At 38.7% G+C, this 275,187-nt stretch overlaps 6 protein-coding genes across 8 annotated transcripts; 3 read left to right on the top strand and 3 right to left on the bottom strand.

Moving 5' to 3' along the window:
- Nucleotides 1–40,745: 40,745 nt before the first annotated feature.
- Nucleotides 40,746–53,105, top strand: LOC132543730 (uncharacterized). Its single transcript, XM_060207252.1, has 2 exons — nt 40,746–40,825; nt 47,745–53,105. The coding sequence occupies exon 2, from the start codon at nt 47,819–47,821 to the stop codon at nt 50,789–50,791; it is 2,973 nt and encodes a 990-aa protein (XP_060063235.1). The 5' UTR covers nt 40,746–40,825; nt 47,745–47,818; the 3' UTR covers nt 50,792–53,105.
- A 36,498-nt stretch (nt 53,106–89,603) lies between these two features.
- On the bottom strand, nt 89,604–168,570 carry LOC132543769 (runt-related transcription factor 1-like). Of its 2 annotated transcripts, XM_060207291.1 has the most exons (6): nt 168,351–168,570; nt 104,911–105,258; nt 99,366–99,479; nt 93,548–93,739; nt 93,234–93,341; nt 89,604–93,097 (listed from the first exon to the last, which is right to left on the bottom strand). In XM_060207291.1, exons 2-6 carry the CDS (start codon nt 105,215–105,217, stop codon nt 92,223–92,225), a joined length of 1,596 nt encoding a protein of 531 aa, XP_060063274.1. In that variant the 5' UTR covers nt 105,218–105,258; nt 168,351–168,570; the 3' UTR covers nt 89,604–92,222. The 2 variants fall into 2 exon arrangements, with proteins under 2 accessions (XP_060063274.1, XP_060063273.1); XM_060207290.1 differs by lacking the exon at nt 168,351–168,570 and having other exon boundaries at nt 104,911–105,324.
- LOC132543771 (transcription initiation protein SPT3 homolog) lies at nt 114,277–195,897 on the top strand. Its single transcript, XM_060207292.1, has 12 exons — nt 114,277–114,310; nt 149,061–149,177; nt 175,708–175,792; nt 178,086–178,172; nt 179,464–179,563; nt 181,278–181,414; nt 190,193–190,268; nt 190,754–190,875; nt 191,413–191,583; nt 193,944–194,063; nt 194,175–194,288; nt 194,547–195,897. Exons 2-12 carry the CDS (start codon nt 149,065–149,067, stop codon nt 194,592–194,594), a joined length of 1,173 nt encoding a protein of 390 aa, XP_060063275.1. The 5' UTR covers nt 114,277–114,310; nt 149,061–149,064; the 3' UTR covers nt 194,595–195,897.
- A 1,422-nt stretch (nt 195,898–197,319) lies between these two features.
- On the bottom strand, nt 197,320–215,827 carry LOC132543764 (uncharacterized). The gene is made up of 11 exons (XM_060207285.1): nt 215,661–215,827; nt 214,366–214,538; nt 213,830–213,967; nt 209,089–209,229; nt 208,021–208,118; nt 206,972–207,113; nt 206,256–206,320; nt 204,562–204,596; nt 203,667–203,711; nt 203,038–203,142; nt 197,320–202,745 (listed from the first exon to the last, which is right to left on the bottom strand). Exons 2-11 carry the CDS (start codon nt 214,470–214,472, stop codon nt 202,461–202,463), a joined length of 1,161 nt encoding a protein of 386 aa, XP_060063268.1. The 5' UTR covers nt 214,473–214,538; nt 215,661–215,827; the 3' UTR covers nt 197,320–202,460.
- A 1,913-nt stretch (nt 215,828–217,740) lies between these two features.
- Nucleotides 217,741–240,537, top strand: LOC132543729 (uncharacterized). 2 transcript variants are annotated; one of them, XR_009553980.1, is made up of 8 exons: nt 217,741–217,927; nt 227,652–227,798; nt 228,168–228,355; nt 228,805–228,923; nt 232,104–232,148; nt 232,920–233,030; nt 237,208–237,766; nt 237,959–240,537. XR_009553980.1 is itself a non-coding variant. In XM_060207250.1 (7 exons), the coding sequence occupies exons 2-7, from the start codon at nt 227,677–227,679 to the stop codon at nt 237,301–237,303; spliced, it is 681 nt and encodes a 226-aa protein (XP_060063233.1). In that variant the 5' UTR covers nt 217,741–217,927; nt 227,652–227,676; the 3' UTR covers nt 237,304–240,537. The 2 variants fall into 2 exon arrangements, 1 of the variants encoding a protein (XP_060063233.1); XM_060207250.1 differs by having other exon boundaries at nt 237,208–240,537.
- Nucleotides 240,538–244,415: 3,878 nt separating this feature from the next.
- Nucleotides 244,416–264,996, bottom strand: LOC132543735 (uncharacterized). The gene is made up of 9 exons (XM_060207257.1): nt 264,982–264,996; nt 260,999–261,229; nt 259,601–259,707; nt 255,504–255,612; nt 253,616–253,707; nt 252,604–252,665; nt 248,332–248,409; nt 247,710–247,785; nt 244,416–244,631 (listed from the first exon to the last, which is right to left on the bottom strand). The coding sequence occupies exons 2-9, from the start codon at nt 261,219–261,221 to the stop codon at nt 244,416–244,418; spliced, it is 963 nt and encodes a 320-aa protein (XP_060063240.1). The 5' UTR covers nt 261,222–261,229; nt 264,982–264,996.
- Nucleotides 264,997–275,187: the final 10,191 nt, after the last annotated feature.

Genomic DNA, 275,187 nt, shown 5'->3' with positions numbered 1-275,187 from the left:
AGACAAACGGTCCAAAATACCAGCCCTCCTGTAAACACACGGTACATACAGGCAAACGGTCCAAAATACCAGCCCTCCTGTAAACACACACACGGTAAATACAGACAAACGGTCCAAATACCAGCCCTCCTGTAAACACACGGTACATACAGACAAGAATACCAACCCTCCTGTAAACACACGGTAAATACAGGCAAACGGAAAATACAGAAAACGGTCCAAAATACAGCCCTCCTGTAAACACGGTACAGACGGTCCTGAATACACACACACGGTAAATACAGACAAACGGTCCAGAATACCAGCCCTCCTGTAAACACACGGTAAATACAGACAAACGGTCCAGAATACCAGCCCTCCTGTAAACACACGGTAAATACAGACAAACGGTCCAAAATACCAGCCCTCCTGTAAACACACGGTAAATACAGACAAACGGTCCAGAATACCAGCCGTCTTGTAAACACACGGTACATACAAACAGACGGTCCAAAATACCAGCCCTCCTGTAAACACACGGTACATACAGACAAACGGTCCAGAATACCAACCCTCCTGTAAACACACGGTAAATACAGCAAACGGTCCAGAATACCAACCCTCCTGTAAACACACGGTACAGACACACACACACGGTCCAGAATACCAGCCCTCCTGTAAACACACGGTAAATACAGACAAACAGGGTCCAGAATACCAGCCCTCCTGTAAACACACGGTAATACAGACAAACGGTCCAGAATACCAGCCCTCCTGTAAACACACGGTAAATACAGACAAACGGTCCAAAATACCAGCCCTCCTGTAAACACACGGTAAATACAGACAAACGGTCCTAAATACCAGCCCTCCTGTAAACACACGGTACATACAGACAAACGGTCCAGAATACCAGCCCTCCTGTAAACACACGGTAAATACAGACAAATGGTCCTAAATACCAGCCCTCCTGTAAACACACGGTACATACAGACAAGCGGTCCTGAATACCAACCCTCCTGTAAACACACGGTAAATACAGACAAACGGTCCAGAATACCAGCCCTCCTGTAAACACACGGTACATACAGACAACCGGTCCAGAATACCAGCCCTCCGGTAAACACACGGTAAATTCAGACAAACGGTCCAAAATACCAGCCCTGCTGTAAACACACGGTACATACAGGCAAACGGTCCAAAATACCAGCCCTCCTGTAAACACACGGTTAATACAGACAAACGGTTCAGAATACAAACCCTCCTGTAAACACACGGTAAATACAGACAAACGGTCCAGAATACCAGCCCTCCTGTAAACACACGGTAAATACAGACAAATGTAAATACAGACAAACGGTCCAAAATACCAGCCCTCCTGTAAACACACGGTACATACAGGCAAACGGTCCAAAATACCAGCCCTCCTGTAAACACACGGTACATACAGGCAAACGGTCCAAAATACCAGCCCACCTGTAAACACTCGGTACATACAGGCAGTCGGTCCAAAATACCAGCCCTCCTGTAAACACACGGTTAATACAGACAAACGGTCCAGAATACCAGCCGTCCTGTAAACACACGGTAAATACAGACAAACGGTCCAAAATACCAACCCTCCTGTAAACACACGATAAATACAGACAAACGGTCCAAAATACCAGCCCTCCTGTAAACACACGGTACATACAGACAAACGGTTCAGAATACCAGCCGTCCCGTAAACACACGGTAAATACAGACAAACGGTCCAAAATACCAACCCTCCCGTAAACACACGATAAATAGAGACAAACGGTCCAAAATACCAGCCCTCCTGTAAACACACGGTACATACAGACAAACGGTCCAGAATACAAACCCTCCTGTAAACACACGGTAAATACAGACAAACGGTTCAAAATACCAGCCCTCCTGTAAACACACGGTAAATACAGACAAACGGTCCAAAATACCAACCCTCCTGTAAACACACAGTACATACAGACAAGCGGTCCTGAATACTAACCCTCCTGTAAACACACGGTAAATACAGACAAACGGACTACAATACCAGTCATCCTGTAAATACACGTTAGATACAGACAAACGGTCCAGAATACCAGCCGTCCTGTAACCACACGGTAAATACAGACAAGCGGTCCTGAATACCAGCCGTCCTGTAAACACACGGTGAATACAGACAAACGGTCCAGAATACCAGCCCTCCTGTAAACACACGGCACATACACACAAACGGTCCAGAATACCAACCCTCCTGTAAACACACGGCACATACAGACAAACGATCCTGAATACCAGCCGTCCTGTAAACACACGGTGAATACAGACAAACGGTCCAGAATACCAGCCCTCCTGTAAACACACGGCACATACACACAAACGGTCCAGAATACCAACCCTCCTGTAAACACACGGCACATACAGACAAACGATCCAGAATACCAGCCCTCCTGTAAACACACGGTACATACAGACAAACGTTCCAGAATACCAGCCCTCCTGTAAACACACGGTAAATACAGACAAACGGTCCAAAATACCAGCCCTCCTGTAAACACACGGTACATACAGGCAAACGGTCCAAAATACCAGCCCTCCTGTAAACACACGGTACATACAGACAAACGGTCCAGAATACCAACCCTCCTGTAAACACACGGTAAATACAGACAAACGGTCCAGAATACCAGCCGTCCTGTAAACACACGGTACATACAGACAAACGGTCCAGAATACCAGCCCTCCTGTAAACACACGGTACATACAGACAAACGGTCCAGAATACCAACCCTCCTGTAAACACACGGTACATACAGACAAACGGTCTAGAATATCAACCCTCCTGTAAACACACGTGTCTCCATTCATATCTATATATAATAACAGATATAACTGATAATACAGTCTGGCGGTGTCAGAGTGGGGGAGTTCTTGAGGCTGGGAATGGAAGGATATTAAAGCTATGTTTATTGTCATTATTCTAACATAGCATGATGTTTACTTATTAATTATTTAAGACGTCATGTCAATATTATTGTAAACAAAATGGAGTCGATGTTGATGAATTAACACAGCAACGAAACAAAATCTGGAACATAATTCATGATAGTGGTTAAGCCTTCCTTCGTGCTCAAACTTATACATAATACCATACAGAATCTTTAATTCATATCAATACAGGTAAAAGTACTGTATTAATTATGTTATAACGTGTAATTATTATCGCTTAAAATAATTCATAGTGATGATAGATATAACCTAGACCGTTTACCGAGGTTAAACATCATGTTCAGCTGTCAAAAGTGATAAAGAGAGGTTCAAGTGTAAGTGTAATCAAAGACTGTATATAAATGTTATCATATTATATATATTTTATTGTGTAAATATAAAACGGTATTTAAACGTTGAAATTATTATTGTACATAGGACGATCACCCGGAGATATCTACAAGCTGATATCATTATACGATTCTTGATAATAATAAGATATTTATCCTGATAAAAATACAGTTTATTAAAGAGATTCGGACACTGGACAAACCTCTCCCATCCATAGCTACAGTGTGAGGGATTCGGACACTGGACGTACCTGTCCCATCCTTAGCTACATTGTGAGGGATTCGGACACAGGACGGATCTGTCTCATCCATAGCTACAGTGTGAGGGATTCGGACACCGGACGGATCCGTTCCATCCATAGCTACAGTGTGAGGGATTCGGGCACTTGACGGATCTGTTCCATCCATAGCTACAGTGTTTGGGATTCGGACACTGGACGGACCTCTCCCGTCCTTAGCTACATTGTTTGGGATTCGGACACAGGATGGATCTGTCTCATCCATAGCTACAGTGTTTGGAATTCGGACACAGGACGGATCTGTCTCATCCATAGCTACAGTGTTTGGGATTCGGACACAGGATGGATCTGTCCCATCCATAGCTACAGTGTTTGGGATTCGGACACCGGACGGATCTGTCCCATCCACAGCTACAGTGTATGGGATTCGGACACCGGACGGACCTGTCTCATCCACAGCTACAGTGTATGGGATTCGGACACCGGACGGATCTGTCTCATCCACAGCTACAGTGTATGGGATTCGGACACCGGACGGATCTGTCTCATCCACAGCTACAGTGTATGGGATTCGGACACCGGACGGACCTGTCTCATCCACAGCTACAGTGTATGGGATTCGGACACCGGACGGATCTGTCTCATCCACAGCTACAGTGTATGGGATTCGGACACCGGACGGACCTCTCCAATCTTTATAGGATTTATTCATTGGATTCGTTCCATCTTCAGTTTGGATATTAGGAAGTCTGATAAAAGTGCGAAGTCAGCAAATCTAGATATGTGTGAAAACAGATATTTGTTGACACCTGTAGAGCGGAAACAGCACAGATGTGAGTGGGATTACACTCTATTAAATAAAGTGCACGCATACCTAGAAACTCCATGTTTAACAAGCCTCTTGTGGTTACATGCACAATTAACGTCCGCACTCGGAAACTCGTGAGCTACCATTAACCAAATCTGTACCACTGTGTACCGGTGTTGGAATTTCCATACTTCAGTAATATGATGCTACGATATCAATTTTAATCTCACTTTCTGAAAAAAAACAAGATGACGTGATTAATCATACATTCACATGTAAGAACCAATCAGGTTATCGCAGCCATCTTTACCTCCAATATATCGTAAACATTATTTACATACATCTATAAAATCAAACTCAACAATAACCAGCTGGTGAAGTTTATACAGTTAAAAGTGTCAGCATCTTATCTGTTTCTGTGATATATCGGAGTTTGTCGAAACAGTAGTGTCATTCATCAAAGATGAAGTGGAACTGTACCGAGTGACCCCTGTGGTTTGTAGATACCGGTTAATGTATGCGAAGTCTATCTTACTCCACACGATTGTTGTTCGTGTGTGATCATCACGAGTCTCGACAACACAACATGTTGCTTGTTCAGATTAAAGAAAGGTTACACCATATTCATATCCTATGATTGGTGTACAGTTCTGTTACATAAGGAAAGTCGACATTTTAGTTTTAATCAGTATTGTATTACCTTTATAAAAATATTCACATAATCTACAGAATAAAGATATTTTCTTACCAGGAATGGGGATAATAACGGATCTTATATATAGAGTGGATCTTACATAGTGTCGATGTGATATAGAATTTATAGACGAGCTGAATAACAAGATGCCACAAGCCTTTAGGCGAGCTACATATCTAATACTTTAACGACTCAATTCACAATTACATTGGCACGAGTGCAAAATTTTATTGATCACGTGACCCGTATTGCTGAAATTTATTGAACACTCTCAAATGAATTAAAGAAAGACTTATTAAGACACTTGCGGTCGTATTTTTTACCACCAAGACAATCATATGACGTCACAAGACGTGACGTATTAGTGACGTCAGAATAATATTATTACAGACGTGTCTTACATATTGGATTCTAGTTTCCATTTAATATGTAAGTTTTTGAAACTAGTCTCAAAATTCCCAATGGAGACAATTTAAGACCCTTTTAATCACATGATCGAATTTTCTAGCAAATATGGTAGAAAACGGACATTTCTACATCAAAGTTATGTCCGCTCTCTATCTATATCTCCATTGTTACGTCACAATGTCATATGTGATAGTGTGACGTCATTTAATTATCTAAAGTGACGTCACAATGAGTTTTATGACACCTGTAATTTGCAAAAATATGGATTGGATATATTTCACACACAAACACGTTATACTGCTGTCGAAGAATCTTTTTTCCGTCTCTCTCTTGTACACAAACATAAATCGCACACTGAATAGATTTCACACCCACACTAAACATCGTTAATTGTAATTCAACATTGGTGTATTTTTACACTATACACATCATACTGCAATAACTTATTAATTCCTCTTTAGACTTTTTAATATGTATAAATGTACATTATATATATATATCTAGTAATTAATCCATATTTCATCATTAATATCCGTACATAAAAAATTCATCTTTCCTAAATCATATAAAACCTGTTCGTTATACAGATATTTAGTATTTGTTCTTCCCTCTATCTACAACCTCACATTGAGAATTCATTCCTTATATCTATACACATCTCTCTTGTGTATGAATTACGCAAAAGATAAATCCATATTATAGCAGTGTTGAGAATGACCAGTTTTCTCAACCCTCACATAATAACAGTAGTGTCTTCTGCCTGCTTTACATTGTCTGGGATGTGGGCTTTTTTTACAGTCTAACATTAATCATTTTGTTTATTTCTTCGTTCTTGTCGTGGGTAAGTTTTCAGCATTAAACTGTCTAAAAACTGATTGTTATTGTATGTAAAACGAGATACGTATTGTATATGTGGGTTTGTTAATGAATTCATATTATGTAAATTGTGTTCTGTCGATCATAATTAATTACAAAAGGACATAAAACCAGTGGATAATTTAATGATATCTGAACGAAATATTGCATTATTCATATAAGTCTCTAGATAGTACTAAAAATATCATCAATTGATTCATTTCGTACTCTGCGACCGGTGAGTTATATTTGTAAATGTAGACAACTTTATTGTGTTTGTATGAAATATAATGTAGCCGAGTCTGTATACTTCATTTGTTTTGGTCATTTTTATATAACTATCACAAGGATGTACAGTTTCCTGTTTGTCACACTTGAGTACCAGACCGCAGACCACTGCTGACCACAGGAGAATCGATGTTAATTTCCTGGTCTATATATATATATATCATTACTGAGTCGAATCATCACAATTATCGTCGTCATCATTATAGTTGTCGTTTTATCCTATAAACATGTCAACACATACACTAACATCAGACAAGCTGGTATTGTTAGAGATAAAGCTCAACACGTTTACCCTTATGAAACACATGGGTTTATTTTTGTACATAAACATAACACATACACTAACATCAGACAAGCTGGTATTGTTAGAGATAAAGCTCAACACGTTTACCCTTATGAAACACATGGGGTTATTCTTTACTTTCCAAGGGTCCCCGTACAATTATTTTTTATTATTTTGCCGCGTTTCACCGAGTTTGAGTTTGCTTTAAGTATGTTCCGATAACATATTGGTAATTACTGTTTATATACTCGTACTACTGGACCCTAATATTAATATGAACAATATTCCGATGACATATTGGTAATTACTGTTTATATACTCGTACTACTGGACCCTAATATTAATATGAACAATATTCCGATGACATATTGGTAATTACTGTTTATATACTCGTACTACTGGACCCTAATATTAATATGAACACAAACATTTAATGAACAATAATAAAAAACAAGAAATACTAATGCATAATCTTTTACAACTGTACAAAATAGTAATGACTTACTCCAATAGTAGCTAGTGTACCTAGGGAAAAGTAGGGACACTTACACCATAAGCTTCCTTAAAATAAAAATCTTAGCCTAAAATATTCTATTTTATCGCAAAATGTGCCACGTAACAACCACGTTACTGACTTCCTGACTTTTATAGGAGTCGATGGTAAATATAACATGTACTCACATATCAACAAGTTTGTCACGTGGTGTTCTAGGAGTGTGATGATTCACGGACCAGTGTAGTCCATGATAAAGACCTTTTACTCAGTCTTGTAATGACAATCGTGTTTGTAAACGTAACTAGAAACCGCAAGTGACCATTATAGCGCCACCTAGTGTCACACAGCTGACCGATCTCTCGATCTCAGAGGAGTGGACGATATTTCCTGGTAGACAAACACAATTATTTGTCAAAGTCATGTTTTTTTTTCGATTATGCGCCCGTCAGAAACTTGTTAAACTGGTGGCCATGACTTGGGGCAAAAGTCGGACTCTGCCAACAAGGACTTAGATATCTCAATATTTACTTACAACGAAAACCAACCAGACGCGGACTACTATAACTGTATAGTTGTGATGATTTTTCTTTCCCCCAAATTTTCTATTTTCATATTGTTACTTCTGTCATCCCTAATATTTTTTTAATGTTACCATTGCTTCAATATAAAAATCCAGGGTGTCATTTTGTATATGTAAAATATGCGACACTTAAATCATATTTTGTTTGGATATAACGAATATGTAATGTACAATTAAGTGGGATAATACAGAATTCCATCCTATCTAACTGGGTGATTAGAAATCTCATTTGATGAAGTAACATTTTCAAAAATAAATTTAGCAAAAGATTGTAAATAATTGCAATTAACATATTTCTAATATTTCCCCTCCCCCCAAATCACAAGTGCTGTATCGGACTTACATACAGGGACAAGAGTGTGGAAGGAGGTGGGAGATAAACACAGGTTATCTACCGCATATTGTATGTGTGTTTTAATGAAACTTTAAGTACACAGAACTAAATTGTTATACTTGTCATAATGTGTATCTGATTTCTACGTAACATTCATGTAACATGAAAGAATGATGGTTAAACAGAAGTAAAAATAGTCCAAAAATTTGTCTTTAGCACAAATATATTCTACAAGTGACATACATTTATATTCTACAAGTGACATACCTTTATATTCTACAAGTGACACACATCTATATTAATACCTACCTCCATTCATCTAGCTGTATCTTTTCTCCTAATATTTTATTTTATAACTCGTAACAACAATTTTTATCTCATATTTACGCTTTTTTCTGGAAGTAACAACAGATTTTCTCGCCATGAGCTTCATAACTAGTAAAACATTTCCCATTGTATGTAAAATATACATCACAACTAACGGAGATTAGAACAATGACACATTACAACCTAAAATGCCAAAGACAAGAAAACTTGGGCCTATTTTGGTATATATCGTATTCACACATGTTAAAATACTAATATATTCAGTAATGTATTTTGCTTTGCGATGTGAAAACTCGCTTCTCGGGGATACAATGTAATTCGAAAAGAATATGACTAAGTAGACAGATGCATAATTAAACATTTAAATGACAAAACCAGTAAAATCGAACTACGCAGTTGGGAAAACACACCAGCCGTTCACTTAAATTCTTCACAATGACGCATTTACAATTGATAACAAAATCGGTATGTTGTTGGCTCCTAAATGTCGATAAGGTTTCGAATTTTAAAATCCGGAATTGGTGTAACATCAAACGCGGTAACCGCAGACGTTTTGCTACAGAACATTTGATACGAGAGGTATGTTTGGAGTGTTGCTACTGTCGGCTTTAAATTGAGATAATATAAGGGTTTTACACCCCGCGATAAAGCATACCCTTATAATATAAGTTTTTATAAAACTTTCAGACATTAGATTGAGGGTTAGGATACCTGGTCTATCAAAATGTTTATATGTGAGTATTTACATCTGTATATTTAGCATTATGTTTTGTTTGATGTTGTAATTCCTAAGGATAAATGTATTTGTCAGTTACAGGGTTTCTGCGCGACAAAAGTATAACAGAAAACACAGATTAAGTGATGTGTCTGTAAAAGTCGGGTGATTTATACTGCTATAATTGGTAGAGTGATGGCTAGTGTTGACTTCAAGAAACAACAAATCAAATAAAAAACAATAGGAATATGGAGAGTGAATATTGCACTGAAGACAATATATTGTAGAAACAATAGGTGATACGGAGAGTGAATATTGTACTGAAGACAATATATTGTAGAAACAATAGGTGATACGGAGAGTGAATATTGTACTGAAGACAATATATTGTAGAAACAATAGATGATACGGAGAGTGAATATTGTACTGAAGACAATATATTGTAGAAACAATAGGGGATATAGAGAGTGAATATTGTACTGAAGACAATATATTGTAGAAACAATAGGTGATACGGAGAGTGAGTATTGTACTGAAGACAATATATTGTAGAAATAATAGGTGATACGGAGAGTGAATAATGTACTGAAGACAATATATTGTAGAAACAATAGGGGATATAGAGAGTGAATATTGTACTGAAGACAATATATTGTAGAAACAATAGGTGATACGGAGAGTGAATATTGTACTGGAGACAATATATTGTAGAAACAATAAAGGATACGAGGAGTGAATATTGTACTGAAGACAATATATTGTAGAAACAATAGAGGATACGGAGAGTGAATATTGTACTGAAGACAATATATTGTAGAAACAATAGGTGATACGGAGAGTGAATATTGTACTGAAGACAATATATTGTAGAAACAATAGGTGATACGGAGAGTGAATATTGTACTGAAGACAATATATTGTAGAAACAATAGGGGATATAGAGAGTGAATATTGCACTGAAGACAATATAAAACAATACACAGACTGATGAGATGATGAGACAATATAAACAAAAGGCGGAGAAGAATAAGACAATATGTTTATCACGGTTACTAGGTGTTTGGTTTGACGATACAATTACGTACTGTAATCATTATGTGTGGTTAAAACAGAGCCAGGAGGCACTCATTGGCAGGGGTTTAGTTTGGAACACAAGCTGCTAATATTCTGTAGTAACGGACTGAACGTTAAAGGTACACGAGTCCTGTTCCAAATAATGCCATTTTATACGACCGCCTCCCCTAACTCAGTAGTACTTTGTGGTTTTCAGTCTGTACGAGTATAGCCGAACCTTAGTTGTCCTGATGGAGATGTAAATTATAATTATACTGGAAGAAAAGTTATCCTCGTGCCATCTACACGTGATTCAATAGTATCTGTGACAGCTGTAAGAATATAGGCACTATTTGTGTAAGGAAATGGTCTGATAATGTCGCTCATGTTATCTCTATCAGTGGATAATTAGTTGTCATTTCCTAATTTGGTTGGAAGATGATCTTTTTCCAAATATCTCGAATGAATTACACAAGAATAAAATGATTATAGTAGAATCTGTTCTTTGACTGATATCAACTCACTGCTACTGAACAGACTAGGCCTGGCGTTTATTTGTTCCTGAACTAAAAAGAAATGTCGATATTTATGACGAACGACCAGAGTCATTGTTGGAAGGTATTGATATGATGAATAACTCTAGAAAACAGAGCTGGGTTATTCCTGCATACAGAATGACTCTCCCAGACAAAATGCTAAGTAGTATACGAGAAAACAGCTGCAGGTGATTAATTTTGGGAAGAGTCGTCTCGTTTTGATAGGTTTAGTTATATATAACTACATAACATTACCACGTGCTCTACTCCACTGACACGGGGACACACGAATGGTTTTTACATGATGTTTGTTTTCTTTACATTGTCATCGACCAAAAAAAATGAAAATTACTATACCAGTTGCATTTTCTTCTTCTCTGTAATAACTGACGACAAGGTGATCAGACGAGGGCCTGTGATTCTTCTCCTCTATAATAACTGACGACAAAGTGATCAGACGAGGGCCTGTGATTCTTCTTCTCTGTAATAACTGACGACAAAGTGATCAGACGAGGGCCTGTGATTTTTCTCTATAATAACTGGCGACAAGGTGATCAGACGAGGGCCTGTGATTCTTCTCCTCTGTAATAACTGACGACAAAGTGATCAGACGAGGGCCTGTGATTCTTCTCCTCTATAATAACTGACGACAGAGTGATCAGACGAGTGATCAGACGAGGGCCTGTGATTCTTCTCCTCTGTAATAACTGACGACAAGGTGATCAGACGAGGGCCTGTGATTCTTCTCTATAATAACTGACGACAAAGTGATCAGACGAGGGCCTGTGATTCTTCTCTATAATAACTGGCGACAAAGTGATCAGACGAGGGCCTGTGATTCTTCTCCTCTGTAATAACTGACGACAAAGTGATCAGACGAGGGCCTGTGATTCTTCTTCTCTATAATAACTGGCGACAAGGTGATCAGACGAGGGCCTGTGATTCTTCTCTATAATAACTGACGACAAAGTGATCAGACGAGGGCCTGTGATTCTTCTCCTCTGTAATAACTGACGACAAAGTGATCAGACGAGGGCCTCAGACGAGGAGGGCCTGTGATTCTTCTCTGTAATAACTGACGACAAAGTGATCAGACGAGGGCCTGTGATTCTTCTCTATAATAACTGACGACAAAGTGATCAGACGAGGGCCTGTGATTCTTCTCCTCTATAATAACTGACGACAAAGTGATCAGACGAGGGCCTGTGATTCTTCTCTATAATAACTGATGACAGAGTGATCAGACGAGGGCCTGCGATTCTTCTCCTCTATAATAACTGACGACAGAGTGATCAGACGAGGGCCTGTGATTCTTCTCCTCTATAATAACTGACGACAAAGTGATCAGACGAGGGCCTGTGATTCTTCTCCTCTATAATAACTGACGACAAAGTGATCAGACGAGGGCCTGTGATTCTTCTCCTCTATAATAACTGACGACAAAGTGATCAGACGAGGGCCTGTGGTTCTTCTCTATAATAACTGACGACAAAGTGATCAGACGAGGGCCTGTGATTCTTCTCCTCTGTAATAACTGACGACAAAGTGATCAGACGAGGGCCTGTGATTCTTCTCCTCTGTAATAACTGACGACAAAGTGATCAGACGAGGGCCTGTGATTCTTCTCTATAATAACTGACGACAGAGTGATCAGACGAGGGCCTGTGATTCTTCTCTATAATAACTGACGACAAAGTGATCAGACGAGGGCCTGTGATTCTTCTCTCTGATGAATAACTGAATAATAATAACTGACAAAGTGATCAGACGAGGGCCTGTGATTCTTCTCTATAATAACTGACGACAAAGTGATCAGACGAGGGCCTGTGATTCTTCTCTATAATAACTGATGACAAAGTGATCAGACGAGGGCCTGTGATTCTTCTCTATAATAACTGACGACAAAGTGATCAGACGAGGGCCTGTGATTCTTCTCTATAATAACTGGCGACAAGATGATCAGACGAGGGCCTGTGATTCTTCTCTATAATAACTGACGACACAGTGATCAGACGAGGGCCTGTGATTCTTCTCTATAATAACTGACGACAAAGTGATCAGACGAGGGCCTGTGATTCTTCTCTATAATAACTGACGACAAAGTGATCAGACGAGGGCCTGTGATTCTTCTCTATAATAACTGACGAGGGCCTGTGATTCTTCTCTATAATAACTGACGACAAAGTGATCAGACGAGGGCCTGTGATTCTTCTCCTCTGTAATAACTGACGACAAAGTGATCAGACGAGGGCCTGTGATTCTTCTCTATAATAACTGTGGTTCTTCTCTATAATAACTGACGACAAAGTGATCAGACGAGGGCCTGTGATTCTTCTCCTCTATAATAACTGGCGACAAGGTGATCAGACGAGGGCCTGTGGTTCTTCTCTATAATAACTGACGACATTCTTCTCCTATAATAACTGAGTGATCAGACGAGGGATTCTTCTCCTCTATAATAACTGAGACAAAGTGATCAGACTGTGATTCTTCTCCTCTATAATAACTGACGACAGAGTGATCAGACGAGGGCCTGTGATTCTTCTCCTCTATAATAACTGACGACAAAGTGATCAGACGAGGGCCTGTGATTCTTCTCCTCTATAATAACTGACGACAAAGTGATCAGAAGTGATCAGACGAGGGCCTGTGATTCTTCTCCTCTGTAATAACTGACGACAAAGTGATCAGACGAGGGCCTGTGATTCTTCTCCTCTGTAATAACTGACGACAAGGTGATCAGACGAGGGCCTGTGATTCTTCTCTATAATAACTGACGACAAAGTGATCAGACGAGGGCCTGTGATTTTTCTCTATAATAACTGATGACAGAGTGATCAGACGAGGGCCTGTGATTCTTCTCTATAATAACTGACGACAGAGTGATCAGACGAGGGCCTGTGATTCTTCTCCTCTATAATAACTGACGACAGAGTGATCAGACGAGGGCCTGTGATTCTTCTCTATAATAACTGACGACAAAGTGATCAGACGAGGGCCTGTGATTCTTCTCCTCTATAATAACTGACGACAAAGTGATCAGAATAGGTCCTGTGATTCTTCTCCTTTATATTAGTTGACGACAAACTTCAGTCTGAAAAATCATCATCTTCTCGAATTAACACCATATTTAAAGTTATTCTACGCTAACTTATCTGGTATATAAGTTATACTACACTAACCTACACTAGCTTGTCTGGTATATAAGTTATACTACACTAACTTGTCTGGTATATAGGTTATACTACACTAACTTGTTTGGTATATAAGTTATACTACACTAACTTATCTGGTATATAAGTTATACTACACTAACTTATCTGGTATAGAAGTTATACTACACTAACTTGTCTGTTATATAAGTTATACTACACTAACTTGTATATAAGTTATACTACTCTAACTTGTATATAAGTTATACTACACTAACTTGTCTGTTATATAAGTTATACTACACTAATTTGTCTGGTATATAAGTTATACTACACTAACTTGTCTGGTATAGAAGTTATACTACACTAACTTGTGCAGTTTGATTTGATATTAAAAGAGAACGGTATTAGGTTAGTAAACATGCTGAGTAAGCTGTTTTCTTGAAGTTTAGATACTGATGAACACACAATTAACACACTGTTCATCATTTCAAACTTGATGACTTCTCATATTGATGTCATTTCAAGGATAACAATCAGCCTATTTATTGTACAGGACATCACACTTATGTGTGACGTATTTTACTCACGTCACTAAGATCCGTTAATCAGATAACAGTGTGTGTCGCGTAAGATGTAAAAAGGCCGATTTTTGACCACCAATCAATTAAAGAGGCTTGCAATTATCATAAAGATGTGCTATTATCTAACCATTGGTGGTAACAATCAATTATAGAAGCAATTATAAATATGTTCTTCTGTCTCTCTGCTCTGGTACACAAAATTTCTGGTAATTGAAAACAAGCTTTGCTCTATCCGTGCATTCTAACAGCTTAATAGAAAGTCTCTAGCTATTAAAACAAGCGATCCTTGAGAAATTTTGTCACACACAATTGTCTCATCTTAATTGCTTCTATGTATACAAGAGATCACAGAGGGATCTTGTTAACCATTATTGTATAATCTTTATTGGTTCTTTATATACAAGAGACCATGAATGATACTAACATACACCATTCCATGGTTGTAAAGACCCTATGGTATATTTAGTGGTTGTGTAGACACTGTGGTATATTTAGTGGTTGTGTAGACACTGTGGTATATTTAGTGGTTGTGTAGACACTGTGGTATATTTAGTGGTTGTGTAGACACTGTGGTATATTTAGTGGTTGTATAAACACTGAGGTATATTTAGTGGTTGTATAAACACTGAGGTATATTTAGTGGTTGTATAAACACTGAGGTATATTTAGTGGTTGTGTAGACACTGTGGTATATTTAGTGGTTGTACAGACACTGTGGTATATATAGTGGCTGTATAGACACTGTGGTGTATTTAGTGGCTGTATAGACACTGTGGTGTATTTAGTGGCTGTATAGACACTGTGGTATATTTAGTGGCTGTATAGACACTGTGGTATATTTAGTGGCTGTATAGACACTGTGGTGTATTTAGTTGTATCTTGTCGATTAGGCGGTACACGATGTTTACTATATCAGAAGTTAATGTTGTGTCTATATTTACACATGTATTTATAATATATTGACGTGAGATATTGTGTAACATGGAGATGTTTATTAAAAATCAGATTGAAGGAATTAATAACAGACAACTTGCATTAATTTACTTATCTGTTTATATCTGAGTGAGATATTAATTATAATAATTACAGCTAGTCTGTGATCCAGAGTACTGAGTGACGCGCTCGTTATTTATTGTCAGACCAGCGGAGTTTGACACGCTCCGGAAATTCCGCCATTCCTGTGGACTTGAGATACACGTGACATGCAAGTGAAGTTTTAACCCATTAATGCCATCATCGTAATTTCCTTGTGTAAATTGTGTAAAAACAATGTACGGATTGATTGTTTAAACATCACACCCTATGTTTATATATAGGGTGTTATTAACGTTAATTAATCATTGGTTGCCTGTATCGGTCTGACAACTTACCAGATACTTACTCAAATATTGTCGATCCTTAAACAATATGTAAAGTCAGAGTCCGCAACATTACACAGTTTTAATGTATAATTATACAACAACAACAACAACAACAACAACAACAACAACAACACACAACAACAACATAACAACAACAACAACAACAACAATATATGTAAAAAATCGTATAAATGTTAATTAACACCAAAAACAAAACATTGGTAACTTTAACACACAGGAAATATAGAATTATTACAATTTAATAGATATATGTATGAAAAATCTATCAAAGCATGTTGTTAACACCAAAAACATAAAACATAAATGATAAAATAATAACACTTGTCCTAATAAACACGTTTATAATAACACTTGTCCTAATAAACACGTTTATAATAAAACCTGTCCTAATAAACACGTTTATAATAACACTTGTCCTAATAAACACGTTTATAATAAAACTTGTCCTAATAAACACGTTTATAATAACACTTGTCCTAATAAACACGTTTATAATAAAACTTGTCACGTTTATAATAAACAATAAACACGTTTATAATAAAACTTGTCCTAATAAACACGTTTATAATAAAACTTGTCCTAATAAACACGTTTATAATAAAACCTGTCCTAATAAACACGTTTATAATAAAACCCGTCCTAATAAACACGTTTATAATAAAACCCGTCCTAATAAACACGTTTATAATAACACTTGTCCTAATAAACACGTTTATAATAAAACCTGTCCTAATAAACACGTTTATAATAAAACCCGTCCTAATAAACACGTTTATAATAAAACCCGTCCTAATAAACACGTTTATAATAACACTTGTCCTAATAAACACGTTTATAATAACACTTGTCCTAATAAACACGTTTATAATAAAACCTGTCCTAATAAACACGTTTATAATAAAACTTGTCCTAATAAACACGTTTATAATAAAACCCGTCCTAATAAACACGTTTATAATAACACTTGTCCTAATAAACACGTTTATAATAAAACTTGTCCTAATAAACACGTTTATAATAACACTTGTCCTAATAAACACGTTTATAATAAAACTTGTCCTAATAAACACGTTTATAATAAAACCCGTCCTAATAAACACGTTTATAATAACACTTGTCCTAATAAACACGTTTATAATAACACTTGTCCTAATAAACACGTTTATAATAACACTTGTCCTAATAAACACGTTTATAATAACACTTGTCCTAATAAACACGTTTATAATAAAACTTGTCCTAATAAACACGTTTATAATAACACTTGTCCTAATAAACACGTTTATAATAACACTTGTCCTAATAAACACGTTTATAATAACACTTGTCCTAATAAACACGTTTATAATAACACCTGTCCTAATAAACACGTTTATAATAACACTTGTCCTAATAAACACGTTTATAATAAAACCTGTCCTAATAAACACGTTTATAATAACACTTGTCCTAATAAACACGTTTATAATAAAACCTGTCCTAATAAACACGTTTATAATAACACTTGTCCTAATAAACACGTTTATAATAAAACCTGTCCTAATAAACACGTTTATAATAAAACTTGTCCTAATAAACACGTTTATAATAACACTTGTCCTAATAAACACGTTTATAATAAAACCCGTCCTAATAAACACGTTTATAATAACACTTGTCCTAATAAACACGTTTATAATAAAACCTGTCCTAATAAACACGTTTATAATAACACTTGTCCTAATAAACACGTTTATAATAAAACCCGCCCTAATAAACACGTTTATAATAACACTTGTCCTAATAAACACGTTTATAATAAAACCTGTCCTAATAAACACGTTTATAATAACACTTGTCCTAATAAACACGTTTATAATAAAACCTGTCCTAATAAACACGTTTATAATAAAACCTGTCCTAATAAACACGTTTATAATAACACTTGTCCTAATAAACACGTTTATAATAAAACTTGTCCTAATAAACACGTTTATAATAAAACCTGTCCTAATAAACACGTTTATAATAAAACTTGTCCTAATAAACACGTTTATAATAACACTTGTCCTAATAAACACGTTTATAATAAAACTTGTCCTAATAAACACGTTTATAATAAAACCTGTCCTAATGAACATTCAGACCAAACTATAGAAAATGGGGTCAGAAATGCCGAATGAGGAGTCAGGTAAGTCACATCTATGTATTGACTTGTATTTAGGCAAATCTTTTTAATTTCAACAATAAATTTCTGTGTATGCTTACAAATATATAATTTTATATATAAAGAATTATAACCATACAGGCTTTCATATGTACTATACCATATCAAATGTCTAAACATTTCTTTTAACAGTATATAAAGTGTTTGGCGTCCTCCGTATTATGACCAGATCGACAGGTTGTCTATTGACACGAAATTGATTAAATTATATATATCATGACAACAATGTCATATCCTTTTTCTATATCCTTTAAACATTCTCACCTGTCGCCATTTTGTTTGGTTTAATATAACTTTTAAACTATCGCAAACTGGTGCAGTTTTATCTAGAGGCAAAATATTCCATAAGTTACAGGTATTGGGTATGAAAGAATGCACAGTAAGACGAAAGTAAGGAACGTGAGTATTCTCCTCTATTTCCTAAATTATATCCTGAATTATATACAGGCATATCAGACACTTTTTTCTTTCAGAATATTTTATTGTCATGGTGGTATTGACAGTAGGAATTGGGCAACAGGCAGAGCCTATGAAAGCCCTCTCCTTACAGTGCATAAACAAGTATACAGACACATCAATAAAAATTAGAGATAGCAGATAATAATAATATTAGGAATAAGAATGTAGAAGATAGATTCAAATGGATGATTATATAACCGAAATGCAAAATAGGCATCACCATCGTTTGTATTATTGAGTTCCAGAACAGTAACATAAACTAAAAAATACAAATTAGGTATCACAAGATATTACAAGACTGGGTCAAAATATGTCCATTTGTGGTGGGACAGGCTGCAGGTTCAAACAGTCCATTTGCACATAATCCTGAGCTGAGTCCCTAAAATGGACAGGCGGACCCACACTTGAGGCATCAAATACAAATGAGAGATAGAAAAGATAGAAGTATAGAATGGGATGTACATTTGCTAAAATAGGCGACCAGTGTCAGTTATGAATCTCTTAACTATATCAAGAATAAATTTATTCATGTTTGCATCAAGTATAGGAGAACCTTTGAGAAATGTATCAATTGAAGGAGGTATAGAATCACTAAGGTCAGAAAGGGAATTAAAGAGGAGTTGTCTCTGGTTAGTAAAGAAGGGACAGTGGAAAAAGAAGTGGGTACAATCTTCAACTGGGTGGCCACAGTTACAGGCAGGGTTATCTTTAAGGTGGGAATTGAATAAATCAAAATTCAGATTACTTGCAGAGTTTTTTAGTTGACATAAAATTATGTTAGCTTTTCTTTGTCCTTTATATTTGAAAGTATCATTACAGTGGAAAGGAGGAATGGTAGTTTGCTGTGATAAAAAAAAAATTTTATCGCATAAATAGAAGTTAATGAGGGATACAGAGAAGATGGGCCATTCCATTCATTCATGAGTTTTGGAAAGAAGCTAGTGCTATATTGACAAGTTCTTGTGAGGGGCACATCAAACAATCTATTGTGTCGAAGGAACAGACACTTTACAGGGAAGAAGAGACGTAAGATAGTTTAGTTAATATTGGATATCATAATAAAACTAGTTTTCTGTACATTCTTCGCTGCTTTAAAGGTTGTCCATTTAATTATTTCTGTAATCGAGATTTAATTGTATTGATGGGGAAACCTGTTCTAAATATAGCAGCTCCATACTGAATATCTTTTTCATTACAATTATCCCAAACCGCACAAGCATATTCTAGAAGAGTAGAACATACACCAAATATAATTTCCGTAATTTTCCTACATAAAATTAATTTTAATTCTAAGGGTTGGTATTATACTTTTAGTTTTATCTGTAATGGTATCAAAGTGAAGAACTCCGTTAAGCGTCCGCACTAATTTTAACACGTAGGTGTTTGTGGGAATCGACTATCGGAATCGGGTTACTGTCAAACTTAAACTCTGATTCATGAGATAGAGTCAAACATGATATTAACTGTGATTCGGTTTTCTGTGGATCGAAAGCCACTAACATTTTTCAGACCAAAGTTTTAACTTTTCTAAATAAAAATTTATAACTTGTACCAGTTCTGATAAATTTTGAGATATGCTAATACAGTATCGTCAGGGAAGAGCGACTGATAAACAGGTTTGTGAGATATCCGTGACTCTTATAAACACTTCAATGTTAACAGTTTCATAGCAATAAATATATGCACTTATAATTATCATTATGTTCAGAGTTCAAGATATAAATGCAAGTTTAAAATACCACGGTAATTGATAAAGTTCTAGCAGCGCATTTATTGGAATTTTTTCAAATTGCGTTATGTACCTTCGGACTCCAGTAATTTGTAATCCAGAAACATATGTAAAGTAGCAATATGTGTGTGTGTGTGTGTGTGTGTGTGTGTGTTGTGTGTGTGTGTGTGTGTGTGTGTGTGTGAGGGTGTGTGTGTGTGTGTGTCTCCTGTGTTATGTACATGTACTGAAAAATCTTGAAAAAATAAAATTTAAAAAAAAAAAGTAAGAATATATAACAATGGAGACATACATATTTCACATCATTTAGGTAAACGAGGATATCTATCATTTTGAAATGATAACTTTGTAAAAAGCTATCTTATTTCGAACCTTCTACTATGCAGGATACGGATGAAGGTATTGTTGTATTTTACATTTGTTTGACAAAAGACACACAAGTGAATATCACATTTTTAATTCAAGTAGAATTGGATACGGTAGAGCCAAACACTGAATAAAACTGCAGCAGGCAGCTGTTTCGTCCTTCTACGACTCGCCAGTGATTCTTCATCATACAGCTGTTTCGTCCTTCTAGGACTAGCCAGTGATGCTACATCATACAACTGTTTCGTCCTTCTAGGACTCGTCAGTAATGCTACATCATACAATTGTTTCGTCCTTCTGGGACTCGTCAGTGAGGCTACATCATACAGCTGTTTCGTTCTTCTAGGACTCGTCAGTAAGGCTACATCATACAGCTGTTTCGTCCTTCTAGGACTCGTTAGTGAGGCTACATCATACAGCTGTTTCGTTCTTCTAGGACTCGTCAGTAAGGCTACATCATACAGCTGTTTCGTCCTTTTAGGACTCGTCAGTGAAGATAAGGGCTTACTTTTTTAAATCTAGGAGGCGACTTTGGAAAATACAAGTTCCTAATTTTTGTATATTTGATAAGTGGAAATTATCTTCGATGCGCTCTGTGCGAGGTTTTTATTGGACAAATACAGGATCTTACAAGGGTTTTCATTTCATATGACAAGTATAAAACATGCCTAAACATTGAGACCGTCTGGCGAGGTAAAATGAGAAATTCGTGACGAGTTCCATAGATCTCATATATGATGGAAACGAATGCAACATCATGTTTATGACATAACTTCACAGACTTAAATGAAATCTTAAACGGCAATACCGTAGTTTCATTCCATATATCGTTCTATGGTGGCGTCACAAGTAGGAAAACGCTAAGCGGTATTACAGGTGTGGCTATAATAAAACTGAGGTTATGTCAACCACCATTAATGGGTGGATCTTTCTCAGATTTCATACAAACAAGTTTCCCTTGATCCGTAGTTGTGACCTTTTAATTTTGGACAGGTGAGATAAACAAATGGCTGACAGGCGACAACTTTGAGTTTGGGCTATGAAAAATCGCCTTCGTTTTTTCCTGGGAAGCAATACACAGGTCTTTCTCAGATAGGTCATTGATGCGTTTCAGTGACAGTGTGGTGATAAGCAGCATCCCCCTTCCCTGATAGTTGTCATGCACTATATAGATTTTATTTGTACATAGATTGCCAGTGAGGTTTTAAAGTCAATATTCTACAATAGGATAATATTTATGTTGATATATAAAACATGTGTTGTGTGATACTACATAGATAGATAAAGACTGGTCGTAATATTACCGAATCCTCTCGGACAATAGTAAGTTATCACGTGTATATATTGTATGTAATTAGGTTCAGTTTTGAGTTCGTGATTTTAGTGAATACCTAGAAGTTTGTGAGACTTCCCTACTGTCTGGTTTACTGACAAAGATATGTCCTCAGATAACCACCAGTGGTGATAAGCGTGGGTATCGGAAGTTCTGCTGGTAGTTTGATCTTTATCGAGCCTGACTGTCTGTATACCTGTATTTCCTAGAGAGCGCTTTCTTCTACCCGAGAACATGTTATCAAATTTCCTAATTCACTGGCCTAACATGGACATGTCTTGACAGTGTGAACTCTAAAGACGTTTTGACAGGGAAGCTGTCATCGAGTCTATCTATCAGACTGGATTTACTGTCATTTAATGAATAGTATAATTATGGGACAATTCCCTTTAACACGTGTCGTAATAATTCTAGTCTATTTGTTGTTATTAGATCTTCAGTGTTTATTTCTTGATATCTCTCCAATGTTACAATTATCAGCTGGTAGACATCAATACCTTCATTTATATTCAGTGCTTCTTTCATGCAACGTGAGATTTATTTTCCCAATTGTAAATCAACTGGTAGTGATATGGTTTTTAATTTCTTATAGGCTGCAAAAACTGATTTCTATTCTTGTTCAACAACCTTTTTCTTTGCTTCAAAAACGTATAGTTAGATAAACTACCTAGATAGGTGTATCCTTCAAGTATTTCTAATTCTATGTTACATGTGTAAAATGGGGAGTTCTTGTACATTTACTTTTAGAGAAAATAACAACTTTATTTTTTCAATGAATCGTCAACTTCCAAGTATAACAGTACTGTTCAAATTCGTCTAATGCTGATTGTAAACCACCTGTTGTTTCTGATAACAGTACGGTGTCATCACCATATAAGATAATGAACAGTTCGAGGCACATTCCAATCTCGTCAATACAAAGTTTGTCTTCTGCTTTAAGACAATCGTTAAAATAAATTGCATATAGAAATGGCGACAAATTTTCGCCCTTACCCCGATCTCACAAATGTTATGGCGTTATGCCACGCCTTCTGCGCCGGTTTGGATTTCCCTAACTCCTAGGTTTCTACATCCTAGGCCCCTCGTTGACCTATTATGATATATTATATACTATCTCAATTACAAATTTGTCATTAAAAGGCGCTGTGGAAGTCTGTACTACCTTTAATAACCCAGAACATTTGAAGGTATTTTTAATAAAATCAATTTGACATTCTTTCCGAAATAGCATTAAAGAGAATAGATCATTTTTACTTACAATATAAAATTATAATAAGCACTGATTATGAATAGATCGGCTTTATGAAAACACCAAGCATCATTAAAAGCCGGTCTATATGGAGACATTTATCAGGTCCTTGAATACAATGATATTCTACCAGAGCTAACACTTTGTGTGTACTTTATACCCCACACACTACGTAGGGAGCTCACGCAATCACCACGCTTTCTTTAACAATGCACTCTACCAGGACAACGTGACGGGATTTTTTAAAGAAACGCCTCTTTCTTCCTGCCTCGTGTACATGCAGCAAACGATAATAAAAGCTGTGACAGAACATGCTTTATGATACATGCGCGCTGCACATTCACCGCCGTTACGACCATACCACACATAATAATGATCCGCTGTGGAAAATAATCCCTGGTGAGTTGAAATAGCGGCCATTGAGAGGGCACGCAGACGACGGGAATGTCGTAAGAAGCCTATATCAATGTAATACAAAGGGTTGCACAATGGTGACGCCGCTCGAACACCCTACAACGCAAGTTAATTACGGAATGGTGATGAAAATTAACGTTGATGAGGGAAACTCATCGTTCTATCTAACCTTCCGCCATAAAGGGGCGCGTGATGGCCGTGCTTCAACCCTCGAGCGCCCACAGAAACGCGGGAACCTGCACGGCTTTGGTCAGCGGTACTTATAAATCGTTGATGCGCGCATCGCCTCGACATTGGCGGCAGAATAACGCAATGATGAGGACCTCCTAATAGCATTAAATCGACACCGAATAAAACGTGTTTCCACTGAGAACTCCCAGGGAGTACCTCCCCACTCGTGGTCCTGTCGACAAAAAAGGGCGCGTTTATCCTGAGAACTCCCAGGGAGTACCTCCCCACTCGTGGTCCTGTCGACAAAACAGGGCGCGTTTATCCTGAGAACTCCCAGGGAGTACCTCCCCACTCGTGGTCCTGTCGACAAAACAGGGCGCGTTTATCCTGAGAACTCCCAGGGAGTACCTCCCCACTCGTGGTCCTGTCGACAAAACGGGGCGCGCTTATCCTGAGAACTCCCAGGGAGTACCTCCCAACTCGTGGTCCTGTCGACAAAACAGGGCGCGTTTATCCTGAGAACTCCCAGGGAGTACCTCCCCACTCGTGGTCCTGTCGACAAAACAGGGCGCGTTTATCCTGAGAACTCCCAAGGAGTACCTCGCCGCTCGATGTCCTGTCGACAAAACAGGGCGCGTTTATCCTGAGAACTCCCAGGGAGTACCTCGCCGCTCGATGTCCTGTCGACAAAACAGGGCGCGTTTATCCTGAGAACTCCCAGGGAGTACCTCCCCACTCGTGGTCCTGTCGACAAAACAGGGCGCGTTTATCCTGAGAACTCCCAGGGAGTACCTCCCCACTCGTGGTCCTGTCGACAAAACGGGGCGCGTTTATCCTTAGAACTCCCAGGGAGTACCTCGCCGCTCGATGTCCTGTCGACAAAACAGGGCACGTTTATCCTGAGAACTCCCAGGGAGTACCTCCCCACTCGTCCTGTCGACAAAACAGGGCGCGTTTATCCTGAGAACTCCCAAGGTGTACTTCGCCGCTCAATGACCTGTCGACAAAACAGAGCGTGTTTATCCTGAGAACTCCCAGGGAGTGACGTCGATGAAGCAAAAGACGGATATCCTCCGAAACATCTGGTCTTATTCTAGTACTTCTTTCATGGTCGTTATGTGAATGTTTCTTTCCTTGTTTCATCGTTTATAAGTTGAAGTTCGAGATTGTTGATATGTCGACATTTTTCATTGAGTCTCCTCGAAAGGTCGGGTGTGTTATCAGCTCTCGGAAACAAACAACAAAACCTGATGAACAAAGATAATATTTCTAAACCTAATAGAAATATCTAGATTGCTGACACTGCCCTTTTGCAGTTATAGATGGTTAATAAAAACACTTCAATTTCTCTCCTTTAAACCAGCAACTTCGGTTATCATCACATCATATTACATATTCAAGAGAACTTATTAAAATAAAAGCTTTTGGATTTTTGCTCTTCTTCTCACTGAAAGGTGTCGAGTCTCGTAAAAGCATGAAGACCCAATTTTGTTCTTTTGAAGAACAATATTCTGTTTTCGATATAACAGAACTGAAGTACGAGTTTGTTGATATGTGGACACTGTATTTACATTAATTCAGATTCTGGGAATTATCATCACTACTCAAAATTTTTCATTTCTTTTTGCTTGGCGTATGATATACGATTCTCCTTTACTGTACCAATTAAAACAGACTAAACAAAAATAGGGTCTGTTCCAAACCTGTCAACCGGAAAAACTGCGGAGCGAGAGTTACGAGATCCCAACCATTCCTGTTACACAACTTTTTACATCGTTTGATATCACCCTATACATTTTAAAATATCATTCTACTGAACTTATTGATTTTAACTTGCCGAACTATGGTTATCTTGATTTTAAGTCTATCGATTTTTTGAACTGGTGAAATGACAAATTATAACCAACAGGCGTTAATTCTGCAGCTGGTGCTGTCCTATATGTTGTTATGAACTTAACATTGAATGAAATAAAGTATATGTGTCGGAATACACTTGCCACATACAGTTGGTGAAATCGGTAGTGACTGAAAATAGCTGTATTTTAGCATGTGCGCTAATTTGACAGAATTACTTTACATTTAACAATAAAATAACTGTTGAACTAAGCAATTTTATGTATTGTACTGAAAAAATTTATTCACGAAAATTCATAATATCGCTGTCACATTCGTTAGAGTTTGGAACAATATGTCATTGCGAAACTATTGTTTTGGCGTGCGTCATCAGCCTTATGTCAACCTCGGGTAAACAAACAACAAACCTGTTTAAGATTCAATTGTCTGGTTTTCAATCAACGTTACAGGATAAACAGAATACACGATCAGTGTCTAAAAATAAAAGATGCATTCTGGCTCGGGACAGAAAGAAAGAAGTGGTCCTGTAAAACTCTTTAGAGCGAAGATATTAGTCTCATTCACCTGTTTATTATTTAAACAATTAAAACATCTTTTAACCAAAGTCCTAATTATCATGTCTTAGATTCGCTTATATTGTGCCCCAGTATTTTATCGATGTTCAGTTCAAATTGTTACTTTGTTAATATTTGTTTTCTCTTTCATAAACAAAATTATTGTGAAGTGATGTGCTATTTTCTGATATCACTCAATACTAACTAATTGTTGTGTGAGGTGGTGTGGTGTTTTCTGATATCACTCAATACTTACTAATTGTTGTGTGAGGTGATGTGCTATTTTCTGATATCACTCAATACTTACTAATTGTTGTGTGAGGTGATGTGATGTTTTCTGATATCACTCAATACTTACTAATTGTTGTGTGAGGTGATGTGATGTTTTCTGATATCAATACTAACCAGTTGTTGTGTGAGGTGGTGTGATGTTTTCTGATATCACTCAATACTAACCAGTTGTTGTGTGAGGTGGTGTGATGTTTTCTGCTATCACTCAATACTTACTAGTTGTTGTGTGAGGTGGTGTGATGTTTTCTGATATCAATACTAACTAGTTGTTGTGTGAGGTGATGTGATGTTTTCTGATATCCCTCAATACTTACTAATTGTTGTGTGAGGTGATGTGATGTTTTCTGATATCACTCAATACTTACTAGTTGTTGTGTGAGGTGGTGTGATGTTTTCTGATATCACTCAGTACTTACTAATTGTTGTGTGAGGTGATGTGATGTTTTCTGATATCACTCAATACTTACTAGTTGTTGTGTGAGGTGGTGTGATGTTTTCTGATATCACTCAATACTTACTAATTGTTGTGTGAGGTGATGTGATGTTTTCTGATATCACTCAATACTTACTAGTTGTTGTGTGAGGTGGTGTGATGTTTTCTGATATCACTCAATACTTACTAGTTGTTGTGTGAGGTGGTGTGATGTTTTCTGATATCAATACTTACTAATTGTTGTGTGAGGTGGTGTGATGTTTTCTGATATCACTCAATACTTTCTAATTGTTGTGTGAGGTGATGTGGTGTTTTCTGATATCACTCAATACTTTCTAATTGTTGTGTGAGGTGATGTGGTGTTTTCTGATATCACTCAATACTTACTAATTGTTGTGTGAGGTGATGTGATGTTTTCTGATATCACTCAATACTTACTAATTGTTGTGTGAGGTGATGTAGTGTTTTCTGATATCACTCAATACTTACTAATTGTTGTGTGAGGTGATGTGGTGTTTTCTGATATCAATACTTACTAATTGTTGTGTGAGGTGATGTGGTGTTTTCTGATATCAATACTTACTAATTGTTGTGTGAGGTGGTGTGATGTTTTCTGATATCACTCAATACTTTCTAATTGTTGTGTGAGGTGATGTGGTGTTTTCTGATATCACTCAATACTTTCTAATTGTTGTGTGAGGTGGTGTGATGTTTTCTGATATCACTCAATACTTACTAATTGTTGTGTGAGGTGGTGTGGTGTTTTCTGATATCACTCAATACTTTCTAATTGTTGTGTGAGGTGATGTGGTGTTTTCTGATATCACTCAATACTTACTAATTGTTGTGTGAGGTGATGTGGTGTTTTCTGATATCACTCAATACTTACTAATTGTTGTGTGAGGTGATGTGGTGTTTTCTGTTATCACTCAATACTTACTAATTGTTGTGTGAGGTGATGTGGTGTTTTCTGATATCACTCAATACTTACTAATTGTTGTGTGAGGTGATGTGGTGTTTTCTGATATCACTCAATACTTACTAGTTGTTGTGTGAGGTGATGTAGTGTTTTCTGATATCACTCAATACTTACTAATTGTTGTGTGAGGTGATGTGGTGTTTTCTGTTATCACTCAATACTTACTAATTGTTGTGTGAGGTGATGTGGTGTTTTCTGATATCACTCAATACTTACTAGTTGTTGTGCGAGGTGATGTGGTGTTTTCTGATATCACTCAATACTTACTAATTGTTGTGTGAGGTGATGTGGTGTTTTCTGATATCACTCAATACTAACTAGTTGTTGTGTGATATCAATACTTACTAGTTGTTGTGTGAGGTGATGTAGTGTTTTCTGATATCACTCAATACTTACTAATTGTTGTGTGAGGTGATGTAGTGTTTTCTGATATCACTCAATACTTACTAATTGTTGTGCGAGGTGATGTGGTGTTTTCTGATATCACTCAATACTTACTAATTGTTGTGTGAGGTGATGTGGTGTTTTCTGATATCAATACTAACTAGTTGTTGTGTGAGGTGATGTGATGTTTTCTGATATCACTCAATACTAACTACTTGTTGTGCGAGGTGATGTGATGTTTTCTGATATCACTCAATACTTACTAATTGTTGTGCGAGGTGATGTGGTGTTTTCTGATATCACTCAATACTTACTAGTTGTTGTGTAAGGTGATGTGGTGTTTTCTGATATCACTCAATACTTACTAATTGTTGTGTAAGGTGATGTGGTGTTTTCTGATATCACTCAATACTTACTAGTTGTTGTGCGAGGTGATGTAGTGTTTTCTGATATCACTCAATACTTACTAATTGTTGTGTGAGGTGATGTGATGTTTTCTGATATCACTCAATACTTACTAATTGTTGTGTGAGGTGATGTGATGTTTTCTGATATCACTCAATACTTACTAATTGTTGTGCGAGGTGATGTGGTGTTTTCTGATATCACTCAATACTTACTAGTTGTTGTGCGAGGTGGTGTGATGTTTTCTGATTGTTGTTGAAATCATGATTCTGTAAACCTTACGACAGTGGCTAAATGGCCATGACAGTTGTGTTGGTAAAGAAAATATCTCGGTCTTTTTATTTGTTAAGAAAGACAAATAGCCACTGGTCAAGAAGTCTCGTTGTAATTCTTGATCAGATGACCTCGATATCGAGGGCACGTGCAATTGATTTGACCTTTTCCAATACGTTCTTAGCCAGGAATCGGGCGAGGCGAGTGACACTTGTTTAAATAGCCGATTATTTTTCTTCAAATGATCACATGGACCCTAATTAATTATAACCCTGTTTGTCTTCTCGGCCTTTTTTGAGTTTGCCAAATGAAGTGGAATCGTAATTTTCCCCAATACGGGGTTCATTGTTAAGGAAGGTGACAGACTGGGGCGGGTTGACTCCTGGCTAGTCAGCTTACAGACGAAACTTCTTACAGAGACAGCAGCTCTCCACCAAACCAAGTAAAACATAGGGTTATTTGGTAATTGTTTCTGATTGTTGTTTATATGTCCGTTGGTTTCAAGCGATTAGTATGTTTGGTAACGAAGAAATGAAGTACAGCATATACTGGGAAATAAACATTACTAGATATGTGTCTAACACCATCACCAAACAGGACGTTACACAGGTCTAATAATACCAAGTCTAACTTACAGTCTAAAGGGACTTTAATATGGACACAGCTCGAATACTAACGACTTAGCAACGAGAAGGTCACTGCGACAGTATCTCAAAGCCGACGGGACAATTTCTGAGAAATCATTGTTTGATCAATAGCAATTTTTTTTCTTTTCTTTTTTTTTTTTTGTGATTCAGACGTTGGGCAAACCAGGGATTAATGGAAATGGCCTATAAATCATTCCGGGGCTAGGCCGGAGATTAATATCCCGTGAAATCTTGCACCTTGGGCCAAAGAGCGCGCGCTCTACCCCGCCCAGACGGAGCAGGGTGTGACATCTCGTGCGAGGTCGGAAACAACTTCAGGTCGGCTAATACATACACATGGCTGACTTCGCTCTCCTTGATTATTGATAATTCTGCTTAATTTGTATGACTTTGTATCTTCTTTGTCATGAAGTTGAACAAATCATCGTTCCATTGATTGATGGCATGTAATTATCGATAACCCATACACAATATGAGGAGATAAAGGACACGAGATATGTTTCCTAAAACTTAATACAAGCTAACAGTTTTCACCCCTGATATTGGTTATTTATGAGTGTTGAGCAGTTGACATGCTTCTTCGTCTGTCGTGTTCGGTCAATGTCATTTTATCATTCATACTATTTAACAGTGAGGTAATTGTACAACAACTCCTAATTCACCACTTCCTCACCCTAACGAACGTTTGCTTTCTACTTACCTACCTCCGATCTACTGTTTACTCAACTCTTTATCCTGATGAAGGCGGACATTTCATACCAGAAAGCTTCAAATACTATGTTAGAAGTGGAAACATGATGGTTTTACGTTTGTCAAAAAACTCTTAAATAAAGAACCGGGAACTAGATGGTGATATTTGTTACAAAATGTAAATTATAAGAACCGGGAACTAGATGGTGATATTTGTTACAAAATATAAATTATAAGAACCGGGAACTAGATGGTGATATTTGTTACAAAATGTAAATTATAAGAACCGGGAACTAGATGGTGATATTTGTTACAAAATATAAATTATAAGAACCGGGAACTAGATGGTGATATTTGTTACAAAATGTAAATTATAAGAACCGGGAACTAGATGGTGATATTTGTTACAAAATGTAAATTATAAGAACCGGGAACTAGATGGTGATATTTGTTACAAAATATAAATTATAAGAACCGGGAACTAGATGGTGATATTTGTTACAAAATATAAATTATAAGAACCGGGAACTAGATGGTGATATTTGTTACAAAATATAAATTATAAGAACCGGGAACTAGATGGTGATATTTGTTACAAACTATAAATTATAAGAACCGGGAACTAGATGGTGATATTTGTTACAAAATGTAAATTATAAGAACCGGGAACTAGATGGTGATATTTGTTACAAAATGTAAATTATAAGAACCGGGAACTAGATGGTGATATTTGTTACAAAATGTAAATTATAAGAACCGGGAACTAGATGGTGATATTTGTTAGAAAATGTAAATTATAAGAACCGGGAACTAGATGGTGATATTTGTTACAAAATGTAAATTATAAGAACCGGGAACTAGATGGTGATATTTGTTACAAAATATAAATTATAAGAACCGGGAACTAGATGGTGATATTTGTTACAAAATGTAAATTATAAGAACCGGGAACTAGATGGTGATATTTGTTACAAAATGTAAATTATAAGAACCGGGAACTAGATGGTGATATTTGTTACAAAATGTAAATTATAAGAACCGGGAACTAGATGGTGATATTTGTTACAAAATGTAAATTATAAGAACCGGGAACTAGATGGTGATATTTGTTACAAAATGTAAATTATAAGAACCGGGAACTAGATGGTGATATTTGTTACAAAATGTAAATTATAAGAACCGGGAACTAGATGGTGATATTTGTTATAAAATATAAATTATAAGAACCGGGAACTAGATGGTGATATTATTCCTGTCACAAACATAATTGCGAAATCATTAATCAAATAGAACCGGAATTGTCTGATTTATAAATGAAATAATTGTTAGACCTCGTAGGTAATGTCTGCATTTCTTGTAGGATGTTTAAATTTAGGGAACAATACATATCCTAACGCAGTGGTTCTTCTTTTCTTTCTTTCTTTATTAGCCCCGAGCCTCTCACACACACACACACACACACACACACACACACACACGCACACACACACACACACACACACACACACACACACACACACACACACACACACACACACACACACACACACACACACACACACACACGAGTTCAGGTTTATTCCGGGGGGGGCCTTACAGCCCATAGGTTTACATGAATATTATGCATACATTCATAAACATGTTATAATTGCTATATAATGTATACGGAGAGTGACCTCCCTTGACGAGTATGCTTAATAATGTATAATAAACATGTACAACTTCACATAAATACATATCCAGAGCGTAAACAACTCATAAAGTATGTTCTCACACACACACACCTATTACTATTATTTTAATTATTGTTTGGGACCAACGTCCTCTATTACGGTCGTTAATCCCTAATAACAATAATCCCACACACCCTCACATGTTCACATACATGTAAGCACACATGTGAAAACACTCCAGTACTCACTCGCTTACGTGCGAATCCGCACATACCCCTTATCTTACAGAATTATCAACTTAGTCAATCAATGGAGTAAACAATGATGTATATGAAAAACTGAACTCCTTACAAATCAAATCTAATAATGGTTTTGCTTATAATATGCTTAATACTTCAGATCGCCGTTTAAATGCATAATGAATACATTTTCCGAGGTTATTTAATTCCTTTACATTGTTTATACTTAAAAGCTGAATTAATTTGAACACACAAGGTCTGCGAAAATAATTTGATTTCAAATATTTAGATCGGAGATTTACATAAAAGGGACATTTCAAAATAAAATGGAATTCGTCTTCAATATCTCTATTATTACATAGTGTACAGATCCTATTTTCTCTGGCTACGTTCCTATATCTACAACTTTCAATACTGAGCTGATGTGATGATAATCTTATTTTTTATATACATTTCTTGAATCGATAGTCGATAGGTTTCCTTAAATGAAACTGCAGCCCAAAATTGTCTATCAAATGCTGATATAAATATCCTTTTGGAGAATTTCGAATATTGTTCAACAATTCTTGAATATGAATTTCTTGAAACTTACACTCAGTTAACTTGTATACTAGTTTTCTGTCAACACTGCTGTTCCATAAGTACCCTAATCCTAATTTATCTAGTTCTAACTTAATATTTACAATCCACTCATCATTATTTAATAAGCTTTGTTCATAGCATGCTTTCAACACACAATTATCTGTATCTTTGATTTTAGTCCAGTATTTCATTATTTTCAATTTTCTGACAATATACATTGGTAATCTACCTAATTCAAAATAAACTAAATCATGATATGTACTTTTCACAACACCTAATTTTTTTTTACTAAAATGTGAATGTACTTTTCAAACATCAGTAGCTTTATGGAATCCCCACACTTCACTTGCATATGTTAATACACTACTAACATAAGTATCAAAAACTGAGCATAACGTTTCAACATTAAAGTTATGATTTTTCATTTTGTTTATCAGTCTAAAATACGATTTTTCCCCTTTTTCTGCGGCATGTTGCTGCGTATTGTTAAATTTACCATTAAAATTGAAAAGCATACCCAGATAATTAAATTTGTTCACAACTTCAATTTCAACATCGCTGTAATACCATTTTTCATCATCTTTAATGCGCCCGCCATTTCGAAAAATTACTATTTTTGTTTTAAGTACATTAAGTTTAAGTTTCCATTTATCATTATAAATAAGCAGTGCATCGAGCATTGATTTGCAACCCGCTTGGTGATTCAGCTATGAGAACCGAGTCATCAGCGTACATCAGTAAAAATATAGATATCATACCTAATTCAATAGATGGACAACTTTGAAAGAGACCGATTCTGTTAGGATGATATTCTGAAATATGACCTTTATATTTGACACAAGATTTGACATTATCGTACAATGATTTTATGATATTTAATAACTTCCCTTGAATTCCTTGTTTGATTAGCTTACTCCATAAACTACTTCTATCGATGAGGTCACGTTGAATACGTGTCAAGGCGGAAGTGACGTCATCTGATTTTACGTCATTATCCCAACAGAACGAGATATTTTTGTGTATTTTGATGTAACGACAGGAATTATATGTAACAGAGGTCATTTTTTATCTAAATGCCTCCGCTAGGAATCGAACCCGGGACCCCTGGCTTACTAGTCTGACGCTCAACCAATCGAGCTAAAGAGAAGTTCCGAACTAAAGTACCTGACCATTTCAGTGCCGAACTCCAGCCAAAATAAATTAAATGACAACAAAACAAAACCGGTAATCAAAAAGCCGAACTACAGTAAGTTATTATATTACAACCACATCAACCCAAATGTTGTTCTATCGCAACTTTTTTTTAAAATACCGAGGTAATGAAACAAAACCAAGACAGACGCCAAATTCCCAACAATAATAACAAAAAAAAAAAAAAAAAAACAAAAAAACAAAAAAACTGGAAAGTCGAAGTGTTACTGAACAAAATATAGCAACATCAGTTCAGACCTGTAGGTATGATCAGGACAACAATTAGATCGGATTTCTAAATTAACGAATTTTCTCATATTGGATTAACTTGCCTTATTGATAAGATGAGCGAAATTATAACTTTGTAACTCCGTCAGGAAGGGTTTTAATCGTTACCGAATATGATATACATAAAAATACCTTTTAAGAAAATGTCATACCGTTTTATATTGAGTGAGTTTATACAACAGTACGGTTCAATATAGAGTGAGTTTATACAACAGTACGGTTCTATATTGAGTGAGTTTATACAACAGTACGGTTTTATATAGAGTGAGTTTATACAACAGTACAGTTCTATATAGAGCGAGTTTATACAACAGTACGGTTCTATATAGAGTGAGTTTATACAACAGTACGGTTCTATATAGAGTGAGTTTATACAACAGTACGGTTTTATATAGAGTGAGTTTATACAACAGTACAGTTCTATATATAGAGTGAGTTTATACAACAGTACGGTTCTATATAGAGTGAGTTTATACAACAGTACAGTTCTATATAGAGTGAGTTTATACAACAGTACGGTTCTATATAGAGTGAGTTTATACAACAGTACAGTTCTATATAGAGTGAGTTTATACAACAGTACGGTTCTATATAGAGTGAGTTTATACAACAGTACAGTTCTATATAGAGTGAGTTTATACAACAGTACAGTTCTATATAGAGTGAGTTTATACAACAGTACAGTTCTATATAGAGTGAGTTTATACAACAGTACGGTTATAGAGTGAGTTTATACAACAGTACGGTTCTATATAGAGTGAGTTTATACAACAGTACGGTTCTATATAGAGTGAGTTTATACAACAGTACAGTTCGATATAGAGTGAGTTTATACAACAGTAAGGTTCTATATAGAGTGAGTTTATACAACAGTACAGTTCTATATAGAGTGAGTTTATACAACAGTACGGTTCTATATAGAGTGAGTTTATACAACAGTACGGTTCTATATAGAGTGAGTTTATACAACAGTACGGTTCTATATAGAGTGAGTTTATACAACAGTACGGTTCTATATAGAGTGAGTTTATACAACAGTACAGTTCTATATAGAGTGAGTTTATACAACAGTACGGTTCTATATAGAGTGAGTTTATACAACAGTACAGTTCTATATAGAGTGAGTTTATACAACAGTACGGTTCTATATAGAGTGAGTTTATACAACAGTACGGTTCTATATAGAGTGAGTTTATACAACAGTACGGTTCTATATAGAGCGAGTTTATACAACAGTACATTTCTATATAGAGTGAGTTTATACAACAGTAAGGTTCTATATAGAGTGAGTTTATACAACAGTACGGTTCTATATAGAGTGAGTTTATACAACAGTACGGTTCTATATAGAGTGAGTTTATACAACAGTACGGTTCTATACAGAGTGAGTTTATACAACAGTACGGTTCTATATAGAGTGACCCACGTACATGTACAAAGTATACAGAAAACAAAAATATATCGGATGTATCCATATATAATATAATAATATACTGTATGAACTAGTTTAGTAGTTCTTTTCTCTTTTCCAGCGCAGAATGTATATATTTTCCTAAGTTAGTCAATTGCTTTACATTTTCTACACTTAATAGTTGTACTTATTAATTAACTTTAAAATGCTTGGTGACTTATAATAATACTTTTTTACATATTTTTTCTGATTTCAGAATAAACTGGACACTGTAAAATAAAATGGAACTCATCTTCAATTTCATCATTCTGGCAACATTCACACATTCTTCTACTTCTTTCAGTGTTATGAAAACGACCATATTCAACATATTCAATTTTTAGCTGATGTAAAGACAACCTGATTCTAGTTATACACTTTTTGTACACATCGTCAATAGGTTAAAAATGTAATATTGCATGCAGAAATGATCAACCATATGTTTGTATAAACAACCTCTAGAGTTATCAATTCTTTCTCTCAGTTCCTGTACATAACAATCTTTAAGTCTTTGTTCAATAGTGTTATACTTATTGTTATTTATAGATTCGCTGTTCCAAATGTAAGTTAAACCAAGTTTATCTAGTTCATGTTTTATATTATCTAACCATTCATCATTCATCATCATTCGTTGCTCTAAACACGAGGCCAATATACAATTTTTTGTTACTTTAAGTTTTAACCAATACTTAATGATTTTCACTTTTCTATTTACAGGAGGTTAAGAGAGTGGTTAGTTTTTGTTTGTATTGCGCAGTTCTCAATATTGGCATTGTAAACATCTTCATGCACCAATTAAACCTATTGATATCACCGTATTCTTTGTGATTTAGGCCCGCGGCAAGTTGTTGTTGAAACACTGTCGTTGTCTGATCCGTCATTGACGTGCAAGAGGTGTACGGACCACACCCTTTTATTGAACCGACACGATACATGTTATGTGTGATTAAAACCGATCAGATTTTATAACGTATATTGTACTAAATCACAAGATTGTTCACTAAGTTTTCCTACCCTTGTAAATGAACTTTTTTGCAGATTAGATGACAACTAGTATATCAACATTATGATGTACAGTATGACAACTAGTACATCAACACGATGATGTACAGCATGACAACTAGTACATCAACACGATGATGTACAGCATGACAACGAGTACATCAACACGATGATGTACAGTATGACAACTAGTACAACAACATGATGATGTACAGTATGATAACTAGTACAACAACATGATATAATGATGTACAGTATGACAACTAGTACATCAACACGATGATGTACAGCATGACAACTAGTACATCAACACGATGATGTACAGTATGACAACTAGTACAACAACATGATGATGTACAGTATGATAACTAGTACAACAACACGATATAATGATGTACAGTATGACAACTAGTACATCAACACGATACAATGATGTACAGTATGACAACTAGAACATCAACACGATACAATGATGTACAGCATGACAACTAGTACATCAACACGATGATGTGAAGTATGACAACTAGTACAACAACATGATGATGTACAGTATGATAACTAGTACAACAACACGATACAATGATGTAAAGTATGACAACTAGAACATCAACACGATACAATGATGTACAGTATGGCAACTAGAACATCAACACGATACAATGATGTACAGTATGACAACTAGAACATCAACACGATATAATGATGTACAGTATGGCAACTAGAACATCAACACGATACAATGATGTACAGCATGACAACTAGAACATCAACACGATACAATGATGTACAGCATGACAACTAGAACATCAACACGATACAATGATGTAAAGTATGACAACTAGAACATCAACACGATACAATGATGTACAGTATGACAACTAGAACATCAACACGATACAATGATGTAAAGTATGACAACTAGTACAACAACATTATGATGTACAGTATGACAACTAGTACAACAACATTATGATGTACAGTATGACAACTAGAACATCAACACGATACAATGATGTAAAGTATGACAACTAGAACAACAACACGATACAATGATGTAAAGTATGACAACTAGAACATCAACATGATGATGTACAGTATGACAACTAGAACATCAACACGATACAATGATGTAAAGTATGACAACTAGAACAACAACACGATACAATGATGTAAAGTATGACAACTAGAACATCAACACGATACAATGATGTACAGTATGACAACTAGAACATCAACACGATACAATGATGTACAGTATGACAACTAGAACATCAACACGATACAATGATGTAAAGTATGACAACTAGAACATCAACACGATACAATGATGTACAGTATGACAACTAGTACAACAACATGATGATGTAAAGTATGACAACTAGTACAACAACATGATGATGTAAAGTATGACAACTAGAACATCAACATGATACAATGATGTAAAGTATGACAACTAGAACATCAACACGATACAATGATGTACAGTATGACAACTAGAACATCAACACGATACAATGATGTACAGTATGACAACTAGTACAACAACATTATGATGCACAGTATGACAACTAGTACAACAACATTATGATGTACAGTATGACAACTAGAACATCAACACGATACAATGATGTACAGTATGACAACTAGTACAACAACATGATGATGTAAAGTATGACAACTAGTACAACAACATGATGATGTACAGTATGACAACTAGAACATCAACACGATACAATGATGTAAAGTATGACAACTAGAACATCAACACGATACAATGATGTAAAGTATGACAACTAGAACATCAACACGATACAATGATGTACAGTATGACAACTAGTACAACAACATTATGATGTACAGTATGACAACTAGAACATCAACACGATACAATGATGTACAGTATGACAACTAAAACATCAACACGATACAATGATGTACAGTATGACAACTAGAACATCAACACGATACAATGATGTACAGCATGACAACTAGAACATCAACACGATACAATGATGTACAGTATGACAACTAGTACATCAACACGATGATGTGAAGTATGACAACTAAAACATCAACACGATACAATGATGTACAGTATGACAACTAGAACATCAACACGATACAATGATGTACAGTATGACAACTAGAACATCAACACGATACAATGATGTACAGTATAACAACTAGAACATCAACACGATACAATGATGTAAAGTATGACAACTAGAACATCAACACGATACAATGATGTAAAGTATGACAACTAGAACAACAACACGATACAATGATGTAAAGTATGACAACTAGAACATCAACACGATACAATGATGTACAGTATAACAACTAGAACATCAACACGATACAATGATGTAAAGTATGACAACTAGAACATCAACACGATACAATGATGTAAAGTATGACAACTAGAACAACAACACGATACAATGATGTAAAGTATGACAACTAGAACATCAACACGATACAATGATGTACAGTATAACAACTAGAACATCAACACGATACAATGATGTAAAGTATGACAACTAGAACATCAACACGATACAATGATGTAAAGTATGACAACTAGAACATCAACACGATACAATGATGTAAAGTATGACAACTAGTACATCAACACGATGATGTGAAGTATGACAACTAGTACATCAACACGATACAATGATGTACAGTATGACAACTAGAACATCAACACGATACAATGACGTAAAGTATGACAACTAGAACATCAACACGATACAATGATGTACAGTATAACTAGAACATCAACACGATACAATGATGTACAGCATGACAACTAGAACATCAACACGATACAATGATGTACAGTATGACAACTAGTACATCAACACGATGATGTGAAGTATGACAACTAGAACATCAACACGATACAATGATGTACAGCATGACAACTAGAACATCAACACGATACAATGACGTAAAGTATGACAACTAGAACATCAACACGATACAATGATGTACAGTATGACAACTAGAACATCAACACGATACAATGATGTAAAGTATGACAACTAGAACAACAACACGATACAATGATGTACAGTATGACAACTAGAACATCAACACGATACAATGATGTAAAGTATGACAACTAGAACATCAACACGATACAATGATGTACAGTATGACAACTAGTACATCAACACGATACAATGATGTACAGTATGACAACTAGAACATCAACACGATACAATGATGTACAGTATGACAACTAGTACATCAACACGATACAATGATGTACAGTATGACAACTAGTACATCAACACGATGATGTACAGTATGACAACTAGTACAACAACACGATACAATGATGTAAAGTATGACAACTAGAACATCAACAGAAAGACATATTACTTTCAATGGCTAACAAACCTTGTTAGTGTATGTAATAATATCAATAGTTGCCGCACCCATCTGTCCGCTGACGTCATGAATGTGGAGATTTTTTAGACGTCTCATCGCGGAGATTTGTACGTCCTTGGTGTCATTCGTCATTGAGGATAAATGTACTCGAATTTCATTTCATTCAAATGTACTTGTGAAAGATGATATGTTTACATCCTTACTCAATAATTAGAAGCTGACACAGACATTCTGGTAGTCTGTTTTTATTCCCAATCTCCTCTCCTACCCCCAAATTCCAACCCGACACCTTTTGTGATCAGCTGGTAGGTTAAGCTATTTGTTCAATGTTAACGCAGTCATCTTCTACATCGTTCTGGTCGAATGACAACGCGAGTGTATTTATTTATAGACACGTATACATCTTATTACGCATGTGTGTATGTGTGTACTGGCACTATTAGTGATTCTCTTTCCGGTCGACTATAAGGTCATCGAGGTCCTCCATGTCATGTTTACCAACAGGTAGGATTCTTTCTAACATACATTATATAGATGTCAACGGCGCAGCAGATCAGAAAGTCTGCAAATACCTAGTGAAAACTCTGGGCTAGGTTTAGTAACAACACTTGTATACAATGCTTTGCTATATATCCGTCAAGAGCTTGATGTTTACTCGAACAATGATTGTGATTTTACGTCGAGTTCGATCAACATCTATAGTGCTTACTATTGTTATTTCTATAACATAAGAGCCTGTTTTATTATCTGACATTATTGTGCCGACTGCCTGTTATAAGTTTCTCGCCGTGTAAAACCCATAACGTTGTTGGAGTATTACCATAGTATGACAGGACTGCTAATGCGCATGTGTATTGAAAGTAGAATCTCTGACAATTTTAACTCTCGTTTACATGTCTTCAAATTGGAGCAATCGGATACCGTATGCGTCAATATTGAAAAGCACGGAAGTGATTGGTTGGCGCTTATCGGCCTAGGTAACCGCATAAATATAGAACAGCTTAGATATCGCAAAAGGAGAATGGTCAAACTCACCCTGCATACCTGTGGTCACATGTTCAGGGTAGAGTGTGACAGCTTTAAGTGTGTGTGGTGTCACATGTTCAGGCTAGAGTGTGACAGCTTTAAGTGTGTGTGGTGTCAGTGTACAGCGTAAAGTCTGTGTGGTGTCACATGTTCAGACTAGAGTGTACAGCTTTAAGTCTGTGTGGTGTCACATGTTCTGGCTAGAGTGTACAGCTTTAAGTCTGTGTGGTGTCACATGTTCTGGCTAGAGTGTACAGCTTTAAGTGTGTGTGGTGTCACATGTTCAGGCTAGAGTGTACAGCTTTAAGTCTGTGTGGTGTCACATGTTCAGGCTAGAGTGTACAGCTTTAAGTCTGTGTGGTGTCACATGTTCTGGCTAGAGTGTACAGCTTTAAGTGTGTGTGGTGTCACATGTTCAGGCTAGAGTGTACAGCTTTAAGTGTGTGTGGTGTCACATGTTCAGACTGGCTAGAGTGTACAGAGTGTGTGTGGTGTCAGCTTTAAGTGTGTGTGGTGTCACATGTTCTGGCTAGAGTGTACAGCTTTAAGTGTGTGTGGTGTCACATGTTCTGGCTAGAGTGTACAGCTTTAAGTGTGTTTGGTGTCACATGGTCAGACTAGAGTGGTCATCTTTAAGTGTGTGTGGTGTCACATGTTCTGGCTAGAGTGTACAGCTTTAAGTCTGTGTGGTGTCACATGTTCAGACTAGAGTGTACAGCTTTAAGTCTGTGTGGTGTCACATGTTCAGACTGGAATGTACAGCTTTAAGTCTGTGTGGTGTCACATGTTCTGGCTAGAGTGGTCATCTTTAAGTGTGTGTGGTGTCACATGTTCTGGCTAGAGTGTACAGCTTTAAGTCTGTGTGGTGTCACATGTTCTGGCTAGAGTGTACAGCTTTAAGTGTGTGTGGTGTCACATGTTCTGTGTGGTGTCACTAGAGTGTACAGCTTTAAGTCTGTGTGGTGTCACATGTTCTGGCTAGAGTGTACAGCTTTAAGTGTGTGTGGTGTCACATGTTCAGACTAGAGTGTACAGCTTTAAGTGTGTGTGGTGTCACATGTTCAGGCTAGAGTGTACAGCTTTAAGTGTGTGTGGTGTCACATGTTCTGGCTAGAGTGTACAGCTTTAAGTGTGTGTGGTGTCACATGTTCAGACTGGAATGTACAGCTTTAAGTGTGTGTGGTGTCACATGGTCAGGTTAAAGTGTACAGCTTTAAGTGTGTGTGGTGTCACATGGTCAGGCTAGAGTGTACAGTTTTAAGTCTGTGTGGTGTCACATGGTCAGGCTAGAGTGTACAGCTTTAAGTGTGTGTGGTGTCACATGGTCAGGCTAGAGTGTACAGCTTTAAGTCTGTGTGGTGTCACATGTTCTGGCTAGAGTGTACAGCTTTAAGTCTGTGTGGTGTCACATGTTCAGACTAGAGTGGTCATCTTTAAGTGTGTGTGGTGTCACATGGTCAGGTAAGAGTGTACAGCTTTAAGTCTGTGTGGTGTCACATGTTCTGGCTAGAGTGTACAGCTTTAAGTCTGTGTGGTGTCACATGTTCTGTGTGGTGTCACATGTTCAGACTAGAGTGGTCATCTTTAAGTGTGTGTGGTGTCACATGTTCTGGCTAGAGTGTACAGCTTTAAGTCTGTGTGGTGTCACATGTTCTGGCTAGAGTGTACAGCTTTAAGTGTGTGTGGTGTCACATGTTCTGGCTAGAGTGTACAGCTTTGAGTCTGTGTGGTGTCAAATGTCCTGGCTAGAATGTACAGCTTTACGTCTGTGTGGTGTCACATGTTCTGGCTAGAGTGGTCATCTTTAAGTGTGTGTGGTGTCACATGGTCAGGCTAGAGTGTACAGCTTTACGTCTGTGTGGTGTCACATGTTCTGGCTAGAGTGGTCATCTTTAAGTGTGTGTGGTGTCACATGGTCAGGCTAGAGTGTACAGCTTTAAGTCTGTGTGGTGTCACATGTTCAGGCTAGAGTGTACAGCTTTAAGTCTGTGTGGTGTCACATGGTCAGGCTAGAGTGTACAGCTTTAAGTGTGTGTGGTGTCACATGTTCTGGCTAGAGTGTACAGCTTTAAGTCTGTGTGGTGTCACATGTTCAGGCTAGAGTGTACAGCTTTAAGTCTGTGTGGTGTCACATGTTCAGGCTAGAGTGTACAGCTTTAAGTGTGTGTGGTGTCACATGTTCTGGCTAGAGTGTACAGCTTTAAGTGTGTGTGGTGTCACATGTTCTGGCTAGAGTGTACAGCTTTAAGTCTGTGTGGTGTCACATGTTCTGGCTAGAGTGTACAGCTTTAAGTGTGTGTGGTGTCACATGTTCTGGCTAGAGTGTGACAGCTTTAAGTCTGTGTGGTGTCACATGTTCTGGCTAGAGTGTACAGCTTTAAGTCTGTGTGGTGTCACATGGTCAGGCTAGAGTGTACAGCTTTAAGTCTGTGTGGTGTCACATGTTCTGGCTAGAGTGTACAGCTTTAAGTGTGTGTGGTGTCACATGTTCTGGCTAGAGTGTACAGCTTTAAGTCTGTGTGGTGTCAAATGTCCTGGCTAGAGTGTACAGCTTTAAGTCTGTGTGGTGTCACATGTTCTGGCTAGAGTGTACAGCTTTAAGTCTGTGTGGTGTCAAATGTCCTGGCTAGAGTGTACAGCTTTAAGTCTGTGTGGTGTCACATTTAAGTCTGTGTGGTGTCACATGTTCTGGCTAGAGTGTACAGCTTTAAGTCTGTGTTATGTCACATGTTCTGGCTAGAGTGTACAGCTTTAAGTGTGTGTGGTGTCACATGTTCAGGCTAGAGTGTACAGATTTAAGTCTGTGTGGTGTCACATACAGCTTTAAGTCTGTGTGGTGTCACATGTTCTGGCTAGAGTGTACAGCTTTAAGTGTGTGTGGTGTCACATGTTCAGGCTAGAGTGTACAGCTTTAAGTCTGTGTGGTGTCACATGGTCAGGCTAGAGTGTACAGCTTTAAGTCTGTGTGGTGTCACATGTTCTGGCTAGAGTGTACAGCTTTAAGTCTGTGTTATGTCACATGTTCTGGCTAGAGTGTACAGCTTTAAGTGTGTGTGGTGTCACATGTTCAGGCTAGAGTGTACAGCTTTAAGTCTGTGTGGTGTCACATGTTCTGGCTAGAGTGTACAGCTTTAAGTGTGTGTGGTGTCACATGTTCAGGCTAGAGTGTACAGCTTTAAGTCTGTGTGGTGTCACATGTTCACGCTAGAGTGTACAGCTTTAAGTTTGTGTGGTGTCACATGTTCCGCCAGAGTTACCTCTGTCTAATGCTGCAAATCCTGACAAAGAAACAAACCTTAACCATCAGTATTTGTGAGACACTGTCATCTTGTTCATACACGAACATATCACAGAAAAGAACCGCTACTGTTATATCTCAGAAAAACATTTTATGTTAAGGAACCTTTGTTGATAGGAGCAATCTATGGCTTTATGATATTGCACGTGATAATTCTGCCCATACGATCAACTTTAAACGGAAGTGTGGCTGGAACTTCATTACCCACACTACACTTACCGCAGCACGCAATGAAAACTGCCGACCCGTTGAATGGATTAAAAATTATTTTGACAGACAAAATATCTTTTTAGGCTTTCATGTTGAAAGGAAATCACACAAAACGTCTTAAATAATTCAAACTAATTTAACAAACATACACGTTAATAGTTAGAAAAGCAAATGACAAATATCTGGTTGAAAATTTTAACCATTCAAGATTAGAGCACGTTTGTTCTCCTATGTACTTGATTTCCGTTTTATTATTGCTATTATTATTACATTCTTAACGGCCCGTCAACACATAACAGGTCATTAGGGCCATCAACCGGTAAAAACACACAGCGATCCAAAAGGAAATTTCATTAAACAAAATGAAAGGTAAAAGACAAACGCTAACAATCTAAAATGGGTATATTATCACAAAATATTAAAATGGTATAGTCTTTTATATAGATCTACATCTTTCAGGTGACCTAGAATTTTAAGTTTTGGGAACTTTCGTCACTTTCCGAGAATTGCATCGTGTCTTACACGGAAGCAGCCGAAAGGTCCCGATTTGGCGAAAGACCAGCCCCGTCTCCTAACTATATCAAAACTGCAAGATGCGGTTGTACTTTCGACAAATGTTTGAAATTCATTATGATCAAGTTTTTTTTTTCTTTTTTTTTTTACCGGAAAAGGGCAGTTTATGTAATTTTGGCGACTTAAATAAGAATTTGTCATGACAAACTCATTTAGATATATGTATTTAATATTTATATTGATTTTCTGAATTAGAATGTATAATAGAATAGTCTCAACAGTATTAACAACTTTATCCTCTTTTTGCTACCAAGACGAGTCAACATTGCTTAAAAAACTGAAGGTTCTAAAGTCTTTCATGATTTGTTAAACAGAACGAAAAATCTCAATAGCAAAGAGAAAAGAAAACGGTGGGTGAGAGCATTCTGATTTTAATAATGAAAACTGGTTAAACATGTGAGCACCGCCTTTACAAATCCGACTCAAACTATATATTGTCTTTCATCATATTTTGACTACAAAATAATTTCTTATTTAAAGCAAACATAATAGATAGCCCTCTCTGCAATATATGTGTAACTCTGGAAAATTTATCTTGACGATGTTTTAAATCAATTTCCAGGTCATCTGACCCGAAGGGTCATGACGCTCTATAGCCATCGAGCTTCGTTCGTCGTCGTCCGCGCCGTGCGTAAACTTTTGACATCTCAAACTTCTTCACAATTTCCACCAGTGGGATTGAGCTCACACATGCCTGGAATGATCCTGAGGTGGTCCTGACCAAGTGGTCATACTTTCCGGGTTTGTCTGAAATCTAAGATGGCCGCCATCTTGATAAACATATCTTAAACTTCTCCATTTCCAATGGTGCCATTGAGTTAAAAAATGGTGGGAATGTTAAGGAAAGCTAGTCAACAAAGTGTTGTTTATTTTCAATCTTGTCAAAACTGTGACATGATCGCCAGGGATGCCATTTTGTAACATGATTGTGCAATCATGCTTTTCCTGTGCAACACCTACTTCAAACTTCTCAAATTTCACCAGTGGAATTGAGCTCCAACTTTACTGTCAAAAATAGGTAACACTTGTTACAGTTACCTACTCCTCACCAAAACTACCATCTACATCATGGGAAACAGCTTCTTAGTAAGATTTCATTCAAAACAGAAATAATAAATCTTCTCCTTGCTGAAAGTTTTTATAGTCAGATGACCGTTAAGGCCCCTGGGCCTCTTGTTATAGTCTAGATATGTTGTCAAAGACTTTATTCATACATTTTCTGTTACCATGGAGACCGGTAACCCTCAGCACAAATTTCACTTTTTTTCCTGGTCCGATGCCCTCCAACCGTTCAAGACAATTGCCCAAAACGGTTTACACTTATTAAGGAAGTAGTATCATTTGTTACGAAGACTAACCGGTCACCTTCATCCGACAAAGGTGAAAGTGACCGTGTAGTCATCGAAACGTCACACTGATCTTTTACTCTTCTACTGGTTGTGTTATAAGATGAAGGTGACCGTGTAGTCATTGAAATATCACACACTAACCTTCTACTGGTTGTGTTATGAGATGAAAGTGACCGTGCAGTCATCGGAACGTCACACTCTAATTTTCTACTGGTTGTGTTATAAAATGAAAGTTACAGTGTAGTCATCGAAACGTCACACTCTAATCTTCTACTGGTTGTGTTATAAGATGAAGGTGACCGTGTATTATAAGATGAAGGTGACCGTGTATTATAAGATGAAGGTGACCGTGTATTATAAGATGAAGGTGACCGTGTATTATAAGATGAAGGTGACCGTGTAGTCATCGTCACACTCTAATCTTCTACTGGTTGTGTTATAAGATGAAGGTGACCGTGTAGTCATCAAAACGTCACACTCTAATCTTCTACTGGTTGTGTTATAAGATGAAGGTGACCGTGTAGTCATCGAAACGTCACACTCTAATCTTCTACTGGTTGCGTTATAAGATGAAGGTGACCGTGTATTATAAGATGAAGGTGGCCGTGTATTATAAGATGAAGGTGACAGTGTAGTCATCGAAACGTCACACTGATCATCTACTGGTTGTGTGATAAGAACTATTTTTCTTCTGTTTCACGTTTTCAATCTCCCAAAGACCAAACTAACGGGTAGACTTCGATATGCCATATGTATCAGATTTCTCGCCCAATGAAGTCCAGACGCACATATCACCTAATTGAGTGTAACTGGGACACTTTCCGTATACATAGTAACTCATGGATATTGGTCGTTTGTATTAGAAGAGCAGTTTTCATCCTGAATATCAAAATGTTTTCTTCAATTTTATTGAAACTGGTATGTTTAAAACTATCGAAATCTGTTTACACATTTTGTTTTGTTTCAGATATTAACAGCTATCAAGGAGCGGATATGACGTAGAAGTATTCCTTCAACGCATGTCCAGCATCCTCTGTCAGGATGGATGAGGAAACAGTTGACTGGGTGATGTCGGATAACTCTGTAGATACTTTGTCAGGTGTTCCACTTTCCGCTGTGGTCTTTTTGTTATACTACGGGTTCGAACTACAACACTTCTTGCTACAGATTTCTGACTTGTTATTAACACGCTACCCACTAAAACTTTACGATGTTGGAAGATCAAGTGTCTACCTTGGCGGGAGTTGTGCTCATGGATTCTTTCTGAATTCAAATCGACTTACCGAATTACGCGATTTCGACATTGTGACCATTCTAAAGAAATATGATATAAAAACACAATGTGAATACGACAAAGCTGAAAACACTGAGTTCTTCAGTGGTCAAGAGCCTGTGAAGGAGCGCAACAATGATTTCTGTCCGAGTGACAACCGGATAAATGTGACGTGTGGGGAAGACACGTCCTACCTAAACGTAGAACCTTCGGATCAGGCTGGGTATGTTCTTCTCAGGAAATGTCGCCCACGCTCTATTTCACAAGTCTCTTTACAACAGCGATACGTTTCTAGTTCTGCAATCATGAATGCACGATTCGAATATTGGCATGACGCCAAAAGTTTGATCAAACAACGATACACAGGAACGTCTTTTCTACAGAACTTATTTGACGATTCTGGTTACGGCCCAGTCTTGTCCTTCGTTCAAACTCTAGGACCTGCTGTGACGGCTTTTCTCACAGACAGAAGAGGTCCAATGACTACCACTCTACACACGGATATCGTGATCGCTTTGCCGTATCCAGGGTGGCCCGCGCAAGCACGTGAATGGCTATCACGTGATAACAAATATGGGTGGCCGAGTGAAGCGATGAAACGAGAAATCCAGAACGATGTAGGGTGTATGATAGTACCGATAGGTCACTATGGAAGTGACATGGAGGACTTTCAATGGCGGATATCCTTCTCGCGCGCAGAAATGATGTTATCACGTTCATTCACACGTGTTCAGCGCGAGCTTGTTCATTTACTAAAAGCCTTTGATATAGGAGGTTCCTATCATATGCTGAACTTGGTGTATCGACTGATCGAGAATACACCAGGGGAACGTTGGAGAAGCAAGGACCTTGCATCTCAGCTTTTCACTGTTGTTGACCAGTACATAACCTGTATTTGCGAACACAGACTGTCTCATTATTTCCTACCGATCATGAATCTTCTATCGAAATTTGAGCAAGATTTCGTCGAAGTGAATGGCCGAAGACGACCAATAAATGAGCACATAGAGACAGTTCTGATACCTTTGTATGAACTCCGGATCAATCCTCTCGACACAATACTCAAACAGAGCAGGCATTTGTCGTTATGCCAAGGTATCCGTCAGCGTGTGTTCGCTCCCCTGGTAAACGAGATGAAGTCGTCGGGACCTCGGAGCAAGGTGATCTTTGTCGATACACTTGTTGCCCTAGCTAAGGGACATCTTCACAATAGAAATTTACCATTGGCGTATAAGTATGTCCAAGACGCAGTGAAGTTCAGCCATAGAGTAAAGTTAGAATTGTCTGAAGAGAAGCTGATGGACTTACACCTGACTGCCGCCGTATGTGGTTACTTGTCAGGGGATACAGATTCTGCTCTGGTTAGCCTGCAGTTACTTGAACAGTATCTAGGTACAGATAAACAGGGATTCCAAAGTGTTGTAGACAAACGCCGATCGTATTACCTCCTCTTATACGGGCGAGTGCTTTTCATCAGGGCCTTTCTTACCCCTGACCAAAATTCTACAGCTGTAGCCAATACGAGAGAAATGTACCGACGTGCCATGGACACGCTTGTACCAGACACATCTGTGTACCTAGACAGCCTCAATTTCTTCATGCGTCTGGGAGAATCGGATGAAGTCAGTAAACTTATCTCTTTTCTGTCCGCGTACCTTCTTCCCAATGGCGTGTGTGATGACGTGCAAGAATACACACCCAAATATGGCAGGGACGAACGTGAACATCCGGTTGGAACCAACATTGATGAGGCTGTTGTAACTGAGATTAACACACAGGGACCAAACAATATCGAGGACGAAGAGGATATACCCCAATCATCTACGTTAGAGCTTAGTGAAGACATGTCTGATAGTCCGGTCGACACGGCGTCTAGGGATGGTCCTGTAGAAAGAGACAGCAGTGTAGATACTGACCAGGACGGACATATTGAGGTGATTTATGATCGTGATCGTCACGTGAGGGAGGAAACAACATCGTCTTGGACACCAATGAACGACGAATCACCGAAATCCACCTCAATTGCTGGGGAGGGCGATTTCCAATTAGACCCAGAGTCTGATACATTTCCTGAAGAAATAAGAAATTTAGATTATTATTTCATTGAGCGAATTAATTTGGCCAAAAGATATGCAAAGGTTGGTATGGACGACAAAGCCAACGAAATGTTTGGAAAGGTGAAAGAAAAATTGAAAATGGAGCATGACAATGCTGATCATATCTTCTCCCTGGCTCTAGAAGCCAGTGAATCATTTGAGGAAAGCAACCGTTTTTATGACTCCACCCCAGAAGATTGGGACGATATCATGAAGGATAGCACTGGCTACCTTACATACTGTGATACAGACCTGCCCATAGTTGATGACATCATGGCTGCGCTCATCCGTCGGAAGGCCGGAACAGTTAAAGTCACTCACAAGGAAGCATTGCTTCACTTCCGGATACAACATTTCAAACTGTTACACGACTTCGATCGCGCCGAAAGTATTGTTTCCGATCTGGAGTGTATTTGTGGTAACAGTATTCGGGATGAATGTCGGTGGTTGGTTAAACTTCACAAAGCCTATTTTGGTCGTCAAACAAAAGATGATGATGATGATGACTTGAACGATAAACCTAACCGCGACCTTAGAGTGCTTGAAGAGGTGATCACACGCATTGACCAGCTGATGGACATGATCAAAGCCCACGAGATACGAAACTCGGCGATGGATGACATATTTAATTTCTCTGACTATTGACAGAATGAGAACTGCTTGGTGCTGTGTTATCTGACAGAACGAGGACTGCTGGGTCCTGTGTTAACTGACATAACGAGGACTGCTTGGTGCTGTGTTAACTGACAGAACGAGAACTGCTAGGTCCTGTGTTAACTGACAGAACGAGAACTGCAAGGTCCTGTGTTAACTGGCAGAACGAGAACTGCTAGGTCCTGTGTTAACTGACAGAACGAGAACTGCTTGGTGCTATGTTATCTGACAGAACGAGGACTCCTGGGTCCTGTGTTAACTGACAGAACGAGGACTGCTGGGTCCTGTGTTAACTGACAGAACGAGGACTGCTTGGTGCTGTGTTAACTGACAGAACGAGAACTGCTAGGTCCTGTGTTAACTGACAGAACGAGAACTGCAAGGTCCTGTGTTAACTGACAGAACGAGAACTGCTAGGTCCTGTGTTAACTGACAGAACGAGAACTGCTTGGTGCTATGTTATCTGTCAGAACGAGGACTCCTGGGTCCTGTGTTAGGCGATACAGACAGTATATAGGCGATACAGACAGTATAAAGGCGATACAGACAGTACATAGGTGATACAGACAGCATATAGGCGATACATACAACATAGACGATAGCTTTGTATCACTATTTTCTCGCGCGTCCTTGGCCTTTCTATCAGTAAATTTTTGTGGTTTTGACGGAAGCACTCACATCCGGCATGTTTTCCGTTTTGATCACTAAATGATAAATTAACATGAAGATACCTGTGTGAACTCGATTAATTTGCATGAATCTGCATATTAAGTATGATGTCTTTATAAGAATTACCTACAGTACATGTACAACACGTCATCAAGTGCTAGAGATTCGTGAACACAACATTCATTGTTCGTACTGACTAACGTCTAGTTAACAGGACTGTACGTCAGCGTTCGTACTGACTAACGTGTAGTATTCAGGACTGTACGTCAGCATTCATGCTGACTAACGTCTAGTTAACAAGACTACGTCAGCGTTCATACTGATTAACATCTAGTTAACAGGACTGTACGTCAGCATTCATGCTGACTAACGTGTAGTTAACAGGACTGTACGTCAGCATTCGTACTGACTAACGTGAAGTTAACAGGACTGTACGTCAGCATTCGTACTGACTAACGTGTAGTTAACAGGACTGTACGTCAGCATTCATACTGACTAACGTCTAGTTAACAGGACTGTACGTCAGCGTTCATACTGACTAACGTCTAGTTAACAGGACTGTACGTCAGCGTTCGTACTGACTAACGTGTAGTTAACAGGACTGTACGTCAGCGTTCGTACTGACTAACGTCTAGTTAACAGGACTGTACGTCAGCATTCGTACTGACTAACGTGTAGTATTCAGGACTGTACGTCAGCGTTCATGCTGACTAACGTCTAGTTAACAGGTCTGTACGTCAGCGTTCGTACTGACTAACGTGTAGTTAACAGGACTGTACGTCAGCATTCATACTGACTAACGTCTAGTTAACAGGACTGTACGTCAGCATTCGTACTGACTAACGTCTAGGTAACAGGACTGTACGTCAGCATTTATACTGACTAACGTCTAGTTAACAGGACTGTACGTCAGCGTTCGTACTGACTAACGTCTAGTTAACAGGACTGTACGTCAGCGTTCGTACTGACTAACGTGTAGTTAACAGGACTGTACGTCAGCGTTCGTACTGATTAACGTCTAGTTAACAGGACTGTACGTCAGCGTTCATACTGACTAACGTGTAGTTAACAGGACTGTACGTCAGCGTTCGTACTAACTAACGTGTAGTTAACAGGACTGTACGTCAGCGTTCATACTGATTAACGTCTAGTTAACAGGACTGTACGTCAGCGTTCGTACTGACTAACGTGAAGTTAACAGGACTATACGTCAGCATTCGTACTGACTAACGTGAAGTTAACAGGACTGTACGTCAGCATTCGTACTGACTAACGTCTAGTTAACAGGACTGTACGTCAGCATTCGTACTGACTAACGTGAAGTTAACAGGACTGTACGTCAGCATTCATGCTGACTAACGTGTAGTTAACAGGACTGTACGTCAGCGTTCGTACTGACTAACGTCTAGTTAACAGGACTGTACGTCAGCATTCATAATGACTAACGTCTAGTTAACAGGACTGTACGTCAGCGTTCGTACTGATTAACGTCTAGTTAACAGGACTGTACGTCAGCATTCGTACTGACTAACGTGTGTATGACACGCACGGTGGACGACGACGGACGAAGCACAACGACTATAGGTTATCATGACCCTTCGGATCAGATGAAGTAATAAAATTAATGTGTATGAAACGGGTTTTACTTCTTTCTTATTTCGTTAAATTAAGATTTTGTGAAAGTAACATATTCTTGAAAAGAGGTACAGTGCTACTTGCCCACTTCAATAACCAGATAACACAATGATATTCTTCTATAACCAGGTAACACAATTGTATACTTCTATAACCAGGTAACACAATAGTATACTTCTATAAGCAGGTAACACAGTGGCATCCTTCTATAACCAGGTACACAATGATATACTTCAATAACCAGGTAACACAATGATATACCAGGTAACACAAAGGTATACTTCTATAACCAGGTTACTCAATGGTATACTTCTATAACCAGGTAACACAATGGTATACTTCTATAACCAGGTAACACAATGGCATCCTTCTATAACTAGGTAACACAATGGTATACTTCTATAATCAGGTAACACAATAGTATACTTCTATAACCAAGTAACACAATGGTATACTTCTATAACCAGGTAACACAATAATATACTTCTATAACCAAGTAACACAATGGTATACTTCTATAATCAGGTTACACAGTAGTATACTTCTATAACCAGGTGACACAATGATATACTTCTATAACCACGTAACACAATGATATATTTCTGTAACTTGGTAACACAATGGTATACTTCTATAACCAGGTAACACAATGGTATACTTCGATAACCAGGTAACAATGGTATACTTCGATAACCAGGTAACACAATGGTATACTTCTATAACCAGGTAACACAATGGTATACTTCTATAACCAGGTAACACAATGGTATACTTCTATAACTAGGTAACAATGGTATACTTCTATAACCAGGTAACACAATAGTATACTTCTATAACCAGGTAACACAATGGTATACTTCTATAACCAGGTAACACAATGACATCCTTCTATAACCAGGTAACACAATGATATACTTCTATAACCAGGTAACACAATGACATCCTTCTATAACCAGGTAACACAATGGTATACTTTTATAACCAGGTAACACAATGATATTCTTCTATAACCAGGTAACACAATGGTATACTTCTATAACCAGGTAACACAATGGTATACTTCTATAACTAGGTAACACAATAGTATACTTCTATAACCAGGTAACACAATAGTATACTTCAATAACCAGGTAACACAATGATATACTTCAATAACCAGGTAACACAATGGTATACTTCTATAACCAGGTAACACAATGACATCCTTCTATAACCAGGTAACACAATGATATACTTCTATAACCAGGTAACACAATGACATCCTTCTATAACCAGGTAACACAATGGTATACTTCTATAACCAGGTAACACAATGGTATACTTCTATAACTAGGTAACAATGGTATACTTCTATAACCAGGTAACACAATAGTATACTTCAATAACCAGGTAACACAATGATATACTTCAATAACCAGGTAACACAATGGTATACTTCTATAACCAGGTAACACAATGACATCCTTCTATAACCAGGTAACACAATGATATACTTCTATAACCAGGTAACACAATGACATCCTTCTATAACCAGGTAACACAATGGTATACTTTTATAACCAGGTAACACAATGATATTCTTCTATAACCAGGTAACACAATGGTATACTTCTTTAACTAGGTAACACAATGGCATCCTTCTATTACCAGGTAACATATATATAACATAACGCATACGTATAGTCAGTTATCTAGTATCCCTCCCCATCCCCATCCTTCCCCCCTCCCCCCACTTCCATCACCACCCCCACCTAAAATACACCAACGTTTTCATCAGATACTGATTATGACGTAAAACATATATCTGGTGCTTACGATTAGTAAGACAATCTTTGACTTACCGGTACTATTTATAGCCTTAATCCAGGTAAGCCTAACAACACACCCATATCCTTATAATCACTGGCGATGTCATGTATTCACGTATGTAATGACGATGTCGCATTGTTCCCCGATTTGGAAAAATAACACTTGCGAAAAAATTGAGTATATCTCCAATGCTGCCTCTGTAAAATTTCATATCAGGATTTTATATCATATTTAGGTTATTAACATATGACTAAACTGAGCTCGGGTAAATGAAAAACTGACGGAAATTTACCCGAGTCATTTGTAGTTATCCCCGATAACCTACCAGAAAATGGAAAGTTTATTGTGACTTTTACAGTCTTTATTCATTAGGATGCAGCTTTTATCGATTCCAAAGTTTACAGATAAAATAACGAAACCATTCGCTTTGCCGTCCTAAAAGCTATCATCATTAAACAGTCTTTAGTCAAAACCAACACAAGTTCATCATCTATTACGTGCTAAAAGCAAACTACAAACATTTATTCTTTTGAAATTCAATAGAGAGAGAGAGAGGGGGGGGGTGGGAGGGAGAGAGAGACTCACACAGACAGACTGACACACGGAGAGACACACAGAGACAGAGAGAGAGAGGGGGGTGGTGGGGGGGGAGAGAAAGAGAGACATACACAAACAGAGAGACACACACAGAGAGACACAGAGAGAGACAGAGACAGAGGGAGAGAGGGGGAGAGACACACACAGAGAGACACAGAGACAGAGAGAGAGACAGAGAGAGAGAAAAAGACGGAGAGATAGATAGAGAGAAAGAGAGAGACAGAGATGGAGAGACAGAGAGAGAAACACGGAGAGACAGAGAGAGAGAAACGGAGAGACAGAGAGAGAAAGACGGAGAGACAAAGAATCATTATCCATGTACAACGATAAAAAGAATAACAAAGGTTAGCAATAACTACGAGAAGTGTAAATATATACAAATAAATTTCCAAGGACGTTGGTTCTACAATTCTTAACACCTTGTACATTACATATACGAATTTTGATGATTTAATTACATATACAATGTACTTGTACCTAGATGCAGTATGATAAAACTTGAAACTTGACACCGAGCAGTGTACACTAGGTGTTATAATGGATATCGAGATCACATGATTTGTCTAAAATTGGGTTGGTTCTGGACTGGGCTAAGCTTGAGAAAAATCAGCCGTCGGTCAGACGATGCCCGGAAACAGAGGGAGTCACAGAGACAGGAAACCTCGCCACCAACCAGCGAGAGCAGGTCACCCCTCACGTCGTCAGAACGCTGACGTTAGTCGGTGAGACGATGGTCGGAAACAGAGACAGAAAACCTGGCCACCAACCAACCAGCGTGAGCAAGTCGCCCCTCACGTCGTCAGAACGCTGACGTCCGTCGGTGAGACGATGGTCGGAAACAGGAGAAGTCACAGAGACAGAAAACCTGGCCACCAACCAACCAGCGTGAGCAAGTCGCCCCTCACGTCGTCAGAACGCTGACGTTCGTCGGTGAGACGATGGTCGGAAACAGGAGAAGTCACAGAGACAGGAAACCTCGCCACCAACCAGCGAGAGCAGGTCACCCCTCACGTCGTCAGAACGCTGACGTTCGTCGGTGAGACGATGGTCGGAAACAGGAGAAGTCACAGAGACAGGAAACCTCGCCACCAACCAGCGAGAGCAGGTCACCCCTCACGTCGTCAGAACACTGACGTTCGTCGGTGAGACGATGGTCGGAAACAGGAGAAGTCACAGAGACAGAAAACCTGGCCACCAACCAGCGAGAGCAGGTCACCCCTCACGTCGTCAGAACGCTGACGTTCGTCGGTGAGACGATGGTCGGAAACAGGAGAAGTCACAGAGACAGAAAACCTGGCCACCAACCAACCAGCGTGAGTAGGTCTCCCCTCACGTCGTCAGAACGCTGACGTTCGTCGGTGAGACGATGGTCGGAAACAGGAGAAGTCACAGAGACAGAAAACCTGGCCACCAACCAACCAGCGTGAGCAGGTCTCCCCTTACGTCGTCAGAACGCTGACGTTCGTCGGTGAGACGATGGTCACAGAGACAGAAAACCTGGCCACCAACAGCGAGAGCAAGTCACGCTGAGTTCGTCGGTGAGACGATGGTCGGAAAACCTGGCCACCAACCAACCAGCGTGAGCAGGTCTCCCCTCACGTCGTCAGAACGCTGACGTTCGTCGGTGAGACGATGGTCGGAAACAGGAGAAGTCACAGAGACAGAAAACCTGGCCACCAACCAACCAGCGTGAGCAGGTCTCCCCTTACGTCGTCAGAACGCTGACGTTCGTCGGTGAGACGATGGTCGGAAACAGGAGAAGTCACAGAGACAGAAAACCTGGCCACCAACCAGTCAGCGTGAGCAGGTCGCCCCTCACGTCGTCAGAACGCTGACGTTCGTCCGCGAGACGATGGCCGGAAACAGAGACAGAAAACCTGGCAACCAACCAACCAAGGAATTGCAAGAGGTGGCCAAAGCATCGAGCGATGAATGGATCTATATTTCTTCTTCAATCGAACGGGATTTTACCTCGGTGGCCATACCCTATACGTTAGATAGAACAAAGTCTTGTAATTAACATTGACAGTCGTTTGTCTGGTCATTTACTTTAATTATACATGGGTTATAAGGATATCTAAAGTGATTTTCAATACTAGGTAGTGTTGGGCTTGTTATTTGGTATATATACAGCTGATATGGACTAGTTTTTTGTCAACACAGACCTGACCAGGAACCCCGCCCGATTGTCTTTCCTTGTTCTGTGGTTTAATTGACATCCGACTCTAGAAACATGTCTGTATTTGGTTAACGTCATGGTATACTGTCATACCACTCACAATCCGCTTAGGGATTTAATGATATGATACTTCATGTCGTTTAATAATTATATTGGGAAAATCGATTAACTATTAGTGACGCAATCATCGTTTCGTAAAATAAATGATCTGATTGAACAAAATGTGCACGGCTTTACGGATGTTCCATCAAACAGAAACGCCCGGACCTGCATATAGCAAGAAATTTCAAAGTGCCAATCCATACGTGATATGACATGCAGGTGGTACCCATTGACCACTGCAAGTGTTGGGGTGACCAGCTACGCCTCAGTAAGGAACGACACTGGATCAGCCAACTCCAAACCGGCTACCCACTCAGCAGGAACGAGAGAAGGTCTTGCTGGTTCGAAAGCCACCACTGAGGCAACTTGTATAGATTTAGGATCCCCCCACCCACAATAGAATATATATAAAAGTGTCTTATATTTCACAAGTGTGTCTAATATTTTTTTGTATCTTTCACCGGTGCTGCGCACTCCTGAAAGATACTAAAATATTAGACACACTTGTGAAATAATAATAATTAATAATATAATATTATATATATAATAATAATAATATTTTAGTATCTTTCAGGAGTGCGCAGCACCGGTGAAAGATACAAAAAATATTAGACACACACAATAATACTTTTCTTTTTATTTTACTGGCAAACATTTAATCAATTATATTTATTTCCTATTTTATGAGGTCGCGTTGATTGAACGTGTGGTATGATGGTGATTGATGGTGATGGTGATGGTGAGTGGGAGTGGTAGTGATGGTGAGTGATGGTGATGATGAGTGGTAGTGATGGTGAGTGATGGTGATGATGAGTGGTAGTGATGGTGAGTGATGTTGAGTGGTAGTGATGGTGAGTGATGGTGATGATGAGTGGTAGTGATGGTGAGTGATGTTGAGTGGTAGTAATGTTGAGTGATGGTGATGGTGAGTGGTAGTGATGGTGAGTGATGGTGATGATGAGTGGTAGTGATGGTGAGTGATGTTGAGTGGTAGTGATGGTGAGTGATGGTGATGGTGAGTGGTAGTGATGGTGAGTGATGTTGAGTGGTAGTAATGTTGAGTGATGGTGATGGTGAGTGGTAGTGATGGTGAGTGATGGTGATGATGAGTGGTAGTGATGTTGAGTGATGTTGAGTGATAGTGATGGTGAGTGATGTTGAGTGGTAGTGATGGTGAGTGATGGTGATGGTGAGTGGTAGTGATGGTGAGTGATGTTGAGTGATAGTGATGGTGAGTGATGTTGAGTGGTAGTGATGGTGAGTGATGGTGATGGTGAGTGGTAGTGATGGTGAGTGATGGTGATGATGAGTGGTAGTGTTGGTGAGTGATGTTGAATGGTAGTGATGGTGAGTGATGTTGAGTGGTAGTGATGGTGAGGATGAGTGGTCGTGATGGTGAGTGATGATGAGTGGTAGTGATGGTGAGTGATGGTGATGTTGAGTGGTAGTGATGTTGAGTGGTAGTGATAATGAGTGGTGGTGATGATGAGTGGTAGTGATGGTGAGTGATGGTGATGATGAGTGGTAGTGATGGTGAGTGATGGTGATGGTGAGTGGTAGTGGTGGTGAGTGGTGGTGAGTGGTAGTGATGGTGAGTGATGGTGATGGTGAGTGGTAGTGGTGGTGAGTGATGTTGAGTGGTAGTGATGGTGAGTGATGTTGAGTGGTAGTGATGTTGAGTGATGGTGAGTGGTAGTGATGGTGAGTGATGGTGATGATGAGTGGTAGTGTTGGTGAGTGATGTTGAGTGGTAGTGATGGTGAGTGATGTTGAGTGGTAGTGATGGTGAGTGATGGTGATGATGAGTGGTCGTGATGGTGAGTGATGGTGATGATGAGTGGTAGTGATGGTGAGTGATGTTGAGTGGTAGTGATGGTGAGTGATGTTGAGTGGTAGTGATGGTGAGTGGTGGTGATGATGAGTGGTAGTGATGGTGAGTGATGGTGATGATGAGTGGTAGTGATGGTGAGTGATGGTGATGGTGAGTGGTAGTGGTGGTGGTGAGTGGTGGTGAGTGGTAGTGATGGTGAGTGATGGTGATGGTGAGTGGTAGTGGTGGTGAGTGGTGGTGAGTGGTAGTGATGGTGAGTGATGGTGATGGTGAGTGGTAGTGGTGGTGAGTGATGTTGAGTGGTAGTGATGGTGAGTGATGTTGAGTGATAGTGATGTTGAGTGATGGTGAGTGGTAGTGATGGTGAGTGATGGTGATGATGAGTGGTAGTGTTGGTGAGTGATGTTGAGTGGTAGTGATGGTGAGTGATGTTGAGTGGTAGTGATGGTGAGTGATGGTGATGATGAGTGGTCGTGATGGTGAGTGATGGTGATGATGAGTGGTAGTGATGGTGAGTGATGTTGAGTGGTAGTGATGGTGAGTGATGTTGTGGTGATGAGTGATGATGGTAGTGATGGTGAGTGATGGTGATGATGAGTGGTAGTGATGGTGAGTGATGGTGATGGTGAGTGGTAGTGGTGGTGGTGAGTGGTGGTGAGTGGTAGTGATGGTGAGTGATGGTGATGGTGAGTGGTAGTGATGGTGAATGATGTTGAGTGGTAGTGATGGTGAGTGATGGTGATGATGAGTGGTAGTGATGGTGAGTGATGGTGATGATGAGTGGTAGTGCTGGTGAGTGATGGTGATGGTGAGTGGTAGTGATGGTGAGTGATGTTTATGGTGAGTGGTAGTGATGGTGAGTGATGTTGAGTAGTAGTGATGGTGAGTGGTAGTGATGGTGAGTGGTAGTGATGGTGAGTGATGGTGATGATGATTGGTAGTGCTGGTGAGTATCTTTACGTTATTTACGGACAAGACTATTTTATGTTCTGCCTTTTGACATTAACAGTAATATGAAGTAAGAATCATGCTGCTTTGAAATTTGAGTGATTGTCGTTTTGTAGCACCGCTTTATGGTTTGCCTCAAATTAAATCATTAATTGATGCCGGTAAAACCTATTCGTTCTCGTTAATATACAGCTCAGTTGTTATTTTTGTAACAGTAACCTTTATACGTCAGCAGTATAGTTGTAATTACAATACATATTCATTAAGATGCTCGAGCACTCTTCTTTCAATGACGTCATCGTTATCGTGTTAAAAATAAGCAAGTTCTAAATTTGTCCTCTTGAATCTTAATACTATCTTCTTTGGATATCAGACAAACCGACATTTCTTTCTTCATGGTACAAATTTTAGCCGCTCTGAATATATTACAATATATCAAAGAATTAAATCACCTGGGTAAGTTAATATACCATGAGGTTTTCTTTAATCTACTGTGTCGACTTTTAACTGGAATGATTTGTAAACTCAGGGTATATCAATACACATGTATTTAAATGGTAACTTTCCTTGAATAATTGTATGTTACAGCTCGTGTTGATTTTGAGTGGACATTAATATGACATTTTCATTTATATCGTTGAGATATATATATTCAAAATGAAAGAAAGAATATAAATATGAATATTTTCAACACAACTTATACAAGAAAAAGTATGTACACGTACAAACACTATATCTTTACATACTCTTGCTGGTAATATGATAAAAGTGATTTAAAAGTAATTCATAAAACCCGTTTGTCATAGCGTTATCACGTTCACCTAAGATGCAGACAGATGGCACATCGCTATTTTCCGGAGCGAACGACATATTTACGAGAGGTACTCCTCCCTTCCCTGTTGTTGGCGGTGTTGGGTATCCGGGCCCTTCCATATACATGCCATGCCTTTTACGGACGTCAATGGCCTCTGATTAAATTCTGTTGCATTTGTTTATCTCGGCAGATATCACATTTTATATAAAAATGAAGCCCAGCTGTTTAAGTGTTTTCCCTTCGGGTGCGTTCGACTGGGACTAGCATATGTTCGCTCCGTTGCCGGGGTCAACACAGCATTTATGGTAATAACCAATTAGTCTGAAATACATCCAAGATGGCTGTTGCCGTTTGTGTCGTCTGAAATTCCACCTGCCCTCCCGGCTTTTACACACTGGCCGTATCCCCCAGTTAATTGTTCTGCCGATCATTACAAGGACGGAAAGTCAATTTACTGGTAATGAAGTAACTGCGCATGGACAAGCGCCAGTGCCTCACGTGACCAACAGCGCGAGACGACGCTCGGTTATCAGATGACAATATGGCCGCTGTTATGGTCATGTAACCGCCATACGAGGACATGATCAGTCGTACGCTTGTTACAGAGGGTCAACGCAATACAAATATTATCATAATCTCCAGACGGTGATGGTATCTGGACCTTCGCTGTTGTTATACCCATCCATTTAATATTCATACAGAAATATTGGACCAACATCACGAGCCGTCTCCGTCTCGACTTCAAACGTGGACGAATGCTCACCAAGAAGTTATCACATCAATTAATTACGCATAAAATTAAACTATCGCGTAAGCTGAAAATCAACATTAAAATAAAGTTTATTGATATGATTTCATTATGTTATGTCTGTGAGCGTCCCTTAAAAAACAAGACACGCGGAATCTCATCAAAGGGCCCGCTTAACGAAGGAAGTGGGATTCAACTTGTTAGCGATGAATTCAACGTGTACAAAAATATGTCATTTTTATATCACATTATTTTCGATATCGATTTTTCTTATCATTTCTGACCCACGGAAAATGCTTTCACCCATATATGTTTTAAGCTGTTTACCCTCGGAATACGTCTCTACGGAATGGTCAGCTCTTAATAAACAAATTACTCTCAGAATATCTCTCTACGGAATGGTCAGCTCTCAATAAACAAATTACTCTCAGAATATCTCTCTACGGAATGGTCAGCTCTCAATAAACAAATTACTCTCAGAATATCTCTGTACGGAATGGTAAGCTCTCAATAAACAAATTACTCTCAGAATATCTCTGTACGGAATGGTAAGCTCTCAATAAACAAATTACTCTCAGAATATCTCTGTACGGAATGGTGAGCTCTCAATAAACAAATTACTCTCGGAATATCTCTGTACGGAATGGTGAGCTCTCACAGAACAAATTACTCTCAGAATATCTCTCTACGGAATGGTCAAATAAACAAATTACTCTCAGAATATCTCTCTACGGAATGGTGAGCTCTCAATAAACAAATTACTCTCAGAATATCTCTGTACGGAATGGTAAGCTCTCAATAAACAAATTACTCTCAGAATATCTCTGTACGGAATGGTAAGCTCTCAATAAACAAATTACTCTCAGAATATCTCTGTACGGAATGGTAAGCTCTCAATAATAAACAAATTGCTCTTAATAAACAAATTGCTCTCAGAATATCTCTGTACGGAATTGTATGCTCTTAATAAACAAATTACTCTCAGAATATCTCTGTACGGAATGGTAAGCTCTTAATAAATAAATTACTCTCGGAATATCTCTGTACGGAATGGTAAGCTCTCAATAAACAAATTACTCTCGGAATATCTCTCTACGGAATGGTAAGCTCTCAATAAACAAATTACTCTCGGAATATCTCTCTACGGAATGGTAAGCTCTCAATAAACAAATTACTCTCGGAATATCTCTGGACGGAATGGTAAGCTCTCAAGAACAAATTAAACAAATTACTCTCGGAATATCTCTGTACGGAATGGTAAGCTCTCACAGAACAAATTACTCTCGGAATATCTCTCTACGGAATGGTAAGCTCTCAATAAACAAATTACTCTCAGAATATCTGTAAGGAATGGTAAGCTCTCACAGAACAAATTACTCTCAGAATATCTCTGTACGGAATGGTAAGCTCTCACAGAACAAATTACTCTCAGAATATCTCTGTACGGAATGGTAAGCTCTCACAGAACAAATTACTCTCGGAATATCTCTGTACGGAATGGTAAGCTCTCACAGAACAAATTACTCTCGGAATATCTCTGTACGGAATAATAAGCTCTCAATAAACAAATTACTCTCAGAATATCTCTGTACGGAATAATAAGCTCTCAACAAATTACTCTCGGAATATGTCATCACTGGATGATATTTTTTCTGTTGGGTTTTCATCCTAGAAATGTTTGTCATTACGAAATGATAATTATCAGTCGGTCATTCACCCTCGGAATATACCATCACTAAATGTTATTTCTCAATCGGCCATTCGGCTGGAATTCAAATTACCAAATGAAAGGTTCAATTTTGAAAAATCATCAAGGAGCTACTGTTAAATAAACACTTTCATTGTTGATTTTTCTTGTCTGAATTATAATACAATAGAACAGAAATATCGTTACTATGTCAATAGGGAGGTCAGCGAACAGTCACTAAGACACTAAAATTCTTTTTATAGTTTTATAATAATTATCAATGATACCAAAATACTATATTAGTTTTGAACTTACAAATAAAGTACCGAGGTATTGGCTAGATTTCAAGTTACAGAATTTAATAACAATGATATCAAGAAGTGAATTTAAAAACTGTACTCAATAAAAAAATAAAAACATACACGAACACCTATTAGTAAGAGTGATATCAGGTCAGCAATGGCAACCCAGTCATCTCACGTAACATATATCTGGTCACCAATGGCAACCCAGTCATTTCACTTATCAGATATCAGGTTACCAATGACAACCCAGTCATTTCATGTAACAGATATCTGGTCACCAATGACAACCAAGTCATTTCGCGTAACAAATATCAGGTCACCAATGACAACCCAGTCATTTCACGTATCAGATATCAGGTCACCAATGACAACACAGTCATTTTACATAACAAATATCAGGTCACCAATGACAACCAAGTCATTTCACGTAACAGATATCATGTCACCAATGAAAACCCAGTCATTTCACGTAACAGATATCAGGTCACTAATGGCAACCAGGTCATTTCACGTTTCAGATATCACGTCACCAATGACAACCCAGTCATTTCATGTAACATATATCAGGTCACCAATGACAACCCAGTCATTTTACGTATCAGATATCTGGTCACCAATGACAACCCAGTCATTTCACGTATCAGATATCTGGTCACCAATGACAACCCAGTCATTTCACGTATCAGATATCAGGTCACCAATGACAACCCAGTCATTTCACGTATCAGATATCTGGTCACCAATGACAACCCAGTCATTTCACGTATCAGATATCTGGTCACCAATGACAACCCAGTCATTTCACGTAACAGATATCAGGTCACTTATGACAACCCAGTCATTTCACGTATCAAATATCAGGTCACCAATGACAACCCAGTCATTTCACGTATCAAATATCAGGTCACCAATGACAACCCAGTCATTTCACGTATCAGATATCTGGTCACCAATGACAACCCAGTCATTTCTAGTAACATCGTATTGTTATGGGAGAGCAGATCTGATATAGAACCATTGTTGTTTAAAACTATACAGTGGTTTGATTATTAATTTTACCATCTCTGACTGAGAAGGTTGAAAATACAACATCGAATGGAAATCTATCTTGAAGTGAAAATGTATTGATCTCTGTATGAATACTGACGACGAATATATATATAAATGTATGAACAAGAGAGATGTACAATATATAAATGTATGAACAAGAGAGATGTACAATATATATATATATATGTATGAACAAGAGAGATGTACAATATATATTATGTATGAACAAGAGAGATGTACAATATATATATATATATCTATATATAATGTCTGAACAAGAGAGATGTATAATATATATATATATATGTGTGTATGAACAAGAGAGATGTACAATATATATATATATATATATATATATATATATATATATATATATATATATATATATATATATATATATGAACAAGAGAGATGTACAATGTATACATGTATGAACAAGAGAGATGTACAATGTATACATGTATGAACAAGAGAGATGTATAAATATATACATGTATGAACAAGAGAGATGTACAATGTATACATGTATGAACAAGAGAGATGTACAATATGTACATGTATGAACAAGAGAGATGTACAATATATACATGTATGAACAAGAGAGAGATATATATATATATACATGTATGAACAAGAGAGATGTACAATATATATATGTATGAACAAGAGAGATGTACAATATATACATGTATGAACAAGAGAGATGTACAATGTATACATGTATGAACAAGAGAGATGTACAATATATACATGTATGAACAAGAGAGATGTACAATATGTACATGTATGAACAAGAGAGATGTACAATATATATATGTATGAACAAGAGAGATGTACAATATATACATGTATGAACAAGAGAGATGTACAATATATATATATATATGTATGAACAAGAGAGATGTACAATATATACATGTATGAACAAGAGAGATATATATATATATATGTACAATATATATATATATATATGTATGAACAAGAGAGATGTACAATATATATATATATATGTATGAACAAGAGAGATGTACAATATATATATGTATGAACAAGAGAGATGTACAATATATACATGTATGAACAAGAGAGATGTACAATATATATATATACATGTATATATATATAAATGTATGAACAAGAGAGATGTACAATATATACATGTATGAACAAGAGAGATGTACAATATATACATGTATGAACAAGAGAGATGTACAATATATATATATACATGTATGAACAAGAGAGATGTACAATATATATATAAATGTATGAACAAGAGAGATGTACAATATATATCTATATGTATGAACAAGAGAGATGTACAATATATACATGTATGAACAAGAGAGATGTACAATATATACATGTATGAACAAGAGAGATGTACAATATATACATGTATGAACAAGAGAGATGTACAATATATATATGTATGAACAAGAGAGATGTACAATATATACATGTATGAACAAGAGAGATGTACAATATATATATATACATGTATGAACAAGAGAGATGTACAATATATACATGTATGAACAAGAGAGATGTACAATATATATATATACATGTATGAACAAGAGAGATGTACAATATATACATGTATGAACAAGAGAGATGTACAATATATATATATACATGTATGAACAAGAGAGATGTACAATATATATATATGTATGAACAAGAGAGATGTACAATATATATATATACATGTATGAACAAGAGAGATGTACAATATATAAATGTATGAACAAGAGAGATGTACAATATATATATATAAATGTATGAACAAGAGAGATGTACAATATATACATGTATGAACAAGAGAGATGTACAATATATATATATACATGTATGAACAAGAGAGATGTACAATATATATATATGTATGAACAAGAGAGATGTACAATATATATATATATATATATGTATGAACAAGAGAGATGTACAATATATATATAATGTATATGTACAATATATATCTATATGTATGAACAAGAGAGATGTACAATATATATATAAATGTATGAACAAGAGAGATGTACAATATATATATATATATATATATATAATGTATGAACAAGAGAGATGTATAATATATATATATATATATATATATATATATATAAATGTATGAACAAGAGAGATGTACAATATATATATATATAATGTATGAACAAGAGAGATGTATAATATATATATATATATATATATAAATGTATGAACAAGAGAGATGTACAATATATACATGTATGAACAAGAGAGATGTACAATATATATATATAAATGTATGAACAAGAGAGATGTACAATATATATAAATGTATGAACAAGAGAGATGTACAATATATATATATAAATGTATGAACAAGAGAGATGTACAATATATATATATATATATATATGTATGAACAAGAGAGATGATATATATATATAATATATATATATATATATATATATATATAAATGTATGAACAAGAGAGATGTACAATATATACATGTATGAACAAGAGAGATGTACAATATATATATACATGTATGAACAAGAGAGATGTACAATGTATAAATGTATGAACAAGAGAGATGTACAATATATATATAAATGTATGAACAAGAGAGATGTACAATATATATATATATATATATATATATATATATATATATATATATGTATGAACAAGAGAGATGCACAATATATATATATAAATGTATGAACAAGAGAGATGTACAATGTATATATATGTATGAACAAGAGAGATGTACAATATATATATATACATGTATGAACAAGACAGATTCATAATATGTATAAAAAATAATCAGTTTATTTCAAAATTATTTGTATTAACAATTTGCCTAAAGAATAGAATAGAATGTGTATAGAAGTCATGATCTTCAGAAAACTTTCAGTAAAATACCAGTGACAAGCATACGGTTTATGTCACATTTTGTCCCATTCATCCTTCTTTAACATACACAATTAAATCCTGCGAAATACTAGTAATAAAAAGACATTGTTTTCGATGTATAAAATCTTCAAACAATACACCTACGGAACATAGATCTCTACAGAACAAAACCGTCATCTTAAACAGCAAATCTATCGACTCGTTTACACGACAATTCCGCGTTTCGCTTAACAGTTGCCAGAGAACCACAAATCCGTAACGGCACTCACAAAGCGCACGGTCGCACGCCAGCGGTCCAATGATGATAACGGGTAGCTGGTGAATGTGGTCGAACGTCACGGTATCTTGTGGTCGAGTTGGTATTCCGTCCCAGGACCCACACATTAGAATGATTACGTCACGAGTTACTGTGGTCTTTCTTGTCTACCAGACCCTACTTGTAAACAGCCCACGGGCTGACAACAGTTGACATCTCGGTTAGGGTCAAAGTTTTCCATCTTATTTCAGACCGAAACAGAAACTTATTTGAAATTGTCCATATTTTTTTGTTTACAAAATAATGTTTATTCAGTCAATCTAACAGTCAGCGCCGTTTCCGCTGTAATCGCCATGATTGTACCGTTTTCAGTCGTTACTTTTGGTTGAATCTCCATACAATGTTTAACATAAATCTTACATCAACCAAATACACCAAAACACCAATTCCGGAACGCAAAAGGACGGTCATAATCACCTCACTATTATAATGTCCTTGTGTATGACATAGTGTTATCTGATCTCTCTATAATCCTATCACTGTTATAATATTCCTGTGTAGGTTCTGATCTCTCTATAATCCTATCACTGTTATAATATGTAGGATTCTGATCTCTCTATAATCCTATCACTGTTATCTCTCTATAATCCTATCACTGTTATAATATGTAGGATTCTGATCTATAATATCACTGTTATAATATGTAGGATTCTGATCTCTCTATAATCCTATCACTGTTATAATATGTAGGATTCTGAAGTCTCTATAATCCTATCACTGTTATAATATGTAGGATTCTGATCTCTCTATAATCCTATCACTGTTATAATATGTAGGATTCTGATCTCTCTATAATCCTATCACTGTTATAATATGTAGGATTCTGATCTCTCTCCTATCACTGTTATAATCCTGTGTAGGTTCATCTGTTATAATCCTATCACTGTTATAACTGTTATAATATGTAGGATTCTGATCTCTCTATAATCCTATCACTGTTATAATATGTAGGATTCTGATCTCTCTATAATCCTATCACTGTTATAATATTCCTGTGTAGGTTCTGATCTCTCTATAATCCTATCACTGTTATAATATGTAGGATTCTGATCTCTCTATAATCCTATCACTGTTATAATACTCCTGTGTAGGTTCTGATCTCTCTATAATCCTATCACTGTTATAATATGTAGGATTCTGATCTCTCTATAATCCTATCACTGTTATAATATTCCTGTGTAGGATTCTGATCTCTCTATAATCCTATCACTGTTATAATACTCCTGTGTAGGTTCTGATCTCTCTATAATCCTATCACTGTTATAATACTCCTGTGTAGGTTCTGATCTCTCTATAATCCTATCACTGTTATAATATTCCTGTTTAGGAGATAGTGTTTTCTGAACTCTTTATAATCCTATTATTTCTGCACATCTCTTAAACAGGTTGTGTTAACGTGAGTTCCACTTGATTTTTGTAATAAAGGAAAAATGTACGACATGGTCGTGTTATCGTTCTCACTTTTCTTTCGTCTTTCTACATACGAGGGAATCAAAACAATACTTATGTTTGAAAGCAGCCCTCTGCCTATAGTGCCACAGATTCAGACAAACTCTAGACAATTCTTCTACAAGACAATACTTATATTTGAAACCAGCCCTCTGCCTATAGTACGACAGATTCAGACAAACTCTAGACAATTCTTCCACAAGACAATACAAAATATTTGTTTAAAATCCGACGAATCCTAAAGAGTGACCGACTTTTTGACTAGCTTTGCTGATCTGTAGTGACCCTACCGAGTGCCCAAAGAGGAATGGGATCGGGGTATAAACCTGCCCCTTCCCTCTCCTACTATCAATCCCATTCTTTAAACCCTGCATTCGCCATTGAAACATTTTATCACGTGCTTTATATGTGATTGCTACCTCGTGTAACCATTAATGAAATGACTTACTGAGCTAGAATCGACAGACTTTTCTACGACAACCGCTTCACCTTCTGAAACACTTGGTCTTATCGTTCTCGTGCCTTTGAAGCAGTCAGTCTAGTAGTGCAAATATTTACAGAGTTCCATTGAATTCGAGTTTCAATTTAGGTTCTTTTAACATGTCGATATGTTTTGTTTTGTTTTCCATTATTTTTATAAGTAATACAATATATCTAACATTATGTACAAGCCACAACGCACCCTGCTTTTCCTTAGAGTTCCCTGCACACTCAATACCATGCAAGGGTCTCAATTGTGCACAGAACAGGAAAAACACGCACCTGCTGAGCGGTTTAATCCGTTTTTTTCGACCTGACAACCGAGTCAAAAGAACTTCAAAGAAGATCATTTCATCAGCTGAGTGAGACTGATACAATGTTTCTACATATTAATGGATTCCGTCAATAATGCGCACTTATTCTTCGCTACAAATCACAATAAGACAATGTCCGTCTCATCACTTAACAAATCGCATTTCACAAAAAATCCTATAGTTTACATATTTATTACGTATCTCTTTTTCAATAACAACAATAATAAAGATGGCACTATCCAATATTCACCAACAATCACGTGTTGATAATGCTAGTCGGAGAGTAAGGTACTATTGGTCACGGACTTGTATCTAGATAAAGATCATTTAACTTAACATTCTTAGAAATATTGCTTGCGTGTCTTTTAACCAGACTTGGTTTGTAAGGCGTCAAATAAGCAGTGGTAACACACAAGGCGTCTTCCATTTACCGATCATCGTTCGATACTCTTGATAAATGTCTCCAATATGATAAGTTTTGGTTTATCGGTCAGCTTCCTGTCTCTGTGGCTCCCTCCTCCTTCACTTCCGGAAAATGGCGGCAGTTGCGTCGCCCTGTTCTCGCCCTGTTTGTTCCACTGCACTGACTGACACTTGTTTGGCCGGACACTGTACCAGACAGGGATCTCATCAACACATCAAACGCTTGTGTATATCTATCTATACTCACCTGTACGTTCCCGCCAAATGCCGGAGGTGAGCCACAGGTGTGATAAAGACAGACAGGTGGTGACGTCACAAATGTAAGTAGCTGTCAATCATTTTAATGTGAGTCAGTGGTGACAGGTAAGGAACATATGCAAATTATCAATAATGATAACAAACAGTAGTTAATTGTTTTTGATTTGTGTATATAGCAGTAAATAAAGTTACAAGTAAATACACGCTGTAAAAGAAATATATATATATAAAAATAATGTGTCTGATGATAGTCCCCTTCCTGTCCTCCTCCTCTCCTTCCCGTACTCCATATTCATATCCTGTCCTCCTCTTCTCCTGTCATCCTCCTGACCTCCTCCCCTTCTTCTCCTGTCCTACTCCTTCTTCCCATGTCATCCTCCTATCCTGCTCCTGTCCTCCTGTCCTCCTCCCCCTTCACCTGTCCTCCTTCTTCTCCTGTCCTGCTCCTCTCCTGCTCCTGTCCTCCTCCCCCTTCTTCTTCTGTCCTGCTCCTGTCCTCCTCCCCCTTCTCCTGTCCTCCTCCTTCTTCTCCTGTCCTGCTCCTCTCCTGCTCCTGTCCTCCTCCCCCTTCTTCTCCTGTCCTACTCCTGTCCTCCTGTCCTCCTCCCCCTTCTTCTCCTGTCCTCCCCTTCTTCTCCTGTCCTCCTCCTGTCCTCCTGTCCTCCTCCCCTTCTTCTCCTGTCCTCCTCCTTCTTCTCCTGTCCTCCTCCTCTTCTTCTCCTGTCCTCTCCTTCTTCTCCTGTCCTCCTCCTCTTCTCCTGTCCTCCTCCTTCTCCTCCTGTCCTCCTCCTCCTCTCCTCCTGTCATTATCCTATCCTCCTGTCTTCCTCTTTCTTCTCCTGTCCTCCTCCCCCTTCTTCTCCTGTCCTCCTCCTTCTTCTCCTGTCCTGCTCCTGTCCTGCTCCTGTCCTCCTCCCCCTTCTTCTCTTGTCCTGCTCCTGTCCTCCTCCCCCTTCTCCTGCCTCCTCCTTCTTCTCCTGTCCTGCTCCTGTCCTGCTCCTGTCCTCCTCCCCCTTCTTCCCCTGTCCTACTCCTGTCCTCCTGTCCTCCTCCCCCTTCTTCTCCTGTCCTCCCCTTCTTCTCCTGTCCTGCTCCTGTCCTCCTCCCCCTTCTTCTCCTGTCCTCCCCTTCTTCTCCTGTCCTCCTCCTTCTTCTCCTGTCCTGCTCCTGTCCTCCTGTCCTCCTCCCCCTTCTTCTCCTGTCCTCCTCTTCTCCTGTCCTCCTCCCCCTTCTTCTCCTGTCCTCCCCTTCTTCTCCTGTCCTCCTCCTTCTTCTCCTGTCCTCCTCCTGTCCTCCTGTCCTCCTCCCCTTCTTCTCCTGTCCTCCTCCTCTTCTCCTGTCCTCCTCCTTCTTCTCCTGTCCTCCTCCTGTCCTCCTCCTGTCCTCCTCCCCCTTCTTCTCCTGTCCTGCTCCTGTCCTCCTCCCTGTCCTTCTCTCCTGTCCTCCCCCTTCTTCTCCTGTCCTCCTTCTTCTCCTGTCCTCCCCCTGCTCCTTCCTCCTTCTTCTCCTGTCCTGCTCCTCCTCCTCCCCCTTCTCCTGCCTCCTCCTTCCTGTCCTGTCCTCCCTCCTCTCCTGTCCTCCTCCCCCTTCTTCTCCTGTCCTGCTTCTCCTGTCCTCCTTCTTCTCCCTCCCCTTCTTCTCCTTCTCCCTCCCCCTCTTCTCCTGTCCTCCTTCTTCTCCTCCTGCTCCTGTCCTCCTCCCCTTCTTCTCCTGTCCTACTCCTGTCCTCCTTCCCCTTCTTCTCCTGTCCTACTCCTGTCCTCCTCCCCCTTCTTCTCCTGTCCTCTCCTCCCCCTCTCCTGTCCCTCCTTCTCCTGTCCTGCTCCTCCCTGCTCCTCCTCCCCCTTCTTCTCCTGTCCTCTCCTCCTCCTTCTTCTCCTGTCCTGCTCCTCCTCCCCCTTCTTCTCCTGTCCTCCCCTCTTCTCCTGTCCTGCTCCTGTCCTCCCCCTGTCCTCCTCCTCCTTCTTCTCCTGTCCTCTCCTCTTCTCCTCCTGTCCTCCTGTCCTCCTCCCCCTTCTTCTTCTGTCCTCCTCTTCTCCTGTTCTCCTCCTTCTTCTCCTGTCCTGCTCCTGTCCTCCTGTCCTCCTCCTCCTCTCCTCCTGTCCTCCTCCTCTCCTCCTGTCCTCCTCCTCCTTCTCCTCCTGTCCTCCTCCCCCTTCTTCTCCTGCCCTCCTCCTTCTTCTCCTGTCATCATCCTGTCCTCCTCTTATCATTATCTGCCTCCTGTCCTCTCCCCCATTCTCATTCTCCTCCTGTCTTCCTTCAACTGTTCTCTACTACCTCCTGTCCTACTTCTCCGCCTGTCCTTTTTCTCCGCCTTGTTTTATACTTATTTTATAGTTGATATTTATATAACGGACATTTATTTTATAGTTTATATTTATATAACGGACTCCTTTATAGTCGGACACTTATTTTATAGTTTATATTTATATAACGGACACTTATTATTAGTTTATATTTATACGGACACTTATTTTATAGTTTATATAACTCCTTATTTTATAGTTTATAGTTTATGTAACGTCCTCTCCCACTTATTCTCATTCTCCTCCTGTCTTCCTTCAACTGTTCTCTACTACCTCCTGTCCTACTTCTCCGCCTGTCCTTTTTCTCCGCCTTGTTTTATACTTATTTTATAGTTAATATTTATATAACGGACACTTATTTTATAGTTTATATTTATATAACGGACACTTATTTTATAGTTTATATTGATGTAACGGACATTTATTTTATAGTTTATATTTATGTAACGGACACTTATTTTATAGTTTATATTTATATAACGGACACTTATTTTATAGTTTATATTTATATAACGGACACTTATATTTATAGTTTATATTGATATAACGGACACTTATTTTATAGTTAATATTTATGTAACGGACACTTATTTTATATTTATGTAACGGACACTTATTTTATAGTTTATATTTATATAACGGACACTTATTTTATAGTTTATATTTATATAACGGACACTTATTTTATAGTTTATATTTATATAACGGACACTTATTTTATAGTTTATATTGATGTAACGGACACTTATTTTATAGTTTATATTGATATAACGGACACTTATTTTATAGTTTATATTTATATAACGGACACTTATTTTATAGTTTATATTTATGTAACGGACACTTATTTTATATTTATATTTATATAACGGACACTTATTATATAGTTTATATTTATATAACGGACACTTATTTTATAGTTTATATTTATATAACGGACACTTATTTTATAGTTTATATTGATGTAACGGACACTTATTTTATAGTTAATATTTATATAACGGACACTTATTTTATAGTTTATATTTATGTAACGGACACTTATTATTATATTTATGTAACGGACATTTATTTTATAGTTTATATTTATATAACGGACATTTATTTTATAGTTTATATTTATATAACGGACACTTATTATATAGTTTATATTTATGTAACGGACACTTATTTTATAGTTTATATTTATGTAACGGACACTTATTTTATAGTTTATATTTATATAACGGACACTTATTTTATAGTTAATATTTATATAACGGACATTTATTTTATAGTTTATATTGATGTAACGGACACTTATTTTATAGTTTATATTGATGTAACGGACACTTATTTTATAGTGTATATTTATATTACGAATACTTATTTGCAGTAATTAGAACAAGCAGTTACCTTCTGATTTCAATAAAAAATATCTTCATTTAGTGGGATGTATTTTCAAGTTTTTGTCATAATTATGAAAAAAAGTTTCTCGTGATATATTTGAACTTTGGCCTAAACCTAAAACAGAAAAAAAATTCCTGAACCTTATATTGTAAAAATGGATTTAGATGTTTATATAAGTGTACAATGTACTAGGTATATTTATCGCTTCTTGTTTGTATCATATCAAATTTGGAATAAAATTATTTTTTAAAACACTATCGCTTACATAATATGATATATAACATAATATTACATCTCTGGACCTACCGTGAAATTTTCACAACATTAGAGCGGTTTCTGTAGAGAAGGTTTGGCGTCAATTCCTCAAGTCCAGCCGGGAAATAGTTTACAATACACATACGATATGTGTAAATCTTATAACCACTAGAAGCATTATTTACGATCTGAAGAATCATATCCGCTAGGGATCATGTTATCAACTTGATCCAGACACAAAATCATCGTGATTAAAATAATATGTCGTGACTCACTAATACGTAGTGACCTATAAAATACCTCGTGACCCACAAATACCTCGTGTCCCACAAATACTTCGTGACCCACAAATACGTCGTGACCCACAAATACCTCGTGACCTACAAATACCTCGTGTCCCACAAATACCTCGTGACCAACAAATACTTCGTGACCCACAAATACCCCGTGACCCACAAATACCTCGTGACCCACAAATACCTCGTGTCCCACAAATACTTCGTGACCCACAAATACCTCGTGACCCACAAATACCTCGTGACCAACAAATACTTCGTGACCCACAAATACCCCGTGACCCACAAATACCTCGTGACCCACAAATACGTCGTGACCCACAAATACCTCGTGACCCAGAAATACCTCATGACCCAGAAATACATCGTGACCCACAAATACGTCGTGACCTATAAATACCTCGTGACCCACAAATACCTCGTGTCCCACAAATACTTCGTGACCCACAAATACGTCGTGACCCACAAATACCTCATGACCCAGAAATACATCGTGACCCACAAATATGTCGTGACCTATAAATACCTCGTGACCCACAAATACCTCGTGTCCCACAAATACTTCTTGACCCACAAATACGTCGTGACCCACAAATACCTCATGACCCAGAAATACATCGTGACCCACAAATATGTCGTGACCTATAAATACCTCGTGACCCACAAATACCTCGTGTCCCACAAATACTTCGTGACCCACAAATACGTCGTGACTCACAAATACCTCGTTACTCACAAATACGTCGTGACCCACAAATACGTCGTGACCAACAAATACGTCGTGACCCACAAATACGTCGTGACCAAAAAATACATCGTGACCCACAAATACCTCGTGACCCACAAATACGTCGTGACCCACAAATACCTCGTGACCAACAAATACGTCGTGACCCACAAATACGTCGTGACCAAAAAATACATCGTGACCCACAAATACCTCGTGACCCACAAATACGTCGTGACCCACAAATACCTCGTGACCAACAAATACTTCGTGACCCACAAATACCTCGTAACCCAAAAATACCTCGTGACCAACAAATACTTCGTGACCCACAAATACCCCGTGACCCACAAATACCTCGTGACCCACATATACATCGTGACCCAGAAATACCTCGTGACCCACAAATACGTCGTGACCCATAATTACCTCGTGACCAACAAATACTTCGTGACCCACAAATACCCCATGACCCACAAATACCTCGTGACCCACAAATGCCTCGTGACCAACAAATGCTTCGTGACCCATAAATACCCCGTGACCCACAAATACCTCGTGACCCACATATACATCGTGACCCACAAATACCTCGTGACCCACAAATACGTCGTAACCAACAAATACTTCGTTACTCACAAATACCCCGTGACCAACAAATTCCTCATGACCCAGAAATACATCGTGACCCACAAATACGTCGTGACCCACAAATACGTCGTAACCAATAAATACTTCGTTACTCACAAATACCCCGTGACCAACAAATACCTCGTGACCCATATATACCTCGTGACCAACAAATCCTTCGTGACCCACAAATACCTCGTGACCCACATATACATCGTGACCCACAAATACCTCGTGATCAACAAATACCTCGTGACCCACAAATACCCCATGACCCACAAATACCTCGTGACCCACAAATACCTCGTGACCAACAAATGCTTCGTGACCCACAAATACCCCGTGACCCACAAATACCTCGTGACCCACATATACATCGTGACCTACAAATACCTCGTGACCCACAAATACGTCGTAACCAACAAATACTTCGTTACTCACATATACCCCGTGACCAACAAATACCTCATGACCCAGAAATACATCGTGACCCACAAATATGTCGTGACCCACAAATACCTCGTGACCCACAAATACCCCACAAATACCCCATGACCCACAAATACGTCGTAACCAACAAATACTTCGTTACTCACAAATACCCCGTGACCCACAAATACCCCATGACCCAGAAATACATCGTGACCCACAAATATGTCGTGACCCACAAATATCTCGTGACCCACAAATACCTCGTGAACAACAAATACGTTGTGACCTACAAATACTTTTTGACCGAAAAATACTCGTGACCCACAAAGACGTCGTGACCCACAAATACCTCGTGACCCACAAATACGTCGTGACCCACAAATACATCCTGACCTACAATCACATTAATGTTATACATAAAGTGGTACTATGTATAAGTGTAACGGTGATATTGATAACACACCGGTACTATAAAGATGTAATCTCCAGGTTATTGTGGTAATAACTATAACCGAAATCTCGTGAGTAACTCCAACCTGTACAATTTACACGACTTGGAGAGTAGTTATCCCGCGATAACGTAGACTGACTAACTCAAACCTGTACAATTTACAGGGCTTGGAGAGTAGTTACCCCGCGATAACGTAGACTGACTAACTCCAACCTGTACAATTGACACGGCTTGGAGAGTAGTTACCCCGCGATAACGTAGACTGACTAACTCAAACCTGTACAATTTACAGGGCTTGGAGATTAGTTACCCCGCGATAACGTAGACTGACTAACTCAAACCTGTACAATTTACACGGCTTGGAGAGTAGTTATCCCGCGATAACGTAGACTGACTAACTCCAACCTGTACAATTGACACGGCTTGGAGAGTAGTTACCCCGCGATAACGTAGACTGACTAACTCCAACCTGTACAATTTACACGGATTGGAGATTAGTTACCCGCGATAACGTAGACTGACTAACTCAAACCTGTACAATTTACACGGCTTGGAGAGTAGTTATCCCGCGATAACGTAGACTAACTCCAACCTGTACAATTTACACGGCTTGGAGAGTCGTTACCCCGCGATAACGTAGACTGAGTAACTCAAACCTGTACAATTTACACGGCTTGGAGAGTAGTTACCCCGCGATAACGTAGACTGACTAACTCCAACCTGTACAATTTACACGGCTTGGAGAGTAGTTACCCCGCGATAACGTAGACTGACTAACTCCAACCTGTACAATTTACACGGCTTGGAGAGTAGTTACCCCGCGATAACGTAGACTGACTAACTCCAACCTGTACAATTTACACGGCTGGAGGAGTAGTTACCCAGCGATAACGTAGATGAAATAGAAACATACTCGTTATATTTACAGATTTACACTTTTTATCATTGTTTTACTTTTTTTTAACTTTTATTTTTCTTCACAGACATAAAAATAACGGAAACATTCAGTTTTCTAGACTGGATTATCTGTCTATGTTCCAGCTATTCTCCGCTAAACTGCGCTGGTTGTTTTGTCGGCCTGAAATCTACTATTATCGAATAGCCAGTTGTTTCAGTCTTCCTTGTACCACAGCAACAAAACGAACAACACAATTACAATAATTCACATATCTCCATAAAGGATTTGCTAAACACGAAATCCTTACGTCTGTTCTATTGAGATTCCGATAAAAAAGAAAAAACAAACATCTAACAACGATCTGTTTGAGAACCACATTACAAACGAGTTTTATTTCACCGAGATGTTAAAAATACGCGAAGTCCAGGCGGGTGTGATTACGTAACGCGGGAGTCCATCATATCTTACGCGTTAAAGAACTATGAGTTATGTGTGATGATAATTACACATGTAGACAACTACACCGATAACTGTTAACCTATATGTTAATATGCTGGTCATATATTGGTACTAAAGATATTGTGATATTATACATAAATATTATGGTATCGTGTTACTGTAAATTTGTTAGGCCTTTCATTTCCAGCAGTGATGATGTAAATTTACAGAGGTTTTATCGATCTATGTGTCAGACGTTACAATGTCCTTTACAAATCATCAGTATCATTACGAGAATAAATCATTATTGGCGATATTATGCGATCTCGATGCGTTTTTGGCATATCAGAAATAAATCAAATTATCATAATACTTGTGCTTGCCTTCGTTTTCATTATTTTGCTAGAATTTATATGCATTTTCTGATGATAAATTCCTGTCTGTAGTGATGAATATGTACCAAACAATAACGGGGGCCACTCAGCAAAGAAATGAGATGCCGTTTACAAGCCCGAACGCCGCTTCGCACGTGTCCGCCATATTTGTTTTGCTAGTCACGTGATTATTTCCGGTGTTCATAGTGGCATCATCTGCCGAACTCTTGTATTCCATGATAAGATTACATCACGGACTGAAAGCGTTCCAATCACGATGAAAGCATCGGCACAAATTTCACCGTGATTACCCGCAGCGGTGCGCATGCGTCAAACATACGTCAGGTGCGAAATACAAGGTGGCGAAAGAGGGATTATTGAAATACATGTATTGTAAAACATCGTCATGTATCGTCACAATTAATTCTAATAGGGTTACCCAATAGACGCTATTGATACGGAAACTAAGGGACAGATTACTCCCGGCCATTTTGATGAATTGCTGTGATCATCTGTGGTGTATTTAAGTATTCCTATTATTATGTTTTCTCTTGTTATGAATTGCAAATAACTTTGTGGCGTACGACGACAACAATGGATGAAGAGTTTTCCTTCAGCTCCACTAAGCTTCAACATCCCATCTGGACTGGTCTTAATCTGCGCAGAAGTCATGCACATATCGAGACAGGTCGCAAGCTGCATATATCCAGACACATCATAATTAGCATTTGGGCCATTTCCAATCATTGAGACTGGCCATAAGCTGCTTCAGGGCCGCGCCCACACTTACTCAGGTCATCAGCTGATTCAGGACCGCACCCACAATTACTCAGGTCATAGGCTGCTTCAGGACCGCGCCCACACTTACTCAGATCATAGGCTGATTCAGGGCCGCGCCCACACTTACTCAGATCATAAGCTGTTTCAGGACCGCGTCCACACTTACTCAGATCATAAGCTGCTTTAGGACCGCGCCCACACTTACTCAGGTCATAAGCTGATTCAGGACCGCGTCCATACTTACTCAGGTCATAAGCTGATTCAGAGCCGCGCCCACACTTACTCCGGTCATAAAGTGATTCAGAGCCGCGCCCACACTTACTCAGGTCATAAGCTGATTCAGGACCGCGCCCACACTTACTCAGATCATAGGCTGTTCAGGACCGCGCCCACACTTTCTCAGATCATAGGCTGCTTCAGGGCCGCGCCCACACTTACTCAGGTCATCAGCTGATTCAGGGCCGCGCCCACAATTACTCAGGTCATAAGCTGATTCAGGGCCGCGCCCACACTTGCTCAGATCATAAGCTGTTTCAGGACTGCGTAAACACTTACTCATATCATAAGCTGCTTTAGGACCGCGCCCACACTTACTCAGGTCATAAGCTGCTTCAGGACCGCGCCCACACTTACTCAGATCATAGGCTGATTCAGGGCCGCGCCCACAATTACTCAGATCATAAGCTGTTTCAGGGCCGCGCCCACAATTACTCAGATCATAAGCTGCTTTAGGACCGCGCCCACACTTACTCAGATCATAGGCTGCTTCAGGGCCACGCCTACATTTACTCAGATCATAGGCTGCTTCAGGACCGCGCCCACACTTACTCAGATCATAAGCTGATTCAGGGCCGCGCCCACAATTACTCAGACCATAAGCTGCTTCAGGGCCACGCCTACATTTACTCAGATCATAGGCTGATTCAGGGCCGCGCCCACAATTACTCAGATCATAAGCTGTTTCAGGGCCGCGCCCACAATTACTCAGATCATAAGCTGCTTTAGGACCGCGCCCACACTTACTCAGATCATAGGCTGCTTCAGGGCCACGCCTACATTTACTCAGATCATAGGCTGCTTCAGGACCGCGCCCACACTTACTCAGATCATAAGCTGATTCAGGACCGCGCCCACACTTACTCAGACCATAAGCTGATTCAGGGCCGCGCCCACAATTGCTCAGGTCATAAGCTGATTCAGGGCCGCGCCCACACTTACTCAGATCATAAGCTGTTTCAGGACCGCGTCCACACTTACTCATATCATCAGCTGCTTTAGGACCGCGCCCACACTTACTCAGGTCATAAGCTGCTTCAGGACCGCGTCCATACGTACTCAGGTCATAAGCTGATTCAGGGCCGCGCCCACACTTACTCCGGTCATAGGCTGCTTCAGGGCCACGCCTACATTTACTCAGATCATAGGCTGCTTCAGGACCGAGCCCACACTTACTCAGATCATAAGCTGATTCAGGGCCGCGCCCACAATTACTCAGGTCATAAGCTGATTCAGGGCCGCGCCCACACTTACTCAGATCATAAGCTGTTTCAGGACCGCGTCCACACTTACTCATATCATCAGCTGCTTTAGGACCGCGCCCACACTTACTCAGGTCATAAGCTGCTTCAGGACCGCGTCCATACGTACTCAGGTCATAAGCTGATTCAGGGCCGCGCCCACACTTACTCCGGTCATAGGCTGCTTCAGGGCCACGCCTACATTTACTCAGATCATAGGCTGCTTCAGGACCGCGCCCACACTTACTCAGATCATAAGCTGATTCAGGGCCGCGCCCACACTTACTCAGATCATAAGCTGTTTCAGTACCGCGTCCACACTTACTCATATCATCAGCTGCTTTAGGACCGCGCCCACACTCACTCAGATCATAGGCTGCTTCGGGACCGCGCCCATACTTACTCAGGTCATAAGCTGCTTCAGGACCTCGTCCATACGTACTCAGGTCATAAGCTGCTTCAGGGCCGTTCACACACTAACCTCTCCTCCAAGCTTTCTCTCTCTTCCTGCCCTCCCTGCCCTCCCCCACCCTTTCACATTTTCAAGGGCAATACCTTTTCCGAGGCATATACAGGTCATAAGCTGCTTCAGAGCCGTATAGTAGTTTATAAAATTAACGGCTGATGTACAGACCAGTGAATACTGTTACAGCTGATGTACAGACCAGTGAATACTGTTACAGCTGATGTACAGACCAGTGAATACTGTTACAGCTGATGTACTGAACAGTGAATACTGTTACAGCTGATGTACAGACCAGTGAATGCTGTTATATCTGATGTACTGAACAGTGAATACTGTTACAGCTGATGTACAGACCAGTGAATGCTGTTATATCTGATGTACTGAACAGTGAATACTGTTACAGCTGATGTACAGACCAGTGAATGCTGTTATATCTGATGTACTGAACAGTGACTACTGTTACAGCTGATGTACTGAACAGTGAATACTGTTACAGCTGATGTACAGACCAGTGAATGCTGTTACAGCTGATGTACAGACCAGTGAATGCTGTTATATCTGATGTATTGAACAGTGAATACTGTTACAGCTGATGTACTGAACAGTGAATACTGTTATATCTGATGTACAGACCAGTGAATACTGTTACAGCTCATGTACAGACCAGTGAATACTGTTACAGCTCATGTACAGACCAGTGAATACTGTTACAGCTCATGTACAGACCAGTGAATATTGTTACAGCTGATGTACTGAACAGTGAATACTGTTATAGCTGATGTACTGAACAGTGAATACTGTTACAGCTGATGTACTGAACAGTGAATACTGTTACAGCTGATGTACTGAACAGTGAATACTGTTACAGCTGATGTACTGAACAGTGAAGTGCCGCTCAAATCAACCATAGTCCTGATGATATAAATCTATCTGCCAAATATAACATGTTTCTCTGCCTCCCAAATTGGAAACAAGGTGTCAAATATGAAAAGCGGATACAATTTTATTTCTAATAAATGAAGTCTTTAAATAAATTTATTACAAAATCACTCAGATCATAGGCTGTTTCGGGACCGCGCCCATACTTACTCAGGTCATAAGCTGCTTCAGGACCTCGTCCATACGTACTCAGGTCATAAGCTGCTTCAGGGCCGTTCACACACTAACCTCTCCTCCAAGCTTTCTCTCTCTTCCTGTCCTACCTGCCCTCCCTGCCCTCCCCCACCCTTTCACATTTTCAAGGGCAATACCTTTTCCGAGGCATATACAGGTCATAAGCTGCTTCAGAGCCGTACAGTAGTTTATAAAATTAACGGCTGATGTACAGACCAGTGAATACTGTTACAGCTGATGTACAGACCAGTGAATACTGTTACAGCTGATGTACAGACCAGTGAATACTGTTACAGCTGATGTACTGAACAGTGAATACTGTTACAGCTGATGTACAGACCAGTGAATACTGTTACATGCTGATGTACAGACCAGTGAATACTGTTACAGCTGATGTACTGAACAGTGAATACTGTTACAGCTGATGTACAGACCAGTGAATACTGTTACAGCTGATGTACTGAACAGTGAATACTGTTACAGCTGATGTACAGACCAGTGAATACTGTTACAGCTGATGTACTGAACAGTGAATACTGTTACAGCTGATGTACAGACCAGTGAATGCTGTTATATCTGATGTACTGAACAGTGAATACTGTTACAGCTGATGTACAGACCAGTGAATACTGTTACAGCTGATGTACAGACCAGTGAATGCTGTTACAGCTGATGTACAGACCAGTGAATGCTGTTATATCTGATGTATTGAACAGTGAATACTGTTACAGCTGATGTACTGAACAGTGAATACTGTTATATCTGATGTACAGACCAGTGAATACTGTTACAGCTCATGTACAGACCAGTGAATACTGTTACAGCTCATGTACAGACCAGTGAATATTGTTACAGCTGATGTACTGAACAGTGAATACTGTTACAGCTGATGTACTGAACAGTGAATGCTGTTATATCTGATGTACTGAACAGTGAATGCTGTTATATCTGATGTACTGAACAGTGAATGCTGTTATATCTAATGTACTGAACAGTGAATATTGTTATATCTAATGTACTGAACAGTGAATACTGTTATATCTGATGTACAGACCAGTGAATACTGTTACAGCTGATGTACTGAACAGTGAATACTGTTACAGCTGATGTACAGACCAGTGAATGCTGTTATATCTGATGTACTGAACAGTGAATACTGTTATATCTAATGTACTGAACAGTGAATACTGTTATATCTAATGTACTGAACAGTGAATACTGTTATATCTAATGTACTGAACAGTGAATACTGTTACAGCTGATGTACTGAACAGTGAATACTGTTATATCTGATGTACTGAACAGTGAATACTGTTATATCTGATGTACTGAACAGTGAATACTGTTACAGCTGATGTACTGAACAGTGAATACTGTTACAGCTGATGTACTGAACAGTGAATACTGTTACAGCTGATGTACTGAACAGTGAATACTGTTACAGCTGATGTACTGAACAGTGAAGTGCCGCTCAAATCAACCATAGTCCTGATGATATAAATCTATCTGCCAAATATAACATGTTTCTCTGCCTCCCAAATTGGAAACAAGGTGTCAAATATGAAAAGCGGATACAATTTTATTTCTAATAAATGAAGTCTTTAAATAAATTTATTACAAAATCGAAATTTGATGAAATCAAAATTAAAATGCACAATTAAGCTGTGATAAGGTTTTATTGCTTGCAAATGTATCATGTTTAGTCAATCGTGTATTTAGTAATGAAGCCATGACGATTTAAAGCTCTCACCTGCGTCGATTGTTAGATGTTAACGATAGCGGCAACATCAAAGGCGTTTAGGTGGGAGATTGGACAATTATTTGATTTTCTGTTAGAAATTTAACAATTTTATAATATTTTGAATTCTTCAATCAGTTCAACATTTCATCTGAAATACGGACTTGCATCTCATCCAGCGCTTGCCAAACGGCCATTGCAGGTGACAGCTTGTTCCAGCTCGATCTGTTTTTAACCAAAGAGCAGAAAACTGAATTGCGATATTTGTTTTCATGATTTTTTTTTTACTTTATAAAAACTTTTGATGTTACAACGATATAAGTCATCAACCTACAATGTATGGTACGATACCTGCTCAGACCATTTCACAATCACAAGCTGATACATCGACTGATGTCTTTACCGGAAATAACGTCACAGTGTGATACATCAGCTGATGTCTTTACCAGAAGCAACGTCACAGTGTGATACATCGGCTGATGTCTTTACCGGAAACAACGTCACAGTGTGATATATCGGCAGATGTCTTTACCGGAAACAACGTCACAGTGTGATAGATCGGCTGATGTCTAATACCAGCGACATCACCAGATATGTTTTTGTGTCTTGAAGGATTATTCCTGGTATAATGTGTGTAGAAGTCAATTACAAAGCGCAGTGGCCACTCTCCATTATTTCAATAGGTATAGCGTTGGACTGAGTTGTTGAGGTTTATGGTCAATGTCCAGCTGTCTGACTAGAGTGACTCCGAGTTCCAGGGTCAGTGTCCCGCTGTCAGACTAGAGTGACTTCGGGGTCTAGGGTGGGTCAGAGTCCCGCTATCGGACAAGAGTGACTCTGATGTCTAGGGTCAGAGTTGCGCTGTCGGACTGGAGTCACTCCGAGATCTAGGGTCAGTGTCCAGCTGTCGGGTTAGAGTGACTCCGGGGTCTAGGGTCAGTTCTAGCTGTCGGACTAGAGTGACTCCGAGGTCTAGGGTCAGAGTCCCGCTATCAGACTAGAGTGACTCCGAGGTCTAGGGTCAGAGCCCCGCTGTCGGACTGTAGAGACTCCGTGGTCTAGGGTCAGAGTCCCGCTGTCGGACTAGAGTGACACCGAGGTCAAGGGTCAGTGTCCCGCTATCAGACTAGAGTGACTCCGGGGTCTAGGGTTAGAGTCCCGCTATCGAACTAGAATGACTCCGAGTTCCAGGGTCAGTGTCCCGCTGTCAGACTAGAGTGACTTCGGGGTCTAGGGTGGGTCAGAGTCCCGCTATCGGACAAGAGTGACTCTGAGGTCTGTCGGAGGGTCAGTGTCCCGCTGTCCAGCTGTCGGACTAGAGTAACTCCGAGGTCTAGGGTCAGAGTCCCGCTGTCGGACTAGAGTGACTTCGAGGTCTAGAACCGTGTCCAGCTGTCGGACTAGAATGACTCCGAGGTCAAGGGGCAGTGTCCCGCTGTCAGACTAGAGTGACTCCGGGGTCTAGGGTAAGAGTCCCGCTATCGGACTAGAGTGACTCCGAGGTCTAGGTCCGTGTCCAGCTGTCGGACTAGAGTGACTCCGGGGTCTAGGGTCAGAGTCCAGCTGTCCGACTAGAGTGACTCCGGGGTCTAGGGTCAGAGTCCCGCTATCGGACTAGAGTGACTTCGAGGTCTAGAACCGTGTCCAGCTGTCGGACTATAGTGACTCCGGGGTCTAGGGTCAGAGTCCCGCTGTCGGACTGGAGTGACTCCGAGGTCTAAGGTCAGAGTCCCGCTGTCGGACTAGAGTGACTCCGAGGTCTAGGGTCAGTGTCCGCTGTCAGACTAGAGTGACTCCGGGGTCTAAGGTCAGAGTCCAGCTGTCAGACTAGAGTGACTCCGAGGTCTAGGGTCAGTGTCCCGCTGTCAGACTAGAGTGACTCCGGGGTCTAGGGTCAGAGTCCCGCTGTCGGACTAGAGTGACTCCGAGGGCTAGGGTCAGAGTCCCGCTGTCGGACTAGAGTAACTCCGGGGTCTAGGGTAAGAGTCCCGCTATCGGACTAGAGTGACTCCAAGGTCTAGGGTCAGAGTCCCGCTATCAGATTAGAGTGACTCCGAGGTCTAGGGTCAGAGTCCCGCTGTCGGACTAGAGTGACTCCGAGGTCTAGGGTCAGAGTCCCGCTGTCAGACGAGAATGGCTCCGCTAGGGTCCCGCTATCGACTAGAGTGACTCCGGGGTCTAAGGTCAGAGTCCAGCTGTCAGACGAGAATGGCTCCGGGGTCTAGGGTCAGAATCCCGCTATCGAACTAGAGTGACTCCGAGGTCTAGGGTCAGAGTCCCGCTATCAGACTAGAGTGAGACCGAGGTCTAGGGTCAGTGTCCCGCTGTCAGACTAGAGTGACTCCGGGGTCTAGGGTCAGAGTCCCGCTGTCGGACTAGAGTGACTCCGAGGTCTAGGGTCAGTGTCCCGCTGTCAGACTAGAGTGACTCCGGGGTCTAGGGTCAGAGTCCCACTGTCGGACTAGAGTGACTCCGAGGTCTAGGGTCAGAGTCCCGCTGTCGGACTAGAGTAACTCCGAGGTCTAGGGTCAGTGTCCCGCTGTCAGACTAGAGTGACTCCAAGGTCTAGGGTCAGTGTCCTGCTGTCAGACGAGAATGGCTCCGAGGTCTAGGGTCAGAGTCCCGCTGTCGGACTAGAGTGACTTCGAGGTCTAGAATCCGAGGTCTAGGGAAGTCAGGGGCAGTCCCGCTGTCGGACTAGAGTGACTCCGGGGTCTAGGGTCAGAGTCCCACTGTCGGACTAGAGTGACTCCGAGGTCTAAGGTCAGAGTCCCGCTGTCGGACTAGAGTAACTCCGAGGTCTAGGGTCAGAGTCCCGCTGTCGGACTAGAGTGACTTCGAGGTCTAGAACCGTGTCCAGCTGTCGGACTAGAGTGACTCCGGGGTCTAGTGTCAGAGTCCCGCTATCAGATTAGAGTGACTCCGAGGTCTAGGGTCAGAGCCCCGCTGTCGGACTGAAGTGACTCCGTGGTCTAGGGTCAGAGTCCCGCTGTCGGACTAGAGTGACTCCGGGATCTAAGGTCAGAGTCCCGCTATCGGACTAAAGTGACTCCGAGGTCTGGGGTCAGAGTCCCGCTATCAGATTAGAGTGACTCCGAGGTCTAGGGTCAGAGCCTCGCTGTCGGACTGAAGTGACTCCGTGGTCTAGGGTCAGAGTCCGGCTATCGGACTAGAGTGACTCCGAGGTCTGGGGTCAGAGTCCCGCTATCGGACTGGAGTGACTCCGAGGTCTAGGGTCAGACTTCCGCTGTCGGACTGGGGTGACTCCGGGTCTAGGGTCAGAGTCCCGCTGTCGGACTGGAGTGACTCCGAGGTCTAGGACTCATGTGCCGCTTTCGGGTTAGGTTGACTCCAAAGTTGATTCAGAACAAATGTTTACTTTAGGAAGGACAACCTTCTATTGCGTAAGAATGACAAAGAACGTTAGGTGGCCACTATATAACGGTGAAATATACACTGACAGGCTTGCATTCGTCCTGCACCAATACCGGATACACGAACAGACGTTACTACTAACCGCCATCAGCCGCCGTGCGATACACGTGTCTGTACAAACCAGTGAGTCGTCACAACAGAATCTAGTCGCGTCACAACAAAACATTTTCCAGTCCTGACAATGGCGTACAGACTTGTATTTATCGCCTCTAAACAGGTAACAAATTCTACATACCTAGCCCACTCTCACGTGTGTGCGTGTAGTCCGTATGGGACATATCAAGATGGCGGCTACGAAGCACAATGTGCAGTAAGACCTGCACGCTGGGTTAACCCTTTATAATCGTTGAGACTATATTGTCAAGTTTCTGCATTGGAGATGTCATGATGGAAATGGAACGAGCATCGAAGTTGATCTTGATAGTAACCGAAAATTAGAAGCGAGTAGGATTCAACGATTTCAATTTTCCTACCAGTTAACTTTCACCGGTGTGACTTATGTAACATTAATAGCTGTTAACAATGTTAAAACATTTCAGTTCTTTTTGTACCTTACTTAAAATAGTAAACGTAGAATTATTTAAAACTGAAAGCGATTTTCTTCAAGTTATCAACAAACTGCAAGCGTCGCCTCTATGCCGACATCAAATCATGTGGAACGTCAATTCTTCATCTCTCACCTCGTATTTCATTCGACCGAGGCACCACATCAGACGGCATTGACAACATGTGCAACAGGCTCTGATTCCGAAACGTGTGGTTTGGGAATGTGGTTCAAATAGTACGATCGCATAAGTATAATAAGATCGTGTTTTGGTTCCCATCTAACTGGTATCGACAAAAGGGTAGCCAACAGTCACTGGGGTTTTAATTGCACCAGTACAAATCACATTGTGTATTTCCCCTGACCAATTCAAAGTGTACAAGTATAAGCTTTCTCACAAGTCCGTACGTCTATATTTATCATGTTGTAAGTATCGGGAAGGAAGAAGAAAAACAAGATGTATTTTGTTTTTGACATTTAATGGCATGTGGAGCATAAATATATATAGGTACGTAGAATAAACAAAAAATAGAAGTCATATCAATGGCAGACGTGTCTTGGAATTTGTCCCACAATGCACCATCTCCTCTCAACCATGGATTTCCGGAACAACGAAAATGATCCGACCAAAAATGACGTAAATATAAATGATACAATGACAAATGAAATGAGGCGTACGCTCTAGAAATTTGAGCATTTGATAAAAAAAAGATGACGATACAAATGGTATCCATGCAATTAAATGCAGAAGGAAAAACAAGACAAATTCAGTAAAATTGAACATCGTAAAAACTGAAGCATTTCAGACTCGCAACATTCTGTAAAGAACGGTTTTTATTGTGATACAATAGAAGTAAATTTACTCCATGAATTTGACAATCATGGCACAGCCAATTTGAAATGAGAGGGAGGTGAGTTGATAAGGGGTACATGTATATAAAGACTTTCAAAAGTCTGGAATTTATACAACAATAAAATTGTCGAAAAAGGACAAAAAACAAATCACAAATGAAATTGAGATCAAAAATAAAGTTTGAGACAACAAAACACGTTGTAACAAGAAAATATTCTCTGCGCATGACTGAAATCCATCAAATATCACACAAAGCACCATTCGTGTAGCAACTTTTCAAAATTAATGACCTTGACCTTTGAAATTAAACTTCCAGGTCACAGTTTAAGGCCTTGACCTTTGGAATAAAGACACTTTAAAAGTTCACCTTACAAAATATATATAACATAGGTTATTAGTTAATGTACTTCTGTCTTACTCTAAACGAATACTTTTGTTAGGCTATGAACTCCTGGAAAGGCTGACCGTGACGTTTCCTGTCTAACTCATATCCCGATAAAAAACATGAGATCAAACTCTTACAATATAATTTTATGACCCAAAGAAACATCATCAATTGAAATGTTTGAATTATCAATATATGTCCGATTTTCCCTTCAAGACTGAGAAGTATTACGAAACTCAACGTATCTGGACGTTCCTTTCAGTTGTCAACCTAGAAAGTTTAAGGCTTGCAGAAAGTCAAATATATTTTTATCATATTCAGATTGTTTGTGATTATTATATAATATCTGTCACAAATTGTGTCGGCTTTACAAGGCGCTGTTTACTTGCGTGACGGGGTCAAACACAATAATGCTACATTACTTCTTATGACCAGGTACTTCATGCCAATACTTAGGATTAAATCTAGTTCGATATGGTTAACTACCACCATATAAGCTAAACATGTCAATATGTTGACAATAATATATTTTTTTAAGTTCAAAGGGTCTATTAAATATAAAATATAAAAGAATAAATTCTTACAATTTTCAAAACGAGAGGACACCATTGTGTGTCCTATCACATAACCGACCTCCTAAATGGTCCAAATACTGGCACTCCTCAACACATTGCGTTTTTATTATTAAAATCAGTTCCACTACTACCAGTAACGAGCTACCCTCATCACATCTTCATACTGCATTCTGTTCGAATCATCACCTGCGATATCTGTCTACAATCTGTTCTGTCACATCTTTCCTAAAAACACGCAGAGCTAGACTTGTTATATCTTTCCTAAAACCACACACTGCTAGACTTGGCACATCTTTCCTAAAACCACGCAGAGCTAGACTTGTCATATCTCTCCTCCAACCACACACGTCTAGACTTGTCATATCTCTCCTCCAACCACACACTGCTAGACTTGTCATATCTCTCCTCCAACCACACACTTCTAGACTTGTCATATCTCTCCTCCAACCACACACTGCTGGACTTGTCATATCTCTCCTCCAACCACACACGTCTAGACTTGTCATATCTTTCCTAAAACCACACACTGCTAGACTTATCATATCTCTCCTCCAACTACACACTTCTAGACTTGTCATATCTCTCCTAAAACCACGCAGAGCTAGACTTGTCATATCTCTCCTCCAACTACACACTTCTAGACTTGTCATATCTCTCCTAAACCACACAATGCTGGACTCATCACATCTGTCCATAACTTGTTAAGAACCTGCATAATTCGAAACAAGTAATTTCTATCAGTAATTCCCGAGTTCCGTCTATAATCTTGTCCTTGACCCACACACACTGCTCGAAAGGTCTCATCTGTTCTGTCCAAAACCCATGTGCTGCTCGACAAGTCAAACCTGTCCAAAAACTATGCAATAGAATGACCTGCGTCACTCACACTGACATGGAGTCGTCAAATTGACAATTTGTGAAACTGAATACCATCATTTTATTATCACTTAATGCCAATAACCAGGTTTGCTTCCTTAACAACTCCTATCACAATAAATCACACCAGGTAATATCTCCCCACAAAAAACGTTCATAAATGCATTCACAGTTAAGTTTCTTAAAACAAACTTTTCCGACACATTCTCCATAAACTGTACAAATCCACTGGTATGTCTAACATCACGACTTTTCTCGTGAGAGTTCACCAGAACAAGCACTTGACTGTCTTTTCATCTGACAAATCATCTGAACAATAGCCATAGCAATATTCAAAGCTCTGATCGTCTTCGCAAGAATCACGTGATTCTAAGGGAATTCGAATGTAAGTTTCGACCTGGTCCTAACGTAAAGTGACTTCAGTACGGCCGCCAGACCGTGGAGTCGGGGTTGGTGGTATCTCCAGACCTGGGAGGTGACCTGTTGGTCTCGGACGCGTGAACATCCATAGGATGTATACCATTCCTTGATGTTTCCATGCGCATGCGTTGCTCTTCCTGTTCGTCACGAAGCACAGATCTGGAAGGGCCTTCTATTTGTAGTCGGTTACTGGATGGGGTCAGTGGGCGATCTACCCTCATCGGAATATCAGATGATCGCTGTCCGAGTATCTCGTATGTTCGCACCTCTCCTGACGGCAGGAAGAGATTTGAGATTTGAGGGGGCGAAGAGTAGAGGTGAGGATAGAGGAAGCTAGTTGGGAGCACACTGGATGGGGACCCGGGCAGGTAGGAAGGAGCCATGGTGGTGGCGGGGTTTATGCTGGCCAGTAGATCCTGGGCAGTGATGATGGGGTAGTTGCTATGGGAGACTGACAATGGTAAAGGGTTGATGTCCCGACTTTCTCTTAAGATGGCGAAGTTGGAATTGGTCGACTGATATGGTTGAACGCTGTGTGAATGTGTAAGTAAATGTCTACTAGTACTCTCCGAGAATCGCGTCTCCGAAATCCGATGTTCCTGTAACCGGACTTCCGGATACCGCGGCAACACTATCGGAAGTTGAGAATCCAGTGGCATGCGCGGTTCGGAATGACGAGGTTCCAGTGCTGATATGTCGGGTCGCTGTGGGTCCGGCACGACTACCGGTAGAGGGCGCTCCTGTGAATGAGAGGTGACCATGACATCATGATGAGCTCCTGCCCCCTTGTGGAGTGAAGGGAGTCTGGAGTCGGTGAGCAGAGTGTCCGTTATATGAGATTCAATGGAGGGAGGGGGTGGTGTGATCTGATGACCTGAAAAACAGAAGACTAATGTCAGCGAGCTATACGATGCATGGTGTAATTACAAACAGGTTTACTGGCTTTAAATTGGCGCGTAAAAATCACAGGTTCACGATACAAACTACACAAGTGTTAATATGCTACATACCTGTTCCGGGAAGGGGTGGGGGCTGTGAGTATGCGGGGGCATGAGTGGTGATGACGGGATAAGGGTCGAATCCCGTACCCCAGGGACTGCTTCTTTTTCCTGTCGGCTCTGTGTAAGAAAATTAACAGAAAACATGTATTTTATGTGCAATAAGTTTTTATAAACAAATCATTTTATTGCCTGTCTTGCATGAACTAGCTCACATACATAAAAAATAACTTGTGTCCTAGTAATCAAAGTGATAACTACGTATTTGATATCCGACTGCTACATGTAACGATACATTGTTAGTAATTAATACAGAGATAACTTACCTGAGTGATATCCATTGGTTTCAGAGGATGGTTGTAATACTCTACTAGATGTATCGGAGATGCGAGAGCTCTGCCGATGGATCTGCCAGTCGGGCAGGGAGTGACTGAATCGACTGTTCTGAAGGGGGTCAAATGGGCTACGGTCTGGTATGTCGAGCGGACGGTGAATACGTCGGTCGTCCGTTCGCAGCTCTGTGAAGACAAATTGTCGGTATTCTTGAGTACAAGAACACAAGAGAGGAAGTTGTTAGTATGGAAACGTAGGTTTACAGTAGTACAACACCATGACAACAGAGGGGACAAGGTTACAGCACAGACAGAGGCACACTAAAAAAGGATACAGTACAGACATGGGAACACTACACAAGGATACAGCACAGACATGGAAACACTAGAAAATGATACAGCACAGATAGGGGCATACTAGACAAGGATACAGCACAGGTATAAACATATTACAGAATGATACAGCATAGAGGAGAGAGTGACTAAATATACAAACGACAAGGTCTGTAAAGTCGGTTAATATAGTTCCGCTTATCATATCTAGGCAGTAACCATGGTTACCAATAACTATATAGACAGTAACCATGGCTACCAATAACTATATAGACAGTAACCATAGCTTCCAATGACTATGTTAAGAGTAGATGTGATAATAACATACATAGCAAGATGAAGACTTTTCTTCGATCAGAAATAAAGAAAATGTGCGAGTTTGGAAACTGATGATCAGAAGTATAAGGATTGGTGTGTTTTTGTTTTGTTTTATACAGCAAGAAATTTCAATGTACAGACGAAAAAGGTTTCACATACTGCAAACAAGAAACATGTTAAAACGTATGTACAGGACGTCACAGCAGTCGATGGAGTCGTCGTGTCCAAAGTGTATGTATTTACGGAATCCTGCCCCTCCTACCCCCTCATGTGCCCCCTTTATGCCAGTGATGGTCCTAAACCAGGAAGCACTAAACACTACACATTAAATTCTATAAAACATTCCGTGTGTGGATTGTCTTTGACAAAATAGATTTAAATGTCGACATCAGCTCGAGGCATAATCGGCTCCATGTACACATAGTGTGTTATACTGGTACGTAATGGGCTCGTGAAGGTGATTTTCCTGGAAATGTTTACGTCTGAGCCCTACAGTGCAGAAAGGTGTATCGTTGTCTGTGATAACAGTGCGACGTTTTGGAGGCATACCTGTCTCCATCAACAGAGAGGGCAGTCTGAGGTGTAGAGGAAAGAAGAGGGGTTGGTCATGATGTGAAGGAAGGACGAGATGAGGCCCGGGCAAGGAGGGAGATCGTGGGCTGGGGTGTGAAGGGAGTAGACAAATTAACTTCGTTCGGTGACAAGACATGATCGATGTCCCAGACCCGGAACATCAAGAATCTTTCGTAACGTCTCTAAACCCACAGGTGAACAAGCACATGCGCATGGAGCTATTATGTGCATAACATCTAAATTGTAAAATGTCCTATGATGCCCTTCAAATTGATGATACCGTTTGAAATGAAGAAAATGCGACACAAGTGAACCGATAAATTTGACGAACACCTTATCAGTGCAACTGTGACAAATTCATGTAGACCGGGGGGCCCAGGATAAATCACTTGTCCATGCTTTGCTGTAACCACGTGAACGAATGACCATAATATTTGAGAAGAAATCTCCACGCGCACAATTTCACATCTACAAGTGATCGCCTGGAGTAATGTCAATCATGTTACTTCCGGCAGTCCATCGGCGATACCCATACTTAATTAGTATGCACGTGTATATGGCCTCATCAGAATCTACTCCAGCTCCCTTCCGTACACTTGGTCCGTTCTGTACTCAAAGCCAGGTGAAGTATACTTCATCCCAGTCCAGACTTCTCCCGGGCAGTCACATGATTGCCCCTCACCCACAACCACATACTAACCCCTCATCTACAACGCCTGAGCCCTCACTGAATGCCACCACTCCAACCCTTCCCCGTGACTACGCGCTGACGATCCCTTCAATGACAGTTTCATATCTCCTCCTCTGCAGTCACGTGCTGACCCCCTCCCCCCAATATGAACCACGTGTTGATCCCTCCACACAGCGCTTTGCTGACCAATCCCTGAAAACCCTACACTGACTTTTGGCGTAGTGTAAGAACACACGCCTTGGAGCTGTCTTAATGAGGTAAGGAACAATTGTAGATGTCGTGTGCGCTATCTCTTTGTAGAATAGCATTACCAGGCAGGAGTGGTGTACATGTCTATAAAACTGTTAATCCTTCAATAAATCGCCTGTTTCAACAATGAATTTGTAAGGACTTTAATTTGCCGAGACTGTTTATTTGTTGTATGTATCCACGTCCTTGACCCCGCGTACATTCCTGTCCACCACACCATGACCAATAAACTGGCCGGGGTTACTAGTAGCCTTATCCGCCACTTCCGATCCGGTAAGTTGGCATACTTCATACACCCATACTGTATAATTGCCAATAAATGCATAAAGAACCCCGTTTTAGTATGTACCGTCCGTTCGTGCCTTCATCCTTACTTTGTTAATACTGTAAGCTATCTGTCAACTTTACTTGATATTCAACCCTAAACTAAGGAACACAACTTTGAACTAGTAATTATAAAAGTGTCCTCTCGGTATTAGTACCATATTATTTACAAACAGTAAAAATTTCTCCTAAGGAAACACAAATCTCTCTTTTTTTTTATTAATTATAAGTACCATTTAATATCTAGTCCTGCTTGCTTATTGCATACAAATGTGCAGGTAATGAAATAACAAAATGCTATAGGTGTGTTACCTGACACAACATGTTGTGGGTGTTGAGGGAAGTTGTTAGAGGTATTTAGGGAGTGGACATTAAACATCCTTGAGTATTAACACTGGAGTTTGACACTGTTCTAGACCATACCGATATGATCAGAACATAATGACCGGAACTACTTGGGACAGTAGTAATATTATAATACACTCGTAGATGATGTGTATCCCCCCGTCCGCTGAAAGGCTGTAACAGTGACCGCCAAACCAGTTAGTTTGAGATAAACACGATTGACTAGTCAGCCAAGAATTTCTGTCACGGGAGCAAGATTTCTCGCTTACGGTTACCGCAGATCACTCACAGGGTGCGATCTGTTCTTCAACTATTCAAGTTTTCACGTTTTATTATATCCTAAATGCAATACAGCTTATAGGTACAAGCACATTGTTAACGTAAACAAATAATCAAAATTCAATCCATATATGTAATGTATTATATTGATAGAATTAACCTGAACTATTGTAATTTCCTTGAAAGCCAACCTGACCCTTATTTTTAATTAACACTGTCGGTTTTCTTCCTAAAGCTATAAAAAGAACTTGGTATAGATATTTTCTACGATACCATCACGATATCATCGATGTACACACGAAAACTGATCAGTAATTCCTCGCTGCATATTACAGCTATATAGTACAAAGAGAATTACACAAAAGTCTTCTATGTTTCACACTTATGTAATTCATATCTTGGTTATGTCGTGTTTATGTAATTACTTAAGGACAAATAAGGCGTGGATGTACAGACTGGAGTCACGTTGCTATCATTGTTTACCTGTGACATTGCGACCTAAGTCAATGTTAAATTATCAAAATATTTCAAATACATTTCAGAAATTCGTTAAGTAATTATCTTGAAATGAAAGTGTACAAGTTTTATTGCAGAGAGATACGCGTTGTTGACTCATGTACGGCATTTTAAACCGCAGTATTAACAGAGAAATCAGCCGTACATCATGTGTATTAGCTATGTATACGGTATGGGAGTTCTGCACGCTCCCGGAGGAAGTCAGTACACACCGTGACCAAATCTGGTATTTCCTATTCTGCGTCACAAGTTCTGACACAAGACATGCACGACAATCATCGACATGCATAGTAGTTTCTATGTTCAGGCCCAAGTTCTCAGCCCTACGGAAGGATTTCAAATTTCGATGAAAATGTTAGTTAAATACACGTGTTCTCACAACTGATTATATGTCCTTCCTATTTAACTAATTTAAGAATTTAAAAATATTTATTCAATTCTGAACAACAAGCGTTAAGTTTTTATATGTAGGAGTGGAAATATCTGCTGTCTCGAATTTTTTTCCAACACTGATTAAGCGTCATAAGATTAAACAGCAATGCGGATGTGTTGAAAACATAGCACGTACATTCACCTTTAAATATATCCGTTTGTCTGAAATGACACATGTGGGAGGAAAGGTTAGTTTGTGTAAGATTGCCCTAGGTAGCTGCTTATGATCTAAGAATGTTTTCTCCCCTCATCGATCGTGTTGACATAACAGAGCAGTCTAAAATAACATGTTTTCTCGCGCAATATCAAACGTCATCAGTTGGAATGGCGCTCGTGAGCAGCCCCTTTTTTCGTGATTATTGTTCAAATGAAATCACCTTCCATCAGGACGGACGAGGAGGGGGATAATAAAATTCTCTATCTAATACGTATTATACCAAATAATGACGCGTCTTCCGTTTTACGAACACTGAAGAATCAAAAAGTCATCCCCCCCTTTTTTTTTTGATATAAGCATTACAAACTATAACTAGAGCTTCCTTGGAGACGAGGCAGGCAGATGTTGGACACGGTTACATATGAGTGGTAAGGGGATGTTGGGAGGGCCCATCTTACATTACGTAACAAAAGAAACGCCTGCTATCGATAGCTTCTTTGTCATGGTAATGACTGGGACTGCTTCAGAATCTGTCCGAGTCTGAGGGATGTGACACAGACTACTAATGGTGGTCTCTTGCCTTCAGTACAGCAGCGCTCATACCCCAGGCAATTACAAAACGGTGTTCAAATTGGTGACAAAGGAGCTAGAAAAGTTAACCCTCGTAATGAAAGAAGACCCTTCTCGCTATTTGATGGGACCAGGGACGTTTTAGCATTCACCTCTCACCAAAACACTGATAGGAGTTGATTTTATGGTGACGATTGGGGTAGGGTTTCCAAATTAATGGACCCGATAGTTTCTAGCATGTAACACATGCTAATCACACTAACAAACTTAATGAGTCGATCGTCTAAAGATCCATTGGATTGTCCGAGTCTGTTCTATCAATACTGCATTATATTGCATCGTCCTAAACCATATGTTTTTTTTGTCCTTTTGCATTAAATAAGTGCATCTGAGCCGGTTTCAAGTTCCCAACTCTGGCGTCACCCGAGATTCCAAGATTGTTAACTGTTACAATCTTCTCTTGAAATATATATTTTCCATGTCATGCTACTTCACAAACTTGTCTGTCATTGTCGTTAAATTGCAAACCATTATCCTCTCCCTATTACTTGATGAACAAAAAATTCAGCATGACCAAAAGATAAAAGAAATATCCAGCTTTGTATGATTGAAAGGTATGACAAGCATTGTACGATAGAAAGGTAGGCCAAGCATTGTACAATTGAAAGATACAAATATCCAGCACTGTATATGATTGTATGTGCTTTTTGTCCGATCCGAATCTAAATTTTGAAATAAATTTTACTTCAGATTTCTTATGGAAGTAATGGCGGAATGAGGCCAACATGCGTAATTCTAGAGTAGTAGGGGGTGAGGGGTGGATAGGATGTGGCTGTGAAGGGAAGTAAAACTAGTCACAAATCGTAAGGATAAGGTGTGGTTGTGTGGGAGGTAAGTCACAAGTCGTGAGGATAAGGTGTGGTTGTGTGGGAGGTAAGTCACAAGTCGCCAGTCAAAATGTAGACATTTCTTACGAATTCACGATAACTTTTAAAACAATTGCATCCACATCAATTAGTACTTACTTATTTTGCTTCTTGGGTCACGTGGTCCATCAACGGTGACCTTAATGGCCTTTTGGTAAAGCGCCACCTGAGGAGGGTGGGTGCAGACTGTGATTGTCAAGCAGAAACTCTTTCCTGGACAAAATAAAACAAACAAAAGTTACAGACGTAGACATAGATACAAAATGGTCAACTATTTCAAATGACAAAACACAGAAACACAAAAAATACGATGATTCTACCTGTCAACAGTGACAAATACATTTAGAGTATTTTCCCCTGAATTTTGTGAGAAGACTAGTTTATTCACTAGTTCATTCATAGAGAAGAGAGTTTTTTGTAATGAAATATCTCTATTGTATTTTGTTGCAATACATCGTGTATCGATGACGTATTTCATCAGGTATCTAACTCAGCGGTATTGTAAGTGGTCAAGTTTTACTGCCAATTAATCAAGGTCAATGTTTCAGCATCAATAACCAAATCGATTAAGATTACTATTTTATTCCCGTATAATGTTCTCGGTCCCTACTGCAATAGCTGTGTCATTTTTTGTGCTTGCAGTGCGCGTGAATATGAAACCATATTTCTTTGTGACTGGCTAATGTGTTTGTCTGGCAGTCCATGCCGGGAAACGGGTCGGCATATCAGCAACATTAACACATCGTAATGCCCATATAAGGAAGCAGGCCAATTTGTCGGAATGGACCGGGTTTAAATCTGGTGTAACCTTCACGTTGAGACAATGAATGGTCGAACCGACAGTCCATTTTTCTCACTAATTGCATTGTTTAAAAGACACCTTGCCTTGGATAACCATAATCTGTAGTGCCCCTGTTTGCTGCCGTATCCAGCCCCACCATTTTGCCATCATACTGAGACCTCGCGTTCTGCCATCCCTCCAAGGGTGACATGTGAAATCAAATAATCGCCCCACAAAATGGATTGCATCAGAGGCCACGCTTTGCTCTTCCCAAGTTCTTGGTAATATAAAAACAATTCTGACGAGAGATTTAAGGGCGTCCTTAATCGGCCAAATATTTTAACCTTTATAGTGTTAATTAGCACACAAGAGCTGTTCCCTATCACTCAATGCTGAAACAAAGGCGCCTACAACATCGAGGGAGGCAGAGCCTAGCGATTAAAGTTTGCTTGCGAGCCTCAAACATTTCGTGTGGGTGGAATTTTATGCCGTTGTTGTTGTATTTTCTCATTATATTGAAAATTTTATATCTTCATATTGATTTTGTTACATATACACACTGTCGTTTTTTTATAACCCGTTTCTACTTTCAGTTCTATTGGAAAATGTGTATGTAGCGTGCTCGTTTTACCTAAAGTATTTCAGAATTTGTTTTACATTTTAATTACAATTAAATTTCAGACTGATTACTTCTGTACAGTAGACCATTGCTGAGGTTTTGTGTTGCCGTGACAGTGGTTGTCTAGATCGTTAGGCGGGTGCGGTACGCCTCAGCGGTTACCTCCCGACACCGGGTGTTGTCGTGTGGTAGCTGTGTGGAATTGCCGTGGGCTAGTCAACCGCTGTCCGTCACCAAGACGGTACCCACAAAGCCAGCTTCCCTAACGATGTAGGAAGCATTGCGCGACTTCTTACTGTGCCCAGTCTATCATTAATGCTTTTCAAATGTCGGGTCATATGATACAGTGACGGGGAGGCGGACTACCGCTACACCAAATTATTTCTGTCACAGTAACAATGTCTGATTATGCTGTCGTATTGTATGACAAAAGAGTTGGTATTCTGCATAATGCACGAAAAAAATGTGGCTCCCCCGGGCAGGAGTCCGCGCCACAAAGTCACACTTGGGGGAGTGACGAGAGGGTAAAAATCATATACAAATCTAGAAGGAAATGAAGGGTTCAGTAGATAGGCCTGTATTTATCCTTTCCTGGATAATAAATATGACGGCTGATTACCGGGACGGGTCTGTAACGGTAATGTCACCGAAAGTTAAAGTCAGCCTCTTCAACAATACAGGCACGTGTTTCCAGAGTAAACAGTATCGTAACACAAAGCCTCCATAATAGACTGTCTCACAAACACTACAATTAGTCCCCACCCTCCTCCTACCGTAAAACAAGGTCTGTAACACAGGTCCATATATACGTGTTAATCATCATTCGGTTAACCAGGGCCGTCAAGGAAATTTGACATTGATGAAATCCTCTTTGTAGTTTGTGTGGTGTTAATTGTAATCTGTGTATATCGACGCATCATTAACCCTCCTCACCCAGGACAGTCCCTTTTTTACATCCTTGGCACTGGGTTGTCTTTGTTATGCGTCTTATTCCCATTTTCCCATTATAAAACTATTTTATGAAATCGGTACAATAAAAAAACATGTCCGCACATAGGGGGACTCTTCTTAATAACACATCATCTATACCGTTATAATCTTAATCTTTCCTACATATATACATAAAATATACATTAATCTATCATTTTACAACAATTCAATGACAAAGACACGATTCACAAAAACTCTTTTCATACTGTACTGGGCTTTTTTTTAAATATATATTATTAATTGAAGAACGATTGTACAAATATACATTCATCTACAACACAACACGAAGAGTTCACCGACACAAACACCTTTGAAAAAATATTCTGTAATATATATTTCCTGTTAATAGTGTCTAGGAATAGCTATGATAACGAGTTCTTATAAAACTATATAAGACACACATTTGATCATTTTTACATGTTCTGCATTAACATAGATACATGCGAAGATTTTCAAGTTATTTGCAGTTTTAAAACGTCATTCAACTGTCATGAATTAGATCATTTGGTACAAATTATTTCACATCTCATTTGAAAAACATCGTCAAAATATTAAAAGTTAATTTCTTATATTAATTCAATAATCTGTCATCAATTTAATGCATTAACATTCCGTCCATGTTCTGTTTAAGTATTTACCGGATTTATTTGCGATTTTTTAAAACTTATTATTTAATACAGATTGTGTGTTTATTGTTTGTATTTTGCCCCACAATCCAAGACGGTGAAATATACTTCTCATTTAAGTGATGTCGGAGACCTGATGATATCACTGTCATCTTTCCTCGTTTATTGATAGTTTTTTGTTTTCATTTTATTGTTTTTACGAGCTATATTTTACGGATCTTAATGGCTTTCACTCTAGTGTGAATTTTCTTTCTCTCATTTGTTGGTATTTGTAATTTCAACATGATTTTTTCCTGTTTACAGTTACATTGTTGTAATTTCAACATGATTTTTTCCTATGTTTACAGTTACATTGTTGTAATTTCAACATGATTTTTTCCTGTTTACAGTTACATTGTTGTAATTTCAACATGATTTTTTCCTATGTTTACAGTTACATTGCTGTAATTTCAACACGAATTTTTCCTGTTTACAGTTACATTGTTGTAATTTCAACATGATTTTTTCCTGTTTACATTTTCATTGCTGTAATTTCAACATGATTTTTTCCTGTTTACAGTTACATTGTTGTAATTTCAACATGATTTTTTCCTATGTTTACAGTTACATTGTTGTAATTTCAACATGATTTTTTCCTATGTTTACATTTTCATTGTTGTAATTTCAACATGATTTTTTCCTGTTTACAGTTACATTGTTGTAATTTCAACATGATTTTTTCCTGTTTACCGTTTCATTGCTGTAATTTCAACATGATTTTTTCCTGTTTACAGTTACATTGTTGTAATTTCAACATGATTTTTTCCTGTTTACCGTTTCATTGTTGTAATTTCAACATGATTTTTTCCTGTTTACAGTTTCATTGTTGTAATTTCAACATGATTTTCCCTATGTCGCCAGTTTCATTTTTTCAATTTACCATGATTTTTTCCTATGTTTACCGCTTCATTGCTGTAATTTCAACATGATTTTTTCCTATGTGTACAGTTACATTGTTGTAATTTCAACATGATTTTTTCCTGTTTACCGTTTCATTGTTGTAATTTCAACATGATTTTTCCCTATGTCGCCAGTTTCATTTTTTCAATTTACCATGATTTTTTCCTATGTTTACCGCTTCATTGTTGTAATTTCAACATGATTTTTCCCTATGTCGCCAGTTTCATTTATTCAATTTACCATGATTTTTTCCTGTTTACCATTTCATTGTTGTAATTTCAACATGATTTTTCCCTATGTCGCCAGTTTCATTTTTTCAATTTACCATGATTTTTTCCTATGTTTACCGCTTCATTGTTGTAATTTCAACATGATTTTTCCCTATGTCGCCAGTTTCATTTTTTCAATTTACCATGATTTTTTTCCTGTTTACCGTTTCATTGTTGTAATTTCAACATGATTTTTCCCTATGTCGCCAGTTTCATTTTTTCAATTTACCATGATTTTTTCCTATGTTTACCGCTTCATTGTTGTAATTTCAACATGATTTTTTCCTATGTTTACCGTTTCATTGTTGTAATTTCAACCTGATATTTTTCTTTGACCGTTTCATTGTTGTAATTTCAACCTGATATTTTTCTTTGACCGTTTCATTGTTGTAATTCCATCGTGACTATTTTTTCACTCGGCGGTTATTTCACCTCACTTGGTTTTTGTTCGACTCATTTTTCTGTTTTTGTTTTCTGTGATTATTTTTCTTTGCCAGCAATTTCACTGTTTTCATTATTGTTATTATTTACTGGTAGTGTCACCATGAATTTTTCTTTTCATTAGTTAACAGTGTTTAGTGTCTATTTCATCATGTATTGGTAGTTGTATTTGAACGACATGGACCATGTTATAGTAGTAATACATTAATAGTCAATAATAACGACAACGAAATATCATCGAGATATACCTGTTGAAATGTAACGAGTTATTTCACACCAGAGGTTAATTTTTCACTCGGTAACTTGTCTTTAGACATTTCCCGACTATACTTGTTGTAAGTACCGCGGATTGTCACAGGTAAAATTTATCAATGGCCCTGTTTACATTCCCACCATTAGCCACCAACTATTGATTTTTCTATACAGCGTTACAACTTATCTTCCATATAAGGGCATATCTACTACATAACCTATTTCACGTATTGTTAAAAACGCCCACTCGCATATCAAAATACCATTGTACCTTTGAAACGCCAGTTGTTAAAACCCATTCATGATTCGACTCGCACCTTGCTAAGTATACATCTTACATAACAGCGTGTTTAAGACGAGTTAAAATTGTGTTGAGGTACGAAGAGACAAACACTAGATACATAAAGCCGTCACATGTTTGATTTATAGTTGCCAAAAGAAAAAACACACACCGTCACCCTACCTCTGATGACGCCAGTTATATGGTAATTAGCTCACCTGTGATTCTATTCTATCCGCAAACAAGTGTCGTAATATTGCGAAAAAATATGAAAAACAAGCGAAACCGAGACCATACTGCATGATACTGTATATCTTGTAACAATTGACGATATTAAGCGATAACCTCACTGGGTTCACCAGTAGTGGAAAACTGGAATTTCCGATTCAGGGGTTACTCATCGTGTATATCTACGTATGTACGTAAAGTATATGTGTACTCACTCACCTCGACCGCTTCTGCCCACAAAGCGCAGATCGTTGAATTTGGCAACTTGATGTTTCATATAAGCTGTACTATTCCGTAATTCCGGGCAATAATTCTCATCATTTCCAGCTGTAATGGTCACTCTTGTACCATCCTTCACCTCCCCAAGAGACACAACTTTAAAAGCCACGGGAAGGGTCTTGTTTGATCGCCAGTGGGATGGTAAAACTGAGCAGACGAAATTCGGACTTCCGGTCCGTACGAGTTCCCCGGGGTGGTCACTTAACACAGAACTGAGAGTCCGCTCCCCCGGGACAACCTCGGTCATGTTGTGAGGCGAATCCGGGAACGGTCTGAGACCGTTTAGATCTGTTGGTAAATGCATATATGTGGTTAGATATAAGAAAACACAACACAAGATTTTCAGTAACAAAGTAAATACGGGCCAACCGCTCTCTTGCCCTGCGGTTTTATGAATGAGACACGGTATGTAGCGGTTTTTACTATAACGTTGTGTTAGCCACTCCTTCGCATGGCTGAGTCAACAGTACACCACACAGTTGTGATATATCACTCCGCCTAGTGTACTGGCAGATCTTATCAGGATTAATGTATGCAATTTATGAAGTGATTTGTACTTAGAAGTACTTAGAGATGAGGCTGTAATATCATGGACTGTTATATTAACTGTGACACTCGAATTACACTTAATGGTGTGAGATTATATACAGAACTATGTTTTTGGCGGATGATTATTTTGAGCTGTCAATCAAAATCTAATACACAGTTGCGCACTTTACCTGTACGTATTGGAGAAAGGCTGGTTAACATAAGGAAGTAAGCTAGCATTAAGCAGTATGACAGCGTTGTGATAGATTGTTGTGAGACTGTTAGAGTTCAGACATGTCGGGAGGTTTACAGATGTGATATATGCAGACATTCGAGTAGGACCTAAGGGGCTATAATATTTGATCACGGACTTCAATATTAAATTTCGATATGGTTTTGCGTACAAATAGTCAGGTAAACGTTAGGAATAGAAAAACAAAAGTTTGATTGCTTTCGCATGAGATATGGAAAAAATAATGTCAACAGGCGTCGATAGTAAATATGATTTAGAAAGACAGAAATTAAATGATTTATCTCTCAATGATACTGTTTTCATTTTCTTCCAAATCCCGTGCTCACGTGTTACATATTGGGTGAAAACGCCAGCACTGTACATTTCAAGTTATATAAAATCATCACATATTTCCTTCCTATATAGTATTGTAAAGACGATCGTCTAGTAGTAGAATGTATCATAATATTATCATGGAGACTAAAGTGTATATCAAGTTGTAGAATTTTTCGTAATGCTCTAAAGTTGATATTCGTTACTTCCTTTGAACTACATGAAACCCATTGCGATTTATGTTGCCCTCTGTAAATCTCACTCCTGTAAATGTAAATATTCATTGGAGTTGTCTGCTTTAGTTTTGTTTGTGTTCCTTACCTTGTATTCCGCGCAGAGGAAAATCACAAAACAGAGCTAGACCACTAGGTTGCATAATGAATGATCACTCGATATATGCTGTTATTTTCTGTTAAGGAATACATCAGTCGGTAAGTGTTGATGAGAAATTTGTTTATTATTCAGTATTTCTACAATGATCATACTGTACCAGATATTACTTCATAAACCACTGTGACACGTGCATTATGCTTTATCAATATAATAAATCAGCTTCTTCGAATAAACCAATAAAGACATAAATGAATAAATTACATTCATGTTCAGAAGGCATACGTTTACTATCTTCATAGTTTTTAGAGCGTTCGCACATCAATTTTAGCTTTCTTATATTAATTACAATTATCAATAGTAAAAAAGATAAACCTCCAACTGACTTCAGTTAAGACAATGCTAGATTTTTTTCAACCTGAGCTTACTGATATATTTTGTTTCGTTTTGGTCTTGCTATGTACAGGGTCTATGTACCAAGGAGTTTTGAAATAAATTTAGTGACTGAGCACATTACGCTTACTTATAGAATGACATTGTTGAATGTATAATCTATGGCAAATATTGATTAATTAATTTATGAATACAAATATGGTATTGTTTTTCCAAATTCATATAAGATATTGATGTTGCGTAGTGTATTATAGTATGTTAACTTCTTAAGTATGTCGTTGTTAATAAAATTTCAACAATTTATCAGCGATTGCAGATCGGAACTACAGGTCGTTGTGCGCTGATGATGCAATGTAAATATATAAATCTGAGTTGTAAAAAAATAATATCTCAATTGTAGCGAATCATGTTGATTGTAACCCCTGATAAAGCATATTTACTGATCGCAGTCATGCACACGCTTAATTTTTACTTTATTAGAACTTAGGTAAAAGAAAATAGGGTCCGAAATCTGAAGGAACCGCAACATTCTGTGTGAACAAGAAGCCACAAAAAACCCCACAAAACATACGATATAATTAAGGTCAAACGACATAATTTGAGAGTCGTTTAGAACCATTTTTGGAAGCCATCCAACCTCTATTCGGACGCTGGAAAATGGCGGAGGGAAAATACTTCACAGAGAAAATATTAATGTATCAAGTTAATGTTTATATATTTCGATAAAGACATGTAAGACATTACTGCATGGTGAATCAAATGTGGTGCATATTGTAGTGTATATAAGATCAGTTATATTGTGTATGGTGAATGGTAACTGACGGTTGGTACATGGTGTGTGGTAACTGACGGTTGGTACATGGTTTGTGGTAACTGACGGTTGGTACATGGTGTGTGGTAACTGACGGTTGGTACATGGTGTGTGGTAACTGACGGTTGGTGTATGGTGTGTGGTAACTGACGGTTGGTGTATGGTGTGTGGTAACTGACGGTTGGTACATGGTGTGTGGTAACTGACGGTTGGTACATGGTGTGTGGTAACTGACGGTTGGTGTATGGTGTGTGGTAACTGACGGTTGGTGTATGGTGTATGGTAACTGACGGTTGGTACATGGTGTGTGGTAACTGACGGTTGGTACATGGTGTATGGTAACTGACGGTTGGTACATGATGTATAATAACTGACGGTTGGTACATGGTATGTTGTAACTAACGGTTGGTACATGGTGTATGGTAACTGACGGTTGGTGTATGGTGTATGGTAACTGACGGTTGGTACATGGTGTGTGGTAACTGACGGTTGGTACATGGTGTGTGGTAACTGACGGTAGGTACATGGTGTGTGGTAACTGACGGTTGGTGTATGGTAACTGGTGTGTGGTAACTGACGGTTGGTACATGGTGTGTGGTAACTGACGGTGACAGGTACATGGTGTGTGGTAACTGATTGTGTGTGTATAACTGACGGTTGGTACATGGTGTGTGGTAACTGACGGTTGGTTTATGGTGTATGGTAACTGACGGTTGGTACATGGTGTGTGGTAACTGACGGTTGGTACATGGTGTGTGGTAACTGACGGTTGGTACATGGTGTGTGGTAACTGACGGTTGGTACATGGTGTGCAGTGACTGATGGTTGGTACATGGTGTGTGGTAACTGACGGTTGGTACATGGTGTATGGTAACTGACGGTTGGTACATGGTGTTTGGTAACTGACGGTTGGTACATGGTGTGTGGTAACTGACGGTTGGTACATGGTGTGTGGTAACTGACGGTTGGTACATGGTGTGTGGTAACTGACGGTTGGTGTATGGTAACTGACGGTTGGTACATAGTGTGTGCTAACTGACAGTTGGTACATGGTGTGTGGTAACTGACGGTTGTTACATGGTGTGCGGTGACTGATGGTTGGTACATGGTGTGTGGTAACTGACGGTTGGTACATGGTGTGCGGAAACTGACGGTTGGTACAAGGTTTAGGTAAACTGACGGTTGGTACATGGTGTGGTGTGTGTGGTAACTGACGGTTGGTAAATGACGGTTGGTACATGGTGTGTGGTAACTGACAGTTGGTACATGGTGTGTGGTAACTGACGGTTGGTACATGGTGTATAGTAACTAACGGTTGGTACATGGTGTATGGTAACTGACGGTTGGTACATGGTGTGTGGTAACTGACGGTTGGTACATGGTGTATAGTAACAACGGTTGGTACATGGTGTATGGTAACTGACGGTTGGTGTATGGTGTGTGGTAACTGACGGTTGGTGTATGGTGTATGGTAACTGACGGTTGGTACATGGTGTGTGGTAACTGACGGTTGGTACATGGTGTTTTGTAACTGACGGTTGGTACATGGTGTGTGGTAACTGACGGTTGGTACATGGTGTGTGGTAACTGACGGTTGGTAACTGATGGTGTATGGTAACTGACGGTTGGTACATGGTGTGTGGTAACTGACGGTGGTGTATGGTGTATGGTAACTGACGGTTGGTACATGGTGTGTGCTGACTGACAGTTGGTACATGGTGTGTGGTAACTGACGGTTGGTACATGGTGTGCAGTGACTGATGGTTGGTACATGGTGTGTGGTAACTGACGGTTGGTACATGGTGTATGGTAACTGACGGTTGGTGTATGGTGTGTGGTAACTGACGGTTGGTACATGGTGTATGGTAACTGACGGTTGGTACATGGTGTTTGGTAACTGACGGTTGGTACATGGTGTGTGGTAACTGACGGTTGGTACATGGTGTATGGTAACTGACGGTTGGTACATGGTGTATGGTAACTGACGGTTGGTACATGGTGTATGGTAACTGACGGTTGGTACATGGTGTGTGGTAACTGACGGTTGGTACATGGTGTATGGTAACTGACGGTTGGTACATGGTGTATGGTAACTGACGGTTGGTACATGGTGTGTGGTAACTGACGGTTGGTACATGGTTTGTGGTAAATGACGGTTGGTACATGGTGTGTGGTAACTGACAGTTGGTACATGGTGTGTGGTAACTGACGGTAGGTACATGGTGTGTGGTAACTGACGGTTGGTGTATGGTGTATGGTAACTGACGGTTGGTACATGGTGTGTGGTAACTGACGGTTGGTACATGGTGTGTGGTAACTGACGGTTGGTACATGGTGTGTGGTAACTGACGGTTGGTACATGGTGTGTGGTAACTGACAGTTGGTACATGGTGTGTGGTAACTGACGGTTGTTACATGGTGTGCGGTGACTGATGGATGGTACATGGTGTGTGGTAACTGACGGTTGGTACATGGTGTATAGTAACTGACGGTTGGTACATGGTGTGTGGTAACTGACGGTTGGTACATGGTGTATGGTAACTGACGGTTGGTACATGGTGTGTGGTAACTGACGGTTGGTACATGGTGTGTGGTAACTGACGGTTGGTACATGGTGTGTGGTAACTGACGGTTGGTACATGGTGTGTGGTAACTGACGGTTGGTACATGGTGTATGGTAACTGACGGTTGGTACATGGTGTTTGGTAACTGACGGTTGGTGTATGGTGTGTGGTAACTGACGGTTGGTACATGGTGTGTGGTAACTGACGGTTGGTACATGGTGTGTGGTAACTGACGGTTGGTACATGGTGTGTGGTAACTGACGGTTGGTACATGGTGTATGGTAACTGACGGTTGGTACATGGTGTGTGGTAACTGACGGTTGGTACATGGTGTGGTTGGTACATGGTGTGTGGTAACTGACGGTTGGTACATGGTGTGTGGTAACTGACGGTAGGTACATGATGTGTGGTAACTGACGGTTGGTATATGGTGTATGGTAACTAACGGTTGGTACATGGTGTATGGTAACTGACGGTTGAAAGATGATGTATGGTAACTAACGGTTGGTACATGGTGTGTGGTAACTGACGGTTGGTACATGGTGTATGGTAACTGACGGTTGGTACATGGTGTGTGGTAACTGACGGTTGGTACATGGTGTGTGGTAACTGACGGTTGGTACATGGTGTGTGGTAACTGACGGTTGGTACATGGTTTGTGGTAACTGACGGTTGGTACATGGTGTGTGGTAACTGACGGTTGGTACATGGTGTGTGGTAACTGACGGTTGGTACATGGTGTATGGTAACTGACGGTTGGTACATGGTGTTTGGTAACTGACAGTTAGTACATGGTGTGTGGTAACTAACGGTTGGTACATGGTGTATGGTAACTGACGGTTGGTACATGGTGTATGGTAACTGACGGTTGGTACATGGTGTGTGGTAACTGACGGTTGGTACATGGTGTGTGGTAACTGACGGTTGGTACATGGTGTGTGGTAACTGACGGTTGGTGTATGGTGTATGGTAACTGACGGTTGGTACATGGTGTGTGGTAACTGACGGTTGGTACATGGTGTGTGGTAACTGACGGTTGGTACATGGTGTGTGGTAACTGACGGTTGGTACATGGTGTGTGGTAACTGACGGTTGGTGTATGGTGTATGGTAACTGACGGTTGGTACATGGTGTGTGGTAACTGACGGTTGGTACATGGTGTGTGGTAACTGACGGTTGGTGTATGGTGTATGGTAACTGACGGTAACTGACGGTTGGTACATGGTGTATGGTAACTGACGGTTGGTGTATGGTGTGTGGTAACTGACGGTTGGTACATGGTGTGCGGTAACTGACGGTTGGTACATGGTGTGCGGTAACTGACGGTTGGTGTATGGTGTGCGGTAACTGACGGTTGGTACATGGTGTGTGGTAACTGACGGTTGGTACATGGTGTGCGGTAACTGACGGTTGGTACATGGTGTGTGGTAACTGACGGTTGGTACATGGTGTGTGGTAACTGACGGTTGGTACATGGTGTGTGGTAACTGACGGTTGGTACATGGTGTGCGGTAACTGACGGTTGGTACATGGTGTGTGGTAACTGACGGTTGGTACATGGTGTGTGGTAACTGACGGTTGGTACATGGTGTGTGGTAACTGACGGTTGGTACATGGTGTGCGGTAACTGACGGTTGGTACATGGTGTGCGGTAACTGACGGTTGGTACATGGTGTGCGGTAACTGACGGTTGGTACATGGTGTGCGGTAACTGACGGTTGGTACATGGTGTGCGGTAACTGACGGTTGGTACATGGTGTATGATACAATGAACATTTTGTTTTATTTGTTGTTGTGATTTATATGTATATGATGACATAAGATATGACATATGAGGCTGTATATTATATATGGAAGGTTACGTAAACCTACACACGGGCTGGATTCTATTATAAAAACATGAACAATAATCTGATATGATGTTTCAATGTGTCCAGCACTTACGGATGTGCGTTCACCACAGGTGACAGGAGTGTCTTTAATTTTGCAATAAATCTGCAAAAATAAAATCCTGTTTTCTGACGTCAGTGCATTGACTGAAGTATTGTTGTATATGTTAAAATTGAAATTCTACCAAATTAAAGTGTGTTTTTTTAAACAGTTATGTTTTTTCCTTGATGACACACAAACTTGTACAGTCCTCCTGTGTTCCGTGACGTATCACCATAGCGTGACTATATACTGTTATCTTTAGCTCTACCGCCGTGACCGTTGTGAAATATATAGCGAGTTAATTGTTTTTTATATGAAGCGTTTTATCACATTCTCCCTGATACCTATTTCAAATTTGAAATATCATGATGGCTTATCTTGGAATATCCCAGAAACAGTCCATACTCCTGCTCGTCACTGGTGACAGAACAACAGGCCGAATGGTCACAGTGAATGAACTTATAAACGGTAACAATTGAAATGAATGTGTAGTATAGAGAAGAGAAAATGAGAAATGTTAATTATACTGGGACAGGAGAGTTTTGCTTAAGCTACAGCTCATGATTGAAGAACATTCGTGACATAATGTTGACCTAATAATCTATTGTAAACTTTACCGTCTCCCCAGGGGAAATGCGGAATCCTAGGGTCGTGAAATTTACAGTTTTGGTAAAGCCCCTTTAGACCCCTCCCATCCATGAAAAGTAGTTCATTCTGTCATATCTGGGTGTTGAAGAGAAGATTTTTGAAATTACAATCAATCTGACCCCTTCATTCGCGACTCCCCTCAGCGCGTGGGGCTAGCCAGGGTCAACGGGTGCATACCATCAAAATGTCATGCGAAACGAACCATTCTAACCAATTTTGAAAGTAAACAAATTATTCTCAATGTATTTTTGTTATAAATCTGTTGTAATAAAGGATAAAGGATAATAACATTTACAATTTTAGTAAAACACCTCAGGAATCTTCCATTCATGAAGAGTATTCGATTCTACCATATTTGGGCATTGAAACGACTTCTGAAATTACAATTATTTGGTTCCTTTGTTACCCCGCCCCTCCGAGGGGCACTTGGTGGGTGGGGACTATGTAATTTACATTTTTTGTTCACCATTGGCCTTAAAGGGTTTCCACAAATTGTACTATATCGGTCAGAGGTTTTCCAGAAGAACTCGAAAATGTAAAAAGTTTCTGACGCACGACAGACAAAAGGTGACCGCAACAGGTCACCATGAGAGTCACGTAACCAAATGTTGAAAAGTTTGAATTCGTTATTTTCAATATTCTGTTTTCGCTGTCATCTTTGTAAGCTTGTAACGCATGGTCACGAGATAAATATATATATACACACATATATATACATATTTTTAAATGCGAACGTTTTTCTTAATCATGCCTTGATGAAGAGACCGCCAGCCCCCGCAGAAACCTATCCCTTTCCGTATTTTCTTCTCCTTCTATTTTTTTTTTTTTTTATTAAACTCGGGTAATTTGAAATAAAAAGGGATTTTTTTATTATTAAACTCGGGTAATTTAAAATAAAAAGGGAAAGTCGTTTGTACGCAACTTAAGTAGGGAGTAGTAGTTCGAATCATCTTATTTTTGTTTTGAAGAATTTCCATCACATCATCTTTTTTCCTGAAAAAATAGCTATCACAATGTATAACAGATACACCTACTTAATCGTATCATTTGGCTTATACATGCATTCTAATTACTGTTATTTTTTTGCTGTATATACTTATTGCGCGTGCTTTTGACTTGTGTGTAAATGTGTCGAACTGATTATCGTAAATACGAAATAGGCCTGAAAATGCAGAAAAACCATGTGTCAACAATTTAGTCTGCGGCACTGAAACATTTAAGGCGATTAGTGCCACAATACGTGGATTAAGTCTTGGTTGTATTTAATGAGACGACCTTGTATAAATCTTACTTAACCGATTTAGTATTTTGTTCTTTAACGTCCTCGGTGTTTGTGGTTTGTACTTAACCGCAAAGTTCGGGTTTAAAAGTCACTGAGGACATTTTCTTTATATACACTGCTACAAACACACGTGGTGTATAAACATATGTGAATCACCTCAAACTGAAAGTAGGTTTACACGGAAGTGCGAAATATAAAATTTTGTCTGCGCATGCGCATAAGAAAAGTAGTGCGACGGAAGAAGCGACGTCTGCGATTACGTTTTGAAGATCAGAAAAACAACACATGTATGTAGAATTTAGATTATTACAGAATAACTTCACACAAATAAGATGTCTGAAGTAGTCGTTCATATACCGAAAGGGCATTAGTGAGAGTGTATCGCAATGACAATCGATAATGGCCGTCTGAAATACACGTGTTTACCATAATAACACCTATATATCTCATCCGAGCGTGACTTGACCTCGTTTGAATTGTACGTAGGCGTTTGACGACTTAAAGGAATTAGGACGAAATAGGTGGCCCCTTGTGCCATGATTCATTCTTCGGACGTAACCTGCCCCCATTCCACATTCCATTTATACTACTCCTGTCTCCTACTACAATATGTCCATGACTTATAAACCCAGAATGTAAACAAAACATACACTTATCCACTGTTCAGCCGTAAACATTTTGGATGATAAAAGAATTAAGATTAATTCCTCAATATTCAAAATGTAAAAGTGGGGTTGCTTCCTGTAGCAATAAAGGAAGAAGCTGAGTCACAGGGGAGGGGGAGTATGACCATGAACAGCTGTCCTGCACACTGAAATGATTTCAATTTTCCAGTGGTTTCTTCAATTTAGAATTTAATTAATGTTTAATGTCCAAATCTTATTTAACAGAATCACAACTCCAGAAAGAAAGGCTTGATAAATTATGTAATATCCTGTACTATTGGTTTTAATTAGATGTCAAGTGTCTCCATCTGATAGCACATTCATCATGTTAAGTTTTTCACCTCCTGTATTGTGGTCTTGTGCCTTAAATCCTCCTTTACATTATCATTTAATATTTGTGTGTAAATAAAGACATCACTTCTGATTATCAAGCTCATAATTCATTTTTAAGTAGTGATGGAGATATTTGAACAACACTGGGCAGTTGTGTCACATTCAAAGTTCAAGTTCAGAATCACAAATAAAATGTAAGATTTTCAAAATATTAATGATCATTTTAACTGAATGTGTTCATCCAAATACTAAATGTAAGGCAGAATGGTCTCAACTAAATTACATTTCTTCCAAAGGGGGTAACTAAATATTATACATCATGGCATGTTTTTTCAACAAATTACCATGGGGGATATTGTGTATGTGCAAATTTTCAAACCTCAAATATACATCTGCAGTCATCATGGTAACTGACTCAATACCACCAGTGGTTTTAAGTGCAAAGTTGTTGGGAGTGGTAGCTATCCATTCCAGTCCCTGTACAATTTTGTTTTTCACTTGCCTTTGCATGAAGTTTAAACACCTAAGGAATCAAGCAAGTGAAGTTGTACACACTAACCTGGAATGTTAGGCAAGTAGATGTGTACACCCTAGGTTGGTGTGTCAGTTAAGTAAAGTTGTACATCCAAGCTTGGATGTCAGACAAGTTAATTGTTCACCCTATCCCCGGGTGTGTCAGGCAAGTCAATTTGTATATCCCAGCAAAGGGTGTCAGGCAAGTAAAATTGTACACCCTAGTGTGGGATGTAATGCAAATAAACTTGTTCAACCTATCTGATGTGTCAGGTTAGTAAAATTGTACACCCTACCTTGGGCTATCAAGCAAGACAAATTGTACACCCTAGCCCAGAAGTAGGCATGTAAACTCCCTAGCCCAGGATGTTAGGCATGTAAACTTGTATACCCTAGCCCAGGATGCTAGGCATGTAAACTTGTACACCCGAGCCCAGGATGTTAGGCATGTAAAATTGTACACCCTAGCCTAGGATGTTAGGCATGTAAACTTGAACATCCTCGCCCAGGATGTAAGGCAAGTTAACTATTTGACCCTAAGTAAGCCTTAGTTCAAGATGTCAAGCAACTAAACTTTTTTATCCTAGCCCATTGTGTCAGACAAGTAAAATTTTTTCGCCCTGGCTTAGGGTGTCAGGCAATTAGAATTGTACACAGTGATTCAGAATATCAGGAAAAATGAATCACACACCCTTGCCTAGGATATTGAGAATGTTGAATTGGTACACTCAAGGCCAGAATGTTAGGAAGGTTGAGTTGTACACCACAACCTAGGATGTAAGAAAGGTTTAATTATATGCCACAGCCGAGGATGTAAGAAAGGGTGAATTGTACACCCTAGCCAAGGTTGTTGGGAATGTTGAATTATACACCCTAGCCCAGGATGTGTAGAAAGTTGAATTGCTCACACTGTAATTTCATTATTGCTTCATTATTGATACTGTTAAAATCTAAGTTGTTAGTTGGTTAGGACAGATTATCATTATCTAAGTCATCAGACTTTCATACTTGTTTTTTAGGTATAATGTTTATCAATTCATTGATTCTTTGTTTACATAATTCAAATGTCCATGAAAGATGAAGGAAAATATGTAAAGCTGTGATGAAGATGTAAGCTGTCCTGTGACATGTTCGCTCACCACTACACGTGTCAGTGTATGAAATAGTTCCCATATGAATAGTAGTTAATGCCCAGCAGAAATAGTTGTGGTCAAAATGGCATTCATTGCAGAATATACTTCTTACTTATAGGTAGAGTGATTTAGACACCAAACTGGACACTGGTTAGTGGTCAACATTAAGGCTGTGGTCATCTGTTCCACACTTCACCAGCAAGTGATTGGTTGTAATTGATAATTTGATGGGCCTACTACTGCTTCAGTGGAGGATGGTTTGCCCACCCACATCTTCGTGGTCATTTGTGGTCAACTTTCTCTAGTATCTGAAGTAACAAAACACCTCTGTAATTCGGTCAAGGTTGGAATTTCTGAGGATTGTGTTGTGTGTGTGGCCTGTACTTATATATACACTGAACATCCTGTTTAATCTATTGGCCAATTCACCAGGCCCACTTAATTAGACATTTCTCTTACCTAATAGTTTATGGTATATATCTACGTTGAAAGAAATATGTTGTTATTAGAATTAATGTTTGGTAAGATCTTTTAAAACAATAATACTAACAATAAGTGACTTCTAATGGAGCTGATATGTCAATACTTGTGACAACCAACAAATACTGAGCCTGCTCTGTATGGCTATATAATCTGGTGAAAAATTACTGCTGTACTTCAATCATGTCACACTGCAAAGTACCGTGTCAAGGTCAACATATCCATGTCACACTGCAAAGTACTGTGTCAAGGTCAACATATCCATGTCACACTGCAAAGTACCGTGTCAAGGTCAACATATCCATGTCAAACTGCAAAGTACCGTGTCAAGGTCAACATATCCATGTCACACTGCAAAGTACCGTGTCAAGGTCAACATATCCATGTCAAACTGCAAAGTACCGTGTCAAGGTCAACATATCCATGTCAAACTGCAAAGTACCGTGTCAAGGTCAACATATCCATGTCAAACTGCAAAGTACCGTGTCAAGGTCAACATATCCATGTCAAACTGCAAAGTACCGTGTCAAGGTCAACATATCCATGTCACACTGCAAAGTACTGTGTCAAGGTCAACATATCCATGTCAAACTGCAAAGTACCGTGTCAAGGTCAACATATCCATGTCACACTGCAAAGTACCGTGTCAAGGTCAACATATCCATGTCACACTGCAAAGTACCGTGTCAAGGTCAACATATCCATGTCACACTGCAAAGTACCGTGTCAAGGTCAACATATCCATGTCACACTGCAAAGTACCGTGTCAAGGTCAACATATCCATGTCACACTGCAAAGTACCGTGTCAAGGTCAACATATCCATGTCACACTGCAAAGTACCGTGTCAAGGTCAACATATCCATGTCAAACTGCAAAGTACCGTGTCAAGGTCAACATATCCATGTCAAACTGCAAAGTACTGTGCCAAGGTCAACAAATCTATGTCAAACTGCAAAGGACTGTGTCAAGGTCAACTTATCCATGTCACACTGGAAAGTATTAGGTCAAGGTCAACATATCCATGTCACACTGGAAAGTATTAGGTCAAGTTCAACATATCCATGTCACACTGCAGAGTACTGTGTCAAGGTCAACATATCCATGTCGCATTGTAGCGTACCATGTCAAGGTCAACAGAATCATGTCACAATGTAAAGTACTGTGTCAAGGTCAACAGATCCATCTCGCACTGTAAAATACTTGGTTATGGTAAATATAATCATGTCAAACCACAAACTACTACAACGTAAGTTTGTGACATCCATATTTTGACAGTTGATCATGTGATCTGTAGATAGTACCTGTGAGTAGTTAAGTATAGGACAAAGATGTAGAAGATATAATGATTCACAATAGTGCTGATTATACAGATTAAGAAAGAAATACAGCTTAGCTAGTCCAACAAATTACACTGTACCATAGAACTGTCATGTCTTCAAGGAGTTGTCAGTGTTACTGGGTGCCTTCAGTGTTGAAACCTAGGAACCAACAATGGAAAATGATAATGGCTTGTAAATGGAATGGATTGGAGTGTGTGCTGGTATACTTGTGGGTAAAGATGTGAGAGAATGTGTGGTAAATAAATTCAGGAAGTGTGTGTGTGATTTGTGAATAAATTTGTTGTAAATTAATTACTTCCAGAACAATTAGATATCTAGTTAATGGCTTCATCAGACCTCCCAATGCTAATCCAGTAACTGATGGTGTTATCCAGTAATTGATGATGTTGGTGTTATCCAGTAATTGATGATGTTATCTAGTAACTGGTGGTGTTATCCAGTAATTGATGATGTTATCTAGTAACTGGTGGTGTTATCTAGTAATTGATGGTGTTATCCAGTAATTGATGTTGTCTAGTAAGTGATGGTGTTTTCCAGTAATTGATGGTGTTATACAGTAATTGATGATGATGGTGTTTTCCAGTAATTGATGATGTTATACAGTAATTGATGATGTTATCTAGTAAGTGATGGTGTTATCCAGTAATTAATGATGTTATCTAGTAAGTGATGGTGTTTTCCAGTAATTGATGGTGTTATACAGTAATTGATAATGATGGTGTTTTCCAGTAATTGATGATGTTATACAGTAATTGATGATGTTATCTAGTAAGTGATGGTGTTTTCCAGTAATTGATGGTGTTATCCAGTAATTGATGATGTTATCTAGTAAGTGATGGTGTTTTCCAGTAATTGATGGTGTTATACAGTAATTGATGATGATGGTGTTTTCCTGTAATTGATGGTGTTATACAGTAATTGATGATGATGGTGTTTTCCAGTAATTGATGGTGTTATACAGTAATTGATGATGATGGTGTTTTCCAGTAATTGATGATGTTATACAGTAATTGATGATGATGGTGTTTTCCAGTAATTGATGATGTTATACAGTAATTGATGATGATGGTGTTTTCCAGTAATTGATGATGTTATACAGTAATTGATGATGTTATACAGTAATTGATGATGTTGGTGTTATCCAGTAATTGATGATGTTATACAGTAATTGATGATGTTGTTTTCCAGTAATTGATGATGTGTGTTTACAGTAATTGATGATGTTGTTTTCCAGTAATTGATGATGTTATACAGTAATTGATGATGATGGTGTTTTCCAGTAATTGATGATGTTATACAGTAATTGATGATGTTACACTGTAATTGATGATGTTATACAGTAATTGATGATGTATTTTTTCCAGTAATTGATGATGTTATACAGTAATTGATGATGTTATACAGTAATTGATGATGTGGTGTTATCCAGTAATTGATGATGTTATACAGTAATTGATGATGTTATACAGTAATTGATGATGTTGGTGTTTCCAGTAATTGATGATGTTATACAGTAATTGATGATGTTATACAGTAATTGATGATGTTATACAGTGATGATGTGTTTATCCAGTAATTGATGATGTTATACAGTAATTGATGATGTTATACAGTAATTGATGATGTTGGTGTTATACAGTAATTGATGATGTTATACAGTAATTGATGGTGTTATACCAGTAATTGATGATGTTATACAGTAATTGATGATGTTATCTAGTAAGTGATGGTGTTATCCAGTAATTAATGATGTTATCTAGTAAGTGATGGTGTTTTCCAGTAATTGATGGTGTTATACAGTAATTGATAATGATGGTGTTTTCCAGTAATTGATGATGTTATACAGTAATTGATGATGTTATCTAGTAAGTGATGGTGTTTTCCAGTAATTGATGGTGTTTTCCAGTAATTGATGGTGTTATACAGTAATTGATGATGATGGTGTTTTCCTGTAATTGATGGTGTTATACAGTAATTGATGATGATGGTGTTTTCCAGTAATTGATGGTGTTATACAGTAATTGATGATGATGGTGTTTTCCAGTAATTGATGATGTTATACAGTAATTGATGATGATGGTGTTTTCCAGTAATTGATGGTGTTATACAGTAATTGATGATGTTGGTGTTTTCCAGTAATTGATGATGTTATACAGTAATTGATGATGTTATACAGTAATTGATGATGTTGGTGTTATCCAGTAATTGATGATGTTATACAGTAATTGATGATGTTATACAGTAATTGATGATGTTGGTGGTTTCCAGTAATTGATGATGTTATACAGTAATTGATGATGTTATACAGTAATTGATGATGTTATACAGTAATTGATGGTGTTACACAGTAATTGATGGTGTTATACAGTAATTGATGATGTTGGTGTTTTCCAGTAATTGATGATGTTATACAGTAATTGATGATGTTATACAGTAATTGATGATGTTGGTGTTATCCAGTAATTGATGATGTTATACAGTAATTGATGATGTTATACAGTAATTGATGATGTTATACAGTAATTGATGATGTTGGTGTTTTCCAGTAATTGATGATGTTATACAGTAATTGATGATGTTATACAGTAATTGATGATGTTATACAGTAATTGATGATGTTGGTGTTATCCAGTAATTGATGATGTTATACAGTAATTGATGATGTTATACAGTAATTGATGATGTTGGTGTTATACAGTAATTGATGATGTTATACAGTAATTGATGGTGTTATACAGTAATTGATGATGTTATACAGTAATTGATGATGTTATCTAGTAAGTGATGGTGTTATCCAGTAATTAATGATGTTATCTAGTAAGTGATGGTGTTTTCCAGTAATTGATGGTGTTATACAGTAATTGATAATGATGGTGTTTTCCAGTAATTGATGATGTTATACAGTAATTGATGATGTTATCTAGTAAGTGATGGTGTTTTCCAGTAATTGATGGTGTTTTCCAGTAATTGATGGTGTTATACAGTAATTGATGATGATGGTGTTTTCCTGTAATTGATGGTGTTATACAGTAATTGATGATGATGGTGTTTTCCAGTAATTGATGGTGTTATACAGTAATTGATGATGATGGTGTTTTCCAGTAATTGATGATGTTATACAGTAATTGATGATGATGGTGTTTTCCAGTAATTGATGGTGTTATACAGTAATTGATGATGTTGGTGTTTTCCAGTAATTGATGATGTTATACAGTAATTGATGATGTTATACAGTAATTGATGATGTTGGTGTTATCCAGTAATTGATGATGTTATACAGTAATTGATGATGTTGGTGGTTTCCAGTAATTGATGATGTTATACAGTAATTGATGATGTTATACAGTAATTGATGATGTTATACAGTAATTGATGGTGTTACACAGTAATTGATGATGTTATACAGTAATTGATGGTATTTTCCAGTAATTGATGGTGTTATACAGTGATTGATGGTGTTTTCCAGTAATTGATGGTGTTATACAGTAATTGATGGTGTTATCCAGTAACTGATGGTGTTATACAGTAATTGATGATGATGGTGTTTTCCAGTAATTGATGATGTTATCTAGTAAGTGATGGTGTTATCCAGTAATTAATGATGTTATCTAGTAAGTGATGGTGTTTTCCAGTAATTGATGGTGTTATCCAGTAATTGATGGTGTTATACAGTAATTGATGATGATGGTGTTTTCCAGTAATTGATGATGTTATACAGTAATTGATGATGTTATCTAGTAAGTGATGGTGTTATCCAGTAATTAATGATGTTATCTAGTAAGTGATGGTGTTTTCCAGTAATTGATGGTGTTATACAGTAATTGATAATGATGGTGTTTTCCAGTAATTGATGATGTTATACAGTAATTGATGATGTTATCTAGTAAGTGATGGTGTTTTCCAGTAATTGATGGTGTTATCCAGTAATTGATGATGTTATCTAGTAAGTGATGGTGTTTTCCAGTAATTGATGGTGTTATACAGTAATTGATGGTGTTATCCAGTAACTGATGGTGTTATACAGTAATTGATGGTGTTATCCAGTAACTGATGGTCTTATCCAGTAATTGATGGTGTTATACAGTGATTGATGGTGCTATCACAGTACATAGTTATAGTAATGTCTGCAGTTATCATAGTTGTCATGGCTACTATCCACAGATATCATAGTATACAGGCTAAATGTGCTATTATTACACTGTTAGTAACCCAATCTTTATAGAAAACAGAAAAAAATAGAGAAAGTAATGAAGATCTGTTACACTGATATTTGTGTATTATATAAGACAGAAGAAAATTGTCTGGATTGTTTATTTGATGTAACATATATATTTCTGTGTTTATTGAACTTCGTATTTATATCACAGCCTTCACAGGTGTAACATCTTGAGGACAAATCAAAACCTACGTTCTTGAGTCATTAACCGACAATCAAACACTCTAAGGTTATATTCATATTTTATATAGGGTATCTACCGAGTGTGCAGTTACCTTAAGTTTAAACCTATTATAAGGCTACTCGTAGGAGATCTACATAATAATATCAATCTCTGGGTGTTCTACAGGGTTACTTCTTAATTACTGTAATATTTCACAAGCCAGTCTGGGATTAAAATGTCATTGAACTTTTTAAAAGTTTCTCATGAACATTTAAAGTGTAAAACACAAGAACATAAAAGAATGAAATAATCACTAGATTAGCATTTAGATGTAAACATATACAAATGAAAATTAGTTACACCATAATGTATAGAATGTCAGACACATACGTTTGTGAATGTCTGATAGAAGTCTTCAGTGATACTCAAACTGTATATTCTGCACCTGTCTTACAAGACAATTTGATAAATATTTCTATAACATGTTTTCTTCTGTCAGACGTCCAATTTCTTTTAAAGGTTGACTGAATGATTCATATTAATTGGATTGGGTCCAAATTAAACAAAAAATGTAAAGTGTGTGCCCCATCATAGCTTTAATTACAGCTGACTGTTTAGGCGTGATGATGAAGCAGAGATGCTGGAGTACACATTATTTACATAAGGGTCTTTTCGTCACTGGATTATTAATTACCAATGTCATTTTTCAATTCAATTTGTTTCTGGAAATGACAGAAAGTAGGAAGGATTTTCTATAATACTTTGAATTAGTAAAAGGGGATCCCCACTAACACCTTATCCTTGTGGTAAATGTGTATAGGAGTGTCCCCTCAACCATGTAACCATATACACCACAGACCAACCACACTACCTAATACCAATACACCTCATTGATTTCCTACACTACTGAAATAATAACAAATGTTTATTGATATTTAGAAATTGACTTGAAGTATGAAAAAAGTATATCTGTATGCTGCCTAGATATCAATGAATGCATAGCATCTCACAATGTGAAGTTAATGATAAGAGAAGATCGGAAGGCAAGATGAGGGGTTGTGAGGTTGGGCTGGTATCAGTTGGGATAAGCCCTGTAAGGCTTGGTGTTTATAATGAGGTTTGGGTGGGGTTGGTCATGTAAGGGTTCAGTGTAAGTGAAAAATAACTTTGCCGGGGTGGGTGTAGGGGTTGAGGGTTGGTATGGGGGAACCTCTGAATGTTGGTTTGGGTTTGTATAGTGGGTGAGTTGGATAATGGGTTAGAATTGACATTGTGGTGTTAGTTGGGTGGGGATTACATTTGGAAGGGTTTATGTTGTAGGTAGGTCAAGGTTGGTAGGGTTTATGTTGTAGGTAGATCAAGGTTGGAAGGGTTTATGTTGTAGGTAGGTCAAGGTTGGTAGGGTTTATGTTGTAGGTAGGTCAAGGTTGGTAGGGTTTATGTTGTAGGTAGGTCAAGGTTGGAAGGGTTTATGTGGTAGGTAGGTCAAGGTTGGTAGGGTTTATGTGGTAGGTAGGTCAAGGTTGGGAGGGTTTATGTGGTAGGTAGGTCAAGGTTTGGGGGGTTTATGTGGTAGGTAGATCAAGGTTGGTAGGGTTTATGTTGTAGGTAGGTCAAGGTTGGTAGGGTTTATGTTTATGTTGTAGGTAGTTCAAGGTTGGGAGGGTTTATGTGGTAGGTAGATCAAGGTTGGGAGGGTTTATGTTGTAGGTAGGTCAAGGTTGGGAGGGTTTATGTTGTAGGTAGGTCAAGGTTGGGAGGGTTTATGTTGCAGGTAGATCAAGGTTGGGAGGGTTTATGTTGCAGGTAGATCAAGGTTGGGAGGGTTTATGTGGTAGGTAGATCAAGGTTGGGAGGGTTTATGTTGTAGGTAGGTCAAGGTTGGGAGGGTTTATGTGGTAGGTAGGTCAAGGTTGGGAGGGTTTATGTTGCAGGTAGATCAAGGTTGGGAGGGTTTATGTGGTAGGTAGGTCAAGGTTAGGAGGGTTTATGTTGTAGGTAGATCAAGGTTGGGAGGGTTTATGTTGTAGGTAGATTGGTAGCTGGGATACTATATGTTATTCCACATTGTTATACACTTAAGAAATGGTCTAACATGTTGTTGTGTGATTGTAGATATCTTATTATGTAAGGTTTGGTAATTTGTGTGATTGGCATGTATTCCTATTGTTTTATAAATAGAAGCTTACACCAGGATGTGGTAAGAGAAATGTCTTGTTTAATGATGGCATACCAAAATATACCTGCCACTATTTTTTTTTTTGCACCAAGCTTTTAATACCCAGATTCCGGAAGCATTCGTATGTCAATAATTTCCTTCCTGATTTCACTGTGGTCGTTAGAATTAGTTTTTTTTACTTCAACAGAAAGACCATGTACAGTAAACAGGGGTTGAATAATATTTTTAGAATATCCTAACACAGTTTTACATTGTTTTAATGCTATTGAGAAGGATTTCATGGGAATATTTGAATTTTTAGTATTATCTACATACACTTACAATAATTCCATTTTCAGGACATTCACACATAACTCTCAATGTTCAGTTGTTTTGGTCATTTTGGATCCCTTGTAGTATGATAAAACAGGATTATGAAACTTGTGACTTTCTCACAGATCATTTCTGTACATATACTGATGTAGTGTTTGATGTTGTTACTTCATCACTACAGTAGATATACAGGGTGCATGGTTTTAAGTACGGAGATAAATGATAGTGGCCTCTTATTGGGGAAACAAAATAGTTCAAATTTGTAGCAAATCAATTCAGGTCATTGTTGTGGAGATAAAATGAAAAAAACACCCAATTAAGAGACAGTTATTGGTGTTGTGTTTCTATGAAAATCAGCTGACTGTATACTGTGTAGTGTATACTGTGTACTGTGGAAGTCATTTTAATGTTAATCAGTGAGTCACTTAGATGGAAAGATTAAGTTTTAAAGAATATATTCTGTCTGTTCTAAAGCTGAGATCCTTTGTTACAATATGACTGGCACTTTGTCGCAACATTGCTTTGTGTGGAAGAAGTTTGATTTGAAATCAGCTGATCACTTAATGTTTTGATCTCTGGCAGATAGGGAAAGTGTCACTGTTGGTAGTCAGAACTTTTCAATAGCTTTTGAATTATACATCCTGAAGTACTCATAAATGATGGAAATGGCAGTTTTTTTTATGAATGGAAATAACCAATGTATGTTAATTGAGTAAATGTTGATCTGCTGGACCTGGTGGACTCAGGTAAGGGACCATTGTTTGGCTAAACTTGTGGTTTTTCCTGACATCAAAGGTAGATAGTTGCCTCCTGGCTGTGTGTGTGTACTGGATTAAGATGTGAACAGGTACAGGGTTTAAACTGTACCATCTCTAATATTGGTCACTGATCAGTTGTGGTTTTATGGGAAACCCTAAATCCATGGAAGCAATGTTGATCGTGGTTAGGAGATGGTTTGAAGATCAACATTGACCTCATTTATACCTCTACGAACAGAATACATCACTCACTGATGCATGAATATTCATATTTGTATGTGGTGAACACTATTCAGTTACTCCTCAGATCTTTTTCATAGATGTTTTGTTTACTTTGGGATATACTACGTTTTGAAACTAGAGTCTTATCATATATGATGCCTGAAACTTGATTTATGATGATGTTAGGTACATAGATAGATGCTTCAGGTGTGTCACACCTTTTCATTTCAGTAATAATTACCATAACTTTAGTATGCAAATACAGTACCTACACCCATCTTTGTATCCCAACAACAAAAGATTCAAAAGAAAAACAATCCCGCCCTCCCTACGATCCATGAGCCATCACGGCAGGAACACAGAGTGATCTCCCTTCCTCTTACCTTTATGGCTGCCGACGAGTGCGGAGGTGTCTGAGCTAAGTGCTTTTCTTACTCCTTCTCTTCGTACTGCCATTGTCGTTTGAGTATATTGTTACTCTATTAGTAGTCTATAAACCCATCTCCCAACTTATATTGTGAAATTAAGTATTGTCATTTGTTTATTTTGACCGTATTTCCGGCCGTTTTTTTCGTCCACGTATTCGAGTGCGTGACTACTTGTCTCGTTGCTCGGATTTGCGTGAAGTTGGAATTTGTTTTCTTGCTGCTTTGTCGGCCGTGTTGTACGGCCGTTTTATTTATGCAGTGCAATCTTGCTGCGTACGGTAGGCTTTGTGCTCTTGTTTGTAGTTTTTTGATTGTTCGAGAACTTCGTTTCCGGCCGTGTTTTTCCTCTGCGTGTTCGAGTGCGTGACTACTTGTCTCGTCACTCGGATTTTCGTGAAGTTGAAATTGTTTTCTTGCTGCTTTGTCGGCCGTTTTGTACGACCGTTTTCTTTTTTTGCAGTACAATCTTGCTGCGTACGGTAGGTTTTATGATCTCGTTCGTAGTTTTTTGATTGTTAGAAAACTTTTTATCCTTGTTTTCATTGTTACAATTTTTTATTGTTTCGATGCTGGATAAAGGTGCCGGGTTTACGTCGGGGGTCAGCGCATGGATGTTCCTATTTCTATAGATAATGGGAACCCCGTGATACCTGTCCCATTTGCCGACATTGCAGCCAGACCTCGCTATGTGAACTTTGTTTGCACATGGAGTCTGCTGCTTAGGCTCCCATGCCTTTCCAGCTAACTTTCCGCCGGAAGAGGGATTCGTCCTCTTCTTCCGGTAAGGGAAGTAAGCTTTTTAAGACCTGACTCGGCGCAGTCAAGGGTCGAATTGGCCGGTAGCTCTCGATAGGCGGCGATGTTACCGTCGGAAAGGGACTTCCGGTCGAGGTCTCTGATTCCTTCAGGGACCTGGGCACGCCAGGTGGCGTCGTTGGTGGGGGCCGCTTTGACTCCGGAACTGTGCCTTCGGGTATAGGGTCAGGGGCCACAGACTTTTTGTCAGGATTGTCTGTGGCTACGGGGATTAGTGACACTTGAGTTCACTAATCCTGGTGTCAGCGCAGGGTCTGTTTTCCCACCCTCACAGGCTTCTGGCTCTGGGACTTTCCGCCTCAGTCCAGATTTCCCAGTGCAGGGTTTCCCAGGGGGTTTCCCCCAAGGGTTTGGGGCTTCAGGCCAGGAGTCCGGTTTCCGGTCTCCCTTTCCCCTGGGCTCAGGGAGTAGGGGTGCCTGCGGGCACTTATTCCTGGGTCGCCCAGGCCAACCTGCGGATGGTTTTGGGTACCAACAGTTACTCAGCAGTTATGGGCTTAGCCCGTACATGTCTGGGTTTCCACCTGGTGGGAGTGGCGGTTCATCCTGGTCCTTTGGACAGGGTGTCCAGCCCAAGACTCAGGCAGGCCATTTTGGCCAGTTCTGGGGTCACTCCCAGCCCGCTGGACCGTTCCCATTCCCTCAGGGGTTTGGGTTTTTACCCCATGGGTCTTCACTCGTGGAACCCATAGGGGTTGGTCTCTCCTCTAGGAGATGTTATAGCAGTGCGGAATCCCCCCAATGTTCTGCTACTTTGGGGGCCTTGTTGGCCGGTCCTATAAAGGTTTGCCAGACCTTAAGGACTTCCGCCTCCAGCGCGGACCCGTCAGTCTCCTGTTCCCAGGGGTCGGCTTCGGGGCTCCGACCGAAGCCTACAGCTACGGCTGTTGGTCGCGCTGCGTCCAAATGCCATAAAGAGGAGTTTCCCTCTGCGGAGAAGGCTCCTCTGGCGGCCCCTGTTCCTCCCAAGGGGACTTCGGTCTCTATTGAGGAGGAGATGGACATCGAGGGTGCGGGCTCGGCAGAGGAAGACGATGTCATTCATCTTTCTCCTGGGCCAAGAGGGTTCACAAGGGGAAGATGGCCCGGAGACTGCTGAAGCCGAGGCTCAGCATGTGCTTTCTGGGATGCGGGTCCTCCGGGCCAACATCTCCCGGATTCTCTCTGGGTTCCCTGGTGGCTCCTCGGGCTTCCGTTCGCTCAGATCGGTCTCTGCCAGAAGGCAATATCATGTCTTCGGTTCTGGCCACGGCCCAGGCTCCGGTTTTAGAGAAGGACTCCTTCTCTACCCGTGCTCCCGGGTTTGTCGGTCTGCAGCTCAATGTTGGTGAATTGTCGGAGGCTTCAGCTTCCAACTATGCCACACATGATGGGCAGCTGGCCTCTCAACCAGCACAGCTGGAGTTGAGACAGCTGGCTGCCTGGCCCGGCAAATCAGTGGACCAGGTGGTGCTCGATCCCAAAGAGCACCACAGGATGGAGAGAATGTTGCACCTCTCCATCCAAGTTCTGTCATACATAGACTTCCTGACAGTTTGTCTATACAGGGTATCCGATTTGCCTGAGTGTCGGTTATCCGAGACAGAACAGCTGACATACAGGACACGGCAGCCTTGCAGGTTCTCTGCTTGTCAATGCTGTGTTGGCTAGGCAGTTTTCAGTTCTGAAATTCCGCCCAGTCCAGTAACCCTACCGTTTCCGCTTGTTGAATGCCCCCTTCTAGGGCTCTACCCTGTTCAGGGGAGCTCTTCCTTGGGTTCAGAAGGATATGAAGGAGGACTCGGTCGCCTCAGCACTTCTGGTGAAGAGGTTTCAGGCTGAGAAGGCCAGTGCCTCGCAGGGGTCAGTGCCTCCTAAGAAGAAGGCGAAGTCTTCGGCTGCTCAGTTTTCTGCACAGCCCAAGTCCCAACCTCACTTCAACGGCAACAAGGGGAAGGGTAGGAAGGGTAAGAAACCTCCTGGGGGCAAGAAGAAGGGTTCCTGACTATTTCTGCTTCTTGGCCGCGAAAGGCGAAGGGTATGGCCGGGTGGACGGTGGTTCTCCTTTCCCGGGCTCATGTCCTTCTCCCGCAGGCTCAGGCTCCGGGTGGGCAGACGATTCTCTGGTCTGGCAGGGGCTCGATCTGCCCCATCCGGAACTCCCTGTGGGCGGACGTCTTTCTGTTTTCCTTTCCCAGTGGCAGAATATTACAGATGACGCTTGGGCTTTTGTTGGTGGTCAGGGAGGGTCTAGGTATTCCCCTTCTTCAGGATTCGTCCCTCGCCTCCTGGCCGTTTTTGTTTCTTTCCTCCTCCCGGGGATTCAGAAAGGGCACGGGTGCTCCAGGAGGAAGTAGGGACCATGCTGCCAAGGCAGAGATGCCCTTGGGGCTCACGACAGCTCCTTTGGTGTTCACCAAGTTGCTGCTGGTGTTTCCTTCACTCACGCAGAATAGACGTCCACATCTATTTCGACGACTCCCTCATGCCTCTTTTGGTGTGGGAATCGTTAGTGAAGGACACTCATCTGGTCCTGAAACTCTTGCTCAGAGTCGGCTTCATTCCTTCCAGAGAGAAGTCAGAGGTTCCTTCATATTAGGACTTCTTCTTCCTGGGGAACCATTTTGACATGGTTCGGGGCTTAGCCCTTCCACCTCTGGAGAAGTTTGAGAAGGTCAGGGCTCTGGCTCTGACTTTCATCACTTGGTCGCTTGTCCAGGTACATTGGTTCCTCAGTTTTCTGGGGTATCTCAACTCCTTGGCATATGTGGTCCCCCTAGGGAGGATTCACATCGGACCTCTCCAGATGTTCCTCCTGTCTGACTGGGTTCCATCATCCAGGAGGCCTGGATCCCGCTTACCCAGTCGGTCAGGGAGTTCTCTTGCTGGTGGACCATTCAGGATAACGTTTTCCACGGGGTACCTCTGACCAAGCCTATCCCCTCTATGATCCTGTTCATGGATGCGTTCATGACAGGAATGTGAGCTTACCTCGATGGCCAATGCCGCTCGGGGAGTGGTCTGGCGAACAGCTCTCGGAGCACATCAGTGTGCTCGAGATGAGACTGTTCATTTGGCTCTGCAGTCCTTTAGGGGTATCCTGCAGTCCAAAGTGTGGCTACCGACAACAGTTGTCGCGTATCTGGAGAGACAGGGGCCACCAGGTCTCATGTCCTGTGTGCCCTCTCCATCCGCATCCTTCTTCTCTGCCAGGACATGCAGTTGACCATAGCGGTCAAGCATCTTTCTGGCAGGCTGAGTGTGTTGGTGGCCACTCTCCAGGCGCCACCAGCCGGTGTTGACGGAATGGCAGCTGTGTCCCTTGATTTTCAAGGGGAATTGTCAGGTGTGGGACAGACCTATTATAGACCTGTTTGCCACTTCCCTGAACAACCAGCTGCTAACCTTCGTCTCCCCGGTCCCAGACCGTAAGGCGTGGGCTGTGGACGCCCTTTCTCTGGAATAGGAAGGGACGTATGCATATGCATTCCCTCCCTTCAACCTGGTGGGCAGGGTTCTACAGAAGTTCTGGGAGCATCACTGCTCCTTACTTCTGAGAGCCCCTCTGTGGCCGAGGCAAGCTTGGTTTCAGGAGCTCTTGTCGTTTCTGGTGGAGGAGCCCTTGGCTCTCCCCACCAGACCGAATCTCCTTCGCCAGCCTTGGCCCAGAACGACACACTCTTGACGAGAGATCCTCCACCTTCACGCGTTGAGGCTATCTCTGGAAGCCACGCCAAGGCAGGCTTTTCTGAAGAGGTGTCAGATTGCATTGAGCAATCAATCAGGGCTTCCTCTTCTGCTGTCTATTGCCAGAGTTCTTGCTTGTTATGGCAGGAAGGAGATCGGTTAGTCCTCCTCTCTTTCTGCCCTAATCAGAGGCTCGATCCTGTCTGTTTTGCCCATTAAACAGGGACAACGAGATATCTCCTCCCAGTCGGTTTCCAGGTGGGTATGCCTGGTGATTTAGTATGCTTATGAGCATTTTGATGATCTGGCTCGGGTGAGAGCGAAAGCGCGGTCTCACGAGGTCAGGGCCCTTGCTGCATCCTGGGCCCTTCTCTCAATGAGTCCTCCTTTCAGGAGGTCATGTCTGCAGTATTCTGGCAGGGCAGGGATACCTTCACTGATTTTTATTTGTGATCCCTAGCTTCCCACTCAGAAGGCCTGTATTCATTGGGACCTTTGGTGGTGGCATAGTCAGTGGCTGGGCCTCCTCGTTAGCCCCGGGCCATGTCTTTCCGTACGGCGGCATGTGGGTACACCTGCTCTTTCACAGAGAGGTCCCTTCCTTCACTTTAGCACTCTGTTCTCCCTCCCTACTACTTTGGTTGTGCTGAAGGGGCTGCCTGGCTTCTAGTCACCACTACGGTAAGACGAATTCGCATACTAAAGTTATGGTAATTATTACTGAAATGAAATTGAGGTTTTTTAATGTAAAACCAATTTTCATGATGTAATACTTACCATAACTTTATGGAGTCCCACCCTATCCTCCCCTCTTCCTTATCTGCCTGGCTGCCCCTCTGTGGGGTTTACGCCATAAAGGTTATTAGAGGAAGGGAGATCACTCTGCGTTCCTGCCGTGATGGCTCATGGATCGTAGGGAGGGCGGGATTGTTTTTCTTTTGAATCTTTTGTTGTTGGGATACAAAGATGGGTGTAGGTACTGTATTTGCATACTAAAGTTATGGTAAGTATTACATCATGAAAATTGGTTTTACATTAAAAAACCTCAATTCTACAGTAATGCTGTAGATACCGTGTTTCCTAGTCTTTTTTGTCCTTCTGAAACTCTTCAGTAATACTAATGAACTTAAAGCAAAGGAACAATGAAGCTTTCACAAACATTGGTTTAAGGTTGAATTAGTTTGTTTGGTTTGAGCTATCCAATAATGTTAAATGTAAAATGAATACAAATTTAATTCAAAATGGTGCCAGAAGGTGTCATTGGATATCTAGTTCATGGTTCAAAATAGTATCAGATCTTGTCATTGGATATCTAGTTCATGGTTCAAAATGGTATCAGATCTTGTCATTGGATATCTAGTTCATGGTTCAAAATAGTATCAGATCTTGTCATTGGATATCTAGTTCATGGTTCAAAATAGTATCAGATCTTGTCATTGGATATCCTGTTCATGGTTCAAAATGGTGCCAGAAGGTGTCATTGGATATCTAGTTCATGGTTCAAAATAGTGTCAGATCTTGTCATTAGATATCTCGTTCATGGTTCAAAATAGTGTCAGATCTTGTCATTGGATATCTAGTTCATGGTTCAAAATAGTATCAGATCTTGTCATTGGATATCTAGTTCATGGTTCAAAATAGTGTCAGATCTTGTCATTGGATATCTAGTTCATGGTTCAAAATGGTGCCAGAAGGTGTCATTGGATATCTCGTTCATGGTTCAAAATAGTATCAGATCTTGTCATTGGATATCCTGTTCATGGTTCAAAATGGTGCCAGAAGGTGTCATTGGATATCTCGTTCATAGTTCAAAATAGTGTCAGATCTTGTCATTGGATAACCAGTTCATGATTCTAAATAGTGTCAGATCTTGTCATTGGATATCCAGTTCATGATTCTAAATAGTGTCAGATCTTGTCATTGGATAACCAGTTCATGGTTCAAAATAGTGTCAGATCTTGTCATTGGATATCTAGTTCATGGTTCAAAATAGTATCAGATCTTGTCATTGGATATCTCGTTCATGGTTCAAAATAGTATCAGATCTTGTCATTGGATATCTAGTTCATGGTTCAAAATAGTATCAGATCTTGTCATTGGATATCTAGTTCATGGTTCAAAATAGTATCAGATCTTGTCATTGGATATCCTGTTCATGGTTCAAAATGGTGCAAGAAGGTGTCATTGGATATCTCGTTCATGGTTCAAAATAGTGTCAGATCTTGTCATTGGATAACCAGTTCATGGTTCATAATTGTGACAGAAATGGTAAATGAATATATGCAGTTCATGGTTTTGTTGGTACCTGATCATGTGTAGTCATTATTTCAACTATTGTTGATGCTGAGAGTGTCCTGCCAAAGTCCCTGTCACCTATTAAAATCTCAACAACAGAAACCCATTGGTACAGATGTGCTCTTCTATCTGGTTTCATTTGTTTTTGTGAATGGTATAGCAATAGAAAATATTATGTACTACATTCGAAAGATTAATATTCTAATAATCAGACCGAGTTCGTTTCTGATCAGGAACATGTATCAGGGTGGCTGTGTTAGTCACTAGATAGTAGAGTATGTGTGACATTGAGGGTAGTATTGATCTCTGACGAGGAACGTGTATCAGGGTGGCTGTGTTAGTCACAAGATAGTAGAGTATGTGTGACATTGAGGGTAGTATTGACCTCTGACGAGGAACGTGTATCAGGGTGGCTGTGTTAGTCTCTAGATAGTAGAGTATGTGTGACATTGAGGGTAGTATTGATCTCTGATGAGGAACGTGTATCAGGGTGGCTGTGTTAGTCACTAGATAGTAGAGTATGTGTGACATTGAGGGTAGTATTGATCTCTGACGAGGAACATGTATCAGGGTGGTTGTGTTAGTCGCTAAATAGTAGATTATGTGACATTGAGGGTAGCATTGACTTGATGAGGAATGTGTATCAGGGTGACTGTGTTAGTCACTAGATAGTACAGTATGTGTGACATTGAGGGTAGTATTGACCTCTGACGAGGAATGTGTATCAGGGTGGCTGTGTTAGTCACTAGATAGTAGAGTATGTGTGACATTGAGGGTAGTATTGACCTCTGACGAGGAATGTGTATCAGGGTGGCTGTGTTAGTCCCTAGATAGTAGAGTATGTGTGACATTGAGGGTAGTATTGACCTCTGACGAGGAATGTGTATCAGGGTGGCTGTGTTAGTCCCTAGATAGTAGAGTATGTGTGACATTGAGGGTAGTAATGACCTCTGATGAGGAACGTGTATCAGGGTGGCTGTTTAGTCACTAAATAGTAGAGTATGTGTGACATTGAGGGTAGTATTGACCTCTGACGAGGAATGTGTATCAGGGTGGCTGTGTTAGTCCCTAGATAGTAGAGTATGTGTGACATTGAGGGTAGTAATGACCTCTGATGAGGAACGTGTATCAGGGTGGCTGTTTAGTCACTAAATAGTAGAGTATGTGTGACATTGAGGGTAGTATTGACCTCTGACGAGGAATGTGTATCAGGGTGGCTGTGTTAGTCACTAGATAGTAGAGTATGTGTGACATTGAGGGTAGTATTGACCTCTGACGAGGAATGTGTATCAGGGTGGCTGTGTTAGTCCCTAGATAGTAGAGTATGTGTGACATTGAGGGTAGTATTGACCTCTGACGAGGAATGTGTATCAGGGTGGCTGTGTTAGTCACTAGATAGTAGAGTATGTGTGACATTGAGGGTAGTATTGACCTCTGACGAGGAATGTGTATCAGGGTGGCTGTGTTAGTCACTAGATAGTTGAGTATGTGTGATATTGAGGGTAGTATTGACCTCTGACGAGGAATGTGTATCAGGGTGGCTGTGTTAGTCACTAGATAGTAGAGTATGTGTGACATTGAGGGTAGTATTGACCTCTGACGAGGAATGTGTATCAGGGTGGCTGTGTTAGTCACTAGATAGTTGAGTATGTGTGATATTGAGGGTAGTATTGATCTCTGACGAGGAATGTGTATCAGGGTGGCTGTGTTAGTCACTAGATAGTTGAGTATGTGTGACATTGAGGGTAGTATTGACCTCTGACGAGGAACGTGTATCAGGGTGGCTGTGTTAGGAGATACTCTAGACATGATTCAGAGTACTGATTGATTAGTATTCGATGTTTCTTTTTGTATGTTTCGTGATTTACGTTTCAGATTGTGGTGCTATAAACCCACGAGTCATTAAAACATGACTATAGGAGAATAGATCGTGATACCTTATACTATTTCTGTGTTATCGTGATCAGCGTCTCCAAGCTTTCCGTTTTCTGACATAACAATGCGTTCATGAACAACTGTCACATTCTTAAATGTTTTTCTGACCTTTGCAATTTTCTGATGGCAATTTATCCCAGCAGACTGCCTGATGAGGTGTGAGGAGATACATCTCTATCGTTGGGCTGCTTTAGCAACAGTGTCAATATCAAAATATCACCACATGCCTTAACTAGCCTAATATATTGGCCAGGTCAATCTGTACATTCGTCACAGAACTAACATTCCACTAAACACAGTCAGTAAGATGATTGAATTCAAGAAAATTTATATTTTGAAACGAAATTGATAGTTTTACAATACAAATTTGTACAGATTTGTGAAAACATACTGCTATGAAATATTGTTGTATTTAGCTTGGAACATTTCATTCAGGATTGTAATGTCAGTGAAATAGAAGTTCTTATAACACAACCAGTAGAAAATTGAGTGTGACATTTTGATGAGTACATACATGGTCACCTTCATCAGACAAATGACCAGTGTGGAACGTACTAACACTGACATACTTAGTGAACGAGATCTACATGGTCACCTTCATCAGACAAATGATCAATGTGGAACTTACTAACACTGATGTACCTAGTGTAAGAGATCTACATGGTCACCTTCATCAGACAAATGATCAGTGTGGAACTTACTAACACTGATGTACCTAGTGTACGAGATCTACATGGTCACCTTCATCAGACAAATGATCAGTGTGGAACTTACTAACACTGATGTACCTAGTGTACGAGATCTACATGGTCACCTTCATCAGACAAATGATCAGTGTGGAACTTACTAACACTGACATACTTAGTGTACGAGATCTACATGGTCACCTTCATCAGACAAATGATCAGTGTGGAACTTACTAACACTTATGTACCTAGTGTACGAGATCTACATGGTCACCTTCATCAGACAAATGATCAGTGTGGAACTTACTAACACTGACATACTTAGTGTACAAGATCTACATGGTCACCTTCATCAGACAAATGATCAGTGTGGAACTTACTAACACTTATGTACCTAGTGTACGAGATCTACATGGTCACCTTCATCAGACAAATGATCAGTGTGGAACTTACTAACACTGATGTACCTAGTGTACGAGATCTACATGGTCACCTTCATCAGACAAATGATCAGTGTGGAACTTACTAACACTGATGTACCTAGTGTACGAGATCTACATGGTCACCTTCATCAGACAAATGATCAGTGTGGAACTTACTAACACTGATGTACCTAGTGTACGAGATCTACACGGTCACCTTCATTAGACAAATGATCAGTGTGAAACGTACTAACACTGACGTACCTAGTGTACAAGATGGTAAGAAATCAGCCAACTTTTTGAGCTGTATTATAATCCTGTGTACACTAAGGTCAAAAATAGTGTGATGAGATGGTAAACAGATTATAGAAAAACGTTTACACAAGATGGTAACAATGTACTGTAGTTTCAGGTAGGATGTTAATTTACAAAGGTTTCACTAATGTGGAGAAATTTATTTCTACTCACTCAGAGTCATCTGAAAAATGTCAACATAGCGTCTTGATGCTTTTGAGACAAAAAGTAAAAAAAATAGATAAAAAAATGAAAATGATACCTTAAGTGGATCAAAAGGATGGACAAAGGGAAATAACATGAGATATAAGGGATAGTGTACCAGAGGGTGATGGGTTGTTACAAGGGTGGACCTTTTTCAGGCGTTAAAACACTGTTCAGTCCTGATTCAAAGATTTGTCAAACATGAATATTGATTAACAAATAAGCAAAAAATGAAAAGGTCAGCATTTAATTGAAAGTGGGCTGGGTTTGTCATTTTTTAGAATATTGGTTTATTTTAATGTTGTGAAATCCTGTGGCTACATCTTGTTTATCTCAGTCCCTCCTACACACCTTCACTTTAGTCCTGATATCTACAATCCTAGAATCGTGCACAAATGCCAGGCTGATCCCCGATGACATTAAACTTGGACCCAAAGTTTTCTGTATAATTGCAACTGGGATCTTGAAATGCGGAGACACTGGGGACAAGACACTGAGACATTTAACAGGAGGCTGTGGTCATGAAAATTTCCTTCATTAGCAAGCACAGACCATATTGATTTTCTAATGGGAAAACACAAGACATAGATTACATAAAATCTGGCCTTCTCAGAGTTTTGACATTTTAGAAGATTTGTGAGTTTCATATTGAAATTGCAATGAATCAGGAGATAGAGGTACTTGACATTTCCTTTAATGGCATTAGTGTGTAGGTATTGGGGAAAGTCTCCAACACTGAAACACTAAACCACTAATCGCCACTTTCAGGCTTCATGGCCACTTGATCACCTCAGGGCCATGTAGAGTAACAGCTATTGTGGTCAGGCAGTGCTGGTGGTTTGACAGGCACGACTGGAGCTAAGGGACGTCAGTGAATAAGGGAACTACAGTCAGGAACTTGGGAGAGTAAATAAGGCTAGATTAAAGTGAGGGACTAAGGGGAATCAGGGACATTGGGCTGAAGTGAGGGACTAATTTAGGAGAGTCAGGGAAATAAGACAAGATAAAGGGACATAAGACTAGATTCATGGACATGGGACTACAATAAGGAACTTAGGAAAGGACACAGATCTAGATTTAGGGATGTAAGAGACAAAGAGACATGGGACAAGAATAAGGGACAGGAGAGTAAAAGAGTTGTGGCTTCAATAAGGGACTGGAAAGCGGTAGCACAGGGGACTAAGTATGGGACTTAGATAACAGAGTCAGGGAAGTAATTTACAGAGTCAATGACACAGGACTAGAATAAGAGACTTTGGAGAGTCAGGCACATTTAGCTAGTGTAAGGGACCTAGGAGAGTCAGACACATTTAGCTAGTGTAAGGGACCTAGAAGAGTCAGGGACCTTGGGCAAAAGTAAGGGATTTATGAGAGTCAGGGACATTTAGCTAGAGTAAGGGACCTAGGAGAGTCAGACACATTTAGCTAGAGTAAGGGACCTAAGAGAGTGAAAGACTGTGGGGATTTAGGAGTGAAGAAGTAGGATTAGGACAGTCATTAACCTGGTAGTCATTGTGTAATATTTTGATTTTGGAATAATTCCCCATTAATTAATTTTTTTTCTTGTCACACACCTTTATTCTGTTGTATATTCATTGATTGTGTTAGTATGACACACTGGGTCGTTGTACAAATATGTAGATTAGAAGTATTTGTAGCAATGATCCAGGAAAATGATGGGGCATAAATCTCAAATAGGATATACATGATGTCAGCAGTACTTGTTTAACCTCGATCTTCAAGTAGATGTGATCAGGATTTGTCACAAAGTCATAAGAGTTTGATTAATTTCTGTATTGGGAAATAAAATTTTCTTTGCATCACTGTCTTAATTACATATATCTTTTCTCTCTCATTTAATCTGTCAATCTGCTTCCTTAAGTTTCAATAAAAAGTCCAGAAAACGACTGTATGTAAACTATTTCTCCCTTATTTGTTAGCTCACTCCTTCTTCAAACAATCACCCACCACATACTTCCATCTCTACTCTAACTCCCTATTTGTCTCCACACTCCCTTGCTCAGCCGAAGTCTAGAAAAATAAGGCAAACATGTAAATTGTAAGAAGAGACTAAGTGACTAAGTGCCTGATTGGCCGTGATCGGTCTGCGATTGATGTGGAGATATTGAATCAATTTACTCTTGCATTACAATTTTGTTAACAGGCTCGTGTGACCTATTCACTATACATTAGGGTTTTGTTAACTGGCTGTGTAACCTTGAGAATTGTAAATATTTGAGGTATGAAACACCGGTAATGGTATGTGTGACCTTGACACTCCACATATTTAGTGATAATAACCACATATATATATACACATGTATTCTTTATCACATATTTAACAATAAATGACCAGATGAAATTACATGTCTGAGTGACCAGTGTCCCCTCTGACTACAGGTGAGAGAGGTGTACTGATAGTCATCAGGAATCTCCTGTTTTATTGACTTAATGCCTAACAATGTTTGGAAGCATACCAGGCATTGTCTAGATGGTTGTGGTCAGGCTGTAATCCCCGGCCAGTCAAGACCAGGTGAAATCAGACACAAAGCCCTCTATATACACTGGTTACTTAATGTTAGTGTAAGACTTCTTTAATAAGGCCATTTACTTCTGGGGAAATATCCAACATTAGGAAATTGTTTTATATTTATTTCTTTAAAACAGACATGGCTGCCTGGAAAACTTGCTTTATTTGTAGTGTATTGCTTGAATTACCAGAATGTTTGGTGCCACTCTTCTGGGCTAACAAATCACATGAATTATTTTCCCTAATGATAAACTACTCATGATACTTGGTACCATTTTTCCCGAGGTTGATTATACCGATAATACTTAGTCCCACCATCAAAGTTTTATACATTCAGAACATTATGATGTCCCCCTTTTGAGTCAGATAATGTAAGATACTGGTAAATTGTTCTTGTTATTCTATAGCTATTTTAATGAAATTTGACCCATAACTGCATTAGCCACAAGGGTTTAGTACACTAGAATTAGGTGACTGTGAGCTTCACTTTAGGTCACTCTGACCTTCACCTTTTCACAAAGTCAAACATGAAAAATATACTTAATTTGAAGTAGGTTTTTGTCAGGGCCATAATGTTCCAATGATTAAAGATATCTTGATGAAACTTGAAGGGTGAGAAAATCATCAACATGCAGTGTAGAGGACACTAAAATTAGGTCACTGATCTTCAACTCAAGAGGTTAAACATCAAACACTGCAAAATTTTCAGTATATTCTTGCCCAGGCAAAAACTGTTGAACTGTTTAAGACATTTAAATGATACTGAGATTTTACCATAGATGTTGTGCTCTGTGCAGTTTGCTGGAACTAGGTCACTTTGACCTTCAGCTGAAGGTTGCATTTAATGAAACATTTTTCCAAATATTTTTTCGAATAAATATTTTATTTCATGAAGAGTAAAGATGACTGAAATATAATATTATGGCAAGTTATCTGACAACAGGTCCAGCCCACCAGGTCAGAAATAGAGGTCAAGGTCAAATATCAGATTTCTTAACTAAATGACATTTTAAAGTAAAGCTGATCAAAATGAAATGAATGTGCATGATCAGAGGTCAAGATAGAGTCCAAATCATGAAAGATTGTTGAAGGTGATTTGACCATTGGTCTTGGCTAATAAAGGGAGACATGTTCACAAATTTTCAGTCGGTGCTGAGTTGCAATAGCCATTTGTGGTTAAAATACCTTATTGAAAATACATATGCACTGGCTTTTCTGTTTATAATTATACAGTTGCTAAGTTTCTGAAGTGATATGTTGTGTGAAAACGTCAGATTATTTTATAATTTTAAAAATTACTTGTTTTATTCAGTTAAAATACTGCAGATTGTTCAAAATTAAATTCAAATTGCTTAAAAATTTTTATCATTGTTAAAAAGTAATGCCTTTTTCTTATGTGTAAACAACAGGTGGACTTGTGGTCTAGAGTAAGATGATGGTGACTTGGCAATATTTCTGTGTATAAGTAAACTTATTTGTGATTTGATTGGTTGCGGTAGTGAGCAGGTGAATTATCATGGAGGTATATCTGGCACCTGTAATACTGTCAAATCATCCCATTTAAGACCACACTGCTGAATCATAATTATCTACTAGAGAGGAAGTTTATACTAAAGTCAGGTTATACTGACAAATTACTGTCAAACTTCAAAATAGCAACAAAAAGTACTAACATTTTCTGAGTCTGTTGTAAGGTAATTACAATGTGGTAAAGTTACACCAAGTTACATGTTGGTTATACTGTGTGAACAATACAACACTGCATAACAACTCAGTAACCAAGTTACACTGAGGTTACACTGTGATGATAGTTACACCAAGTTACACTGAGGTTACACTATGACAATAGTTACACCAAGTTACACTGAGGTTACACTGTGATGATAGTTACACCAAGTTACATTAAGGTTACACTATGATGATAGTTACACCAAGGTACATTGAGGTTACACTGTGATGATAGTTACACCAAGTTACACTGAGGTTACACTGTGATGATAGTTACACCAAGTTACATTTAGGTTACACTGTGATGATAGTTACACCAAGTTACACTGAGGTTACACTGTGATGATAGTTACACCATGTTACACTGAGGTTACACTGTGATGATAGTTACACCAAGTTACATTGTGATGATAGTTACACCAAGTTACATTGAGGTTACACTGTGATGATAGTTATACCAAGTTACACAGAGTTTACACTGTGATGATAGTTACACCAAGTTACATTGAGGTTACACTGTGATGATAGTTACACCAAGTTACACTGAGGTTACACTGTGATGATAGTTACACCATGTTACACTGAGGTTACACTGTGATGATAGTTACACCAAGTTACATTGTGATGATAGTTACACCAAGTTACATTGAGGTTACACTGTGATGATAGTTATACCAAGTTACACTGAGTTTACACTGTGATGATAGTTACACCAAGTTACACTGAGGTTACACTGTGATGATAGTTACACCTAGTTACACTGAGGTTACACTGTGATGATAGTTACACCAAGTTACATTTAGGTTACACTGTGATGATAGTTACACCAAGTTACACTGAGGTTACATGGTGATGATAGTTACACCATGTTACACTGAGGTTACACTGTGATGATAGTTACACCAAGTTACATTGTGATGATAGTTACACCAAGTTACATTGAGGTTACACTGTGATGATAGTTACACCAAGTTACATTGTGATGATAGTTACACCAAGTTACATTGAGGTTACACTGTGATGATAGTTACACCAAGTTACACTGAGGTTACACTGTGATGACAGTTATACCAAGTTACACTGAGGTTACACTGTGATGATAGTTACACCATGTTACACTGAGGTTACACTGTGATGATAGTTACACCAAGTTACATTGTGGTGATAGTTACACCAAGTTACATTGAGGTTACACTGTGATGATAGTTATACCAAGTTACACTGAGTTTACACTGTGATGATAGTTACACCAAGTTACACTGAGGTTACACTGTGATGATAGTTACACCAAGTTACATTGAGGTTACACTATCATGATAGTTACACCAAGTTACATTGAGGTTATACTGTGATGATAGTTACACCAAGTTACATTGAGGTTACACTGTGTTGATAGTTACACCAAGTTACACTGAGTTTACACTGTGATGATAGTTACACCAAGTTACATTGAAGTTACACTGGTGACAACACAGTTGAACCAAATTACATCAAAGTTACACTAGCAACAATACAATTACACTTAGTTACATTGAGGTTGTTGAGGTAACAAGTTACAACAAAGTTACATTGAATTTCCATCATGTTACATTACACTGTGATGTTACAGTGTATGTTTATAATGTTTGAAGGGGAGATGGACTTATTTTCTGTTTTCAGAAGGTCATATAGAAACAATGGTAACTCTAATGGTCACTACTACTGACCAGTGAGGCAGTCATGTGGAAATTAATATTTAAAGCCTTAGAAATTTTGATGGAGTCCAATGGGAGCTATTAATCAATGGTGAACCTGAAAAATAGGAGTTCTAAGGGCCTTACAATTAAGGCTATCTGGGGTTTTAAGTCCTACATTGATGACTGGGATTTGTTGGGATTTGGCATGGAAATATTTACAAGGAATCCCAGTATTATTTAAATGTAGTTTAGATGGAGAAGTAGCGGTGTTGATACGATCACAAGCTTCGTCGACCCCCAACGACCTTGGAAGCTATAGGCGTTATATGAGGATAACAATCTTTATTAATGGCTACCCCGCACACATCTGCTTACTCCAATATGAACAATTACGATTATAGGAATCAATTCCTCCATGCTCTTTCTTGATTTCATTTCCAAGACAAAATATAAAAAAATGTCAAATTAAGTCTCAGGCATCTGTAATATTAACAGACCGACACAATACCTCATCAAGAGATACCAGGCTTTACAGCGTTCTGATTCGGTGAATCTGGGCTTATTAACAAGCATTGAACACCAGACAAAGGTGGCTATCATTTTACCATCACACACAAGATAACATTGGACAATACCAGCTCATCTCTACAGCAATGTAAGCATCTGTCAACCCAGGGCTGACTTCCCTCTAGCATGACCCAGAAACCACATCTATTGAACCTCAATAGGCAGGACTGTGGCTAAAGTGAACCATTAAACAGTGTTCACATAACCACACACAGGCTACATACAATTATATATACAGATACACAGATCTAATTGTCAATGAAACATTTTCTTCTGGTCAGTAAGTAGTCTATGAACAAATGTTCAGAGATCACGATTATTCAAAGTCTGGTTGTGATACATGAAGATGATACATTTCACAGATATGGTACACTTCATAACCAGCTTTCTGTATAAATACAGATAAAAATTTGATATGTATGTATATTAAATTGTTGAATGTTAAATCAAAAATATTGTTTTAACTAAAGATTTGATACATGTATTCCCTGTAGAATGATATATTTGTATGTAATCTCTGTACAGATATCTTCTATGTTGTTATGTCATACATTTGTGTATGTGGTGAATAAAATCAGTTTTAATCCCCTTGGAGATCCGAGGAGAAGTAAGCACTTCTCAAGGGGCAGGGAAAAGGTGGTCCTTTAGGGGAAAGGCAAATTGAGGATCACCTCGGTAGGGGAAAGGTAAGCCCCTTGGAGTTGTAGGGAAGGTGTGCATTTTGTGGGAGTGGGTGGGGGTGGGTCTTAAGATGAAGGGACGCTGTATACTTCCCATGGAGTGGGTAAACGTATGCCCAAGAGGAAGAACAAATATCAGACTGCCAGTGCAGGTAAATAACTTTCTTGTCTTGTAAACAAAATGTTCAGACAGAGAAGAATTTTATGAAAAAGAGAAACCCTATAATTTGTGGATCTCTGCATTATGGTTTGCCATATTTGCGATGGAGTGAGAAAAAATACCAATATAATTTTGCTTCTTCATTACAATACAAGGTACACTACGGTGGTAGAATTTAAGATTTGGACTTAGTTAATAATCAATGTTGAGAACGGATCTTGAATTAAAATATGATATATTTTTTTGTGTGATAATGAAGTGGTTATATTGTTAGACAGCTCTTCAGTTTCTGGAGGTGTTAAAGGATAAGGGGCCAGGGGACAGTATGCAGCATCTCATTATTTACAATGTGTGATTGACACGATTACATCACCCTATAGATTTATACCACCACCAAGACATCTCCTGTGTGCGCTGGATGACTGGCCTATTGTAATGGAAATTCTGATTGCACAATGCATTGTCTGTGGCCTGAGTAATTTGGGTGCTGAGGTTAGGACCGGTTTGGCAAGATGGAGCACACACATTGTCATTGCTCCTATTCGTCTGTTCAAACAAAATAAATAAAACCCCATTCCCTCCAGAAAACCAGAGCCTGGTAGTGTTAGATCATGATTAGGTGATCCATATCTTTCCAACATTTTGATAAGTTGTCGACTGATGTGCAGCCCTTTTATTCTGATCCCTAATCTGATAATTAGGTTAACTGGAGATTGTGTGCTAAAATGGGGAGGCCTGTGATGGGCTGAGGTGAAAAGTCGACATTTGAACTACAGATGGCCCCAGTGACATTACATGTAGCGGTGACAAGAGCAATTCAATTAGCATGACTTTTACAAAATATATGACTTAACCTTTCTTAAGTTGAAACAAACTTCACAGATGCAGAAGCAGTATTAAACCTGTGCTATTCTATCTTTACATTGTAGGTGAGAAAGGGTGCGTTAATCTGATGCATTCATATGTTTGATCTTGCACCAGATTGTACACAGATGTTTCAAATGGATCAAGATCTGTAATTTTCTAATTCTAAAATTTAACTTTGCAAATTTAATTAGTGATAAAAAATGTTGTCACAAAAGTGATAAATTTTAGAGCAAGTCTTCAAGTGAGTAAAATAGAGATATAGTTTACTGGATTATTCAAAAGTGAAAAATGAACACTAAGGATTAAAAATGGGGCCAATCTAATAAAGCTATATTAATGTAATACTGTCTGTGGTGAAACTTGTTTTAAAATACATAAAAACATGTATTTCATCAAGCTCCCCTTTCTTTTATGATTTATTAGAAAGTTAATTTGCTGTTAACTTTCTCCCTTACATACAGTAAGTGTTGATTTCTACAAATGTTCAATATTGAAGACATATATGAGACTGTTACAGGTAACTTGAGATAAAGTCTGGATGAGTTATCAGGTTTTCAGTACAATATTGATATACCTTGGATATACCAGTGGGTGCTTTTTACTGTCAGTATATTGGTACATACACCCCCACCGCTGGTATAAAATAGATCTTCATTTCCTGTGTTGACTCTAAGGTAATGAAATTTTATATAGCCTGGAAATAAAGAAAATAATATTTGATTAAATTAACTGTGCTTTGCCTCAGTGGGATAAGATAATTACATTGTTTAATTTTAGCCACTTTTTCTTCCTTTTTAATGGCTACTTCTACCAGTGGAGTAGAGAAACAAAGGGGATGTTGTGACCATGCTCTAATGATACTGTAACTGTCATGTAATGAGTTGGATTTGTATTGGTACATAAACCAATATCTTCAAGGACTTCCATTCCAATAGCTCCTGTCAGCGTGTTTCTTTATTTTACCTTGTTTAGTGCTCACACTTTGTGTAACATTCTAACACTTTGTGTAACATTCTAACACTTTGTGTAACATTCTAACACTTTGTATATCATTCTAACACTTTGTGTAACATTCTAACATGTAACATTCTGACACTTTGTGTAACATTCTAACACTTTGTATAACATTCTGACACTTTGTATAACATTCTAACACTTTGTGTAACATTCTAACACTTTGTATAACATTCTAACACTTTGTATTTGTATAACATTCTAACACTTTGTATAACATTCTAACACTTTGTGTAACATTCTAACACTATTTCTAACACTTTGTATAACATTCTAACACTTTGTGTAACATTCTAACACTTTGTGTAACATTCTAACACTTTGTATAACATTCTAACACTTTGTGTAACATTCTAACATGTAACATTCTGACACTTAGTGTAACATTCTAACATTCTAACACTTTGTATAACATTCTAACACTTTGTGTAACATTCTAACACTTTAAATAACATTCTAACACTTTGTGTAACATTCTAACATGTAACATTCTGACACTTTGTGTAACATTCTGACACTTTGTATAACATTCTAACACTTTGTGTAACATTCTAACACTTTGTATAACATTCTAACACTTTGTATTTGTATAACATTCTAACACTTTGTATAACATTCTAACATTCTAACACTTTGTATAACATTCTAACACTTTGTGTAACATTCTAACATTCTAACACTTTGTATAACATTCTAACACTTTGTATAACATTCTAACACTTTGTGTAACATTCTAACATGTAACATTCTGACACTTTGTGTAACATTCTGACACTTTGTGTAACATTCTAACACTTTGTATAGCATTCTGACACTTTGTATAACATTCTAACACTTTGTGTAACATTCTAACACTTTGTATAACATTCTAACACTTTGTATTTGTATAACATTCTAACACTTTGTATAACATTCTAACACTTTGTGTAACATTCTAACACTTTGTATAACATTCTAACACTTTGTATAACATTCTAACGCTTTGTGTAACATTCTAACATGTAACATTCTGACACTTAGTGTAACATTCTAACATTCTAACACTTTGTGTAACATTCTTACACTTTGTGTAACATTCTAACACTTTGTATAACATTCTAACACTTTGTGTAACATTCTAACACTTTGTGTAACATTCTAACACTTTGTATAACATTCTAACACTTTGTATTTGTATAACATTCTAACACTTTGTATAACATTCTAACACTTTGTGTAACATTCTAACACTTTGTGTAACATTCTAACACTTTGTGTAACATTCTAACATTCTAACACTTTGCATAACATTCTAACACTTTGTATAACATTCTAACATGTAACATTCTGACACTTTGTGTAACATTCTAACACTTTGTATAACATTCTAACACTTTGTGTAACATTCTAACACTTTGTGTAACATTCTGACACTTTGTATAACATTGTAACACTTTGTATAACATTGTAACACTTTGTATAACATTCTAACACTTTGGGTAACATTCTAACACTTTGTGTAACATTCTGACACTTTGTATAACATTCTGACACTTTGTATAACATTCTAACACTTTGTATAACATTCTAACATTCTAACACTTTGTGTAACATTCTGACACTTTGTATAACATTCTAACATTCTAACACTTTGTGTAACATTCTAACACTTTGTATAACATTCTGACACTTTGTATAACATTCTAACATTCTAACACTTTGTGTAAAATTCTGACACTTTGTGTAACATTCTAACCCTTTGTATAACATTCTAACACTTTGTGTAACATTTTAACACTTCATGTAACATTCTAACACTTTGTATAACATTCTAACACTTTGTGTAACATTCTAACACTTTGTGTAACATTCTGACACTTTGTGTAACATTCTAACATGTAACATTCTGACACTTAGTGTAACATTCTAACATTCTAACACTTTGTATATCATTCTAACACTTTGTGTAACATTCTAACACTTTGTATATCATTCTAACACTTTGTATATCATTCTAACACTTTGTGTAACATTCTAACATGTAACATTCTAACACTTTGTGTAACATTCTGACACTTTGTGTAACATTCTAACACTTTGTGTAACATTCTGACACTTTGTGTAACATTCTGACACTTTGTATAACATTCTGACACTTTGTGTAACATTTTAACACTTTGTGTAACATTCTAACACTTTGTATAACATTCTGACACTTTGTATAACATTATAACACTTTGTGTAACATTCTAACATGTAACATTCTGACACTTTGTGTAACATTCTGACACTTTGTATAACATTCTAACACTTTGTGTAACATTCTGACACTTTGTATAACATTCTAACATGTAACATTCTGACACTTTGTGTAACATTCTGACACTTTGTATAACATTCTAACACTTTTTGTAACATTCTGACACTTTGTATAACATTCTAACACTTTGTATAACATTCTGACACTTTGTGTAACATTCTAACACTCTGTGTAACATTCTAACACTTTGTGTAAAATACTCAAACTTTGTATAATAATAATAATTTACAACATTTATATAGTGCACTGTCTATTTTGAAAAAATATTCTAACGCGATATAATGTGTATAAGATACACTTTGCAAAAAATGCTCACACTTTTAGGAAAATACTTGTACTTTGTTTAACATACTCACATTTTGTGTAACATACACTTTGTGTAAATACTCACACTTCGTGTAATCTACTCAAACTTTAGATAACATATTATTTCTTCAACAATTTGTATTTCCAGAGAGATGAGTGTAAAGGAGGGAGGAACATCATCGGGAGGCACATCTCGTGCTGGAGCTTCGTCAGTGTCACGTGCTGGTATCACTCACTGGTTTACCTCAGAGATTCAACAGATGATGTAAGTGTCATTTTGTTTGTACAATATTTATATCATGTGACATGTGAAGCCTTTACCTGTGATAACCCATCAAAGCCTTACTTATTTATCCACTGAGTTCCCTATATCATGTGACATATGAAGCCTTTACCTGTGATAACCCATCAAAGCCTTACTTATTTATCCACTGAACTCCCTATATCATGTGACATGTGAAGCCTTTACCTGTGATAACCCATCAAAGCCTTACTTATCTATCCACTGAGCTCCCTATATCATGTGACATGTGAAGCCTTTTGTGGAGTATTCTGTTATACGTGACACTGATGCCTGTATAATATCATTCTATATGTTATGATTTTTTACGGTGGTTTATGTTACTAGATTAGATTATACTGCATTCAGATTGTTATTATCCCAGCATGCTACACTATAACTTTAATCAATATTTAATATGAAGACAACTGTGTCATATTAATTCCAATCAAATGATCAAATGTAATGCATGACTTGGCTTGACTTTTTCTGCCCATTGCTGTCTCATGCATGTAGAAAAAGCATATGAAAGCATTCAGAGTTGGACAAATTCTATTTATGATCTGGACAAATGATTTCTCACCTAATGCACCCTATCAATAGTGGCATGCTGTCCAATGTCAATAAAAAGCCAGTTTTAACGGGACATCATCACCTTGGGGTCAGAGTTCAGGGGTGTTTGTTTAAGTTACTGAAGCAGATGGTCGACTTGATGTTATTGAGGAAGGCTAATAAAACAGAATTGTCATTGACGTTCTCTCCTCCAGTGGCTGAAGAGCTCCGCCAAAGATTGATTGAGTACCAAAAAAGTTGATTTAAAAATGTGGAATAGCCTTTTGTAGCCTTTTGTGGGTAATTTAAACAGAACCATGAGATTTTAGAGAAAAAAGGTCCGAAGGAAGAATGGGCCTTTTGAATATAGAGAGCCTTAGTCTGACCTCATGAACATTGGAATAATTAATTTATTCATGACCTTTTCATAAAGTCATCAATTTATCCTGAACAAAGTAAGTGAAGCTGAAATGTAGCTATATTTGTAGAGTGTGTTTTAACCATGTGACAATAGTGTTCCCACCTGCCAGAGACATGTCTAAAATGTGACCAGATATCCTTAGCCTTCAAGTATCCTGTAAGTCTTACTCAAATCAGTCCCACATATATCCTGTTGGTCCTATCCATGTCAGACCTTTATATCCTGTTTGTCAGACAAAAGTATAATTTACAGTACATATTTATAGGTCTTATCAAATAATAGCATTACAAGTAAATGTTTATTCATGAAAATCTACACATATAGTTCTACACACATAAATCTACTCCTGAAGTCTATACATAAATGTTTTACAGAAAGTTCTACACACAAAAGTCTACACCTGAGGTCTACACATAAATGTTTTACAGAAAGTTCCACACACAAAAATCTACACCTGAGGTCTACACATAAATGTTTTACACACAAAAAATCTACACCTGAAGTCTATACATAAATGTTTTACAGAAAGTTCCACACACAAAAATCTACTCCTGAAGTCTACACATAAATGTTTTAAATAAAGTTCTACATGCAAAAATCTACACCTGAAGTCTTAACATACATGTTTTACACAAAGTTCTACACACAAAAATCTACACCTGAAGTCTACACATAAATGTTTTAAATAAAGTTCTACACACGAAAATCTACACCTGAAGTCTTCACATAAATGTTTTACATAAAGTTCTACACACGAAAATCATCACTGGAAGTCTACAGATGAAAGCCTGAACAAATGTTTTACACACAAAAGCCTACACATAGAGATCAACACATAAAGGACTTATATGTCCACACTTTAAAGCCTACACATAGAGATCAACACATAAAGGACTTATATGTCCACACTTTAAAGCCTACACATAGAGATCAACACATAAAGGACTTATATGTCCACACTTTAAATCCTACACATAGAGATCAACACATAAAGGACATATATGTCCACACTTTAAAGCCTCTACATAGAGATCAACACATAAAGGACTTATATGTCCACACTTTAAAGCCTACACATAGAGATCAACACATAAAGGACTTATATGTCCACACTTTAAAGCCTCTACATAGAGATCAACACATAAAGGACTTATATGTCCACACTTTAAAGCCTACACATAAATGTGTAGATGTAAAGATTCATCAATTAAGATATGTCATACAATACCCAGACTTGACATAGAAATTCTTTGAATCCAATCTCTCAAGTTTTAAAGCAATGATTTTGAAAACAGAAGATGAATGTTTTAATTGTAGAAATGGATAAAATCCTTAAGACGATGTTTGTCTTGTGATACAGACTTACACAATCGTTTGTAAACACAAGTAGTGATATTGGGCTATCAGATGTGTTGTCTGCTGGTTTTTAGTGTAGTGCGTTCTGGTATACTTAGTTTTGTACCTAAAGCATTGACGTGTTTTTTATTCAGATTTAACTGTAAACATGCATAGTGTCGGAAGTGTTTAGAGCTGTGTGTACTTCATCTCCTTTCCTTTTGTTTTTGTACAGTGATTGGTGCCATTGCCAAAAATGTTACTTATTTGCTGAGGAAAAAAGCTTTATTAGTAATCACTTGTACTAAGCATTTGGCTGTATATGTAGATACTGTACATGCTAACAGTTTCAATAAAGGTGAATCCAGTTCACCAAATTACAGTAGTGGCTGATGAGCAAGGGTGTGGCCTCCAAGGTGGACGACAGCCTAGCCAATTATCTGTAGAGTCTATATAAGAACATGTGAACACACTGTGACCTTCCAGGGTGAATAAACATGGACCTTTAGGAGTGAACAAATCCTGGGCTTAGGGGATGAAGAAACCCAAGGGGTAACTAACAAAGGCATTAAGGGGTAATTAATCCTAACCATTCTTGGCCATAAGGGGTAATTTTCCTTTAACATCAGAGGTGAAGGAACCCTGACCCTAAGGATAACCTAAACAGGCTCTATTGTGGAACTAATCTTGACCTTTAGGGGTGAAGGAACTTTTGTCTTATGATAAAACTAACTTTGACACTCAGGGCAGTGTTCACTACTAACTTTTTTAACCTAGTAGACAGCAGGTCTATCTAGATAAAATATCAGGTAGACCTGCATAATGTTTGTTGGACCTGCGAGCGCCGTAGGCACGAGCAACGGATCTTTGGGGGGTCCCCCCCCCCCGGGAAATTTTTTAATTCCTATATGCAATTTCCTGCATTCTAGGCATTTTTGAGGTTGTAATCTTCATTCTTGATTTGTTTTTTTTTTTTTTTTATTTTTCTTGTTTTTTTGACATGGACATTTGACATGAATGAAGCAAATGTGGGGTCAACATTTGGCTCCCTACTCAGATTTCTAGTATTTCCATAATTTTTTTTCGTCATGTTACATTATCCTGTAGATCACCACGAAGATAACAGCAAGTAAAGAAAATGCAAAAATTTCCTTGTTTTGATATTTAATTGCATTCATGGAATCAACAAGGAGCTTGTACTGCTTATTCGTGTGTCAGCAATTGTGGCAACAAATTTCTGAGCAGCTTTATCATTCCTGTAGGTTTTACCGATATCCAGGCCATTTGCTTCATTTAGGTTACATAGCCAAATAAAATCTGTGTAGAGTCTGCTTGATTTTGCCATGCTGTGGGCCGTTCTGAACAGCGTGCACATCTATCCAACACGAGATTTATCCAAAAGAGTACGAGATTTTGCAGCAACAGATTGTGATTTAGGTGTTGATTTAGCATTAAATTTGGCGACGTTAACTCTGTGTGACTTAGCAATATCATGGATTTTAATGGTATCAAGTTTGAAGTTACTATTGCCTGTACAGAACGTACCCGATTGTTCAAATTCACGACAGACCTTGCAGTACATTGTGTTTTTATCCGGGTCGTACAAAAGCCAAAGTCAAACGCACAAGTGATCCCGGCACAATGCGACTGGTACGTAGATTTGTTCCGGTTATACTTTTACCTCTCGTGCTCTCGGACATCGAAACAAACAAAACCAAAAATATTTAGAGTTTATTACAAGATGGAACTTCAGTTAAATACACTTATATTAATATTGATTGCTGAATTTTAAGGTGGACCACCTCTGTTGCACTGTCAGGTAGACCAACAACATTTTAGGTAGACTCGGTCAACGGACCACCGTTAGTGTCGAACACTGTCAGGGGCGAAGGAAACTTGGTCGTAGGTGATAACTAACCTTTACCCTCAGGGGTGGAGAAACCCTAACTGAAGTAGGTAACTAACCCTGGCCCTCAGGGACATGCAGTTTAATGATATTTTCTGCTTATAATAGCTGCTTCTCCTTTGGTTCTACTTGCCCTCAGTGGTCTGACCATAGGCTGCACTAATAGAGTACCTTGTGGCATTGCAATATACACACAAACAATTGCAACATGTTTTATGTGGAATTTTGAAGTTCTGGTGATCTGCCAGTCAATTGAAAGAGAAGATTAAAATTCCAACTGAGGAGTGTTGGGTCATGTATTTCTGTGACTAAATCTGTAAGCCATTTTTTAATTATCTGCTAGTACAGGTGTCCATGTCTATAGTTTCCTACAATAATTTCATGTTGTAGAGTCATGGACCCTTTAAGGAATAGTTATAGATCAGTGTGTAGTGTCATGGACCCTTTAAGGAATAGTTATAGATCAGTGTGTAGTGTCATGGACCCTTTAAGGAATAGTTATAGATCAGTGTGTAGTGTCATGGACCCTTTTAGGGGTAGTTATAGATCAGTGTGTAGTGTCATGGACCCTTTTAGGGGTAGTTATAGATCAGTGTGTAGAGTCATGGAGCCTTTAAGGAATAGTTATAGATCAGTGTGTAGAGTCATGGACCCTTTAAGGAATAGTTATAGATCAGTGTGTAGTGTCATGGACCCTTTAAGGAATAGTTATAGATCAGTGTGTAGTGTCATGGACCCTTTTAGGGGTAGTTATAGATCAGTGTGTAGTGTCATGGACCCTTTTAGGGGTAGTTATAGATCAGTGTGTAGAGTCATGGAGCCTTTTAGGGGTAGTTATAGATGAGTGTGTAGAGTCATGGAGCCTTTTAGGGGTAGTTATAGATCAGTGTGTAGAGTCATGGACCCTTTTAAGGAGTAGTTATAGATCAGTTTGTAGGGTCATGGGCCCTTTTAGGGGTAGTTATAGATCAGTGTGTAGTGTTATGGACCTTTTAAGGAGTAGTTGTAGATCAGGGTGTAGAATCATGGACCCTTTAGAGGTATAGGTCAGTGTGTAGAGTCATGAACCCTTTTAGGGATAGTTACAGATCAGTGTGTAGTGTCATGGACCCTTTTAGGGGTAGTTACAGATCAGTGTGTAGAGTCATGGACCCTACTTAAGTAACTAGAAGAAGTTTTTTTTTCACGTTTCTTTCCTCGGTAAGATTAAAGGAGTTATTTCCCTTTATAAAGTGTTACAAGCTGGTAACGTTTCAAGTTATATTTATATTGATTCCTTACAGTTGATGTGATAATCACATCTCTAGTATTTCCTACAATGTTAAGTATTTGCACTATTTCCAAGATTTAATACTGTTTCCAACATTTCCCAAGATGAAAGATGTTTTCTACATTTCCAATTTTCATGATCTTTTAAATTATTTCCCATTTTGAGTGAAATTCATACCCACCTCAATTTGAACTTTTTAACAATGCTCAGAATGAACTTTCTTATATTACCCAGTTTGACTGAGCTTTCAAATGTAACTGTTTGACTGAGCTTTCTAATGTAATTGTTTGAGCTTTCTAATGTAACTGTTTGAGCTTCTAATGTAATTGTTTGACTGAGCTTACTAATGTACCTGTTTGTGCATTCATATGTAATCCTGTTTGATTGAGCTTTCTGATATAACCCAGTTAGACTGAGGTTTCTGATATAACCCAGTTAGACTGAGGTTTCTGGTATAACCCAGTAAGACTGAGGTTTCTGGTATAACCCAGTTAGACTTAGGTTTCTGGTATAACCCAGTTAGACTGAGGTTTCTGGTATAACCCAGTTAGACTGAGGTTTCTGGTATAACCCAGTTAGACTTAGGTTTCTGATATAACCCAGTTAGACTGAGGTTTCTGGTATAACCCAGTTAGACTGAGGTTTCTGATATAACCCAGTTAGACTGAGGTTTCTGGTATAACCCAGTTAGACTGAGGTTTCTGATATAACCCAGTAAGACTGAGGTTTCTGGTATAACCCAGTTAGACTGAGGTTTCTGGTATAACCCAGTTAGACTTAGGTTTCTGGTATAACCCAGTTGGACTGAGGTTTCTGGTATAACCCAGTTAGACTTAGGTTTCTGGTATAACCCAGTTAGACTTAGGTTTCTGGTATAACCCAGTTAGACTGAAGTTTCTGGTATAACCCAGTTAGACTGAGGTTTCTGGTATAACCCAGTTAGACTTAGGTTTCTGGTATAACCCAGTTAGACTGAGGTTTCTGGTATAACCCAGTTAGACTTAGGTTTCTGGTATAACCCAGTTAGACTTAGGTTTCTGGTATAACCCAGTTAGACTTAGGTTTCTGATATAACCCTGTGAGACTGAGGTTTCTGGTATAACCCAGTTAGACTTAGGTTTCTGGTATAACCCAGTTAGACTGAGGTTTCTGGTATAACCCTGTGAGACTGAGCTTTCTAATGTAACCCAATTTGACCAAGCTTTCTAATATGACTAAATTTGACTAAGTTGTCCTTGTGAACAAATTTTTGCTGATTTGTCGTTGTGGTGTTGAACAGGATACTGCTATCTCCTTAAACTCATCTTTCCGTGGTTAATATATAAGTACTAAGCCAATATACCAGATAATACACAGGTCTTCCCCTCTGATTTCTGATTACTAGGCTGTGGTTACATGTTACAATGTCCTTCAAGAGTGATCTACAATATTCAGTTTATAGAAAACATTTATCGATGTGAAAGGCTGCCTGTGTGATCTGATGTTTGAATGTCAGTCTAATATGTTGTTTAAATGACTGTGGTGTGTTGTTTAAATGACTGTGGTGTGTTGTTTAAATGACTGTGGTGTGGTGTTTAAATGACTGGTGTGTTGTTTAAAATGACTGTGGTGTGTTGTTTAAATGACTGTGGTGTGGTGTTTAAATGACTGGTGTGTTGTTTAAAATGACTGTGGTGTGTTGTTTAAATGACTGTGGTGTGTGTTTAAATGACTGTGGTGTGTGTTTAAATGACTGTGGTGTGTTGTTTAAAATGACTGGTGTGTGTTTAAATGACTGTGGTGTGTTGTTTAAATGACTGTGGTGTGTTGTTTAAATGACTGTGGTGTGTTGTTTAAATGACTGTGGTGTGTTGTTTAAAATGACTGTGGTGTGTTGTTTAAATGACTGTTGTGTGTGTTTAAATGACTGTGGTGTGTGTTTAAATGACTGTGGTGTGTTGTTTAAAATGACTGGTGTGTTGTTTAAATGACTGTGGTGTGTGTTTAAATGACTGTGGTGTGTGTTTAAATGACTGTGGTGTGTTGTTTAAATGACTGGTGTGTTGTTTAAATGACTGTGGTGTGTTGTTTAAAATGACTGGTGTGTTGTTTAAATGACTGTGGTGTGTGTTTAAATGACTGTGGTGTGTGTTTAAATGACTGTGGTGTGTTGTTTAAATGACTGGTGTGTTGTTTAAATGACTGTGGTGTGTTGTTTAAATGACTGTGGTGTTGTGTAAATGGCTGTGGTGTGTTGTTTAAATGACTGGTGTGTGTTGTTTAAATGACTGGTGTGTTGTTTAAAATGAGTGTAGTGTGTGTTTAAATGACTGGTGTGTGTTGTTTGAATAACTGTGGTGTGTTGTTTAAATGACTGTGGTGTGTTGATTAAATGACTGTGGTGTGGTGTTTAAATGACTGTGGTGTGTTGTTTAAATGACTGTGGTGTGTTGTTTAAATGACTGTGGTGTGTTGTTTAAATGACTGGTGTGTGTTGTTTAAATGACTGTGGTGTGTTGTTTAAATGACTGGTGTGTGTTGTTTAAATGACTGTGTGTTGTGTTGTAAATGACTGTGGTGTGTTGTTTAAATGACTGTGTGTGTTGTGTGACTGTGGTGTGTTGTTTAAATGACTGTGGTGTGTTGTTGTGGTGTGTGTTGTTTAAATGACTGTGGTGTGTTGTTTAAATGACTGGTGTGTGTTGTTTAAATGACTGTGGTGTGTTGTTTAAATGACTGGTGTGTTGTTTAAATGACTGTGGTGTGTTGTTTAAATGACTGTGGTGTGTTGTTTAAATGACTGGTGTGTGTTGTTTAAATGACTGTGGTGTGTTGTTTAAATGACTGTGGTGTGTTGTTTAAATGACTGGTGTGTGTTGTTTAAATGACTGTGGTGTGTTGTTTAAATGACTGTGGTGTGTTGTTTAAATGACTGGTGTGTGTTGTTTAAATGACTGTGGTGTGTTGTTTAAATGACTGTGGTGTGTTGTTTAAATGACTGGTGTGTGTTGTTTAAATGACTGTGGTGTGTTGTTTAAATGACTGTGGTGTGTTGTTTAAATGACTGTGGTGTGTTGTTTAAATGACTGTGGTGTGTGTTTAAATGACTGTGGTGTGTGTTTAAATGACTGTGGTGTGTTGTTTAAAATGACTGGTGTGTTGTTTAAATGACTGTGGTGTGTGTTTAAATGACTGTGGTGTGTGTTTAAATGACTGTGATGTGTTGTTTAAATGACTGGTGTGTTGTTTAAATGACTGTGGTGTGTTGTTTAAAATGACTGTGGTGTGTTGTTTAAATGACTGTGGTGTGTTGTTTAAATGACTGTGGTGTGTTGTTTAAATGACTGTGGTGTTGTGTAAATGGCTGTGGTGTGTTGTTTTAATGACTGGTGTGTGTTGTTTAAATGACTGTGGTGTGTTGTTTAAATGACTGGTGTGTGTTGTTTAAATGACCATGGTTTGTGTTTAAATGACTGTGGTGTGTTGTTTAAATGACTGTGGTGTGTTGTTTAAATGACTGGTGTGTTGTTTAAATGACTGTGGTGTGTTGTTTAAATGACTGGTGTGTGTTGTTTAAATGACTGTGGTGTGTTGTTTAAATGACTGTGTGTGTGTTGTTTGTGTTGTTTAAATGACTGTGGTGTGTTGTTTAAATGACTGGTGTGTGTTGTTTAAATGACTGTGTTGTGTTGTTTAAATGACTGTGGTGTGTTGTTTAAATGGCTGTGGTGTGTTGTTTAAATGACTGGTGTGTGTTGTTTAAATGACTGTGGTGTGTTGTTTAAATGACTGGTGTGTGTTGTTTAAATGACTGTGTTGTGTTGTTTAAATGACTGTGGTGTGTTGTTTAAATGACTGGTGTATGTTGTTTAAATGACTGTGGTGTGTTGTTTAAATGACTGTGGTGTGTTGTTTAAATGACTGTGGTGTGTTGTTTAAATGACTGTGGTGTGGTGTTTAAATGACTGTGGTGTGTTGTTTAAATGACTGTGGTGTGTTGTTTAAACGACTGTGGTGTGTGTTTAAACGACTGTGGTGTGTGTTTAAACGACTGTGGTGTGTTGTTTAAAATGACTGGTGTGTTGTTTAAATGACTGTGGTGTGTGTTTAAATGACTGTGGTGTGTGTTTAAATGACTGTGGTGTGTTGTTTAAATGACTGTGGTGTGTTGTTTAAATGACTGTGGTGTTGTGTAAATGGCTGTGGTGTGTTGTTTAAATGACTGGTGTGTGTTGTTTAAATGACTGTGGTGTGTTGTTTAAATGACTGTGGTGTGTTGTTTAAGTGACTGTGGTGTGTTGTTTAAATGACTGTGGTGTGTTGTTTAAATGACTGTGGTGTTGTGTAAATGGCTGTGGTGTGTTGTTTAAATGACTGGTGTGTGTTGTTTAAATGACTGTGGTGTGTTGTTTAAATGAATGGTGTGTGTTGTTTAAATGACCATGGTGTGTGTTTAAATGACTGTAGTGTGTTGTTTAAATGACTGTGGTGTGTTGTTTAAAATGACTGTGGTGTGTTGTTTAAATGACTGTGGTGTGTTGTTTAAATGACTGTGGTGTGTTGTTTAAATGCCTGTGGTGTGTTGTTTGAGATTATAAGGTCTTTTTACCTGATGACGCTTTAAAACACCCTGTTGCCCTTGTTTTTGATGGCTATAACCAGGTATTATTTGACAAGAAGTTGACACCTTTGCTTCCAGAGCAGTTACTGTTGTTTAGCAGAAATAATGAAAAGTAGAGTGCCTTAAGCTAAATGTCAGGAATTACAACCAACATCTTTCTCAGCTATGTAATGACACCAGAAAAGGTTGCTTGTCTCATCAGGAACTGTAGTTTAATGTGGCTATCAAGCATCTGATGACAGACGAGTATGGTAGGAGGAGTGATTCAGGATGTATACCTGTGGAATATGGAGGATGAAAGTATTCTGCATGTGTTTTTATCTGTTATGTGGTATATAATACTGGTACAAATGAGGTATTTTACAGTGATCATCTCTCCAACACCTGCCTCAAAAATTACCAACAGGTATAATCTATTGTGTGATATCCGCCTTTAATCTCCCACCCACACACTTCCAGGTGATATGCCTGGCTCTAGATGTCAATTAGTTTCTGTTGAGATAATTGTACCACAAGTATCTGACATAGCATTAATGGTCAGATCTGTCCACTTGAGCAGGTAATGGTAAGAACTATGACAATATGTTCTCCCCATTGTTACTCTTCATTACCAACCTAATTGACCAATTAAATGTAGAATATCCAGTATTGATACAGCTGCCATTAATTGTGTGCAAAGCAACCTTGACCCTTGGTCGTTGTAGTCTGATAAACCAGATTTATGAATGGGTAGGAAGGATGGCCTGTCGTGTGAATAGGTAGGAAGGATGGCCTGTTGTGTGAATGGGTAGGAAGGATGGCCTGTTGCGTGAATGGGGAGCAAGGATTTGTTATGAATGGAAGGATCACAAGATATGTATATCAGTAGTAATTGTAAGAAGGCTTGGAGTAAAAGCCAACCCAGATTGGTCAGTTCTATCAGTCTGCTGATTGGATAAGAGGGCTAAATAACAGCAAAATTCAAAATTAATAATTTGTACAGGGGTTTGTCGTAGGGCTTTTAGAGAGATATCTACTGTATTTTACCGCAAATAAAAAAAAAAGACTGTCAAAAGAGGGGAGGGGGCTTATATGCGGGTAACCCCCCTGTTCAGGAGATGTACGTGTGTCCACCATCTTGGATTTTTCGTCATAAGGAACAATAATTTGGCCTGTCATCGAAAATAACCCAAAGACGAAAATAGGATCAATAATTTTATTAACAATATAACAAAATATGCTAAATAGCTAATCCTCCGGCCCGAATCCTCGCAATAGGAGAGTCTCGTCATCGGACTCGTCTGAATCATATAAGATGCCGTGTGCCCGTGTCACATCAAGTTCCTGCTGTAGGACCTCATCGATCTCGCGGACGTCCATGCCGACATCCTCACGGAAGACGGCACGACATCCTAGACAGTTACAGGCTACACACCTGCCCAGAATACGATGCACATCATCTGTGTTTGGTCCCCACACACGCGTCACCCTGGCAAATTCTCTCCCCTTGGACTGCAGTTGATAACGGGAGACGGCTCGACCCTCAGCGCGTTCCTCGACGAACCAGTCAAACACGGCATCGTCAATCTTAAAGGACCTGGGTGCTGGGTTGGTGCCAAGCTTCTTCTTCTTGGAGTCTGTTCCTTTTCCATGGCCAAGGAGTTTCTTGCTGTCTCTGTCCCACTGTCTGATGAGTTTCCTGTCGACGGAGAATTCTCATGCTGTCTGATGGAGATTTCGGCCATTGTCCCGGAACCAGTCGACGATGTCCAACTTCTCCTTTACTTTGTAACGTCCTCATGTAGCAGGCATGATGATTTGTGTCATTGTTGGATTTTTACTCTCTATTTAACGACACTGATATGGCTTGGGACTGAACGTGTCAAAGTCTTCTCAACACGTCAAAGTGACACTGTTTTGTTTTAGTGTGTTTTGAGCGAGGCCCTCTCGCTCAGTCGCTGTGATTGTTAGCTAATTATCACCAGTTTAAATAACAAAAAAGTGGTCACCTGTGAACACTACAAAAACAAACCCTTAATGATTACACCTGGCGATTAAATGTAAATACTGCTTTATCGTGTAACGTTTTTTTCATATTTTTTTTCGAAAAAAAAAAGGGGGGGGGGGGGGGGCTTAATTGCAAATACCCCCTATTCCTGGCAAAGACGAAAAAAGTGGTGGTGGGGGGGGGGGCTTATTTGCGGTGAAATACGGTACTTTCCATTGTTAGCCTATTAAGAGAGGTGTCTACTTTCCAGTGTTTGCCTGTAAAGAGAGGTGTCTACTTTCCAGTGTTGGCCTGTAAAGAGAGGTGTCTACTGTCAAGTGTTTGCCTGTAAAGAGACGTGTCTACTGTCAAGTGTTGGGCTGGTAAAACAGGTGTCTACTGCCCAAGGTTGGTCTATCAAAACAGGTATCTACTGTCCAGGGTTGGTTTATCAAAACAGGTGTCTACTGTTCAGTGTTTGCGTATAAAGAGAGGTGTCTACTTTACAGTGTTGGGCTGGTAAAATAGGTGTTTGCTTTCCAGTGTTGCCTTGTAAAGAGAGGTGTCTACTTTCCAGTATGGGGCTTGTAAAACAGCTGTTTGCTTTCCAGTGTTGGTCTATCAAAACATTGTTTACTTTCCAGTGTTTGGCTGGTAAAACAGGTGTTTACTTTCCAGTGTTGGCTTGTAAAGAGAGGTGTCTACTTTACAGTGTTGGACTGGTAAAATAGGTGTTTGCTTTCCATTGCTTGTGTAGAGGTGTTCAATATTCAGTTTGGCCTGTTAAGACAGGTATTTACTTTTCAGTATTGACCTGTTTAGACAGGTGTTTATTTTCCAGTGTTGTCCTGTTTAGACAGGTGTTTGGTTTCCAGTGTTGATTAATTAAGACGTGTTAACTTTACAGCATTGGCCTGTTAAGACAGGTATTTAATTTCCAGTAAAGGCCTGTTAAGACAGATGTTTACTTTTTCAAGTGTAGGCCTACACATATACCGCAGCCTGTACATATACCACAGCCTGTATATATACCACAGTCTGTATATATACCACAGCCTGTATATATACCACAGTCTATACATGTACCACAGTCTGTACATATACCACAGTCTGTATATATACCACAGCCTGTATATATACCACAGTCTATACATGTACCACAGTCTGTACATATACCACAGTCTGTACATATACCGCAGCCTGTACATATACCACAGTCTGTACATATACCACAGTCTGTACATATACCGCAGCCTGTACATATACCACAGCCTGTATATATACCACAGTCTGTATATATACCACAGTCTGTATATATACCACAGTTTATACATATACCACAGTCTGTACATATACCACAGCCTGTATATATACCACAGCCTGTACATATACCACAGCCTGTATATATACCACAGCCTGTATATATACCACAGTCTGTTCATATACCACAGCCTGTATATATACCATTGTCTGTATATATACCATAGTCTGTACATATACCACGGCCTGTATATATACCATAGTCTGTACATATACCACAGTCTGTACATATACCAAAGCCAGTACATATGCCACAGTCTGTACATATACCAGAGTCTGTATATACACCACAGCCTGTATATATACCACAGCCTGTATTTATACCACAGTCTGTATATATACCAAAGCCTGTATATATACCACAACTTGTATATATACCACAGTCTGTACATATACCACAGTCTGTACATGTACCACAGCCTGTATATATACCACATTCTGTATGTATACCACAGCCTGTATATATACCTCAGTCTGTACATATACCACAGTCTGTACATATACCTCAATCTGTACATATACCACAGTCTGTATATATACCACAGCCGATATATATACCACAGTCTGTACATATACCACAGTCTGTACATATACCACAGCCAGTACATATGCCACAGTCTGTACATATACCACAGCCTGTATATATACCACAGTCTGTATATATACCACAGTCTGTACTTATACCACAGTCTGTACATGTACCACAGCCTGTATATATACCACATTCTGTATGTATACCACAGCCTGTATATATACCTCAGTCTGTTCATATACCACAGTCTGTACATATACCACAGTCTGTACATATACCTCAGTCTGTATATATACCACAGTCTGTACATATACCATAGTCTGTTTATATACCACAGTCTGTATATATACCACAGACTGTACATATACCACAGACTGTATAGGCACCACATCCCTGTGAGTCGAGTTAAGGAATAAAGACGAGACCAATTAAAATGACCAGAGGCTGATTGTTGTCAGTGTGGGGGTGTAACTACTATTATGACTACATTTGATCAATGCTTCTCTTTCCTGTGCAATTTGACATCGAACAAATGATGAATCTTTCATTGTGCTTCCAATATCTGTCGTAGGTGTTTGTTATCATATCATTACAGATTTGTATATCTGATTTTAAGGCAAAGTAGAATTGGGTGTCAAATGAATTCATGAATGACCTTCTGTGAAAATGAACTCATGTATATATTAAGATTAAAAACTGTTCAGATAAATAAAAGCATGTAAATGGTAAGATTTTAAAAAGATGTTGACAATTGATCTGGTTGTAATGTTTGGTTGATGTAATCTCAGTCTGAACCGTTTCTATACAGAAAGAGATGAAATAAAAAGAAGTCCAATCCGGCTACCAGAAGTTGTTGCCTGATGATGTTGATTTAAGGTTAACATCATGTGTCATGTAGTTTTAGTGAGAACCAGAGAGATGTCACCTGAGGAACACCTGTCCTCATTATATACAGAGAGTTGTATTAGGTAATGATATGCCACAGGAGGAGAACAAATCAAAACTTTAAATAGTTACTGAAACCTCGAGTTACAGAGGTGAATCATTGTTCTGTAGACAGAAACAATTCTTACCAAAAACCTTAAATAGTTACTGAAACCTCGAGTTACAGAGGTGAATCATTGTTCTGTAGACAGAAACAATTCTTACCAAAAACCTTAAATAGTTACTGAAACCTCGAGTTACAGAGGTGAATCATTGTTCTGTAGACAGAAACAATTCTTACCAAAAACCTTAAATAGTTACTGAAACCTCGAGTTACAGAGGTGAATCATTGTTCTGTAGACAGAAACAATTCTTACCAAAAACCTTAAATAGTTACTGAAGACTGGAGTTATAGAGGTGAATCATTGTTCTGTAGACAGAAACAATTCTTACCAAAAACCTTAAATAGTTACTGAAACCTCGAGTTACAGAGGTGAATCATTGTTCTGTAGACAGAAACAATTCTTACTGAAAACTTTAAATAGTTACTGAAACCTCGAGTTACAGAGGTGAATCATTGTTCTGTAGACAGAAACAATTCTTACCGAAAACTTTAAATAGTTACTGAAACCTCGAGTTACAGAGGTGAATCATTGTTCTGTAGACAGAAACAATTCTTACCAAAAACCTTAAATAGTTACTGAAACCTCGAGTTACAGAGGTGAATCATTGTTCTGTAGACAGAAACAATTCTTACCGAAAACCTTAAATAGTTACTGAAGACTGGAGTTATAGAGGTGAATCATTGTTCTGTAGACAGATACAATTCTTACCGAAAACTTTAAATAGTTACTGAAGACTGGAGTTATAGAGGTGAATCATTGTTCTGTAGACAGATACAATTCTTACCGAAAACTTTAAATAGTTACTGAAGACTGGAGTTATAGAGGTGAATCATTGTTCTGTAGACAGATACAATTCTTATCGAAAACTTTAAATAGTTACTGAAGACTGGAGTTACATTGTTCTGTAAGACTGAAAACTTTAAATAGTTACTGAAGACTGGAGTTATAGGGTGAATCATTGTTCTGTAGACAGAAACAATTCTTACCGAAAACTTTAAATAGTTACTGAAGACTGGAGTTATAGAGGTGAATCATTGTTCTGTAGACAGAAACAATTCTTACTGAAAACTTTAAATAGTTACTGAAGACTGGAGTTACAGAGGTGAATCATTGTTCTGTAGACAGATACAATTCTTACTGAAAACTTTAAATAGTTACTGAAGACTGGAGTTATAGAGGTGAATCATTGTTCTGTAGACAGATACAATTCTTACCGAAAACTTTAAATAGTTACTGAAGACTGGAGTTATAGAGGTGAATCATTGTTCTGTAGACAGATACAATTCTTACCGAAAACTTTAAATAGTTACTGAAGACTGGAGTTATAGAGGTGAATCGTCCATTATCTGTAGACAGGGGTTTTTCTGAATCACTGATGCTGCTGGTGATGATCTAAGCAACATTTCTAGAACCTAATTACTGTTCATAAGTTTCACAAGTCCTTTGCTGAAAACTTTGGGTCATACAATGTAAAATTGAAGTATTTCCAGAAACTCTATGAGTATAGGATTCACATTTTTTACAGTATGGTCACATGATACCAATGTTGTATTTACCCCTGATAACCATATATATCACATGATATTAGTATGGTTTGATACCCTGACAACCATGCTGGTCACATGATACCAGTTTGATATGTTACACTGCCAACAGTATTGGTCACGTGATGTTACCCCTGACAGCCATACTTTCTTGTGATTTATTATTTCCCTGACAAACACACTGGTCACATGTTAACAGTGTAGTATGTTACCCTGACAACCACACTGGTCACATGTTAACAGTGTAGTATGTTACCCTGACAACCACACTGGTCACATGTTAACAGTGTAGTATGTTACCCTGACAACCACACTGGTCACATGTTAACAGTGTAGTATGTTACCCCTGACAATTGTACTGGTCACATGATACCAGTTTGGTATGTTACCCTTTAGAAACATACTGGTCACATGATATCAACATGACGCCTGTATTCATGGTTACCACACTCCTGATAGCTGAGTCAGCAGTTCAGTATTTGTGTGCTAGCTTCTTATGCAAAAAGCAGGGAGATCAATAGATTTTGATGCATAAAATTGGATAATTCTATTTTACCTTTTAATTCAGTTTTAAGCAGATAATGTTATTTTGTTAACAATGAAAAAAATGTTATTTAAAGACACAGAAATACATATACCAAATAAAGGGAGCCATAGAAGTAAAGATGTGAATAATATGTATCAACTGGTGGACTTTGTGTTATCAGATCTATAACTAGGTAAATATCTAATGTGAAAATACAACAGAAAAAAAAAACAAATCAAAATGAAAACAAAAATCACAAAAATGTTTTAGAACTAGAATTGTATGTGTTTTATCTGTAAGGTTTAATATCCATTTAACACATGTTGACAACACTGAAAATGTAACAAATATCTTATATCCTCTGTATTAAACAATATATTACAAATGTAAATATATCCTTTGTATTAAACAATATATTACAAATGTAATTATACCTTCTGTTTTAAACAGTATATTACAAAAGTAAATTCTGTTTTCTGTATTAAACAATATATTACAAATGTGATTATACCTTCTGTTTTAAACAATATATTACAAATGTAAATATATCCTTTGTATTAAACAATATATTACAAATGTAATTATACCTTCTGTATTAAACAATATATTATTAAACAATATATTACAAATGTAAATATATCCTTTGTATTAAACAATATATTACAAATGTGAATTTTATCTTCTGTTTTAAACAATATATTACAAATGTAGATATATCCTCTGTTTTAAACAATATATTACAAATGTAGATATATCTTCTGTTTTAAACAATATATTACAAATGTAGATATATCTTCTGTTTTAAACAATATATTACAAATGTAGATATATCCTCTGTTTTAAACAATATATTACAAATGTAGATATATCCTCTGTTTTAAACAATATATTACAAATGTAAATATATCTTCTGTTTTAAACAGTATATTACAAATGTAAATTATATTTTCTGTATTAAACAATATATACAAGTGTTAAATAAAGTGTTCAATAATATCCTTTGTATTAAGAAATATATAACAAATAGAAAAATTACCCATGTTTTAAACAATGTATAATAAATATAAATCTCATCTCCTGTATTAAACATTTTGTTACAAATATAAAAATAGTCTCTTTATCAAGCAATATATTACAAGTGCAAAATATATCTAGACATATAACAAATATAAATCTCATTTCCTATATAAAACATTATATTAAAGATATAAATTGTATCTTTATTAAACATATGGAAAAGATAAAAATATTCTCTGTATTAAACAATAAATAAGAAATATGAAAATATATCCTATGTATTAAAAAATTGTATGAAATAATTTATAACAAATAAAAAACCTATCTCCTTTATTAAATAATTTATAACAAATATAAAACTTATCTCCTTTATTAAATAATTTATAACAAATATAAAACTTATCTCCTTTATTAAATAATTTATAACAAATATAAAACTTATCTCCTTTATTAAATAATTTATAACAAATATAAAACTTATCTCCTTTATTAAATAATTTATAACAAATATAAAACTTATCTCCTTTATTAAATAATTTATAACAAATATAAAATATGTTATCTGTTTTAAACAATTTATAAGAAATATAAACATATTCTCTGTTTTAAACAATTTATAAGAAATATAAACATATTCTCTGTTTTAAACAATTTATAAGAAATATAAACATATTCTCTGTTTTAAACAATTTACAACATATACAAATGTATCCCCTATTATTAAAGTTAGTATAATTGCTAGATCAGCAAGACTGTATGTTGGTAAGGAGTTATGTAATAAACAGAATCAAAACATTTGTGACCACAGATGTCTGGAGTGGGATGGCCAGTTTTATGTCAGTTAAATGAAAAAGTTTGAGAACTACTTGTGTCGTATAAAAAGTTATTAAAGTTGACCATAATAAATCCAGTATGATATGAATAAATTAATTCTAAGGAGACTTAAGTGAATAACATGTTATGATGGTGTACTGTTAATATCAGGTTTCCTGATGTAAGAAAAGCCTATGATTCACTAATGTAGAGGTATGTTATAGTTGTTTGGCATGAGATTAAACTTGAGGTAACTCACAGCATTGTGCAGAAAATGAGTTAAAAGTGCTTTTAGTAGTTAACTTACCTGTAACGAATCAGAGGTATGAAGAACAGGTGTATAAATCCAGAGGGATGCCCTACACAGGAGTGGGAGTGTTGAAACCAGAGACACAGCCTCCGTAACTGTGGTGATATATATCCCTATACTGTAGTTACCACATGGGGGCCACCTCCATCAGACTCACATGTACATTCAAAAATATTTCAAAAGGAAAGAACAGAATCTCACAGTAAGTGCTCATCCTGGTTTGTGCGTTATAATTTTTTTTAAGCTTCCAATCGAACAGAAAATGACAAATTGATGATAATTTTGAATAGCAGTTCACCAACTGTTGAAGGCACAATGACTTTCTCTCACAGTCATATAATGTGTTCTCATGTGTACTCCTGATCCAAATATTTGTGGTTTTCCTGTTTTTGCCCGCCACTACTATCCACACCTTGATTCTACTTTCAGAATTTAAACATTTAAATAGTTCTGTTCTTAGTGTTTTATTGGTTCCACTACATTATTAGTATTAAGGTTTTGTTTTTTATTTGCATTTTGAAAGGCTTGTAATCACATGGTGATAAGGTGAAAGGTGACCGGGGCATGCTTGGTTTGTTGTGAAGGAGTGGCTGCAGATAGTGAATTCTTCTGTATTGGCCAATAAGATATAATCTTGCTACAGTAAATGGGCTCTAACAATGATTTCACTTTGAAACTTATTTAAATGCCCTCTACCATATGGGGGAGGGGTAGCATTTATGTATTATTTAATACTATTGCAATTTTCTAATCAAACTTGCAATTTGCTATGTGGTGTAGTTTGCTATATAAGGCTGACTGATGTAGGGGCACAGTGAAGTGGAATGTTTTCCTGCCTGTTTGTGGGTGTGTGATTTTGCATTGCTATCACAAGGAAACCGTCCTTTTAATATGTCCTGTGGTTAGACCGGAACAAGAAGTTAACCATCAAAATAAACTTCTGAGAAATAAATAGTCTAAGGGAGGTAATTCAAACATCTTAATTATTCTCATGCCCTTGGCCTGTAATGTTTTCTGTTCTTTTCGTTTGTTGGTCTCTTTACTCCATCTGCTCCGTATCTCTCTTTGTTATGAAACTTAGGTAAGGAGAATATATCTGTAGAAGTATTCTCTGTTAGATTCTTAGTTTAGTTAAATTGTCTATATTACATGAAATCCTTTCCATATGCTTCAGAATTGCGATGCAAGGGAAGTAACTCATATTGAAATTATTTGCAATATTTATTATTATTAGTTATTTGATTTATTGGAGACAGTCATTGCTTATTCTTCTTTTAATATTCAATTTATAATATTAATAAAGTGACATAAGTTTTGTGAAATTTCAGTTTCATCATTTATATCAATTTGTTTTCAACCATAGAGTTCGATTTATTATAAAAAAAATAACACCGCCACTATAAAACTATATTAATTTTACCAATAATTGGTGTCTAGATAAAAATAATGTGATATATCTGATAAATGTTAGACACCTGTCTACTGTTGTACACCTGTCTACTGTAATGTACCTGTCTACTGTTATACACCTGTCTACTGTTAGACTCCTGTCTACTGTAATACACCTGTCTACTGTAATACACATGTCTGCTGTAATACACCTGTCTACAATTATACACCTGTCTACTGTTAGACACCTGTCTATTGTAATACACCTGTCTACAATTATACAACTGTCTACTGTTAGACACCTGTCTACTGTAATATACCTGTCTACTGTCATATACCTGTCTACTGTAATACACCTGTCTACTCTACTGTACCTGTCTACTGTAATACACCTGTCTACTGTAATACATCTGTCTACTGTAATATACCTGTCAACTGTAATATACCTGTCAACTGTAATAACCTGTCTACTGTAATACACCTGTCTATTGTAATACACCTGTCTACTGTAATATACCTGTCAATTGTAATACACTTGTCTACTGTTAGACACCTGTCTATTGTAATACACCTGTCTACTGTTAGACACCTGTCTACTGTAATACATATGTCTACTGTAATATACCTGTCTACTGTCATATACCTGTCTACTGTAATACACCTGTCTACTCTACTGTACCTGTCTACTGTAATACACCTGTCTACTGTAATACACCTGTCTACTGTAATACACCTGTCAACTGTAATAACCTGTCTACTGTAATACACCTGTCTATTGTAATACACCTGTCTACTGTAATATACCTGTCAATTGTAATACACCTGTCTACTGTTAGACACCTGTCTATTGTAATACACCTGTCTACTGTTAGACACCTGTCGACTGTAATACATATGTCTACTGTAATATACCTGTCTACTGTAATACACCTGTCTACTGTAATACACCTTTCTACTGTAATACACCTGTCTGCTGTAGTACACCTGTCTATTGTATTGTATCCATGTACTGTAATGCACCTGTCTACTGTAATGCACCTGTCTACTGTAATACACCTCTCAACTGTAATACACCTGTCTACTGTTATACTCCTGTCTATTGTAATACACCTGTCTACTGTTAGACACCTGTCTACTGTAATAAACCTGTCTACTGTAATACACCTGTCATTTGTAATACACCTGTCTACTGTCATCTTCCTGTCTACTGTTAGACACCTGTCTACTGTTGCACACCTGTCTACTGTTATACACCTGTCTACTGTAATACACCTGTCTACTGTAAAACACCTGTCTACTGTTGTACACCAGTCTACCGTCATGTACCTGTCTACTGTTGTACACGTCTACTTTTATACACCTGTCTAATGTAATACACCTTTCTTCTGTTAGATACCTGTCTACTGTAGTACACCTGTCTACTGTAATACACCTGTCTACTACTGTACACCAGTCTACTGTCATGTACCTGTCTACTGTAATACACCTGTCTTCTGTAGTACACCTGTCTACTGTTGTGCACCTGTCTACTTTTATACACCTGTCTACTGTAGTACACCTGTCTACTGTTAGACACCTGTCTACTGTAGTACACCTGTCTACTATTGTACACCAGTCTACTGTTAGACACCTGTCTACTGTAATACACCTGTCTACTATTGTACACCAGTCTACTGTTAGACACCTGACTACTGTAATACACCTGTCTACTGTAACACACCTGTCTACTGTAATATACCTGTCTACTGGTATACACCTGTCTACTGTTAGACACCTGACTACCTGTCTGCAGTGATAAACATGTGCCTTTAATCCCCCTGACTACTGTAATACACCTGTTGAATATAATATACCTGACAACTGTAATACAGTGGACTAGATTTCCATGATAGGTATTGAAATACCTTTCTCATCTTCAAGGTAAAAGTTTGTTCAACTAAGTTGAAAAGAACAGATCAATAGCTGATGAAACTTTGCGGCTACAACACTACACGCATAAGGGATGCCTTTGTGGGTGACAATGTCAGTCATTTGATAGGGTTGTAAGTAATGCCCCAGATCAGCTGTGTGAGTGTGTGTGGGTGGTGAGTGGGAATGCAAATATCACCACCCCAAGCCACCACAGGTATGGGAGGTAACAGAGACCATCTGAGGGGATGATTGGCTGTCGAAGGTAGTGATTTACTGTGAACATGTGATTGGATGTGTGAGGGGATGATTGGCTGGTTGGGGCTGTTGTCTTACCTTTGTGTCCATTCTCCACAAGGAATGGTCAGTTCAGTCTCCTGTTTCCAGCAGCATAGCTTCTCTCTTCATACTGCATTCTGCAGGGTCTTCAGTGCTATGTTGCTACAGCTCTCAACTTAAGTGGGAAGGTGGCCTCCCCCAGGGGTGGGGATTTGAGGCCCGGGTCACTGTTGTGAATGCTGAGTTAGGTTTGTAGCACACTGCTTGTTGTTATGTGGTAGCTACAGTCTGTAGGTGTGGGAGTGTTACAGCTACTACACACACTCCCGGGCTAGGGAGTGGCTCTAATCAGAAACACGGCTGAGAAATGGCTCGATCTGAAGGCAGAACTGCAATCTTATTCAGCTACCTGACCAGGGAGTATCAAGGTTAATGGCTTAAATGAGTATCCTTATTACTTCTTTAAAGGTTAGGGAGTATCTCAAAACATGTAAGTGGCCAGGGAGTTTATGAATGAATAGCAAACGATACAAGGCTAGAGAGTGTCCAGATACAATTCTATAGATATCTGGATACAGGCTAGGGAGTAACACTATATAAATATAAAGATATCTAGATACAGGGCTAGAGAGTGTCCAGATACAATTCTATAGATATCTGGATACAGGGCTAGGGAGTAACACTATATAAATATAAAGATATCTAGATACAGAGCAAGGAAGTATCTCTATATAAAGATACCTAGATACAGAGCAAGGAAGTATCTCTATATAAAGATACCTAGATACAGAGCAAGGAAGTATCTCTATATAAAGATATCTAGATACAGGGCTAGAGAGTGTCCAGATACAATTCTATAGATATCTAGATACAGGGCTAGGGAGTAACACTATATAAATATAAAGATATCTAGATACAGGGCTAGAGAGTGTCCAGATACAATTCTATAGATATCTGGATACAGGGCTATCACTATAAATATAAAGATATCTAGATACAGGGCTAGAGGAGTAACAATTCTATAAATATAAATATAAAGATATCTAGATACAGGGCTAGAGAGTGTCCAGATACAATTCTATAGATATCTGGATACAGGGCTAGGGAGTAACACTATATAAATATAAAGATATCTAGATACAGGGCTAGAGAGTGTCCAGATACAATTCTATAGATATCTGGATACAGGGCTAGGGAGTAACACTATATAATATAAAGATATCTAGATACAGGGCAAGGAAGTAATCTCTATATAACAGATAACACTATATAAATATAAAGATTTCTACAGAGCAAGGAAGTATCTCTATATAAAGATATCTAGATACAGGGCTAGAGAGTGTCCAGATACAATTCTAAAGATATCTGGATACAGGGCTAGATATCTAGATACAGGGCTAGAGAGTGTCCAGATACAATTCTATAGATAGGGAGTAACACTATATAAATATAAAGATACCTAGATACAGAGCAAGGAAGTATCTCTATATAAAGATATAGATACAGGGCTATATCTCTATATAAGGATACCTAGATACAGGGCTAGAGAGTATCTCTATATAAATATAAAGATACCTAGATACAGGGCTAGGGAGTAACACTATATAAATATAAAGATATCTAGATACAGGGCTAGAGAGTGTCCAGATACAATTCTATAGATATCTGGATACAGGGCTAGGGAGTAACACTATAAATATAAAGATATCTAGATACAGGGCTAGAGAGTGTCCAGATACAATTCTATAGATATCTGGATACAGGGCTAGGGAGTAACACTATAAATATAAAGATATCTAGATACAGGGCTAGAGAGTGTCCAGATACAATTCTATAGATATCTATATAAATATATAAGATATCTAGATACAGGGCTAGAGAGTGTCCAGATACAATTCTATAGATATCTGGATACAGGGCTAGGGAGTAACACTATAAATATAAAGATATCTAGATACAGGGCTAGAGAGTGTCCAGATACAATTCTATAGATATCTGGATACAGGGCTAGGGAGTAACACTATAAATATAAAGATATCTAGATACAGGGCTAGAGAGTGTCCAGATACAATTCTATAGATATCTGGATACAGGGCTAGGGAGTAACAGTATATAAATATAAAGATATCTAGATACAGAGCAAGGAAGTATCTCTATATAAAGATATCTAGATACAGGGCTAGAGAGTGTCCAGATACAATTCTATAGATATCTGGATACAGGGCTAGGGAGTAACACTATAAATATAAAGATATCTAGATACAGGGCTAGAGAGTGTCCAGATACAATTCTATAGATATCTAGATACAGGGCTAGGGAGTAACACTATATAAATATAAAGATACCTAGATACAGAGCAAGGAAGTATCTCTATATAAAGATATCTAGATACAGGGCTAGGGAGTATCTCTATATAAGGATACCTAGATACAGGGCTAGAGAGTATCTCTATATAAATATAAAGATACCTAGATACAGGGCTAGGGAGTAACACTATATAAAGATACCTAGATACAGGGCTAGAGAGTATCGCTATATAAATATAAAGATATCTAGATACAGAGCAAGGAAGTATCTCTATATAAAGATATCTAGATACAGGGCTAGGGAGTATCTCTATATAAGGATACCTAGATACAGGGCTAGAGAGTATCTGTATATAAATATAAAGATATCTAGGTACAGGGCTAGGGAATATCTTTATATAAATACAAAGATATCTAGATACAGGGCTAGGGAGTATCTCTATGTGATATAAAGATATCTAGATACAGGGCTAGGGAGTAACACTATGACAAAGTCTCATTGTGACCTATTCTTATCACCTTCATCTGACGTTGTATGTCTATAAACAATTTAACATTTTCGACTTCTTCTCAAAAAATCCCTAATCTGATTTCAATGAAATTTAGCAGAAACCTTCCCTGGCTTAATATGAACTAAATTTGTGAATTATACAGTCCTCTCCCTCTCCCAGGGGCATGAGGGGCGGGGCCAAAAGGAGTCAAATTGACTTTTTTTTTTTTTTTTTTATTAAACCTTCTTCTCTATATACCAGATATGGTAGAATCAAATACTCTTCATGAATGAAAGCATCTTAAGGTGCTTTATAAAAATTGTGAAATTCATGACCCCAGAGTCTCGCATTTCCCCATGGGGAGGGGGTAAAATTTTCTATAGTTTATATTGGAAGACTAGATTTTGAGCATAACTAGTTCAATTTCCATTGGAGATATTTCAAACACGGTTAGAAGTATGACTGAAGAGTGACAGCTTGATGGTATGCCCATATTGATCCTGATTGACACCAAGGGGCTGATGGGTTGGGCCAAAAGGGGTCAAATGGACTTAAATTAAAAAAACCTTCTTCTCAAGACCAAGGTATGGTAGAATCAAATACACTTCATGAATGGAATCATCTTAAGGTGCTTGACCAAAGTTGTGAATTTCATACCCCCAGGGTCTCACATTTCCCTGTGGGGAAGGGAGTAAATTTTTTTATAGTTTATATAGGAAAACTAGATTTTTGAGCATAATTTGTTTAATTTCCATTGGAAATATTTCAAATATGGTTGGTATAATGAGTGAAGGAAGATGCCCACACACATGCACGCATGCACGCACGCACGCACGCACACACACACACCCTCACACACACCACACACATATTTTTGATTAATAATCCTGTTAAGGAATCAGTTTTGATGGTTAAATACATGTATGATTGTGTTTTTTAGGCATGAATTTGATGTTTAAATACACATATTATATTTTTCAGGCATGGGTTTGGTGACTGTAGGAAACCTCTCAATGACACAGCTCTTCTTGTAGAAGAAATTGTACACCAACAGGTGTCAGCACTGGTGAGTCCTACATTACAGGAAATGACCTTGACATGGTATTTCAGGTCTCTGAAGTGGTGACTTTGTCATGATGTGAAGTCCTGTAATAGTTAATGTTGTGTTTGTTCTCTTGAAATCACATATTTTAAAAGTCATCTGATGTTCAACCTTTGTTTCTGTGACCTTGACATTTTGTAAAATCACTGGAGATTTCATAGATTATGATCTTAAAAACCACGACTTTGGACTTTCTTTTTATATCACTGTGTATAAGTCATGTTATTAGCTCACCTGGCCAGAAAGTCAAAGTGGACTGCTGTCCTTCGTCCATCTGTTGTTGGTCAACTTTTCTTATAAGTCGCAACTAGTCATGAATGACTGAGTGGATTTTAACCAAATTTGGTCCAAAGCATCCTTTGGGGAAGTGGAACAAATTTTGAACAAACAGTTGAGTCTTTGCTTCTAGGGCCTGTGATGCAGTGCCCAATGGTGGGAAAATTAATTAATTTCTTTAAAATCAATCTTTTTCTTTAGAGCAGGAGAAACGGGGCCCAAAAGGGGAAGTAAAGAAAATTCTTTTAAATCCACTTCTCAAGTAGGAATGATTGGATTTGCCCAAGTTTGGTCCAAAGTATCCATGGTGAAAAGGAATCAGTTTTGTATAAACAATGGGTATAGAGTGGGAAAAAGAGCAAATTCTTCAGATTCTTTTTTCTGTTGGTATTTCATAATTTTGCCCCAATTTGGTCTGAAGCATCCTTGGGCGAAGGGAATCGTTTTAGCATAAAATGTTGGTGTCAGGCCCCCAGGGACAGGAAAGATGGGACACACAATTGGGGAAATACAGCAGATTCATTGTAATTTTCACTATTTTTAAGGAACAATTTAATTTTGTCCTAAAGCGTCCAGGAGTGAATGAAACTGATTCCCATCGGACAGGGGCAGGGCTTCATTGGAAATAGATCTACATCTTTTAAATGCTTTCCATAAAGTTAAGATTAAGCAAAGTTGCAGAGCAATACAGGTCCTATGGACCTCTTGTATGACATAACTTTTATCAATGACCTCCTCTTATCTATGTGTAACTGTATTTTCAAGTATTCGTCTTTTTCAAAATGGAAGCATTTTGTTTACATTGGTAACCTTAACTTCAAATCTCGTGTCAGGGGTTACATGTTTACTTACTTCAGCTTTACTAATATCTGTAACTTCCTTTGGTCAACTTCTTCTTGATAACAAAAAGCCAAGTTTACTGATATTGGGCCTGTAGCATGCTAGGATGAAGGGCTTCCACATCTGAACATATGATTGATCGTGACCCATTTCAATATTACAGTGGTCAAAGGTTTTAAAGCATTTAAATGACTTTTTCTCAATAGCCTAAAGGCCCAGGCTGTTGATATTGGTGCTTTAAGATAATTGGATTAAGGACTACCAGATTTATTCAAATGATTGACTTTGACCTTTTTTCAATGTCTCTGGGGTCAAATGTGTTGCGATCATAAAATTTCTTTTTTCAGGAAGCAAGAGGTTTGGGGTCATGGTGTTTGTGTAGTAGTATATATATGAACAGTATTTTAAGATTGCAGAAAATGACCTTATGCAGTGACAATTTCTTTTCTGTAAACTATAGAGTAGTTTAGTACTTGAGGCCTATTTGGCCTATTAGGTCCATGGGCCATTTGCTTCTGTTCACGTCTCAAACCACCATCTGCTTCTAAGCAACCTGTCTTGGATATCAGTCCTGGTGAAACTTCCTTACGACAGTCCTTGTATTAAAGAAGTTCTATTCCATCTGTCTTCAAATCTATCAGTTATGTCATTAAATAATGTTTTTCTGTTATTCTTTTTTTTTTATCAATTTAACAATGGCACAAATGTCTCTGATGATAAACAAATTCCACCTATTACTTTTAGGCTTATTTCAATATTTCCTTTTGGCAGAATTTTTTCAAAATACTGTTGATTCCTCTGAGTCTTACTTGGTGTGTGAAATGGAGCTTGCAAAATCTTTTTCTTCTGTTTCTGTACTCAGATCTTTGCACTTGCAGTTCATATTTTCTGTCACTGTTTACATCAAGCTCAAGGAGTGGCTCACAAAAGTATCAAACATGTCTTACAACCTGTTCCATATAACAGATTAAGTGTCATTCAATATCAATAAACAGCAAATGTATCTAGAGGAGAAACTTGAATATCACAGTGTTACCAAAATCATGAATATTTAGGTCCCTACATGGTAGCTATACAGAAGTCCTATGTAAACATCCGATACAGTATCCTGTGCTAATGACCTTGACCTTTGCTGTTGTAGCTGTATCAGGCGTGTGATGTGGCGACCTTGAGGAGTGCTAGGTTTATTGGGATGGAGGATCTTCTGTTCCTGCTCAGGAAAGACAAGGTACAGATCTCACTGGTCCTATATGGAATAACATGCTTTATATGAATAACTTGCCATTTTGGTGGTGTGTTTTAGGGATAGGGACATGCTACATACATTTTGGTGGTCTATTTCAAGGGTAGACACAAGATACATACATTTTAATGGTCTATTACAAGTAGAGAGACATGCTACATACATTTTAATGGTCTATTACAAGTAGAGAGACATGCTACATACATTTTGGTGGTCTATTACAAGTAGAGAGACATGCTACATACATTTTGGTGGTCTATTTCAAGGGTAGACACAAGCTACATACATTTTGATGGTCTATTACAAGTAGAGAGACATGCTACATACATTTTGGTGGTCTATTTCAAGGGTAGACACAAGCTACATACATTTTGATGGTCTATTACAAGAAGAGAGACATGTTACATACATTTTGGTGGTCTATTTCAAGGGTAGACACAAGCTACATACATTTTAATGGTCTATTACAAGTAGAGAGACATGCTACATACATTTTGATGGTCTATTACAAGGGTAGACACAAGCTACATACATTTTGATGGTCTATTACAAGGAGAGAGACATGCTACATACATTTTGTGATATTTCTGATAGGATTAATTGGGGTATTTCTGATAGAATTCATGGGGGTATTTCTGATAGGATTGATGGGGGTATTTCTGATATTGATGTGGGTATTTCTGATAGAATTCATGGGGGTATTTCTGATAGGATTGATGGGGGTATTTCTGATAGAATTCATGGGGGTATTTCTGATAGGATTGATGGGGGTATTTCTGATAGGATTGATGGGGGTATTTCTGATAGGATTGGTGGGGGTATCTGATATTGATGTGGGTATTTCTGATATTGATGGGGGTATTTCTGATAGGATTCATGGGGGTATTTCTGATAGGATTGATGGGGTATTTCTGATAGGAATGATGTGGGTATTTCTGATAGAATTCATGGGGGTATTTCTGATAGGATTGATGGGGGTATTTCTGATATTGATGTGGGTATTTCTGATATTGATGGGGGTATTTCTGATAGGATTGATGGGGGTATTTCTGATAGGATTGATGGGGTATTTCTGATAGGAATGATGGGGGTATTTCTGATAGGATTGTTAGGGGTATTTCTGATATTGATGTGGGTATTTCTGATATTGATGGGGGTATTTCTGATAGGAATGATGGGGGTATTTCTGATAGGATTGTTAGGGGTATTTCTGATATTAACTAAGGTATTTCTGATAGGATTACTGTATTGGTTGAGAATGAAGTATATGTTACAGGTAAAGCTAGCTCGTTTACTGCGATATCTGGACCTGAAGGACATGAAGGCAACAGTACTAAAGGGTGGTGGTTTGGAGGAGGAGGATGGCACTGAATCTGGTGAGTTATCAAGTATAAACAGATGGGGACATCTACATTTGACAAATGTCTGACTGTGAACAGTGTGCCTGAACGATAATCTGGGTGGAGTATAGGTTAGTGGTTATTTGTAGTGTGTGTCTGGACCATAATCTGGGTGGAGTATAGGTTAGTGGGTATTTGTAGAGTGTGTCTGGACCATAATCTGGGTGGAGTATAGGTTAGTGGGTATTTGTAGAGTGTGTCTGGACCATACTCTAGGTGGAGTATAAGTTAATGGGTTTTTGTAGAGTGTGTCTGGACCATAATCTTGGTGGAGTATAGGTTAGTGGGTATTTGTAGTGTGTGTCTGGACCATAATCTGGGTGGAGTATAGGTTAGTGGGTATTTGTAGAGTGTGTCTGGAAGATAATCTGGGTGGAGTATAGGTTAGTGGGTATTTGTAGAGTGTGTCTGGAAGATAATCTGGGTGGAGTATAGGTTAGTGGGTATTTGTAGAGTGTGTCTGGAAGATAATCTGGATGGAGTATAGGTTAGTGGGTATTTGTAGTGTGTGTCTGGACCATAATCTTGGTGGAGTATAGGTTAGTGGGTATTTGTAGAGTGTGTCTGGACCATAATCTTGGTGGAGTATAGGTTAGTGGGTATTTGTAGAGTGTGTCTGGACCATAATCTGGGTGGAGTATAGGTTAGTGGGTAATTGTAGAGTGTGTCTGGACTATAATCTTGGTGGAGTATAGGTTAGTGGGTATTTGTAGAGTGTGTCTGGACCATAATCTGGGTGGAGTATAGGTTAGTGGGTATTTGTAGAGTGTGTCTGGAAGATAATCTGGGTGGAGTATAGGTTAGTGGGTATTTGTAGAGTGTGTCTGGAAGATAATCTGGATGGAGTATAGGTTAGTGGGTATTTGTAGTGTGTGTCTGGACTATAATCTTGGTGGAGTATAGGTTAGTGGGTATTTGTAGTGTGTGTCTGGACTATAATCTTGGTGGAGTATAGGTTAGTGGTTATTTGTAGAGTGTGTCTGGAAGATAATCTGGATGGAGTATAGGTTAGTGGGTATTTGTAGTGTGTGTCTGGACTATAATCTTGGTGGAGTATAGGTTAGTGGGTATTTGTAGTGTGTGTCTGGACTATAATCTTGGTGGAGTATAGGTTAGTGGGTATTTGTAGAGTGTGTCTGGAAGATAATCTTGGTGGAGTATAGGTTAGTGGGTATTTGTAGAGTGTGTCTGGAAGATAATCTGGGTGGAGTATAGGTTAGTGGGTATTTGTAGAGTGTGTCTGGAAGATAATCTGGCTGGAGTATAGGTTAGTGGGTATTTGTAGTGTGTGTCTGGACCATAATCTGGGTGGAGTATAGGTTAGTGGGTATTTGTAGAGTGTGTCTGGAAGATAATCTGGGTGGAGTATAGGGTTAGTGGGTATTTGTAGAGTGTGTCTGGAAGATAATCTGGGTGGAGTTTAGGTTAGTGGGTATTTGTAGAGTGTGTCTGGACCATAATCTTGGTGGAGTATAGGTTAGTGGGTATTTGTAGTGTGTGTCTGGACCATAACTTGGGTGGAGTATAGGTTAGTGGGTATTTGTAGTGTGTGTCTGGACCATAATCTTGGTGGAGTATAGGTTAGTGGGTATTTGTAGAGTGTGTCTGGAAGATAATCTGGTGTTAAGTACAGTTGTATAGGTGATTTATGAAGATAAGTTTAGAAATAATTATACTTTGTTTTCATCAGGTGACAAAGTCATTCAGCCAATGAAAAAACGAAGAAAAATTTGTTATGACTTCCTATCATCAATCGATCAATCAGGAGAGCTAGTGGCGTTGTTTGATGATGATAAGGTGGATGACATCAAACATGATCGCTTAGTGGTAAGACAACTTTTATTAATATAGTCACTTTATATCTTACTTACCATGAAGTCCTGTCAATATTCTCTGTGTATCTTACTTACCATGATGTCCTGTCAATATTCTCTGTGTATATAACCATGATGTCCTGTCAATATTCCCTGTGTATATAACCATGATGTCCTATCAGTATTCCCTGTGTATCTTACTTACCAAGAAGTCCTGTCAATATTCTCTGTGTATATAACCATGATGTCCTGTCAATATTCCCTGTGTATATAACCATGATGTCCTATCACTTACCATGATGTCCTGTCAATATTCTCTGTGTATATAACCATGATGTCCTGTCAATATTCTCTGTGTATATAACCATGATGTCCTGTCAATATTCTCTGTGTATATAACCATGATGTCCTGTCAATTTTCCCTGTGTATATAACCACGATGTCCTGTCAATATTCTCTGTGTATATAACCATGAAGTCCTGTCAATATTCCCTGTGTATCTTACTTACCATGATGTCCTGTCAATACTCTCTGTGTATCTTACTTACCATGATGTCCTGTCAATATTCTCTGTGTATATAACCATGATGTCCTGTCAATATTCTCTGTATATCTTACTTACCATGATGTCCTGTCAATATTCTCTGTATATCTTACTTACCATGATGTCCTGTCAATTTTCTGTGTGTATCTTACTTACCATGATGTCCTGTCAATATTGCCTGTGTATATACCGTAAATTTGCGGGTATAGTGCGCACTCGGGTATAGTGCGCAGGTACTTTTTTGGGGTCAGATTTAAAAAAAAAATATTTTCTACAGAAAGATTAATTCATTACTGGTTACCGCGATGAAACAGTTGTGGTTTGATTCATTGATAATTAGGAAACCATAATCATCATGACCCTAACATATTTAATTACCTTATGTAAACAAATTCACTCCGGTACCTGACTTAACAAGCATGAAAGGCTTGGCTAATTGGATAATTAACGGTTCTTAACAGGTACCAAACACGTTGAGTAGGAGGAGATTGATGACACCCGGCTTCAGCTGAACGCGTACTATTGCTCAGAAAACGATGTTGTTTTAACTGTCTGAAAAGTTTCATTCATACCTTGTCCCCATATCTGTACCTACCGTGGTATCCGAAGGTACTTAATTATAGATTGTTTACACCGACTTCGACATGGGGAAACAGCGAACGCCATTGACTACACCAAGAGACTTAAGTTTCGTGCCGCCGGTCGCCACTTCGACATTCCAGAGTGAAATATCAAGGCACGGAAGAAAAAAACAGGACCGTCTGAAGTCCCAACCACTGACCAGAAGGGCTGACATAGGTGCGACAGCGAAACACCCAGAGATGGAGAGAGAGCTGTTCAACTTCATATGCGATCGCCGAGATGCCGGCATCGCTGCCAGTACAACAGATCTGCACGTGCGGGCCATGCAGATCAAGAGAGGTCATGGGGTCACCAACTTTGGGCATTGGTGGGATGGGTTGTCCGATTTATGAACAGAACGACAATCACCCAAAAACTTCCGGACTCATTGAATTCCACAGATACATCATCAAAATGAGGCAGAAATTCAGACACTAATATAGCCCCGACCGATAGTAAGACCGTCACTATTCGAATGACGGGAAACGAAAAAAAAAAAAAAAAATAGATTCACTGTAATGCTAGTCTGTATGGCTGATCATTAAAACATTTGAAATTTATTTTATTTTATTTTTTTATTGTTGATGTTTTTATCTCCAAACTATCATATATGACCGACGACTTTTACATATAACTAAGTGAAGGGAGGTAATCCAATATGGCAGACGCAGAAGTCGGGAATGATAACCCCAAGAATGGCATGTTCCTGCGTATAATGTGCACCCCCTTTTTGACACGACAGTTTTAGCATGAAAAAGTGCACACTATAAGCGAAAATTTACGGTAACCATGATGTCCTGTCAATATTCTCTGTGTATATAACCATGATGTCCTGTCAATATTCTCTGTGTATCTTGCTTACCATGATGTCCTGTCAATATTCTCTGTGTATATAACCATGATGTCCTGTCAATATTCTCTGTGTATCTCACTTACCATGATGTCCTGTCAATATTCTCTGTGTATATAACCATGATGTCCTGTCAATATTCTCTGTATATCTTACTTACCATGATGTCCTGTCAATATTCTCTGTGTATTATTCTCTGTGTATATAACCATGATGTCCTGTCAATATTCTCTGTGTATCTTACTTACCATGATGTCCTGTCAATATTCTCTGTGTATATAACCACGATGTCCTGTCAATATTCCCTGTGTATCTTACTTAATGATGTCCTGTCAATATTCCCTGTGTATCTTAATTACCATGATGTCCTGTCAATATTCTCTGTGTATATAACCATGATGTCCTGTCAATATTCTCTGTGTATATAACCATGATGTCCTGTCAATATTCTCTGTGTATATAACCATGATGTCCTGTCAATATTCCTGTGTATTACCATGATGTCCTGTCAATATTCCCTGTGTATATAACCATGATGTCCTGTCAATATTCTGTGTATCTTACTTACCATGATGTCCTGTCAATATTCTCCTGTGTATCTTACTTACTGATGTCCTGTCATATTGTGTCCTGTCAATATTCTTGTGTATCTTACCATGATGTCCTGTCAATACTCTCTGTATATCTTACTTACCATGATGTCCTGTCAATATTCCCTGTGTATATATTCCCTGTGTATCTTACTTACCATGATGTCCTGTCAATATTCCCTGTGTATCTTACTTACCATGATGTCCTGTCAATATTCCCTGTGTCCTGTCAATATTCTCTGTGTATCTTACTTACCATGATGTCCTGTCAATATTCTCTGTGTATATAACCACGATGTCCTGTCAATATTCCCTGTGTATATAATCATGAAGTCCTGTCAATATTCTCTGTGTATATAACCACGATGTCCTGTCAATATTCCCTGTGTATCTTACTTACCATGATGTCCTGTCAATATTCTCTGTGTATCTTACTTACCATGATGTCCTGTCAATATTCTCTGTGTATCTTACTTACCATGATGTCCTGTCAATATTCTCTGTGTATATAACCATGATGTCCTGTCAATATTCTCTGTGTATCTTACTTACCATGATGTCCTGTCAATATTCCCTGTGTATCTTACTTACCATGATGTCCTGTCAATATTCTCTGTGTATCTTACTTACCATGATGTCCTGTCAATATTCTCTGTGTATATAACCATGATGTCCTGTCAATATTCTCTGTGTATATAACCATGATGTCCTGTCAATATTCTCTGTGTATCTTACTTACCATGATGTCCTGTCAATATTCTCTGTGTATATAACCATGATGTCCTGTCAATATTCTCTGTGTATCTTACTTACCATGATGTCCTGTCAATATTCCCTGTGTATCTTACTTACCATGATGTCCTGTCAATATTCTCTGTGTATATAACCATGATGTCCTGTCAATATTCCCTGTGTATATAACCATGATGTCCTGTCAATATTCTCTGTGTATCTTACTTACCATGATGTCCTGTCAATATTCTCTGTTTATATAACCATGATGTCCTGTCAATATTCTCTGTGTATATAACCATGATGTCCTGTCAATATTCTCTGTGTATCTTACTTACCATGATGTCCTGTCAATATTCTCTGTGTATATAACCATGATGTCCTGTCAATATTCCCTGTGTATCTTACTTCCTGTCACCCTGTGTATCTTACTTACCATGATGTCCTGTCAATATTCTCTGTGTATCTTACTTACCATGATGTCCTGTCAATATTCTCTGTGTATCTTACTTACCATGATGTCCTGTCAATATTCCCTGTGTATATAATATTCCATGATGTCCTGTCAATATTCTTGTGTATAATATTCTATATACTTACCATGATGTCCTGTCAATATTCCCTGTGTATCTTACTTACCATGATGTCCTGTCAATATTCTCTGTGTATCTTACTTACCATGATGTCCTGTCAATATTCTCTGTGTATATAACCATGATGTCCTGTCAATATTCCCTGTGTATCTTACTTACCAAGAAGTCCTGTCAATATTCTCTGTGTATCTTACTTACCATGATGTCCTGTCAATATTCTCTGTGTATTACTTACCACGATGTCCTGTCAATATTCCCTGTGTATTCCCTGTGTATCTTACTTACCATGATGTCCTGTCAATATTCCCTGTGTATATATTCCCTGTGTATCTTACTTACCATGATGTCCTGTCAATATTCTCTGTGTATCTTACTTACCATGATGTCCTGTCAATATTCTCTGTGTATATAACCATGATGTCCTGTCAATATTCTCTGTGTATATAACCATGATGTCCTGTCAATATTCCCTGTGTATCTTACTTACCATGATGTCCTGTCAATATTCCCTGTGTATCTTACTTACCATGATGTCCTGTCAATATTCCCTGTGTATCTTACTTACCTGTCAATATTCCCTGTGTATCCTGTCAATATTCTGTGTATACTTACCATGATGTCCTGCCTGTGTATCTTACTTACCATGATGTCCTGTCAATATTCCCTGTGTATCTTACTTACCATGATGTCCTGTCAATATTCCCTGTGTATCTTACTTACCATGATGTCCTGTCAATATTCTCTGTGTATCTTACTTACCATGATGTCCTGTCAATATTCCCTGTGTATCTTACTTACCATGATGTCCTGTCAATACTCTCTGTATATCTTACTTACCATGATGTCCTGTCAATATTCCCTGTGTATATAACCATGAAGTCCTGTCAATATTCCCTGTGTGTATAACCACGATGTCCTGTCAATATTCTCTGTGTATCTTACTTACCATGATGTCCTGTCAATATTCTCTGTGTATATATTCCTGTGTATATCTTACCATGATGTCCTGTCAATATTCCCTGTGTATATATTCCCTGTGTATCTTACTTACCATGATGTCCTGTCAATATTCCCTGTGTATCTTACTTACCATGAAGTCCTGTCAATATTCCCTGTGTATCTTACTTACCATGATGTCCTGTCAATATTCCCTGTGTATCTTACTTACCATGATGTCCTGTCAATATTCTCTGTGTATCTTACTTACCATGATGTCCTGTCAATATTCCCTGTGTATATATTCCCTGTGTATCTTACTTACCATGATGTCCTGTCAATATTCCCTGTGTATATATTCCCTGTGTATATACTCCCTGTGTATATATTCCCTGTGTATATATTCCCTGTGTATCTTACTTACCATGATGTCCTGTCAATATTCCCTGTGTATCTTACTTACCATGATGTCCTGTCAATATTCCCTGTGTATATATTCCCTGTGTATATACTCCCTGTGTATATATTCCCTGTGTATCTTACTTACCATGATGTCCTGTCTATATTCCCTGTGTATATATTCCCTGTGTATATATTTCCTGTGTATCTTACTTACCATGATGTCCTGTCTATATTCCCTGTGTATATATTCCCTGTGTATATACTCCCTGTGTATATATTCCCTGTGTATATACTCCCTGTGTATATATTCTCTGTATATCTTACTTACCATTATGACTTTGCAGTATTTCCTATGCTTTTTTATATTTTTTGGAATCACAATAAGTTAGTGTTCATAAAATATTTCATTTTGTTGTTAGTAACGGTGGAGATTGGTGTAATTGCTACAATTTAAATAATCTTCAAATTTACAAGTCTGTGAGTTGACACAGCTATCAAGACTGTAAGATTAATAGGTTGTAGGAATGTTGCTCCTGGTGAGATTTGTTTTAATGGTGTTATAATGTTATTTAAATGAAATTGCTCTATGTTCTCTAAATAAATAGAAAATTGTCAGCAATCTTTTTTCAACACTGGAATCACATTAGGGTAGTGAGAGGTAATGTTATAGAGTTCAGCAGGGAACTGAACGTAACCAACCCCAGGTCTAAATTCAGTCTGATATTTCATCATAGTACTAGTCCTTCATTGTGATTTAAAATGCTGTCCATTCTTAATACCTAAGTGAATTTCAACCCAATTTCATTAGAAGTATCATTGGATTAGAACATTCATTTCCCAAATAAATGAGGAGCTAAGCTAACCTTTTGCTTTAAAGTGCTACCTCACCTTAGCATCTGTATAAATTTCAGCCAAATTTGGTCTGAAACATCATTGGGATGTGTAATCCTAAATGATTAAGATTGTGTCATCACCTGGAGTTGTAGAAATATTCTGGGACTTGACCAAGTGGATTAATGTTTTGTTCAGAATGGATTCTCCATAAACTGGCCTAACCCTTCTGATGTTCGTCACTTGACTAGTAAGGCCTGTACCGCCACTTGTTGAGGACAACTGACATGATTGTTTCAAAATCCATATTTGCAATTCAGCAAATATTTTGCAGACATTTTGCTGCTTGGAACTGCATGTGTGCTATGAAGCAGCAAAGTGGGGATTTTGTTGACTAGGAATGATTTCTTAATTTGTACAATATGACACCCACTGCTGATATATCTAGGCTATTTACCATACACAATGACAGCTAGCTGGTAGAAAACACGTTCATATTTTTTATCTGAAATGAAAGTATTGTCTGATATGATATAGAGACTAGATGCCTGGAAGTAAGAAAGGTGAGCATGTGGAAAGTTTGTCACCGTAGGTTTATCTAGACACTCCCAGCTATTGTCTTCACCAAAAATCAATACCACACAGAAATCATATGGCTACACTACCGTCAGCAATAGCAGGATGTGGCTGATACCTGACATTGTGCTGGTACAAAAAACTTCTTGCACTCTTTCACTTCAGAAATTGTAGAACAGCAAACATGATGAATATATTTCCTGATGAGGCACATGAAAATGCGTCCTAAAAAATAAATGTACCTATATATAAGCTAAAGTTGTGCAGATTGGAAATAAACAGTACTAGAGACTTTCCATGATTGTTATAATGACCAAATTTAATTCACATTAAAGAGGCTCCAGGTTTAACCAGGATTCTTGTGCTGAGTGTGAGCTTCACAAGGAGGCTTATATGTCAAAATGTGCCTCACTGAAAAGAGACATATATGTCAAAATTAGTCCACTTAGAGGCTTATTCTTATTTATCAGGAGCTCTTCCTGGAGGCTTACATATTAGTAGACACTCTTCCAGGAGGTTTATGTATTAGAAAAAGCTTTTCCAGGAGGCTTATGTATTAGAAGAAGCTCTTCCAGGAGGCTTATGTATTAAAAGGAGCCCCACTGGGAGGTTGTTTATATATTAGAAAGGGCTCCACTGGAATGCTTAGATATAAGGAGCTCCACTAAGAGGTTGTTTGTGCATTAGAAAGAGCCCCACTGGGAGGCTAAGGTATAAGAAGGAGCTCTACTTGGAGACCTATGTTTTAAAAAGAGCTCTAGTAGTAGGCTCCACTAAGAAGCTTATGTATGAAAAGGAGTTTTTTCAGGGGGTTAGCATGAAAATGATTCTTACTGAAGGAAGGATTTTTTATCAAAAGAAGCTCAAATTGGATGTCAAAATAAGTTCACTAGTAAGTTCATGTATCAAGAGATTTCCTTTGCTGGGAGCTTGTGTTTAAACATTAGAAGGTTGATGTATCAAGGGATCTCCTTTGCTGGGAGCTTGTGTTTAAACATAATAGAAAGTTGATGTATCATGGGATCTCCTTTGCTGGGAGCTTGTGTTTAAACATAATAGAAGGTTGATGTATCATGGGAGCTCCTTTGTTGGAAGCTTGTGTTTAAACATATTAGAAGGGTTATGTATCAAGGGAGCTCCTTTGCTGGGAGCTTATGTTTAAACATACTAGAATATTCATGTATCAAGGGAGCTCCTTTGATTGGAGCTTGTGTTTAAACATACTAGAAGGTTGATGTATCATGGGAGCTCCTTTGCTGGGAGCTTGTGTTTAAACATACTAGAAGGTTGATGTACCAAGGGAGCTCCTTTGCTGGGAGCTTGTGTTTAACATACTAGAAGGTTGATTTATCAAGGGAGCTGCTTTGCTGGAAGCATATGTTTGAATATACTAGATGGTTGATGTATCAAGGGAGCTCCTTTGCTGGGAGCTTGTGTTTAAACATACTAGAAGGTTGATGTATCAAGGGAGCTCCTTTGCTGGGAGCTTATGTTTAAACATACTGGAATGTTCATGTATCAAGGGAACTCCTTTGCTGGGAGCTTGTGTTTGAATATACTAGAAGGTTGGTGTATCAAGGGAGCTCCTTTGCTGGGAGCTTGTGTTTAAACATACTAGAAGATTGATTTATCAAAGGAGTTCCTTTGTTGGGAGCTTGTGTTTAAACATACTAGAAGGTTGATGTATCAAGGGAGCTCCTTAGCTGGGAGCTTGTGTTTAAACATACTAGAACGTTGGTGTATCGAGGGAGCTCCTTAGCTGGGAGCTTGTGTTTAAACATACTAGAAGATTGATTTATCAAGGGAGCTCCTTTGCTTGGAGCTTGTGTTTAAACATTTTGTACTTCAACCATTGAGCTTACCAGCATGTGTATAAGTATTCAACAGTTAAGTAATGATCAAGATCAGAAACTTAAAAATATTTAAAACCAGAAGGGGAAAATATTTTCCTCATGTAGATAGGTTTCTTGTAAACTTAGCCATTTGGTATGTTCTTGTAGACATGGACCTTTGACAGATATGTTGGTTATGCAGATTGACCATTTATAGATAACGTTGCTAGTTGTGGATAAAAACAAAATAGAATAGGATCAATCATAAGCTGATGTTGTTTTAGAGAGCAGAATTGCAGTCAAGAGGTATGGATCAGAAACATTACATGGAGTTTTGTGAGGCGAGACAAATCAACTTCAGTAAGTGTTTCTTCTAGTGGTTAATTCATGTGTGACAGAAGAATCATAGTTTTTAGCCCATTACCATTATCAGATAGTGACTACTCAGATTACCCTACCTTCATGGTCCTACACAGATATTGTCATGTTGAAAAGTATTGAGAAGTACTACTGGATGGATGTAATATCATATAAAATTTCCCCATGGTCCCTAGTTGTGCCCTTTTAATTTTGGGGCAGATCAGATTAACAGTAAAAGAATGGCTCACAGGTGGTCATCTTTGTTTAGGCAGTCATTATTGCAATTTCATTGGTAAATTTTCAAATTTGATTTAATTAAGTGCAAAACTAAAGAAAAGAAGAGAAAAGATCAAATTTGTATGAAATAAATGAAGATCAAGCAATGGTGACATTCCTCCGGGACCTCCTGTGTGTTTATATGTGGTACTTGTGAAATATAAATTATGTCTGAATTTGATTTATGTTGTAGTTATTTGTTCTGACAGGTAGAAAGTACAAGTCCCAGAGATTTAAAGACTGGCTGATGGCTGGTGTGAACATTGACATCAAACCTAACCTGCCAGCCCTTGAGATACTCTCCTACTTCTCCTATGAAACAGTTGCACAGGTAAAAGTGCCAGAGTTATGTAACAAAAACCTCTCCTACAAAACACTGGTGGGCAAAACCCCTTAAAAGTTTAAGGGTACAGAATTAAAAAGAACACTGATAATTAGATCAAGGTCAATATACAACAATAAAAAATGAGGTCAGGATAAAAGGTGTATGTGATATGATCCAACAAACCAGGTTATAAGGTCAATGTAAAAAAAAAACTGCTATTAAATCCTACAATACAAGTAACCAAGTTAGGGTCATGGGGTCATGTAATACAGGTTATAGTGTCAAGGTCATGTGTTCTCAAGTAACAATCTCATGGTCATATTGTAATAAAGAATAAGGTCAAAGATTGAAAAAAATTTTCCTTTGAATTTGCAATGATGAAAAATTTCAGGATGACTTTTCTTGAGTCAGTACAACATTCTACAAGTTGATAGAGAGACAATTCATTGCTTAAAGGCTGAGTGGATCTAGACTGGAAATGAGGCTGATCAAAATTACCGGAATAAAAAGATATAGATAAAACATTATTGGTTTGATTGACAGGTAGTGGACCTGGCATTGCTAGTGAAGCAGGATATACGATCAGCCTCAAGTGACCCCCTGGCTAAAAACACTCCCAGTGTTTGTATCAACTACCATGATCATTCCCCTTCTAGCAGTGGAAGTGTTCTAGGACGACCTGGTCACCACCCAGGGATCACTTCTCCAACAGGGGTCAGTATCAGTAACCCACTCAGGGATCACCTCTCCAACAGGGGTCAGTATCAGTAACCCACTCAGGGATCACCTCTCAAACAGGGGTCAATATCAGTAACCCACTCAGGGATCACCTCTCCAACAGGGGTCAGTATCAGTAACCCACTCAGGGATCACCTCTCCAACAGGGGTCAGTATCAGTAACCCACTCAGGGATCACCTCTCACAGGGGTCAGTATCAGTAACCCACTCAGGGATCACTTCTTCAACAGGGGTCAGTATCAGTAACCCACTCAGGGATCACTTCTCCAACAGGGGTCAGTATCAGTAACCCACTAAGGGATCACCTCTCCAACAGGGGTCAGTATCAGTAACCCACTCAGGGATCACTTCTTCAACAGGGGTCAGTATCAGTAACCCACTCAGGGATCACCTCTCCAACAGGGGTCAGTATCAGTAACCCACCCAGGGGTCACTTTTCTCACAGGGCTCAGTATCAGTAACCCACTCATGGATCACTTCTCCAACAGGGGTCAGTATCGGTAACCCACTCAGGGATCACTTCTCTCACAGTGGTCAGTATCAGTAACCCACTAAGGGATCACTTCTCTCACAGTGGTCAGTATCTCTCACAGTGGTCAGTATCAGTAACCCGCTAAGGGATCACTTCTCTCACAGTGGTCAGTATCAGTAACCCACTCGGGGATCACTTCTCCAACAGGGGTCAGTATCAGTAACCCACTCAGGGATCACTTCTTCAACAGTGGTCAGTATCAGTAACACACTAAGGGATCACTTCTCTCACAGTGGTCAGTATAAGTAACCCACTCGGGGATCACTTCTCTCACAGGGGACAGTATCAGTAACCCACTCAGGGATCACTTCTCCAACAGGGGTCAGTATCAGTAACCCACTCAGGGATCACTTCTCCAACAGGGGTCAGTATCAGTGGTCAGTATCAGGGGTCACTTCTCTCACAGTGGTCAGTATCAGTAACCCACTCAGGGATCACTTCTCTCACAGTGGTCAGTATCAGTAACCCACTCAGGGATCACTTCTCTCACAGGGGACAGTATCAGTAACCCACTCGGGGATCACTTCTCCAACAGGGGTCAGTATCAGGGGACAGTATCAGTAACCCACTCGGGGATCACTTCTCCAACAGGGGTCAGTATCAGTAACCCACTCAGGGATCACTTCTTCAACAGTGGTCAGTATCAGTAACCCACTAAGGGATCACCTCTCCAACAGTGGTCAGTATCAGTAACACACTAAGGGATCACTTCTCTTACAGTGGTCAGTATCAGTAACCCACTCAGGGATCACTTCTCCAACAGGGGTCAGTATCAGTAACCCACTCAGGGATCACTTCTCCAACAGGGGACAGTATCAGTAACCCACTCAGGGATCACTTCTCTCACAGTGGTCACTTCTTCAACAGTGGGTCAGTATCAGTAACCACTCGGGATCACTTCTCTCACAGTGGTCAGTATCAGTAACCCACTCAGGGATCACTTCTCCAACAGGGGTCAGTATCAGTAACCCACTCAGGGATCACTTCTCCAACAGGGGTCAGTATCAGTAACCCACTCAGGGATCACTTCTCTCACAGGGGTCAGTATCAGTAACCCACTCGGGGATCACTTCTCCAACAGGGGTCAGTATCAGTAACCCACTCGGGGATCACTTCTCTCACAGTGGTCAGTATCAGTAACCCACTCGGGGATCACTTCTCTCACAGGGGACAGTATCAGTAACCCACTCAGGGATCACTTCTCCAACAGGGGTCAGTATCAGTAACCCACTCAGGAATCACTTCTTCAACAGTGGTCAGTATCAGTAACCCATTCAGGGATCACTTCTCTCACAGGGGACAGTATCAGTAACCCACTCGGGGATCACTTCTCTCACAGGGGACAGTATCAGTAACCCACTCAGGGATCACTTCTCCAACAGGGGTCAGTATCAGTAACCCACTCGGGGATCACTTCTCTCACAGTGGTCAGTATCAGTAACCCACTCGGGGATCACTTCTCTCACAGGGGACAGTATCAGTAACCCACTCAGGGATCACTTCTCCAACAGGGGTCAGTATCAGTAACCCACTCAGGGATCACTTCTTCAACAGGGGTCAGTATCAGTAACCCACTCAGGGATCACTTCTCTCACAGTGGTCAGTATCAGTAACCCACTCAGGGATCACTTCTCTCACAGTGGTCAGTATCAGTAACCCACTCAGGGATCACTTCTCCAACAGGGGTCAGTATCAGTAACCCACTCAGGGATCACTTCTCTCACAGTGGTCAGTATCAGTAACCCACTCAGGGATCACTTCTCTCACAGGGGTCAGTATTTATGTTTCTGTGTGACTTTTCCAGAGTCCTCCTACCACCCCATCAACTCCAGGTTCTACACCAGGTGGATTGGGCTCATCTTCAGGGCTTGGGTCATCAGGCAGTGGAATGTCCCACAAATCTAAATCAAAGAAGCGCAGAAAGGTAAGCTGGTAACAATACCTAACACAACATGAAATTATTGGTTGTATAAAATTGAGGTTTTAATAGGTGTATATCACATTAGAGTGAGATTCTGTTTTCTATCCTCCTCAGAGTGGACATGGTCAAAATTTAGAGGTTTCTTCATCGCAGGCCATCCTGCCCAGTGATGTACAGGAAGCTATGAGAAGGTTTGGACATTGTATAGGACCATTTGCCTCCTGTACGGTAAGTCCTTATATAGATTTGATACGGAAGTTATGTTTGATACGGAAACATAGATTACAGGAATGTTGTAACAAACACTACATGTATATGAATGGAATGGTCAGGTCGGTAGCATTACATGTCATACTCTATACTTAAATTGTGTTAAAGGAAAAAAGTTCCTTTCATACATTTTTCCAGGAAGATCTAAACCACTTTCTATTAGCCTGAACTAAAAGAAATATCACGATTGTTATAAAAAGAATCTGTTGTTTGCAGAAAGTCAACAATTTGGTGTCACCGAAGATGAGATTACTGTGTTGCTGAATATTCAATGGCAAATCTACAGAGGAACTTTTTCTTTGTGTGTACCTGGATGTCCTTGGACTGATGTTGTGGTCTTCAGACCTGTAGACTATTACCATAGGACATTAGGGGTGTGGGACCAAAGTTATTGTGGGACTGATGTCATGTGACATTGGGAGTGTGGGACCAAGGTCATTGTGGGACTGATGCCATGGGACATTTGGAGTGTTAACCAAAGTCATTGTTGGACTGATGTCATGTGACATTGGGAGTGTGGGACCAAAGTTATTGTGGGACTGATGTCATGTGACATTGGAAGTGTGGGACCAAAGTCATTGTGGGACTGATGTCATGAGACATAAGGGGTGTGGGACCAAAGTCATTGTGGATCTGATGTCATGTGACATTGGAAGTGTGGAACCAAAGTCATTGTTGGACTGATGTCATGAGACATTAGGGGTGTGGGACCAAAGTCATTATAGGACTGATGTCATGTGACATGGGGAGTGTGGGACCTGCTGTCAGTGGACAGTGGTTGTTTGGGACCTGCTGACAGTGGACAACTTGCCATTATAATTGTTAAACAAGTCTGCAGTCATCAGACAACTTGCTGTTATAATTGTTAAACAAGTCTGCAGTCATCAGAAAACTTGCTATGATAATTGTTAAACAAGTCTGCAGTCATCAGACAACTTGCTGTTATAATTGTTAAACAAGTCTGCAGTCATCAGAAAACTTGCTATGATAATTGTTAAACAAGTCTGCAGTCATCAGACAACTTGCTGTTATAATTGTTAAACAAGTCTGCAGTCATCAGAAAACTTGCTGTTATAATTGTTAAACGAGCCTGGAGTCATCAGACAACTTCCTGTTATATTTGTTAAGCGAGCCTGTGGTCATCAGACAACTTCCTGTTATATTTGTTAAGCGAGCCTGTGGTCATCAGACAACTTGCTGTTATATTTGTTTAACGAGCCTGGAGTCATCAGACAACTTGCTGTTATAATTGTTAAACGAGCCTGTGGTCATCAGACAACTTGCTGTTATAATTGTTAAACGAGCCTGTGGTCATCAGACAACTTGCTGTTATAATTGTTAATCTAGTCTGTGGTCATCAGACAATTTGCTATGACAATTTTTAAACAAGCCTGTGGTCATCAGACAACATGCTGTTATAATTGTTAAACGAGTCTGTGGTCATCAGAAAACTTGCTATGATATTTGTTTAACGAGCCTGTGGTCATCAGACAACTTGCTATTATAATTGTTAAACAAGCCTGCAGTCATCAGACAACTTGCTGTTATAATTGTTATACAATAAAGGTTAACCAATCCAACTGAATTTTGAACTTTTCAATTGTTTACTAATATCATTCATCTTCATCTGAAGTTGTTATCAATTCATGTTGAAAATATAACTGTGTATTTTTACCAAGATGATACCAATATAGATAGCTAGCATGTCAGCTCCCAGTGTTAGCACAGGTAGCCAGCATGTCAGCTCCCAGTGTTTATACAGGTAGCCAGCATGTCAGCTCCCAGTGTTAGTACAGGTAGCCAGCATGTCAGCTCCCAGTGTTTGTACAGGTAGCCAGCATGTCAGCTCCCAGTGTTTATACAGGTAGTCAGCATGCCAGCTCCCAGTGTTTATACAGGTAGCCAGCATGTCAGCTCCCAGTGTTAGTACAGGTAGCCAGCATGTCAGCTCCCAGTGTTAGTACAGGTAGCCAGCATGTCAGCTCCCAGTGTTAGTACAGGTAGCCAGCATGTCAGCTCCCAGTGTTTATACAGGTAGCCAGCATGTCAGCTCCCAGTGTTTATACAGGTAGTCAGCATGTCAGCTCCCAGTGTTTATACAGGTAGTCAGCATGTCAGCTCCCAGTGTTAATACAGGTAGCCAGCATGTCAGCTCCCAGTGTTTATACAGGTAGTCAGCATGTCAGCTCCCAGTGTTAGTACAGGTAGCCAGCATGTCAGCTCCCAGTGTTAGTACAGGTAGCCAGCATGTCAGCTCCCAGTGTTAGTACAGGTAGCCAGCATGTCAGCTCCCAGTGTTAATACAGGTAGCCAGCATGTCAGCTCCCAGTGTTAATACAGGTAGCCAGCATGTCAGCTCCCAGTGTTAATACAGGTAGCCAGCATGTCAGCTCCCAGTGTTAGTACAGGTAGCCAGCATGTCAGCTCCCAGTGTTTATACAGGTAGCCAGCATGTCAGCTCCCAGTGTTTATACAGATAGCCAGCATGTCAGCTCCCAGTGTTTATACAGGTAGCCAGCATGTCAGCTCCCAGTGTTAGTACAGGTAGCCAGCATGTCAGCTCCCAGTGTTTATGCAGGTAGCCAGCATGTCAGCTCCCAGTGTTTATACAGGTAGTCAGCATGTCAGCTCCCAGTGTTTATACAGGTAGTCAGCATGTCAGCTCCCAGTGTTAGTACAGGTAGCCAGCATGTCAGCTCCCAGTGTTAGTACAGGTAGCCAGCATGTCAGCTCCCAGTGTTAATACAGGTAGCCAGCATGTCAGCTCCCAGTGTTAATACAGGTAGCTAGCATGTCAGCTCCCAGTGTTAATACAGGTAGCCAGCATGTCAGCTCCCAGTGTTAATACAGGTAGCTAGCATGTCAGCTCCCAGTGTTAATACAGGTAGCTAGCATGTCAGCTTCCAGTGTTAATACTGGTACACTAGCAAGACTGTGTACAGTTCAGATAACAAATATGGCAGTTAGTTGATAAAAACAGACAAAATGCTTCAGTTTTATATGTTGTTTTTAATGCATGTACTTTTAAGATTGACAAGTAACATAAGTATAAAATCACACAGAAGGGAACCAGTAAAAATAAACCTTCAGTAAAGCTGTGATACAAAAGATAAATGCTGTGACCCAGTCTTCCTCCACTAATATTGTCTCAAATGTATTTAACATAATACACAGAGTAACCATTTTTCATCATTGTATAATGGTGACATACATAGACAGAGTAAGGGAGATAACCACTTTACATTGATGTGTATTAGTGACATACAGAGTAAGGGAGATAACTCCCTTCACATCGTAACCACTTTACATCATTAACACTATACATCGATGTTGACATACAGAGTAAGAGAAATAACTACTTTACATCAAAGTACTGGTGTGACATACATGCACAAGAGCAAATGAGATACTCACTGAAAATCAATGTATGGTGATGACATACACAAAGAGTAAGGGAGATAATCGGTTAACATTAATGTATAGATGTGACATACATACTCAAAAGCAAGGGAGATAACATCTTTGAATTAATGTATGGTGATGACATACAGGGTAAGGGAGATAACCACTTAAAATCAATGTATGGTAGTGACATAGATACACGAAGAAAGGGAGATAACCACTTAAAATCAAGGTATAGTGTTGACATGCATACATGAGGTAAGGGAGATAACCACTTAACATCAATATAGGAATTGCAATTGGCCTCAATGGTCATCTGAATTCTAATAATAAAAGTAAGAGAACTGAAACATGTAATGCTATCTCATGTTAATTATCTTCAAACAAAAGTTGGAGTTATTTAGGAAATCACAAAAGCTATAGTAAACTTTATCTCTGTATAACTGACAATTTTGGTTTACTTCTGGCCATCAAAGCCTTCTGCAAAAATAATTAAATTTGGTTGAGGGAATATGTAGAAAATGGGAAATGTTTACTACGAACAGACAAAATGTGATTGCAATAGATCTTACTGCCTCAGTTGACCTGTAACTACTGGTACATGTTTATAAAATATTGACTCGTGTGATGATTATTGTGGCAGGTATTGTAACAATATAAGGATGCACCTGACACTGCCTTCACATGGAAATGTGTGGTGGAAATGCATAGCCTAGAGAGGGTTAGTAGAACACCTCAGTAGCATCTGAGCTATGTGAATGTAACAAACTGTCAAAGCAATGATATTCCTAATACATTTGTTTTCAGAAACCAATAAACACAAAACAACTTAGTACCAAATACTTAAAAATATTGTGTCAACAAGATATTGTGTCTAATTCAGTAATTTGAATACTGATACAAATCCTATCTAGCATATCCAGCCATCTTAAAGGATGGTGCTCAGGACATCAATGTACAAGTAGTGCATATACCAAAACACTAGGGTTTATCAATGCTGCAGTGAACCATTAACAAAGTGACATATGTACATCACACTTAATACTAAAGTACACCAACATCTAAAATACAGTCTTCATTACAGTAATCATCAACAACAGCCTCAAATCCTCATGTCCTTGATAGCTTATACAGCCATACTTACACCAATTTTGTGGAAAATGTTCAAGGTGATCCTACACATGTGGTAACCAACACAAATAATTGCAAGCAGCTCCTAAAAAACCTAGCTACACATGTGACCTGAAAGTAGGTCAATGTAATACATTTGTACAAAGTTGGTAGCCTTTATCTTGGAATGCTACTGTCCCAATTTCCAGGAGGGCCTCTTAGGTACTTAGAGGAAATTTTACATTTGTTTTGATTGAAGAAATACTATTAAAAGACTCTATTGACACTGAAAATGAGTCAAGGTCAATCATTTGAACAAACTTAGTTGTCCTTATTCCTAGCATGCTAATGGTGAATATCATGATCTGAAGAAGCTGTGTAAGACCCAGGGTTATCACAAAATCATGAATAGTACATACAATATTGAAGTTAACATTGAGGTGTATAACTTGGACCTAACAACCTAATCTTATGTAAGTGAACATCACATACAACCAAATCAAATTAAGGCATAATCATGAAAGTGTAGAACTTTGAACAAAACAATTCCTAAGAAACCACCACACACAACTTAGTCGTAGTATTTACTAAGCACTGGGTAGTACAGCTTGGACCTCATGTAAACACATACAAAAACATTCATTGAAATTACAGTTTTAGAAATTCAAAAACACCACACCAATCAATGAATGGTTGTGTGAAGTTACACCACACCAATCAATGAATTTGTGAGTGAAGTTACACCACACCAATCAATGACTTGGTGTGTGAAGTTACACCACACCAATCGATGAATTGGTGAGTGAAGTTACACCACACCAATCAATGACTTGGTGTGTGAAGTTACACCACACCAATCAATGACTTGGTGTGTGAAGTTACACCACACCAATCAATGACTTGGTGTGTGAAGTTACACCACACCAATCGATGAATTGGTGAGTGAAGTTACACCACACCAATCAATGACTTGGTGTGTGAAGTTACACCACACCAATCAATGACTTGGTGTGTGAAGTTACACCACACCAATCGATGACTTGGTGTGTGAAGTTACACCACACCAATCGATGACTTGGTGTGTGAAGTTACACCACACCAATCGATGAATTGGTGTGTGAAGTTACACCACACCAATCGATGAATTGGTGTGTGAAGTTACACCACACCAATCGATGAATTGGTGAGTGAAGTTACACCACACCAATCGATGAATTGGTGAGTGAAGTTACACCACACCAATCGATGAATTGGTGAGTGAAGTTACACCACACCAATCGATGACTTGGTGTGTGAAGTTACACCACACCAATCAATGACTTGGTGTGTGAAGTTACACCACACCAATCGATGACTTGGTGTGTGAAGTTACACCACACCAATCGATGAATTGGTGTGTGAAGTTACACCACACCAATCAATGACTTGGTGTGTGAAGTTACACCACACCAATCAATGACTTGGTGTGTGAAGTTACACCACACCAATCAATGACTTGGTGTGTGAAGTTACACCACACCAATCGATGAATTGGTGTGTGAAGTTACACCACACAAATCAATGACTTGGTGTGTGAAGTTACACCACACCAATCAATGACTTGGTGTGTGAAGTTACACCACACCAATCAATGACTTGGTGTGTGAAGTTACACCACACCAATCGATGAATTGGTGTGTGAAGTTACACCACACCAATCGATGAATTGGTGTGTGAAGTTACACCACACCAATCAATGACTTGGTGTGTGAAGTTACACCACACCAATCAATGACTTGGTGTGTGAAGTTACACCACACCAATCAATGACTTGGTGTGTGAAGTTACACCACACCAATCGATGAATTGGTGTGTGAAGTTACACCACACAAATCAATGACTTGGTGTGTGAAGTTACACCACACCAATCAATGACTTGGTGTGTGAAGTTACAAATAATAGAAAAAAGTAAAAAGTAGCATGAAAATTTCAACATAAACTTGTCTATAATATCAAATGGTGCAAATGCATTGTAAACATAATTAGCACTGCTATATATTCTTTATACAAGTGTTGTAGCTAAACCAGATATCCCAGAGGGCACCCACTGGTGTCTCATCTACTTGTTCTCTAAAAGATCTTTCCTTTCTTTCTTTTCTTTTTCTGTATTTTGTTCTTAATTATATAAAATCACGAAATTCCTCTTAATAAATAACAACAGAAATATCCAACTGTCCAATCCCAGAAATTCAAGTTTCCTGCCTGTCAGCCAGGACCAAGGTAATGATCCGTATTCTGCTTCTCCAAAAATGGTGACATCAAGATTTGCTTAAGGATTAATGGAAAGATGGATGGACTACAGATGAGCGATTTGACAAGTCCACCACCATCTGATGGTGAGCTAAGACCGGAAAAATTTTAAAACATGAAAAAATGTATAAATTTAAATAAATCAGATGTAAATTATAGCACAAAACCATTTGTAATATAAATGTCATATAGTAAGGACCCTTTAAGATATAACAGCTGTGTTGGGCAAAGAATACAAGATATGAAAAATACATACATGTAACGACATGTCATTACCTCTCAGAATTTTATAAAATGACTAAACATGATTTTTTAAGGTTATTTTTATGCCAGTTTATATCTGAAGTCTAGAATTAAACATCTGGACATCGATCATTAGTGAGAAAACACAATTCATGATTTAGATATGTACTAAATAGAATAAACCCTGGGTAATCAGCTGCTCAGGTATAAAATACCACAGACACACTAGTACACTAGGTGGTGTGTTTCACCTGTAACCCGGATACTTGCTTCCTTTGACCAGCCCTATTTAAATATGGAGTGCTCTGCTATTGTCATTAGTCTAAACTTAACGTATCACTGTGGTCAGACTTATTTGTAGTCTCTTCATTGTTTCCTAGATCTTTCACTTCTTGAGTTTCAACAAAAAAAATCTTGAGTGGGCCTATCCAAGTGATTTCACAAAGTATATAAGACTTTGATATAACACACTCACATCACATGTACACTTTTCACAAAGTATATAAGACTTTGATATAACACACTCACATCACGTACACTTTTCACAAAGTATATAAGACTTTGATATAACACACACACATCACATGTACACTTTTCATATATAACAAATTATATTCAATTCTTTGGGAACTGTTGACTCTGATCAAGATTAGTCAGAGAATGAAAAAAGAAAATTCCTTGTCATTTAAGAAAATTCCTCAAGAAGTGAAGTTACATGTAATATCATCGTCTTTACTTTAAGTTTCATTTTTTGGAAATCAAACAAGATGAAAATTGCACATAGTGACTGGAGGTAGTCACATCACAAATCAAATCAATAGTCATGATGGTTGTACAGACAATCTTCGAGATTTCCTGTAGCATCACACACCTTGAGCTTTTTTTTCTTGGGACCTGAGGAAGATGCAGTTTGTAAAATCCAGTCCAGTAACGCTATACAATAGAGGGATGATCTGTAACACGGCAGGAAGTTTGTCTTCAACTTGTGTATCTTACAGTAATTCTTTACCTAACTGTACTTTAGAAGTTTACTGGACCTATAGTCACAAAACTTGGGCTTACACAGTACAAAAGACGCCTGCACCATCATATGTAAAACTTGCTCCTCTGGACAGGTGGTGTCTCATTGCTGCCTGCCTGTTTACTGGAGTTATTCGTTTCCTCAGATTTGGATTTTACGGAACTGTTCGGAGTTGCTTCTTCTCTGATAGGGTCAAGATTTGAGGTGCTCCGTTTCATGTTTCCGTTGGATACCCTGCTAGGTGGCGCTGCAGGTGATGGTGAGTTATCGTTGAAGCTGTGGTAATCCTCGGCTGGATGGTAAAGCTGCCTATACTGATGGTCATCTATACTGGCACTGAACGCAGAATTCTGTATAGAGAAAAACATCTGCAATACACGCCTTTTGTATTGTTAGTTCCGTGGTAAAGACAATAGTCTGGCACAACACCTAGATACTTACCACGCTATACAGGCTACACAGTTGTTAATCAACAACCAAAATGGACTCCACCATCTCAATGGTTTTTATCAAGAGCCTTTCCTTTTCAGATATGATGGTTACCACTCGAATATTATCTTAGATAATGAAGAATAAAGTTAATTCAATTAGTTTTAAATTATCTGTTGCAAATATGATAACAGGAATGAAGTGAAATCTTACCCCATCATCACTGAGTGCTGGTATTAGGTCATCATGATCCACAACTGGGGGTGATGGCTGGAACACGAACAGCATCACCCAAATAGGAAGTAAGAGTTTTAACACCTGAAACACAAAAGTCTCAAAATGATAGGTGGACTTTTAAAATCACCCAATGTTAGGTCTGATTTTCAAAAGCATACAGCCTCAGATGTCATCTTCAAAAGCATACAATGTCATATGTATTCTTCAAAAGCATATAGCTTCAGGTGTCATCTTAAAAAGCATACAATGTCATATGTATTCTTCAAAAGCATATAGCTTCAGGTGTCATCTTCAAAAGCATACAATGTCATATGTATTCTTCAAAAGCATAAATTGTCAGATGTCATCTTCAAAACCCCACAATGCCATGAGTTATCTACAAAAACAAAGCATCATGTGTATATTCAAAAGCATACCATTTCAGGTATGACTTTCAAAAGCGAAAGCATATTATTATGTCAGGTCTCACCTTCAAAAGTATACAATCATTCTAAAATATCAGAGAAATTCACACTCCTTAAATCTATATGTGTTTTAGAAGTTGTGACTCCCTGAATATTTAACAATGTAATCGATACTGACATGGTGACCAGGTTAACACCTACCATAAAAATAATGAATATTGTTGAATACAGCTCCTCTGCATCATTCTGAAATGACGGGTAAAAAACAAATCAAAGAAAAAATCACATTATCTAATGCATAAAACATATTTTTTATCAAATCGTACAATTTCACAGATGATAAATCCTCAGCATTGAATTACAACTAATACCTATTTCACCTCATAAAAGAACATCTGATCTATAAATCTGTAAAACAAATCACCATTTAAATCCAGCAATAATTTACTCCAAAGCCAGCCATCTCTCTCACTCCAAAATTATCTGTTCTGATCTAAAATTATCTGTCTCACTCCAAAATTATCTCTCATTCCAAAATTATCTCTCAGTCCAAAATTATCTGTCCTACTCCAATGATTACCTGTCCTACTCCAATGATTACCTGTCTTACTCCAAAAGAATTTTTCCTGGTAGAAAAGAATCAGACCTAAAATGTGTACCTATCAGATGTTGTATTAAGAAATGGGGTAAGGACAGGGAACCCTAAAATATTGTGTCAACAATAGAAGGAATAGGAAAGCTAACAGGACAAATAATAAAGTTTAACTGTAAATTGACAAGAGACAATTTATCAAGCTGTTCAAGATGACTGTGGTTAGATTAACTATTTGACCTGGCATGGCAAAGACTGGATATCCAAATCACAGAGCAATTGTTGTTTACCTGTAAAACATGGATAGTGTTCTGCTGAATCGAGTAATCTGCCAGGGAGACAGTAAGTCCTTGTTGTATACTTATCGAGTGTTCTGTAGATTTTCTTGAGGGTCTAAATTTGTTGAAATTTGTTGAACAATTTGAAATATGCTAAGAACACCATAGTAATTGAAATTTTTTTTCACTATTCACAACATGTTAAATGACTTAAAAATCAACTTACAAAAATCTTACTGCATCCACTGCTCTCATCACCCACTGTAAACAAAAACAAGATCAGAGTCAATTCATCATATACAGTGGTTATACTGAAACCTTGTAGAGAAAAGAGGAAGGAACAGATCCATGGAGGATCTAGAGAGTAACTCTCATTTAGACCAGAGATGGGACCAGACCCAAGGATGACCCAGAGAATAACTCACATTTAGACCAGAGATGGGACCAGACCCAAGGATGACCCAGAGAGTAACTCTTATATAGACCAGAGATGGGACCAGACCCAAGGATGGCCCAGAGAGTAACTCTTGTATAGACCAGAGATGGGACCAGACCCAAGGATGGCCCAGAGAGTAACTCTTGTATAGACCAGAGATGGGACCAGACCCAAGGATGGCCCAGAGAGTAACTCTTATATAGACCAGAGATGGGACGAGACCCAAGGATGGCCCAGAGAGTAACTCTTATATAGACCAGAGATGGGACCAGACCCAAGGATGGCCCAGAGAGTAACTCTTGTATAGACCAGAGATGGGACCAGACCCAAGGATGGCCCAGAGAGTAACTCTTGTATAGACCAGAGATGGGACCAGACCCAAGGATGGCCCAGAGAGTAACTCTTGTATAGACCAGAGATGGGACCAGACCCAAGGATGGCCCAGAGAGTAACTCTTGTATAGACCAGAGATGGGACCAGACCCAAGGATGGCCCAGAGAGTAACTCTTGTATAGACCAGAGATGGGACCAGACCCAAGGATGGCCCAGAGAGTAACTCTTATATAGACCAGAGATGGGACCAGACCCAAGGATGGCCCAGAGAGTAACTCTTGTATAGACCAGAGATGGGACCAGACCCAAGGATGGCCCAGAGAGTAACTCTTATATAGACCAGAGATGGGACCAGACCCAAGGATGGCCCAGAGAGTAACTCTTGTATAGACCAGAGATGGGACCAGACCCAAGGATGGCCCAGAGAGTAACTCTTGTATAGACCAGAGATGGGACCAGACCCAAGGATGGCCCAGAGAGTAACTCTTGTATAGACCAGAGATGGGACCAGACCCAAGGATGGCCCAGAGAGTAACTCTTATATAGACCAGAGATGGGACGAGACCCAAGGATGGCCCAGAGAGTAACTCTTATATAGACCAGAGATGGGACCAGACCCAAGGATGGCCCAGAGAGTAACTCTTGTATAGACCAGAGATGGGACCAGACCCAAGGATGGCCCAGAGAGTAACTCTTGTATAGACCAGAGATGGGACCAGACCCAAGGATGGCCCAGAGAGTAACTCTTGTATAGACCAGAGATGGGACCAGACCCAAGGATGGCCCAGAGAGTAACTCTTGTATAGACCAGAGATGGGACCAGACCCAAGGATGGCCCAGAGAGTAACTCTTGTATAGACCAGAGATGGGACCAGACCCAAGGATGGCCCAGAGAGTAACTCTTGTATAGACCAGAGATGGGACCAGACCCAAGGATGGCCCAGAGAGTAACTCTTATATAGACCAGAGATGGGACCAGACCCAAGGATGGCCCAGAGAGTAACTCTTGTATAGACCAGAGATGGGACCAGACCCAAGGATGGCCCAGAGAGTAACTCTTATATAGACCACAGATAAAACCAGACCCCAGGGTCAGTCTTTATTCCCAGGAGTAAAACATCTAAATTATCAGTGATTGGGATAATACTTACATATTTTTAGCATAATATCATACAAGAATCCAACAAAGGCTGATATCTCGAACACAATCACAATGCTGAAACACAAAAGAAAATCACACTTAGTCACACTGCTGAAACACAAAATAAATCACACTTAGTCACACTGCTGAAACACAAAATAAGTCACACTTAGTCACACTGCTGAAACATGAAAGTTATACGTAGTCACACTGCTGAATGCAAAAGAAAATCACACTTATTCACACTGCTGAAACACAAAATAAATCACACTTAGTCACACTGCTGAAACACAAAATAAATCACACTTAGTCACACTGCTGAAACACAAAATAAGTCACACTTAGTCACACTGCTGAAACACAAAATAAATCACACTTAGTCACACTGCTGAAACACAAAATAAATCACACTTAGTCACACTGCTGAAACACAAAATAAGTCACACTTAGTCACACTGCTGAAACACAAAATAAATCACACTTAGTCACACTGCTGAAACACAAAATAAATCACACTTAGTCACACTGCTGAAACACAAAAGAAAATCACACTTTGTCACACATATTTTGATGTCTAAAATGTAACTAAAAGGCTGTTCACTAATAAGCTAACATATCTATAATTACGTTACAGATTTCAAATCTGTGATTTTAAGAACATTTGTATGATTTTCTTTCTCACAGAGTAAATATGAATATACAAACTATTATATGTAAACTACTTACCACCACAGGTCCCTCTTTTGTGACCATCGAACTGAATCCAGAGTACTAATCTCATTAAGTCGACGTGTGATATAAAAGCCAGCTACTCCGAACAGCTGGACTGTCACAAACTCTGCCCCCGACAACTCCAGCCAGTAAGGTTCTGTTGGGGAAGAAGTTAACAACAAATTATAAACATCAGTTCATCAACAGTCACAGGATTGGGATTTGACACAACTAATATGAAGAAAAACTGTGGATATTGATATGGCTTAATAAATACCTATGATTATAGATATGGCCAAACTCATATATGTAAGCTGACAAACACCTATGGACATTGATATGGTTTACATTATATATATGATGCAATCACAATTATACAAGTTATCTGTTACTTCAATGACAGACCAATCAAAATTAAAATAGATCATTTATCCCTGGAATAACATACAGTTCAAGATTACGAACCCATCAGCTGTTTCAGGAATGACAGATCATTCAAGATTACAAACCCATCAGCTGTTTCAGGAATGACAGACCATTCAAGATTAAAAATCTATCAACTGTTTCAGGAATAACAGACCATTCAAGATAAACACATCAGCTCTTTCAGGAATGACAGATCATTCAAGATTACAAACCCATCAGCTGTTACGAGAATGACAGACCATTCAAGATTAAAAATCTATCGACTGTTTCAGGAATAACAGACCATTCAAGATAAACCCATCAGCTGTTTCAGGAATGACAAACCAATAAAAATTACAAAATGTTTGGGTTTTGTGCATACATGATCAGCAAAAGGTAGCTACAAGCTTTGCCTCAAATAGAAAACCTAAAGTAGAACTACATAGGTATACTGAATTACTTTTGGAAGTTCATGACATTACAAATTATTTATATCCCTATTATCAACAAGAAGGTCCTTTGGAATACATACAAACATCAGTTTCATTTCATAACCTTATGAAGTGTAGCAATAATTTTATTGAATACCTTTGTAGCTAAATAATTTAATCCAATCATAATCTAGACTAAGAGGGAGTACAAAGATTTTGATGACTCACGTAGGCACTCCGTTAAAGTTGACTGCACATTAACAATACCCAGCGTAGCTATGACAGTGAAGTAAACACACACCAGTACTAGAAACGGGATAAGGAACCTAAAACATAATCATAAATCAATATTATGTAGAACCCCTGTCAATTCTGTCAGGAATATTACATTTCAACAGATATTCATTAGTAAATTATACAATGATTGGAACATGCATGCATGATATTTGAGAACTTCTTTATCACTCCAAAGTTTGAAAGCAATTCTGTCATTGATAGTATCATCAAGTCTTCTACATCACTCTAAAGTTTGAAAGCAATACTGTCATTGATAGTATCATCAAGTCTTCTACATCACTCTAAAGTTTGAAAGCAATACTGTCATTTATAGTATCATCAAGTCTTCAACATCACTCTAAAGTTTGAAAGCAATACTGTCATTTATAGTATCATCAAGTCTTCAACATCACTCTAAAGTTTGAAAGCAATACTGTCATTTATAGTATCATCAAGTCTTCAACATCACTCTAAAGTTTGAAAGCAATACTGTCATTTATAGTATCATCAAGTCTTCAACATCACTCTAAAGTTTGAAAGCAATACTGTCATTGATAGTATCATCAAGTCTTCTACATCACTCTAAAGTTTGAAAGCAATACTGTCATTGATAGTATCATCAAGTCTTCTACATCACTCTAAAGTTTGAAAGCAATTCTGTCATTGATAGTATCATCAAGTCTTCTACATCACTCTAAAGTTTGAAAGCAATACTGTCATTGATAGTATCATCAAGTCTTCTACATCACTCTAAAGTTTGAAAGCAATACTGTCATTTATAGTATCATCAAGTCTTCTACATCACTCTAAAGTTTGAAAGCAATACTGTCATTTATAGTATCATCAAGTCTTCTACATCACTCCAAAGTTTGAAAGCAATACTGGCATTGATAGTATCATCAAGACTTCTACATCACTCTAAAGTTTGAAAGCAAAAGTATCATTGTCTGATATATAAAAGGAACATGTACTGAATTAAGATTCCATAAACAATGATGGTTAATCCTAAGTTGCCATTACCATTTGGTGAGCCTTTCACGCCTCAGTGCCCGAGTTGCCAAGGTCCAGTAGAAATGACACATAACGAGAAATTGTAACAGCTTTAGATACTGTAGCACAAAGTCCAGCTGTGCATAGGCTACCAGTACCCAATGAACACCCCTGTAACAACACAAGTATAACTTTTAATAAGGCTATTCAAAGATATTTCACACTACCCTATAACACACTCCAGGACTCACAGTAGAAAAGACATCACACTTACAACGGGTTCTCAAACACACTCCAGGGACACCAGTCCCATCACACTTACCCTATAACACACTCCATGGACTCACAGTAGAAACTGACATCACACTTAATAACACACTCCAGGGACTCACAGATAGAAAAGACATCACACTTCAAACACACTATTTCACAGTAGAAAATGATTTATTAAAATCACAAACACTTACCCTTTCTAACACATCAGGGAATTGAAATGTAAATTGACATCACACTTACCCTATAACACACTCCAGGGACACACAGTAGAAAATGATATCACACTTACCGTATAACACACTCCAGGGACGCGCAGAAGAAAATGACATCACACTTACCCTATAACACACTCCAGGGACTCACAGTAGAAAATGATTCACACTTACACTATAACACAATCCAGGGACTCACAGTAGAGAATGACATCACACTTACCCTATAACACAATCCAGGGACACGCAGTAGAAAATGATTCACACTTACCCTATAACACAATCCAGGGACGCGCAGAAGAAAATGACATCACACTTACCCTATAACACACTCCAGGGACTCACAGTAGAAACTGACATCACACTTACCATATAACACATTCCAGGGACTCACAGTAGAAAATGACATCACACTTACCGTATAACACACTCCAGGGATGCGCAGTAGAAAATGACATCACACTTACCCTAAAACACACTCCAGGGACACGCAGTAGATAATGACATCATACTTACCCTATAACACACTCCAGGGACTCACAGTAGAGAATGACATCACACTTACCCTATAACACACTCCAGACTTCACACTTACCCTATAACACAATCCAGGGACGCGCAGAAGAAAATGACATCACACTTACCCTATAACACAATCCAGGGTCACGCAGAAGAAAATGACATCACACTTACCCTATAACACACTCCAGGGACTCACAGTAGAAACTGACATCACACTTACCCTATAACACACTCCATGGACACGCAGTAGAAAATGACATCACACTTACCCTAAAACACACTCCAGGGACACGCAGTAGATAATGACATCACACTTACCCTTTAACACACTCCAGGGACTCGCAGTAGAAAATGACATCACACTTACCCTATAACACACTCCATGGACACGCAGTAGAAAATGACATCACACTTACCCTATAACACACTCCAGGGACACGCAGTAGAAAATGACATCACACTTACCCTATAACACACTCCAGGGACTCACAGTAGAAAATGACATCACACTTACCGTATAACACACTCCATGGACATGCAGTAGAAAATGACATCACACTTGCCGTATAACACACTCCAGGGACGCGTAGTAGAGAATGACATCACACTTACCCTTTAACACACTCCAGGGACTCGCAGTAGAAAATGACATCACACTTACCCTATAACACACTCCAGGGACTCACAGTAGAAACTGACATCACACTTACCCTATAACACACTCCATGGACACGCAGTAGAAACTGACATCACACTTACCCTATAACACAATCCAGGGACACGCAGAAGAAAATGATTCACACTTACCCTATAACACAATCCAGGGACACGCAGAAGAAAATGATTCACACTTACACTATAACACAATCCAGGGACTCACAGTAGAAACTGACATCACACTTACCCTATAACACACTCCATGGACACGCAGTAGAAAATGACATCACACTTACCCTATAACACACTCCAGGGACTCACAGTAGAAACTGACATCACACTTACCCTATAACACACTCCAGGGACTCACAGTAGAAAATGACATCACACTTACCGTATAACACACTCCATGGACTCGCAGTAGAAACTGACATCACACTTACCGTATAACACACTCCAGGGACTGACATCACACTTACCCTATAACACACTCCAGCAGTAGAAAATGACATCACACATACCCTATAACACACTCCATGGACACGCAGTAGAAAATGACATCACACTTACCCTATAACACACTCCATGGACACGCAGTAGAAACTGACATCACACTTACCGTATAACACACTCCAGGGACTCACAGTAGAAAATGACATCACACTTACCGTATAACACACTCCATGGACACGCAGTAGAAAATGACATCACACTTACCCTATAACACACTCCAGGGACTCACAGTAGAAACTGACATCACACTTACCCTATAACACACTCCAGGGACTGTCATCACACTTACCGTAGAAAAAATGACATGACATCACACTTACCACTATAACACACTCCAGGGACTCAGTAGAAACTGACATCACACTTAACACACTCCAGGGACCGTACACTAACACACTCCATGGACACGACACACTTGCATAACACACTCCAGGGACGCGTAGAGAAATGACATCACACTTACCCTAAACACACTGACATCACACTTACCCTATAACACACTCCATGGACATGCAGTAGAAAATGACATCACACTTGCCGTATAACACACTCCAGGGACGCGTAGTAGAAAATGACATCACACTTACCCTATAACACACTCCAGGGACTCACAGTAGAGAATGACATCACACTTACCCTATAACACACTCCAGGGACTCACAGTAGAAACTGACATCACACTTACCCTATAACACACTCCATGGACACGCAGTAGAAAATGACATCACACTTACCGTATAACACACTCCAGGGACTCACAGTAGAAACTGACATCACACTTACCCTATAACACACTCCAGGGACTCACAGTAGAAAATGACATCACACTTACCCTATAACACACTCCATGGACACGCAGTAGAAAATGACATCACACTTACCCTATAACACACTCCAGGGACTCACAGTAGAAAATGACATCACACTTACCGTATAACACATTCCAGGACACGCAGTCATCAGGGAAACACACTGACATCACACTTACCCTATAACACACTCCAGGGACTCACAGTAGAAACTGACACCACACTTACCCTATAACACACTCCAGGGACTCACAGTAGAAAATGACATCACACTTACCCTATAACACACTCCAGGGACACACACACTTACCGGGACATGACACACTTGCCGTATAACAGTAGAAAATGACATCACACTTACCCTATAACACACTCCATGGACACGCAGTAGAAACTGACATCACACTTACCCTATAACACACTCCAGGGACTCACAGTAGAAAATGACATCACACTTGCCGTATAACACACTCCAGGGACGCGTAGTAGAGAATGACATCACACTTACCCTTTAACACACTCCAGGGACTCGCAGTAGAAAATGACATCACACTTACCCTATAACACACTCCAGGGACACGTAGGACATCACACTTACCCTTTAAACACTCCAGGGACTGACATCACACTTACCCACACTATAACACATTCCAGGGACTCACAGTAGAAACTGACATCACACTTACCCTATAACACACTCCAGAGACTCACAGTAGAAACTGACATCACACTTACCCTATAACACACTCCAGGGACTCACAGTAGAAACTGACATCACACTTACCCTATAACACACTCCAGGGACTCACAGTAGAAAATGACATCACACTTACCGTATAACACACTCCAGGGATGCGCAGTAGAAAATGACATCACACTTACCCTATAACACACTCCAGGGACTCACAGTAGAAACTGACACTTACCCTATAACACACTCCAGGGTCACGCAGAAGAAAATGACATCACACTTACCCTATAACACATTCCAGGGACTCACAGTAGAAAATGACATCACACTTACCGTATAACACACTCCAGGGACTCACAGTAGAAACTGACATCACACTTACCCTATAACACACTCCAGGGACTCACAGTAGAAAATGACATCACACTTACCGTATAACACACTCCATGGACATGCAGTAGAAAATGACATCACACTTGCCGTATAACACACTCCAGGGACGCGTAGTAGAAAATGACATCACACTTACCCTATAACACACTCCAGGGACTCACAGTAGAAAATGACATCACACTTACCCTATAACACACTCCATGGACACGCAGTAGAAACTGACATCACACTTACCCTATAACACACTCATCACACTTACCCTACACACTCCAGGGACAGTAGAAAATGACATCACACTTACCCTACACACTCCAACACACATCACACTTACCGATAACACACTCCAGTAGAAAAATGACATCACACTTACCGTATAACACACTCCAGGGACATCACACTTACCCTCACACACTCCAGGGACTCACAGAAAATGACATCACACTTACCCTATAACACACTCCAGGGACTCACAGTAGAAACTGACATCACACTTACCCTATAACACACTCCATGGACACGCAGTAGAAAATGACATCACACTTACCCTATAACACACTCCAGGGACTCACACAGTATTAACACAATCCAACACACTCCATGGACACACATCACACTTACCCTATAACACACTCAGGGACTCAACACTTACCCTATAACACACTCCAGGGACTCACAGTAGAAACTGACATCACACTTACCCTATAACACACTCCAGGGACGCGCAGTAGAAAATGACATACTGGTGCCAGGCTGGATGGTGATGTATGTGTAGCTTTGCTATCTTCATTATACAGAGTAATGCTGTCAAAACTGCCAGAAAAGTTAACACAGAGCTCCTGAAAGATAAAAACACAGGTTTTAGAGGAAGGGTGGACATTTTATCCTTTAAGTCAATGTCCATGGGTATTTATTTAACCTCTTATGAAAGAACTTGAGTGGTTGTGAAAAATTCCTCTGCTTAACTGATTCCATGTCTGCATATTTCATTTCCTACTTGATATATATGGGTTATTTTAAATTTCAACCACAATTCTTATCACTACATCACATTATCACTGTACATGTACTTAACTTCATAATTTAGAAGACATGGCTACCAATTTTTTCTTGTATCAAGAGTGATTGTTTAAACTGATGAATGATGCAAGCCCATTGGGCCTCTTGTATTTACCCAATATTTCAACCCTATGGAGTCTATGTCATCAAACTACTTTCTCTATTGGTTCTGTCTCACCTGATACAGGCCACGGTGTTATATCTGTCGAAACAATTTGACCCCATGATGTCTACACCATTGGAAGTGTTGGTGAAAGGCATGCTTTTGTTTCCTACAGTCTCCATCACTGTTACACTGTCATCAACGTAGGCACTAGCAAAAGTAGGTACAGTCTATAGCAACTACATCATCTGCAAGTATAATTATTACCAGTAATTAAATCAATTTGGACACTCAATACATGAAGGTCTTTGTCTACAGCAACTTCATCACCTATACACTTAAAAATTACCAGTGGTTATATCAAACAGAACTGATGATGCAAGTATGTATGATTGTAGGTACTGTATACAGCATCTTCATCATTAAAAAGTTTCATTACCTTTATAACAAAAATAAATATACATGTGCATATATATTAGCAATGAAAACTACATCAAAGAAGTAACATCAAATTGGTTGACCTTGGAGCATTTATCTAGAGTTCAGTAATTAATGGTTCTAATCCTGCATGGCCGTGTGTTTCAGCCCGAGTAACTAAAACATTATCTGCTCCTGGCTATAGGAAAGATATTCATCTGTTCTGCATAGATGCATTTTTAGAAGTTGTATCTTTATGTCTAGGAAAGTTTGAAATAAAGACACAGACTTAATTATATTGCTGGTGGCTATATGGTCTGTTTGGTAGTTATGTTGATAACAATTAAGGCCATTTAATCACATGGTTTTACAATAGGCCCCTATGATTTTGTTTTTCAGTTCCTATCGCAGTTAGAACTTGAAACAATTTGCCGTCAATATTTTGTTCCCATTACAATTGTACCTACTCACAGACTAAGATGTAGATGTATCTATTCTAAGCTCATGATATACTTCAATGTACAGATGACTTCTTGGGACAAGTTATAATTAATTATACCTAGTTGCAAGTAATTATAATGATAATAAATAGTCATTCATGACTAAAAATGTATTGAAAACATCTATACATCATGCAAAATGTACGCATTACCTTTAAATAGACTTGTAACAATGACATATTTGAAATTCTATCCTAATTAGGGTGTTCATTAATCACTAATCAATATGTATCATCAGTTGGACTCAATTTTACAGTTAAAAAGGTTATTTTATTATCACAGTAAGACTACCTGTCTAACAGATAACGATATATGCCATCTGGCATACTCCATCTAGACATCAAATTAAGCTTTAAAACATGTGGTTAAGTCTTGATTCATTCATGTGCATCCATGTACTGCACCGACTGCGCGGCCATCATACGATTGCTGAGGCCGACTGCTCTGACTTACCTCAGAATACTGTTTTGAACGACTCATCAATAACATTATCCGTGTATGCTAAAATAACATGAAAATTGCATACGTGAATATTATGGACAATGTGTTTCGTTGTGTAAACCAATGTTTAAACGATCAAAAAACAATAAACTTTCCAAAACACATGAAATGAAAACACACACAGACTTTCCCCGGAAGTTCTTTCCTGATTATCATTCTTTATTATAATTATTTGCCAATAGGTGGCGTGATCAGGAAAGAGGCCTCAGAGGGAAGCTTATTATCCGAACTCGCAAAACTTTTTGCGATATGAATGATTGCGATAAGCGAAGCTTTATTTCGAACCTTTTATTATTAAGTTTGTTTCTTTGAAATGTATAAGAAAAATGTCAACAGAATAAATAAATGAATAAATACCTTTACACCAACCGAGACGGGATTCGAGCAAACGGATTTATAGAAGTGTACACCAACCGAGACGGGATTCGAGCAAACGGATTATAGAAGTGTACACCAACCGAGACGGGATTCGAGCAAACGGATTTATAGAAGTGTACACCAACCGAGACGGGATTCGAGCAAACGGATTTATAGAAGTGTACACCAACCGAGACGGGATTCGAGCAAACGGATTTATAGAAGTGTACACCAACCGAGTGTACACCAACCGAGACGGGATTCGAGCAAACGGATTTATAGAAGTGTACACCAACCGAGACGGGATTCGAGCAAACGGATTTATAGAAGTGTACACCAACCGAGACGGAATTTCAGCAAACGGATTCATAGAAGTGTACACCAACCGAGACGGGATTTCAAACGGATTTATAGAAGTTTACACCAACATATTTATTTATAGAAAATTAGACATACAAATAAATATACACCTGAGAAGTTTACAATGACAGACAGGTCTACAGAAGTTTACACTGACAGGTCTACAGAAGTTTACACTGACAGACAGGTCTACAGAAGTTTACACTGACAGACAGGTCTACAGAAGTTTACACTGACAGACAGGTCTACAGAAATTTACACTGACAGACAGGTCTACAGAAGTTTACACTGACAGACAGGTCTACAGAAGTTTACACTGACAGACAGGTCTACAGAAGTTTACACTGACAGACAGGTCTACAGAAATTTACACTGACAGACAGGTCTACAGAAGTTTACACTGACAGACAGGTCTACAGAAATTTACACTGACAGACAGGTCTACAGAAGTTTACACTGACAGACAGGTCTACAGAAGTTTACACTGACAGACAGGTCTACAGAAGTTTACACTGACAGACAGACTTACAGAAGTTTACACTGACAGACAGGTCTACAGAAGTTTACACTGACAGACAGGTCTACAGAAGTTTACACTGACAGACAGACTTACAGAAGTTTACACTGACAGACAGGTCTACAGAAGTTTGCACAAACAGGCAGATTTATCGAAGTTGACAAATATATAGACTTGTCTATAGAAGTTTAAACCAAACAGACTTGTCTATAGAAGTTTAAACCAGCAGACATGTCTATAGAAGTTTAAATCGACAGACTTGTCTATAGAAGTTTAAACCAGCAGACTTGTCTATAGAAGTTTAAACCAGCAGACATGTCTATAGAATTTTAAACCAGCAGACTTGTCTAGAAGTTTAAACCAACAGACTTGTCTACAGAAGTTTAAACCAACAGACTTGTCTATAGAAGTTTTCACGAACAGAGTTATACGAACAGACACATTTATATAAGTTTACACCAGCATACGGATTTATTGAAGTTTGAACAAACATTCATCAAATTTAGACGAGTTTAACTTAAACTCTACTCTACTATGAAAACTATCATCTTTATATCGATCTTTAACTTTTAACCTTGTTGTTATTGTTTTCGCATACGCCAATAACAGTTACCTCCCTTATAAGAAAACGCACCAACTACTGTTATTTTCAATTGTGTAGAAATAAACATTTCAATAACTTTTCATGTAAACGGGAATAAGGTTAAAATTGTTTAAGAACAAACTCTTAGCAATAACGCCTAAACACAAAATTCGCGTGTTAGTTTGATGTCGTAAAACTACCGGAAGTGATGGTGAATGTAAACACAGTCGTGGCTCTCTTTGATTTGGTGAACATTCACAGATTCACACAACACGTTTCAACGTTTCGTTGTTGAAAACAGCACGGAGGATGGCTTAAATTTACACATATTTAGAAGTTTTGCGTTGGCGTCAGTGACTATACAGGACGACTAAAGGATAATATTTTTAGCGGCATCATGTAGTAAGTGTCACATGCATTCTCAGACTCTGAGTTGACATACGGTTCTGCTATAGCACTGCATGATCAGTACAATTCCATAATGATGAGATCCTTACAAATCAGACATTTAGAAACATAAAACTTTCACTTTAAATAATCAATGACGAAAATGTCGTGTCGACATCCATCAGTTCACTATTTTTTTTTATCAGGATATCGTGTTCCAATTTGATTTTTCGGAGAAGAATTGTCTTTGATTAATAAGACAATTGTTTGGAGGAACTAGTGGTTTATGTTTGTACTATTACACTGTATGATATGGTAATCAAGTAACACACAAAATCAACTGATTAGTCGGTGTAGTTTGTACCTAGTGTTAAATATGGTCTCTGTTTCTCAGCAGAAGGGTCAGTGTGGCTTGCACAATGTTAGATGCAGTCTCTGTCGCTCATGTCCAGTGCAACTGATTGGTCAGTGTCACATAATTGTACCTTGTGTTAAATATGGTTTCAATGTTTAATACTGCCTCTGTCACTCAGCTGACTGGTCATTGTGGCTTGTAAATTATTTCTAGGTTTCTGTACCCTGTCATTTCAGTACTTATGGAAGTTGTTTCACTACATGTGAAAACACCCATACTTTTGCATGAAGTTACAGTGTACGCCACCACTTTTTGTGTGATTAAAACAGCTGTTTAAAAATTTATATAATACATGATGCATGCTTCTCTCTGCCACTCAGCTGATGGTGCACGCTTCTCTCTGCCACTCAACTGATGGTGCATGCTTCTCTCTGCCACTCAGCTAATGGTGCATGCTGCTCTCTGCCACTCAGCTGATGGTGCTTGCTTCTCTCTGCTCTCAGCTGATGGTGCATGCATCTCTCTGCCACTCAGCTGATGGTGCATGCTTCTCTCTGCCACTCAGCTGATGGTGCATGCTTCTCTCTGCTCTCAACTGATGGTGCATACTTCTCCTTGCCACTCAGCTGATGGTGCATGGTTCTCTCTGGTACTCAGCGGATGGTGCATGCTTCTCTCTGCCACTCAGCTGATGGTGCATGCTTCTCTCTGCTCTCAACTGATCGTGCATGCTTCTCTCTGTCACTCAGATGTTCGTGCTTGCTTCTCTTTGTCACTCAGCTGATGGTGCATGCTTCTCTTTGCCACTCAGCTGATGGTGCACACTTCTCTCTGTCACTCAGCTGATGATGCATGCTTCTCTCTGCTCTCAACTGATGGTGCATACTTCTCCTTGCCACTCAGCTGATGGTGCATGGTTCTCTCTGGTACTCAACTGATGGTGCATACTTCTCCTTGCCACTCAGCTGATGGTGCATGGTTCTCTCTGCCACTCAGATGATCGTGCTTGCTTTTCTTTGTCACTCAGCTGATGGTGCATGCTTCTCTTTGCCACTCAGCTGATGGTGCACGCTTCTCTCTGTCACTCAGCTGATGATGCATGCTTCTCTCTGCTGTCAGCTGATGGTGCATGCTTCTCTCTACTGTCAGCTGATGATGCATGCTTTTCTCTGCTGTCAGCTGATGGTGCATGCTTCTCTCTGCTGTCAGCTGATGGTGTATGCTTCTCTCTGTCACTCAGCTGATAATGCATGCTTCTCTCTGCCACTCAGCTGATGGTGCACGCTTTTCTCTGCCACTCAGCTGATGGTGCATGCTTCTCTCTGCTGTCAGGTGATGGTGCATGCTTCTCTCTGTCACTCAGCTGATAATGCATGCTTCTCTCTGCCACTCAGCTGATGGTGCACGCTTTTCTCTGCCACTCAGCTGATGGTGCATGCTTCTCTCTGCTGTCAGGTGATGGTGCATGCTTTGCTCTGCTGTCAGCTGATGGTGCATGCTTCTCTCTACTGTCAGCTGATGGTGCATGCTTCTCTCTGCTGTCAGCTGATGGTGCATGCTTCTCTCTGCCACTCAGCTGATGGTGCATGCTTCTCTCTGCTCTCAGCTGATGGTGCACGCTTCTCTCTGCCACTCAGCTGATGGTGCATGGTTCTTTACCTTAGATAGTAGAATCAAAGATTATCATACTAGCTATAGACCTAGACTTGATTCTTGTGAGGATGCCCAGTAGTGCTGAATTTCCCTTGTTCTTATACATTGACCCCCAATTAATTCCAACAAGTTGTGGTATTTATTCATGAGCTGAGATGTAGATGATCTCAACAAATATAAGTAGTGTTAAATCCTGTTGCTGACATCCTATCAGCTGACTGAACATGCTACTTTGACTCTTTTTGCAGATCCATGGATTATCATGCTGGAAACCCAGGTTTGATTCCTGTTGTGGTACTTGGTTATAATGTGTTTCCCCTGTTTTGTTTTCATATTCAATATAGTTCAATATACGTGCTATTCATGAATTTGAAAAGTGATATTTTTTGTTAATTATTCATGATATTACAATCAATCTATATTATGACAAACTTAAAACAAATTTTTTTTATCTGAAACCTATTGTTTATGATCAGTATCTACACTGTTAAATCAATAATATATTGAGTAGCAGCTACAGAATATCCTAACAGTACACTATCAAACACATACACTGTATTGATGTTTATCATCAATAGAAAGATCTACTGTAATCAGTAATACACTGCCATAGAGTGAACCAAGTAATACACTGTCATAGAGTGAACCAAGTAATACACAGCCATAGAGTGAACCAAGTGATACACTGTCATAGAGTGAACCAAGTAATACACTGCCATAGAGTGAACCAAGTAATACACTGCCATAGAGTGAACCAAGTAATACACTGCCATAGAATGAACCAAGTAATACACTGTCATAGAGTGAACCAAGTAATACACTGTCATAGAGTGAACCAAGTAATACACTGCCATAGAGTGAACCAAGTAATACACTGCCATAGAGTGAACCAAGTAATACACTGCCATAGAGTGAACCAAGTAATACACTGTCATAGAGTGAACCAAGTAATACACTGTCATAGAGTGAACCAAGTAATACACTGCCATAGAGTGAACCAAGTAATACACTGCCAGAGTGAACCAAGTAATACACTGTCATAGAGTGAACCAAGTAATACACTGTCATAGAGTGAACCAAGTAATACACAGCCATAGAGTGAACCAAGTAATACACTGCCATAGAGTGAACCAAGTAATACACTGTCATAGAGTGAACCAAGTAATACACTGCCATAGAGTGAACCAAGTAATACACAGCCATAGAGTGAACCAAGTAATACACTGTCATAAAGTGAACCAAGTAATACACAGCCATAGAGTGAACCAAGTAATACACTGTCATAAAGTGAACCAAGTAATACGCAGCCATAGAGTGAACCAAGTAATACACTGCCAGAGTGAACCAAGTAATACACTCTCATAGAGTGAACCAAGTAATACACATCCATAGAGTGAACCAAGTAATACACTGTCATAAAGTGAACCAAGTAATACACTGCCATAGAGTGAACCAAGTAATACACATCCATGGAGTGAACCAAGTAATACACTGTCATAGAGTGAACCAAGTAATACACTGCCATAGAGTGAACCAAGTAATACACTGCCATAGAGTGAACCAAGTAATACACAACCATAGAGTGAACCAAGTAATACACTGCCATAGAGTGAACCAAGTAATACACTGCCATAGAGTGAACCAAGTAATACACTGTCATAGAGTGAACCAAGTAATACACTGTCATAGAGTGAACCAAGTAATACACAGCCATAGAGTGAACCAAGTAATACACTGCCATAGAGTGAACCAAGTAATACACTGCCATAGAGTGAACCAAGTAATACACTGTCATAGAGTGAACCAAGTAATACACTGCCATAGAGTGAACCAAGTAATACACTGCCATAGAGTGAACCAAGTAATACACTGCCATAGAGTGAACCAAGTAATACACTGCCATAGAGTGAACCAAGTAATACACTGTCATAGAGTGAACCAAGTAATACACTGTCATAGAGTGAACCAAGTAATACACTGCCATAGAGTGAACCAAGTAATACACTGCCATAGAGTGAACCAAGTAATACACTGCCAGAGTGAACCAAGTAATACACTGTCATAGAGTGAACCAAGTAATACACTGCCATAGAGTGAACCAAGTAATACACTGCCATAGAGTGAACCAAGTAATACACTGCCATAGAGTGAACCAAGTAATACACTGCCATAGAGTGAACCAAGTAATACACTGCCATAGAGTGAACCAAGTAATACACTGACATAGAGTGAACCAAGTAATACACTGCCATAGAGTGAACCAAGTAATACACATGCCATAGAGTGAACCAAGTAATACACTGTCATAGAGTGAACCAAGTAATACACTGCCATAGAGTGAACCAAGTAATACACAGCCATAGAGTGAACCAAGTAATACACTGTCATAGAGTGAACCAAGTAATACACTGTCATAGAGTGAACCAAGTAATACACTGTCATAGAGTGAACCAAGTAATACACTGCCATAGAGTGAACCAAGTAATACACTGTCATAGAGTGAACCAAGTAATACACTATCATAGAGTGAACCAAGTAATACACTGCCATAGAGTGAACCAAGTAATACACATCCATAGAGTGAACCAAGTAATACACTGCCATAGAGTGAACCAAGTAATACACTGTCATAGAGTGAACCAAGTAATACACTGTCATAGAGTGAACCAAGTAATACACTGTCATAGAGTGAACCAAGTAATACACAGCCATAGAGTGAACCAAGTAATACACTGCCATAGAGTGAACCAAGTAATACACTGTCATAGAGTGAACCAAGTAATACACTGTCATAGAGTGAACCAAGTAATACACTGCCATAGAGTGAACCAAGTAATACACTGCCATAGAGTGAACCAAGTAATACACTGTCATAGAGTGAACCAAGTAATACACTGCCATAGAGTGAACCAAGTAATACACTGCCAGAGTGAACCAAGTAATACACTCTCATAGAGTGAACCAAGTAATACACAACCATAGAGTGAACCAAGTAATACACTGCCATAGAGTGAACCAAGTAATACACTGCCAGAGTGAACCAAGTAATACACAGCCATAGAGTGAACCAAGTAATACACTGCCATAGAGTGAACCAAGTAATATACATCCATAGAGTGAACCAAGTAATACACTATCATAGAGTGAACCAAGTAATACACAGCCATAGAGTGAACCAAGTAATACACAGCCAGAGTGAACCAAGTAATACACTGCCAGAGTGAACCAAGTAATACACTGCCATAGAGTGAACCTCCAGAGTTTTATATATATAAAGAAAAAAGTTAAAACACTGGAAAACACATGATGTAAAACATCAGTACTTTCATTTCTTCTACAGGTGTGTTTTCCAGTGTTTTAACTTTTTTCTATATTTACTAGGCACAGAGAATTCACCACATTTTCAATATATATTCAAATATAAAAGTTGAATTCTCAGTGTCCGGTGAAATATATAAGAATAACTTGAAACAACATATCAAATTAAGCATTAGCGCTTTCAATCGTTTTATTACTTCACAGACATTGTATCTAGGCAAGTTATTAAGCATCATGAAGATTCAGGAATGAAAGTGCTAATGCTTAATTTGACGTGTTGTTTTAAGTTATTCTAATATATATATTTATACCAGTTGTTTTTAATATGATTTAGTATATAATTTAATATAATTACATAAGGTAATTAAATATGTTAGGGTCACGATGATTGTGGTTTCCTAATTATCAATGGATCAAACCACAACTGTTTCATCGCGGTAACCAGTAATCAATTAATCTTTCTGTAGAAAATCTTTTTTTTTTTTTTTTTGAATTTGACCCCAAAAAAGTACCTGCACACTATACCTGAGTGCACACTATACCCGCACATTTACAGTAATGAAATGACACACAGTGTTCATGTGCATGGTGTGTGCTTTAGTAATTATTATGTAAAAAATGGAACATTCCCATGTCAATTACTCTGTAAAAAATCTTTTCAAACCGTACATTCTAACTGCTGACTGATATTGTTTTAGTACAGACATCACCTTTCAGTAGAAACAATCAGGTTTACATGCCTGACTACTTGATACACTTGGTTGATGTAACTGCATCATCCTGCAAAGTATCATAGTTATCAATCGATACTCAATATGTCAGTTTAGATTTGAGGGACTATTCAGTTTGGTAATCTATTTGTTGGTTTAGACAGGTCTAAGGGAGTGTTCAGTTTGTAGCTTGATTTGTTGGTCTAGATCCCTGGTCTGAGGGAGTGTTCAGTTTGTAGTTTGATTTGTTGGTCTAGATCCCTGGTCTGAGGGAGTGTTCAGTTTGTAGTTTGATTTGTTGGTCTAGATTCCTTGTCTAAGGGAGTGTTCAGTTTGTAGCTTGATTTGTTGGTCTAGATCTCTAGTCTGAGGAAGTGTTCAGTTTGTAGTTTGATTTGTTGGTCTAGATTCCTTGTCTGAGGGAGTGTTCAGTTTGTAGTTTGATTTGTTGGTCTAGATCCCTGGTCTGAGGGAGTGTTCAGTTTGTAGCTTGATTTGTTGGTCTAGATCCCTGGTCTGAGGGAGTGTTCAGTTTGTAGTTTGATTTGTTGGTCTAGATCCCTGGTCTGAGGGAGTGTTCAGTTTGTAGTTTGATTTGTTGGTCTAGATCCCTGGTCTGAGGGAGTGTTCAGTTTGTAGTTTGATTTGTTGGTCTAGATTCCTTGTCTAAGGGAGTGTTCAGTTTGTAGCTTGATTTGTTGGTCTAGATCCCTGGTCTGAGGGAGTGTTCAGTTTGTAGCTTGATTTGTTGGTCTAGATCCCTGGTCTGAGGGAGTGTTCAGTTTGTAGCTTGATTTGTTGGTCTAGATCCCTGGTCTGAGGGAGTGTTCAGTTTGTAGTTTGATTTGTTGGTCTAGATCCCTGGTCTGAGGGAGTGTTCAGTTTGTAGTTTGATTTGTTGGTCTAGATCCCTGGTCTGAGGGAGTGTTCAGTTTGTAGTTTGATTTGTTGGTCTAGATCCCTGGTCTGAGGGAGTGATAAGTTGTAACTCTAGTTTATCTGATGTATTGCTATGACTCCAGATTGTACAATCCAGGTGATGGTAATGGTGTTTTATCAATTATGCATGGATACATGCATGCAAGCAGAGCAGTCCAGGAAACAATGCTTAATTTCTATGTTAGTGCAGTGAGGATTTATGTACAGACAAAGGTAAAATTCTAGTGAATTATATACTCAGAATGGACAGGTTTCATTAGAATTGTTAAAGAATTATTGAAATTTCAAACTTAAGCTCCTATTGATGCACTGTTGGGCTCATGCTTTTGTGTACCTGTATTAGACTCCTATCTCCTGACACAAGGTTTATATTGTGATGTCAGATACTGTGTACCTGTATTGTATCTCCAGACACAAGGTTTATATTGTGATGTCAGATACTGTGTACCTGTGTCACCAGACACAAGGTTTATATTGCAATGTCAGATACTGTGTACCTGTGTTGTATCTCCAGACACAAGGTTTATATTGTGATGTCAGATACTGTGTACCTGTGTTGTATCTACAGACACAAGGTTTATATTGTGATGTCAGATACTGTGTACCTGTGTTGTATCTCCAGACACAAGGTTTATATTGTGATGTCAGATACTGTGTAGCTGTGTTGTATCTACAGACACAAGGTTTATATTGTGATGTCAGATACTGTGTACCTGTGTTATATCTCCAGACACAAGGTTTATATTGTGATGTCAGATACTGTGTACCTGTGTACCAGACACAAGGTTTATATTGTGATGTCAGATACTGTGTACCTGTATTGTATCTCCAGACACAAGGTTTATATTGTGATGTCAGATACTGTGTACCTGTGTTGTATCTACAGACACAAGGTTTATATTGTGATGTCAGATACTGTGTACCTGTATTGTATCTCCAGATACAAGGTTTATATTGTGATGTCAGATACTGTGTACCTGTGTTGTATCTACAGACACAAGGTTTATATTGTGATGTCAGATACTGTGTACCTGTATTGTATCTCCAGACACAAGGTTTATATTGTGATGTCAGATACTGTGTACCTGTGTCACCAGACACAAGGTTTATATTGCAATGTCAGATACTGTGTACCTGTGTTGTATCTCCAGACACAAGGTTTATATTGTGATGTCAGATACTGTGTACCTGTGTTGTATCTACAGACACAAGGTTTATATTGTGATGTCAGATACTGTGTACCTGTATTGTATCTCCAGACACAAGGTTTATATTGTGATGTCAGATACTGTGTACCTGTGTTGTATCTACAGACACAAGGTTTATATTGTGATGTCAGATACTGTGTACCTGTGTTGTATCTACAGACACAAGGTTTATATTGTGATGTCAGATACTGTGTACCTGTATTGTATCTCCAGATATAAGGTTTATATTGTGATGTCAGATACTGTGTACCTGTGTTGTATCTACAGACACAAGGTTTATATTGTGATGTCAGATACTGTGTACCTGTGTTGTATCTCCAGACACAAGGTTTATATTGTGATGTCAGATACTGTGTAGCTGTGTTGTATCTACAGACACAAGTTTATATTGTGATGTCAGATACTGTGTACCTGTATTGTATCTCCAGATACAAGGTTTATATTGTGATGTCAGATACTGTGTAGCTGTGTTGTATCTACAGACACAAGGTTTATATTGTGATGTCAGATACTGTGTACCTGTATTGTATCTCCAGACACAAGGTTTATATTGTGATGTCAGATACTGTGTACCTGTGTTGTATCTACAGACACAAGTTTATATTGTGATGTCAGATACTGTGTAGCTGTGTTGTATCTACAGACACAAGTTTATATTGTGATGTCAGATACTGTGTTGCTGTGTTGTATCTACAGACACAAGTTTATATTGTGATGTCAGATACTGTGTACCTGTATTGTATCTCCAGACACAAGGTTTATATTGTGATGTCAGATACTGTGTAGCTGTGTTGTATCTACAGACACAAGTTTATATTGTGATGTCAGATACTGTGTAGCTGTGTTGTATCTACAGACACAAGTTTATATTGTGATGTCAGATACTGTGTTGCTGTGTTGTATCTACAGACACAAGTTTATATTGTGATGTCAGATACTGTGTACCTGTATTGTATCTACAGACACAAGTTTATATTGTGATGTCAGATACTGTGTAGCTGTATTGTATCTCCAGACACAAGGTTTATATTGTGATGTCAGATACTGTGTAGCTGTGTTGTATCTACAGACACAAGTTTATATTGTGATGTCAGATACTGTGTAGCTGTGTTGTATCTACAGACACAAGTTTATATTGTGATGTCAGATACTGTGTACTTGTGTTGTATCTACAGACACAAGGTTTATATTGTGATGTCAGATACTGTGTAGCTGTATTGTATCTCCAGACACAAGGTTTATATTGTGATGTCAGATACTGTGTACCTGTGTTGTATCTCCAGACACAAGGTTTATATTGTGATGTCAGATACTGTGTACCTGTATTGTATCTACAGACACAAGTTTATATTGTGATGTTAGATACTGTGTACCTGTATTGTATCTACAGACACAAGTTTATATTGTGATGTCAGATACTGTGTACCTGTGTTGTACCTGTATCTCTTTCTACTGTTATGTTCTGATGTGAGATGTTGTTTACCTGTGGTCTATGTAGAGTGAATGAGATACACTGGTATAACAACAATTGATGTTAATTTTTTTGTGTGTTACAGATGACCTTGGTGAGGAGGAGATAGTATGCCGTTAGAACGCGGCGCGGCCATCCAGCTGGGACTACTTCTGCTGGCAGTACCAGCCCAGTACTTTGTATCACAGTATTTCTCCGTGTCAGAGTCACAGAGGACGTTTGCCATTAAGAAGTAAACATACATCACAATTTACTTCTTTTGTTAAAATTTGTCAAAAAATAATAGACCTATTCTTTACAATTTTATTGATACATAACAAGGTTCCTGGTTTCCAACTGTCTACTCTCAGTAAAGAATTTCTCTGACTAAAGTAAGGCTTAGTGAACTGGAAAAGGTCTTCTGACTAAAGTAAGGCTTAGTAAATTGGTAAAGGTCTTCTGACTAAAGTAAGGCTTAGTGAACTGGAAAAGGTCTTCTGACTAAAGTAAGGCTTAGTGAACTGGAACAAGTCCTTTGACTATAGTAATGTTAACTGAGATGGAACAGAATTACACACAAATCTATTGTTTAAATGGTAAACCATCTTCTTGCTGTTTTCAGTTTGCTCAACAATGCTGTGGGTTTCAAGAATAAATATCTATCATGGAAATCTTGGCAACAATGGTGTCTGGACATTATTGGCGGTCTCCATGACAACGTTCCTCCCTACACTGGCCAGGACAATGTGAATGGGGAGTCACCTGCAGTGGAAGTCCTGAAGTACAAGGACCCACTAGGCTACTTTGCAGGTAAGACATGGGTAACTGACTTTGTTAATCAGGCTCATCTTAACCTTTTCAGTTTTATCCTGCATGAAAATATAGGTATAAGTAGCAAATGCAATGATAATTAAAATCTGAGTAAAAATTCCTTGTGTGTATGATAACATATGTGTTATAATCTTGCATGTTTCCAGTTCTCATAAGAATATATAATGGAACTTGTCATTGAAATTCTTCTTTTATTAATTTTATATGAAATAAAATCAGGTAGGATCTTCTATAAGTTTTCTGAGGCTGAATAAATGATAAAGTATCAAATATTTGTCTAATTGATGCTCCTTATAACTGTTACAATTTTTAAAAAAAAGTCAAACTAAATTGATAAAGTAATAATCTTGTCTGATCAGTTTATGTGCTTGAATGGAAAATAACATGAAAAAATAAATCATGAGATGAATACAAACAATAATTCATAGGTGATCCAGATCCAAGAAGTCCACGGGCTCCTAACGTGGAGTTTCGTGTCGGACAGGTGGTGCGGCATAAGATCTGGGGGTACAGAGGTGTCATAATAGGCTGGGATGTCACAGCCAGGGTAGGTACAGTATACACAAGGTTTGGGGTACAGAGGTGTCATAATAGACTGGGATGTCACAGCCAGGGTAGGTACAGTATACACAAGGTTTGGGGTACAGATGGGTCATAATAGGCTGGGATATCACAGCCAGGGTAGGTAAAGTATACACAAGGTTTGGGGTACAGAGGTGTCATAATAAGATGGGATGTCACAGCCTGGGTAGGTACAGTATACGCAAGGTTTGGGGTACAGATGGGTCATAATAGGCTGGGATGTCACAGCCAGGGTAGGTACAGTATACACAAGGTTAGGGGTACAGAGGTGTCAAAATAGACTGGGATGTCACAGCCAGGGTAGGTACAGTATACACAAGGTTTGGGGTACAGAGGTGTCATAATAGACTGGGATGTCACAGACAGGGTAGGTACAGTATACACAAGGTTTGGGGTACAGATGGGTCATAATAGACTGGCATGTCACAGCCAGGGTAGGTACAGTATACACAAGGTTTGGGGTACAGATGGGTCATAATAGGCTGGGATGTCACAGCCAGGGTAGGTACAGTATACACAAGGTTAGGGGTACAGAGGTGTCATAATAGACTGGGATGTCACAGCCAGGGTAGGTACAGTATACACAAGGTTTGGGGTACAGATGGGTCATAATAGGCTGGGATGTCACAGCATGGGTAGGTACAGTATACACAAGGGTTGGGGTACAGAGGTGTCATAATAGACTGGGATGTCACAGCATGGGTAGGTACAGTATACACAAGGGTTGGGGTACAGATGGGTCATAATAGACTGGTATGTCACAGCCAGGGTAGGTACAGTATACACAAGGTTTGGGGTACAGATAGGTCATAATAGGCTGGGATGTCACAGCCAGGGTAGGTACAGTATACACAAGGTTTGGGGCACAGATGGGTCATAATAGACTGGTATGTCACAGCCAGGGTAGGTACAGTATACACAAGGTTTGGGGCACAGATGGGTCATAATAGACTGGTATGTCACAGCCAGGGTAGGTACAGTATACACAAGGTTTGGGGTACAGAGGTGTCATAATAGGCTGGGATGTCACAGCCAGGGTAGGTACAGTATACACAAGGTTTGGGGTACAGATGGGTCATAATAGGCTGGGATGTCACAGCATGGATAGGTACAGTATACACAATGTTTGGGGTACAGATTGGACATAATAGGCTGGGATGTCACAGCCAGGGTAGGTACAGTATACACAAGGTTTGGGGTACAGATGGGTCATAATAGGCTGGGATGTCACAGCCAGGGTAGGTACAGTATACACAAGGTTTGGGGTACAGATTGGTCATAATAGGCTGGGTTGTTACAGACAGGGTAGGTACAGTATACACAAGGTTTGGGGTACAGATGGGTCATAATAGGCTGGGATGTCACAGCCAGGGTAGGTACAGTATACACAAGGTTTGGGGTACAGATGGGTCATAATAGGCTGGGATGTCACAGCATGGGTAGGTACAGTATACACAAGGGTTGGGGTACAGATGGGTCATAATAGACTGGGATGTCACAGCCAGGGTAGGTATAGTATACACAAGGTTTGGGGTACAGATGGGTCATAATAGGCTGGGTTGTTACAGACAGGGTAGGTACAGTTTACACAAGGTTTGGGGTACAGATGGGTCATAATAGGCTGGGATGTCACAGCCAGGGTAGGTACAGTATACACAAGGTTTGGGGCACAGATGGGTCATAATAGACTGGTATGTCACAGCCAGGGTAGGTACAGTATACACAAGGTTTGGGGCACAGATGAGTCATAATAGACTGGTATGTCACAGCCAGGGTAGGTACAGTATACACAAGGTTTGGGGTACAGAGGTGTCATAATAGGCTGGGATGTCACAGCCAGGGTAGGTACAGTATACACAAGGTTTGGGGTACAGATGGGTCATAATAGGCTGGGATGTCACAGCATGGGTAGGTACAGTATACACAATGTTTGGGGTACAGATTGGACATAATAGGCTGGGATGTCACAGCCAGGGTAGGTACAGTATACACAAGGTTTGGGGTACAGATGGGTCATAATAGGCTGGGATGTCACAGCCAGGGTAGGTACAGTATACACAAGGTTTGGGGTACAGATTGGTCATAATAGGCTGGGTTGTTACAGACAGGGTAGGTACAGTATACACAAGGTTTGGGGTACAGATGGGTCATAATAGGCTGGGATGTCACAGCCAGGGTAGGTACAGTATACACAAGGTTTGGGGTACAGATGGGTCATAATAGGCTGGGATGTCACAGCATGGGTAGGTACAGTATACACAAGGGTTGGGGTACAGATGGGTCATAATAGACTGGGATGTCACAGCCAGGGTAGGTATAGTATACACAAGGTTTGGGGTACAGATGGGTCATAATAGGCTGGGTTGTTACAGACAGGGTAGGTACAGTTTACACAAGGTTTGGGGTACAGATGGGTCATAATAGACTTGGAGGTCACAGCCAGGGTAGGTACAGTATACGCAAGGTTTGGGGTACAGATGGGTCATAATAGACTGGGATGTCACAGCCAGGGTAGGTACAGTATACACAAGGTTTGGGGTACAGATGGGTCATAATAGGCTGGGATGTCACAGCCTGGGTAGGTACAGTATACACAAGGTTTGGGGTACAGATGGGTCATAATAGACTGGGATGTCACAGCCAGGGTAGGTACAGTATACACAAGGTTTGGGGTACAGATGGTTCATAATAGGCTGGGATGTCACAGCCTTGGTAGGTACAGTATACACAAGGTTTGGGGTACAGATGGGTCATAATAGACTGGGATGTCACAGCCAGGGTAGGTACAGTATACACAAGGTTTGGGGTACAGATAGGTCATAATAGGCTGGGTTGTTACAGACAGGGTAGGTACAGTATACACAAGGTTTGGGGTACAGAGGTGTCATAATAGGCTGGTATGTCACAGCCAGGTTAAGTTGTGCATAAAACCTATTGCTATCAATTGGAAGAAACTACTCTTTGGTTTCATAAAGATAATAAAAATTTCTATTTTGACTGATAAATTGAAGATGTGTAAATACAGTTTAGTTACAAACTTTGATCATTGCTTATGACGATGACAAGTACCCTGGTACCATAACTTCAACGCTTCTTTTATGACTTTATATTATTCAAATGCATCAATGTAATGATTGTATTACAGGCACCAGAATCTTGGCTAAAAGACAACCATGCTGAGGGTAAACAGGTAGGTTTATAGTATTTTTAATTTGTATCTATGTATTCTAGATGATCCAGATTTAACGCACTATCAATATTTAAATGTCATCTAATGCTGTAGAGTTGATAATATTCTCAGGGTTTGGTTTCACTTGATTATAAGATATAATCTCTGAAAATGATAAAAACATATATAGATCGACTACTGTGTTGCCCTGGTAACTGTCGTATGTAACAAAATAAAGTAAACACACCGACATAATGTATATTACCTGATATTTGAGAAACATGACCTAGTCATTAACAAGCTATTAACACGAGACATTAGACCAGGATTAAGTGAACTGCTAACCTTTCACTGACTGACTCACCTGTGAATGCCCTTAATGAGTAAGTGAACAGTAAGACAGAGAAATTGGACAACACAAAATTTAATCCTGCAAACTAGTACAGACTATGTCAAATGTGAAATATAAGACCTGTTTAAATACGCTACCATATATAGTATTGGATAAATAAATACTTACTGAAAGGTTCACATGTATCACTGTAACAAACACATACATTAAAAGATCTAAACCAGTAATGCCAATCAGGAGAAACTGACAATCAATTTCCTTTTGACATGATATCTGGTTAATACTAAAACAATGACATAACTGTTAGCGAAGACATCCCTGCTGTTGGCAAAATTTATAGCACCTAGTATTGAACACATTGCATTAGGTGCTAAGCAGGAAGCACCTATTGAATATTACATGTAAAGACTGCCAGTAACAGTTTAGTTTGTGTGTTACAGTACTGGAGGAAAATGCCAAACTATTCAATCCTGGTGGACACTCGGGACAGAATGTCACCTCAAATGACTTATGTACCACAGGAAAACTTACAGGTTATCACTAACATGAGGGTAGGTACAGGTTATCAGTAATGTGAGGGTATGTACAGGTTATCACTAATGTGAGGGTATGTACAGGTTATCACTAATGTGAGGGTATGTACAGATTATCACTAATGTGAGGGTATGTACAGATTATCACTAATGTGAGGGTATGTACAGGTTATCACTAATGTGAGGGTATGAACAGATTATCACTAATGTGAGGGTAGGTACAGGTTATCACTAATGTGAGGGTAGGTACAGGTTATCACTAATGTGAGGGTAGGTACAGGTTATCACAAATGTGAGGGTAGGTACAGGTTATCACTAATGTACAGGTTATCACTAATGTACAGGTTATCACTAATGTGAGGGTAGGTACAGGTTATCACTAATGTGAGGGTAGGTACAGGTTATCACTAATGTGAGGGTATGTACAGGTTATCACTAATGTGAGGGTATGTACAGGTTATCACTAATGTGAGGGTATGTACAGATTATCACTAATGTGAGGGTATGTACAGGTTATCACTAATGTGAGGGTATGTACAGGTTATCACTAATGTGAGGGTATGTACAGATTATCACCAATGTGAGGGTATGTACAGATTATCACTAATGTGAGGGTATGTACAGATTATCACCAATGTGAGGGTATGTACAGGTTATCACTAATGTGAGGGTAGGGTGAGGGTATGGTACAGGTTATCACTATGTGAGGGTACACATTATCACTAATGTAGGGTAGGTTATCACTAATGTGAGGGTAGGTACAGGTTATCACTAATGTGAGGGTATGAACAGATTATCACTAATGTGAGGGTAGGTACAGGTTATCACTAATGTGAGGGTATGTACAGATTATCACCAATGTGAGGGTATGTACAGTTATCACTAATGTGAGGGTAGGTACAGGTTATCACCAATGTGAGGGTATGTACAGTTATCACTAATGTGAGGGTAGGTATAGGTTATCACTAATGTGAGGGTATGTACAGATTATCACTAATGTGAGGGTATGTACAGTTATCACTAATGTGAGGGTATGTACAGGTTATCACTAATGTGAGGGTAGGTACAGGTTATCACTAATGTGAGGGTATGTACAGGTTATCACTAATGTGAGGGTAGGTACAGGTTATCACTAATGTGAGGGTATGTACAGTTATCACTAATGTGAGGGTATGTACAGATTATCACTAATGTGAGGGTATGTACAGGTTATCACTAATGTGAGGGTAGGTACAGATTATCACCAATGTGAGGGTATGTACAGGTTATCACTAATGTGAGGGTAGGTACAGGTTATCACCAATGTGAGGGTATGTACAGATTATCACTAATGTGAGGGTATGTATGGTTATCACTAATGTGAGGGTATATACAGATTATCACTAATGTGAGGGTATGTACAGATGATCACCAATGTGAGGGTATGTACAGGTTATCACTAATGTGAGGGTATGTAGAGGTTATCACTAATGTGAGGGTATGTACAGGTTATCACTAATGTGAGGGTAGGTACAGGTTATCACTAATGCGAGGGTATGTACACATTACCCCTAATGTGAGGGTAGGTACAGGTTATCACTGATGTGAGGGTATGTAGAGGTTATCACTAATGTGAGGGTAGGTATAGGTTATCACTAATGTGAGGGTATGTACAGGTTATCACTAATGCGAGGGTATGTACAGATTATCACTAATGTGAGGGTATGTACAGGTTATCACTGATGTGAGGGTATGTAGAGGTTATCACTGATGTGAGGGTAGGTATAGGTTATCACTAATGTACAGGTTATCACTAATGTGAGGGTAGGTACAGGTTATCACTAATGTGAGGGTATGTACAGATGATCACTAATGTGAGGGTATGTACAGGTTATCACTAATGTGAGGGTATGAACAGATTATCACTAATGTGAGGGTATGTACAGGTTATCACTAATGTGATCACTAATGTGAGGGTATGTACAGATTATCACTAATGTGAGGGTATGTACAGGTTATCCCTAATGTGAGGGTATGAACAGATTATTACTAATGTGAGGGTATGTACAGGTTATCACTGATGTGAGGGTATGAACAGATTATCACTAATGTGAGGGTATGAACAGATTATCACTAATGTGAGGGTATGTACAGGTTATCACTAATGTGAGGGTATGAACAGATTATCACTAATGTGAGGGTATGTACAGGTTATCACTAATGTGAGGGTATGAACAGGTTATCACTAATGTGAGGGTATGTACAGGTTATCACTAATGTGAGGGTATGTACAGGTTATCACTAATGTGAGGGTAGGTATAGGTTATCACTAATGTGAGGGTATGTACAGGTTATCACTAATGTGAGGGTAGGTACAGGTTATCACTAATGTGAGGGTAGGTACAGGTTATCACTAATGTGAGGGTATGTACAGGTTATCACTAATGTGAGGGTAGGTACAGGTTATCACTAATGTGAGGGTAGGTACAGGTTATCACTAATGTGAGGGTATGTACAGATTATCACTAATGTGAGGGTATGTACAGTTATCACTAATGTGAGGGTATGTACAGGTTATCACTAATGTGAGGGTATGTACAGGTTATCACTAATGTGAGGGTAGGTACAGGTTATCACTAATGTGAGGGTATGTACAGGTTATCACTAATGTGAGGGTAGGTATAGGTTATCACTGATGTGAGGGTATGTACACGTTACCCCTAATGTGAGGGTATGTACAGGTTATCACTAATGTGAGGGTATGTACAGGTTATCACTAATGTGAGGGTATGTACAGGTTATCACTAATGTGAGGGTATGTACAGGTTATCACTAATGTGAGGGTATGTACAGGTTATCACTAATGTGAGGGTATGAACAGATTATCACTAATGTGAGGGTAGGTACAGGTTATCACTAATGTGAGGGTATGTACAGGTTATCACTAATGTGAGGGTATGTACAGATTATCACCAATGTGAGGGTATGTACAGGTTATCACTAATGTGAGGGTAGGTATAGGTTATCACTAATGTGAGGGTAGGTATAGGTTATCACTAATGTGAGGGTAGGTACAGGTTATCACTAATGTGAGGGTATGTACAGGTTATCACTAATGTGAGGGTAGGTACAGGTTATCACTAATGTGAGGGTATGTACAGATTATCACTAATGTGAGGGTATGTACAGATTATCACCAATGTGAGGGTATGTACAGGTTATCACTAATGTGAGGGTAGGTACAGGTTATCACTAATGTGAGGGTATGTACAGGTTATCACTAATGTGAGGGTATGTACAGATTATCACCAATGTGAGGGTAGGTACAGGTTATCACTAATGTGAGGGTAGGTACAGGTTATCACTAATGTGAGGGTAGGTATAGGTTATCACTAATGTGAGGGTAGGTACAGGTTATCACTAATGTGAGGGTATGTACAGATTATCACTAATGTGAGGGTATGTACAGGTTATCACCAATGTGAGGGTATGTACAGGTTATCACTAATGTGAGGGTAGGTACAGATTATCACTAATGTGAGGGTATGTACAGATTATCACTAATGTGAGGGTAGGTACAGATTATCACTAATGTGAGGGTATATACAGATTATCACTAATGTGAGGGTATGTACAGATGATCACCAATGTGAGGGTAGGTACAGATTATCACTAATGAAAAATACCTCTGTTACATTGGCGCCCATGTAGGGACCCGGGAATAGTACTTAGCCATGCCCCACCGGCGTCGCTGTAACCCCTGGAAACTCGAGGACGAGTTATTTCCTGGAGGGGGAGTATAACCCTGGTAAAATACTAGCCGCAATTACCACTCGGCTAGAGAGAACTTCTCTTGAGGGTAGCTCGATTGGTTATCAGACTAGTAAGCCAGGGGTCCCGGGTTCGATTCCTAGCGGAGGCATTGAGATGAAAAATGACCTCTGTTACATCAGTAATGTGAGGGTAGGTACAGGTTATCACTAACGTGAGGGTATGTACAGGTTATCACTAATGTGAGGGTATGTACAGGTTATCACTAATGTGAGGGTAGGTATAGGTTATCACTAAAGTGAGGGTATGTACAGATTATCAGTAATGTGAGGGTATGTACAGATTATCACTAATGTGAGGGTAGGTACAGGTTATCACTGATGTGAGGGTATGTTCAGATATCAGTAACATTCGATAGTAATTGTTTGCTGTAAATACATTACAGGTAATGCACCCCAGCTTGGATCATTACTTTGAGATGTTTGATGGAGCACAGTACATTCCTCGTCCCTGGTTAAAGGCTGTTTATCCCCATGACTGACTCCAGCCACATCCCCATGACCGACTGCAGCCACAGCTGTGTGTCTATATGCCTACACCTACATAAACATTGAGGATGTTTGAAGATTCCCAGTAACATGTAATTCTGTGTTCAAACATGATGTACTTTAAATGAGAATCTGGGATATCATTATTCTGTCATTTATTTTTTGAGATAGTGGTTTATATGTCAATTCTATTTTGGTATTTTGTCATCCAGCTAATATCAGTGTATGTTTGTGTGTTAAACATGATGTATGGAAATCCTATACACAGTGTATTTGTGTGTGTGTGTTCTACATACACTCTATGTGCCTCACAGGAAGATATGTAAACCATGTATATTGTATGTAAGATATGAACTGTGTATGTATGATATCTACAATGTATGTATAATATATACTGTAGGTATAGTATGTACAATATTTACACTGTCTATGATATGTATGTTTGTCTTTGATGAGGTGAGAGTTGTAAACCCTGATGTTTGTCTACAACTAAGCGAGAGTTGTATACCCTTATATTTATCTTTAACCAGGTTAGAGTTATAGATACTTATACTTGTTTATAACCAGGTTAGAGTTGGAGACCCAAATGTTTGTCTTTAAAGAGGTGAGAGTTACATTACGTGGTGAGAGTTGTAGTCCCATTATGAGGTGAGAGTTGTAGCCCCATTATGAGGTGAGAGTTGTAGCCCCATTACAGGGTGAGAGTTGCAGCCCCATTACGAGGTGAGAGTTGTAGCCCCATTACTAGGTGAGAGTTGTAGCCCCGTTATGAGGTGAGAGTTGTAGCCCCATTACAGGGTGGGAGTTGTAGCCCCATTACGGGATGAGAGTTGTAGCCCCATTACAGGATGAGAGTTGTAGCCCCATTACAGCGTGAGAGTTGTAGCCCCATTGTGAGGTGGGAGTTGTAGCCCCATTATGAGGTGAGAGTTGTAGCCCCATTATTAGGTGAGAGTTGCAGCCCCGTTACCGGGTGGGAGTTGTAACCCCATTACGAGGTGAGAGTTGTAGCCCCATTATGAGGTGAGAGTTGTAGCACCATTACGGGATGAGAGTTGTAGCCCCATTATGACGTGAGAGTTATAGCCCCATTATGAGGTGAGAGTTGTAGCCCCATTACAGGGTGAGAGTTGTAACCACATTACAGGGTGAGAGAGTTATAGCCCCATTATGAGGTGAGAGTTGTAGCCCCATTACGGGATGAGAGTTGTAGCCCCATTACAGCGTGAGAGTTGTAGCCCCATTGTGAGTTGGGAGTTGTAGCCCCATTATGAGGTGAGAGTTGTAGCCCCATTAGAGGGTGAGAGTTGTAACCCCATTATGAGGTGAGAGTTGTAGCCTCATTATGAGGTGAGAGTTGTAGCCCCATTATGAGGTGGAGTTGTAGCCCCATTACGAGGTGAGAGTTGTAACCCCATTACGAGGTGAGAGTTGCAGCCCCATTACAGGGTGAGAGTTATAGCCCCATTATGAGGTGAGAGTTGTAGCCCCATTACAGGGTGAGAGTTGTAACCACATTACAGGGTGAGAGAGTTATAGCCCCATTACGAGGTGAGAGTTGTAGCCCCATTACGGGATGAGAGTTGTAGCCCCATTACAGGGTGAGAGTTGTAGCCCCATTGTGAGGTGGGAGTTGTAGCCCCATTATGAGGTGAGAGTTGTAGCCCCATTATGAGGTGAGAGTTGTAGCCCCATTACAGGGTGAGAGTTGTAGCCCCATTATAGAGTGAGAGTTGTAGCCCCATTACGAGGTGAGAGTTGTAACCCCATTACGAGGTGAGAGTTATAGCCCCATTACGAGGTGAGAGTTGTAGCCCCATTACGAGGTGAGAGTTGTAGCCCCATTATGGAGTGAGAGTTGTAGCCCCATTATGGAGTGAGAGTTGTAGCCCTGTTATGAGGTGAGAGTTGTAGCCCTGTTATGAGGTGGGATGTTGGTCTATAATGATTTAAGGGTTTATGATTATTCTTTTGTCAGGTCTGACTTGACATGCAGCCATTCTGGTATTAATATTTTCTGCTGGTATGTATAATATGGTGTATGCTGGGCATCGACTGGGTATTTCTGCTGATTTTTCTACATTACTGATAAATGTGTACAGGTAACGAGCTGTCATGTTATTTATATGTAAATAAAGGATAAACCTTATTCCATCAGATATTTATAGTTATGAAGATGTTTAACTGATGTGTAATTGGCTCTTTTAAGAATGATTGTGCATTATGGGAGACGTGTGTACCTTATTGACCAGAAAAGTCCTGCTCACCTGACAGAACTAACAGGTCCTGATATTGCTATCTACATAAGTAACACCTTTGTTGTTTCTGACATATGACTGCTGCCATGATCTGGTCAACGTTTCTATAAAGAGACTGAAATAATTATGTTTTTGAATCCCAGTAAACCTGTCAAGACCAACACAGAGAGTTAAACAAGATTAGACAGTTTAGTCTTCAGACAGAGGAGGACACTGGTCAAGTTTGGTGTCAGTTAGGTGTTTCTGTGTAGGTTTAGGACAGAGGAGACAGACTGTTGTTATAGGAGGACACTAGTGAAGTTTGGTATCAGTTACGTGTTTCTGTGTAGGTTTAGGACAGAGGAGACAGGCTGTTGTTACAGGAGGACACTAGTGAAGTTTGGTGTCAGTTTAGTGTTTCTGTGTAGGTTTAGGACAGAGGAGACAGGCTGTTGTTATAGGAGGACACTAGTGAAGTTTGGTGTCAGTCAAGTGTTTCTGTGTAGGTTTAGGACAGAGGAGACAGACGGTTGTTACTGGAGGACACTGGTGAAGTTTGGTGTCAGTTACGTGTTTCTGTGTAGGTTTAGGACAAAGGAGACAGACAGTTGTTACAGGAGGACACTAGTGAAGTTTGGTGTCAGTTTAGTGTTTCTGTGTAGGTTTAGGACAGAGGAGACAGGCTGTTGTTACAGGAGGACACTGGTGAAGTTTGGTGTCAGTTAAGTGTTTCTGTGTAGGTTTAGGACAGAGGAGACAGACGGTTGTTACTGGAGGACACTGGTGAAGTTTGGTGTCAGTTAAGTGTTTCTGTGTAGGTTTAGGACAGAGGAGACAGACTGTTGTTGCAGGAGGACACTGGTGAAGTTTGGTGTCAATTAAGTGTTTCTGTTTGTTGTTTTGGTGAGATAAAAATTTTCTATAAAGACATGTGAAGGAGAAATGTTTTTTTTTGTGACATAAAGATAAAGATTTACTGGGAGTAATAAAGTTTGGTGTCAGTTAAGTGTTTCTGTGTAGGTTTAGGACAGAGGAGATCATCATCATCACTGGAGGATCATCATCAAGTTTGGTGTCAGTTAATGTTTCTGTGTAGGTTTCACAGAGGAGACAGACTGTTGTTGCAGGAGGACACTCAATTAAGTGTTTCTGTTTGTTGTTTTGGTGATCATCATTTTCATCAAGACATCAAGGAGAAATGTTTTTTTTTGTGACATAAAGATAAAGATTTACTGGGAGTAATAAAGCTTTGTTATGTTGTTTCTTCTACTGCACCATCATCATCATCATCATCATCGTCATCGTCATCGTCATCATCATCATCAACATCATCGTCATCATCATCATCATCATCATCATCATCATCATCATCATCATCATCATCATCAACATCTTCATCATAATCTTCATCATCATCATCGTCATCGTCATCATCATCAACATCGTCCTTATCATCGTCATCGTCATCATCATCAACATCGTCCTTATCATCATCATCATCATCATCATCATCATCATCATCATCATCATCATCATCATCATCATCTTATGATGAACCCTTCGTTCGTAGTTTGACATGCTCAGATCAACCAGGAACTTTAATTATCATACTTGTTTCCTTAATATTGAATTTACCTACTAATTTTCTAGATAACTTATTGAAGACTTATTTGCAAGAGCTTGAGCCAAAGTAAACAACAAAAATATAAACTTGCACGAAAGTATACCATAGAATTAAAATGGTTATCATACTGAAGTACCAAGTTTTAACAATCCTCCTCATAGGCGGACGGAAAACGGTCGAAGTAAGTGAGGCATTTCGCTATAAACAGACTGATTTGTTCTGTACTGGAAGACCTAGAAATACTTCGAAATGTGTCTTTAAAAAAAGGAATTAGCTCTACTCATCTATTGGTAACATGGACTTAAATACGTGATGTATAACTCAGTAAGAATTAGTGAGGTTTACCTGTCTAATGGTAACAAGGACTTAAATACGTGATGTATATCTCAGTGATAATTAGTAAGGTTTACCTGTCTAATGGTAACAAGGACTTAAATACGTGTTGTATATCTCAGTAAGAATTAGTGAGGTTTACCTGTCTAATGGTAACAAGGACTTAAATACGTGTTGTATATCTCAGTAAGAATTAGTGAGGTTTACCTGTCTAATGGTAACAAGGACTTAAATACGTGATGAATATTTCAGTAAGAATAAGTGAGGTTAACATGTCTAATGGTAACAAGGACAAATACGTGATGTATATCTCGGTAAGAATTAGTGAGGCTTACCTGTCTAATGGTAACAAGGACTTAAATACGTGATGTATATATCGGTAAGAATAAGTGATGTTAACCTGTCTAATGGTAACAAGGACTTTAACACGTGATGTATATCTCAGTAAGAATTAGTGAGGCTTACCTGTCTAATGGTAACAAGGACTTAAATACGTGATGTATATCTCAGTAAGAATTAGTGAGGTTTACCTGTCTAATGGTAACAAGGACTTAAATACGTGATGTATATCTCAGTAAGAATTAGTGAGGTTTACCTGTCTTATGGTAACAAGGACTTAAATACGTGATGTATATCTCAGTAAGAATTAGTGAGGCTTACCTGTCTAATGGTAACAAGGACTTATATCGTGATGTATATCTCAGTAAGAATTAGTAAGGATACCTGTCTAATGGTGAACAAGACTTAAAGCAAATATTGTATATCTCAGTAAGAATTAGTGAGGTTTACTTCTAATGGTAACAATGGAGTTAAATAAGGGATTCTGTATCTCAGTCATCCTGTAGTGTTGGGCGAGTTTGTGAGCAGACGACATCCACTTATATAATGGGGACTAGTCATGTCACTGGGTGGGACAACACATCATTGTTTTACAGTCTAAAGTACAGTTTTTGTATCTGGAGCCTTTTTGTGTATCCTGTTGTAAAGTAGGTACGTAAGATCAATGCTACACGCACGTGTATTGACTGACACGAGCCTTCTCCCGTTTATTATAGAAGGGAATATTTTAAGATAAAATATTTTATTTTTCCAATTTTCTGTCATTTTCAAATCAAACTCTACATTTGTCACCACAGCGATAATAATGGAAGTTAACACTTTACTAAACCATATGGATAGTCCGTACCGTCAAACGACTTCATACTAAACTCTACATTACATTTGTCACCCCAGCGATACTAATGGAAGTTAACAGTATTCCACTTATATAATACACATCTAATATTTTCTTTTCAGTAAAATCAAACTCTACATTTGTCACCCCAGCGATACTAATGGAAGGTAACGGTTTACTAAACCATATGGATAGTCCGTACCGTCAAACGACTTCATACTAAACTCTACATTACATTTGTCACCCCAGCGATACTAATGGAAGTTAACAGTTTACTAAAGTATCAAGTAAAATCAAACTCTACATTTGTCACCCCAGCGATACTAATGGAAGGTAACGGTTCACTAAACCATATGGATAGTCCGTGCCGTCAAACGACGTCATACTAAACCATATGGATAGTCCGTACCGTCACATGACGTCATACTAAACCCTACGGATAGTCCGCACCGTCACATGACGTCATACCAAACCCTATTGATAGTCCGTACCGTCATACGACATCGCGCTAAATCCATTGGTTATCCGCACCGTTACCCTGCCTCATGCTAAACCCAATGGTTGTCCTCACCGTTACCCTGCGTCACGCTAAACCCATTGGTTGTCCTCACCGTTACCCTGCGTCACGCTTAACCCATTGGTTGTCCTTACCGTTACCCTGCCTCACGCTAAACGCATTGGTTGTCCTCACCGTTACCCTTCGTCACGCTTAACCCAGTGGTTGTCCGCACCGTTACCCTGTGTCGCGCTAATTCCATCGGTTGCGCACGCCGTTACCTTGCGTCGCGCTAAACCCATTGATTGTGCACGCCGTTACCCTGCGTCGCGCTAAATCCATTGGCTGTCCTCACCGTTACCCTGTGTCGCGCTAAATCCATTGGCTGTCCTCACCGTTACCCTGTGTCGCGCTAAATCCATTGGCTGTCCTCACCGTTAACCTGTGTCGCGCTAAATCCATTGGTTGTGCATGCCGTTACCCTGTGTCGCGCTAAATCCATTGGTTGTGCACGCCGTTACCCTGCGTCGAGCTAAACCCATTGGTTGTTCGCACCGTTACCTTGTGAAGATACACTCTTTGTATACGGAAGGCACCTTGATCGCGTCCTGTTTGTATGGAGGATATGGAACTCTCCCATTCCACAAACACCTATCTTTAATTTGAGCGGCAATTTTCGCTTCGCTTTCCCCTTTTAGCAACTGGGTGTTTTATACCGATTGCTATCGGGCATACTTTATAGCATTACACCACGGTTTGATCAAGGTCAAAGGTCACGATCAGTCGCCAACAATGGAACCATTTCAGGGTTTTGTACAAAACGCTATGGAAACTGGATAATGTCATGAATTTATAATTTGTAATTATTTTATATTGATAGTAATCGTTGTATAATGTAAACAATTTCGGCAGAATTGATGTAATATCTTAAAACTATCACGTGACGCTGTTGGTACACGCACATTCAAAAGGTAATAACGTATTCTTCAATATCATTAGTTGTGAAAGAATCGCACCAGGTTCACACGTATCAAAGCCAAAAACATTGGTGAATGTCAAAATCAGGCGTTGAATGTTAATGGTATGTTCATTTGGTTCATAACTTATATCTTACACAACCTAATTCTGTACTGTTTCGTTGTAAATCACTCTTGTGACTTTCGGTATAGTGGTGACATTTTAATGGATCAGCCCATGAGTTTGATACTCGAAATAACACATCAGGCGTTGTGAGAATATCCTCAGTGCCGTTTAGTCGACTTCCTGTAACCGGAAATCATGGCGTTGATGGTCAGATTCGGACAACATTTTCTACACATGATCTCGAGATCATCGTCTGCTATCAATGTGCGGCTCCTCAGGGACTGGACCGCCTCCAGCAGACTCGGGTACAGCAGCCCATGCAGTCGTAAGTTGGCATGGTAGGGGACGCTTCTCAGGGCAGTTGTGACGTCAGCCTTTAATAAACAATGAATGATAATTAAATATTTATCAAACGGATGTTATAGATAGATACAAATATATTCACATACTAAGTGTGAACATGCTTTTAATAAATAAAGTCATGGCGTCGCTATTTTTCTGATTTTCTTTTGATAGGTTCGTATGCATTATAGGAAAAGTAGTACTGCTTGCAAGCTATATAAAACGGCACGTGATTTGTTTTTGACGTACTTTCTTGTTAGTGCTGCGTGCGTACCACGTTAGTGTGTATGTGATGTAAACAAGACTGGAAGTTAAGTGTGACGTGAGTGTATATATGATGTAAACAAGGCTGGAAGGTAAGTGTGACGTTAGTGTATATATGATGTAAACAAGACTGGAAGGTAAGTGTGACGTGAGTGTATATATGATGTAAACAAGGCTGGAAGGTAAGTGTGACGTGAGTGTATATATGTAAACAAGGCTGGAAGGTAAGTGTGACGTTAGTGTATATATGATGTAAACAAGACTGGAAGGTAAGTGTGACGTGAGTGTATATATGATGTAAACAAGGCTGGAAGGTAAGTGTGACGTGAGTGTATATATGATGTAAACAAGACTGGAAGGTAAGCGTGACGTGAGTGTATATGTGATGTAAACAAGGCTGGAAGGTAAGTGTGACGTGACTGTATATATGATGTAAACAAGGCTGGAAGGTAAGTGTGACGTGAGTGTATATATGATGTAAACAAGGCTGGAAGGTAAGTGTGACGTTAGTGTATATATGATGTAAACAAGACTGGAAGGTAAGTGTGACGTGAGTGTATATATGATGTAAACAATGCTGGAAGGTAAGTGTGACGTATATATGATGTAAACAAGGCTGGAAGGTAAGTGTGACGTGAGTGTATATATGATGTAAACAAGGCTGGAAGGTAAGTGTGACGTCAGTGTATATATGATGTAAACAAGGCTGGAAGGCAAGTGTGACGTGATGTAAACAAGGCTGGAAGGCAAGTGTGACGTGAGTGTATATATGTAAACAAGGCTGGAAGGTAAGTGTGACGTTAGTGTATATATGATGTAAACAAGGGCTGGAAGGTAAGTGTGACGTGAGTGGATATATGATGTAAACAAGGCTGGAAGGTAAGTGTGACGTCAGTGTATATATGATGTAAACAAGGCTGGAAGGCTGTGTGAAGGTATGTGTGACGTTGTATATATATGATGTAAACAAGGCTGGAAGGTAAGTGTGACGTATATATATGATGTAAACAAGGCTGGAAGGTAAGTGTGACGTGAGTGTATATATGTAAACAAGGCTGGAAGGTAAGTGTGACGTTTATTTGATGTAAACAAGACTGGAAGGTAAGTGTGACGTCAGTGTATATATGATGTAAACAAGGCTGGAAGGTAAGTGTGACGTTTATTTGATGTAAACAAGGCTGGAAGGTAAGTGTGACGTATATATGATGTAAACAAGGCTGGAAGGTAAGTGTGACGTTTATTTGATGTAAACAAGGCTGGAAGGTAAGTGTGACGTATATATGATGTAAACAAGGCTGGAAGGTAAGTGTGACGTGAGTGTATATATGTAAACAAGGCTGGAAGGTAAGTGTGACGTTTATTTGATGTAAACAAGGCTGGAAGGTAAGTGTGACGTCAGTGTATATATGATGTAAACAAGGCTGGAAGGTAAGTGTGACGTTTATATGATGTAAACAAGGCTGGAAGGTAAGTGTGACGTTTATATGATGTAAACAAGGCTGGAAGGTAAGTGTGACGTTTATTTGATGTAAACAAGGCTGGAAGGTAAGTGTGACGTTTATTTGATGTAAACAAGGCTGGAAGGTAAGTGTGACGTTTATTTGATGTAAACAAGGCTGGAAAGTAAGTGTGACGTTTATTTGATGTAAACAAGGCTGGAAGGTAATACCTCATTAGAATTAATACCGCATTCCTGATCATTTTCACGTTATTGTAACGCGAAAATAACTGTGATATATCTAATGCAGACGTATACAAGGACTACTGTCTGTTGGCGGAAGTTAATGATAGTGTATAATCATAGACACGTTGTTCTGATCGAAAGCCCTGAGTTTGTCATTTATTGCTGAATCAAGTGACAAGAGCATTTACAATGTTTGTTTAAAACCAGGCCTCTTTTCATGAAGATATTTAATGACTTTACAATTCTTTGTGCGTGTATTTCAAATGTTTTATATTTTTCATTTAAACATAAGTTACTATTGGTTCAAAATGTACCGTGCTATGTTATACATGCCAATCTTTTAGTTAAAAGTTTCAAAGTCACAAAATCTGACACACAACATTACACTTGTCCCAACTTCGTCCGTGTAGAAAAGCTTACCTGATGACAGTATATTGGTCTATCCTTGATTCGGAGATGTTCTCCATCTTTCCGTTAATTGATATATATCGTATATACATAACGAATGAAACCACCTAGCTATCTCGACCTTCTCATACAGAGCATACCAATCTGTATGTTACTAGATAGTGATTAACCTGCTTTCTAAACTGAAGGTTTTTTTACAGGTCACAGCTGATATTCTAAGACTCGTCCCTAATATAGCGATTTTAATAAAAAAAAATGTCGATAGCTAATATGCAATGTTTCGAGAGATTCAGATGGATGAAGACTATGGTGAAGTCTTATTGTCGCCATCATTACCAATGTCGAACTGTTCTATTTCCTGAATCGATAGAGGAGTAAGCTGGTCGTCGGTGTTTGATGCTTTCGGTGTTTTAAACCTGGAAATTCTCATTATCACATCTGTGCATCTTAAAACCAGCTCTATACTCATGATACGACGACTGAAACACTTCCGAACATTTTCCTTCATGTCGGGTATGCAGCATAGTTATTTTTATCATCAAGGTTTACATGGCAGGTGTCGTTGATGAAGAAGGAGACGCTTACTCTTCTGGAACACCTGGTTATATTCTCATTGTATGTTTTCAAAGGCCTATGTGGTAATAGTTTATTTGATCATGTTAGTTCTCGTTATATCTAGTCTCAGTTCGGTTGATGTTGGTAGGTATTTGTTTGGTTTAAGCAACATTAACTTAGCATGTCTCTTTCGACTCACCTCGATTGCAAAATGATACACCTTTCCTCCTGACATCACGGAAACAGCGAAATATCCGGCATAATTTTGACTCATCCTAAAGGGAACATATTATATTATAAATATAGAATCACTTAATGAAAATATGATAGGCCCAAAATATAGAAAACAGACAAAAATGTCGACTGTCATATAAATTATGAGACCTGACAAGCTATAGGTGTATTTAGTGACGGAAAGTCTGTGTATGATTGCTAGGGCGTTATTTCCTTGTTCCGGTTATAATCGTGTCTTAGACAACTATTAAATAGCAGGAACATTATTCATGATCGGTAATTTCATTTGTTATTGTCAAACACATCTCATTGACAGGGACCGGAAATCCTAGTTGGTAAAAAATCTATCAAAATTAAAAAAAAAAAAAAAAAAACGATTGAGTTTTTCCATCCTTTAGTGAAAGTAGAAACTTAAGTCGTTGTTTAGAATATTTAGTTAAGTTTAAGATTGATCTTCAGACGATCACTGATGTTCCTTTGCTAATGCATATTAATGATCAATTATCATTTGGCATTTATTGAGGAAAATCAATAAAACCATGGCTGCTTTAAAAACAAATTCGCTTTCGTGATTATAGACAACTTACCTGACAAGGTATGTTCCACAGGCCTGATTTAGTAGTAAAGACTCGGCTTGGTCCCTCGTCATGTCTCCCGCAAACCAACTGTAAATACAAGAAACATATGTGCATTGCTCGGTTTTTTAATGAAGTTGAAACACTGGAGTTGTAAATGATGATTACAGAAAAAAGTGCATATTTAAGTAATGTATACTTTCAACTAATTATGCTGAATTTGACTTATTTATACATCACAACAATGCAATAATATATATATATCTTTTAACTTTTCACTTTGCTAACATTGCAAGGGCAAAATCCAATAACAATGTGAATTGTCGGCCACCAGATTTAGAAATGAAGGACTCGACATACTGTTCTATGTAAGTCACCAGATTTAGAAATGAAGGACTCGACAGACTGTTCTATATTAGCCACCAGATTTAGAAATGAAGGACTCGACATACTGTTCTATGTAAGTCACCAGATTTAGAAATGAAGGACTCGACAGACTGTTCTATATTAGCCACCAGATTTAGAAATGAAGGACTCGACATACTGTTCTATTAGCCATTTAGTCACCAGATTTAGAAATGAAGGACTCGACAGACTGTTCTATATTAGCCACCAGATTTAGAAATGAAGGACTCGACATACTGTTCTATGTAAGTCACCAGATTTAGAAATGAAGGACTCGACAGACTGTTCTATATTAGCCACCAGATTTAGAAATGAAGGACTCGACAGAATGAAGGACTCGACAGAATGTACTATGTAAGTCACTAGATTTAGAAATGAAGGACTCGACAGACTGTTCTATAATAGCCACCAGATTTAGAAATGAAGGACTCGACAGCCTGTTCTATATTAGCCACCAGATTTAGAAATGAAGGACTCGACAGACTGTTCTATATTAGCCACCAGATTTAGAAATGAAGGACTCGACATACTGTTCTATATTAGCCACCAGATTTAGAAATGAAGGACTCGACATACTGTTCTATATTAGCCACCAGATTTAGAAATGAAGGACTCGACAGACTGTTCTATATTAGTCACCAGATTTAGAAATGAAGGACTCGACATACTGTTCTATATTAGCCACCAGATTTAGAAATGAAGGACTCGACATACTGTTCTATATTAGCCACCAGATTTAGAAATGAAGGACTCGACATACTGTTCTATATTAGCCACCAGATTTAGAAATGAAGGACTCGACATACTGTTCTATATTAGCCACCAGATTTTAGAAATGAAGGACTCGACACTGTTCTATATTAGCCACCAGTTTAGAAATGAAGGACTCGACATATATTAGTCACCAGATTTAGAAATGAAGGAATCGACAGCCTGTTCTATATTAGCCACCAGATTTAGAAATGAAGGACTCGACATACTGTTCTTTATTAGCCACCAGATTTAGAAATGAAGGACTCGACATACTGTTCTATATTTTAGAAATGAAGGATATTAGCCAGCAATTAGCAACCAGATTTAGAAATGAAGGACTCGACAGACTGTTCTATATTAGCCACCAGATTTAGAAATGAAGGACTCGACATACTGTTATATATTAGCAACCAGATTTAGAAATGAAGGACTCGACAGACTGTTCTATATTAGCCACCAGATTTAGAAATGAAGGACTCGACATACTGTTCTTTATTAGCAACCAGATTTAGAAATGAAGGACTCGACAGACTGTTCTATATTAGCCACCAGATTTAGAAATGAAGGACTCGACAGACTGTTCTATATTAGCCACCAGATTTAGAAATGAAGGACTCGACAGACTGTTCTATATTAGCCCACCAGATTTAGAAATGAAGGACTCGACAGACTGTTCTATATTAGCCACCAGATTTAGAAATGAAGGACTCGACATACTGTTCTATATTAGCCACCAGATTTAGAAATGAAGGACTCGACAGACTATTCTATATTAGTCACCAGATTTAGAAATGAAGGACTCGACAGACTGTTCTATATTAGCCACCAGATTTAGAAATGAAGGACTCGACAGACTGTTCTATATTAGCCACCAGATTTAGAAATGAAGGACTCGACAGACTGTTCTATATTAGCCACCAGATTTAGAAATGAAGGACTCGACAGACTGTTCTATATTAGCCACCAGATTTAGAAATGAAGGACTCGACATACTGTTCTATATTAGCCACCAGATTTAGAAATGAAGGACTCGACAGACTGTTCTATATTAGCCACCAGATTTAGAAATGAAGGACTCAACAGACTGTTCTATGTAAGTCACCAGATTTAGAAATGAAGGACTCGACAGACTGTTCTATAATAGCCACCAGATTTAGAAATGAAGGACTCGACAGACTGTTCTATGTAAGTCACCAGATTTAGAAATGAAGGACTCGACAGACTGTTCTATAATAGCCACCAGATTTAGAAATGAAGGACTCGACAGACTGTTCTATATTAGCCACCAGATTTAGAAATGAAGGACTCGACAGAATGTACTATATTAGCCACCAGATTTAGAAATGAAGGACTCGACAGACTGTTCTATATTAGCCACCAGATTTAGAAATGAAGGACTCGACAGACTGTTCTATATTAGCCACCAGATTTAGAAATGAAGGACTCAACAGACTGTTCTATGTAAGTCACCAGATTTAGAAATGAAGGACTCGACAGACTGTACTATGTAAGTCACCAGATTTAGAAATGAAGCACTCGACAGACTGTTCTATATTAGCCACCAGATTTAGAAATGAAGGACTCGACAGACTGTTCTATATTAGCCACCAGATTTAGAAATGAAGGACTCGACAGACTGTACTATGTAAGTCACCAGATTTAGAAATGAAGGACTCAACAGACTGTTCTATGTAAGTCACCAGATTTAGAAATGAAGGACTCAACAGACTGTTCTATATTAGCCACCAGATTTAGAAATGAAGGACTCGACAGACTGTTCTATATTAGCCACCAGATTTAGAAATGAAGGACTCGACAGACTGTTCTATGTAAGTCACCAGATTTAGAAATGAAGGACTCGACAGACTGTTCTATATTAGTCACCAGATTTAGAAATGAAGGACTCGACAGACTGTTCTATAATGGCCACCAGATTTAGAAATGAAGGACTCGACAGACTGTTCTATATTAGCCACCAGATTTAGAAATGAAGGACTCGACAGACTATTCTATATTAGCCACCAGATTTAGATATGAAGGACTCGACAGCCTGTTCTATATTAGCCACCAGATTTAGAAATGAAGGACTCGACAGACTAATAGCCACCAGATTTAGAAATGAAGGACTCGACAGCCTGTTCTATAATAGCCACCAGATTTAGAAATGAAGGACTCGACAGACTGTTCTATAATAGCCACCAGATTTAGAAATGAAGCACTCGACAGACTGTTCTATGTAAGTCACCAGATTTAGAAATGAAGGACTCGACAGACTGTTCTATATTAGCCACCAGATTTAGAAATGAAGGACTCGACATACTGTTCTATATTAGCCACCAGATTTAGAAATGAAGGACTCAACAGACTGTTCTGCATTAGGCGCGATCTTTTCCTACAACGAAACCGACATGGGCAGTTTCCACTAAGCTGTACGATTCCCATTTCTTGATAGCAACAATCTGGATTTTTATGATTCATGGTTGATTCGATATTCAAGATCATGGTTTCAATATCACGATTTTGTTAAAAATTTTAACAACCAACAGACACGCCCACAACACATGGTTTCGAAAGATGCAGGTCGATGAAAATTATGGGAAAGTTTTACGGTCGTCATCAAGCTCTCAATGATATATGAAACTGTGTGTTTGATTTCCGTTAGTTTGTCTGTTGATTCCGTTGTTGTATACCTTATTCTCATTTATAACGTGACGTTACCTACTTTGATTGACCAAGGTTTACATGGCAGGTATCGTCGATGAAGCAGAAGTTGATTACGCTTCCGGAACACCTGGTCTTATTCCCCTTGTACATTTTCTGGAGTCTCCGTATAAATCTGTCTGTTGCCTAGTTTTTATTGATTTTGAGTTTGGATTATTCCTAAGTTGACATGTTGGTATTTTTGTGTTTTTTTTTATGATAACAAGAAAGTAACATTTATTAATCAACAGGTAAAGACATTTAACCTTCTGGAACACCTGGTTTTATTGCATCTGTACTTTTTCAATAGTCAACCATTAAAATATCCCCATTTTCCTCTATTTTATTGGAATTTGAGTTTTGAGAATTATGATTTTGTTAAAACATACCTTTCCTTTTGTTTTTATATGTACATAATATACGCACCTCACTGTGTCCTGACGAGTTTTGTTCGTGAATACAGACGACTTTTGTACAATGGTGTGAATCTGGAACATAATGAAGTGAATTAAAAGTGACCACAATACATAGTGGCTTGATTATATTACCCCATTTAATAATCGATTTTTACTATCGATGATCCGATCTAATCTATCGATGATCTAAACCATCGATGATCGGAACTATTGCTGAAATAGACGACCACTAAAAAATAAGTTTTTTTTATCAGTCTACTAAATGTTGTTATCATGAAAGATCACAAAAATGAAATGAGAAATCAAATTTTACATTAGTGTCGATCTGACACGTGATATAGGAAACTTGTCAAGAAATTTCCAATTTTACCTTGACAGATATTCAGAATAATGAAATTGATTTCATAAATCGCGTAAAAATGGTAACTCAGTCAGAAAATGGTAACTCAGTCAGAAAATGGTAACTCAGTCACAAAATGGTAACTCAGTCACAAAATGGTGCTCAGTCACAAAATGGTAACTCAGTCACAAAATGGTGCTCAGTCACAAAATGGTAACTCAGTCACAAAATGGTAACTCAGTCACAAAATGGTAACTAGGTCACAAAATGGTAACTCAGTCACAAAATGGTAACTCAGTCACAAAATGGTGCTCAGTCACAAAATGGTAACTCAGTCACAAAATTGTGCTCAGTCAAAAAATGGTGCTCAGTCACAAAATGGTAACTAGGTCACAAAATGGTGCTCAGTCACAAAATGGTAACTCAGTCACAAAATGGTAACTCAGTCACAAAAAGGTGCTCAGTCACAAAATGGTAACTCAGTCACAAAATGGTGCTCAGTCACAAAATGGTAACTCAGTCACAAAAATGGTAACTCAGTCACAAAATGGTGCTCAGTCACAAAATGGTAACTCAGTCACAAAATGGTAACTCAGTCACAAAATGGTGCTCAGTCACAAAATGGTAACTCAGTCACAAAATTGTGCTCAGTCAAAAAATGGTGCTCAGTCTTGATATTTACCTGTTTTAACATTGTACAATCTTTCCTCCTTACTGGACCGAAATACTTTATCAGGCGTGCGAAGCGCGAGTACTCAACTTTCGCTGCGGCATCTGTAGAAAAAGTAACACGTTTGATATGTAACAGTTACGACATAAGACCAGATATACGTGCCAGGCCACAGACGAATCACGAGGTTATACACCAAGTAAGGCTTCAGAGTAAACAATTATATCGGTATTTTGGTATCTTTTTGTTCGGGTAATGAAAGGTGGTCCTCCCTTACACCAAAAGGCCTTTCAGAAACCATTAAGAGGGTTTACCGTGGTCATGACATTGTAACAGTCATGAAACCTCACAAGACTCTCCGAACTGTCACAGTCCATCCTGAGGATAAAAAACCCAGAGAGAACGTTGCCGAATGCCGATACACAATCGGATGCAAGAACTGTGATGCACCATATAACGGAGAAACAGGCAGGAGATTCGGGGTCCGAGGCCATGAACATCTGAAAGATGCGAAATCCCAAGAAGGCAAAAGAAATCTCGAGATCAGAACGAAGGCATTATCAGTCGCAGATAAATAAGTAAGCACTTATCACACAGCACGGCATCATATAAAATGAAATTTCGCGATAGTCAACAACATTTTCAGGCGGCTGGTTAAGGAGGCCAACTGGATACACCGTGGCAGGCCAGTGCTAAACAGGGACGAGGCTTTCGTCCATCTACGAAAAAGCGTAAAACAAAGCGTAGCCGAATCAACAACAATACATTGTTACCATCTTTTGTACTTTGTCTAAAATCCATTTACCATCTCGTCACACTATTTTAGACCTTTGTGTACATACGATAATAATACAGCCGAGAAAGTTGGTCGGCTTCTTACCATCTCGCTCACTACGTACTTCAATGCCAGTACGCTCCACGAGGGTTCCATACCTGTGGAACGGCTTGTGTTACGAATGACACGCGAGGATTCCATACCTGTGGAACGGCTTGTGTTACGAATGACACGCGAGGATTCCTTACCTGTGGAACGGCTTGTGTTACGAATGACACGCGAGGATTCCATACCTGTGGAACGGCTTGTGTTACGAATGACACGCGAGGATTCCTTACCTGTGGAACGGCTTGTGTTACGTATGACACGCGAGGATTCCATACCTGTGGAACGGCTTGTGTTACGTATGACAAGCGAGGATTCCATACCTGTGGAACGGCTTGTGTTACGAATGACAAGCGAGGATTCCATACCGGTGGAACGGCTTGTGTTACCAATGACTCGCGAGGATTCCATACCTGTGGAACGGCTTGTGTTACGAATGACACGCGAGGATTCCATACCTGTGGAACGGCTTGTGTTACGAATGACAAGCGAGGATTCCATACCTGTGGAAAGGCTTGTGTTACCAATGACTCGCGAGGATTCCATACCTGTGGAACGGATTGTGTTACGTTAACCAAACGGCTGTGTTACGTATGTCACGCGAGGATTCCATACCTGTGGAACGGCTTGTGTTAATAATGACATGCAAGAATTTCATACCTGTGGAACGGCTTGTGTTACAAATGACACGCGAGGATTCCATACCTGTGGAACGGTTTGTGTTAACAATGACGCGCAAGGATTCCATACCTGTGGAACGGCTTGTGTTACGTATGTCACGCGAGGATTCCATACCTGTGGAACGGCTTGTGTTAACATGACATGCAAGGATTCCATACCTGTGTAACGGCTTGTGTTACGTATGACACGCGAGGATTCCATAACACTTTGACACGACTTCGCACTTTACCTATCAGATTAGTATTCCACACCTTAAATGATCAGGTGAGATATTCAAAAACTAGATATTCCATACCTGAGATGACCAGGTGAAGAATTAAGACACTAAATAGTCCATACCTGTATGGTCAACATGTAGAAGCTGTTTAAGCAGCGATATTGTCTTTCCATCTTCTAGACAGGGATCGTAGGCAAAGTCGGTCAAGGCAGCCAGTACATGAGCTATGTACTTTAATGTGGACATAAAAAGGCAAAACAAAAATGTTTACGCGATACCATTAATGCTTCCCCAATCGTCTTGTTTCATATTTTAAGTTGTTTCTAGTTGGTACTATTGAAGCGATTGACTTTTCAGAACCGATCAATTTATTGTCCAAATCATTAAGCATTCACAGCTTTGCTATTAACTCTTATTAAATAAGCTTATCGAGTATATTATATATAAATATACCAAGGTAAACAACTAACTTGCTGAAAGCTACCCCCTTCCTCCCACTTCTTTTTTTTTTCTTTTCATCATCGCCCAACACTTGATTAGGTCTAAAGATGTCACGTTATCACAGATCGAACTTAAAAACTAGAGGTCGGTTTGATTACTGATACATAATAAATCATGAACTCTAAACACAATAAGGCTGGCATGGTACTACTAAGAAAGAGTAAGTTCTCTTAGTTCTCATCAGAATTTATAATTTCCAACTTTCAGCTTTCAAGAGGTTCGTTGTAAATGCGCGTGAGGATCCCTCATACATCATACTGGTTATCTAAAGGTAAACTTTAAGCTTCGAGGTTGTCGACAACTGACAAAAAATATTCACAGTTCTATTTAGAGATATCACATCTATCTACAATATTCAAGTCTCCATGTGAATCGTTCTTTTGTACATAGTTCTGCCTAATTTCATCGATTTTAAATTAAAATTAATAACATGTTGTTATTGTTTTTATAAATATGGTTGAATTTTATTATTATGGGTGATGATGGCGAATCTTTAGTGTTGTAAAGAGAACTATAAAACACATTTTTTGACGATGATATTTGTGTTATGGGGATGATTACAGAGTTAACGTCCGTTTTACCACAGTGCCGATTCTCGATGCAGTTATTAAACAAATTTCCAGAAATTTAAAATCTCTAATCAGGAACTTATTAAATACACCGTCTTTGATATATCTTGATGAAGTAAGATATTAGCTTAGGTTTGAAACAAACATATTTAATCTTTTATGTTGTATTTTATCCAAAATTGTTTAAACCACGTTGTTATTGTAACTCTTAGGTTAAATCTTCTTTAAGTATCAAATTTCAGTTTTTCATATCAAATTAAATTTTCTCAAACCGCAATTGATGAATTTTTATAGGTGTAAGACAAGTACTCAGTCGTTTTATTTCCTCCCCGTCGCTGTCTGTTGCTGCCTTACAAGATTTGATATACACCGCTAACATACATTACATCTTATTACCATTACTGTAACATATGAGACATACACTGCATGTCTGTCAGGGGGTCATAGGTCACCAATACTGTAACATATGAAATATACACTGGAGGTCTGTCAGGGGTCAAAGGTCACCAATACTGTAACATATGAGATATACACTGGAGGTCTGTCAGGGGTCAAAGGTCACCAATACTGTAACATATGAGACATACACTGTAGGTCTGTCCGGGATCACAGATCACGTATTTAAGTATCTATTGTGTAGGATTACAAGCATATTGTATGTATCATTTTCTGTCCGCCCACGAGGTCTATCAAATACTGTGTAAGGAATGTTATAGTCTGGTATGTATCTTGTATACACAGGGTGACACTGTGATATTAACAAATATTGACCTCGATTTAAGCTTTCTCTAGAATATACGTGCAGATAAACAGCTACAACTGTATCGACAACAGACACGCCCCCATCCTGATACATCGATTTTTAACTCTAATGAGAAGTTTAATACATAAATTTTATCTTGAATGCAGCCTTTTATTTCAAAGATGTTCAAGTGTGACCTTTAACCTTTGATATTGAATGATGTTCGGCAAATCTAATCGGATGTAAAATTTGACAGTGTGATGCTATGGTTTGGATATGCTAAAATATCAACTAAATCTTCCAATGTTTTCTGAAATATCTGTGTACACAAGCTTTTTATTTCCAAAATTGTCCTTTTATCTTTAACCATGGCTGTTAAGAACTAAGCTGTAATTAAATGTAGAACTTGATGGTACGTTTGTGTTCCTGAGTATCCACTAAATATGTCCGGGATCAACGTATTCACTCAAGGATATAAATCTTACGTGCAAACATCGATATAAAATAACTTACGCGTTGTCAAGACTCGTCGTTATGTGTGTTTTGTAATGTTTACATGCAAGTTAAATACTTTACAACGATGTTAACGTTTTGCAGTATTCAAGCGCAGATGTTTATTGTTAACGGCGAAAGGGTGGTCTCACATATATGTATGTCCGATGTTTAATCTAAAACTTGTTGACGATTGGCATTTTTATAGGTAGTTTTTGAAGAATATGATATCATGAGTGAATTCATAACACAATGTGTAAAACAGTCTTAAGACAAACAACGATGACTGCGCTAGACAAAGGAGATACCATCAACATACGCGAGCCCGTGTAAAGCGATCCCCAGCAATTGATAGGTCTATAGGCAACACACCGCTGTGTTACGTATAAACGGTTACTAAAGACAAACAGCCATTAAAGAAAATTAACGAGAGTGCCGTATAACTGATCATGAGTCATTTTCGAATTGTCCAAGAAGTATTTGTTACTTTGTTATCAGAATGGTCGTGTTAAATCGTAGATATCAAAGTACTGAAAGTACTGAGAGGCTAAACGTATTGAAAAAATGTTCACAAATAACCGCTAAGCTATATTACTTTCCCCATACTCCTACACTTTGGAATGCAAAAATTACTAAAATAAGAGAACCAGAGGCTATTTTCCTTAATTTTAAGAGATTTTTTATCTTCTTTAATTCTTATTTCAAATTTGACGACAATAATGTGAATCAAAATAGGTAAAAAAAATAAAATAAAATAGACACAACCATATATTTATCGCCAACAAGCCAAATGATAAATAGCTCTATGATGAAGTTGACGAAATAAAACCTTTGAAATACCAAGATGTTGCAATTACTATCCTATCAATATGAGGAGTTCTTTATTTTGAATGTATTGCAAAGTAATAGTCCATTTTGTGGTTGAGGAAAGTAGATAAGGTGTACACAGCATTTCAGATAGATTAAAGTGTAAGTAATTACATTAAATGTATTTACATGCCTATCTTCTTTGAAATATCATGGTTAGACTTTTCTTCCAGTGATTATGTCTATAAAGACATAGTTCTATGAGATTAAACCAGCCTTCCATATATATACAAAATTTACAATATTTTCACTATAGCTACTACTATTTCTGATCTCCAATGCATTAGATAATGTCACCATGACACGCTAAATGAATAGATATGTTATGGAAATATTTCGTTTTAGTTAATTGATAATTATAAACATGAATATTTTGGGTTTTTTTATACGCGCTTTGTTTGAAGGAATATTTTCATTTCAAGGAACTTTGATACACATTAACCTTGAGAAATCAGCACAATCAACCATCATAAAATAAAACTAAAAGGTAAAAAATATAAGTTAAAACAAAGTCAACATCATGATCAGTACAGTATTAAAAAAAATATATCATTCATACACCATGAGCACCAAATGTACCTTGCCTACGAAGCGCAAACGTTTTATCTACAAAAACTTGAAAAAGTGTCATATCGGCGGGTGTGCGCGTAGGACGAACAGTTCAAAATATATTGTTAAAATTTATCAATAGTTCAACCACACTGTGCTTCTTTTTTGAAATATATAGTAATCGTATTGTTATTAAAAAAATAAACTAATTTTGGATGCTTTTAAAAAAGTGATTTGAAAAATCGCGGCATTATTTACGAAGAAAATTGCCGCTAGAGGGCTCTAACTGTTTTCGATATTTCAGCCAATGAGAAGGCCAGGATCGGTAAATTTTGTCTGAAAGGCCGTCGCAATAGGCTATGCGTACTGAGTACGTTTAGCCTAAAAAAAAAACCCCATCAGAATGTGAAATACGGAAATGTTCTGGTTTCTTGATCGTAAGGTAACGTATTCTTCATATCGCCAAATAAACGACTACATTGAAACCAACACAAGATACCTTCCGGTGACACCCGAACTCCTTTGGACCCGTCCGGATTGAGCTCCAGAAAATAATGGAATCCGGAGAGTCCCGGATTGAATCCCTTATCAGAGAACATTCAGCACCTGTTGGTGGATAATATCAGAGAACATTCAGCACGTGTTGGTGGATAATATCAGAGAACATTCAGCACCTGTTGGTGGATAATATCAGAGAACATTCAGCACGTGTTGGTGGATAATATCAGAGAACATTCAGCACGTGTTGGTGGATAATATCAGAGAACATTCAGCACGTGTTGGTGGATAATATCAGAGAACATTCAGCACCTGTTGGTGGATAATATCAGAGAACATTCAGCACGTGTTGGTGGATAATATCAGAGAACATTCAGCACCTGTTGGTGGATAATATCAGAGAACATTCAGCACCTGTTGGTGGATAATATCAGAGAACATTCAGCACGTGTTGGTGGATAATATCAGAGAACATTCAGCACGTGTTGGTGGATAATATCAGAGAACATTCAGCACGTGTTGGTGGATAATATCAGAGAACATTCAGCACCTGTTGGTGGATAATATCAGAGAACATTCAGCACCTGTTGGTGGATAATATCAGAGAACATTCAGCACGTGTTGGTGGATAATATCAGAGAACATTCAGCACGTGTTGGTGGATAATATCAGAGAACATTCAGCACCTGTTGGTGGATAATATCAGAGAACATTCAGCACCTGTTGGTGGATAATATCAGAGAACATTCAGCACGTGTTGGTGGATAATATCAGGGAACATTCAGCACGTGTTGGTGGATAATATCAGAGAACATTCAGCACGTGTTGGTGGATAATATCAGAGAACATTCAACACCTGTTGGTGGATAATATCAGAGAACATTCAGCACGTGTTGGTGGATAATATCAGAGAACATTCAGCACGTGTTGGTGGATAATATCAGAGAACATTCAGCACGTGTTGGTGGATAATATCAGAGAACATTCAGCACGTGTTGGTGGATAATATCAGAGAACATTCAGCACGTGTTGGTGGATAATATCAGAGAACATTCAGCACGTGTTGGTGGATAATATCAGAGAACATTCAGCACGTGTTGGTGGATAATATCAGAGAACATTCAGCACGTGTTGGTGGATAATATCAGAGAACATTCAGCACGTTTTGGTTGATAATAACAAACTGCACAATACACTTGTTTCGCCTTTGCAAAAATAAAAATGAGAAGGTGCATTGGGTCCCTGATTGATATTTAGATATCTTTTGATTCCAAAAGAACGTGAAGAGCTGAGGGACCTTGTTAATGTAGATCGGCAACATTTTAACACTAAAGAGAGGTAAGACATCATGCTACAGTTATATATTGGTGTTAATAGTCAAAGGTAATTAGTTACTTACACTCGTTACAGTTCATTGCGTTTAGGCCGTTATAAGGAGATACTAAAGATGATTGAGGACTCAGATTTTCAATGGAATGTTCATTTTCAACACTATATATTTTGATCATTGAGTTGGTTTCATCGTTTTCCTGCCCTTCTTTGTTCGGCATTTCCTCTGCTTGTTCCACAGCATGGTCGTTCACTTCCTCCTCCTCCTTCGGGTGATGGTTCCATTTCTTCATGGCGATGACTGGTGTAGGGATGGCAGAAAGGAAAATGGTAATAATTATGAATAAAAACAAATTTACTTCACTTCTCATATCGACACAGCACGAAGCATTTGCAAAGAACATGACCAACAACGAGAGTATTGCTTCCTTACAGGCCTATAGGAACAACAATTTCACACCGGTGCAACATAGAAAGGGGGCTTCCATGGAAATAGCATGCGAACATGGTAATTCTATAAACGTAAAACACACAAATAAACCAAAAGTATTTAAAACAAGTATATACTATAATGATATTCAATTTTTGTAAAGCAAGGTGCCCGTTATTCTAAAAAAAACGTAAAAAAAAAACCCAATGATAATCATGCACCCCTAGACTTTAATAATAAGGCTTAAACTAGTGAATGGACCACCATATGAGAAAGCAGACTTCATATCACTGTTCCTCTGGTGAGATGATGATTATTATTTCCAAATTTAGTCTTAAATATCCTTAGATTACAGAAATTCAATGTTGTATTTATGATGGGGCATCTGTAAGAATGATCAAATTCTGTCCTAATTTGGCCTGAAAATCTTTCTGGGAAGGAACACAGTTTTGTAGGCGTGAACCCCATTCAGGCACAGAGACTTGGTCTTATAGTCAGGCACAGAGACTCGGCCTTATAGTCAGACACAAAGGCTTGGTCTTATAGTCAGACACAGAGGCTTGGCGTTATAGTCAGACACAGAGGCTTGGCGTTATAGTCAGACACAGAGGCTTGGCCTTATAGTCAGACACAGAGACTTGGCCTTATAGTCAGGCACAGAGACTTGGCCTTATAGTCAGACACAAAGGCTTGGTCTTATAGTCAGACACAGAGGCTTGGCCTTATAGTCAGGCACAGAGACTTGGCCTTATAGTCAGACACAAAGGCTTGGTCTTATAGTCAGACACAGAGGCTTGGCCTTATAGTCAGACACAGAGGCTTGGTCTTATAGTCAGGCACAGAGGCTTGGTCTTATAGTCAGGCACAGATGCTTGGCCTTATAGTCAGGTAGATAGGCTTGGCCGTATAGTCAGGCACAGAGGCTTGGTCTTATAGTCAAGCTGATAGGCTTGACCTTATAATCACACACAGATGCTTGACATTATAGTCAGACACAGAGGCTTGGCCTTATAGTCAGACACAGAGGCTTGGCCTTATAGTCAGACACAGAGGCTTGGCCTTATAGTCAGACACAGAGGCTTGGCGTTATAGTCAGACACAGAGGCTTGGCCTTATAGTCAGACACAGAGGCTTGGCCTTATAGTCAGACACAGAGGCTTGGCCTTATAGTCAGACACAGAGGCTTGGCCTTATAGTCAGACACAGAGACTTGGTCTTATAGTCAGACACAGGGGCTTGACCTTATAGTCAGACACAGAGGCTTGGCCTTATAGTCAGGTAGATAGGCTTGGCGTAATAGTCAGGTAGAGAGGCTTGGCCTTATAGTCAGGTAGAGTGGCTTGGCCTTATAGTCAGACACAGAGACTTGGTCTTATAGTCAGGTAGATAGGCTTGGCCTTATAGTCAGACACAGAGACTTGGTCTTATAGTCAGGTAGATAGGCTTGGCGTTATAGTCAGGCACAGAGGCTTGGTCTTATAATCAGGTATAGAGGTTTGGCCTTATAGTCAGGCACAGAGGCGTGGTCTTACAATCAGGCAGATAGGATTAGCCTTATAGTCAGACACAGGGGCTTGGCCTTATAGTCAGACACAGGGGCTTGGCCTTATAGTCAGACACAGGGGCTTGGTCTTATAGTCAGACACAGAGGCTTGGTCTTATAGTCAGGTACAAAGACTTTGCCTTATAGTCAGGTAGATAGGCTTGGCGTAATAGTCAGGTAGAGAGGCTTGGCGTTATAGTCAGGTAGAGAGGCTTAGTTTTATAGTCAGGCACAGAGGCGTGGTCTTATAATCAGGCAGATAGGATTAGCCTTATAGTCAGACACAGAGGCTTGGTCTTATAGTCAGACACAGAGGCTTGGTCTTATAGTCAGACACAGGGGCTTGGCCTTATAGTCAGGCACAGAGGCTTGGTCTTATAGTCAGACACAGAGGCTTGGTCTTATAGTCAGGCACAGAGGCGTGGTCTTATAGTCAGGCACAGAGGCGTGGTCTTATAATCAGGCAGATAGGATTAGCCTTATAGTCAGGTAGATAGGCTTGGCCTTACAGTCAGGCACAGAGGCTTGGCCTTATAGTCAGACACAGAGGCTTGACCTTATAGTCAGGCACAGAGACTTGGTCTTATAGTCAGGTAGATAGGCTTGGCGTAATAGTCAGGTAGAGAGGCTTGGCCTTATAGTCAGGCACAGAGACTTGACCTTATAGTCAGGTAGATAGGCTTGGCGTTATAGTCTGGCACAGAGGCTTGGTCTTATAATCAGGTATAGAGGTTTGGCCTTATAGTCAGGCACAGAGGCGTGGTCTTATAATCAGGCAGATAGGATTAGCCTTATAGTCAGACACAGAGGCTTGGCCTTATAGTCAGGCACAGAGACTTGGTCTTATAGTCAGACACAGAGGCTTGGCGTTATAGTCAGGCACAGAGACTTGGTCTTATAGTCAGGCACAGAGACTTTGCCTTATAGTCAGGTAGATAGGCTTGGCGTAATAGTCAGGTAGAGAGGCTTGGCGTTATAGTCAGACACAGGGGCTTGACCTTATAGTCAGGTAGATAGGCTTGGCGTAATAGTCAGGCACAGAGACTTGGCCTTATAGTCAGACACAGAGACTTGACCTTATAGTCAGGTAGATAGGCTTGGCGTTATAGTCAGGCACAGAGGCTTGGTCTTATAGTCAGACACAGAGGCTTGGCCTTATAGTCAGACACAGGGGCTTGGCCTTATAGTCAGACACAGAGACTTGGCCTTTGGCCTTATAGTCAGACACAGAGACTTGACCTTATAGTCAGGTAGATAGGCTTGGCGTTATAGTCAGGCACAGAGGCTTGGCCTTATAGTCAGACACAGAGGCTTGGCCTTATAGTCAGACACAGAGGCTTGGCCTTATAGTCAGGTAGATAGGCTTGGCGTTATAGTCAGACACAGGGGCTTGACCTTATAGTCAGACACAGAGGCTTGGCCTTATAGTCAGACACAGAGACTTGACCTTATAGTCAGGTAGATAGGCTTGGTGTTATAGTCAGGCACAGAGGCTTGGCCTTATAGTCAGGTAGAGAGGCTTGGCCTTATAGTCAGGTAGAGAGGCTTGGCCTTATAGTCAGGTAGATAGGCTTCGCGTAATAGTCAGGCACAGAGACTTGGCCTTATTGGGGAAACAAAGTGAATCTTTAAAATGATATCAAGTTAATTTTTCCTACATGATACTTACACTTAATAGGATTAGCTGGGGACGACAGTTGCTACACGGCCTTTAGTTTTAAATACAGGATCAAGTGAGATGAATGACCTGTTCGGCACGGTTTCAAGTGGCTAAAAGGGATTTATAAAGTTAGGTGTCAGCAAGGAACATGACATCATTACTAATAGTTGGTTATACTGACACACTAAGAGCGCTTTATCTGGCCCTGTCTTGGTTAATGCCTTTTTGGCTTTCATAAAATGCTGGATTTATTGAAGAGCAAATGAATAACGAGTACCAATTCCCGTGTCAAGTTCCTGGAATTAACAATTACTTATATCGACAGCATTTATAATATATATGTCTATAAATAACACGGTATTTAATAATCATCAGGTATGCCCTCCAGACAGGCCACACTTTCCTACTTCAGTTGCTTACCTTGATCTTTAGTGGGCGGATGTAGGACACCACACAAAGTCGGTGAGCGGATGTAGGACACCACACAAAGTCGGTGAGCGGATGTAGGACACCACACAAAGTCGGTGAGCGGATGTAGGAACCACAAAAAGTCGGTGAGCGGATGTAGGAACCACAAAAAGTCGGTGAGCGGATGTAGGACACCACACAAAGTCGGTGAGCGGATGTAGGACACCACAAAAAGTCGGTGAGCGGATGTAGGACACCACAAAAAGTCGGTGAGCGGATGAAGGACACCACACGAAGTCAGTGAGCGGATGTAGGACACCACACAAAGTCAGTGAGCGGATGTAGGACACCAAACAAAGTCAGTGAGCGGATGTATTACACCACACAAAGTCAGTGAGCGGATGAAGGACACCACACAAAGTCAGTGAGCGGATGTAGGACACCACAAAAAGTCGGTGAGTGGATGTAGGACACCACACAAAGTCAGTGAGCGGATGAAGGACACCACATGAAGTCAGTGAGCGGATGTATTACACCACACAAAGTCAGTGAGCGGATGAAGGACACCACACGAAGTCAGTGAGCTGATAAGAATACATATAGAAAGATATATCCAGCGATAGTATAGTGTTTGTATTGTGATTTTTGTTACATCTGGTAGAAAAATAGTACTGTACAGTGCCTACCTGAATGGTCCTATGTAACAATGCCGTATCTAATTGATGACACTAAATGGAATGCGGAAGTTTGAGTCAGGGTTTCCTATCATTAAAGGTCGTTTGTCTTCATTACCGCGTCATTGGTGTCATTTAGACTTGTCATCAGTATAAAATATCGTTTCTTGTAAAAAAATAAATAAAAACATACTGGGCCTTGGTGATAGAAAAGTGTTGAATATGCACGAACACGGATACATCCCGGTCCTCGTTTTATACCGTTTACCGTAAGACGTAGATATCACATGTACATACCTGTTTCAGTTAATATCTCCCTTGTCTGGTTTTCTCCACTGCTATATTTCATGGTAACACATGTATGTCAAGAATGTAACTTTTTTTTATTACAATTCTATCAGTAAACAGAGACTGGTGTTCTTGTCACTAAACTCCTGTCTTTTTAACACTGGCAAACTCTATTTGAAATACAAACATAATTGTTTCATTTTTCACAAATGGAAATGCCCATCAGCATTGTTTACAACCCCTAGTCTCAAGGAGTGGTCAGTAGAAATGGATTTAATAACAAGACGGGATTTAGTTCTCTCGTCTCTGATTCCAGGGGCCTGACGAGTAGACAACTAGTATGTACACATTGTTTTCATATAACTGTGGCAGGCAGTATGATGTGTTGGTATGTTTACAATGTAGTCCTTCATTCATCACTGTGATGGTATGTTTACAGTGTAGTCCCTCACTCATCACTGTGATGGTATGTTTACAGTGTAGTCCCTCATTCATCACTGTGATGGTATGTTTACAGTGTAGTCACTCATTCATCACTGTGATGGTATGTTTACAGTGTAGTCCCTCATTCATCACTGTGATGGTATGTTTACAGTGTAGTCCCTCATTCATCACTGTGATGGTATGTTTACAGTGTAACTTCTCATTCATCACTGTGATGGTATGTTTACAGTGTAGTCCTTCAGTGTAGTCCCTCATTCATCACTCTGATGGTATGTTTACAGTGTATCCCCTCATTCATCACTGTGATGGTATGTTTACAGTGTAGTCTCTCATTCATCACTGTGATGGTATGTTTACAGTGTAGTCTCTCATTCATCACTGTGATGGTATGTTTACAGTGTAGTCTCTCATTCATCACTGTGATGGTGTGTTTACAGTGTAGTCCCTCATTCATCACTGTGATGGTATGTTTACAGTGTATCCCTTCATTCATCACTGTGATGGTATGTTTACAGTGTAGTCCCTCACTCATCACTGTGATGGTATGTTTACAGTGTAGTCTCTCATTCATCACTGCGATGGTATGTTTACAGTGTAACCTCTCACTCATCACTGTGATGGTATGTTTACAGTGTAGTCTCTCATTCATCACTGCGATGGTATGTTTACAGTGTATCCCCTCATTCATCACGGTGATGGTATGTTTACAGTGTATCCCTTCATTCATCACTGTGATGGTATGTTTACAGTGTAGTCTCTCATTCACCACTGTGATGGTATGTTTACAGTGTAGTCTCTCATTCATCACTGTGATGGTATGTTTACAGTGTAGTCCTTCATTCATCACTGTGGTGGTATGTTTACAGTGTATCCCCTCATTCATCACTGTGATGGTATGTTTACAGTGTAGTCCCTCATTCATCACTCTGATGGTATGTTTACAGTGTATCCCCTCATTCATCACTGTGATGGTATGTTTACAGTTACAGTGTATCCCTTCATTCATCACTGTGATGGTATGTTTACAGTGTAGTCTCTCATTCACCACTGTGATGGTATGTTTACAGTGTAGTCTCTCATTCATCACTGTGATGGTATGTTTACAGTGTATCCCTTCATTCATCACTGTGATGGTATGTTTACAGTGTATTCCCTCATTCATCACTGTGATGGTATGTTTACAGTGTAGTCTCTCATTCATCACTGTGATGGTATGTTTACAGTGTAACCTCTCATTCATCACTGTGATGGTATGTTTACAGTGTAGTCCCTCATTCATCACTGTGATGGTATGTTTACAGTGTGACCCCTCATTCATCACTGTGATGGTATGTTTACAGTGTAACCTCTCATTCATCACTGTGATGGTATGTTTACAGTGTAGTCCCTCATTCATCACTGTGATGGTATGTTTACAGTGTAGTCCCTCATTCATCACTGTGATGGTATGTTTACAGTGTAGTCCCTCATTCATCACTGTGATGGTATGTTTACAGTGTAGTCCCTCACTCATCACTGTGATGGTATGTTTACAGTGTAGTCCCTCATTCATCACTGTGATGGTATGTTTACAGTGTAGTCTCTCATTCATCACTGTGATGGTATGTTTACAGTGTAGTCTCTCATTCATCACTGTGATGGTATGTTTACAGTGTAGTCCCTCATTCATCACTGTGATGGTATGTTTACAGTGTAGTCCCTCATTCATCACTGTGATGGTATGTTTACAGTGTAGTCCCTCATTCATCACTGTGATGGTATGTTTACAGTGTGACCCCTCATTCATCACTGTGATGGTATGTTTACAGTGTAACCCGTCATTCATTCCAGTTGTATGTTGATAAAGTCATGCTGCTGTCCTCCATGCCCCAAGCGTTTACATCATAACATTTCACTTTGTATATACTGTCGACGGATTCTTTATTGACTTCCATATGATAAAGTTTGTGCAATATTGACCATAACTACATACATTTCAAACAAATTACATTTTGAGCTCCAAGTCTGGAGCTTACTCACTCTATCGTTCTCCAGACGCATGCTCACACTTACCACACCAACCGAACTAATGGTACAGAACGAGAACACAACGAGAACAGAGCGAGAACACAATGAGAACACAACGTACATGTAATCTTCACTATTTGATGACTTTGCCGATATATTTAACCATTCTGTCACATAATGTATAAACGTTATATCACTATCAATGACGGTTACGTCAAGGTTCAATGCCACCAACACAATATAAGAATGAGTCACAATAAATTATAGTAAAACAATATCAATTATTATATCATAATACATTGACCATAACGTGAATATCATTTTAATGATGTCATACATTGTAGCAAACACAGAGGCAACTACTTACTGCTAAAACATTTGTCATATTTCTCAAATGAATCTTTCGAATGTTGTAATTATATCACGCCGAATACACCAAGACGAGAATGATGATTTATCTTATAAACCATTATTTTACCCTAAATCAAAGCAAACAAACAAGTTAAAAATATGGACGTAGACTATATCTGGTTTTTCATACCTACATGTTTATATATCAAATGACTATAATGACAGGTTTCCTTACCTTACTAGATCTTACTAGTAATCCCTCCACTTTGTTTATATAAACGATACCAGTTCTTGTATCAACACGTATACATTGAATTAACATACCGTGAGATAGTATGATAGGTCTGGCGATAAAAAGGATTGTTTAAACAGTCAACAAATACCAAACCCAGATATTCACATAAAAAAGAGTAGATCAGAAGTTCTGATAAAGTAGAAGATAAGATAAGATTGTGACGTTTTTATGTCTACACGGTCACCTTTATCAGAGAAAATCTATTGACATTACAAACCTCTAGAAAATGTTCCAAAAGATAGTAAAATACATAGAGATTATGTCGAGGTAGGATCCAGGTACAGACCATAATGAAGGAAAATGGACGACAGGACTGACACCAAAATGCCTTGTATAAACAAATAAATTATGCATAGGTAGAATCCAGGTACAGACCATAATGAAGGAAAACGGACGACAGGACTGACACTAAAATGCCTTGTGTAAACAAATAAATTATGCATGGGTAGGATCCAGGTACGGACCATAATGAAGGAAAACGGACGACAGGACTGACACCAAAAGGTCTGATATACAACACATAGAGATTATGTCTAGGTAGGATCCAGGTACGATCTATAATGTAGGAAAGCGGACGTGAGGGCTAACAGCAACAGGTCTGGTATAAAATGTCCAGGTACAATCTATCATGGAGAAATTAAGCGGACGACAGGCTTTCCACAAGAGGTTATGTTCGGGTTCTGTCTATAATTGTATGTTATCTTCATAGGGTGCTCCATTCAATGTCTAGTGTTAATTGGTAAAAAATACATGTTTCGTTTATAGGTAGATGTTTACGACTGAGTTGATTACAAAAAAGATATTTTTATGTTTGGGCAGATATTTTTAAAAGGGAAATATTCTATGATAAAGTAGATATCTTGTACAGTGTTGATTTAATTATTGGGTAAATATGGTGTACAATGTAAATATGTTGTAAGGTAGATGTTTTGTACAGATTTCAATCATTGGGTAGATATAAGGTACAATGTAAATATGTTGTAAGGTAGATGTTTTGTACAGGTTTCAATGATTGGGTAGATATGGTGTACAATGTAAATATGTTGTAAGGTAGATGTTTCATACAGGGTTCAATGATTGGGTAGATATGGTGTACAATGTAAATATGTTGTAAGGTAGATGTTTTGTACAGGTTTCAATGATTGGGTAGATATGGTGTACAATGTAAATATGTTGTAAGGTAGATGTTTCATACAGGTTTCAATCATTGGGTAGATATGGTGTACAATGTAAATATGTTGTAAGGTAGATGTTTCATACAGGTTTCAATGATTGGGTAGATATGGTGTACAATGTAAATATGTTGTAAGGTAGATGTTTCATACAGGTTTCAATGATTGGGTAGATATGAGGTACAATGTAAATATGTTGTAAGGTAGATGTTTTGTACAGGTTTCAATGATTGGGTAGATATAAGGTACAATGTAAATATGTTGTAAGGTAGATGTTTCATACAGGTTTCAATGATTGGGTAGATATGGTGTACAATGTAAATATGTTGTAAGGTAGATGTTTCATACAGGTTTCAATGATTGGGTAGATATGAGGTACAATGTAAATATGTTGTAAGGTAGATGTTTTGTACAGGTTTCAATCATTGGGTAGATATGGTGTACAATGTAAATATGTTGTAAGGTAGATGTTTCATACAGGTTTCAATCATTGGGTAGATATGAGGTACAATGTAAATATGTTGTAAGGTAGATGTTTTGTACAGGTTTCAATCATTGGGTAGATATGGTGTACAATGTAAATATGTTGTAAGGTAGATGTTTCATACAGGTTTCAATCATTGGGTAGATATGAGGTACAATGTAAATATGTTGTAAGGTAGATGTTTTGTACAGGTTTCAATCATTGGGTAGATATGGTGTACAATGTAAATATGTTGTAAGGTAGATGTTTTGTACAGGTTTCAATGATTGGGTAGATATGGTGTACAATGTAAATATGTTGTAAGGTAGATGTTTTGTACAGGTTTCAATCATTGGGTAGATATGGTGTACAATGTAAATATGTTGTAAGGTAGATGTTTTGTACAGGTTTCAATGATTGGGTAGATATGGTGTACAATGTAAATATGTTGTAAGGTAGATGTTTTGTACAGGTTTCAATGATTGGGTAGATATGGTGTACAATGTAAATATGTTGTAAGGTAGATGTTTTGTACAGGTTTCAATGATTGGGTAGATATGGTGTACAATGTAAATATGTTGTAAGGTAGATGTTTTGTACAGGTTTCAATGATTGGGTAGATATAAGGTACAATGTAAATATGTTGTAAGGTAGATGTTTTGTACAGGTTTCAATGATTGGGTAGATATGGTGTACAATGTAAATATGTTGTAAGGTAGATGTTTTGTACAGGTTTCAATGATTGGGTAGATATAAGGTACAATGTAAATATGTTGTAAGGTAGATGTTTTGTACAGGTTTCAATGATTGGGTAGATATGGTGTACAATGTAAATATGTTGTAAGGTAGATGTTTTGTACAGGTTTCAATGATTGGGTAGATATAAGGTACAATGTAAATATGTTGTTGATGTTTTGTACATTTCAATGATTGTACAATGTAAATATGTTGTAAGGTAGATGTTTTGTACAGGTTTCAATGATTGGGTAGATATTGTGTACAATGTAAATATGTTGTAAGGTAGATGTTTTGTACAGGTTTCAATGATTGGGTAGATATGGTGTACAATGTAAATATGTTGTAAGGTAGATGTTTTGTACAGGTTTCAATGATTGGGTAGATATAAGGTACAATGTAAATATGTTGTAAGGTAGATGTTTTGTACAGGTTTCAATGATTGGGTAGATATGGTGTACAATGTAAATATGTTGTAAGGTAGATGTTTTGTACAGGTTTCAATGATTGGGTAGATATGAGGTACAATGTAAATATGTTGTAAGGTAGATGTTTTGTACAGGTTTCAATGTTTTGTACAGGTTTCAATCATTGGGTAGATATGGGTACAATGTAAATATGTTGTAAGGTAGATGTTTTGTACAGGTTTCAATGATTGGGTAGATATCTTGTACAATGTAAATATGTTGTAAGGTAGATGTTTTGTACAGGTTTCAATGATTGGGTAGATATGGGTACAATGTAAATATGTTGTAAGGTAGATGTTTTGTACAGGTTTCAATGATTGGGTAGATATTCGGTACAATGTAAATATGTTGTAAGGTAGATGTTTTGTACAGGTTTCAATGATTGGGTAGATATGGTGTACAATGTAAATATGTTGTAAGGTAGATGTTTTGTACAGGTTTCAATGATTGGGTAGATATGGGTACAATGTAAATATGTTGTAAGGTAGATGTTTTGTACAGGTTTCATGATTGGGTAGATATAAGGTACAATGTAAATATGTTGTAAGGTAGATGTTTTGTACAGGTTTCAATGATTGGGTAGATATGGTGTACAATGTAAATATGTTGTAAGGTAGATGTTTTGTACAGGTTTCAATGATTGGGTAGATATGGTGTACAATGTAAATATGTTGTAAGGTAGATGTTTTGTACAGGTTTCAATGATTGGGTAGATATAAGGTACAATGTAAATATGTTGTAAGGTAGATGTTTTGTACAGGTTTCAATGATTGGGTAGATATGGGTACAATGTAAATATGTTGTAAGGTAGATGTTTTGTACAGGTTTCAATCATTGGGTAGATATGGTGTACAAAGGTGTAAATATGTTGTAAATGGTAAGGTAGATGTTTTGTACAGGTTTCAATGATTGGGTAGATATGGTGTACAATGTAAATATGTTGTAAGGTAGATGTTTTGTACAGGTTTCAATGATTGGGTAGATATAAGGTACAATGTAAATATGTTGTAAGGTAGATGTTTTGTACAGGTTTCAATGATTGGGTAGATATAAGGTACAATGTAAATATGTTGTAAGGTAGATGTTTTGTACAGGTTTCAATGATTGGGTAGATATGGTGTACAATGTAAATATGTTGTAAGGTAGATGTTTTGTACAGGTTTCAATGATTGGGTAGATATAAGGTACAATGTAAATATGTTGTAAGGTAGATGTTTTGTACAGGTTTCAATGATTGGGTAGATATAAGGTACAATGTAAATATGTTGTAAGGTAGATGTTTTGTACAGGTTTCAATGATTGGGTAGATATGGTGTACAATGTAAATATGTTGTAAGGTAGATGTTTTGTACAGGTTTCAATGATTGGGTAGATATGGTGTACAATGTAAATATGTTGTAAGGTAGATGTTTTGTACAGGTTTCAATGATTGGGTAGATATAAGGTACAATGTAAATATGTTGTAAGGTAGATGTTTTGTACAGGTTTCAATGATTGGGTAGATATAAGGTACAATGTAAATATGTTGTAAGGTAGATGTTTTGTACAGGTTTCAATGATTGGGTAGATATGGTGTACAATGTAAATATGTTGTAAGGTAGATGTTTTGTACAGGTTTCAATGATTGGGTAGATATAAGGTACAATGTAAATATGTTGTAAGGTAGATGTTTTGTACAGGTTTCAATGATTGGGTAGATATAAGGTACAATGTAAATATGTTGTAAGGTAGATGTTTTGTACAGGTTTCAATGATTGGGTAGATATAAGGTACAATGTAAATATGTTGTAAGGTAGATGTTTTGTACAGGTTTCAATGATTGGGTAGATATAAGGTACAATGTAAATATGTTGTAAGGTAGATGTTTTGTACAGGTTTCAATGATTGGGTAGATATAAGGTACAATGTAAATATGTTGTAAGGTAGATGTTTTGTACAGGTTTCAATGATTGGGTAGATATAAGGTACAATGTAAATATGTTGTAAGGTAGATGTTTTGTACAGGTTTCAATGATTGGGTAGATATAAGGTACAATGTAAATATGTTGTAAGGTAGATGTTTTGTACAGGTTTCAATGATTGGGTAGATATAAGGTACAATGTAAATATGTTGTAAGGTAGATGTTTTGTACAGGTTTCAATGATTGGGTAGATATAAGGTACAATGTAAATATGTTGTAAGGTAGATGTTTTGTACAGGTTTCAATGATTGGGTAGATATGGTGTACAATGTAAATATGTTGTAAGGTAGATGTTTTGTACAGGTTTCAATGATTGGGTAGATATGGTGTACAATGTAAATATGTTGTAAGGTAGATGTTTTGTACAGGTTTCAATGATTGGTTTCAATGTAAATATGTTGTAAGGTAGATGTTTTGTACAGGTTTCAATGATTGGGTAGATATAAGGTACAATGTAAATATGTTGTAAGGTAGATGTTTTGTACAGGTTTCAATGATTGGGTAGATATGGTGTACAATGTAAATATGTTGTAAGGTAGATGTTTTGTACAGGTTTCAATGATTGGGTAGATATAAGGTACAATGTAAATATGTTGTAAGGTAGATGTTTTGTACAGGTTTCAATGATTGGGTAGATATGGGTACAATGTAAATATGTTGTAAGGTAGATGTTTTGTACAGGTTTCAATGATTGGGTAGATATGGTGTACAATGTAAATATGTTGTAAGGTAGATGTTTTGTACAGGTTTCAATGATTGGGTAGATATAAGGTACAATGTAAATATGTTGTAAGGTAGATGTTTTGTACAGGTTTCAATGATTGGGTAGATATGGTGTACAATGTAAATATGTTGTAAGGTAGATGTTTTGTACAGGTTTCAATGATTGGGTAGATATGGTGTACAATGTAAATATGTTGTAAGGTAGATGTTTTGTACAGGTTTCAATGATTGGGTAGATATAAGGTACAATGTAAATATGTTGTAAGGTAGATGTTTTGTACAGGTTTCAATGATTGGGTAGATATATGGTACAATGTAAATATGTTGTAAGGTAGATGTTTTGTACAGGTTTCAATGATTGGGTAGATATAAGGTACAATGTAAATATGTTGTAAGGTAGATGTTTTGTACAGGTTTCAATCATTGGGTAGATATGAGGTACAATGTAAATATGTTGTAAGGTAGATGTTTTGTACAGGTTTCAATCATTGGGTAGATATGAGGTACAATGTAAATATGTTGTAAGGTAGATGTTTTGTACAGGTTTCAATGATTGGGTAGATATGGTGTACAATGTAAATATGTTGTAAGGTAGATGTTTTGTACAGGTTTCAATGATTGGGTAGATATAAGGTACA

This window comes from Ylistrum balloti, unplaced genomic scaffold (genome assembly GCF_031769215.1).
Source record: "Ylistrum balloti isolate Yb309-2 unplaced genomic scaffold, AGI_CSIRO_Ybal_v1 Utg369764, whole genome shotgun sequence".
NCBI lineage: Eukaryota > Metazoa > Mollusca > Bivalvia > Pectinida > Pectinidae > Ylistrum > Ylistrum balloti.
This window is presented reverse-complemented; position numbering and strand designations above follow the sequence as displayed.

Coding starts and splice junctions, on each gene's coding strand:
- LOC132543730 (XM_060207252.1), top strand. CDS start 47,819: ATGGATGAGGAAACAGTTGACTGGGTGATGTCGGATAACTCTGTAGAT.
- LOC132543769 (XM_060207290.1), bottom strand. CDS start 105,274: ATGCATTTACCAACAGATCTAAACGGTCTCAGACCGTTCCCGGATTCG. Junction 99,480..104,910: donor TGTGGGCAGAAGCGGTCGAG/GTGAGTGAGTAC, acceptor TATTTTGTCCAG/GAAAGAGTTTCTGCTTGACA. Junction 93,342..93,547: donor AACCAATGGATATCACTCAG/GTAAGTTATCTC, acceptor TTTCTTACACAG/AGCCGACAGGAAAAAGAAGC.
- LOC132543771 (XM_060207292.1), top strand. CDS start 149,065: ATGAGTGTAAAGGAGGGAGGAACATCATCGGGAGGCACATCTCGTGCT. Junction 175,793..178,085: donor ACCAACAGGTGTCAGCACTG/GTGAGTCCTACA, acceptor TTGCTGTTGTAG/CTGTATCAGGCGTGTGATGT. Junction 179,564..181,277: donor GGAGGATGGCACTGAATCTG/GTGAGTTATCAA, acceptor TGTTTTCATCAG/GTGACAAAGTCATTCAGCCA.
- LOC132543764 (XM_060207285.1), bottom strand. CDS start 214,472: ATGGAGACTGTAGGAAACAAAAGCATGCCTTTCACCAACACTTCCAAT. Junction 209,230..213,829: donor TCCCTGGAGTGTGTTATAGG/GTAAGTGTGATG, acceptor GTGTTGTTACAG/GGGTGTTCATTGGGTACTGG. Junction 206,321..206,971: donor CAAAAGAGGGACCTGTGGTG/GTAAGTAGTTTA, acceptor TTTGTGTTTCAG/CATTGTGATTGTGTTCGAGA.
- LOC132543729 (XM_060207250.1), top strand. CDS start 227,677: ATGCCGTTAGAACGCGGCGCGGCCATCCAGCTGGGACTACTTCTGCTG. Junction 232,149..232,919: donor ACCATGCTGAGGGTAAACAG/GTAGGTTTATAG, acceptor TGTGTGTTACAG/TACTGGAGGAAAATGCCAAA. Junction 233,031..237,207: donor AGGTTATCACTAACATGAGG/GTAGGTACAGGT, acceptor AATACATTACAG/GTAATGCACCCCAGCTTGGA.
- LOC132543735 (XM_060207257.1), bottom strand. CDS start 261,221: ATGAAGAAATGGAACCATCACCCGAAGGAGGAGGAGGAAGTGAACGAC. Junction 259,708..260,998: donor CGCAATGAACTGTAACGAGT/GTAAGTAACTAA, acceptor ATCCACCAACAG/GTGCTGAATGTTCTCTGATA. Junction 247,786..248,331: donor TGTGGAACATACCTTGTCAG/GTAAGTTGTCTA, acceptor TGTTCCCTTTAG/GATGAGTCAAAATTATGCCG.